The sequence below is a fragment of the Pseudophryne corroboree genome, chromosome 6, assembly GCF_028390025.1.
Source record: "Pseudophryne corroboree isolate aPseCor3 chromosome 6, aPseCor3.hap2, whole genome shotgun sequence".
In the NCBI taxonomy this organism is placed as follows: domain Eukaryota; kingdom Metazoa; phylum Chordata; class Amphibia; order Anura; family Myobatrachidae; genus Pseudophryne; species Pseudophryne corroboree.
In genome coordinates, this window is record NC_086449.1 from 363,486,030 (window position 1) to 363,774,387 (window position 288,358).

At 46.7% G+C, this 288,358-nt stretch overlaps 1 protein-coding gene across 5 annotated transcripts; it reads right to left on the reverse strand.

Moving 5' to 3' along the window:
- Positions 1 to 54,516: 54,516 nt before the first annotated feature.
- Positions 54,517 to 188,331, reverse strand: IMPDH1 (inosine monophosphate dehydrogenase 1). Of its 5 annotated transcripts, none has more exons than XM_063926682.1 (15): positions 188,266 to 188,331; positions 186,134 to 186,232; positions 151,891 to 151,939; positions 148,161 to 148,262; positions 146,728 to 146,802; positions 119,820 to 120,026; positions 119,099 to 119,186; positions 96,634 to 96,833; positions 96,237 to 96,327; positions 95,934 to 96,029; positions 87,335 to 87,478; positions 87,076 to 87,220; positions 86,314 to 86,457; positions 85,696 to 85,779; positions 54,517 to 55,572 (listed from the first exon to the last, which is right to left on the reverse strand). In XM_063926682.1, the coding sequence occupies exons 2-15, from the start codon at positions 186,229 to 186,231 to the stop codon at positions 55,551 to 55,553; spliced, it is 1,545 nt and encodes a 514-aa protein (XP_063782752.1). In that variant the 5' UTR covers position 186,232; positions 188,266 to 188,331; the 3' UTR covers positions 54,517 to 55,550. The 5 variants fall into 5 exon arrangements, with proteins under 5 accessions (XP_063782752.1, XP_063782751.1, XP_063782749.1 ...); XM_063926681.1 differs by lacking the exon at positions 188,266 to 188,331 and adding an exon at positions 188,056 to 188,164; XM_063926679.1 differs by lacking the exon at positions 188,266 to 188,331 and adding an exon at positions 187,105 to 187,336.
- Between the last annotated feature and the right edge of the window lie 100,027 nt (positions 188,332 to 288,358).

Here is a 288,358-nt window from a genome sequence, read left to right on the forward strand (position 1 = left end):
CTCAGGAGAGCTCCCTGTAATGCACCCAGTCTCCTCTAGGCACAGTAGTAAACTGAGGTCTGGAGGAGGGGCATAGAGGGAGGAGCCAGTGCACACCCATACCTAAAGTCTTTCTTAAAGTGCCCATGTCTCCTGCGGAGCCCGTCTATCCCCCATGGTCCTTACGGAGTCCCCAGCATCCTCTAGGTCGTAAGAGAAATAGGAAATAGGTACTGAAACAGTGATTCCCACAAGGGAGCACACACACAACATTGAGTTGAATGTGTATAATTCAATAGAAAGTTTTTGCATAAACAAAGGAATCACAAGAGTTCATGGAAACAAATATTAGGCTTCCTAATTTACTAAGGGAGTGATGTATCAAGCAGTGAACAGAGTGGAGAAGTTGCCCATAGCCAGGGGCGCCAGAGGAGGTGAAGCAGGTAAAGATTACCAGGTCCCTAGTCTGTCTGGGGGGGCTAACAGGTGCCCAGGTCAGCCAGAAGACAGAGCAATGTTCCCACATCAGCACAATACATATTCATATCCACACAAAACATGCTGAGTGGGCTGTGTCCATGCACCCACAATTGTCCACACCCCACTTGAGCACCAGTGCCCATCTGATGTTTTGGCAGCCCTGCCCATAGCAACCAATAAGCTTCTACATAGGGTTTGCCATTGACCATCAATGGCTATAAACCATCACATGCCAATTTTAGATAGTTTTGCCATCAATGACAGAAAATCAATAGTTCTCCACCATCAATGGTACCCACTAGTTGGTGATGGGACAAGGAGCCTAGCTGTGCCCCCTGGTGCACCCATAAAGCCCCGCACCCTGGATCCAGGTTCTGATTGGCCCACAGGCTAGTCAGTGAAAGGATGACCATCAGTGGGTGAATCTATTAATAGTGCTCCATTGCATATTTTTCTTACTATCAATGGTCACTCAGTAGTAACTATCGATGGTGAGCGCACCAATGGCTATTTCTGGCTAGTATTATATAGAATGTACTTATAAATACTACCTCAAAACAGATTGGTTGCTATGGGCCACTACAGTACTGGTCTGTTTCCAGGGACGTGCAGTCAGGGGAGGCAGTGCCTCCCCTGTCATTATGATTAAAATAATACAAAGATAATAACACATTATACTTTGTATTATTTTAATCATTTTTAACCTGACAATGCAGCTAAATCTCTATGGGAGGCAGCGAGAGCGCTGCCTCCCAGTGACAATGATAAAGTGTCTGAAGAGGGGGGCAGGCAGGGGGTGGAGCCAAATCACGGGCTGGAAAAGCCCATTGAAAATTGAATGAAAAGCGGCACCAGCACAATTGCCTCATTGACAGGGGCTGTGCCTTGAGCTCACATCAAGGCACACCCCTGTCAATCATTGGACAGCAGTAGCGGGTGGGCTGGAACGGATGGGCAGAGTCAGATGCCCCCATTCCTAGTGGCCGCATATCCACACTGCTTTCAGCCGCTCCTCCTGTCCCCGATCCGCTCTTGCAGGATTAGTGGGAGCCGCTGTATACTGCGCTGTCTCGCCCCCCCCTCCCTTAACCCCCGCAAACTCAGCTGCGGTGAGGTCAGTGGCTGGTGAGGCACTACAACCATAATGTCCGCCGAATCCTGCCGATGACCCCTACCGCCAAGGTGGACGTTGTCTGCCGTAACGTATAAAAAGGGGACGCTGTCTGCCGTAACGTGTAAAAAGGGGACGCTGTCCGCCGTAATGTGTAAAAAGGTAGACGCTGTCTGCCGTAATGTGTAAAAAGGGGGACGTTGTCTGCCATAACGTGTAAAAAGGTGGACGTTGTCTGCCGTAACGTGTAAAAAGGGGACGCTGTCCGCCGTAATGTGTAAAAAGGTGGACGCTGTCTGCCGTAATGTGTAAAAAGGGGGACGTCTGCCGTAATGTGTAAAAAGATGGACGTTGTCTGCCATAAAGTGTAAAAAGGTGGACGTTGTCTGCCGTAATGTGTAAAAAGGGGACGCTGTCTGCCGTAATGTGTAAAAGGGGCTCTACCTGGTGTAGTGGTGCTACTGTGCGGCGTAACTTGAATAATAGAGACTACTATGCACCGTTATATTAATTGGTATTATTTTGTGGCCACACCCCTTCCCCACAAAGCCACGCCCCTATATATTTTGCGCGCGCCTGCAGCGCGCACTGCTCCTGTTTTACATAAAGGGGGGGGGGGGGGCTCTGATGCCGTTTCTTGCACACAGCACTAAAATGTCTAGTTACGGCACTGTTGCTAGGTATCCATTTCCCTGGCCCTGAGCAGGTCCCCCTCACCAGATCCTCTCCAGGGGTGAGGGGGTGGACTTGGATGGGATGGGGAAGGGGGTCCAAAGCATTTTGTCACACCTGGGCCCACCGCTCGCTAGTTCCGCCACTGGCTCTACCTGCTGTAATGTGTAATAGGGGGCTGTACCTGCCATAATTTGAAAAAAGGGATCTCTACCTGCCGTAATGTGTAATAGGAGGCTATACCTGCCGTAATGTGTAAAAGGGAGCTCTGCCTGGCGTAATTTGTGTAAGTGGCGCTACTATGCGGCGTAATTTGACTAATGGAAGCCATGGACAACAAAATTGCATTCATGTCCTCCTCCCACTCCCTTCCCAGTTCCAAACACTAATTATTATTTTTTTTTCTATAAAAATGTACAATATATCACAAGTATGATGAGCAGGCAGGCAGCGGGCATTGGTGGCATCGGACTGAGATGCAAATTAGTGACGGAGGGCTGGGTCAGTTGATGGTGGGCGAGTTTGTAAGTCATTGGCGGTGGCAGCAGGCATCGGCGCAGGGGCAGTAGCGGGCATTGGCTCGGTGGCGGTAGGGGTCATCGGCAGGATTCGGCGGACATTATGGTTGTAGTGCCTCACCAGCCACTGACCTCACCGCACGCCACGTCTGTTTCTCCACTCTAGTCACTGCTTGATAAATAACCCCCTTAGTTGCACTTAGTAGCCAAAGCAAAGCACAAACTTGTAATACAGGTTGAGTATCCCATATCCAAATATTCCGAAATACGTAATATTCCGAAATACGGACTTTTTTGAGTGAGAGTGAGATAGTGAAACCTTTGTTTTTTGATGGCTCAATGTACACAAACTTTGTTTAATACACAAAGTTATTAATAATATTGTATTAAATGACCTTCAGGCTGTGTATATAAGGTGTTTATGAAACATAAATGAATTGTGTGAACGTACACACACTTTGTTTAATGCACAAAGTTATAAAAAATATTGGCTAAAATTACCTTCAGGCTGTGTGTATAAGGTGTATATGTAACATAAATGCATTCTGTGCTTAGATTTAGGTCCCATCACCATGATATCTCATTATGGTATCTAATTATTCCAAAATACGGAAAAATCCGATATCCAAAATACCTCTGGTCCCAAGCATTTTGGATAAGGGATACTCAACCTGTACTTGTAATTCATTTTAGAAGCTGGGGTTTTTCTTTCTTTTTTTTTTTACTACAAATGTATTTTTTTTCTTTGTTTATTCCTACTGAGTGACATACTGACTAAGGGGCCTATTTATCAAACCCTTTTCTCATAAAATGTAGCAGAAACCTAAGTATGTATCCCAACTATGGGGGTCATTCCGAGTTGAATGCACGCTGACGATTTTCGCAGCGCAGCGATCAGGTAAAAAAAATGGCAAAGAAAGTCCTGCAATCGTGAATGGAAGTAAATAATGAGTGTAAGTGAGAGATGTAGATCTGGTGAAGAGCAGAGAGGTCGGGTTGGGAGATATTTTGAGATAAACAAAGAGATGTACGTTGGTACAGTTTGGTTAATGGCCTTGTGTGTGAGTAAAAAGAGGATTTTGGTACTTACCAATAAATCCATTACTCTGAATCCACTCAGGTACACTGGAGATTTCTCAGACAGCTGGGGTGTGAAGGGATGCAGACTGGAGGTAGCGCAATATAATACAAAAAAATTATGCACAGCTGGCTTCTCCCCCTTCACTCCCCCCAATCTGTCCAGTTTTAAAAATTGACGGAGAGAAGAGGGAACATGAAAAATCAAGGCCATGTGGGAAGGAACCAACCGTACCAATGCGTCAAACAGCAACCAAGAACTATTAACATAATAATCAAACTATTTGAACTAAATTTAACAAGAACACGCAGGCTGACAGCACCTAGGCGGGCGTCCAGTGTCCTCGAGTGGATTCAGAGGAATGGATTTATCGGTAAGTACCAAAATCCTCTTTTCTCTTTCATCCACTAGGGGACATTGGAGATTTCTCAGACAGCTGGGGACGTCCCAAAGATACTCCCGCAGGCGGGACTGCTGTCCGAAGCCTGAAGTACCAACCGTCCAAACTTTGCATCTCTAGATGCAAACATATCAAATTTGTAGAAGCAAGTGAATGTGTGTGCAGATGACCACGTTGCCGCTCTGCAAAGTTGGGAAGTGAAGGCTCCTCTAGCCGCAGCCCATGAAGCACACACTGATCTGGTAGTATGAGCCCCTACCTGAAATGGAACTTTCTTACCACTAGAGAAGTATGCCTGCTTTATGGTTAGTCGTATCCATCTCGCCAAAGTTTGTTTCGAAGCTGGCCAGCACTTCCTGGGACCATCATACAGGACAAACAAAACTTCTGACTTCCTAATGGAATTTGTAGCCTGTACATATACCCGTAAGGCTCTGACCGCATCCAAGGCTACGTCCCCATCTGCCAATCCCTGGAAGAAGGGGACCACAATCGGTTGGTTTATGTGGAAACCTGAAACCACCTTAGGTAAAAACTCCGCTTTTGTACGGAGCTCCGCTCTGTCTTCATGAAACACTAGGAAAGGACTTCTACATGACAGCGCCCCAAACTCGGAGACCCTCCTCGCTGATGCTAAAGCTAGGAGCAGAACTACCTTCCAGCTCAAGAATTTCAGATCTGCTCTTTCCAAAGGCTCAAAAACTGCCAATCTCAAAAATTCTAACACCAAATTTAGATCCCACAGGGCCGTGGGAGGACGAAAAGGTGGTTGTATTCTCAACACACCCTGTAAAAATGTCTGGACCTCCAGCAAAAACGCCAGACGTTGCTGAAAAAGGATCAAGAGGGCTGAGAACTGGACTTTCAAGGATCCCAGTATCAAACCACCATCCAAACCATTTTGGAGAAACCTCAAAAGCTTAGAAAGGAGGAGCTCTCTGGGATTCCAACTCCTAGACTGGCACCAGTCCATGTACTTTTTCCAAATTCTATAGTAGTGAGCTGCTGTGACTGGTTTCCTTGCAGCTAACATGGTAGGAATAGCCGATTTTGGGATACCTCTATCTCGTAGTATCCTGGCCTCAAGAACCACACCGTCAAACGTAGACAGTTCAGATCTGGGTGAAAGAATGGGCCCTGTGACAACAGGTCCTCCCTCTGTGGTAGTCTCCAAGGCTCTTCGCCAGGAGTCCCTTCAGGTCTGAGTACCAACTCCTGCGATGCCAATCTGGAGCTATTAAAATCATCCATGCTCTTTCCCGTTTTACCTTTTTTAACACTGGTAAAAGGGGAAACGGTGGGAAGATGTACACTAGTTTGTCTGTCCAGGGAATCGAGAGCGCATCCACTGCCTCTGCCGCTGGATCCCGCGTCCTGACCACATACCTTGGCAGTTGACGGTTGTTCCGAGAGGCCATTAGGTCTCTCTGCGGTAGACCCCACCGTCACACTACTGCTTTGAAGACCTGGGGGTGTAGACACCACTTCCCTGGATGTATATCCTGACGACTGAGGTAGTCTGCCTCCCAATTGTCCACTCCTGGGATGAAGAATACAGTGGGCATTCCGGATTCCCCATCTGTATTGGAGTTTTCACATCCGCTCCAATTGCCCCGGTAGGCACTTTACGCCACACTTTAAGGGGTCCCCACTCCTCCAGGGTACCCTGGCCAGGGGTGACTAGTTGGGGGGGGGGGGTAATGCCATGGCCGCAGGGACCTATATAAAAGTGTCCCCCGGCTGTGGCATTATCTCTCTGGCTAGTGGAGCCCGATGCTGGTTTGAAAAATACGGGGGACCCCTACATCTTTTGTCCCCCGTATTTTTTGAACCAGGACCGGACGCAAAGCCCGGTGCTGGTTGTTTAAATATGGGGGGACCCTACGCAATTTTCCCCTGTATTTTTTGATCCAGGACCGGCTCAAGGAGCCCGAGGCTGGTTATACTTAGGGGGGGACCCCACGCATTTTTTGTTTTAAATTTTTACGGAAAAAGACCCTTTCCCACAGATAACTATGCACGGATCACACTGATCCGTGCATGACTATCAAAACACGCCTTGAAAAAGCAGGTCTATTTTTTCCTGCTTATTTTTACGATTTGTAAAAAATAACCGCAATTGACCACTCACTGACAAACACCAAACTACGAATGAATAGTAAATTCCCGTGTAGTATGAACAAACAGCCGCGTTTCACCGATGGTGTATTCATTCGTATTTCTGTCCTCTGCCATGAAAACACTACGAATAGCCCCAACACTGCCGAGATTTGTGCTTAGTAAATTCCCGTCTTCACACTTAGAAAAAAAACAACAAAATCGGGACTTTAGTAAATATACCCCCAGGTGTCTGAGAAATCTCCAGTGTCCCCTAGTGGATGATAGAGAAAGTAGTTTATATTTAATACGGTAGAATACAGGTAATCAGTGGAGGAACTGACAAAGTGGATCTGCAGAAGATGAATGTCTAGCAAGAAAGCTTACAAGAAAGCTTAGCCTCTGAGCTGTATTCAGACTGGTTAGTAGTGGTGAGAGGGGTGTCATTCCGAGTTGATCGCTCGCTAGCTACTTTTTGCAGCTGTGCAAACGCATAGTCGCCGCCCACTAGGGAGTGTATTTTAGCTTTGCAAGTGTGCGAACGCCTGTGCAGCAGAGCACTACAAACTTACTCAGCCGCTGCGATCACTTCAGCCTGTCTGGTCCTGGAATTGACATCAGACACCCGCCCTGCAAACGCTTGGACACGCCTGCATTTTTCCAACCAATCCCTGAAAACGGCAGAAAGGCATTCAGTGACACGGACCAATACAGATGGTGACAAATCTGAGGTGGATAGATAGATTTAAGTATCATCAGCGTACAGATGATACTGAAATCCAAATGAGCTGATTAGTTTATTAAGGGATGAGGTCTAGATAGAGAAAAGTAGAAGGCCTAAGACTGAGCCTTGAGGTACTCCAACTGATAGAGGTAGTGAAGAGGAGGTAGATTCAGAGAAGCGGACACTGAAGGAGCGATTAGATAGGTAGGATGGGATACGGTTAATAATACCAAGTTAGCGGCGCTAGAATCCCGACACACAACAGAAGCCTGATGCCAGAATCGCAAAAGGGGACAAAGCACCGACACCGGAATCTATGCTGCCAGGATCCAGATCATACACACAGAGTACAGGGTAAGTACTGCGCCGGAGATGGAGGGGGTTAGGTTTAGGCAACCCCCAGGGGACTTAGGGTTAGGGTACGGGGATTTAGGGTATTGGGGACCAGGGCCGGATCTAGGGGGGGGGGGGCGAAGGGGGCGATCGCCCCCCCTAACACAGTCATAGCCATGCCCACTTTTGAGCAGAAGAGAGCTCTCCGGGGAGAGCCTGAGGCAGAACGATGTGCTGCAGCTTATACCACAGCAGCACAGAGGAGCAAGGAGAGCAAGGGTTACAGAGCATTTGCCCCTCACTTGCTGTTGTGTGGGTACTAGGGCTAATAAATACAATTACACCATAGCACAGTCACATGTACATAGAACAATCACAAAGCTCTATCTCAGTCTCACTCAAAAAGTTCAGTCAGAATTGAGAGGAGGAGGAGTTAGGATTGCAGATGGGAGGAGTTGGGACTGTAGAGGGAGGAGTCAAAATTAAACAGTAAACCGCCCCCCCCTAAAGAAAAGTCTAGATCCGTCCCTGTTGGGGACAGTTAGGTTTAGGGAGCGGGGAGGGGGGTTACGTTAGGTTTAGGTGCCACCCGGGGGGTTAGAGTTATGCACATAAAAGGTAGGGTTAGGGTAGGGTACGGGGATCGTTAGACCACTTCCCAACCACCGTCAGTATTTCGACTGCTGGGATGCAGCTTTTGGTCTCCTAACCGCCGGCATCCCGACAGCCGACATTTCATTCCCAACCCGTACTATGGGCCTAATTCAGACCTGGTCGCACGGCGGCTATTTTTTGCACTGCTGCAACCAGGTAATCGCCACATACAGGGGAGGGGGGAATGCCTTTACAGTGGTGTGTTCGCTTGTGCAGAGAGCTGCACAAACAAAAAGTTTGTGCAGTCTCTGCACAGCTCAGGACTTACTCTTCCAGTGTGATGATCCAGCCTGGAGCTGACGTCAGGATCACTCCCTGGAAACAACCGGGCACACCTGCGTTTTCCTGGCCACTCCCAGCAAACGGTGAGTTGACACCCCTAGATGGCCTCTTCCTGTCAATCTTCTTGCGTTCGCCGCTGCAAACGCTTTCTTTGTCATTTTAGTCGCCGCCCGGTGACGGCCGTCGCCGGACAGCGATGCGCCTTTGCATTGCTGTCCGCATGCATGCTCTGTTCAGACCCGAACGCACGGCTGCAAAAAAAGCAGCGTGCAATCGGTCTGAATGACCCCCTATGTAATATGTACCAAATCAAAAAAGAATAGCTTTTCGAACTTTGGCCCCGTTGATAAACACCATCACCAGATGACATTAACCGCTTTACGCCTGGGAAGGCATGCTCACAGGAGTGGAAACTTCCAATCCCTCTTCCGCTGCCTCCGCCCACCTCCAGTATCTGACAATAGCCCTCATTCCGAGTTGATCGCTCGCTAGCTACTTTTTGCAGCCGTGCACGCATGTGCAGCCGAGCGAGACAAAAAAGTTTTTTGCATTTTTTTGTAGCTCTGGACTTACTCAGCCCTTGCGATCACTTCAGTCTTTTTGGTCCCAGAATTTACGTCAGACACCCGTCCTGCAAATGCTTGGACACGCCTGCGTTTTTCCCAAAACTCCCAGAAAACGGTCAGTTGACACCCACTAACGCCCTCTTCCTGTCAGTCTCCTTGCGATCGGCTGTGCGAATGGATTTTTTGATCCACTTTGTACCTGTACGACGCTCGTGCGCATTGCGGTGCATACGCATGCGCAGTAGTAACCTGTTCGCTGTGCTGCGAAAAACGTCAGCGAACGATAAACTCGGAATCCTAAGAGGAGTCTTTTGAAAATGTGAAAGGCCACTCTGATACAACTCGAAGAGACAGCGGTTTTCGCAACCACTGTCCCTGCAAGTTAATTTAAATACATATATGGGACAGTTTAGTTTAAAAATAAAAGTCTGTCACAGTATGGATTGTCGAAAAAAAAATTGCAATATTTTAGCAATTTTAATATGTAGGACTCTAAGGAAAGTCATGTGGATATAAAAATAATTTATAGAACCCAGTGGACTGAAGAAAATTTGTATGTAATACCCCTTCTCCACTGACATAAAAATCTTGGGGTTTTGCATGGGAATGTGCATCAACCCGGGATTTTGGTTAGTGGAAAAAGAAACCTGCTTTAACCCCAGTGGAAAAGGAGTATAATCTTATTTGCACATTGTGCGCATACATTTTTTTTTTTTCAATTTACACTACTGTATAATCAAGTTTTGTTTTAGACGAAGAAGCCTTAGTGCCAAGCCTTCTTGTTTACATGATGATGCGGGAGGCAGTCAATTTGCCGACTGACGGGATCCCAATGGCCAGGATACCGACACCTGAATTCCGACACCTGGTGAAATGACACGGCAACACCCGAAGGGGAATAGCAGTCGCCACTGGGCCCGAAGCGTGGCCAGCGCAGCATGCCTGCAAGGGAACATGTTGCACTCGCCGCCGGTATTCCGGCGTCAGTCTGATGACCGCCGGGATCCCAACAGCCAGCATATCATACTGATCCCGGTGATTCACCATTCTTAGCAGAAATATACTACAGAATTTGATATCATGCTCTCAGAATAGAGGATAGAGCAGTATTCCTCTTCTCACCAGCAGCCACTGCATATAAATCAGGTAAGAGCTATTTACCTTTCTTTGACCTGTGTGCAGCTTCAAAGGGGCAGATGTAATAAGCCTTAGCAGTGCTAAAGTGGAGAGAGGTAAAGTACCAATCAATCAGCTTCTGTTATTTTTCAAACACAACCTATAACACAGCAGTTAAGAGCTGATTGTCCGATACTTTATCTCTCTCCACCTTATCATTCTCCAAAACGGGTTTACAGTGGAGTGATATTGGGACGATTTGCAGTTTCGTAATGATAAATCATCGCCTTGTGTACCCAGCTTAAAGCTTAGCACACTTCTGTTTGAGGAGAGCCGGATGGTATGAATAATTTGATCAGGCCAGTGAGCACCCTTTACATGCTGCATTCCACCACAACAAACCACCCCTTTGCTTGAAGAGTATGGGCAGTGGGGGTGGTATTCATGTGACTGGCGGTCAGCCTCCTCCAACATCCCGCCCCCTCACTATGCCGACCAACAGGAACTATTTCCACTTGTGGGAGGCTCCTGCACTCACTGCTCTGCTTAGAGCAGTGGGGAGTAGACACTGTGCTCATGTGCACAGTGTCTATTCAGTGGAGAGAGAGGGAAAGGGGGCATGCCAGCAGCTCACAGAGCGCTGGGCATGCCCCCTCAGTGATGAAAACAGGGGCGTGGCTCACAATTGCAGGCTCTCCCGTGAAGCTGTGCCCCCTTTTCTATGGGCCACGACCCCTTTTCAGGCGGCCAGGCAAGCTTACCTACTCTCCCAGAAGCTGCGGGAGGCTCCCATTTTTGGGGTAGCCCCCCACACCCCTGGAAGAGTGGGCAGGTCTCCCGCATCCTGATCGCACCCTAGTGATGCGGGCAGGATGGAGAGATAATCTTCCACATTCGCGGGTTCCTCGGGTGGGGAAGGGGTTAAAATGATGCAAAGCGCATCATTTTAGCCCCGCCCCTTCCAGCAGACCCGTGAATCGCGGCGTTTTCCGATGTGGAGGCAGGGCTTAATGATGTCACAGTCCGGCCCCTCCCCCCCCCCCCCCCCGAAGACTTCTGCAGCGTCTCCTCTCTGGGCTTCTCCCGGAGAGGAGAAATATAATGTAGGCAAGTATGATGCACGCAGATGTCCCTCTCCATGGATCTCAAATGTTGGGTTTCTAGCAATGGGGAACCTCTGAAGACACATCCTCCCTGGGCAGTGTCTTCAGTCAGTATTCACTATTCATGTAGAAAATCCCATGGTCTGGGAAATGTCTGTTTGTGTAGAAATATAACCAATGTCATCATCATACAACAGAGGTTCAACCAGACTCGTGCCACTTGTGTCACCTCCTGCCCCCTGTATACCCTTCAGTTTCCTTCCCCTGCACCTCTCACCATCCCCCTCACTCCACTTCTCTTAGCCTCCCCCTCACTCTCTGGGGTATATTTACTATAGTGTATGTTATTAGAAATGGAGATGTTGCCCATAGTGACCAATCCGATTCTAGCTATTATCTTCTAAAAGGTACCAGATAAATGATAAGTAGAATCTGATTGGTTGCTATGGGCAACCAATCACTTCTAAAAAAACTGCACTTTAGTAAATATACTCCTCTGTATCTCAGCCTCCCCATCTCTCAGCATGCATGCATGTACTGTATCCCAGGGAACACAGTAACATGGGTCCCACACAGAACATACATAGAACACACCTGCTGCACACGGCATCAGTATGAGATCCCACCGGACGGGATCCCAGCGGTCGGCATACCGACACCGGGATCCCGACTGGCACAGTCCCGACAGGGGGGCGAGCACAACGCAGCCCCTTGTGGGCTCGCTGCGGGCGGTCATGGACATCCACAGAGGGAGAATATGTCGGGATTGTGCCGGTCGGGATCCCGGTGTTGGTATTCTGACCGCCGGGATCCCATCCGGCAGGATATTGACCGCATCCCCTGCACACATAGAACATGCACGTAACCTAGGGGTGGGCAACAGGCGGCCCGCGGGCCGGATGCGGCCCGCGGACCGATCCTGCCTGGCCCGCTGTGCCCCACCAGAGTGCAATGACAAGCGGCCCGACAGGCCGCTTGTCATTGCACTGCTCTCAGACGCGGCGCCGCTGAGGAAATCCCGGTCACGTCACAGGGTCAGCTGACCGGGATTTCCTCTGTTAGCTGGGCGGCGCGGGGAGCGGGCACTGCAGTGAGCAGGAGCGGCGGCCTGTGAGGAGGAGATTGAGCGGTGGCCAGTGAGGAGAAGCAGCGGGCAGCGAGCCGGAGCAGGAGAGGCCACATCAGTGGTGACTCCGGCCGGCAGCAGCGCGGATCATCGGACAGCGGGGATCGTCTGCCACTGTGACAAACAGGTAAACCCCCTGTCCAGCCAACCCCTGGATCAGTTCTTAAGCTGCCATATAGGTTTAGGGGTGGGAAGGGAGGGGAGTTAAAAACTGCAATATGGGTTTAGGGGAGGGGAGGAAAGGGGGGTAGGGACTGTCTGCTGTAATGTATAAAAAGGGGGACGCTGTCTGCCGTAATGTGTAAAAAGGAGACACTGTCTGCCGTAATGTGTAAAAAGAAGACACTGTCTGCCGTAATGTGTAAAAAGAAGACACTGTCTGCCGTAATGTGTAAAAAAGGGGGACGCTGTCTGCCGTAATGTGTAAAAAGGGGGACGCTGTCTGCCGTAATGTGTAAAAAAAAGCACGCTGTCTGCCGTAATGTGTAAAAAGGGGGGACGCTGTCTGCCGAAATGTGTAAAAAGGGGACGCTGTCTGCCGTAATGTGTAAAAAGGGGACTCTGAGTATTTTGTGTGTGGCCCTCGAATATTCGCTGGAAGTGTTAAGCGGCCCCCCAGCTGAAATAATTGCCCACCCCTGACGTAACCCATACCACACAGTGACATGGGCCCCACACAGAGCATAAATAGAACACACCTGCTGCACACAGAGAAAATACATGTGCTACATTGGACATAAAACACTCACATAAAACATATGTGTCACATTCTACATGGAACATACTGCTGCACAGATAATACATGTGTGGAAGCCTTATGTGTCTGTGGGGCAGATTTATTAAGCTCGGTGAAGTGATAAAGTGGAAGGTGATAAAGGACCAGCCAGTCAGCTCCTAACTGTAATTTTTCAAACCAAGCCTGTGACATGGAAGTTAAAATCTGATTGGCTGGTCCTTTATCACCTTCCACTTTATCACTTCACCGAGCTTAATAAATCTGCCCCTGTGTGTCCAGGAATCACATGGCAATCTTTGCAAGCAGCTCAGGTCACCATGGCAACCACACAACTCAGGCTGCGAGGCCTACAGCCGGCTCACCATCCACCCACTTACCATTAGGCAGCCCACAGTAGGTACAGCAGGGGTCTCCACTTTCTCCCGCCCATACTTGCCTACTTTTGAAAAAGCATTTCATGGAGTTTGTGAAAGTAACACCTATCAGTGCGGACAGGGGCGGATGCAGAAGAAAATGATAGGGGGGGCACCATGGAAGGGGCAAGTACATTTGCGTGCGGCTTCGGTGCATGTGAGGTGGCGCTTCTTATACAATGCCCACAGTTGTAGCGCTCATTATGCAATGTCCACTGTACTGGTAGTGCCCCTTATATAGAGTGACCCCATAGTAGTGGTGCCCCTTATGCAATGCCCGTATTGCCCCCAGTAGTAATGTTGCCTGTAGTAATGCCCCCAGTCATTTAGCGCCCTAGTAGTTATGCCCCCAGTGGTAATGCCCCTGCAGTTATGACCCCAGTAGTTTACCCTCCCCCCTTTAGTTTAGCCTCCCAGTGGTAATGCCCCCAGTTGTTTGCCTGCTTGTAGTTTAGCCACCAGTAGTAATGGCCCCCTGTAGTTTGCCCCATTGTAGTTTAGCCCCTGTAGTTATGCCTTCCGTGTAGTTTATCCCCAGTAGTAATGCCACCAGTAGTTTGGCCCCTGTAGTTATGCCCCCCTGTAGTTTAGCCCCCAAGTAGTAATGCCCCTGTAGTTAAGCCGCCAGTAGTAATGCCCCTGTAGTTACGCCGCCATTAGTAATGCACTCCTGTAGTTTGCCCCCAGTAGTTAGCCCCTTTGTAGTTGGCCCCCAGTAATAATGTCCCCCAGTAGATGCCCCCCAGTAATAATGTCCCCAAGTAGTAATGCCCCTAGGAGTTTGCCCCCAATAGATGACCCCCCCAGTAGTAATGCCCCCAGTAATAATTCCCCCAGTTGTAATACACCCAGTAGATGCCACCAGTAACAATGTCCCCCAGTAGTTTGCCCCAGTAAAAATGTCCCCCAGTAGCTGCCCCCAGTAGTAATGCCCCCAATAGATGACCCTCCAGTAGTGATGCCCCCCAGTAGATGCCCCCCAGTAATAATGCCCCCAGTAGTAATGCCCCTTGTTGATGCCCCCCAGTAGTAATGCCCCCAGTAGATGCTCCCCCAGTAATAATGCCCCCCCCACCCAGTAGTAATGTCCCTTGTTGATGTCCCCCAGTAGTAATGCTCCTAGTAGTAATGCCCTCAGTAGATGCTCCCCCAGTAATAATGCCCCCAGTAGTAATGTCCCTTGTTGATGCCCCCCAGTAGTAATGCCCCCCCCCGTAGTTTGCCCCCAGTAGATGCCCCCGCTGCACTGAGGAAGAGAAAACACAACATACTTACCGAGCCACGTTCCCGCTTCCAGACCGCTGCAGTACTCTTCCTCTTGGCGTCCGCTCCTCAGCACTATGAGAGAGACGTCATGACTGACGTCTCTCCTATAGCGCACGCCGCACAGTGACAGCGCCGGAGGCAGGAGCTCAGTACTGAGCTCCTGCCTCTGGCTTTCGGTGAGGAGAGACGGGCGCCCGCTGGTAACACAATCTCAGCGGGCACCCGTCATCTCCCTGTGCGGCGCCGGGGGGGGGGGGGGGGGGGGCCACAAATGACAGGGGGGGCACGGGCCCGAGTGCCCCCCCCCCGGATCCGCCACTGAGTGCGGACGTGTACAGCTACATCTGAGAGGGGTGTCGTAAATATGACTTACATATTTATGACTTCTCCCTCCCCCCCCCCCCCCCAAGAATGTAATAGCTACATAATGGGGGTAAGGTGCAATCAGGGAGATTGCTGGACTATTCAGGAAGTCAAGGAGATTGCTACTACAGTATTTCAGGGAGTCTCCTTCAACATTCGGGAGTGTAGGCAACTATACTGTAACATCATAATACATTAAGCTGTAGTTAACTAGACAGTACCTCTGCTACTGCTCAATGAAATCAGCTGTAGGCTGCTAGGAAGTACCTCTGTGACATCAAAATGCATTTAGCTGCCGACACATAGACAGTACCTACTGTAGGTGACATCACAATGCCTTCAGCTGCGGGCAACTAGGGGTGGTATTCATGTGACCGCCGGTCAGCTGACCGACAGTCACATGACCTCCTGACGGGTTACTATCTAGATGGTCGGCATGCCGACCAACAGGGACTATTTCCACTTGTGGGTGTCCACGACACCCATAGAGTGGGAATAGAACCCGTGGCGACCGCAGGTCGCCACCGAGCCCACAAGGGGCTTGCTGCACTCGCCCTTCCCCGCCGGGATCCCGGTGTCGGTAAGCTGACGCCGGTCAGACATACTACACCCGGCAACTAGACATTGGCTCTGCGACATCGCAATGCATTCAGCTGCAGGCATATTGACAGTACCTCTGTGACATCACATTCATTCAGCTGCAGGCAGCTACACAGTACCTATGTGATATCACAGTGCCTTAAGCTGTGGGCAGCTACCCAGTGCCTCTGTGACATCGGCAGTACCTTACCAGCGGTGGGAGATAAAAGTCCGCCAGTTAAGAGAGAGGTTGGCACAGGGATCCTCTGGCTGAGATAATCGGCCTGCCTGGGGGATGTGTCATAGACTTGTCATACCTTTTCCCCACTGTCCTCCAGAAACTGAGCAGTTAACTTTACTCTGCGCTCTGCCATAAGGTCATATCACGCAACTGCTGAAAGCACATACTCCTGCTGTGCGCCGGGACTGGGGGTGGCTTTGTTTACATTTGTAACCCCACCCACACAGCTGCCGTGTGTTAGCCAATGAGCAGGCACTTAGCCCTGCTACACACTGACAGCATGGTATTTGTTTAGAGTAGTTTGGCACTTCTTCTGCTTATATATAGGCGCACTTTGGTGAGCCACATTAGCCCCTGGGGAAATCCACCAGAGTGTGGTTGAAACTGTTGTTGGGCTGCTGCAACTGTTACAGGATTAAACACATGGAGGGGGATTCAATCCACAAATAGCCTCTATGGGCACCCTCTACGGCAGGCATTCCCAACCGCGGTCCTCAAGGCACACCAACAGTGCAGGTTTTAGTGATATCCAGGCTTCAGTACAGATGGTTAAATCAAAAGAACTGAGGTACTAATTAAGTCACCTGTGCTCAAGCCTGGATATCACTAAAACCTGCACTGTCAGTGTGCCTTGAGGAAAAAATGCTCTACGGCAGAGGTTCTCAAACTCGGTCCTCGGGAGCCCACACAGTGCATGTTTTGCAGGTAACCCAGCAGGTGCACAGGTGTATTAATTACTCACTGACACATTTTAAAAGGTCCGCAGGTGGAGCTAATTATTTCACTTGCGATTCTGTGAGGAGACCTGCAAAACATGCACTGTGTGGGGTCCTGAGGACCGAGTTTGAGAACCTCTGCTCTACGGTGTCAGGGATTTTCTAATATCCTCTCAAAGTTCCAAAGGCCTTTCACAGGTAACCTTAGTTCATCTGACGGTTTTGGATATGAACCTCCTTTCTCCAGTACTCCCTCAAACGATGATAGAAATCTCTTCCCTCGTGGGTATTCACTAAAACAAAACGAGAATGTATATAGTGTAACACTGTTTATTTATTCAACTAGCTTTAAAACATTTGTTTAAAAAGCTTTAAAATTCATATAAATACATAATCCACCATAGAATCAGGCATTTTTGCCGGGTCGACACGGGTCACTGCTGAATTCCAGGGTCGCCTGACCCAGTAATTCAACCCGAGAATAAAGAAGGGTTATTCCCGGGTCAGGTGCAGTGTGAATGGGTTACCCGAGTCGATGCAACCCATCACCTGTTCACAGCATAGGGAAAGGCAGCACTGGAGATGATCTCATCTCCAGCTCTGCCTCTGGACAGCAACCTGACCCTGGATATTGCCGGGTCAGGAAGCTCACCCCGTTCACATTGATCAGGCCCAGTGCTGGGTCACACCCAGGAAGGACCTATTTTCAACTCCTGGGTGTCACCCGGCAATGGCAATGTGAACTGGGTATCAATAAACCCTGCTAAATGTGAGTATTGCTGGTCTTTGTGCTTTTTTTGGGGGGGGGGGGGGGGGAGGGAGTGTTGCCATGTTTTATTCTGGACCCTCCACCGCATTTTTGGACTATTATGTTACCATAGTAGTGTGCTGTCTCATGCTTTGGAATATATATATATATATATATATATATATACTGCTCAAAAAAATAAAGGGAACACTAAAATAACACATCCTAGATCTGAATGAATGAAATGTTCTTATTAAATACTTTGTTCTTTACATAGTTGAATGTGCTGACAACAAAATCACACAAAAATTATCAATGGAAATCAAATTTATTAACCCATGGAGGTCTGGATTTGGAGTCACCCTCAAAATTAAAGTGGAAAAACACACTACAGGCTACCTCTGGCAAGCACATGGAGGGCTGTGCGGCCCCCCAAAGAAATGCCACCCCACACCATTACTGACCCACTGCCAAACCGGTCATGCTGGAGGATGTTGCAGGCAGCAGAATGTTCTCCTTGGCGTCTCCAGACTCTGTCACGTCTGTCACATGCTCAGTGAGAACCTGCTTTCATCTGTGAAGAGCACAGGGCGCCAGTGGCGAATTTGCCAATCTTGGTGTTCTCTGGCAATTGCCAAACGTCCTGCACGGTGTTGGGCTGTAAGCACAACCCCACCCTGTGGGCGTCGTGCCCTCATACCACCCTCATGGAGTCTGTTTCTGATCGTTTGAGTAGACACATGCACATTTGTGGCTTGCTGGAGGTCATTTTGCAGGGCTCTGGCAGTGCTCCTCCTGTTCCTCCTTGCACAAAGGCGGAGGTAGTGGTCCTGCTGCTGGGTTGTTGCCCTCCTACGGCCTCCTCCACGTCTCCTGATGTACTGGCCTGTCTCCTGGTAGCGCCTCCATGCTCTGGACACTACGCTGACAGACACAGCAAACCTTCTTGCCACAGCTCGCATTGATGTGCCATCCTGGATGAGCTGCACTACCTGAGCCACTTGTGTGGGTTGTAGGGAGGTCATACAGGCACGTGGAGGCCACACACACACTACTGAGCCTCATTTTGACTTGTTTTAAGGAAATTACATCAAATTTGAATCAGCCTGTAGTGTGTTTTTCCACTTTAATTTTGAGGGTGACTCCAAATCCAGACCTCCATGGGTGAATAAATTTGATTTCCATTGATCATTTTTGTGTGATTTTGTTGTCAGCACATTCAACTATGTAAAAAACAAAGTATTTAATAAGAATATTTCATTCATTCAGATCTAGGATGTGTTATTTTAGTGTTCCCTTTATTTTTTTGAGCAGTATATATATATATATATATATATATATATAAGAGAGAGAGGTTTGCTTACCAAGTTGGTGTTTTGTGCACCCTACGAGTAACTTTGTTGTATTTTGGTGGCACTACCACTAGAAGTAATGAGTCAGTGCAACGGAACATAATTAATTATTGTACAGCCCTAGCATGGCTACGAGTTGCGGCACACGGAGCGTGTGGCCTACCCTTCCAACCACAACCTCCACAGATCGCCTGCACATTGGTGTCCTACTTCAACAGCTGCCATGATTTGAACACCGGGACCAGGCCTACTATCCCTCCAGCTGAGAACATAAGGACTCCTGGATCTACCCCCTAAGGTGAGCAGGGAGCTGATGGAGAACACCAGAACTAGGCTCAACAGGGATATTTGTATTGAGCACATGCTCCCCCCATTCTCACACGCCTGTACTGCTCCCATGAGCCCTGGATATTTATATATAATTTTACATAAATAATGTTATGCAAATTTTCCTCCTTGTTTTTTTTTCTTCTTATAGTGTACTTCTGCACCACTGTGTGCTATTCCTGTAATATGTACCTCCACTATTTGCCCATCCTGCCCGCGGTAACCTTCACAGTGCACCTCAAATGTTTCCTTGGATATTTCTTCGTGTGGATCATTCTGTACACTACAGGGTATTTCATACGGGTGTGGTTCATCAAATCGACAGTATCTAGGTCGACATGGATGGAAGGTCGACAGGGTTTCTAGGTCGACGTGGATGGAAGGTCGACATGAGTTTTTTTTTGTGTCATTTTCTTCGTGGAGTGACCGGGATCCCAAATTAGTGCACTGCTTCGCTCGCCATTCTTCGGGCATGGTGCCTTCGCTACGCTCGGCACAGATTACCGTTCCAATCGTAGTCCACGTGGATCGTTAAGTATGAAAAAATTCAAAAAAAAGAAAAAAAAATGTGAAAAACTCATGTCGACCTTTAGACCTGTCGACCTAGCACATGTCGACCTAGAAACCCTGTCGACCTTCCATCCATGTCAACCTAGTGACTGTCGACCTATAGTGGTCGACCTAAACATTGTCGACCTAGATACTGTCGATCTTCAGACCGGATCCCATTTCATACTACTGTGCACGTGTCAGTTCTCCCAGATATGCCTTGGGGCCTTCTGTGGCTTATCTCCCACAGTGTAACCTTCGTAGTGCACCCAACATGGCTAGCTCATCTGGTACACGCGTGGATGGGAGGAGACATACATGGACCTGACTGTTATGTTGGAATCCTACCCATTTTTTGTCACATCTCTTCTAGGTATAACCTATTACACCCAGGGTAATCAGACATTGTGTACACAACATGGCTGCCTCACTTGGTACCTGTGAGCGGGGAATATACAACGCATGGAAGTAATTTTCCAAAATGTATATACCAACCCTGCATTTGTCTTATTGTGTGCTCTAATTTTTTTTTTTTTTCTGTGTGGCTTATCTATTGTTGTATTACATAAATCTCTGCTTTTGATGTGTGTAAAGGCCTTGAAACCTGTTTGAGAAGGCGCACTATATAAATAGTTATTATAGTACAGTAATTGTTCCTTAAAGTATTTTCTATATCTGCTGTATTTGTACTTTTACTTATGGCATAACTCAGAGGTTCCCAAACATAGTCTTCAAGGCAGCCCATCGGTCCTGGTTTTAAGTATATCCATGCTTGGCCACAGGTGACAATTAGCATCTCAGTCAATTTCATTTCAGCATCTGTTCTGAGCAATGGATATACTTAAAACCTGTACCATGAGGGTACCTTGAGACCACAGTTGAGAACCTCTGCCAATGCTACTTATCTTATATTAACTAAATTAATCAGTGAGATAATAGGATTTTAATACCTACCGGTAAATCATTTTGTCCTAGTCCGTAGAGGATGCTGGGGACTCCAAAAGGACCATGGGGTATAGACAGGATCCACAGGAGACATGGGCACACTAGAAAGACTTTGACTCGGTGTGCACTGGCTCCTCCCTCTATGCCCCTCCCCCAGACCTCAGTTATAGGAACTGTGCCCAGGAGAGACGGACATTTCAAGGAAAGGATTTTTGTTAAACTAAGGGCGAGAAATATACCAGCTCACACCACAAACATACCGTACAACCGGAGTAGCAGGAAACCAGATAACAGTATGAACTAACAACAGCAACAAGCTGAATAAAACTGATACACAAACCACGTGTAACCGAAAATAACCAATATCAACACAACTGCAAGGAACAGTCCGCACTGGGATGGGCGCCCAGCATCCTCTACGGCAGAGCTGTCCAAACCAGTCCTCGAGATCTACCAACAGTTCACATTTTCCAGACCACCTAGCTGGTGCACAGGTGTAGTCATTACTAATTAAGATGTGCTGCATTCATTCCTAACTGATAATTCTACAGATCTCCAGGAGGTCTAGAAAACATGAACTGTTGGTAGATCTCGAGGACCAGTTTGGCCAGCCCTGCTCTACGGACTAGGAGAAAAGGATTTACCGGTAGGTATTAAAATCCTATTTTCTCTTACGTCCTAGAGGATGCTGGGGACTCCAAAAGGACCATGGGGTCTATACCAAAGCTCCAGACCGGGCGGGAGAGTGCAGACGACTCTGCAGCACCGATTAAGCAAAGATGAGGTCCTCATCAGCCAGGGTATCAAACTTGTAGAACTTAGCAAAAGTGTTTGAACCTGACCACGTAGCTGCTCTGCAATGTTGAAGTGCCGAGACCCCTCGGGCAGCCGCCCAATATGAGCCCACCTTCCTGGTAGAATGGGCCTTTACCGACTTCGGCAATGGTAGTCCAGCTGAAGAATGAGCTTGCTGAATCGTATTACAATAGTAGTATGAAATAGAGAAGAGTCGTGGCGCCAACCGATGCAAGCTGCAAATCGACTGGTCAAAGAGGTATCCCCAATACCCAAACGGAAACGTATAGAATAGAGTTATACCAGAAGATGTGCGCTAATCGGAAAAAAATATATACATGAAATGGTACTTCCCTCACATAGCCTCTGTCATGGGATTTACCGTAAAATTCCAATATCATGGATCCATATGTAAAAAGAGAATTGAAGTATATAGTGTAGTATGTTCACAATGCAATACAATACACTAACAATAAACAATACAATAATAGTATCACAGTTGCTGCAAGCAATGGTGATGGATGGAAAATTACCAGAGCATGGAAATATTAAGGCTTTAAATAGTGTCTTTGAGTTCTGGTTGGCTAAAAAACATCAAATATCTCGAAATCAAGTGAAGGTGGAGGTTTACCAGATTTAGATGAAGTGATTTCGTTTAAGATGTTAACCAGGGGAGATATCGGCTCCGGAACCTAATTCTCCAACACTCCTCCGTTCGTCTGGTAAATACTTCCTTCAGCAGTGGTTAGTCTGTCATACAGTGCCGACGCGTTTCGGGATCACTCCCTTCATCAAGGCTGCATGACAGACTGTGAACAGAATGAGCGATTTATGCTCTACATGAGAAATACATCCGGGTCATAGGTCACGTCATACAAAGGTTAAATTACATCATATAATCTGTGCATCATATTCATAAAACATAGCTCTAACTGTATAATAAATCCCCGAGGACTAATGTATAAAATCTATCTTTAGAAACAGTTTAAAAAAACATCATAATATAGTTACCGGAAGTGATGTTACTTTCACTTCCGGTCCGGCGATATTGTACTTTTTGCGCCCATGTCCATCACTATCAAAGTTCCTTAAAAGTTCTTTAGGGTGTTCTTGGATGCCCTCATTGGTGGTAACAGTGGATCAATGTGGTGTATCTCGAGTTTAAACTCCTTCGCGGACCTCCGTCCGGTACTTCCGGTGTGTGGAACGCATAATGAACCGCATGCCGGCTTCCGATGACGCACTTCCTGCTAGCGTCTGTGAGCCGCAAATACAAGAATTTTGCAGATTAAGGAAGTGTCCTATGTCTGCAATGCCCCTAAAGTAAATAAAACATGATTGGCTAGATGTATAATAGGGCGGAAGGTTTTATTAGAGCCAGAATGCCTTAATGGATTTCCTGGTTATAATCACGTGGCCTATATAATAATTAAAATTATATAAGTAGTAAAGTAGTTTAAAATTGAACACATAGGTGAACAACATGTCACTATTAATGCATGCAGGTGAAATGATACATAATAAACAAAAGAAAGTGAATAAAAACGAATAGATGGTGAAAGCAGATGGGGATGAGGGGGGGGGGGAATTGGTGGGAATCAGAGAAACCATTTTAATTCAAAGTCTGCATTTAAACCGTTCGGGATGAGGCTTTTTAGTTTGAATATCCATTTCATCTCTGTTTTTGATAGTCGAGTTGTTTCGTCTCTGTATCTCCAAGTATTCTTAATATTTTCAATTGCCAGAAACTGTAAGATGTGTTTGGTGGAGGAATTATGTTTTTCTCTGAAATGACTGGATAAGGGGTGTGTCATTACTCCCTTCTTAATATTCCTTATGTGTTCACTCAAGCGGGTTTTCAGTGCCAGACTGGTTTTTCCCACATAAATCATATGGCAACTACACTCTATAAGGTATATTACATTCGTGGTGTGGCAGGTCATGAAGTTTATACGTAGTCCCATTTATACTAAATTCTTCATATTTTGATTTGACGGTTTGTACTTCGCGACAAGCCTGGCACGTCCCACATCTGTAGAAGCCCTTACTTCGAATCGGATGGTGATCCTGTGATGATAATGCACTTTTGGTCAGTTTGCTTTTTAAATTTGGTGCTTTACGATATATGAATTTAGGCCTTTCTGGTATAGTGTCCTTTAAGAGTGCGTCTCTCTGCAAGAGATGCCAATGTTTCTTCACTATTGATTCAATCTTTTTATGTTGTTGGGTGAATTGTGTGATGAAAGCCAATTTGTGTGTACCTTCTTCTGATTTTCTTTTTTCTTTTCCTTTCAGAAGTTCTTCTCTGTCCTTGTTCATCACTTCTTCTTTAAATTTTCCCAATCGGTCTTTATCATAGCCCTTATCTTCAAAACCTTTCTTCATTTGATCGATTTGTTCTTCACATATGTTTTTTTTGCTACAATTTCTTCTTAACCTGAGGAATTGACTTTTTGGAACACTATTCAGCCAATTGATATGGTGTTCACTTGATACATCAATGTAATTATTAGCGTCAGTCGGTTTCTTATAACATTTTGTCTCCAGTTTCCCTTCCTCAATATAAATATTGAGATCCAAAAAGTGTAGTTCTTTTTGGCTTGTTGTACAGGTAAGGGTCAGATTGAACTCATTGTTGTTAAGCGATTGACAGAAATGATTCAATTCCTCCTGTGAACCTTCCCAAAAGAATATGATGTCGTCTATGTAACGATACCAAAGTTTGAGATTTTTCTTATAGTTAGGGTTAGCTTTCACCTGTTTCTCTTCCCAATATGACATATATAGGTTCGCGAAACTAGGCGCGAATTTAGTCCCCATAGCGGTACCGATTAGTTGGTTGTAATAGGAGCCATTGAAATAAAAGTAGTTATTTTTCAATATAAAGGTGATACCTTGTAGCAGTAGATCTTTTTTGTTCTCAGTAAGGTCCGTCTTGTCAAGATAATACTTGACTGCTTCTATCCCTTTTTCATGGGGGATGTTGGTGTAAAGGGCTTCCACGTCTGCTGTTGTCATGAACATATTGTCACTCCACTCAATGTTTTTAAGTTTTTGCAGCATGTCTGTTGTATCCTTTAAATGGAATTCTGTTTTGCTTACTATAGGTTGTAAATGGGCATCAATATATTCTGATAAGTTTGCGGTTAGGCTTCCAATCCCTGCCACTATTGGTCTTCCTGGAGGTTTTGTCACGCTTTTGTGAATTTTTGGTAAGATGTAGATTGTGGGAATTGAAGGTTCTGAGACGTTCAAAAATTCAAATTCTTTTTTCGTAAGTGTATTCTTATCCAAATGGGACTGCAACAGCTTATTTAGATTAGCTTTGATTTTTAATGTTGGGTCATTTCTAAGCTTAATGTATGTCTTCCCGTCGTCCAGTTGCCGGAGGATTTCTTTGATGTAGTCGTCTTTATTAAGGATTACAATTCCTCCTCCCTTGTCACTAGGTTTGATGACAATGGACTCGTCTCCCTGTAGATCTTTCAAAGCTAAACGTTCTTTATGGCTTAAATTGCTTTTAGTGTTTTTTGTGTTGCCCATTTTTTCTAGGTCGTCCAGAACTGCCTTCTGGAAGCTGTCCACCAGACTTCCTTTCAAATGTTTTGGATAGAACGTGGATTTGTTCTTAAACTCTCCATTACTTGTTGTCTCACTGATTTCGCCTTCTAATTCTTTTTTGGTGAAGAATTTTTTTATAGTTAATTTCCTAACAAATTTTTCCACATCTAAAAAAATGCCAAATTGATCCATTTTATTAGTGGGGGCGAATTTCAGACCCTTTAAGAGGAGTTTTTCTTCTGTCTTTGTTAATTGTCTGTCACTTAGATTATAAATCTTTCCCTGATTTGAATCATTGATGGATGTTTCTGCCAGTTCATCAGTAATCGTCGGATTTGGTTTGTGTTTCTTGTGTTTAACACCCCCCCTTTTCCCCCTTTTTCTCCTTATTGGTGGTAACGATGGTTTGTTCTTCCTAAAAAAGGGGTCCTTCCCATTTCGTTGTTGTTTATATAAGATGGGAAATTACGCGATGGTCTCCTATCGATATGTCTCTCAGGGTAATTTTCGTCATCTTGATAGAAATCTCTTCTGTCTCTTCTTTCATTGTATCTTTCAGTACTGAAATGTCTTGGGTACTGTATATTTCTCTGCCATAGATTCCTTCTAGTCCATCTTTGGTTTGTTGGTTGTTGATGGGGCTTTCTTCTGTAATATTCTATTGGTCGAATAATATTTAAATTGTCTTCTCTTCTTCTACTCCGTCCTCGAGACCGCTGATGTTCTCTTTCATGCAAATATATAGGTGATCCCCTTCTGACTTCTTTGTTCTTCCTCGATGTGGTGGCGTTTTGTGAACCCCTTCTATATTTTGGGCAATTTTCCTTATGGTGAACTGGGTGGGAGTTTTCTCTTTCTTGTCTGTATAGTGGATCTTGATCATCTTCTTCTGTGAAGGAATAGACTGACACGGGTGTTCCTTCTTCCCTCATTAATTTAAAGGGATTTTTTCCTTCCTTTTTGTAGTATTCATGATCCCTTTTTAATTTATTCTGTTTTTTTTTAAATAATTTCCCTCGTATTGAGGTTTATTTTATGTTGAATTTCTTTTTCTTTATTCTTAAATTCTGTTAATTCCTGAAATGGTTCTAAATTTGTTTGTATGTGGTTGATCTGATCTTTTAGTGTTTTCAATTTCTCCCGTCGTTCCTTCATGATCAATTCTAGAAGCGTAAATGAACAGATCTCAAGTGTCCGCATCCATTCGTCTTGAAATTTTTCACTGGCATCATCAAAAGATGGTAATTTTTTAATCCTCAATCCCTTTGGAGTAATTTGGTCAGCGACATATTTTTCCAAAGTCGCGCATTCCCACCATAAGCGGTTCTCACGTAATAGGAGCTTCTCAAGGCGGCCCATAGTGCCATCCAGGTCCTCATCAATATTGTTCGTGATTTTCTCTGTAAATACTTCTTTCAGCTTTTCTTCTCTGTTTTTGAGATGTTGGAACATGATGTCGCCTGGATTCTTCTCTGTTGGGGTATGGTTTTGGACAGTAGTAGTATGAAATAGAGAAGAGTCGTGGCGCCAACCGATGCAAGCTGCAAATCGACTGGTCAAAGAGGTATCCCCAATACCCAAACGGAAACGTATAGAATAGAGTTATACCAGAAGATGTGCGCTAATCGGAAAAAAATATATTCATGTATATATTTTTTTCTGATTAGCGCACATCTTCTGGTATAACTCTATTCTATACGTTTCTGTTTGGGTATTGGAGATACCTCTTTGACCAGTCGATTTGCAGCTTGCATCGGTTGGCGCCACGACTCTTCTCTATTTCATACTACTACTGTCCAAAACCATACCCCAACAGAGAAGAATCCAGGCGACATCATGTTCCAACATCTCAAAAACAGAGAAGAAAAGCTGAAAGAAGTATTTACAGAGAAAATCACGAACAATATTGATGAGGACCTGGATGGCACTATGGGCCGCCTTGAGAAGCTCCTATTACGTGAGAACCGCTTATGGTGGGAATGCGCGACTTTGGAAAAATATGTCGCTGACCAAATTATTCCAAAGGGATTGAGGATTAAAAAATTACCATCTTTTGATGATGCCAGTGAAAAATTTCAAGACGAATGGATGCGGACACTTGAGATCTGTTCATTTACGCTTCTAGAATTGATCATGAAGGAACGACGGGAGAAATTGAAAACACTAAAAGATCAGATCAACCACATACAAACAAATTTAGAACCATTTCAGGAATTAACAGAATTTAAGAATAAAGAAAAAGAAATTCAACATAAAATAAACCTCAATACGAGGGAAATTATTAAAAAAACACAGAATAAATTAAAAAGGGATCATGAATACTACAAAAAGGAAGGAAAAAATCCCTTTAAATTAATGAGGGAAGAAGGAACACCCGTGTCAGTCTATTCCTTCACAGAAGAAGATGATCAAGATCCACTATACAGACAAGAAAGAGAAAACTCCCACCCAGTTCAACATAAGGAAAATTGCCCAAAATATAGAAGGGGTTCACAAAACGCCACCACATCGAGGAAGAACAAAGAAGTCAGAAGGGGATCACCTATATATTTGCATGAAAGAGAACATCAGCGGTCTCGAGGACGGAGTAGAAGAAGAGAAGACAATTTAAATATTATTCGACCAATAGAATATTACAGAAGAAAGCCCCATCAACAACCAACAAACCAAAGATGGACTAGAAGGAATCTATGGCAGAGAAATATACAGTACCCAAGACATTTCAGTACTGAAAGATACAATGAAAGAAGAGACAGAAGAGATTTCTATCAAGATGACGAAAATTACCCTGAGAGACATATCGATAGGAGACCATCGCGTAATTTCCCATCTTATATAAACAACAACGAAATGGGAAGGACCCCTTTTTTAGGAAGAACAAACCATCGTTACCACCAATAAGGAGAAAAAGGGGCAAAAGGGGGGGTGTTAAACACAAGAAACACAAACCAAATCCGACGATTACTGATGAACTGGCAGAAACATCCATCAATGATTCGAATCAGGGAAAGATTTATAATCTAAGTGACAGACAATTAACAAAGACAGAAGAAAAACTCCTCTTAAAGGGTCTGAAATTCGCCCCCACTAATAAAATGGATCAATTTGGCATTTTTTTAGATGTGGAAAAATTCGTTAGGAAATTAACTATAAAAAAATTCTTCACCAAAAAAGAATTAGAAGGCGAAATCAGTGAGACAACAAGTAATGGAGAGTTTAAGAACAAATCCACGTTCTATCCAAAACATTTGAAAGGAAGTCTGGTGGACAGCTTCCAGAAGGCAGTTCTGGACGACCTAGAAAAAATGGGCAACACAAAAAACACTAAAAGCAATTTAAGCCATAAAGAACGTTTAGTTTTGAAAGATCTACAGGGAGACGAGTCCATTGTCATCAAACCTAGTGACAAGGGAGGAGGAATTGTAATCCTTAATAAAGACGACTACATCAAAGAAATCCTCCGGCAACTGGATGACGGGAAGACATACATTAAGCTTAGAAATGACCCAACATTAAAAATCAAAGCTAATCTAAATAAGCTGTTGCAGTCCCATTTGGATAAGAATACACTTACGAAAAAAGAATTTGAATTTTTGAACGTCTCAGAACCTTCAATTCCCACAATCTACATCTTACCAAAAATTCACAAAAGCGTGACAAAACCTCCAGGAAGACCAATAGTGGCAGGGATTGGAAGCCTAACCGCAAACTTATCAGAATATATTGATGCCCATTTACAACCTATAGTAAGCAAAACAGAATTCCATTTAAAGGATACAACAGACACGCTGCAAAAACTTAAAAACATTGAGTGGAGTGACAATATGTTCATGACAACAGCAGACGTGGAAGCCCTTTACACCAACATCCCCCATGAAAAAGGGATAGAAGCAGTCAAGTATTATCTTGACAAGACGGACCTTACTGAGAACAAAAAAGATCTACTGCTACAAGGTATCACCTTTATATTGAAAAATAACTACTTTTATTTCAATGGCTCCTATTACAACCAACTAATCGGTACCGCTATGGGGACTAAATTCGCGCCTAGTTTCGCGAACCTATATATGTCATATTGGGAAGAGAAACAGGTGAAAGCTAACCCTAACTATAAGAAAAATCTCAAACTTTGGTATCGTTACATAGACGACATCATATTCTTTTGGGAAGGTTCACAGGAGGAATTGAATCATTTCTGTCAATCACTTAACAACAATGAGTTCAATCTGACCCTTACCTGTACAACAAGCCAAAAAGAACTACACTTTTTGGATCTCAATATTTATATTGAGGAAGGGAAACTGGAGACAAAATGTTATAAGAAACCGACTGACGCTAATAATTACATTGATGTATCAAGTGAACACCATATCAATTGGCTGAATAGTGTTCCAAAAAGTCAATTCCTCAGGTTAAGAAGAAATTGTAGCAAAAAAAACATATGTGAAGAACAAATCGATCAAATGAAGAAAGGTTTTGAAGATAAGGGCTATGATAAAGACCGATTGGGAAAATTTAAAGAAGAAGTGATGAACAAGGACAGAGAAGAACTTCTGAAAGGAAAAGAAAAAAGAAAATCAGAAGAAGGTACACACAAATTGGCTTTCATCACACAATTCACCCAACAACATAAAAAGATTGAATCAATAGTGAAGAAACATTGGCATCTCTTGCAGAGAGACGCACTCTTAAAGGACACTATACCAGCAAGGCCTAAATTCATATATCGTAAAGCACCAAATTTAAAAAGCAAACTGACCAAAAGTGCATTATCATCACAGGATCACCATCCGATTCGAAGTAAGGGCTTCTACAGATGTGGGACGTGCCAGGCTTGTCGCGAAGTACAAACCGTCAAATCAAAATATGAAGAATTTAGTATAAATGGGACTACGTATAAACTTCATAACTTCATGACCTGCCACACCACGAATGTAATATACCTTATAGAGTGTAGTTGCCATATGATTTATGTGGGAAAAACCAGTCGGGCACTGAAAACCCGCTTGAGTGAACACATAAGGAATATTAAGAAGGGAGTAATGACACACCCCTTATCCAGTCATTTCAGAGAAAAACATAATTCCTCCACCAAACACATCTTACAGTTTCTGGCAATTGAAAATATTAAGAATACTTGGAGATACAGAGACGAAACAACTCGACTATCAAAAACAGAGATGAAATGGATATTCAAACTAAAAAGCCTCATCCCGAACGGTTTAAATGCAGACTTTGAATTAAAATGGTTTCTCTGATTCCCACCAATTCCCCCCCCCCCTCATCCCCATCTGCTTTCACCATCTATTCGTTTTTATTCACTTTCTTTTGTTTATTATGTATCATTTCACCTGCATGCATTAATAGTGACATGTTGTTCACCTATGTGTTCAATTTTAAACTACTTTACTACTTATATAATTTTAATTATTATATAGGCCACGTGATTATAACCAGGAAATCCATTAAGGCATTCTGGCTCTAATAAAACCTTCCGCCCTATTATACATCTAGCCAATCATGTTTTATTTACTTTAGGGGCATTGCAGACATAGGACACTTCCTTAATCTGCAAAATTCTTGTATTTGCGGCTCACAGACGCTAGCAGGAAGTGCGTCATCGGAAGCCGGCATGCGGTTCATTATGCGTTCCACACACCGGAAGTACCGGACGGAGGTCCGCGAAGGAGTTTAAACTCGAGATACACCACATTGATCCACTGTTACCACCAATGAGGGCATCCAAGAACACCCTAAAGAACTTTTAAGGAACTTTGATAGTGATGGACATGGGCGCAAAAAGTACAATATCGCCGGACCGGAAGTGAAAGTAACATCACTTCCGGTAACTATATTATGATGTTTTTTAAACTGTTTCTAAAGATAGATTTTATACATTAGTCCTCGGGGATTTATTATACAGTTAGAGCTATGTTTTATGAATATGATGCACAGATTATATGATGTAATTTAACCTTTGTATGACGTGACCTATGACCCGGATGTATTTCTCATGTAGAGCATAAATAGCTCATTCTGTTCACAGTCTGTCATGCAGCCTTGATGAAGGGAGTGATCCCGAAACGCGTCGGCACTGTATGACAGACTAACCACTGCTGAAGGAAGTATTTACCAGACGAACGGAGGAGTGTTGGAGAATTAGGTTCCGGAGCCGATATCTCCCCTGGTTAACATCTTAAACGCAATCACTTCATCTAAATCTGGTAAACCTCCACCTTCACTTGATTTCGAGATATTTGATGTTTTTTAGCCAACCAGAACTCAAAGACACTATTTAAAGCCTTAATATTTCGATGCTCTGGTAATTTTCCATCCATCACCATTGCTTGCAGCAACTGTGATACTATTATTGTATTGTTTATTGTTAGTGTATTGTATTAAATTGCATTGTGAACATACTACACTATATACTTCAATTCTCTTTTTACATATGGATCCATGATATTGGAATTTTACGGTAAATCCCATGACAGAGGCTATGTGAGGGAAGTACCATTTCATGTATATATTTTTTTCCGATTAGCGCACATCTTCTGGTATAACTCTATTCTATACGAATCGTATTACAAATCCAGCATGCAATAGTTTGCTTAGAAGCAGAATGTCCAATCTTGTTGGAACCATACAGGACAAACAGAGCCTCTGTCTTCCAAGTAAGAGCAGTTCTGGCGACATAAATTTTCAAAGCTCTCACAACATCAAGAGATTTTGGGACTGCCACAGCATCTGTAGCCACAGGTACCACAATAGGTTGGTTTAAGTGAAACGAAGAAACCACCTACGGCAGAAATTGTTGACAAGTCCTCAATTCCGCTCTATCCGAATGAAAAAACAAATATGGGCTCGTGAGACAAAGCCACCAACTCGGACACTCGTCTGGCAGACGCCAAAGCCAAAAGCATGAACACTTTCCAAGTGAGAAACTTGAACTCAACCTTTCGCAAAGGTTCAAACCAGTGAGACATAAGAAACTGCAACACCACTTCAAGATCCCACGGCGCCCCGGGTGGCACAAATGGAGGATGGATATGCAGCACTCCCTTCACGAAGGTCTGAACCTCAGGAAGGACGGCCAATACTTTTTGAAAGAAAATAGATAAAGCCGAAATCTGCACTTTGATGGAACCCAATTTCAGGCCTGCATCCACGCCTGCCTGCAAAAAATGGAGGAAACGACCCAAGTGAAACTCCTCCGCAGGAGCTGCTTTGGTTTCACACCACGACACATACTTTCTACAAATACGGTGATAATGTTTTGCCGTAACCTCCTTCCTAGCTTTAAGGAGAGTGGGGATGACATCCCCGGGAATACCTTTTCGAGCTAGGATTTGGCGCTCAACTTCCACGCCGTCAAACGCAGTCGCGGTAAGTCCGGAAACACGCAGGGCCCCTGCAGTAACAGGTCCTCTCTCAGAGGAAGCGGCCAAGGATCTTCCACAAGCAATTCCTGAAGATCCGGATACCAGGCCCTCCGTGGCCAATCTGGAACGACGAGTATTGCTTGAACCCTTGTTCGTCTTACGATGCTCAGCACCTTTGGAATGAGAGGAAGCGGAGGGAACACATACACCGACTGAAACACCCACGGAGTTACCAGGGCGTCCACTGCACTGGCTTGGGGGTCCCTTGACCTGGAACAATACCTCGGAAGATTCTTGTTGAGGCGAGACGCCATCATGTCTATCAGAGGAGAGGAATTCCCCAACGCCTTGTCACTTCTGCAAATACCTCTTGATGAAGAGCCCACTCTCCCGGATGGAGATCGTGTCTGCGGAGGAAGTCTGCTTCCCAGTTGTCCACGCCCGGGAGGAAGACTGCTGACAGAGCGCTCACGTGCTGTTCCGCCCAGCGAAGAATTCTTGTAGACTCCGCCATTGCCGCCCTGCTCCTTGTTCCACCTTGGCGGTTTACGTACGCCACCGCAGTTATGTTGTTCGACTGGATCAGGACAGGGAGACCCTGAAGAAGGTTCTTCGCTTGCAGGAGGCCGTTGTAAATGGCTCTTAACTCGAGAACATTTATGTGGAGACAAGATTCCTGGCTTGACCACTCTCCCTGGAAACTTCCTCCTTGCGTGACTGCGCCCCAGCCTCGGAGACTTGCATCTGTAGTCAGCAGGACCCAGTTCTGGATTCCAAATCGACGCCCCTCTAGAAGGTGAGAACCTTGCAGCCACCACAGGAGGGAAATCCTGGCCCTGGAAGATAGACTTATCTTGGACACTGAGGAAGCCGCTGAGCTGTATATTCAAGCGGGGAAACGCGTTTGTCGGATGCACTGCTAAAGAGCCTTTGGTGAGACACCTTCATTTATTACTGGCCGGCCAGAGACACTAATACCTACGGACAACATCTGAGATTATACCTGCTATCCACCAGGCAGTGGACTCCGGATAAGGCTGTTTATGGAAGCGACAGCCGGGAGAGGTATCTATGTGATATGTGCAAAGCTGAACATCTGTGCACAGTTAATCATCTTCACAAGAAACCATAATCACAAAACAGAATAAGTATAGCTCACACTAGTTGAAAACTTAATAGTGTGAGGAAGTTTACCTGGAACGCATAATTTATTGGCTGTATGCGTTTGCCAAAAGAACTGCAATCTGTGTGAATAATCCAGGTGTGTTAACTGACCGGATAATTGCTCATTATAATAACTGAGGAAATATATCTATCAGCTGGACATTTGTATCGATTGATAACATCCACGCGGTCATGATTTATTGTCAAAAGCATATAAGGAAATAATATCTAGCTTTAATATTCAGCTGTATACAATTATATAAAATCAGTGAGGAACAGTTTTCTTTGGTTCGGTATATAGAGCGGAATTATCCTGTGGGATATATAGCTTAATTTACATATATTATAATTGTTTTTATATGATATGGATATGAAGGATGTATTTTAATATGTGATATTAAATCAATTAAACATTTTTTAGTGTAAAAGTGCCAGCGCTGTTTTTTCTTTTTTGCATTTTCTCTATTTTTAGGTTAAGAACCAAACCTTGAACATAGCAGCAGGCACTTTTTCACAGTAACCATAGCGCTAGACTATCTCTATTTAGACTTCTTTTCCGGTGCATGTGCAGGTGAGACCCAGACCATTTGTTCAGCAGATCCCACTGAAACACCCGGGAATGAAACCTGGCAAACGGAATAGCTTCGTAAGCCGCAACCATCTTCCCTAGCACACGAGTACATTGATGAATCGACACACTTGTCGGCCTCAGAAGCTCCCTGACCATGGTCTGGATCTCCAGAGCTTTGTCCTCCGGCAGAAACACTCTCTGTAGCTCCGTGTCTAGGATCATGCCCAGGAAGGGCAGCCGAGTGGACGGGATCAACTCAGACTTTGGCAAATTCAGAATCGAACTGTGATGTCGCAGAACAGACAGGGAGAGATCCACACTTCTGAACAACTGTTCCTTTGACCTCGCCTTTATCAGGAGAACGTCCAAGTACGGGATAATTGTGACCCCTTGCTTGCGAAGGAGAACCATAATTTCCACCATTACCTTGGTGAAAACCCTTGGGCCGTGGAAAGCCCAAACGCCAACGCCTGAAATTGGTAATGAAAATCCTGCTCCGCAAACCTCAGGAAGGCCTGATGAGGAGGGTATATCGGGACGTTTAAGTAAGCATCCTTTATGTCGACTGATGCCATAAAATCCCCCCCTTCGAGGCTGGAGATCATCGCTCGAAGAGACTCCATCTTGAACTTGAAAATTTTCAAGTATGGATTGAGGGATTTCAGGTTCAGAATCAGTCTGACCGAGCCATCCGGCTTCGGTACAACAAAGAGGCTCGAATAGAACCCTTCCCCTGTTGGGACGGGGGAACCGGCACAACGACCCTCTGTTGACACAGCTTTTGTATCGCAGCCTTTACCACTTCTCTTTCTGGAAGAGAAACTGCCAAGGCCGACACAAAAAAGCGGCGGGGTGCATCTCCTGAAACTCCAGTTTGTACCCTTGGGACACTATGTCTAAGACCCAAGGATCCAGGGCCGATTGAAACCATACCTGACTGAAGAATCGGAGATGGCCCCCCACCGGTACGGACTCCCGCAGGGGAGCCCCAGCGTCATGCAGTGGATTTGGTAGAGGCAGGGGAGGACTTTTGGTCCTGGGAGCCTGACACGGCGGGCAACTTCTTTCCCCTTCCTCTACCCTTTGAAGCGAGGAAGGTCGAGCCCTTTCTTTTTTTGTATTTATTAGGCCGAAAGGACTGCATCTGATGATGGGTGCCTTTTCCTGTTGTGTGGGAACATAAGGAAGAAAAGACGACTTACCCGCGGTAGACACCAGGCCAGCAAGGCCATCACCAAACAAGACACTACCTTTAAAAGGGAGAGCTTCCATATTCTTCTTGGAGTCGGCCTCAGCATTCCATTGATGAATCCACAGCACCCTCCTGGCCGAGACCGCCATGGCATTGGCTCTTGATCCCAAGAGGCCAACATCCCTCGCCGCATCCTTTAGGTAATCTGCAGCATCCTTGATATAACCAAGAGTCAAAAGAATGTAATCCTTATCAAGGGTATCCATATCAGAAGCCAAATTATCAGCCCACCTAGCAATAGCACTACTCACCCATACCGACGCCACAGCAGGTCTGAGCAATGCACAAGTATTAACGAAAATGGACTTCAATGTCGTCTTCAGCTTGCGATCCGCTGGATCCTTGACAGCAGCCGTATCAGGAGACGGAAGCGCCACCTTCTTGGACAATCGGGATAGAGCCTTGTCCACGTTGGGAGACGACTCCCATTTTTCCCTGTCGTCAGAGGGGAAATGATATGCCATCAAAATTCTCTTGGGAATCTGCCACCTTTTGTCAGGCGACTCCCAAGCCTTTTCACAAAGCGCATTCATTTCATGAGGGGGGGGGGGGGGGGGGACTTCACCTCAGGCCTTTCCCCTTTAAATAAGCAAACCCTTGTGTCAGGAACAGCAGGTTCCTCAGAGATATGTAAAACATCTTTGATAGCTACAATCATGTACTGAATACTCCTAACAACCCTCGGATGTAAGGAAGCCTAATTGAAATTGACATCGGAATCAGAGTCCGTGTCGGTATCTGTATCTGCCATCTGGGTAAATGAACGCTTTTGTGACCCTGAGGTGGTCTGTACCTGAGATAAAGCATCCTCCATGGATTTTCGCCATGTTTGTGTCTGATAATCAGATTTATCCAGCCTCTTAAACAATAACGCCACATTTGCATTCAGTGTACTCAGCATATTTACCCAATCAGCAGTCGGCTGTGCCAACAGAGTCATACCCAAATCCTTCTCTGCGCCCCCAGTAACGACCTCCTGGGAGGAACACTCAGCCTCAGACATGTCGACACGTAGTACCGACACACCCACACTGGCAAAAAAACAAGGGGACAGACCCACAGGGAAGCCTGTAGAGGGAAACACAGAGGGAGTATGCCAGCTCACACCCCAGCGCGCATATACTACAAGAAATAATATATGTGTCTAGCGCTGCAATATCTTATAAAAAGCACCAAAATGTATGTCGTCCCCCCCGTTTTGCTCCCCTGTTACTTGAAGGAGCTTGGAGGTCCGGGCCAGAGTCTCTGCAGCGGCTGTGGAGAGAGAGAAAATGGCGCTGGTGAGCTGTGCGGCTAAGCCCCGCCCCTTCCCGGCGTGCTGTAGTCCCGCTCGATTTTAACTTTTTTATACTGGCGGGGGGTATGGAATCCGGTGGCCGGGCACCGAATATGCGTTCTGCCAGTCCAGTGACCCTCAGTAACTGCTGCCCAGGGCGCTCCCCCCCAGCGCCCTGCACGTGCCGTTAGTGAAGTGTATGAAGAGCATGGAGCGCAGCGCTACCTCTGCACTGTACCGTTACTAAAGTCTTCTGCCGTCTGAAGTCTTCGGTTCTTCTAATACTCACCCGGCTTCTTTCTTCTGGCTTCTGAGTGGGGTGACAGCACGGCTCCGGGAACAAGCAGCTAGGCGAACCAAGTGATCGAACCCTCTGGAGCTAATGGTGTCCAGTAGCCTAAGCAGCAGAGCCTTTAACCAAGAAGAAATAGGTCTGACTTCTCTCCCCTCAGTCCCACGATGCAAGGAGCCTGTAGCCAGCAGGTCTCCCTGAAAATAAAAAACCTAACAAAAGTCTTTGTAGAGAAACTCAGTAGAGCTCCCCTAGTGTGTGTCCAGTCACTCCTGGGCACAAAGTCTAACTGAGGTCTGTGGGAGGGGCATAGAGGGAGGAGCCAGTTCACACCCAGTCAAAGTCTTTTTAGTGTGTCCATGTCTCCTGCGGATCCCGTCTATACCCCATGGTTCTTTTGGAGTCCCCAGCATCCTCTAGGACGTAGGAGAAAACCATTTAGGTGTGTTTTTCCAGTGTTGTACTCCCACTTTAAACTAGCTAATTAAAATTAGTTAATGGTATAACAATTCCTGATTATACTGTATGTAAAGTGATGTTTATATTGAAGTGATGTAATAATACGCATGGTGTGTGAAGTATTTTTGCCAATTAAAATCTTTAGGGCTGTGAAAGAGCTCCAAAAAAAAAAAAAAAAAGATTTTACTCACCGGTAAATCTATTTCTCGTAGTCCGTAGTGGATGCTGGGAACTCCGAAAGGACCATGGGGAATAGCGGCTCCGCAGGAGTCTGGGCACAACTAAAAGAAAGCTTTTAGACTACCTGGTGTGCACTGGCTCCTCCCACTATGACCCTCCTCCAAGCCTCAGTTAGGATACTGTGCCCGGAAGAGCTGACACAATAAGGAACATCTCAACAGATGGCTCATAACAATAACCCGTTAGTGAACAATAACTATGTACAATTATTGCAGACAATCCGCACTTGGGACGGGCGCCCAGCATCCACTACGGACTACGAGAAATAGATTTACCGGTGAGTAAAATCTTATTTTCTCTAACGTCCTAGTGGATGCTGGGAACTCCGAAAGGACCATGGGGATTATACCAAAGCTCCCAAACGGGCGGGAGAGTGCGGATGACTCTGCAGCACCGAATGAGAGAACTCAAGGTCCTCCTCAGCCAGGGTATCAAATTTGTAGAATTTTGCAAACGTGTTTGCCCCTGACCAAGTAGCAGCTCGGCAAAGTTGTAAAGCCGAGACCCCTCGGGCAGCCGCCCAAGATGAGCCCACCTTCCTTGTAGAATGGGCTTTAACTGATTTAGGATGCGGCAGTCCAGCCGCAGAATGCGCCAGCTGAATTGTGCTACAAATCCAGCGAGCAATAGTCTGCTTAGAAGCAGGAGCACCCAGTTTGTTGGGTGCATACAGGATAAATAGCGAGTCAGTTTTCCTGACTCCAGCCGTCCTGGAAACATAAATTTTCAAGGCCCTGACTACGTCCAGCAACTTGGAATCCTCCAAGTCGCTAGTAGCCGCAGGCACTACAATAGGTTGGTTCAAGTGAAAAGCTGATACCACCTTAGGGAGAAACTGGGGACGAGTCCTCAATTCTGCCCTATCCATATGGAAAATCAGATAAGGGCTTTTAAATGACAAAGCCGCCAATTCTGATACACGCCTGGCCGAAGCCAAGGCCAATAACATGACCACTTTCCACGTGAGATATTTTAGATCCACGGTCTTTAGTGGCTCAAACCAATGTGATTTTAGGAAATTCAACACCACGTTGAGATCCCAGGGTGCCACTGGAGGCACAAAAGGGGGCTGAATATGCAGCACTCCTTTTACAAATGTCTGAACTTCAGGTACTGAAGCTAGTTCTTTTTGGAAGAAAATCGACAGAGCCGATATCTGCACCTTAATGGAGCCTAATTTTAGGCCCATAGTCACTCCTGCCTGTAGGAAGTGCAGAAATCGACCCAGCTGAAATTCCTCTGTTGGGGCCTTATTGGCCTCACACCAAGCAACATATTTCCGCCATATGCGGTGATAATGCTTTACAGTTACATCTTTCCTGGCTTTAATCAGCGTAGGAATGACATCCTCCGGAATGCCCTTTTCCTTTAGGATCCGGTGTTCAACCGCCATGCCGTCAAACGCAGCCGCGGTAAGTCTTTGAACAGACAGGGCCCCTGCTGCAGCAGGTCCTGTCTGAGCGGCAGAGGCCATGGGTCCTCTGAGATCATTTCTTGAAGTTCCGGGTACCACGCTCTTCTTGGCCAATCCGGAACCACGAGTATTGTCCTTACTCCTCGTTTTCTTATTATGCTCAGTACCTTTGGTATGAGAGGCAGAGGAGGGAACACATAAACCGACTGGTACACCCACGGTGGCACTAGAGCGTCCACCGCTATCGCCTGAGGGTCCCTTGACCTGGCGCAATATCTCTCTAGTTTTTTGTTTAGGCGGGACGCCATCATGTCCACCTGTGGTTTTTCCCACTGGTTTACAATCATTTGAAAGACTTCTGGATGAAGTCCCCACTCTCCCGGGTGGAGGTCGTGCCTGCTGAGGAAGTCTGCTTTCCAGTTGTCCACTCCCGGAATGAACACTGCTGACAGTGCTAGCACATGATTTTCCGCCCATCGGAGAATCCTTGTGGCTTCTGCCATTGCCGTCCTGCTTCTTGTGCCGCCCTGTCGGTTTACATGGGCGACCGCCGTGATGTTGTCTGACTGGATCAGTACCGGCTGGTGTAGAATCAGGGGTTTTGCCTGACTTAGGGCATTGTAAATGGCCCTCAGTTCTAATATATTTATGTGTAGGGAAGTCTCCTGACTCGACCATAGTCCTTGGAAGTTTCTTCCCTGTGTGACTGCCCCCCAGCCTCGAAGGCTGGCATCCGTGGTCACCAGGACCCAGTCCTGTATGCCGAATCTGCGGCCCTCTAGAAGATGAGCACTCTGCAGCCACCACAGCAGAGACACCCTGGTTCTTGGAGACAGGGTTATTAGCCGATGCATCTGAAGATGCGATCCGGACCATTGGTCCAACAGGTCCCACTGAAAGATTCTGGTATGGAACCTGCCGAAAGGAATTGCTTCGTAAGAAGCCACCATCTTTCCCAGGACTCGCGTGCAGTGATGCACCGACACCTGTTTTGGTTTCAGGAGGTTTCTGACTAGAGACGACAGCTCCATGGCTTTTTCCTCTGGGAGAAACACTTTTTTCTGGACTGTGTCCAGAATCATTCCCAGGAACAGTAGACGTGTCGTCGGAACCAGCTGTGACTTTGGAATATTTAGAATCCAACCGTGCTGGTGTAGCACCTCCTGAGACAGTGCTACTCCTACCAACAACTGCTCCTTGGATCTCGCCTTTATTAGGAGATCGTCCAAGTATGGGATAATTAAAACTCCCTTTTTTCGAAGGAGTATCATCATTTCCGCCATTACCTTGGTAAACACCCTCGGTGCCATGGACAGACCAAACGGCAGCGTCTGGAATTGGTAATGGCAATTCTGTACCGCAAATCTGAGGTACTCCTGGTGAGGATGGTAAATGGGGACATGCAGGTAAGCATCCTTGATGTCCAGGGATACCATGTAATCCCCCTCGTCTAGACTTGCAATAACCGCCCTGAGCGATTCCATCTTGAACTTGAATTTTTTTATGTATGTGTTCAAGGATTTCAAATTTAAAATGGGTCTCACCGAACCGTCCGGTTTCGGTACCACAAACAGTGTGGAATAGTAACCCCGTACTTGTTGAAGTAGGGGCACCTTGACTATCACGCGCTGGGAATACAGCTTGTGAATTGCCTCTAGCACAGCCTCCCTGTCCGAGGGAGTTGCTGGCAAGGCTGATTTGAGGAAACGGCGGGGGGGAGACGCCTCGAATTCCAGCTTGTACCCCTGAGATACTACTTGAAAGATCCAGGGATCCACCTGTGAGCGAGCCCACTGATCGTTGAAATTTTGGAGGCGGCCCCCCACCGTACCTGGCTCCGCCTGTGGAGCCCCACCGTCATGCGGCGGACTTGGAAGAAGTGGGGGAGGACTTTTGCTCCTGGGAACTAGCTGTTTGTTGCAGCCTTTTTCCCCTACCTCTGCCTCTGGACAGAAAGGACCCGCCTTTTCCTCGCCTGTTTTTCTGGGTCCGAAAGGACTGTACCTGATAAAACGGCGCTTTTTTAGGCTGTGAGGGAACATGGGGTAAAAATGCTGACTTCCCAGCTGTCGCTGTGGAAACGAGGTCCGAGAGACCATCCCCGAATAACTCCTCACCCTTATAAGGCAAAACTTCCATGTGCCTTTTGGAATCTGCATCCCCTGTCCACTGCCGGGTCCATAAGCCTCTCCTAGCAGAAATGGACAATGCACTTATTTTAGATGCCAGCCGGCAGATCTCCCTCTGTGCATCTCTCATGTATAAGACTGAGTCTTTTATATGCTCTATGGTTAGCAGAATAGTGTCCCTGTCAAGGGTGTCAATATTTTCTGACAGGGAATCTGACCACGCAGCGGCAGCACTGCACATCCATGCTGACGCAATAGCTGGCCTAAGTATAATGCCTGTGTGTGTATATATAGACTTCAGGATCGCCTCCTGTTTTCTATCCGCAGGCTCCTTCAGGGCGGCCGTATCCGGAGACGGAAGTGCCACCTTTTTAGACCAACGTGTGAGCGCTTTATCCACCCTAGGAGGCGTTTCCCAACGTGCCCTATCCTCTGGCGGGAAAGGGAACGCCATTAGTAATTTTTTTTAGAGATAACAATCTTTTATCAGGGAAAGCCCACGCTTCTTCACACACTTCATTTAATTCTTCAGATGGGGGAAAAACTACGGGTAGTTTTTTCTCCCCAAACATAATACCCTTTTTTGTGGTACCTGGGTTTAAATCTGAAATGTGTAACACCTCTTTCATTGCCTCAATCATGCAGCGAATGGCCTTAGTGGACATTAGATTAGACTCGTCGTCGACACTGGTATCAGTATCCGTGTCGACATCTGGGTCTGCCATCTGAGGTAACGGGCGTTTTAGAGCCCCTGATGGCCTTTGAGACACCTGGGCAGGCACAAGCTGAGAAGCCGGCTGTCCCGCATTTGGCATGTCGTCAATTTTTTTGTGTAAGGAGTCGACACTTGCACGTAATTCCTTCCATAAAACCATCCACTCAGGTGTCTGCCCCGCAGGGGGTGACATCACTTCTACAGGCATCTGCTCCGCCTCCACATAATTTTCCTCCTCAAACATGTCGACACAGCCGTACCGACACACCGCACACACACCGGGAATGCTCTAAACAGAGGACAGGACCCCACAGAAGCCCTTTGGGGAGACAGAGAGAGTATGCCAGCACACACCAGAGCGCTATATACTGCAGGGACTAACTGAATTATGTCCCCTATAGCTGCTATAATATTTACTGCGCCTAAATTTAGTGCCCCCCCTCTCTTTTTTACCCTTTTCTGTAGTGTAGACTGCAGGGGAGAGCCAGGGAGCTTCCTTCCAGCGGAACTGTGAGGGAAAAATGGCGCCAGTGTGCTGAGGGGGATAGCTCCACCCCTTTTTCGCGGACTATTCTCCCGCTTTTTTAAGGATTCTGGCAGGGGTAATTATCACATATACAGCCTCTGGGGCTATAATAAGAATTTACTTACCGATAATTCTATTTCTCATAGTCCGTAGTGGATGCTGGGACTCCGTAAGGACCATGGGGGAATAGCGGCTCCGCAGGAGACTGGGCACAAAAGTAAAAGCTTGAACTAGCTGGTGTGCACTGGCTCCTCCCCCTATGACCCTCCTCCAAGCCTCAGTTAGGATACTGTGCCCGGACGAGCGTACATAATAAGGAAGGATATTGAATCCCGGGTAAGACTCATACCAGCCACACCAATTACACCGTACAACCTGTGATCTGAACCCAGTTAACAGTATGATAAACGAAGGAGCCTCTGAAAAGATGGCTCACAACAATAATAACCCGAATTTTGTAACAATAACTATATACAAGTATTGCAGACAATCCGCACTTGGGATGGGCGCCCAGCATCCACTACGGACTATGAGAAATTATCGGTAAGTAAATTCTTATTTTCTCTAACGTCCTAAGTGGATGCTGGGACTCCGTAAGGACCATGGGGATTATACCAAAGCTCCCAAACGGGCGGGAGAGTGCGGATGACTCTGCAGCACCGAATGAGAGAACTCCAGGTCCTCCTCAGCCAGGGTATCAAATTTGTAGAATTTAGCAAACGTGTTTGCCCCTGACCAAGTAGCTGCTCGGCAAAGTTGTAAAGCCGAGACCCCTCGGGCAGCCGCCCAAGATGAGCCCACCTTCCTTGTGGAATGGGCTTTTACAGATTTTGGCTGTGGCAGGCCTGCCACAGAATGTGCAAGCTGAATTGTACTACAAATCCAACGAGCAATCGTCTGCTTAGAAGCAGGAGCACCCAGCTTGTTGGGTGCATACAGGATAAACAGCGAGTCAGATTTCCTGACTCCAGCCGTCCTGGAAATATATATTTTCAGGGCCCTGACTACGTCCAGTAACTTGGAGTCCTCCAAGTCCCTAGTAGCCGCAGGCACCACAATAGGCTGGTTCACGTGAAACGCTGAAACCACCTTTGGGAGAAATTGAGGACGAGTCCTCAATTCTGCCCTATCCGTGTGAAAAATCAGGTAAGGGCTTTTATAAGATAAAGCCGCCAATTCTGAGACACGCCTGGCTGAAGCCAGGGCTAACAGCATTACCACCTTCCATGTGAGATATTTTAATTCCACAGTGGTGAGTGGTTCAAACCAATGTGATTTTAGGAACCCCAAAACCACATTGAGATCCCAAGGTGCCACCGGGGGCACAAAAGGATATGCAGTACCCCTTTGACAAACGTCTGGACTTCAGGCACAGAAGCCAGTTCTTTTTGGAAGAAAATCGACAGGGCCGAAATTTGAACCTTAATGGACCCTAATTTTAGGCCCATAGACAGTCCTGTTTGCAGGAAATGTAGGAAGCGACCCAGTTGAAATTCCTCTGTAGGGGCCTCTTTGGCCTCACACCACGCAACATATTTTCGCCAAATGCGGTGATAATGTTTCGCGGTTACATCCTTCCTGGCCTTTATCAGGGTAGGGATGACTTCTTCTGGAATGCCTTTTTCCTTCAGGATCCGGCATTCAACCGCCATGCCGTCAAACGCAGCCGCGGTAAGTCTTGGAACAGACAAGGTCCCTGCTGGAGCAGGTCCTTTCTTAGAGGTAGAGGCCACGGGTCCTCCGTGAGCATCTCTTGAAGTTCCGGGTACCAAGTCCTTCTTGGCCAATCCGGAACCACGAGTATAGTTCTTACTCCTCTCCTTTTTATGATTCTCAGTACTTTTGGTATGAGAGGCAGAGGAGGGAACACATACACTGACTGGTACACCCATGGTGTTACCAGAGCGTCCACCGCTATTGCCTGAGGGTCCCTTGACCTGGCGCAATATCTGTCTAGTTTTTTGTTGAGACGGGACGCCATCATGTCCACCTTTGGTTTTTCCCAACGGTTTACCATCTCTTGGAAGACTTCTGGATGAAGTCCCCACTCCCCCGGGTGAAGGTCGTGTCTGCTGAGGAACTCCGCTTCCCAGTTGTCCACTCCCGGAATGAACACTGCTGACAGTGCTATCACATGATTCTCCGCCCCGCGAAGAATCCTTGCAGCTTCTGCCATCGCCCTCCTGCTTCTCGTGCCGCCCTGTCTGTTTTACGTGGGCGACTGACGTGATGTTGTCCGATTGGATCAATACCGCCTGACCCTGAAGCAGGGGTTTTGCTTGAGTTAGGGCATTGTAAATGGCCCTTAGTTCCAGAATGTTTATATGAAGAGATGTTTCCATGCTTGACCACAAGCCCTGGAAATTTTGTCCCTGTGTGACTGCTCCCCAGCCTCTCAGGCTGGCATCTGTGGTCACCAGGATCCAATCCTGAATGCCGAATCTGCGGCCCTCTAGTAGATGAGCACTCTGCAGCCACCACAGAAGAGACACCCTTGTCCTTGGCGACAGGGTTATCCGCTGATGCATCTGAAGATGCGATCCGGACCATTTGTCCAGAAGATCCCACTGAAACGTTCTTGCATGGAATCTTCCGAATGGAATCGCTTCGTAAGAAGCCACCATTTTTCCCAGGACCCTCGTGCACTGATGCACTGACACCTGTCCTGGTTTTAGGAGATTCCTGACTAGCTCGGATAACTCCCTGGCCTTCTCCTCTGGGAGAAACACCTTTTTCTGGACTGTGTCCAGAATCATTCCTAGGAACAGGAGACGTGTCGTTGGAATCAGCTGCGATTTTGGAATATTTAGAATCCACCCGTGCTGACGTAACACTAACTGAGATAGTGCTACTCCGACTTCTAACTGTTCCCTGGACCTTGCCCTTATCAGGAGATCGTCCAAGTAAGGGATAATTAAAACGCCTTTTCTTCGAAGAATCATCATTTCGGTCATTACCTTGGTAAAGACCCGAGGTGCCGTGGACAATCCGAACGGCAGCGTCTGAAACTGATAATGGACAGTTTTGTACTACAAACCTGAGGTACCCTTGCTGAGAAGGGTAGATTGGGACGTGGAGATAAGCATCTTTGATGTCCAGAGACACCATATAGTCCCCTTCTTCCAGGTTTGCTATCACTGCTCTGAGTGACTCCATCTTGAATTTGAACCTCTTTATGTAAGTGTTCAAGGATTTTAGATTTAAAATTGGTCTCACCGAGCCATCCGGCTTCGGTACCACAAACAGCGTGGAATAATACCCCTTTCCCTGTTGTAGGAGAGGTACCTTGATTATCACCTGCTGGGAATACAGCTTGTGAATGGCTTCCAAAACTGCCTCCCTGTCGGAGGGAGACTTTGGTAGAGCAGACTTCAGGAACCGGCGAGGGGGAGACGTCTCGAATTCCAGTTTGTACCCCTGTGAAACTACCTGCAGAATCCAGGGGTCCACTTGCGAGTGAGCCCACTGCGCGTTGAAATTTTTGAGACGGGCCCCCACTGTGTCCGTGTCTGGGTCTGTGTCGACCCACTGAGGTAACGGGCGTTTTATCGCCCCTGACGGTGTCTGAGACGCCTGGACAGGCACTAATTGATTTGTCGGCTGTCTCATGTCGTCAACAGTTTTTTGTAAAGTGCTGACATTGTCACGTAGTTCTTTAAATACAACCATCCAGTCAGGTGTCGACTCCCTAGGGGGTGACATCACTAATACAGGCAATTGCTCTGCTTCCACATCATTTTCCTCCTCATACATGTCGACACAATCGTACCGACACCCAGCACACACACAGGGAATGCTCTGATAGAGGACAGGACCCCACTAGCCCTTTGGGGAGACAGAGGGAGAGTTTGCCAGCACACACCAGAGCGCTATATATATATCAATAGGGATAACCTTATATAAGTGTTACTCCCTTTTATAGCTGCTGTTTATAATTTAGCTGCCAATAGTGCCCCCCCTCTCTCGTTTTTACCCTGATTCTGTAGGGACTGCAGGGGAGAGTCAGGGAGCCGTCCTTCCAGCGGAACTGTGAGGGAAAATGGCGCTTGTGTGTTGAGGAGATAGGCTCCGCCCCTTCACGACGGCCTTATCTCCCGCTTTTTTCTGGAAAACTGGCAGGGGTTAAATACATCCATATAGCCCAGGAGCTATATGTGATGTATTTCTTTTGCCATCCTAAGGTATTTCTGTTTTTATTGCGTCTCAGGGCGCTCCCCCCCAGCGCCCTGCACCCTCAGTGACCGGAGTGTGAAGTGTGCTGAGAGCAATGGCGCACAGCTGCAGTGCTGTGCGCTACCTTAGTTGAAGACAGGAACGTCTTCTGCCGCCGATTTCACCGGACCTCTTCGTTCTTCTGGCTCTGTAAGGGGGCCGGCGGCGCGGCTCCGGGACCCATCCAGGCTGAACCTGTGATCGTCCCTCTGGAGCTAATGTCCAGTAGCCTAAGAAACCCAATCCACTCTGCACGCAGGTGAGTTCGTTTCTTCTCCCCTTAGTCCCACGATGCAGTGAGCCTGTTGCCAGCAGGACTCACTGAAAATAAAAAACCTAAAATAAACTTTTACTCTAAGCAGCTCAGGAGAGCCACCTAGCATGCACCCTTCTCGTTCGGGCACAAAAATCTAACTGAGGCTTGGAGGAGGGTCATAGGGGGAGGAGCCAGTGCACACCAGCTAGTTCAAGCTTTTACTTTTGTGCCCAGTCTCCTGCGGAGCCGCTATTCCCCCATGGTCCTTACGGAGTCCCAGCATCCACTTAGGACGTTAGAGAAATATTGTGATTGTTTTGCCAGCCAAGGTGTTTTTATTGCTGCTCCGGGCGCCCCCCCCCCCAGCGCCCTGCACCCTCAGTGACCGGAGTGTGAAGTGTGTATGAGAAGCAATGGCGCACAGCTGCAGTGCTGTGCGCTACCTTGGAGAAGACAGAAGTCTTCATGCCGCCGATTTTCCGGACTTCTTCTTGCTTCTGGCTCTGTAAGGGGGACGGCGGCGCGGCTCCGGGACCGAACACCAAGGCCAGTTCCATGCGGTCGGTCCCTCTGGAGCTAATGGTGTCCAGTAGCCTAAGAAGCCCAAGCTAGCTGCAAGCAGGTAGGTTCGCTTCTTCTCCCCTTAGTCCCTTGTTGCAGTGAGCCTGTTGCCAGCAGGTCTCACTGTAAAATAAAAAACCTAAAATATACTTTCTTCTAAGAGCTCAGGAGAGCCCCTAGTGTGCATCCAGCTCGGCCGGGCACAAAAATCTAACTGAGGCTTGGAGGAGGGTCATAATGGGAGGAGCCAGTGCACACCAGGTAGTCTAAAAGCTTTCTTTTAGTTGTGCCCAGACTCCTGCGGAGCCGCTATTCCCTATGGTCCTTTCGGAGTTCCCAGCATCCACTAGGACGTTAGAGAAAAAAACGTAAATTTTATTAATCCGTTGAATCCTGAAGGGTTAATTATCCTTGTTTGTGGGGTGTGTGTTCACGCATTGGTGTAGCAGTGTGCATGTTTTAACAGGGGCGCACTGGTATTTTGCATACTTATGTACTTGTTTGTAGTTCTCTGGCGTACTGGATGGAAACTCCATGGGCCAGATTCAAATCATATTGCACCCGCCATCTCCCCTCTAAAGTGACAGGAGAGAGGGGCATTATTCAAATGTGCCCCGTTATTGTGCTGATCGTTCACATTACAGTCTGGTTTAGGCACGTCAAGTGCCTAAACCCGACTAAAGTAATGGACGCGATTGTGAGGAGACCCGTTTGGGCGGACAAATGGATCTCTAAACAATTATTTCCACTCGCTACCCCCAGAGGTAGCGAGCAGAAATGATCTTGTCGCACCAGTCGGCAGTAACATTAGAATGCTGCCGTCGGCAGTGATAGGGGGCAGGAGGGGGAACGTAACCTTTGAATCCTGCCCCTTATGTGCAATTTCAGCTGAACGTCTTTGTTTTTTAACTGCACCCATTTTATTTTTTATTTGTTTTAAATAAGATTTTCTTACGGTTAACCAGTTGCAGCACTAGTCCTATTCTAGGATCCTTTCAGTACACTGGCCTAACGGTGTCTGACATTTCAACTCCTGCAGAGACAAGTTGTGGTCTGCTTTTGTAATTAACTCCCTAACGGAAGTCCTAGAACCTGTCCAAGATAAGACTTGACTAAACGGAGACAAAATAGTGGGATGCTAGAATTGTAACCAGGCATGGCTTGAGAGGATGGAGGCGTGTGCTGCCTCCAAGTGGTCCCCCCTCACCAGCAGATAGAGTAAACTCTGGCACACAGCCAAAATCTACTGCACATAAACAGATCTCCAGATACATGGTCTTTGCAGGGGTACATTAATACCCAAGGGAGCCTGTGTGCAGCTATTAATTTGCATGTAGTCCACACTATTTTACACTGCCAGTTAGGTTAGCTAGACCAGGCCTCCTCACACTGCATTTTAAATCTGCAGGGTTTTGCCAAAGTATAAATTAGCATGTGTGTCCAAGTCTGAATGAGACCCACTTGCCTGCAATTATTTTTGGGCTCACAGTAAAGAGAATCGCTGTAGCGAAGTTCCTTGTTCTTATAGGCATGCCAGAACAGCACTATTTTTATCTTTATCACTGTTTACTTTCTAAATGTAATGAATGGTTTGAATTATACACATGGCCTAGAACTAACATAGTTACAGTGGAATTAAGTCACATACAAGTTTTCAGATTTTATTATTCAGAACTATAGCACCTCAAAACCTAATGCATTGTGTATTGCAGTGAATCCCAACCTTGGTCCTCAAGGCACACTGACAGTCCAGGTTTTAGTAATATCCATACTTGAGCACAGGTAGTTAAATCAAAACAACAGAGTTACTGATTAAGTCATCTGTGCTTAATTATGGCTCTCCTTAAAACCTGGATTGTTAGTGTGCCTTGAGAACCGTGGTTGGGAACCCCTGGTGTATTCAGTCATTCCATTGTGAAATGGCTGACCAGGAAATCTTACCTAGGAAATAGCTTCAAAGTTCACTCACCTATTTTGCTATAGCACCTTACTGGTCTGTTGTCTGCACAGCAGCAATAGCCGTTTTAGGGAAATAACCATTATTGGGACTTCAGACTCACACTATGAGCCAATTACATGTGTCCTTGATCCCAATGAATTTGCTGTCCCACCAAGTGTAGGTGAAATGTGCTATTTAAATGCACAGATCTGTATGATTATTTACGCCACCTGTCAGGTTATAAAATAATACATGCACCAAACAAAATCCTCAAAGATGAGAACACCCAGTAATGTATATAAGAGTCACAAATGCAATATTAAAGTCACTTTATTTTAAACATTTGCAAAAACAAAAAAATGGATCCATGTGTATTTAGTTAAAGCTTTGGAATATATATATTTAATGCAGACATATTACACAAATAGCATGTATAAAAAGTAAACACAAATGGATATCAGGAAATACCATGATGTCTTAACTGAATAGTTGAACACAATTAGTGTAAAACTTTAAATGTTTGTACATTTATGCACAATTTTAAAACCAAAAGAAAGAAATGGCAGTATGCAATTTGCAGCCAACATCCAGTTTAATGAACAGCCTTACTTGAGCCACTACTGGTAATGTCTATGCAAGCACTTGACTTAGCAAAAAACGTTAACAACTTCCTCAACCATAAGCTGCATACACACTGGGCGTTTTTGCCCAGCGTGTATGCACAGCGATGATCGCTGACATCGCTGGGCTGAAAAGCGCTCAGTGCATACACACTGAGCTATATTCCCCTCTGCCAAGCGATGTCAGTGGGGTGAGCGGCTTTCCATAGCAGGACACTATGGAAAGCCGCTCACCCTGCCGTTCATCTACTGGTAATACTAGTAGATGAACGGCTGCCACCGGCGATGAAGCGGAAGCGTGCATCACCGCTCATCGCTTGTTCATACACACTGGGCGACATTGAGCTGAAAGCAGCTCAGCACACCAAAAGTGACCTGCTATCAGCTCAAAATCGCCCAGTGTATATGGGCCTTAACAGTGAATATAAAGGAAAAAACACCACACTACAGACATAGCAATTACTTCAATAGGTCTTTTCCACCGATCATGCATGAGCTCATATGAATATACTGTATATTGGCTGCTAGCTAAATGGGCCACAACTGCATAAAATGGGTTTGGAGTTTGTGTTTGTTCCATTGTCAGCATCTTTCAAATGACCGACATCCTTACAACTAATGCTACGTTTAATTGATTATGGAAAGATAATTTTACGGATGCTCTTCAGGTCCAGCTTCTCTCCTGCTTATCCCTTATCCCAGCTGACATTCACTAATGCTGCAAACAACTCAAAGTGGTAGATTTACGAAGCTGCAGTATCAAAGCCAAAGATCACTGGTGCTTTTAACTAATGTTTTGAAACCACAATAGTAATGAATGCTAAATTAGCATTTATTCATATTGCTATTTAAGAAACTATGGATGAAAGCCACTGATAATGGCAGCTTAGTAAATATACCCCTACGAGTAAGAAGCTAGTATTTTTTTGGTATTCTCAATGTGTTAAATGGACAAGTGAATAAATATTAGTTTATGGTAGCAGGTTGAGTATCCCTTATCCAAAATGCTTGGGACCAGAGGTATTTTGGATATCGGATTTTTCCGTATTTTGGAATAATTGCATACCATAATGAGATATCATGGTGGTGGGACCTAAATCTAAGCACAGAATACATTTATGTTTCATATACACCTTATACACACAGCCTGAAGGTAATTTTAGCCAATATTTTTTATAACTTTGTGCATTAAACAAAGTGTCTACATTCACACAATTCATTTATGTTTCATATACACCTTATACACACAGCCTGAAGGTCATTTAATACAATATTTTTAATAACTTTGTGTATTAAACAAAGTTTCTGTACATTGAGCCATCAAAAAACACAAGTTTCTCCATCTCACTCAAAAAGTCCGTATTTCGGAATATTCCGTATTTCGGATATTTGGATATGGGATACTCAACCTGTATAAGGACGCATTGCACAAAACAAAGCAATGACATATTTTTTTACCCTGCATATTGCCAGAGAGACATTATTATAAGTTATGTTGTGGAGATTGTCTGCACATTAGTAGTGAGGACCTGAGAACATATAGCCATTACATAGAGGAGGTATTATGTGGACTTAGGAGTGTGATGGGCAGCACCAGGGTAACAAGCACATGGTATATGACATCTGTTAACAGTAAGCAGTTGCAACACTGCTGGTGAAAAGATGGAGCAAGGGACGTACCAGAAAGGGAATTCACGTTTTCATTAGCAATTTTGTTACATGCTGTACATAATCAGTAGAGAGTTGGTTGACTTATTCAGAGATCTACATTGCTCAAAGACCTATCAGTGGAAAAAAAAACTGACCTATGTAAAGACTAGAACACAGTCTGAAATGTAGTTTTAGTACTATCATATCATAGAACCAGTTTCCAATTCACAAGTATATTGAAGTACTAGACAAGCACAAAACACAAATGTAGATTTTTGGGTATTTTACACTTTCTACAGTACACAAAATACATTTTCTGTATAACAACTCTTACAAATTATTCTTTACAGGTTATGCTAAGCTGATTATTCCTTGAGAAAACATAGAAGATTGTTTACATAAAGTAAATACTGTACTACACTTTCACTAGTGAAGAGGAAATATAAGATGACAAACTTCTAAACATTCCACAATGTTCTCTTATTCATGTTACATCAACTGCAACAAAACTACCTAAAACTTAAAGTTGCTATTTTCCACTACAGCTTCTACTATAAAGCTGCACTACCATCTTGTGAAATATTTTTGATAATGTTTCCCACTCCCCCTATTCTAGACAGACTGCTGTCATATCAAGAAGTCAGTGTTAGTACATTTTGTAGTAACTTACATAATGGGCAAGCCCTACCTGTGATACTCTATACCAGTAGGTATCATGGCATTTGGGCTGGTATAAAAGAGGCAGAATAAGCCAAAGATAACCAGACTGTTGTCCACAAATGCTTTTTATTCCCCAACAGTACTGTTATGGCTATTTGAAAATAAATACATGGCAGTATTAAAAGGCAGTACATCAAATAAATAGTGTAAAACGGTCTATTATTTATGAACATGAATACAATGATGATAGTTTTTCCCCCATTTAAAATAAAGACCTGATGAAGGTCACTCACCCAGTAGCGCTGAGCTGGCATATAAAACTGCAGCTACAAAAACAGATAACTTATAAATTCAATTTATAGGACTATATACTTTTGTGCAAACTTAAGAGTACTTTACAGCAGGCATGTCCAAACTGCGGCCCTCCAGCTGTTGTGAAACTACATATCCCAGCATGCCCTGAAAGAGAATGCTAAAGCTGTGTCAGGGCATGCTGGGATGTGTAGTTTCTCAACAGCTGGAGGGACATACCTGCTTTACAGCATGAAGAATATGAACCTAGCAGGTTTCCTGGCAAGAGAACATACTGTAGCTTAAGGGGCATCAAAACCTTAATACCCAATTTTCAGATATGAACCAGGCAAATACAGGTTGAGTATCCCATATCCAAATATTCCGAAATACGGAATATTCCAAAATACGGAATTTTTTGAGTGACAGTGCCATAGTGAAACCTTTTGTTTTCTGATAGCTCAATGTACACAAACCTTGTTTAATACAAAAGTTATTAAAAATATTGTATTAAATGACCTTCAGGCTGTGTGTATAGGGTGTATATGAAACATAAATTAATTGTGTGAATGTAGACACACTTTGTTTAATGCACAAAGTTATTAAAAATATTGGCTAAAATTACGTTCAGGCTGTGTGTATAAGGTGTATATGTAACATAAATGCATTCTGTGCTTACACTTGTGTCCTATCACCATGATATCTCATTATGGTATGCAATTATTCCAAAATACGGAAAAATCCCATTTCCAAAATACCTCTGGTCCCAAGCATTTTGGATAAGGGATACTCAACCTGTACTTTACATTTTTCAGTGATGGTATAGTGCAGGCCTGGCCAACCGGTGGCTCTCCAGATGTTGTGAAACTACACATCCCAGCATGTCCTGCACCAGTTTTAGCATTCCCTAATAGCAAAACTCTTGCAAAGCATGATGGGACTTGTAGTTTTACAACAGCTGGAGAGTCAGATGTTGGCCAGGCCTGGTACAGTGGAAAGACTGCTTAACACTTAGCAATGCCATTTATTACCTTTCCACTTTAATGGACAGTTGAAGGTCCTTCTGCAATTTTAAAAGCATTTGATAAAGAGGTAAACCCCTCCCTCCCCCCCCCCAAAAAAAAAACACCACACAAAAAAATAAAATTCCAAACAAAACCTGGAGAACGCAGTAATTTGTCTTGCTGTGACATCATTGGCAATGCATCTGCAGATGACTCCGCCAATCACATTTCTGCAAAGCAGTCAGTCCATGTGTCAGCTTAGCTAGAGAAATATCTTCCTGCAAACATGGCATGTCAGAGAGCATTGTGGACATATTAAATAAAGTATAAAATACCCCAATATATAATTTATTATTACACTCAATAATACAAAGCCTTTGAAACGGATAAATATTAAATAGTGGTTTTACACAACACTAACATGTGTCAAGAGCAATTATCGGATGGTTGCAGTACCAAATCATGTGGCGGACACGTCATTTCATATCTAGTTTTTCAGCAGGTATGTTCGAAAGACGCTTGCTAGACAAGGTGACCATGCATTTTTTGTTTTCTCCTTTTGAAGTATACTGCATGTTGCGCTTTGTAAGTTTCCATATTTCTGTCAAAGTCTGTCCCAGTATTAAGTGCCCTGTTGGCAGCCATGCTATGTCCTGACCTATTTTTACTGCACATATCAGTTTTTACTTTTTAATAAAAACAAAGCATTTACGTTAACATTATTTTCTTTGCTCTCTGTATATACTAATTTGTTCAAACTATTCAAGATCATCAAGGTAACTACAAGCTAATCATTTTATAGCAGATGTAGAAAACACCCACCCATCACTTTCACTTGAAGAAATTACTCTATAGGGTTTATTTCTAAAAAGAAAAACTAAAAGAAATTATGATTCAATTCATTTGTGGCCATATCTCGTAGTTGTAAAGCCAACCATGTTATATTAACATAAAAATATAAAACCTACAAAGTAGAAACGTAAGTGGAAGATAAATGGCACACAAAGCTTTCATGCTAGTTAATTCATGATATTCACAGTATTTCCAAACACATGGACAGCTTAAGTTCCAGATTTATTGCTTTGGGTTTTTTTATTAGTTAAAAAACTTGCCAAGCAGCGAACATAAATAAAACAAAAAACACCAGCAGTAGGTAATTGAAGCTACATGTACCTTTCTATTGCTCATTCCTAAACCACTGCTTGGAAACATATGCAACGGAAAATGTAAATAGAAAGGAGACATGCAGAGACAAAAAACAAACTCTAGCGATTCTGTGAGATGTTAAAATATACTTTGAAAATGTATGTTGAAACCAGAACTGGCATTTTTTATAAAGAAAAACAAAGAGAACGATTCTTACTTCTATAAGCAGTCTTTCAGCTGCAACATTTACCTAAGCAGAACTATACTGTAATGAGTTAATCACTGCTGCATAAAGAGAAATAATTACAGGTAAAATAATGTACCCCACTAGGACAAAAGGAAACGCGAAGAGCTAATGGACAAAAGGAACACCTTACATCTCGTTCTTCCTCATCTGAGCTACGTCTTATCGTGTACTCATCCCTTAGCTTAGTCACAGTCCCATTTTCTGACGCCCAGATAGAAGGGCACACGTTTGCAGATTGTCAGTATAACTAATGTATCACTGCTACTATTTTACATAATTCGGAGCACGACAAATTAACTTTGTTTTCCTTTATTGTAATCTTCCAATGTATTGCATCACTAACCCTCTAAGTAAGAGCTTAAATGACACTTATTGTACATAGAAGGAAGATCGCAAACAGGTGCTACAGATGTAACACTGCAGCACGGCTAGTTCACCACATGTAGAACTGGTATTTCAGCATGGCAGTAGTTTGGTGTTTCATGCTTTCAAGTCTCGCTCACACATCCCAAGGGAATGTGTCCATAGTGCAAATACCATGCCATGGTGAGTCCGTAAACATTGCGGAGTTGGATTTCCTGCATAATTGGGGACAGGGGAAAGGCGAACAGCTGGGGAGAAAGGAGGCGGGTCTCTTCAATGCATTACGTATGTTTGTTTGGGACCAGGGTAGGAATGTTGGGAGTAGACTGGCGATTGCTACGTCTCCCAGTTTCAGTATAGCCGCTTCTCGTAACTAGAGGATGAGAAAGAAAAACAAATATGTAAACAACGTTAACAGGTAAATTAAACATCCACGCAAGCCATAAAAGTACTTAACAAAATCATATAGTTTAAAAAAATTAAAAGCTAAATAAAAAAAAATAAAAAAAAGACAATTGAAGACGACTATGGGAAATATGCAATTGCGGTCGAATTGCCGAAAAACGGGAAATTTTCGACACAAAAAACCTGTCGAATTTGATTCGACAATGCAATACAGTACTTTTCGACAAAAAACCTGCCGTTTCATTTTCGACTTTTGGCAATTCGACATTTTTTCAATTCGACATGTCTGCAATGTTAAAATGCGGCTTTTTGACAAAAGTATATTCAATTGAAGAATGTCGATTCGACAACAGTGCTTTTCGACCGTCATTTCGTCAGTTTCATTCCGCCTCATTTCGTGATCTAATAATTTTTTTTTAAAAACATGTATTTTTTGGTGCTTTTTTTATTGCTAATAGCATATCTATTTATATTTGAAGGGATTATCTACTTGGTTTGTCTATTTAGGAGCCACAAGTATTATTTAATCGTTTTTTTAAAAGAATATATATTTTTTTCTACTAACTACAAAAATATGGAGAGATCAGTGCATGTTTTTCAGTTGGAAGGGGTGTGAAATGGTTAAAAATCCTGGAAAAAAAAATGCGTGGGGTCCCCCCTCCTCAGCATAACCAGCCTCGGGATCTTTGAGCCGGTCCTGGTTGTAAAAATACGGGGGGAAAAATGACAGGGGCTCCCCCGTATTTTAACAACCAGCACCGGGCTCTGCGTCCGGTCCTGGTGCCAAAAATACGGGGGACAACAGACGCAGGGGTCCCCCGTATTTTTCACACCAGCACCGGGCTCCACTAGCTAGAGAGATAATGCCACAGCCGGGGGACACTTTTATACCGGTCCCTGCGGCCGTGGCATCAAATCTCTAACTAGTCACCCCTGGCCGGGGTACCCAGGAGTGGGTACCCCTTAAATCAAGGGGTCCCCCCCTCCGGCCACCCAAAGGCCAGAGGTGAAGACCGAAGCTGTCCCCCCATCCAAGGGCGGTGGATGGGGGGCTTAAGGCCAGAGTGTAAAATGAAAGAATATTGTTTTTTTGTAGCAGAACTACAAGTCCCAGCAAGCCTCCCCCGCAAGCTGGTACTTGGAGAACCACAAGTACCAGCATGCGCGCGCGGGGGGGAAACGGGCCCACTGGTACCTGTAGTTCTACTACAAAAAAAGTACACAAATAAAAACAACACACACACACACAGTGACAGCGCATAGGCGCTCCATTATATTCAATGGTGGGAACTTTGCGGTCAGCGGTAGACCACGAGGTTATGTGGGGTCACTCTTGTGGTCTACCGCTGACCGCAAAGTTCCCACCATTGGATACAATGGAGCGCCTATGCGCTACATTGTATCTCGAGTGCACCGCCTGAGTGACCGCTCAGGCGCGCACAACCAATCAGGAGAGTGCCATGACGTGGCGCTCCCCGATTGGCTGAAGGGACCCTCTTTGACAGCGGTCACGCGGGGTCCCATGTGTAAACATGGGACCCCTTTCAGTGCGTGGATCGTGTTTTGCGGTTTTTTTTATTTTGCCAAATACATGGATTACAAACAAAGAAGAGGACCGATCTACACAGGATTGTTGCGAGTATAATTTTATTTATAGGTAGCCCGTGAATTCTACGTGGAGAAGAGGACCGACTCTTCGTGTCAACATAGGTAAGTAAGTATGTGTGTATGTTGGTGTGCATGTATGTAATAAAGTTATACTGTCACGGTGTGTGTGTACTGTTTTTATTTGGGTATTTTTTTTGTAGTAGAACTACAGGTACCAGCGCCCCCCCCCCCCCCCCTGCATGCTGGTACTTGTGGCTATCAGCCCCCCATCCGCCGCACTTGGATGGGGGGGGACCAAAGCCTTGGGCTCCACCCCTGGCCCTTGGGTGGCTGGAGGGGACACACACCCCTTGATTTAAGGGGTCCCCACTCCTCCAGGGTACCCCGGCCAGTGGTGGCTAGTTGGGGATTTAATGCCACGGCCGGAGGGTCCGGTATAAAAAAGAAAAGTGACCCCCGGCTGTGGCATTCTCTCTCTAGCTAGTGGAGCCCGGTGCTGGTGTGAAGAATATGGGGGACCTTGTCCCCAGTATTTTTGGCACCAAGACCGGACGCAGAACCCGGTGCTGGTTGTTAAAATACAGGGGAACCCCTGTCATTTCCCCTCCCCGTATTTTTACAACCAGGACCGGCTCAAAGAGCCCGAGGCTGGTTATGCTTAGGAGGGGGGACCCCACGCATTTTTTTTTTTTCAGGATTTTTTGAACACTTTTGTGCCGTCCATGAAGTCGAATCCAGGCCGCCCACTATTCGTCAATTGGTCCGTTTTTCGACAACGGGATTGTCGAATACATTATTTATCGAATATGTCGAATTCGGGTCCGGCGGGAGGGTTTCGACTGTCGAATTGTGTTGAATCCGAAATTCGACCGCAATTGCATATACCCCTATATATTAGTAGGATGAGAGAAAAACTGACTCACTAGTCAAAGTATAAAAATAATAATTATGGCAAGACTGGGCAAAAATGTTATCGATAAGGCATGTTAAAATTTGTAGTTTGACTTTTAATAGGAAAAAACAAAAACAAAATTAAGTCACAATGAATTAAAAACATACAGCCAAAAGGTATTCAGCATATTTAATGCAATTAGACCCAGAAGGACTTGTTACGAGAAGAGAAAATAGAAAAGATTATGTGCCATGTTTAACATACACATAAAATAGCAATGTAGTAAAACTTCGCTATTGGAGATGAAGCAGAACCACATAGGACAAAAATAGGATTTTGGTACTGACCAGGTAAATCCTTTTCTTTGAATCCATAGGGGGCACTGGAGTACTCTTGGGATATGGACGGTGCTAGCATGGACAGGCACTGAATATTTAAATTCAGTAACTCTCCTCCCCTCCATACTCCCAGAATACCTCAGTGTTTTTTCCTGAGGCGAACAGGAGCGATAGAGAGGATGAACAATGGAGAATTACATATAACATTATAACATAACGGACAACAATAAAGTTGACGCATAACGTAACTGACAGCTAAACAGTTGACACCATGACCGATAGAACTTGTAAATTTGAACCAGTCGGTGAGAATGTGTTACCATAAGATCCCCTGAACTTACCACAAACCAGGTAAATCTGCTCTGGGTGGGCATCCAGTGCCCCCTATGGATTCAAAGAAAAGGATTTACCTGGTAAGTACCAAAATCCTATTTTCTTTTTCAGTACTCTTGGGACGTACCAAAGCTTCCCCTGTGGGCGGGAGAGCTGTTTGGCACCTGTAACACTAGGCGGCCAAAGCTAGATGCTGATGCTGCAAACGTATCAAAATTGTAAAAGCGCACAAACGTGTGCACTGATGACCAAGTAGCCGGACGGCAAAGCTGCGTCGTAGAACCCCCACGACCAGCTGCCCATGACGTTCCCACAGAACGTGTGGAATGAGCTGTTACTGATGTAGGCGGCTGTAACCTAGCATGAAGGTAAGCCTGGCGTATGGTCAGTTTTATCCATCTGGATAAGGTCTGCTTAGAAGCTGGCCAACCCATCTTGGCATCATCATAGCGAACAAACAACGTATCCAACTTACGAACTGGATACATAAACGCGTAGTGCGCGTACCACATCCAAAGTTCCAGAATCGTCTGTTAACATAGGAACTACTATTGGTTGATTGATGTGAAAAGAGGACACTACCTTTGGTAAGAAAGCGGGATTCGTCCGAAGTTCCGCTCTGTCATCATGAAACACCAAATACGGTGGTTTGCATGACAAGGCACCCAAATCTGAAACACGCCTTGCCGAAGCTAAGGCTAGAAGAAAAATTGTTTTCCAAGTGAAAAACTTGATATCCACTTGTTGTAAGGGTTCAAAATATGTAGACTGTAAGAAATCTAAAACCAGATTCAAGTCCCATGGCGCTGTAGGTGGAATGAATGGAGGCTGTTCTCTGAGGACACCTTGCAGAAAGGTGTGTACAGACAGCAACAGTGGCAATCGTCTTTGAAAGTAAATTGACAAAGCAGAGACCTGCACCTTTTAGTGTGGATAAAACGCAGTCCTCCATCTAACCCCGTCTGTAGAAATAACAAAAGACGGGATAACTTGAAAGATGACATCGGAAACATCCGAGCTTCACACCAACCTATATAGGCACGCCAAATCCTGTAATAATGAGCTGCCGTAACTGGCTTACTAGCACGTAACATGGTTGATGTAACTGATTCTGGAATGCCCTCTCTTAAGAGAGCGGTCTCAACTGCCACCCCGTCAAACGCAGCTGCGCTAAATCGGGGTAAAGGAACGGACCCTGTTGTAACAGGTCCGGACTTAGCGGGAGCGGCCAAGGATCGTCTGCGAGTAGCCCGTGAAGACCAACCAAGCTCTCCGAGGCCAATGAGGCGCCACTAGTATGACTGTGGCAGACTCTCGTTTGATCTGTTTTAGCAACAGAGGGAGCAGCGGAAACAGTGGAACAGATACCCGAGGCTATACGGCCACGCGTTTGTGAGAGCATCCACCGCTGCCTTTGGATCTCGCGTTCTGGACACATACTGGGGCGTTTGGAGATTGTGGCGAGATGCCATCAGGTCCACTTGAAGGTAACCCCACCTCTGGACCAACATGTGAAACACTTCTGGATTTAATGCCCATTCTCCTGGATGAAATTCCCGACGGCTGAGATAATCTGCCTCCCAGTTCTCCACTCCCGGAATTAACAATGCCGACAATATCACTTGGTGATGCACGGCCCAATTGAGGATTCGAGCTACTTCCCGCATGGCCATGCGGCTTCTCGTTCCTGCTTGTTTGTTGATGTACGCGACAGCCGTCGCGTTGTCTGACTGCACTTGGACAGTCTGAGACCGAAGCATGTGCACTGCTCGTCATAGCGCATTGTAAATTGCCCGGAGTTCTAGGACACTTATAGACAGCAATCTTTCGTGATCCGCCAGAGACCCTGGAGCTGACAATTTTGAACTACAGCTCCCCAACCTCTGAGACTTGCGTCCGTCTTTAGAATTATCCAATTCCAGACGCTGAACCGTCTCCCTGCTGTTAGATTGTGTACTTTGAGCCACCAGAGTAGAGAGACTCTGGCTCGTGGAGACAACATCACCCTCTGGTGAATCTGCAGATGCGAGCCCGACCACTGTGCGAGCACCTCTAGTTGAAAAGGACGCGAGTGAAATCTTCCGAACTGAAGCGCTTCGAAAGCCGCACCCTTGTGCCGAACAGGCGAATGCACAAATGTACCGAGACTGTGCGTGACTTGAGCACTAATTGCACCAGATGACGAATACTCTGTACTTTCTGTTCTGGTAGGTAAAATCTTTGATTTACCGTATCGAGAATCATCCCTAGGAATTGAAGTCGTTGAGATGGAATCAGATGTGATTTCTTGAAGTTAACAATCCAACCGTGCCGAACTAGTACATTGTACATTAGCAACGCATGTTGGAGGAGCATCTGTTGAGACGGAGCTTTGATGAGCAGAACGTCCAAGTACGGATCTATTATCACTCCCAGGGATCTGAGATGAGCTATCATCAGAGACATCACTTTGGTGAGTACCCGAGGCGCTGACGAGAGGCCAAACGGTAGAACCTGAAACTGATAAGGGTTCTGCCGTATCGCAAAACGCAAGAACCTCTGATGAGGTGGCCAAATCGGAATGTGTAAATACGCATCCTTGAGATCCAGCGCAATCATGAATTCCTGTGGCTCTAAACCTGCAATTCCTGACCGCAGAGATTCCATCTTGAATCTGTAGTAAGTGACGTACTGATTGAGGCCCTTTAAGTTCAATATTGGCCTGACCGAGCCATCCGGCTTTGGTACCACAAACAGACTGGAATAATAACCCTAACCTTGTTGTTGTTGTACAGGGACCTGAATCGAAACTGCTGAATCCAGCAGAGACTGAATGGCAATTTGCAGAACCGCCCTCTTGTCGTCCGACACAGGCAGTCCTGTCTTGAAAAACCGCAGAGGCGGGAGACAGTCGAACTCTATATTGTAACCTTTTAACACTAAATTGCGTATCCAGCTATCTGTGGATGTCTGGAACCACGCCAAATGGAACATCTGAAGGCGTGCTCCCACAACTGGAGATCCGAGATGGGCTGGGACCCCATCATGCCACTGGCTTGTCGGTACCTTAGCGTCCTGACGACTGGTGTTGGTTTGTTGAAAACCACGTCCTCGACCTCGTCTACCAGGCGTTCCTCTACTACGGCCTCGAAAGGGCTGAGGTCTAAAGGATTTGAACGCCGAGCCAGAGTATTTCCGTCTTGGTACCGTTGGAGGCAACGGTAGGAAAACCGACTTTCCTCCCGTGGCCTCTCCATTTGTCCAATTCAGGACCAAACAACTTCTCGCCACCGTAAGGTAACGCCTCTATACATCTCTTAACCTCTGCCTCCGCTTGCCAAGACCGCAGCCAGTGCTCGTCGTGCCGTAACTAGCGACGATGAAATGCGAAAAGTGACCTGACAGACGTCAGTAGAAGCTGTACATAGATACTCAGCAGCGTCACAGATTTGATCTGCGAGAAGTATAAGGTGATCGTCATGTAGACCAGACTTGAGTTCTGTTATCCATACCATTAGCGCCTTAGTTACCCAAATGCCAATCAAAACAGGTCTAAGCAGCACTCCTGCTGCTATATACATGGACTTTAGCATAGCTTCTAGTTTACGCTCTGAAGGGTCTTTAAGCGTAGTAGCAGTTGGTACTGAAATGGTTAATTTTTTAGTAAGTTTTGACACAGACGAATCCACCATTGGTGGATTCTCCCATGTAGATGTCACAGACTCTGGAAATGGGTAACTAGACTTAAATCTGCGAGGTACAGAAAACCGTTTATCTGGATTTTTTCGTGTTTCTACTAACATCTTATTAAGAGATTCTGAAACAAGAAAACACACCGGAGCACTGTTTCGTCTAGTAAATACTACCCCATCAGTCGTTAGAGCTTCTTCAGTCTCTGTAAACTTCAGAGACTGACGCACCGCCCTGGTGAAATGAACACTGCCCGTTGTTAATATCCTCACTATCTTGCGCAGTGAGGTTTGGCATAGATTCGTCAAGATTGCAACCTAGCAGACCCTGGTACATTATAAGGCAAATGATAACTATGTGTATATGGCTGAAGAGAAGTGCACGTGGCCAGACGTATAGAAACGTGAGTGAAAATTCCTACCAACACCCCTGCGCCATCTGGTGGAGCAGTGTTGTAGGACAGGAAAGTTCTAGAAAATAAACAGGAAGCATTGGTTAAAAAATGGCCTCCAGCCATGTGCGTATAGTCAAAGTTACATAGAGCATACTACATATAGCATTTCCATGTTATAAAACGTGCGCTTATGCATATATAACACAATACAGCCTTCTTTAGCAAAAGCTGTCTATTGCTGCTGCTGTGGGCACAAACTATCCCCCCCTGCAGCTGCGCTGCATGGAATAGGGGCAGTGAAACTCCTGTCTGCCCAGCATGAGCCCAGTAACTACGAGAGGACTGTTTATAGGGACAGACCGCGGCAGAAGTGAGCGCTATCCGCGGTCTGAGTGAGCAGAGCCGCCGGCAACTTCCCCCCAGCGTAAGTGACTGAGCTGGCGCCGTTACAGGCACAGACCGCGGCAGCAGTGAACGCTGTCCGCGGTCTGTGCAGAGCAGGACAGGCAGGGAGCGCTGACAACGGCGCTTGGAGCGGCCATCCAGCGCGTCCCTCTGAGCGGCGGCTGGCAGTATCGGCGGCGGGGAGCGGACATCAGCGGTGGCAGGGAGTGGAGAGCGGTAGTTTTGGTGGGTTGGCGACGTGTCTAACAGTCCCCCACACGGCGGGGCGGCAGCGTGACTGACCACCCCGTTCATAAATACCTTTTTCTTGTCGAGCTTCTCCAGCAAGATCCTGCAGCACTGCTGAAGTTAGCGGACCTGTGCTCTTGGGCTCTGACGGGGCTTCTCCAGCAAGCTCCATCCAGTCCTTTCTGCAGCCTCAGCTGTTAGCTGAGCTGCTTGTGGCTGTGAGGGGGCTCCTATTGTGAGGCCCGACACGCCAAGAGCTGCACGCAGCAGCTTCTGTAATCCCGGACCCATAGCTTTTGTGTAAACTGGGAAGGGATTGTAAGTAGAAAAAAGTATAAAAAATAAAATATGTGGAGGAGCTCCACGCTTTGTGCTCCTATCCATGTGAGCACCGAAAAAACACTGAGGTATTCTGGGAGTATGGAGGGGAGGAGAGTTCCTGAATTTAAATATTCAGTGCCTGTCCATGCTAACACCGTCCATATCCCAAGAGTACTCCAGTGACCCCTAGTGGATGAAAAATACATTTACAGCTTAACTTTCTTGAACTGGCAACATTTATACTAAATAAACAGGACGCAGTTAATATACTGGCTCTGCTGACTCACGTATGTATTCCAAATAAATATTACCCGATAAAGTAAAGGTTCGATTTGTAGCCAGCATATAGAACAAGGCAGTACGGATGGCGTAATGGTTAGCATTTCTGCCTCACAGCACTGAGGTCATGGGTTCAATTCCCACCATGGCCCTAACTGTGTGGAGTTTGTATATTCTCCCCGTACTTGCGTGGGTTTCCTCCGGGTACACAATCCCAAAATATACTGGTAGGTTAATTGGCTCCCAACAAAATTAACTTTAGCATGAATGTGTGTGCGTGTACATGTGGTAGGGAATATAGATTGTAAGCTCCACTAGTGCAGGGACTGATGTAAATGGACAATTATTCTCTGTAAAGCGCTGCGCAATATGTGAGCGCTATATAAATAACTGGTAAAAAATAATAAATAGAACAGGATAAGAAGTACCTTGTCCATACCTACAGAACATATACAGAAAAATACATTTAGCATAAAAAGAATAGTGGACTTAAGCAAACACCATTCTGGATTGTCAAAACAGATTTCAAGAGCGGATTGCAGATCAAGAGAGATAACAGTATGTATGCCCAACTACAGTATCAGATCATAGGAGTGAGAACAGGATATGTGATCTCCATAACGCATGCTACAGCTACAAGGTGCTTTATATACAAGGTCACTTTATATGCCCCTGTCATGTGCTGATATACTATCCCTGGTGCCCTTCAATACATTCACAAAATATATATATATATATATAGAACATGTGTACTCCTGCACTCGCATCAAAAATAACAACAGTGGGGTGCTCCTAGTGGGGTACTCCAAGTACTGGTGGGCCCACAATATTCAGGTTAGAGTCCAAAAGAATAATTTTGGAGGTGCACTCATCCAATAAGTGATTCACAGCAGCTTTTCATAATTCACATAAATTTATTGATGGAAATTCGGCTTATTCAGTCGACGTTTCGATCCTCATTGTCGGGATCTTTTTCAAGACAAGCTTCGACATATAATTAATGCTCACAAGGCATCATATATTGATTTCTACAATACAATGAACAATACATATATAAATTCACACTGTTTTACAAACATTACAAAAAACACAAAACAAAAACAAAAAGCATATAGTGGCGAACCACCGCGTCAATTGAGTTCACTATGCACCAGGTGAAAGACAAATGCGACACCAAAGCAAAAGTGGGTGAATACCCTCGCACCACATGCACGTCATAAAGAGCTACAGTGAAATATAGAAAACACACGGGGCTTAATGCGTGTCAAAGGTATTAAACAAACTTACTCTGCTAATCAATACATCCAGTTCGGACTATACCGTGGCTGCACAACTCATGAAGCCATATGCAAAACGGTTTCTAGAAAGATAGTGTTCATATCAGAGTCAAAGCAAATAGAGGAAGCTACAACTGGTCACCACCCTAGTTATACAGGTGTGAATTATAATACTCACACGTGTAGATTGCAAGCTCATGTAGACAACCAGCTCTTGTAGACAACTTAAACAACTCCATAGATCACTACAAAACATATGTGTAATATATGATCAGACCTCTTAGTAAGTAAAAAACTCACTAGACAAGTGTCACTCAAATAGTGTCAATTAAGCTCATGAGGTATACCAAGTACTTACCCTGAATGATCATATCATACCAGCATCGGCAGCCATACTGCTACACCACTCATTACCAGCACTTATATACCCCCTCACCGGAAATGGATCGTGCACCACTGTAAAACACAGACTCCTCTGAACTATGGGTTTGGGCAGGCTTAACATCCAACAGAAACCTACCAACTCGGTCCAAATGTCATCACATTTCGGGCGTTCAGAAACCAGCATTAATAATGCGTAATTTACACTGTAATCCACTGATTACCGTTCGTGGAACGCATTGCGTTCCACGGCCTCGTGACCGGAAGTGCCGGGTGCACACGTCGTCTCGTCTTATACACTGCTCGTGGAGCGCATTGCGCTCCACGCTACAGGAAATAGGTTGTCAGAGTCCTGTTGATAACTTGGTGACGTACACACAACGCTCACCATGGCAACCACGGAACGCTTTGCGTTCCACTGCCTAGGGTATAGATACTCATGTATAAGAGGGTGACCAACTATAAAATCCTGCGCTGCTCAATGCTGATTTCTAAAGGACAAATAATGGGAACACAATGGAAGTGACACTACTCACTTAGTGCTGAGATAAGCTCTCGTGGGAATACAGGATATTAAATCCTGAATAGGAATATACCAATGCATTAATGCAAACCAGGTCTCAACAGTCTCCACTAAAGGTGCTATAGTGATCAAACTGACGCGGTGTCATATAGGACAGAATAATCAAATAAACAAATAAACAACACATTAAAAAAAGACATATTTAGTCCGACACAACCCGACTACTACCAGACCCCTGTGGACACTTATAAAGCTTAACCCTATATTATACTACTAGGGACTAGAAAGGAATAGTACTTAAATATATATTTTAAAGGGATATGTAACATAGTCATCTATGTCAGATAGGGTCTAGTAGTATACAGATGGCGTCGTTCACATATGTCTGTAAGAAATGAGCTCTCTACACCCGCATCTTCCCTTGCCTGCTAAACTCCCAGCTCTTGCTTACTGATGGACTACTGATTAAAGGTAGTCCAATATGGGTAAACCGATTGGGTGTGAAGGCTCAACGGATAAGAAATTGCTGGGGACCTAACCTCAGAGATGATTCACAGGAAAACATTCATAGCAGAATGTTCATTTAGGCCTTTAGGTGAAACTGTATTGAGATGAGAAATCCAGAAACTCTCGCGTTGTCGTAAAGCAAGAGTACGGTCCCCACCATGTGACAACGGTGGGACCCAGTCTATGAGTCTGCATTTGATGTTTGCCACCTGGTGTCCTCTCTGTAGATAATGTCTGGCAACGGGTTTATCAGTCGTACCCGTTTGGATAGCCGTGCGAATGGACAACCGATGGTTTGCCATTCGTTCCCTGAAACACCGGGTGGTAAGGCCTACATAGTGTAATCCACACGGGCAAGTTAGTGTGTAAACCACAAAGTCTAGCCTACAGTGTAGATGATACCTGATTTTGATATTTCTCCCTGAGTGAGGGTGCGGAAACGTAGAGCCAGTCAGTAAAGATCTGCAGGTTGTACATTTGCCACATGAGAAGCAACCCGGTTTGCTGCTCATGATCTGGAGAAAATTCAATTTAGTCTCGGGTACCGCTGTCGGTCTCATGAGAATCTGTCTTAGGTTTGGTCCCCGTTTATAAGCCATCATGGGTGGATCCATGTGCGTGAAAGGTAACCCAGGATCTGACTTTACAATTGGCCAATGCTTGCGTAAAGTTTTACGCGTAAACTGTGCATAATTATCATACTTGGTCGTAAAGACCATGCGGTTATCGATGGACGAGGCAGCAGATGTGGTCTCATTAAATTTACGTCTAGCTTTGCGTAAACTGTTGTTAATCACCTTATTTGAATAACCTCTCTCGGTAAACCTTTGTTTCATTTCTGTAAGTTGTTTCTCTCTGTTGCCCGCATCATTGTTTATGCGCATAACTCGTAAAAATTGAGAAATAGGTAGATTGTTTTTTAAAAGAAGGGGGATGAAAGCTACTGGTTAATAAGGTGGTATTTCTATCTGTCGCTTTTCTGAATACTGATGTTACAAATTTTCCATCTTTGATGGACACTTCGACATCTAGAAAATGTATAGTGTGATCTGAACTCTCACTGGTGAACTTAACGGGACTCTGTAATGCATTGAGGTCATTCACCATCTCCAGAAAAGCTTCCTGAGTATCTTCCCATATCAGGAAGACATAATCGATAAATCGTTTATAAAACGAGATTCTTGAGCCATATACAGGCAGGATCTGTGTCTCCTCAAAGTTAGACATATATAGGTTCGCGTATGCGGGCGCCAGATTGGAGCCCATAGCTGTGCCCGATACTTGCAGAAAAAAGCAATCTTTGTACTTAAAATGATTCAAATCTAGTACAAGTTGGATCAATTCAAGGACAAATTCAGTCGGTGTATTTGCAACTGGATTGTTGGTAAGCACCCCTTTAATTGCTTCAATCCCTTCCTTGTGCGGTATGATCGTGTACAAAGATTGTACATCCATAGTACACAGGAGATACTTGCCCTTAGGTACCTCGGTCTGCCTGAGTAGACATAAAAAGTCACTTGTGTCGCGAATGTAACTGCGACTCATGCGGACATATGGTTGAAGTATAGAGTCAACCCACCTGGCTATAGGCTGTAACAGTGAACCTTCTGCTGCAATAATAGGTCGTCCAGGCGGGTTGATCAGTGTTTTATGGATTTTTGGGAGTGTATAGATAATAGGGCACTTGGGCTCATCTATACTCATGAAATCAAACAAATCCTGATCAATCCAATTACTCTCGAGTCCTCTTAGTAAACTCAGATCGATGGTCTTCTTAATAGAGGGTATCGGGTTGGTTTTAACCTTCCGATATACTGTGGTGTCTGCTAACTGCCGACTCACTTCTGCATCATAATCTGTCCAATCCTGGACTACCACAGCCCCACCCTTATCGGCGGGTCTTATTACTATGGATGTATCATCCCTAAGCTTCTTAAGTGCCTGTCGTTCGCCAGGGGTTAGATTGTCAAAGAGGCGTGGTGGTTTGAACTTTTGAACATCATCCTTGACCAGTCTGAGAAAGGTCTTCATGCTGGAATTCTGAGTGGTTGGATCAAACCTAGAGTTCTTTTTAAAGGGCTTCCTGTCGGTAGATTTCGGTTGGCTGGCAAAATACTCCTTGAGTCTCAAATTACGGCCAAACCTATACTGATCCACAGTACCTTGAAATGTGTGGTGTGGAAAAGTGGGGACAAATGACAAACCTCGTGTCAGGAGGCTTAACTCAGACTGATCAAGAACGCGCCTCGATAAATTAAATACCAGATCTAATTCTGTTTCCTGCGCCCCCTTCTTTTTGCGACCGCCCCTTCTAGTGAGGCGTCTGTGCCTCGGGAGTCCCCGTGGGCTGGTGGAAGGCCCTTGGGTCCCGACGTTTTGTCTAAAAAATGTTGAGTCTTGCCTTTCTGTGTATCGGAGAGATCAGTGTCTGATGTGGTTAATGAGGAGGCAATCTCCCTCGGAAAAGGGGCTTGTCTGCGTTTTCTAAAGAAACGTCCTGTTCTATCACCCTGTTGTGTATTGCTGTTGCCTAGCAACCACCGATACACAGTATGATTTTTATAATCTGCTGTTACCGTGGATAATTTCTTTCTTTTGAACGAAGTGAGTTCCTTTTTATAGGAATCGACCTGTGTTTGCAGTCTTTCTACCCAGTTACTGCTCTTGTCCTCCTTGAGAGTTGGTAATGAAATGGTCTCAAGTTGCTCAATCTCAGTTTTCACTTTTTTCAATTCCCCACCTACTTCCTCAATAACAAGTATGAGAAGATCCAGTGAGCATTTGTTCAAAATAGAACACCATCTGCTACAAAAGACTGGATTGTTACGACCCAAGGTAGGTATATTACTGACCCTGAATCCACGTGGTATAAGTTTCCGTCTGTGGTATTCAGACAAGAACTGTCCGTGTAGCATTAAATCTACTTCGCGTCGTTTTAATCTTAGTGTCCGATAGAATATATCTGCGGACGATTCAGCTGGTAAAGTGTCGAAGTCAAGTTTATCAAATAAAACTTTTTCAATTTCGTCATCAGTAAAGGATATAGTACCTTGCTCAGCCTTAGATAGCAACCCTTCATCAAACATACAAGAACCCCCCTGGGCCATGGCACTAAGATGTTAGTGGTGGTAGTAGAGCCCAATCACAATGAAAACATGAAATAACATAAGACGATATTAAAAACTCTTAAAAACAATGTCCAAACGCTTAAATGTACAATGTTTGTCACTTTTGTAATATACAATCGAATGATGGGTGTCAGAAGATATGGACACTTAAAGTAAACCATATGATATAGAACATGTGTACTCCTGCACTCGCATCAAAAATAACAACAGTGGGGTGCTCCTAGTGGGGTACTCCAAGTACTGGTGGGCCCACAATATTCAGGTTAGAGTCCAAAAGAATAATTTTGGAGGTGCACTCATCCAATAAGTGATTCACAGCAGTCTTTACGACCAAGTATGATAATTATGCACAGTTTACGCGTAAAACTTTACGCAAGCATTGGCCAATTGTAAAGTCAGATCCTGGGTTACCTTTCACGCACATGGATCCACCCATGATGGCTTATAAACGGGGACCAAACCTAAGACAGATTCTCATGAGACCGACAGCGGTACCCGAGACTAAATTGAATTTTCTCCAGATCATGAGCAGCAAACCGGGTTGCTTCTCATGTGGCAAATGTACAACCTGCAGATCTTTACTGACTGGCTCTACGTTTCCGCACCCTCACTCAGGGAGAAATATCAAAATCAGGTATCATCTACACTGTAGGCTAGACTTTGTGGTTTACACACTAACTTGCCCGTGTGGATTACACTATGTAGGCCTTACCACCCGGTGTTTCAGGGAACGAATGGCAAACCATCGGTTGTCCATTCGCACGGCTATCCAAACGGGTACGACTGATAAACCCGTTGCCAGACATTATCTACAGAGAGGACACCAGGTGGCAAACATCAAATGCAGACTCAGACTGGGTCCCACCGTTGTCACATGGTGGGGACCGTACTCTTGCTTTACGACAACGCGAGAGTTTCTGGATTTCTCATCTCAATACAGTTTCACCTAAAGGCCTAAATGAACATTCTGCTATGAATGTTTTCCTGTGAATCATCTCTGAGGTTAGGTCCCCAGCAATTTCTTATCCGTTGAGCCTTCACACCCAATCGGTTTACCCATATTGGACTACCTTTAATCAGTAGTCCATCAGTAAGCAAGAGCTGGGAGTTTAGCAGGCAAGGGAAGATGCGGGTGTAGAGAGCTCATTTCTTACAGACATATGTGAACGACGCCATCTGTATACTACTAGACCCTATCTGACATAGATGACTATGTTACATATCCCTTTAAAATATATATTTAAGTACTATTCCTTTCTAGTCCCTAGTAGTATAATATAGGGTTAAGCTTTATAAGTGTCCACAGGGGTCTGGTAGTAGTCGGGTTGTGTCGGACTAAATATGTCTTTTTTTAATGTGTTGTTTATTTGTTTATTTGATTATTCTGTCCTATATGACACCGCGTCAGTTTGATCACTATAGCACCTTTAGTGGAGACTGTTGAGACCTGGTTTGCATTAATGCATTGGTATATTCCTATTCAGGATTTAATATCCTGTATTCCCACGAGAGCTTATCTCAGCACTAAGTGAGTAGTGTCACTTCCATTGTGTTCCCATTATTTGTCCTTTAGAAATCAGCATTGAGCAGCGCAGGATTTTATAGTTGGTCACCCTCTTATACATGAGTATCTATACCCTAGGCAGTGGAACGCAAAGCGTTCCGTGGTTGCCATGGTGAGCGTTGTGTGTACGTCACCAAGTTATCAACAGGACTCTGACAACCTATTTCCTGTAGCGTGGAGCGCAATGCGCTCCACGAGCAGTGTATAAGACGAGACGACGTGTGCACCCGGCACTTCCGGTCACGAGGCCGTGGAACGCAATGCGTTCCACGAACGGTAATCAGTGGATTACAGTGTAAATTACGCATTATTAATGCTGGTTTCTGAACGCCCGAAATGTGATGACATTTGGACCGAGTTGGTAGGTTTCTGTTGGATATTAAGCCTGCCCAAACCCATAGTTCAGAGGAGTCTGTGTTTTACAGTGGTGCACGATCCATTTCCGGTGAGGGGGTATATAAGTGCTGGTAATGAGTGGTGTAGCAGTATGGCTGCCGATGCTGGTATGATATGATCATTCAGGGTAAGTACTTGGTATACCTCATGAGCTTAATTGACACTATTTGAGTGACACTTGTCTAGTGAGTTTTTTACTTACTAAGAGGTCTGATCATATATTACACATATGTTTTGTAGTGATCTATGGAGTTGTTTAAGTTGTCTACAAGAGCTGGTTGTCTACATGAGCTTGCAATCTACACGTGTGAGTATTATAATTCACACCTGTATAACTAGGGTGGTGACCAGTTGTAGCTTCCTCTATTTGCTTTGACTCTGATATGAACACTATCTTTCTAGAAACCGTTTTGCATATGGCTTCATGAGTTGTGCAGCCACGGTATAGTCCGAACTGGATGTATTGATTAGCAGAGTAAGTTTGTTTAATACCTTTGACACGCATTAAGCCCCGTGTGTTTTCTATATTTCACTGTAGCTCTTTATGACGTGCATGTGGTGCGAGGGTATTCACCCACTTTTGCTTTGGTGTCGCATTTGTCTTTCACCTGGTGCATAGTGAACTCAATTGACGCGGTGGTTCGCCACTATATGCTTTTTGTTTTTGTTTTGTGTTTTTTGTAATGTTTGTAAAACAGTGTGAATTTATATATGTATTGTTCATTGTATTGTAGAAATCAATATATGATGCCTTGTGAGCATTAATTATATGTCGAAGCTTGTCTTGAAAAAGATCCCGACAATGAGGATCGAAACGTCGACTGAATAAGCCGAATTTCCATCAATAAATTTATGTGAATTATGAAAAGCTGCTGTGAATCACTTATTGGATGAGTGCACCTCCAAAATTATTCTTTTGGACTCTAACCTATATATATATATATATTTTATGTTTTTTTACACACACACGTTGGGTATCCCATATCCAAATGTCCTGAAATACAGATTTTTTTTTTTTTTTTTTTTGAGAGAGAGTAATTAATACACCTGTGCACCTGCTGGGTTACCTGCAAGACATGCACCGTGTGGGGTCCTGAGGACAGAGTTTGAGAACCTATGATCTAATGGATTTACAATGCAAGCAGCCCAGAAACGCTGGTCTCATCTGTTCTTTAGAATGTATTTTCTTCCTGGACACAGTTTTATCAACCTCTGCCTTAACTGCAAGCAGGATAACAGTGACAAATCTACCCTCTGTTTTATGATACAAATTGAAAACACCAAAATGGATAATGGCCCTGCACTTGTACCAAGTTATATTCCAGTGAGACAAACACACTGTATTGGTGGGGGCCACACAATTTTGTTCAGTCCCATGATTATCCAAGGCTAGGAAAGATGCATATCAACTTAAGAGCACAGTAAGAGCATCTTTGCACAACACATGCAGCTGGGAAACACATACATCTATGCCCGAGAAAACCGTATCAGCAGATAGGAAGATGCAGATGGCGCATTATGACGACGACACTAGAGAACGGCACTTTGCAAATTCTCTGCCAGTGGGTATTTAGTCATTGATGAGGCATATATTTTGCTTGTGTGTCCAAGAATCCCGCCCCCCCTTCCCCAGTACATCAGATAGGGAGCTGTATCTGGGGGTGTGAGCTCCTGGTGGAATTCTATTGGCTCCTCTCTTTGGGGGGGGGGGGGGGGGAATTCTTCTTATTTGACTTCAGGGGTGCGACAAATGACCCTCTCCTGCCAGTGTATTTGGAACAGATGTACTAAGCCTTGGATAGTGATAAAGTGGAGAGAGAAACTACCAAACCAATCAGCACCCATCATTTTTCGAACACGGCCTGTAACATGGCAGTTAGAAGTAGATTGGCTAGTACTTTATCTCTCTCCATGGCTTTGTACATCTCCCTATTTTTGTGAAATGGCATTGCTGCATACACTCAACTCTGAGCAGCCCGCCACACCACACCCATGGCAGAAGACTTGGCTCACATACAGAGTTGCAATATAGATTTGTACGGCTCCAAAAATTGCTCAAAGTCATGTACAGTTGGCAGCAGAAGCAGGCACATTGCATTATATTGGATCATACGTTTGTGTCTGCCTTGCTGGGCAACAGACAGCACAGCTAACTGGGATAAATTCACGGGCATATTGGACCACCAGGGGAGCTTTTTTGTGAACAAGGCGCTGACAGGTCTTGTATACATTTTCATGTTCTTTGGACAGTCTGTGTCCCTAGACATTCCAGCAACAATTTAAAGTGCTGCTTAAATTGTGTAACACACAAAAGCAGTGAACATTTAGAGAAGTTATTGTAAAAGACCAAATTGGCAGATTCATCATAATCCGCATCTGAAGAGGTAGATGGGGTGAGATATATTTGCCTAAACTCTCAATACGATAATTGAATACATCGCATGGATGTATCAATTATCTCATGCAGGAACAGAGCTAGCGAGAAAGCTCTGTCCCTGCGAATCAGCTTCACACACTTATCACCACTACCTCTTCCCCTGCCCCACTGCTGCGGCCTTAAGCCACATTGCTGACCTAGCCCTGCTGCACTCGTAGGAAATAAATCAAATCTATCTTACGTGCACTGGAGGGGGCAGAGCGGTGGTCCCCTCTTCTGGCCGGCCTATCAGCTGTATGCAGTGAAAGTGCTAGCCGGCACTTTATTGCATCCCAGCTGACCGCACACACATCAGCTGATCCACCAACCGGAGAGTAGACCACCGCTCAGCCCCCTCTGGTTATTGTAAGCTTTGTTTTATTTACTTTTAAATAAAAAAACTGGGTGCAGGTCGGCTAGGGCAAGCAGAGGTTTGTGAGAGGGGCGATTCAGGCAGCTGGTGACTGGAGCCTGCAGCAGGGAGCAGAAGCTCGGGACAGGAGGCAGCCTGCACTTGAGTGATCAAAATGTGGTCTTTGTAGACACACATAGCTGATCTCACTACCCGTTCCCCGCACAGCTTTCTCTACCAGGGGACCAGGCAATTCCAATTGGGTGCGATGAAACATCGGGAGCATAATAAGGGAGTTTTTCACGAGTTTTCCAGATGTTTCAAAAGGATTTTTTTCTTTATGCTTTACAAGGTACCCAATCAGATCTCCCGTATAAAAAAATAAATAAACCTGTGAAAACACACTGGTTTAGAGAGCTGGCGCTTATTGGGGATTTGTTTTCGCCTGCCCGCAGGTCAAACAAAATCCCTGATAAGCCGCGGCTTGTGCCGGCTTATCGGATCTAATAGGATAGCCCCCGGCAAAGTAATGACCCACAGTCGATGGCCGCTTGTAATTAGATACCGCCCAAAGATTTGATAGGTCCAATAAAGATTCAACAACTAAAGTTCAGTTTTTATAGTGATGGCCTTAAAGACCATCTAAACATGATCTAATCACACTTTTGTTTTTTAAATACTATGTACTTGGCCGTAACATAAAACCTAATAGCATTATGGACTGAAACTTTAACACAGAGGGATATCAAAGTTATAAATAGATAATGTATTTTCTGATGTCCTGGGACCATTAACTGCAACTTATCTTCCAGAAGACAAGACAGATAAATGCTCTGTTACTTACATGGCAGAAATGTATATCTAGAATGGATGCATGTGCAAAAGAAAGAGAGAAGATTAAACGCGGACTGGTCTTGGAGGAGATGACATGAATCTTCCTACCACCACGGCTAGTCACAGACACAAAAGGGGTCAACAAATCTTACAGAAGAAAGTAACCAAAACACAACCACATAAGACACACAAAACCTAAAAAGGTTTCTGATTTTGTAAAAGTTTAGGAATTCTATTTTCTCACTGACATTGAGAATATGATTTGAGCAGAAGAGACTATTTTGCACGCCCTATGCCTGTAGGCACAGCACACATTAATGGGCATGTAATAGGGTCAGAGTTTGCCTGAGCTGCGGGATGCTAGCCGATTTTGGACGTTTAAAGCGGCAATCGTTTACAAAGCAAAACCATGCCTTGTAAATGATTGCCGCTTTAAAAAGACATCCGATTGGCCGGCATCCCGCACCTCAGGGAAACTTGTACCTTATTACATATGCCTTCCATTGGATGATAGAGAAAGCTATAGTTTTCATATGGGAAGGAACCACTCAATGGTGGCTCTCTAGGTATGAATTTATCTCACCACTGTCCTTATACAATCTTATAATAAATACATTCTGCTACATAATTAACTTGCAAACATTAAACAGACACAAAACCACATAACACATGTATATGTATTTGTACTGCAGGTTTTCCTACCTACGGGCAATTTATTGTGTGGGCGGAAAGACTGATATGTGAACTGAACTGAAGAGAGTCCCATCTGGTTTTCAGATTATTCATTTGTGTGTATTATTTTTTTTGCTGGTGAAGCTGGCAGTGGGCCACTTTCATTTCTGTGTTATGGTATAAAGGAGCACGGCTCCTCTGTTAGAGAAGAGTAATTTAAACTTGTTGTTACCTCCACATATTACCAGTAATGTGGACTACAGCCAAGCAACTTGCAACGCTGAGGACAAACAGAAGTTACCTTACCCAGCAGGGGAGTGAAGACCATACTACAACTCTCATCGAGGAATATAAACATTACAGGAAACTACTACTAGGGACAGCCATTTCATGAGCCAATATGATCTTCAAGAGGCAGATAAAGCACCATACCACTATATCTGTCTATTATTACACAGTTTTGCTTTCCAATAGTAAAGCGCTACGATATAGGCTATGCTTTATAAGAAACTGTTAGCAAATAAAATAATTAATGTATTTTAGGGCTTCCTTTACCTAAATAAAGAGGTGTGCATGACACCAACTTTTACAAATAATTGGTAAAATTAACTATAAAAGAGGCCAGACAGTTTTCTGGCCAACTAAATCGCCGGTTGGAACAATAACATAAAGTAGCAAATAGACCGATATTGTGAAAATGCTCAAAACAACCGAAAATTGTTATTCCAACTCTCTGGTTGGATCAAACTTTGTTTTGTTTTTTTACATTAGGTATCCTTTGTGCTACTTCAGGACCTTAAATTAGGTATTTTGTAGAACTAAAAACAACAACATTTTAAGAGGTTTTTTTTTCTGAAACGCGCTCTGCATCTCTTTTTTTTTATTTTTACATTTCTCCAGGTGTCAGCGTGCCCCAGCAGCCACGTCTGGCAACTGGGACTTTTAGTTTGTAAAAGACAAAACTACAAAAAAAATCAATCTAGTTTTATTACATTCATATCCGCTACGGTTAAACCCAGAAGGTGGTGGTGGGAGAGGAGTACACATTTTTTGCGAGCACTACCCTAAAGGAAGCCAGCTCTGGTGCCAACTGGCCTGGGGCTGGTTGGTATCATGGTCGGGGACACAGCCCAACATTTAGGGTTCCTCCTCTATGGTTTCACAAGCCCAGGTTGGGCTGTAAGGGATGATAACATAGTAACTAAGGTTGAAAAAAAGACAATTGTCCATTGAGATCAACCTATTTGTGGTCTCCTATGCAGTCTTATTATAGGACCAGTTATTTTTATGTTAGGACTAGTTATATTATTAACTATAATGCGTGCCTAGGCACCATAACCCTGAATATCTTATCTAACCCATGCTGATTAAAAAGTATGTTTTAATCAATTTGGGGTAGATGTATTAACATGGAGAAGGCATAAGGAAGTGATAATGCAGTGTTAAGTGCAAGGTGATAATGCATCAGCCAATCAGCTCCTGTTAATTTACATATGGGAGCTGATTGGCTGGTGTGTTTATCACCTTGTATTAACCTGGAGAAGGCATAAGGAAATGATAAACCAGTGATAAATGCAAGGTGATAAACACACCAGCCAATCAGCTCCCATATGTAAATTAACAGTTAGGAGCTGATTGGCTGATGCATTATCACCTTGCACTTAACACTGCATTATCACTGGTTTATCACTTCCTTACGCCTTCTCCAGGTTAATACATCTGCCCCCTAATTCTGCTTTTTATCATGCAGAAGTAGGAAGACTGTCAGCCTACTTCTGCGATATCTGAAAATGGTTCAGTTGGATAGATAAGTTGTTCAGGCTGATGAAAATGTTGTGTAGTGTAATGGTGCATACAAATGGTGCTATGTAACCTTGTGATTTTGACTATATAGTCAAAATCATAAGGAAAGTTAGTGCAAATCGTACCATGTATACACAGCTTGCGATACAGATGCGCAGTCCAGCAGGATCTGTGTCGCGAGAAAAAAAAAATATACTGTGCAGGCAAGCCAATTTTGCCTATCTAGTACAAAGTATAGTATAGTCCAAACCGCACATAGCCAATATAGCACCGAGTGTATAGACAATATCGGTGCTTCTGAGCTCTGGGGGAGTTCAAGGGAAATCGTAGTCAAAATCGGGCACAGACAATATCTCACCGTGTGTATGCACCTTAAGGTTCGATTGTTTAGTAAGTTGGTCAGAAAAGTTGGATTGTGTATGGATAGTTTACATGGCTCATTGTAACCTTATACAAAATACTTCACTTCTCATGCAATCGCCTTCCAACATTCATACTTCTTTAAAACACAAAGTCACAGTTCTGTTCTCCGACCTCTTGCCTCTGGTAAGCGCTGACCTGCCTCCATGTTGATTTCATTAATATTGCTGTAGGGAGCTACTTGCTTTATTCTCCAGATCATGTATGAATCGCATTACCCTTACAATACTATTTGGTATCTCCTACTTTAAGGTATTGTCGTTTGGTATACTTAGTGACAGCTCTGTTATGCATGTCTTCTTATATTTGTGTAGATCTATGTGATTGCTGCTTTATCTCTAAATGCATACTGTATGTTCTGTTATTTTTTTTTTTATTGTTTCTGTTTATATCTGTGTGTGTTTGGAAAAACGATAAAATACACTTGAATTAAAAAATAAGAATTTACTCACCGGTAATTCTATTTCTCGTAGTCCGTAGTGGATGCTGGGAACTCCGTAAGGACCATGGGGAATAGCGGGCTCCGAAGGAGGCTGGGCACTCTAGAAAGATCTTAGACTACCTGGTGTGCACTGGCTCCTCCCACTATGACCCTCCTCCAAGCCTCAGTTAGGTACTGTGCCCGGACGAGCGTACACAATAAGGAAGGATTTTGAATCCCGGGTAAGACTCATACCAGCCACACCAATCACACCGTACAACTCGTGATATGAAACACAGTTAACAGTATGAAACAATAGAGCTTCTCAACAGATGGCTCACCAATAACCCGATTTAGTTAACAATAACTATGTACAAGTATTGCAGATAAACCGCACTTGGGATGGGCGCCCAGCATCCACTACGGACTACGAGAAATAGAATTACCGGTGAGTAAATTCTTATTTTCTCTAACGTCCTAGTGGATGCTGGGAACTCCGTAAGGACCATGGGGATTATACCAAAACTCCCAAACGGGCGGGAGAGTGCGGATGACTCTGCAGCACTGAATGAGAGAACTCCAGGTCCTCCTCAGCCAGGGTATCAAATTTGTAGAATTTTGCAAACGTGTTTGCCCCTGACCAAGTAGCTGCTCGGCAAAGTTGTAAAGCCGAGACCCCTCGGGCAGCCGCCCAAGATGAGCCCACTTTCCTTGTGGAATGGGCTTTTACAGATTTTGGCTGTGGCAGGCCTGCCACAGTATGTGCACGCTGAATTGTACTACAAATTCAACGAGCAATAGTCTGCTTAGAAGCAGGAGCACCCAGCTTGTTAGGTGCATATAGGATAAACAGCGAGTCAGATTTTCTGACTCTAGCCGTTCTGGAAACATATATTTTCAGTGTCCTGACAACGTCTAGCAACTTGGAGTCCTCCAAGTCCCTAGTAGCCTAGGCACCACAATAGGCTGGTTCAGGTGAAACGCTGACACCACCTTTGGGAGAAACTGGGGACGAGTCCTCAATTCTGCCCTATCCATATGGAAAATCAAATAAGGGCTTTTACAAGACAAAGCCGCCAACTTTGATACTCGCCTGGCAGAAGCCAAGGCCAATAACATAACCACCTTCCACGTGAGATATTTCAGATCCACGGTTTTTAGTGGTTCAAACCAATGTGATTTTAAGAAACTCAACACCACGTTGAGATCCCAAGGTGCCACAGGAGGCACAAACGGGGGCTGACTCTGCAGCACTCCTTTTATAAATGTCTGAACTTCAGGTACTGAAGCTAGTTCTTTTTTTGAAAGAAAATCGACAGAGCCGAGATCTGTACCTTAATGGAACCCAATTTAAGGCCCATAGTCACTCCTGCTTGCAGGAAATGCAGAAATCGACCTAGTTGAAATTCCTCTGTTGGGGCCCTTTCGGCCTCACACCATGCAACATATTTTCGCCATATGCGGTGATAATGAGTTGCTGTAACCTCTTTCCTGGCTTTAGTAAGCGTAGGAATGACTTCCTCCGGAATGCCCTTTTCCTTCAGGATCCGGCGTTCAACCGCCATGCCGACAAACGCAGCCGCGGTAAGTCTTGGAACAGACAGGGCCCCTGCTGCCGCAGGTCCTGTCTGAGTGGCAGAGGCCATGGGTCCTCTGATATAAATTCTTGAAGTTCTGGGTACCAAGCTCTTCTTGGCCATCCACGAGTATCGTTCTTACTCCTCGCCTTCTTATTATTCTCAGTACCTTTGGTATGAGAGGCAGAGGGGAGAACACATAAACCGACTGGTACACCCACGGTGTTACCAGAGCGTCCATAGATATCGCCTGAGGGTCCCCTGACCCGGTGCAATATCTTTTATAGCTTTTTGTTGAGGCGGGACGCCATCATGTCCACCTGTGGCCTTTCCCAATGGTGTACAATCCTATTGGAAGACTTCTGGAGGAAGTCCCCATTCTCCCGGGTGGAGGTCGTGTCTGTTGAGAAGATCTGCTTCCCAGTTGTCCACTCCGGGAATAAACACTGCTGACAGTGCTAACACATGATTTTCCGCCTATCGGAGAATCCTTGTGGCTTCTGCCATCGCCATCCTGCTTCTTGTGCCGCCCTGTTGGTTTACATGGGCGACTGCCGTGATGTTGTCTGATTGGATCAGTACCGGCTGGTTTTGAAGCAGAGGCCTTGCCGGCCTCAGGGCATTGTAAATGGCCCTCAGGTCCAGAATATTTATGTGTAGGGAAATAACCTGACTTGACCAAAGTCCCTGGAAATTTCTTCCCTGTGTGACTGCCTCCCAGCCTCAAAGGCTGGAATCCATGGTCACTAGGACCTAGTCCTGTATGCCGAAACTGCGGCCCTCTTGAAGATGGGCACTCTGCAGCCACCACAGTAGAGATACCCTGGTCCTTGGAGACAGGGTTATCAGCCTATGCATCGGAAGATGCGATCCGGACCACTTGTCCAACAGGTCCCTCTGAAAAGTTCTTGTATGGAACCTGCCTAATGGGATTGCTTCGTAGGAAGCTACCATTTTTCCCAGGACTCGCGTGCAATGATGCACTGCTACCTATTTTGGCTTCAGGAGGTCTCTGACTAGAGATGACAACTCCTTGGCTTTCTCCTCCGGGAGAAACACTATTTCTGGTTTATGTCCAGAACCATCCCCAGGAACAGTAGACGTGTCATAGGAACCAGCTGTGACTTTGGACTGTTTAGAATCCAACCATGCTGTTGTAGCACTTTCCAAAATAGTGCTACCCCGACTACCAACTGCTCCTTGGACCTCGCCCTTATAACGAGATTGTCCAAGTATGGGATAATTACAACTCCCTTTTTTTGAAGGAGTATCAACATCTCGGCCATTACCTTGATAAAACACCCTCGGTGCCATGTACAGTCCAAACGGCAGTGTCTGGACTTGGTAATGGTAATCCTGTACCACAAATCTGAGGTACTCCTGGCGAGGATGGTAAATGGGGACATGCAGGTAAGCATCCTTGATGTCCCAGGATACCATGTAATCCCCCTCGTCCAGGCTTGGAATAACCGCCCTGAGCGATTCCATCTTGAACTTGAATTTTTGTGTTCAAGGATTTTAAATATAAAATGGGTCACACCGAACCATGCGGTTTCGGTACCCCAACCCGTGTGGAATAGTAACCCCGTCCTTGTTGAAGCAGGGGCACCTTGAGTATTACCTGCTGGGAATACCGCTTATTAATTGCCTCTAGCACAGCCTCCCTGCCTGAGGGAGTTGTCAGCAAGGCATATTTTAGGAAACGGCTGGGGGGAGACATCTCGAATTCCAGCTTGTACCCCTGAAATACTACTTGAAAGAAACAGGGATCCACCTGTGAGCGAGCCCACTAATTGCTGAAATTTTTTAGACGGCCCCCCACCGTACCTAGCTACACCTGTGGAGCACCCGCGTCATGGTGTGGCCTCACAGGAGGCGGGGGAAGAATCTTGATTCTGGGAACAGGCTGACTGGTGCAGCTTTTTTCCCCTTGTCTCTGTACAGAAAGGAAGCGCCATTTGACCCGCTTGCTTTTCTGAAGCCGAAAGGACTGTACCTTTGTCTGTGAGGAAACCTGAGGTAAAATTATTTCTTCCCAGCAGTTGCTGTGGATACGAGGTCCCAGAGACCATCCCCAAATAATTCCTCACCCTTATAAGGCTCTCTATGCGCTTTTTAAGTCAGCATCACCTGTCCAGTGACAGGTCTCTAATACCCTCCTGACAGAATGGACATTACATTTATTTTGGATGCCAGCCGGCAAAATATCCCTCTGTGCATCCCCCATATATAAGACGACGTCTTTAATATGTTTTTATGTTTGCCAACTAGTATCCCTGTTTGACAGGGTCACCGACCACGCTGCAGCAGCACTATCTGCAGGTCTCAGTCTAGTACCTGAGTGTGTAAATACAGACTTCAGGATAGCCTCCTGTTTTTTATCAACAGGCACCTATTAAAGTGGCCGTATCCTAAGACGGCAGTGCCACCTTTTTTGACAAACGTGTGAGCGCCTTATTCACCCTAGGGGATATCTCCCAGCGTAACTTATCCACCTGGCGGGAAAGGGTACGCCATCAGTAACTTTTTATAAATTACCAGTTTCTTAACGGGGGAACCCACGCTTTCACACACTTCATTTATTCATCTGATGGGGGAACAAAACACTGCCTGTTTTTTCTCCCCAAACCTAAAACCCATTTTTAGAGGTGCTTGGGTTAAAGTCAGAAATGTATAACACTTTTTATTGCCGGGATCACGTCACGGATGTTCCTAGTGGATTGTGTATATGTCTCCACCTTGTCGACACTGGAGTCAGACTCCGTGTCGACATCTGTGTCTGCCATCTGAGAGAGCGGGCGTTTTTGAGCCCCTGATGGCCTTTGAGACGCCTGGGCAGGCGCGGGCTGCGAAGCCGGCTGTCCCACAGCTGTTAAGTCATCCACCCTTTCATGTAAGGAGTTGACACTGTCGGTTAATACCTTTCACCTATCCATCCACTCTGGTGTCGGCCCCACAGGGGGCGACATCACATATATCGGCCTCTGTTCTGTCACCATATAAGCCTCCTCATTCAACATGTCGACACAGCCGTACCGACACACCGCAGACACACAGGGAATGCTCTAAACGAGGACAGGACCCACAAAAGCCCTTTGGGGGGACAGAGTAAGAGTATGCCAGCACACACCAGAGCGCTATATATATATATATATATATACACAGGGACTAACTGAGTTATGTCCCTAATAGCTGCTTTTTATATAATATACTGTATACAGTGCCAATTTTAATGCCCCCCCTCTCTTTTCCCTCTTACTGTACTGTAGAATTGCAGGGAAGAGCCAGGGAGCTTCCTTCCAGCCGAGCTGTGAGGGAAAAATGGCGCCAGTGTGCTGAGGAGATAGGCTCCGCCCCTTTTTCGCGGCCTATTCTCCCGTTTTTTATGGAATTCTGGCAGGGGTATTTACCTCATATATAGCCCCTGGGGCCATATATTGAGGTATTTTAGCCAGCCAAGGTGTTTTTATTGCTGCCTCAGGGCGCCCCCCCCAGCGCCCTGCACCCTCAGTGACCGGAGTGTGAAGTGTGTGAGAGGAGCAATGGCGCACAGCTGCAGTGCTGTGCGCTACCTTGGTGAAGACAGAGTCTTCATGCCGCCGATTTTCCGGACCATCTTCTTGCTTCTGGCTCTGTAAGGGGGACGGCGGCGCGGCTCCGGGACCGAACATCAAGGCTGGGCCTGCGGTCGATCCCTCTGGAGCTAATGGTGTCCAGTAGCCTAAGAAGCCCAATCCGGCTGCAAGCAGGCGAGTTCGCTTCTTCTCCCCTTAGTCCCTCGCTGCAGTGAGCCTGTTGCCAGCAGGTCTCACTGAAAATAACAAATTCTAAGACTATAACTTTCTAAGAGCTCAGGAGAGCCCCTAGTGTGCATCCAACCTCGGCCGCGCACGAAATCTAACTGAGGCTTGGAGGAGGGTCATAGTGGGAGGAGCCAGTGCACACCAGGTAGTCTAAGATCTTTCTAGAGTGCCCAGCCTCCTTCGGAGCCCGCTATTCCCCATGGTCCTTACGGAGTTCCCAGCATCCACTAGGACGTTAGAGAAATAACAAAAATAAAAAACCCACGCAGTCACAGACATGAATGAACAGATCCACAGTACGCCATCCAATCAACAAAACATACAAAAAGCAAGATTACATAAGGACATGGGAACAAGCATGATGAAGGAAGAGTTTCAATAGTAGATCAATATACTAACACAAGATTCTCACTTGTAAGGTATGGGTGGTCTTCAGGTTGTAGTGTTCACCCTAGGCTGTTTTAGCAAGGCGCCGCGCCCTGCCCGTTTTTTAGAAAGCAAAACCCGCCCTACCCCTTTTGCGGCGCCCTGCTAGAACAGCCGCCCGCTTCCTGCAATCCCAGCATGTAAAGATGCCGTGCGCATGCGCGCGGCAACCATTCACGCATTGGGAGAGAGCTGGGGGAAGCCCAGCACCGACGGAGGTGCTGGGCACGCCCCAAAAAATGACGTCGCAGGCCACAGATGCCCTATATAGTAGAGTCTGTGGGCCGCACCACCCACTAAAATGACGCGGCTCCGGCGTCCTGCCCCTGCCTCATCCTAGGGGGAACACTAGGTTGCCGAATGTTGGGAACCCGGCGCACAGTATACTGACACTGACCGATATTCTCCCTCGTGGGGGTCCACGACCACCCTGGAGGGAGAATAAATAGCATGGCGCGCGTAGCGCGCCATCGTACCTGCAGCGTAGCGAGAGCGCAGCAAGGCACCAAAGGGGATCATTTACGCTCGCCACACTGTCGGTATGCCGGCGGTCGGGCTCCCGGCGCCGGTATGCTGGTCGCCGGGAGCCCGGCCGCCGGCATACCATTCTACACCTGTAAGGTACAACTAAACACAGCTGTAACTGTAATCCAAGATCGCGTATAAAATCTCTCCCTATTATGCAACATATGCCCCTAAATATTATTCGCTCATCATAATTCAAAACAAGTCTAAATGTTATGGTGGGTACACACTATGCGATAAGCTACATGAGATGGCATGCCGTGGCTGGCCCAAACATGCAGCATCTGACGATATGGGATGCAGTTAAATTGCTGGTAGTCTGGATCCCGGCATTTAGGATAACTACGCTGGAACCCCGGCTTACAGGGGCTATTCCCTATCCACGACACCCATAGAGTGGGAATAGAACCTCGAGCCACCGAGTCCGCAAGGGGACTCTCTGCGCTCGCCCTGCTGCTGGCATACTGGAATGCCTTTGCCTGTATGTGTTTAGCATACAAACCCTGTAATGTTTACACAGACTAGAAACCTCCGCCATGCATGCCTTACAGAGAGCTCCATATTCAGGGTATCCTAGAAGAGGAGAGAGGGGAACTTACGAATGGAGACCATGGACACCACCTTCCACTTGTGCAGACATCGTTCTCTTTTCTAGCTTAAGCTCCCCAGAATACATCATGGATCTGCAAAGAATGGGAAACATAGGCTTAAATAATTACATTTACACAAAGCTTAAATAAAACAAAGCAAAATTAGCAAATTCATTTTAATTAAAAGCATAATTCCTCTAAGTGCAGAGACATTGTTTTTAAATGGGGTGGTACACCTTGGGAATAATTTTCTAAATGAGTCCCAAGGTGTACCACCCCATTAATAAAAGCGTTGGAAAAAACAAAAAACCTGTTTGTCCATCTAGCTTTCATTTAGGCTCATATTGCTTTACTGAAAACCTAAATCTGTGAAGGAAAGAATTCCTATTAAATAGGTTTGAAATGAAAATTCTGAATAGTCCGTTAAACTTGCTCTGTGCGTAGTATCAGTTATTACATTCTCGATAAGTTAATGAAATCATATCTATGGCTTGCGTGAAACCTATTCTCTGAATGCTTATTTTAAATAAGGCTTATAACATGACTATCTTACTTCAGACTTCTATTTTATACATTATATAGGCTTGAAAAAAAATCATACCTTTGTTCTAGAATAGTAGAACTTACCTCAATATGGAAAGACTTTTGGCCCCTATGTCTTGGCAGCCATGCTGAATGCCTGCAATTAGGTATGGTGCAAACTTATGGATGGACCCTTTGTCTTGAATGGAACCAGATACACCTTGTGCCACCTTCACCTTATCCCCTTCACTGCAGAAAAAGGAATGTAAAGTTCACATTTATTTAATCAATCAGACATGGGGATGGGGGGGATTCAAATTGTGGTAAAGTCCCAAGTTTATTTTTATAGCGCAAAAAAATGAATGCGGACAATTAAATCCCCCCCCCCCCTTACAACATCTGTAACTGCCTCTCATGATGAATAATATGACAGGACAGCGATTTTATGAACCCAAACCTACTAAGAATGCAAGTACCTCTACTGCAGCTCCCCAATGAAAATTAAAGCTGGGTACACACTAGTCGTACTGTTGTCCAATCCGACCAACATATCGGGCACATAGTGTACCCCACTACTGCGGACTCCCGTGGGTGGTTTGCCGGGTCGTCCAGTAAGGCGTTCTGCACGCCTGACAGGATGACCCAGCAAACAAAAGAATACGGGCGTGAATGATCTATCGTTTAGTGTGTACTGGACAGTTGATGTATCGTTACACACCGTCATGTGTGTACCCAGCTTTAGTTACTTCAATTTTTAACAAAACCTGAGGCCAAACTACAAACATAGATTCAATGCGACAGCCAGCTTCCTCTATCTTTTCTGGCGACAGAAATTGGACAGGTCAATGAACATCCTGCCATAGAGACCTGAAATATCTTTTCTGGCTACTGGTATTTTTCTCCATGGCATCCAGTGAGCCCATTCCTCTGTATTTCTTCAGCCTCACACCATCAGAAAAGAAATATTCACCAGGTGCCTCTGTGGTTGCCGCCAGCAAAGAACCCATCATCACTGGAAGAATTTTTTTTTTTTTATTAATGAGATACACTGACAAGTATAGACTTAAGTCATTTAATGCACAACCAAAAGCAACTGAATGTAATGAGCATCCACTCTTCGATATACCTGTAGATGCTCCAAGAGCCAAAGCCTTCACCACATGGCCCACCGTCTGAATACCTCCATCTGCTATAACCGGAACACCAAACCTGCGAGCGTACTCTGCAACTTTGTATACTGCGGTTCCCTGAGGTCTGCCACAAGCCATTACTGCAAACATGCACAATCACACAGAAGAGTCATGTATCAGGTGACATGGGTATAATTTCTGTTTCATCCTATAAAACTTGTTATAAACGTTCCCATAATAAAAGTAGATTAGTTCACTTCTAAAGAGGAAAATAACTGTATTTTTATGTATTCTGCGTAAAATCCCTCTCATAATCTGAGGGACACTGTGGTAATAACTGTATGTTATCAGAAGAGACTAAGGAGTAGGCACTAAATAGTTAAAAACTATTATCCCCCCCCTCCCCCCTGCAGCAGCTTAGTTACGTAATGAAACTAAAAGGAGAACCAAACATAGAATAGCACAACCAACAAGAATAACCAGGGAGGGATCACAATGTTCCCCAGACGGATTACAAGAAGAGACCAAAGAGCCATCTGATACAGCTCCTCAAAGGACCCCTGCTGCGAAATCCCAAAAGCACTCATGGCCAGAGAATGCCCCCAAATAAGGCCAGCACCAGCTGATCCAGGCTTGAAACCTACTGAAGAGCGACAGATTCAGTGAGTCACAGACTACTAGGAGGCAGGCCCAACCCCACCAGTGAGCGATAGAATAGGCGGTCTGACTGCCAAAACAACTTTGTCACATAACCCTCAATGCCCGACCACATCCAATAAGCACTGAGAACTAAGACGTACAGAAGTATAAAAAAAAAAAAAAAAAGCCTGGAAGACTATTTCTCCTGGCTTAGTAGAAAACTCCTCTGGCTGTGAGGAGCAGAGGGGAAAAAAAATTCTCATAATAATTTACTAATGAGGAAAAAAAAAAAAAAAAAAAAAAGATTTTGGTACTTACCGATAAATCCATTTCTCTGAATCCTCTAGGGGACACTGGAGTCCTATACAGTAGGGGTGTGAAGCTTGCAACTGGAGGTGTGGCACAATCTAAAATTAGCATTGTCTGCACAGCCGATTCCTCCCCCTTCACATCCCTCCTCCTACAGTTTGAAACATTTGACCGAGAGAATAGGACATGACGAGGAACCGAACCATACAACCTACCAAACAGCCAAGAAACTCTTAACTGAAAAACTAACGCTTTTTGTACAAACTTTTTGAACAGGAAGTTTGAACGCAGCCGGTTGACAGCACCGAGGCGCGCGCCCAGTGTCCCCTAGAGGATTCAGAGAAATGGATTTATCGGTAAGTACCAAAATCCTCTTTTCTCTTTCATCCACTAGGGGACACTGGAGTCCTATACAGTAGGGGACGTCCCAAAGTTATCCCCCAGGGAGGGAGTGCTGTCGGTGGGCTGCAAAACTAAACGTCCGAACTTAAGAGTCTCTGGATGCAAAAGATATCAAACCTGTAAAATTTCGAACGTGTGGGCTGAGGACCACGTTGCCGCTCTGCAAAGTTAAGTAGTGGAAGCACCTCTGGCAGCCGCCCCTGAGGCACCCACTGATCAGGTGGTATGAGCACCCGTCTGAACCGGAACCTATTTTCCACAGGAAATATAAGCTTGCCGAATGGCAAGTCTAATCCATCTAGACAAAGACTGCTTAGATGCTGGCCAACCCTTCGTTGGCCCATCCTTAAGACAAACAAAAGGTCCGACTTTCTGAAATATGACAGAACCTGTACGTATACCCGTAAAGCTCAGACAACATCCAAGGACACGTCCCCATCTGCGAGATCCTGGAAAGATGGTACCACAATTGGCTGGTTTACGTGAAACCCCGAAACAACCTTAGGAAGGAAATCTGCTCTTGTACAGAGTTCTGACCTATCCTCATGAAAAATTAAAAAGGGACTCTTACATGATAAGGCTCCCAACCCAGATACCCGCCTGGCCGAAGCCAAGGCAAGCATTTAATGTGACAGTCCAAGAGGGATATTTCAGGTATGTTCTTGCTAACGGCACAAAAGTTGGTGATCACAAAAATTCCAACATCAAATTTACGTCCCAAGGTGCAGTGGGAGGTCGAAAAAGGGGGTTGGTCCTCCGAACCCCCTGTAAAAAGGTTTGAACCTCTGGCAAGGATGCTAACCGCCGTTGAAATAGGATGGAGAGTACCGAAACTTGAGCCTTCAGAGAGCCCAGCCTCAGTCCTACCTCCAGACCGGCCGAAAGGAAAAGTAGAAGTCTGGATAACTGGAAGTTCGTCGAATTCCACCCACGTTCTTGACACCAGTCCATGGTTTCAATAGCCACGCTGTTAAACGCAACCTGTTCAGGTCTGGGTGTTGGAACGGTCCCCGAGATCGCAGGTCCTCTCTCTGATGTAACCGTCAAGGATCTTCCGCTAGTAACCCTCGCAGGTCTGAGTACCAACTCCTGCGGGGCCAATCTGGTGCGGTTAGAACCACCCACACTCGCTCTCGTTTTAACCTTTTCAGAAACTTGGGTATGAGTTGGAAAGGTGGAAAAATGTAAAACCTTCCTGTAACACCAAGGAAGCGTTAATGCGTCCACTCCATCTGCTGCTGGATCTCTTGTCCTGGACACATATCTGGGCAGCTGATTGTATTGCTGAAACTCCATTAGGTCGACTTGAGGTAGACCCCATCTCCTCCCCACCATGTAAAAAATCCGTGGATGTAGGCACCACTCTCCCGGATGCATGTCCTGCTGACTGAGATAATCTGCTTCCTAGTTCTCCACACCTGGAATGAACACTGCCGAGAGGATGATGTTTCGCCTTTCTGCCCACAACAAGATCTGTGTGGCTTCCTTTGACGCCACCCTGCACCTTGTTCCTCCTTGATGGTTTATGTACGCCGTCGTCGTGACATTGGGGGTAATTCCAAGTTTATCGCAGCAGGAAATTTTTTAGCAGTTGGGCAAAATCATGTGCACCGCAGGGGAGGCAGATATAACATGTGCAGAAAGAGTTAGATTTGGGTGGGTTATTTTATTTCTGTGCAGGGTAAATACTGGCTGCTTTATTTTTACACTGCAAATTAGATTGCAGATTGAACACACCACACACAAATCTAACTCTCTCTGCACATGTTATAACTGCCTCCCCTGCAGTGCACATGGTTTTGCCCAACTGCTAAAAAAATTCCTGCTGCGATCAACTTGGAATTACCCCCATTGTCCGACTGCATCTTTATGTGTTGACCCATGACTAGGTCTTCGGCTAAGAAAAGTGCATTGTAAACTGCTCTTAGTTCGAGAATGTTTATAGGTAGGCTGCTCTCCAGTAGCGTTCTTTAAGACGGCACCCCAACCTCTGAGACTGGCGTCTGTTGTCAGGATCCTCCAATCCCAAATGCCGAATCTCTTGCCTGCTGCGAGATTCCTGTGCAACGCACACCAAAGTAAGGAGGGTTGTATGCGCGGTGGAAGTCGTATTCTTTGATGTAGAAGCCAGTGTGACCCTGCTCATTGAGCAATGAGGTTCATCTGTAATGGTCGGGAATGAAGTCTGCCGTACTGGAGAGCTTCGACAGACGCCACCATCATCCCGAGAAGTTGCACGCAGGTGTAGAGAAACAGTTTGTGACCTCAGTACCTGAGCCACTAATCCATGTAGGTCCTGGACCTTGTTCTCTGGTAGGAATACGCTCAATTGTACCGTGTCCAAGAGGAGACCGAGGAATTGAATCCGTTGAGTAGGCATGAGGTTGGATTTCTGGAAATTCACAATCCACCCATGTTGAATGAGAAATTGATGAGATGTCTTAACATCCTTGATCAACTGTTGCCGAGAGGATGCCTTGATTAGTGTATCGTCTAGATAAGGTCTAATCGTGACCCTAAATAGTCTAGATCAGGATTTTTCAACCAGTGTGCCGCGACCAGTTGCAAGGTGTGCCGCGGAGCCAGAGCAGCTTCCTGCACCTTCAGAGTGAACTGTTGGCCCGGGCTCTTCTTAGAGGATCAGTCGTGCTCTGGCCGTGACCTATGCCTTGAAGATACGGCGGTGTGATATCATAGGTCACAGCCGCCATGTCTCACCACCGAGCCAGCCCACCCGCCTGCATACACATCTTCCAATTCCCGCATGCATACACAGCTTTCCTTGCCAACCCACATCCACACCTGCCTGACCGCCCGCTGCTCAGTATTTGCAGCACTCCACTATGAACAACCGCCACCACTGAGGGACAGGAAGGAGGACAGCTGACTGGTAGGGGCTAATATTTGTTATTTTAGTTCTCCTGTGGGGAACAATAGGATTTATGTGGGGAGAAAAAGGATTTATGGATTTATGGGGGGGAACAATGAATAATTCATGTGGGGAGCAACATGATTTATGTAGGGAGCAATGTGATTGTTTATTCTGTGTAGGCCAGTGTATGTGTGGATTTTTTTTTACTGTGACGGCCAATGTGTGTTTTTATTTTTTTCTGTGGGGAACTGATGGTGTGTCTTGGCAATTTTAAAATATTGTTCGGTGTGCCGCGAGTAAAAAAAAAAAGTTGAAAATCACTGGTCTAGATTCTGCAATCATGATTGCCATGATCTTCGTAAAGATTCTTGGGGCCGATGATAGACTGAACGGCAAGGCCCTGAATTGGTAGTGATCCGTCACCAGTGCGAACCTTATGTAAGCCTGGTTAGGGGCCCAGATTGGGATATGCAGATATGCATCCTTTATGTCCATGGATACCCTGAACTCGCCTTGTTCTAAGCCTGCAATGACAGACTGGATTGGTTCCATCTTGAATCTGTAGACCCTTAGAAACCGGTTTAAAACTTTTAAAGAGTATCGGCCTGACCGTCCCGGTCTGGCTTTGGCACTACAAAAAGATTGGAATAGAGCCCTGTTCCTCTCTGAGAGGCAGGAACCGGAATAATGACCTCTGACCGTAGCAATTTTTGAATTGCTGGCCGTAGTGCTTTTGTTTTCTGAGGTCGCCGAGGAAATCCCATTGTAAAAAAAAAAAAACTGAATGTGAGGCCTCTGTGGAAAATCCAGTTTGTACCCCTGGGAGATTAGGTCGTTTATCCAAGGTTCTGGTGCGGTGTTGGCCCAGATGTCCCAAAAACCTTCCTGACTTGCGCCACCAAGGGGGATCCCAGGTGAACCGGGAGAACGCCCTGCCACGGTCTTGTCAGCAGGTTTATCCCGCTTTCTGGCTGCTGCCTGTGAGCGGCCTCTACCTCTGCCCCCACGTACTTGTGTACCGAAACCTCTTCCTCGGGCTCGCAAGGACGGCGATCTAAATGAATTAAACGCTAATCCTTAATAACCTCTCCTAACCTGTGGAGTGGCTCTTGTATAAGGAGTAGGCAGAAAAGAGGACTTCCCTGCTGTAGCTTGCGAAATCCACTTGTCCAACTCTGAACCAAAAAGCATCTCACCCCCAAAGGGGATGGATTTTACAGCCCTCTTGGTGTCAGAGTCTCCTCGCCATTCTCTGTCCGTCTAGCAGATACGGCTGATGCAGAGATGCGCGATGTTAGCCTGCGAATATCCTTAGAGGCTTGATGCAAGTATGAAGCGGATTCTCGAATGTGTTCCGCCAGTTGGGTAATTTCTTCCAAGCCATTTTCCCCCTCAATAGCCTGTACAATACGTCCAGACCATGTTCCCCTGGTCTTGTTAACCCAAGCGCAGACGACCGTAGGTCTCCGTTTCTGCTACAAAAATTGACTTTAAGGCTGTTTCAACCGTGTAAAGTCGTTACATTAGGTAATGGTAAGATTGTTGTCTTTGACAACCTTCCTAGGGAAACATCCACTACCGGTGGAGTCTCCCACTTATCCATTACACCCTTAGGTAGGGAATAAGTTACTTGAAACACTGTTCAAAAATTGAAAACGTTTGTCAGGCTGTTTCCAAGCCTCCTCCATTCGAGATTGGAGGGATTTAGGAATGGCAAACGCTGCTGAACGCGGCATTTGGGATTCGAACAATTCGAATTCTTCTGACTCCTTTACTTCTGCTACCTTAAAGTTTAGGATCTCTTTCACCGCCTCGCTTAAAGAATCAAGACCCGAGATTGCAGTGTCCTCTTCTGGAAAATCGGCGTCTAGGTTAGATTCAATGAACTCACCTTCCTCTCTATCAATGAGAAGACCCCTTTCCTCCTCTGCTTCCGGTACAAGAGGATGAGGCCTTTTAACTGCCTTGCTCACATTCGTTACTGCTTGTGCGGGCGGCGTTAACCTGATGAGAACGTCTCCATCGTCTTTGAGAATCCCGCAGCCCTGATTGTTGCCTGCGGGATTCTGCCATCTCATTGGAGATTCTATCTTATTCTTCCATGACCTAGTTGGAGCACTGTTCCCAGGTGGAACGTCCTTGTCTAAGCAGGAATCGCACACCTCGGAGCTACCATCCGCGTGCTCTTCCCGTTCCATGCAACCATAATAGGTCTTGGAGGTCTTGGTTGGTGTTTTAGACATGTTGACTAAACTCCTTACCAGACAGTGTCGCAGCGCTTTCACCCTTTAAACTAGGAAGAGAAAGACTGATAGATGACGGAAGCAAAAGGTATTGAGTTGCATGGCTGGAAATATCTCTATATTGTATAGAAGAAAAAATTAAAAACAAAAATAAAAATAATAATAATTTCTTTTGTCTTTAACTAGCCGACTTGCAACCGCCTCACACCCAACTGTAAGTCAGCTACGGTGTTAGAGTTGGCTTCACTTGCTTCCTCGTATTTTCTGTAGGCTCTTTGTAATAGAGTTCCTTTGAAAATAAATCATAATCATATTATATTCTTCAGACATTATAACATTTCACCAGCAGAGGGCGCCGTCTTACTATTAATCTATAATAGGGGGAGGGGCACTCCATGCTCCTCAGTTTATCTGGCGCCTGCATGAATTTTAAGATGGCAGCCAATTAAAATTTTTGGCTGTATGGCCATGTCTTCTGCTGAAGGGAGCCTAACTTGCTGTTACTGGCCGCCCTGTATGTGCGCTGCAGAACTTCATCTTCCCGCGGCTGAGGAATTCTCCTCAGCCGAGTGCTCACTGCAGCGTCTCTCCTCCCGCTCCCCACCTCCGGCGGCTGAGGGCATCTGCTCAGCCGTGCGGTAATACTATCTGCCGCTGGCCGGCGCGCGCCGGGACCGCTCTCACAGGCCCCGTAGCGGCGCCTCTCTCTGCTGACAGGGAAGACACAAAGCGCGCTCTTTACTGTGTGCTCCCGATCCCCGCCCCCACACGCTGCTGAAGGATCTCCTCAGCCGCACGGCACTATCTCACTGCTCCGTCTCCGCTGGTCGGCGCGCGCCGGGACCGCTCTCCTCGTCCTCTCCCCAGGTCCCGTAGACAACCAGTACTCACAGTTGTGCCTTGAGAGATGCAGACCCTTTAGTAGGAATCCTTGTCTGTCAATCCTGAACCTTGTCCTCCTTTTATTAGGGGGACGCAGCTCTCTCTTCAGGTAAAGCCTGCACCCCCTTTCATTTAGGTGGGATTGGGCATTTAAAGATTTGTCTTTTAAAACCTGCACCCACCCTCCCTTTAAATAGGAGGGATTGGGCCAGTCATAAATGACTAAAAAAAATAAAAACAAATAAATCTTCATGGAGTAGGAGCTCCCTTCTGTGCTTTTACCTCCTAGGCACAATTTTCTAAACTGAGGGAGGAAGGATGTGAAGGGGGAGGAACTGGCTGTGCAGACAATGCTAATTTTAGATTGTGGCACACCTCCAGTTGCAAGCTTCACACCCCTACTGTATAGGACTCCAGTGTCCCCTAGTGGATGAAAGAGAAAAGAGCAAGCACAAAGTTGCCAGCACAAAGACCTGCTGTGCAGAACACCACCATAAGCTAACTGAAAAGCACCTCCGTGGCCAAACTGAGGAAACATTACACACTAGCACTGCACCCTGGGACATGGCCCAACTAGTTAGCCAGAAGCAGAGGGTGTATCTAAGAGACTACAGTAAAGAACAGTTTGAAAGTAGTACAGGGCTATGTGCAGGGCTTTGTTGTAAGAACGTCCCCTAAGCAGCCAGAATACTCCATAACTAAACAGCCCCTCCATCAGGTCACGTCAGCACCCTAGAAAAAGGTATCCATATGGGTTGAATAGGAGCTAACTCCCCTTGAATGCAGGGAAGAGAAGGCTGGCTCTGAAACAGTGCCAAACTTGAAGTGGAGCCAGCAGAAATCTGCGCTCTATGGGATGCCACTAACAATAACCAGAGCTTTCTGGTACACTTACCTGCACCCCAGCTGCCTAGAATTACATGAATAGTCTTGCTAAACGCTGTTGTGGCAAGCGCCAGGCTGCAGCCCTGCTCTGCAGATGGCCAGTGTCCAGCTCAGCCCCTGGGGTTTTCTTAAAGCGCTGACTCCATTATCCGGCACTGCTCCCCTAGCATTTCCTGAGCGTGTGTGCGTGATTCGGGTGGCTGGGTTAAATGGGCCTACTTCTCAGTCTCCTCCTCTAACACACAGTCATTGCCACAGGGTACCTCCGAATGGATGAAAGTAACAACTGTCCACTCAACAACACAGATTAGGGAGAATGAAAGACAATAAAGCCTCCACCCCATAATGCAGTTTTCCACTCACCTTCCTGAGTAATGCATATGGAGCCACATCCCATTCCTACGCGCAGCGCATCAACACCTGCATCAATAAGATTCTTTGCTTGCGCTGCAGTCACCACTAGCAAGCAAAAAAAACCAAAACACCACATTATAAACATCTTGCACTTTCAGATCATGCACCTATATCTTTCAGATTGAAATATATTTGAATGCACTGAGGACTCATGAATCCAGAACACAATTCTGTAGTAATTACCCCCGCTTTGGACATACCATGTAAGGATGCTTAAACATAGAAAAAAAAGGAGAAAAAAAAAAAGCTTACCATTCCCACCAACCACCTGCAACTCGCCATATTTCTGTTTGATGTAGTGGATCATGTTTATCTGATACACAGAATTACCCTGAGAAGAGTCCTGTCAACGTAAAAAAGTTAAAAGGTTTTTTATTTAAGCATAATGAATAAAGTTAATAATGTTTGTGCACCCTAAATGTAAAAAAAATGTGTAGAGAAAAAAAAAAAAAAAAAAGTGGTTGAGTCAATTATATTTTTTGTTCAACAATTATTTGCACTATTTCAGGCATGTTTGTTTTTACCATTGATTTTTTTTTTTTACTTTTCAATCTTTTCTTTATAACATTTTGACTTAATTGTACACTTGTGAGGGTATTTGACAAGTCGATGTACATATGCATCCACCCCCTCCTTAAGTTATACATACCAGGACAATAACATCCACCCCCGCTTGCATGAGAAGGTCGAGACGATATTTGTCATCTTCCCTGGTTCCAATAGCTGCACCACACAACAGCTGCTTCCTGCAGTCCTTTGAGGCAAGTGGGTAGTCACGATTTTTCTTTAAGTCTGTCCTAGCAATAATAGCGACCAGCTCATCACTGTCATTCACTATTGGCAGTTTCCCTGTGGTTAAAGATGAAAAAAAGTCATATTATGAGAGAATCGCTAAGTCGTGACACACCAGCAAAGCAGCATGTTCATAGAAGATTTAGTGAAGCCAGCAAAACGTAGTCATAGTGAATTATAAAGATGTTAATGGAGTTCATAAGCGCACTCGGAACGTTACACTCAGGGTGCAGTATAACATTCAATTTAAAATACTTACATTTTTGGGAATGAGGCTTTGTTTTCAATTAAGTCTACCTCTATCATTTACAGTGACAGATTAAAACAATAAATACAGCCCTAGATTGAGGAATTCCATATGCAAATGTTAATTTGTAATTTAGGTGATTAAGGGGTATATTCAATTAAGGTTGAAACTGCAGTCTTGTTGAAAAGATAGCAGTTTTTGACTTTTTCAGGTCGGAAGGGGTTCAGACATATACAGTCCCCAGTTTTTTTATTCGACAAGTCAGGGGAATTCGACTTGTCGAATAGCACGTGAATCGGAAGTATAGCTTCCGATTCGCGTGCTTCTGAGGGAAATGGGGACGAATCTGACAATTTTTGGCCCCGTTTCCGACCATCTCAGTCAGATTTTAAAAAAAGTCGGACTGAGATGAGGGACCCGAGAGGAGGAAAGGGGGGAGAGCCGCGCTACGGCATAGCGCTGCTGGAGGATGTGGCACAGCCGCCGCTCACGGCAGCGTCCACCCGGCTCCAGCAAGTGAGGTCCTGCTTGCTGGAGCCGGGTGGACAATGCCGTGAGGTCTGGCGACTGTGCCACATCCTCCTGCAGCGCTGCTATAGCCGCTGCTGTCCCCCGTCAGAGCGGCTGGTCCCTCATCTCAGTTAGACTTTTTTAAAGTCGAATTGAGATGGGCATTGACTAGCACTCGTTGGATCCACTCCGACAAACGCACGTCGGAATGGATCCGAACTCAATTGAATATACCCCTAAGGCTTGAAAGCAGGAGTCTTACTGGCCCGACTTTTCCTTTAATCCCCTACAACTTTTTATATAGGAGGCTAAGTGCCAACAAAAACCAAATTCTTCCCAACACATACACACAGCAAGCTATAGTCCCATTCTGAGGTAACAAACCTGGCCGAAGTCCTATAAACACAAGTATTCTATGGGGATAAGCGATTGCTCCTTGACGCTACTTGTTCAAGCAAAAGACCAGAAGGAGGACAGTGCATTTCCTTTCTGAGCTTGCCAAGTAATTTCTTACCACCATGACTGATTTTTGCCGTCTCTGTTGGCATTTGCCAAGCTCCCTTATTCATAGAGAGCAGCCAGGGTCTATTGATAGAGAGGTTGATGGTGTCTGGTCCAGGTTCCTGCTTACCTTTGGTTAATGAGCAATTCCAAAATGTTTACGTAAGACAACACTTAAAATAAGAATTTACTCACCGGTAATTCTATTTCTCGTAGTCCGTAGTGGATGCTGGGAACTCCGTAAGGACCATGGGGAATAGCAGGCTCCGAAGGAGGCTGGGCACTCTAGAAAGATTTATGACTACCTGGTGTGCACTGGCTCCTCCCACTATGACCCTCCTCCAAGCCTCAGTTAGGACACTGTGCCCGAACGAGCTGACATAATAAGGAAGGATTTTGAATCCCGGGTAAGACTCATACCAGCCACACCAATCACACCGTACAACTCGTGATACTATATCCAGTTTGACAGTATGAAAACAACTGAGCCTCTCAACAGATGGCTCAACAATAACCCTTTAGTTAGCAATAACTATTTACAAGTATTGCAGACAATCCGCACTTGGGATGGGCGCCCAGCATCCACTACGGACTACGAGAAATAGAATTACCGGTGAGTAAATTCTTATTTTCTCTGACGTCCTAGTGGATGCTGGGAACTCCGTAAGGACCATGGGGATTATACCAAAGCTCCCAAACGGACGGGAGAGTGCGGATGACTCTGCAGCACCGAATGAGAGAACTCCAGGTCCTCCTCAGCCAGGGTATCAAATTTGTAGAATTTTGCAAACGTGTTTGCCCCTGACCAAGTAGCTGCTCGGCAAAGTTGTAAAGCCGAGACCCCTCGGGCAGCCGCCCAAGATGAGCCCACCTTCCTTGTGGAATGGGCATTTACAGATTTTGGCTGTGGCAGGCCTGCCACAGAATGTGCAAGCTGAATTGTACTACAAATCCAGCGAGCAATAGTCTGCTTAGAAGCAGGAGCACCCAGCTTGTTGGGTGCATACAGGATAAACAGCGAGTCAGATTTTCTGACTCCAGCCGTCCTGGAAACATATTTTCAGGGCCCTGACAACGTCTAGCAACTTGGAGTCCTCCAAATCCCTAGTAGCCGCAGGCACCACAATAGGCTGGTTCAGGGGAAACGCTGACACCACCTTAGGGAGAAACTGGGGACGAGTCCTCAATTCTGCCCTATCCATATGGAAAATCAGATAAGGGCTTTTACATGATAAAGCCGCCAATTCTGACACTCGCCTGGCTGAAGCCAAGGCCAATAACATGACCACTTTCCACGTGAGATATTTTAGATCCACGGTTTTTAGTGGCACAAACCAATGTGATTTTAAGAAACTCAACACCACGTTGAGATCCCAAGGTGCCACAGGAGGCACAAACGGGGGCTGAATATGCAGCACTCCTTTCACAAATGTCTGAACTTCAGGTACTGAAGCTAGTTCTTTTTGAAAGAAAATCGACAGAGCCGAGATCTGTACTTTAATGGAGCCTAGTTTTAGGCCCATACTCACTCCTGCTTGCAGGAAATGCAGAAATCGACCTAGTTGAAATTCCTCTGTTGGGGCCTTTTTGGCCTCGCACCATGCAACATATTTCCGCCATATGCGGTGATAATGATTTGCCGTAACATCTTTCCTGGCTTTAATAAGCGTAGGAATGACTTCTTCCGGAATACCCTTTTCCTTCAGGATCCGGCGTTCAACCGCCATGCCGTCAAACGCAGCCGCGGTAAGTCTTGGAACAGACAGGGCCCCTGCTGTAGCAGGTCCTGTCTGAGCGGCAGAGGCCACGGGTCCTCTGAGATCATCTCTTGAAGTTCCGGGTACCACGCTCGTCTTGGCCAATCCGGAACCACTAGAATTGTGTTTACTCCTCGCTTTCTTATTATTCTCAATACCGTTGGTATGAGAGGCAGAGGAGGGAACACATAAACCGACTGGTACACCCACGGTGTCACTAGAGCGTCCACAGCTATCGCCTGAGGGTCCCTTGACCTGGCGCAATATCTTTTTAACTTTTTGTTGAGGCGGGACGCCATCATGTCCACCTGCGGTTTTTCCCAACGGTTTACCAGCATCTGGAAGACTTCTGGATGAAGTCCCCACTCTCCCGGGTGGAGGTCGTGTCTGCTGAGGAAGTCTGCTTCCCAGTTGTCCACTCCCGGAATGAACACTGCTGACAGTGCTAGTACATGATTTTCCGCCCATCGGAGAATTCTTGTGGCTTCTGCCATTGCCATCCTGCTTCTTGTGCCTCCCTGTCGATTTACATGGGCGACTGCCGTGATGTTGTCTGACTGGATCAGCACCGGCTGGTGTAGGAGCAGGGATTTTGCTTGACTTAGGGCATTGTAAATGGCCCTTAGTTCCAGAATATTTATGTGAAGGGAAGTCTCCTGACTCGACCATAGTCCTTGGAAGTTTCTTCCCCGTGTGACTGCCCCCCAGCCTCGAAGGCTGGCATCCGTGGTCACCAGGACCCAGTCCTGTATGCCGAACCTGCGGCCCTCTAGAAGATGGGCACTCTGCAGCCACCACAGTAGAGACACCCTGGTTCTTGGAGACAGGGTTATTAAGCGATGCATCTGAAGATGCGATCCGGACCATTTGTCCAATAGGTCCCACTGAAAGATTCTGGCATGGAACCTGCCGAAGGGAATTGCTTCGTAAGAAGCTACCATCTTTCCCAGGACCCGCGTGCAGTGATGCACCGATACCTGTTTTGGTTTCAGGAGGTCTCTGACTAGAGATGACAACTCCCTGGCTTTCTCCTCCGGGAGAAACACTTTTTTCTGGACTGTATCCAGAATCATAGCGTGGAACAGTAGCCGTGTCGTCGGAACCAGCTGTGACTTTGGGATATTCAGAATCCAGCCGTGCTGGTGCAGCACTTCCTGAGATAGTGCTACTCCCACCAACAACTGTTCCTTGGATCTCGCCTTTATTAGGAGATCGTCCAAGTACGGGATAATTAAAACTCCCTTTTTTCGAAGGAGTATCATCATTTCCGCCATAACCTTGGTAAATACCCTCGGTGCCATGGACAGTCCAAACGGCAGCGTCTGGAATTGGTAATGGCAATCCTGTACCACAAATCTGAGGTACTCCTGGTGAGGATGGTAAATGGGGACATGCAAGTAAGCATCCTTGATGTCCAGGGATACCATGTAATCCCCCTCGTCCAGGCTTGCAATAACCGCCCTGAGCGATTCCATCTTGAACTTGAATTTTTTTATGTGTGTGTTCAAGGATTTCAAATTTAAAATGGGTCTCACCGAACCGTCCGGTTTCGGCACCACAAATAGTGTGGAATAGTAACCCCGGCCTTGTTGAAGTAGGGGTACCTTGATTATCACCTGCTGGGGAATACAGCTTGTGAATTGCCGCTAGCACCGCCTCCCTGTCTGAGGGAGCAATCGGCAAGGCAGATTTTAGGAACCGGTGGGGTGGAGACGCCTCGAATTCCAGTTTGTACCCCTGAGATACTATTTGAAGGATCCAGGGATCCACTGATCGCTGAAATTCTTGAGGCGGCCCCCCACCGTACCTGGCTCCGCCTGTGGAGCCCCACCGTCATGCGGCGGACTTGGAAGAAGAAGCGGGGGAGGACTTTTGCTCCTGGGAACCTGCTGTTTGTTGCAGCCTTTTTCCCCTACCTCTGCCTCTGGACAGAAAAGACCCGCCTTTTCCACGCTTGTTTTTCTGGGTCCGAAAGGACTGAACCTGATAAAACGGCGCCTTCTTAGGCTGTGAGGGGACATGGGGTAAAAATGCTGACTTCCCAGACGTTGCTGTGGAAACTAGGTCCGAGAGACCATCCCCAAATAATTCCTCACCCTTATAAGGCAAAACTTCCATGTGCCTCTTAGAATCTGCATCTCCTGTCCACTGGCGAGTCCATAAGCCTCTCCTAGCAGAAATGGACAATGCACTTACTTTAGATGCCAGCCGGCAGATTTCCCTCTGTGCATCTCTCATATATAAGACTGAGTCTTTGATATGGTCTATGGTTAGCAGGATCGTGTCTCTGTCTAGTGTGTCAATATTTTCTGACAGTTTATCTGACCACGCGGCGGCAGCACTGCACATCCATGCTGACGCAATAGCTGGCTTAAGTATAATGCCTGAGTGTGTATATACAGACTTCAGGATCGCCTCCTGCTTTCTATCAGCAGGTTCCTTGAGGGCGGCCGTATCCGGAGACGGTAGTGCCACCTTTTTAGACAAACGTGTGAGCGCTTTATCCACCCTAGGAGGTGTTTCCCAACGTGACCTATCCTCTGGCGGGAAAGGGAACGCCATTAGTACCTTCTTAGGAATTACCAATTTTTTATCAGGGAAAGCCCACGCTTCTTCACACACTTCATTTAATTCATCTGATGGGGGAAAAACTACGGGTAGTTTTTTCTCCCCAAACATAATACCCTTTTTAGTGGTACCTGTATTTATATCAGAAATGTGTAACACCTCTTTCATTGCCTCAATCATGCAGTGAATGGCCTTAGTGGGCATCAGGTTAGACTCATCGTCGTCGACACTGGTGTCAGTATCAGTGTCGACATCTGGGTCTGCGGTCTGAGGTAGCGGGCGTTTCAGAGCCCCTGATGACCTTTGCGACGCCTGGACAGGCACGAGCTGAGAAGTCGGCTGTCCCACATTTGGCATGTCGTCAAATTTCTTATGTAAGGAGTCTATACGTGCACTCATTTCTTTCCATAAGCTCATCCACTCAGGTGTCTGCCCCGCAGGGGGTGACATCCCTTCTAAAGGCATCTGTTCCGTCTCCACATCATTATCCTCATCAAACATGTCGACACAGCCGTACCGACACACCGCACACACAAAGGGAATGCTCCAACAGAGGACAGGACCCACAAAAGCCCTTTGGGGGGACAGAGTGAGAGTATGCCAGCACACACCAGAGCGCTATATAATGCAGGGACTAACTGAGTTATGTCCCCTATAGCTGCTTTTTCTATATAAATGTATACTGCGCCTAAATTTAGTGCCCCCCCTCTCTTTTTTACCCTTTTCTGTAGTGTAGACTGCAGGGGAGAGCCAGGGAGCTTCCTTCCAGCGGAGCTGTGAGGGAAAAATGGCGCCAGTGTGCTGAAGGAGATAGCTCCGCCCCTTTTCCGCGGACTGTTCTCCCGCTTTTTCCTATATTCTGGCAGGGGTATTTTCCACATATATAGCCTCTGGGGCTATATATTGTGGTATTTTTGCCAGCCAAGGTGTTATTATTGCTTCTCAGGGCGCCCCCCCCCCCCCCCCCCAGCGCCCTGCACCCTCAGTGACCGGAGTGTGAAGTGTGTGTGAGGAGCAATGGCGCACAGCTGCAGTGCTGTGCACTACCTTGGTGAAGACTGATGTCTTCTGTCGCCGATTTTCCGGACCTCTTCTTGCTTCTGGCTCTGTAAGGGGGACGGCGGCGCGGCTCCGGGACCGAACACCAAGGCTGGGCCTGCGGTCGATCCCTCTGGAGCTAATGGTGTCCAGTAGCCTAAGAAGCCCAAGCTGGCTGCAAGCAGGCAGGTTCGCTTCTTCTCCCCTTAGTCCCTCGCTGCAGTGAGCCTGTTGCCAGCAGGTCTCACTGAAAATAAAAAACCTAATTTCTATACTTTCTTTCTAAAGGCTCAGGAGAGCCCCTAGTGTGCATCCAACCTCGGCCGGGCACAAAATCTAACTGAGGCTTGGAGGAGGGTCATAGTGGGAGGAGCCAGTGCACACCAGGTAGTCATAAATCTTTCTAGAGTGCCCAGCCTCCTTCGGAGCCCGCTATTCCCCATGGTCCTTACGGAGTTCCCAGCATCCACTAGGACGTCAGAGAAATAAGGCTTACAAATCTTATCACAGATATTCCCAATTCCAAATACACACGATATAAAGACTGATGCACAAATACTTTAGAAAGTCAAAGACAAATGTTTCCCTGGTTTTGAGATGCTAGAAGTATAGTTTAGGCTCACCATCTTTAGATGACAGAGTGCCACTCTCTAGGTTCATTCTCAAATTTCTGCCTATAGAATACAATGCAAGAGCAAACCGCTGGCAAAGTAACAGAACAGACTTCTGTGCTGTGCAAGGCGCGTTGACCAAAGAGACAGATGGACATGAAATGGACGCTACCAAGTGAAAATAATGTAAATTCTTTCTTGCAAAACGTATGCCTTATTTTATCATTCTATATGGGGAATATTAACTGTATATCTATGCCTAAGTTTGCCTGGCATTTTCCTCACATTTCATTTCCGTAAAGTAACACCAACTCCTATCCACCCTCACAGTCTAGCACTCTTCCCCATTAATAAGATGGGCCTTTTCCAACCTAACACTAAAGTGGCCAATGTCTTTCCTATTCGCATATCGTATTAGGAAAGAGGACTGTAGCCCTAAACCAATGGATTCTTTCAACGGGACCTGCTGGACTATTGTGGCGAACACCAAAGCTATGACACTGATTTGAATTAATCTTATCCTACAGAACTTCACCATAAACTAGATTTTCAGTATAAGAATTATACTGTAAAGTTATACAGAAGGCTTGGAAGGGTTCCGCAGCGCCCAATTACAGAGTACATATGCACATAATCAAAACAGGAAACCAGTGACTTACAGTTGAAGACATTATTGGACAAGTACATGGTAGCTAAGCATAACTACATCAGTAGACGACACTGAGATAAGTATCAAGGTGGCCGAGAACTGCAGGATTTGGGCAGTTCAGGATTATTAAACTAAGAAAAGGATAATCACATGAGGGAAGAAGGCCCTACTCGTGAGAGCTTACATTCTAAAGGGGAGGGGCAGACAGACAGGGATGGCACAGATGGGGTAGACCGGGCATGGGACAGAGGGTTAGGATGAGATTTGGCTGGGTTTGGTAAAGAAGTGGGTCTTGAGAGCCCGTTTGAAGTTCTGTAGAGAGGTGGAGAGTCTAAAGGGGAGAGGTAGAGAATTCCAGAGTAAGGGAGCAGCACGTGAAAAATCTTGGAGGTAGGAGTGGGAGGAAGTAAATCAGAAGACAGGAGAGTTGGAGTGCATTAGCAGAGCAAAGAGGACGGGTGGGAGAGTAAAGGGAGATAAGGTCAGAGATGTAAATAGGAGAGGAGTGGGTGAGTACTTTGTAAGTGATTGTGAGAAGTATGAATTGGATTCTAAAAGGGAAGGGAAGCCAGTGAAGGGCTTGTAGGAGAGGGGAGGTGGACGTAGTGCGTTTGGTGAGGAAGATGAGCCAAGCTGCAGCATTGAGGATAGATTGGAGTGGAGAGAGGTAATGGTCAGGGAGGCCAGTTAGGAGGAGATTGCAGTACACCAGTCTGGAAATGATCAGTGTGTGGATAATGGTCCTGGTGGCATCCTGGGGTGAGAAAGGGTTTAATCCTGGAAATATTTGTGAGATGAAAATGACAAGTTTGTGAGAGGTGCTGAATGTGTGGATTGAAAGAGAGGGAGGAGTCAAGGATTACGCCAAGACAGCGTACTTGGGGGCCAGAGGAGATAGTCGTGCCATCAATGGATAATGAGATTGTGTGTGTATATATATGTGTATATATATATATATATGTGTGTATATATATATATATATATATATATATATATATGTATTTATTTTATTTTTATTTAGAATGATCCTTAGAGCAGTGCAGCTCTCAAAACAATGTGTAAATTACCGTTATAAATCCTTATACAGGATCAGTACGAAATCCCGCCGGACGGGATCCCGGCGGTCGGAATACAGACACAGAGATCCCGACTAGCACAATCCCGACAGGGGGGCGAGTGCAACGCAACCCCTTGCGGGCTCGCGGTGCTCGCCACGCTGCAGGCACGGTGCCTCGCTACACTCGGCACACTAATTTATTCTCCCTCTATGGGTGTCGTGGACACCCAGAGGGAGAATGTCGGGATTGTGCCGGTCGGGATGCCGGTGCCGGTATTTCGACCGCCAGGATTCCGTCCGGCGGGATCTTGACCGCATCCCCCTCATACAGATGCTGGGATTTAGGCTACTGGAAATGGCAAAGAATAGAAAAATGTTGTAAGGTAAAATACTACCCACTTAGCGGGAAATTGAATTAGCCGTGGTAATTTACCGCAGGCTAATTGTTCCCACAGGGCTATTCAATTAGCCCTGAAGTGAGCCCGCCAGCAACATGTGTCTGTACCAGGAGCAAAAATAAATAAAAAAATCCCTGTTAACTAGGGAGTTAGCGGGTGTTGCACAAAAATCTAAACTTTTACCAAAATAATAGTTTGGTATTGTAAACTAGAGAACTTGCCTTCATGGCTCGGGTCAGGAAGGATGCTGTGTCACCAATTCGAGACCTACTGCTTATTATATTATATACATTTTTATTCACTCACTCAAATACACTTTGGGTGGATTAACGCTTGTCATGGTAATTAACTTTTACATATATAGGGCAGAAATCAATTAACCGCAGCAGATTACTGCAATGAGTATTTTCAATATATCCTCAGGAATAATTAGTACCATCTGTAGTTCTATTGTGTCAATAAATGGACACCTGTGCTCTAGCTAGATGATCTGGAAAACATGCAGTGGTAAGCTGGGTACACACTAGAATGTGTACCTGGACGATATGCCCACTGACATATCTGCGGTACACATTAGAACGATGTATGAATGACGGAACAATACCTCGTTCTGTCCTTCATTACACCGTATTGGCCGACCAGAAGAGAGGATTTTGGTACTTACCAATAAATCCATTTCTCTGAATCCTCTAGGGGACACTGGAGTCCTATACAGTAGGGGTGTGAAGCCTTGAACCGGAGGTTTGGCACAATCTAAAATTAGCATTGTCTGCACAGCTGGCTCCTCCCCCTTCACATCCCTCCTCCCTCAGTTTGAAAAATTTGACTGAGAGAATAGGACATGACACTATAGCACATGGCGAGGAACCGAACCGTACAACATATCAAATAGCGGCCAAGAACTCTTAACCGAATAAGTAACGCTGTTTGCACGAACTGTTTAAAACAAGAACTTTGAACACAGCAGTTTGACAGCACCGAGGCGGGCGTCCAGTGTCCCCTAGAGGATTCAGATAAATGGATTTATCGGTAAGTACCAAAATCCTCTTTTCTCTTTCATCCACTAGGGGACACTGGAGTCCTATACAGTAGGGGACGTCCCAAAGTTTTCCCCCAGGGAGGGAGTGCTGTCGGTGGCCTGCAAAAACTAAACGTCCGAACTTAGATTCTCCGGACGCAAAAGTATCAAACTTGTAAAAATTTCGCGAACGTGTGGGCTGAGGACCACGTCGCCGCTCTGCAAAGTTGAGTAGTGGAAGCACCCCTGGCAGCCGCCCACGAGGCACCCACTGATCGGGTAGTATGAGCACCCGTCTGAACCGGAACCTGTTTGCCACAGGAAATATAAGCTTGCCGAATGGCAAGTCTAATCCATCTAGACAAAGACTGCTTAGATGCCGGCCAACCCTTCTTTGGCCCATCATAAAGAACAAATAAATGGTCTGACTTTCTGAAAGACGACGTAACCTGTACGTATACCCTTAAAGCTCGGACAACATCCAATGACACGTCCTCATCTGTGAGACCCTGGAAAGATGGGACCACTATTGGCTGGTTTACGTGAAAACCCGAAACCACCTTCGGAAGGAAGTCTGCTCTTGTACGGAGTTCCGCCCTATCCTCATGAAAACTAAGAAAGGACTCTTACAGGATAAGGCTCCCAACTCAGAAACCCGCCTAGCCGAAGCCAAGGCCAGTAATAACGTCACCTTCCAAGAGAGATATTTCAGGTCTGTTCTTGTCAACGGCTCAAAAGTCGGTGACTTCAAATATTCTAACACCAAATTTAAGTCCCATGGTGCCGTGGGAGGACGAAACGGGGGTTGAATCCTCAGAACCCCCTGTAAAAAGGTTTAAATCTCTGGCAAGGATGCTAGCCGCTGTTGAAAAAGGATGGAGAGAGCCGAAATTTGAACCTTCAAAGAGCGCAGTCTGAGCCCTCCCTCTATACCTGCCTGAAGGAAAAGTAGAAGTCGAGATAAATGGAAGTTCGTTGAATTCCATCCCCGCTCCTGACACCAAGCCATGTACCGTCTCCAAATCCTGTAGTAGTGCCTGGCTGTGACCGGCTTCCTAGCGGCAATCATTGTAGGAATGGCCGTTCGTGGAATCCCTCTGTTTCTTAAGATCCGGGTTTCAATAGCCACGCCGTCAAACGCAGCCTGTTCAGGTCGGGGTGTAGGAACGGTCCCCGAGATAGCAGGTCCTCTCTCTGAGGTAACCTCCAAGGATCTTCCGCAAGTAAACCCCGCAGGTCGGAGTACCAACTTCTGCGGGGCCAATCCGGTGCGATTAGAATGGCCCACACTCGTTCCCGTTTTACCCTTTTTAGAACCCTGGGTATGAGTGGGAATGGGGGAAATATGTAAACCCTCCTGTAACACCAAGGAAGTGTTAATGCGTCCACTCCTTCTGCTGCTGGATCTCGAGTCCTTGACACATATCTGGGCAGCTGATGGTTTTGTCGAGACGCCATTAGGTCCACCTGAGGCAGACCCCATCTTCTCACAATCATGTTGAAAATCCGTGGATGAAGGCACCACTCTCCCGGATGCATGTCCTGGCGACTGAGGTAATCTGCTTCCCAGTTCTCCACACCTGGAATGAACACTGCCGAGAGAATGATGTCTCGTCTTTCTGCCCACAAGATCTTTGTGGCTTCCTTTAACGCCATCCTGCTCTTTGTTCCTCCTTGACGGTTTATGTAAGCCGTCGTCGTGACATTGTCTGACTGGATTCTGATGTGTTGTTTCATGACTAGGTCTTCTGCTAAGAGAAGTGCATTGTAAACTGCTCTTAGTTCGAGGATATTTATGGGTAGTTTGCTCTCCTGTAGCGTCCACCGTCCTTGAAACTGATGGTCCTCTAGGACGGCTCCCCAACCTCTGAGACTGGCGTCCGTCGCCAGTATCCTCCAATCCCAAATGCCGCATTTCTTGCCGGCTGCAAGGTTCTTGTGTAACGACCACCATATCAAGGAGACCCGTACTTGTGGTTAAAGTCGGATTCTCCGATGGAGAAGCCAGTAGTGCGAGCCTGCTCCCTGAGCAATGAGGTTTATTTGGAATGGTCGGGAATGAAGTCTGCCGTACTGGAGAGCTTCGAATGACGCCACCATCTTCCCGAGAAGTTGCACACAGAGGTGCAGAGAAACCGTTTACGTCCTCAGTACTTGAGCCACTAATCTCTGTAGGTCCTGGACCTTGTTCTCTGGTAGGAACACACGTAATAGGACAGTGTCCAAGATGAGACCGAGGAATTTAATCCGTTGAGTCGGTATGAGGTTGGACTTTTGGAAGTTGACAATCCATCCATGTTGAATTAGAAATTGATGGGATGTCTGAACATCCTTGAGCAGTCGATTCTGAGATGGAGCCTTGATCAGTAAATCGTCCTGATAAGGTATAATCGTGACCCCCAACAGTCTCAGTCCTGCAACCATGATCTTTGTGAAAATTCTTGGGGCTGATGCTAGACCGAACGGCAAGGCCCGGAATTGGTAGTGATCCGCCACCAGTGCGAACCTTAAGTAAGCCTGGTGAGGAGTCCAGATTGGAATATGCAGATATGCATCCTTTATGTCCATGGATACCATGAACTCGCCCTGTTCTAAGCCTGCAATGAATGATTGGATTGATTCCATCTTGAATTTGTACTCTTAAAAACTGGTTGAAAACTTTTAAATTGAGTATTGGTCTGACCGTCCCGTCCGGCTTTGGCACGACAAAAAGATTGGAATAGAACCCCGTTCCTCTCTGAGAAGCGGGAACTGGAATAATGACCTCTGCTTGTAGCAATTTAAGAATTGCTGCCCGTAGTGCCCCTGCTTTTTGAGGGCACCGAGGCAATCCTGTTGTAAAAAACTGACTGTGAGGCCTCTGTTGAAATTCCAGCTTGTATCCCTGAGAGATTAAGTTGTTCACCCAAAGTTCTGGTGAGGTTTTGGCCCAGATGTCCTGAAAACCTTCCAGTCGGCCGCCCACCAAGGGGGACCCCAGGTGAGCTGGGAGGCAGTCATGCCACGGTCTTGTCAGTAGGTTTATCCTGCTTTCTGGTTGCTGCCTGCGAGCGGCCTCTACCTCTGCCCCCGCGTGCTTGTGTACCGAAACCCCTACCTCGGGCTCGAAAGGACTGATCTAAATCAAGTAAACGCTGGTCCCGAATAACCTCTCCTAGTTTGTGGAGCGGTTCTCTTATAAGGGGTAGGCAGAAAAGTGGACTTCCCCGCTGTAGCCTGCGAAATCCACTTGTCCAACTCTGGTCCGAACAGCATTTCACCCCCAAAGGGGATGGCTTCTACTGCCTTCTTGGTGTCAGAGTCTCCTTGCCATTCTCTGAGCCATAAAATCCTTCTAGCCGATATGGCCGATGCAGATATGTGCGATGCTATTCTGCTAATATCCTTAGAAGCCTGACACAAGTATGAAGCAGATTCTCGAATGTGTTCCGCCAGTTGGGTAATCTCCTCTAAGCTATTTTCCTCTTCAATAGCTTGTACAATACGTCCAGACCATGCACCCATGGCCTTGTTAACCCAAGCACAGACGATTGCAGGCCTCTGCGCTGCACCAGCTGCTACGAAAATTGACTTTAACGCTGTGTCAACCTTACGGTCTGACGCATCCTTTAAAGTAGTTACGTTAGGAATCGGTAAGATGGTCTTCTTTGACAACCTACCTAGGGAAGCATCCACTACCGGCGGATTCTCCCACTTGTCCATTACACCCTTAGGTAGGGGATAAGTTATCTGAAACAGTTTCGGGAATTGAAATCGTTTGTCAGGCTGTTTCCGAGCCTCCTCCATCTGAGACTGGAGGGATTTAGGAATGGGAAATACTGCTGAACGCAGCTTTTGGGATTCGAACAAATCGAAATCTTCCGACTCCCTTATTTCCTCTACCTGAAAGTTTAAGATCTCCTTTACCGCGTCAATTAAGGAGTCCAGACCAGAGATTGCAGTGTCCTCCTCTGGAAAATCGGCATCTAGGTAAGGTTCAATTAACTCACCTTCCTCCGTATCAAGAAGAAAACCCTCTTCCTCCTCTGATACCGGTATAATAGGAAGAGTTATCTTAACGGCCTTGCGCACACTCGTTTCTGCGTGTACAGGCGGCGTTAACTTGATGAGAAATTCCTCCATCGTCTTTGAGAATCCCGCAGCCCATTCCGATTGCTGCTTGCGCGATTCTGCCATCTCCTTGGAGATTCTATTAGCAAGGTTGTCTTCCCATGCCTTAGCCAGAGCACTGCTCCCAGGTGGAGCGTCCTTGTCTAAGCAGGAGTCGCACACCCCAGAGCTGCCAACCCGCGTGCTCTTCTTGTTACATTTCGTACAAACATAACAGGTCTTGGAGGTCTTAGACATGTTGTTTTTAAACCCCTTATCAGGGTATTACGCAGCGCTTTCACCCTTTAAACTAGGAAGAGAAAGACTGGGAGATGACGGAAGCGAAGGTATTGGATCCGGCTGGAATTACCTGTCCTTTTGTTATGGAAAAGGATCAAGGCAAAATATTTTTACATGAAAAAATTAAATAAAAATGAACCAAAAAATAAAAAAATAAAACACCAGCCGACTCGCAACTCTCACACCCCAACTGTTAAATCAGCTACGATGTTAGAGTTGGTATTCGCTTGCTTCCGTGTATTTTCTTCAGGATCTTTGAAACAGAAGTCCCTTGAAAATATAATTAGTAAAATATGATTACTTTTCAGGAGATCCTCACATATTATAATTTACACCAGCAGAGGGAGCTCTTAGCATAATGAACCCTCTACTAATATCAATATAGCCACATATACAGTCGGAGCAGCAGGGGGAGCTATTTCTAAAGACTCTTCCCCTATGTTCTCCCCGTTAGAGGGGGGAGGGTATGGTGAGGGCATGCATCTTCTCCGACTGGCGCCATAAAATAAGATTTTACTCACCGGTAAATCTATTTCTCGTAGTCCGTAGTGGATGCTGGGAACTCCGTAAGGACCATGGGGAATAGCGGCTCCGCAGGAGACTGGGCACAACTAAAGAAAGCTTTAGGTCACCTGGTGTGCACTGGCTCCTCCCACTATGACCCTCCTCCAAGCCTCAGTTAGGACACTGTGCCCGGACGAGCTGACATAATAAGGAAGGATTTTGAATCCCGGGTAAGACTCATACCAGCCACACCAATCACACCGTATAACTCGTGATACTATACCCAGTTAACAGTATGAATATAACTGAGCCTCTCAACAGATGGCTCAACAATAACCCTTTAGTTAGGCAATAACTATATACAAGTATTGCAGACAATCCGCACTTGGGATGGGCGCCCAGCATCCACTACGGACTACGAGAAATAGATTTACAGGTGAGTAAAATCTTATTTTCTCCGACGTCCTAGTGGATGCTGGAAACTCCGTAAGGACCATGGGGATTATACCAAAGCTCCCAAACGGGCGGTAGAGTGCGGATGACTCTGCAGCACCGAATGAGAGAACTCCAGGTCCTCCTCAGCCAGGGTATCAATTTTGTAGAATTTAGCAAACTTGTTTGCCCCTGACCAAGTTGCAGCTCGGCAAAGTTGGAAAGCCGAGACCCCTCGGGCAGCTGCCCAAGATGAGCCCACCTTCCTTGTGGAATGGGCTTTTACAGATTTTGGCTGCGGTAGTCCAGCCGCAGAATGCGCCAGCTGAATTGTGCTACAAATCCAGCGAGCAATAGTCTGCTTAGAAGCAGGAGCACCCAGTTTGCTGGGTGCATACAGGATAAACAGCGAGTCAGTTCTCCTGACTCTAGCCGTCCTGGAAACATAATTTTTCAAGGGCCTGACTACGTCCAGTAACTTGGAATCCTCCAAGTCCCTAGTAGCCGCAGGCACTACAATAGTTGGTTCAAGTGAAAAGCTGATAACACCTTAGGGAGAAACTGGGGACGAGTCCTCAATTCTGCCCTATCCATATGGAAAATCAGATAAGGACTTTTATATGACAAAGCCGCCAATTCTGATACACGCCTGGCCGAAGCCAAGGCCAATAACATGACCACTTTCCGCGTGAGATATTTTAGATCCACGGTTTTTAGTGGCTCACACCAATGTGATTTTAAAAAACTCAACACCACGTTGAGAACCCAAGGTGCCACTGGAGGCACAACCAGGGGCTGAATATGCAGCACTCCTTTTACAATGTCTGAACTTCAGGTACTGAAGCTAGTTCTTTTTGGAAGAAAATCGACAGAGCCGAGATCTGTACCTTAATGGAGCCTAATTTTAGGCCCATAGACACTCCTGCTTGTAGGAAATGCAGAAATCGACCTAGTTGAAATTCCTCTGTTGGGGCCTTTTTGGCCTCACACCAAGCAACATATTTTCGCCATATGCGGTGATAATGTTTTGCAGTTACATCTTTCCTGACTTGAATCAGCGTAGGAATGACTTCCTCCGGAATGCCCTTTTCCTTTAGGATCCGGCGTTCAACCGCCATGCCGTCAAAACGTAGCCGCGGTAAGTCTTGGAACAGACAGGGCCCCTGCTGCCGCAGGTCCTGTCTGAGCGGCAGAGGCCATGGGTCCTCTGATATAATTTCTTGAAGTTCTGGGTACCAAGCTCTTCTTGGCCAATCCGGAACCACGAGTATCGTTCTTACTCCTCGCCTTCCTATTATTCTCAGTACCTTTTGTATGAGAGGCAGAGGGAGGAACACATAAACCGACTGGTACACCCACGGTGTTACCAGAGCGTCCACAGCTATCGCCTGAGGGTCCTTTGACCTGGCGCAATATCTTTTATAGCTTTTTGTTGAGGCGGGACGCCATCATGTCCACCTGTGGCCTTTCCCAATGGTGTACAATCCTTTGGAAGACTTCTGGATGAAATCCCCACTCTCCCGGGTGGAGGTCGTGTCCGCTGAGAAGATCTGCTTCCCAGTCGTCCACTCCGGGAATGAACACTACTGACAGTGTTAACACATGATTTTCCGCCCATCGGAGAATCCTTGTGGCTTCTGCCATCGCCATCCTGCTTCTTGTGCCGCCCCGTTGGTTTACATGGGCGACTGCCGTGATGTTGTCTGATTGGATCAGTACCGGCTGGTTTTGAAGCAGAGGCCTTGCCTGACTCAGGGCATTGTAAATGGCCCTCAGTTCCAGAATATTTATGCGTAGGGAAGTCACTTGACTTGACCAAAGTCCCTGGAAGTTTTTTCCCTGTGTGACTGCCCCCCAGCCTCAAAGGCTGGCATCCATGGTCACTAGGACCTAGTCCTGTATGCCGAACCTGCGGCCCTCTTGCATGGAACCTGCCGAATGGGATTGCTTCGTAGGAAGCTACCATTTTTTCCCAGGACTCGCGTGCAATGATGCACCGATACCTGTTTTTGCTTCAGGAGGTCTCTGACTAGAGATGGACAGTTCCTTGGCTTTCTCCTCCGGGAGAAACACTTATTTCTGTTCTGTGTCCAGAACCATCCCCAGGAACAGTAGACGTGTCTTAGGAACCAGCTGTGACTTTGGACTGTTTAGAATCCAACCGTGCTGTTGTAGCACTTTCCAAAATAGTGCTACCCCGACTAGCAACTGCTCCTTGGACCTTGCCCTTATAAGGATATTGTCCAAGTACGGGATAATTAAAACTCCCTTTTTTTGAAGGAGTATCATCATTTTGGCCATTACCTTGGTAAACACCCTCGGTGCCATGTACAGTCCAAACGGCAGTGTCTGGACTTGGTAATGGTAATCCTGTACCACAAATCTGAGGTACTCCTGGCGAAGATGGTAAATGGGGACATGCAGGTAAGCATCCTTGATGTCCCGGGATCCCATGTAATCCCCCTCGTCCAGGCTTGCAATAACCGCCCTGAGCGATTCCATCTTGAACTTGAATTTTTTTATGTATGTGTTCAAAGATTTTAAATATAAAATGGGTCACACCGAACCATGCGGTTTCGGTACCCCAAACCGTGTGGAATAGTAACCCCGTCCTTGTTGAAGTAGGGGCACCTTGAGTATTACCTGCTGGGAATACAGCTTAATTGCCTCTAGCGCAGCCTCCCTGCCTGAGGGAGTTGTCGGCAAGGCATATTTGAGGAAACGGCGGGGGGGGGGGGGGGGGAGACATCTCGAATTCCAGCTTGTACCCCTGAAATACTACTTGAATGAAACAGGGATCCACCTGTGAGCGAGCCCACTGATCGCTGAAATTTTTGAGACGGCCCCCCACCGTACCTGGCTACACCTGTGGAGCCCCCGCGTCATGCTGTGGACTCAGAGGAAGCGAGAGAAGAATTTTGATTCTGGGAACAGGCTGACTGGTGCAGCTTTTTCCCTCTCCCCATGTCTCTGTACAGAAAGGAAGCGCCTTTGACCCGCTTGCTTTTCTGAAGCCGAAAGGACTGTACCTGATAATACAGTGCTTTCTTAGTCTGTGAGGAAACCTGAGGTAATGGATACGAGGTCCCAGAGACCATCCCCAAATAATTCCTCACCCTTATAAGGCAGAGTCTCTATGCGCCTTTTAAAGTCAGCATCACCTGTCCAGTGACAGGTCTCTAATACCCTCCTGACAGAATGGTCATTACATTCATTTTGGATGCCAGCCGGCAAAATATCCCTCTGTGCATCCCTCATATATAAGACGACGTCTTTAATATGTTCTCATGTGTGACAGGGTCACCGACCACGCTGCAGCAGCACGATGTGCAGGTCTCAGTCTAGTACCTGAGTGTGTAAATACAGACTTCAGGATAGCCTCCTGCTTTTTATCAACAGGTACCTTCAAAGTGGCCGTTCCTAAAACGGCAGTGCCACCTTTTTTGACAACCGTGTGAGCGCCTTATCCACCCTAGGGGATATCTCCCAGCGTAACTTATCCTCTGGCTGGAAAGGGTACGCCATCAGTAACTTTTTTAGAAATTACCAGTTTCTTATCGGGGGGAACCCACGCTTTTCACACACTTCATTCATTCATCTGATGGGGGAACAAAACACTGCCTGCTTTTTCTCCCCAAACATAAAACCCTTTTTTAGTGGTACTTGGGTTAATGTCAGAAATGTGTAACACATTTTTTATTGCCGGGATTAAGTCACGGATGTTCCTAGTGGATTGTGTATATGTCTCAACCTTGTCGACACTGGAGTCAGACTCCGTGTCGACATCGGTGTCTGCCATCTGAGTGAGCGGGCGTTTTTTTGAGCCCCTGATGGCCTTTGAGACGCCTGGGCAGGCGCGGACTGAGAAGCCGGCTGTCCCACAGCTGTTACGTCATCCACCCTTTTATGTAAGGAGTTGACACTGTCGGTTAATACCTTTCACCTAACCATCCACTCTGGTGTCGGCCCCATAGGGGGCGACATCACATTTATCGGCATCTGCTCCGTCACCATATAAGCCTCCTCATTAAACATGTCGACACAGCTGTACCGATACACCGCACACACACAGGGAATGCTCTGACTGAGGACAGGACCCCACAAAGCCCTTTGGGGAGACAGAGAGAGAGTATGCCAGCACACACCAGAGCGCTATATAATGTGGGGATTAACACTATAACTGAGTGAAATTTCCCCAATAGCTGCTTGTATATATAATATTGCGCCTAAATTTAGTGCCCCCCCTCTCTTTTTAACCCTTTGAGCCTGAAAACTACAGGGGAGAGCCTGGGGAGCTTTCTTCCAGCTGCACTGTGAAGAGAAAATGGCGCCAGTGTGTCTGAGGGAGATAGCTCCGCCCCTTTTTCGCGGACTTTTCTCCCGCTTTTTTCTGGATTCTGGCAGGGGTATTTACCACATATATAGCCTCTGGGGCTATATATTGTGGTATTTTTGCCAGCCAAGGTGTTAATATTGCTGCTCAGGGCGCCCCCCCCAGCGCCCTGCACCCTCAGTGACCGGAGTGTGAGGTGTACATGAGGAGCAATGGCGCACAGCTGCAGTGCTGTGCGCTACCTTGGTGAAGACTGATGTCTTCTGCCGCCGATTTTCCGGACCTCTTCTTGCTTCTGGCTCTGTAAGGGGGACGGCGGCGCGGCTCCGGGACCGAACACCAAGGACTGGGCCTGCGGTCGATCCCTCTGGAGCTAATGGTGTCCAGTAGCCTAAGAAGCCCAATCCGGCTGCAAGCAGGCGAGTTCGCTTCTTCTCCCCTTAGTCCCTCGCTGCAGTGAGCCTGTTGCCAGCAGGTCTCACTGAAAATAAAAAACCTAAATCTATACTTTCTTTCTAAGGGCTCAGGAGAGCCCCTAGTGTGCATCCAACCTCGGCCGGGCACAAAATCTAACTGAGGCTTGGAGGAGGGTCATAGTGGGAGGAGCCAGTGCACACCAGGTGACCTAAAGCTTTCTTTAGTTGTGCCCAGTCTCCTGCGGAGCCGCTATTCCCCATGGTCCTTACGGAGTTCCCAGCATCCACTAGGACGTCAGAGAAATAATATTAAACATGGCCCCCACTAGAATTTGTAGGTACTATCGTTTTATGCCCTTGACATAACAGGTCTTGGACCTCTGCCCCCTCTATATAACTAACTGACCTTTACCGTCTATCTCGCCGCGCGCTGCCGAGAACTCCTCAGCCGCGCGGCGCTCTCTCTCTCTCCCCCTCCCGCTGGCTGGCGTGCGCCGGGACCGCTGTGAGGAGTTTCCGTAGCGGCGTCTGTACACCGCCTCTCTCTTCTGCAGAGCGCCGCTCCGTCTCCCCCTGCCCTCCGGAAAGACAAACAGAGCCCCGCGCTGCACCAGCTCCCGCGCGCCGGCTGCTGACCTCAGCTCTATTAAGAGGGGGATTAAGTAGTACTACAAAGCAAGTGTAAAGAGAGAAAAAAATAAAATAAAAATATATACATATACTATATGAAAGAAACTAGCCTAAGCTACTTATTCTAAGTCCCCAGTTTTCCTTTTAAACCAGTACTCACTATTAGTTGTTGGAGGATCTCCTGTGGAGAGATGCAGGTCCCTTCAATAGGGATCTTTGTCTCTCCAATATTAAGTAGCTTTGTCTCCCTTTTATTAGGTGGACGCAGCCCTTTTCAGCTTTTTTTTTAGTCAGGAGCCAAGTGCTCCCACGTGCTGTACCTCCAACACAATTTTTCAAACTGAGGGAGGAGGGATGTGAAGGGGGAGGAGCCAGCTGTGCAGACAATGCTAATTTTAGATTGTGCCACACCTCCGGTTCAAGGCTTCACACCCCTACTGTATAGGACTCCAGTGTCCCCTAGTGGATGAAAGAGAAAGATATTACATGCGACTGTGGAAGCATACACACTGTACGATCCGGCCAGAAACATATCAAGGAGATTCGTGTAGTGTGTACCCAGCTTTAGGGTTCCATGAGGACCATGCTTGAGAAACACTGGCGTACATATAGTATCTGATAATGTGTGACAAAGTGAAAACAATATTCACAAAAAGCAGATCTTCAGTATTTCAAGTGTCTTTCAAGAAAATTGCTGCTATCAAATTTCAACGTAATATCGGTGCCGATTCTGAAGCAGCTTCAGTGCTCATGTAACAGGTATAAAAGTTGTAACAGACCCTTAACCACTTAACTGGCATGGTCAGATTTCATGCAACTGCGTCGTCCCCCCCCCCCCCCCCCGTTTTTGACGAGGAGATCAGTTCTGCAGATGTGCATAATATAATGTTTAAATATTTTAAAAAATAATTTTTCAACTTTATTAAATAAAATAAATTTTAAAAAACAATGTTGTTAACGCTTTTGAAGGGAAAAATAGTCAGTTAAGTGGTAGGAGCATTCTGTGGGTTATATTTCTGTAGCCCTAAATGCTGCTTACGGTTTTAGAACAGAAGTAGCAGGGCAGTATCTGCTGCGTGCGAGAGACACTATGAATAGTCACCAGGTCAACATTAAAAATATGCCGCATGTTATGTACTTCTAACCACTTGGTAGGCAATATTAGAAAGTCTAGTTCATAGGGGTTTTGACGTATGAAATTATAACACACTCGCATTGAAAGTTTTCAGATTTCTATACGACAGTCCATGCGATTAGGCCATACCTTTTTTACTACGCTGTAGTATTTCATTCGCTTCTTTTAGTGTGACACCCGCAGGAGCAACAACCAGTTCATCTCTTTTGGTCATCACCTATAAAACAATCAGAATATAGACTATAACATACGGAACCATAGAACCATATCTACTTTATGCACCCCAAAAGAGGAACTAGGACCATATTTATGCTCGTTTTCAGGCGACGCTGAAAGAAATATTTGCTTCCTATACTTTGCAAGTTGAGAGGTAAAATTAAATCTTTTATTTTAGAAAAAGAACATAGTGATCTTAAGAAATACAACACGACTCTGATGACACACAGGAATGTCCATCACACTTCTGCTCAGGTGAATGCATGAGGTCTCACGTACCCATTTCCAGTATAGCTCTACTGAATAATGGTCATTTCTAGAAAAAAAGATTAAGCAAACATGGTTTTATTCTTTAAAAAACAAAAAGAAAAAACAAAACAAAAACAAAACAAAAAACCAAACAACCACACCCACACACACACACACACACACACACACAGGTATCTTATACACAGATTATAAAAAAACCCTACCCATTTCTCATACAAAATTTGTTCTGCCCTTTTCCAATGTTGAACAGGGCGTAAACAAAGGAAAACAGAATTCTAGGGAAACACATTAGCTCCGACTGCCATTAAAAAGGACAGGGAAGTACAAGAATGAGCTCTTCAGACACTGGTTGCTGATACAGTACCTCACTCAAATAAGTGGTGTAGTCTTTTTCAGTCAAAAAGTCTATATCTCTTGAGGTGACAATCCCAACTAGTTTGCTGCCCATTTTTCCAGTTTCCGTCACTGGCATGCCAGAAAATCCATGTCTGTTCTTAGCTTCAAATACATCCCCCACAGTGTGGTTGGGGCTCATTACTACTGGATCAGTGATAAATCCTTGTTCGAACTTCTGCAGAAAGAAAGAAAAGGATGTGAAGAGAGAAGGCCACGCCAATTATGTACATACAGGTTTATAAAAAAGGTACTGCGTAAACAGGGGAAGCTCACAAAAAATAAAAATATCTCCCCTCCAAATGACCAAAATAAAAGGTTACCCATAACCCCAAAAGTGATGGCTTATTAAACTTGTATCATGTGTAACAAAACATCGCCCTGACCCCAAAGCCTTCTAAGCGAATTTTTGGATTCTGATATAAATAAAGGTATCATGTTACATATTTACATAGCTTAATACACTAGTGATTAGTACATAGACTATTAATCATTAGAGACAAGGAGAAATTGGAATTTAATACCTACCGGTAATCCCTTTTCTCGTAGTCCGTAGGGGATACTGGGATGGATTAGTACCATGGGGTATAGATCGGGTCCATTGGAGCCTGGCACTTTAAGAAATGTTCAGTGTGTGCTGGCTCCTCCCCCAGACTCAGTCTAGGAAAACTGTGCCAGAGGAGACGGACATACTTTGAGAGAAGGAAAACCTATAACAGCGGTGAGGTAACGAACCAACACACAACAACAGGAAAGGATAGCCACGCTAACCAAACCAAAAGGATAGCAATGCGAATTCAAACAGTAATAGGGACAGCAACAGCAGACCCAACCAAGAACTTACAACCAGTTAAGCAGGAAACATGAAGCACCGAGGCGGGAGCCCAGTATCCCCTACGGACTACGAGAAAAGGAATTACCGGTAGGTAATAAATTCCAATTTTCTCTAGTACCATGGGCAAGTCCCACAGCTCTCAGAACGGGTGGGAGTGCGCCGAGACCCCTGCAAAACCGCCTGACCAAACTGAAGGTCTTTACCGGCCAAGGTATCGAACTTATAGAACTTTACGAATGTGTTCGAACCCGACCAAGGAGCCACTCGGCACAACTGTAAGGCCGAGACGCCACGGGCAGCCGCCCAGGAACAACTCGCCGACCTAGTGGGAGTGAGCCTGAATAGAAACCGGCAGTGGCAATGTCGCAAAGCGTAGGCCTGTTGAATGGTCAATCTGAGCCATCAAGCAATGAACTGCTTAGAAGCAGAACATCCAATTTTGGTAGCGTCATAAAGGACAAAAGGAATCAGTTTTCCTGTGGCGAGCAGTCCTCTTGACGTAAATCCTCAAAGCCCAAACCACGTCCAAGGACTCTGGCACAACCGATGCGTCAGACAGTACCGGAACCACTATCTGTTGATTAATGTGAAAAGCCGATACCACTTTCGGCAAAAACTGTGAGCGAGTCCTGAGCTCTGCCCTATCCTCGTGAAAAATCAAACAAGGGCTCTTACAGGATAAGGCCCCCCAATTCTGACACTCGCATCCCAGAGGCCAAAGCCAGCAACAATGCAGTCTTCCAAGTAAGATATTTCAAATCCACCCTGTGTAAAGTTTCAAACTAGTCCGATTGGAGAAAAGTCAAGACCACACAGATCCCACGGAGCTGTGGGAGGAACAAAGGGTGGTTGAATACGAAGGACATCCTTCAGGAATGTCTGCACTTCCGGAATTACAGCCAATTGCTTCTGGAAGACTATGGAGAGGGCCGAAATCTGACCGTTAAGGGAGCCCAACCTTATCCACGCCTGCTTGCAGGAATAGCAGAAAACGTTCAAGCTGAAAATCCACCGTAGAATATGTTCTACCCTCACACCATGAAACATATTTCTTCCAGATTCAGTGGTAATGCTTAGACGTGACCACCTTCCGGGCTTGGACCATAGTCGTGATAACCCTGGAAGGAAGCTCTTTAGAATCTCTCTTTCAACCTCCAAGCAGTCAAACGAAAACACAGTAAGTCTGGATAGACGAATGGGCCTTGTTGAAGAAGATCCTTGAGAAGCGGTAGAGGCCAGTGCTCCTCTAGAGATATGATCAGGAGGTCCGCATACCAGGCACATCGAGGCCAATCCTGGGCAATTAGAACTGCCAGAACGTTTTCCTGTTTAAGTCTTTTTAGAACTCTGGGAATGAGTGGGATTGGAGGAAACAGGTATACGAACTGGTAAGTCCACGGTGATGTCAGAGCATCCACCGCTGCAGCCTGGGGATCCCTCGTCCTGGAACAGTAACGACGCAGCTTCTTGTTGAGACGAGAAGCCATCAGGTCCATCTGTGGACAGCCCCACTGGTGAACCAGTTGCAGAAACACCCGAGGGTGAAGGCTCCATTCCCCCTGGATGGAGGTCGTGCCTGCTGAGGAAGTCTGCTTCCCAGTTGTCCACGCCTGGGATGAATATGGCTGGGATGGCCCTTGCGTTGGCTTCCGCCCAGTGGAGTATCAGTGACACCTCTCGCATTGCGGCCCTGCTTCTTGTACCTCCCTGTCGGTTTATGTACGCCACTGGTAAGCTTGACTTAAAGAATCTGAGAGGAGGGGGTGCTTGAAATTCCAACCGGTAACCCTGGGATATGAGGTCCCTCACCCACAGGTCCCAGCAGGATTTTGTCCACACATGGGCGAAGTGTTGAAGCCGAGCACCCACCTGAAATTCCCCCTGCAGCTGGTGCCAACAGTCACGTGGAGGAGGATCCGAAGAACTGGTCCAGAGAACAGGCAGCCGCTGGTTTATGGCACCTACCTCTATTTTCTCTAGCGGCATTGGAGGCACCTCTGGCTCTAAATCTGGCCACACAAAAGAACCGCAGGGAAAGAATTTAGCAACCGTTTAGGGGTTTGACCCGCGCTTCTTTAAAGAATGAGTTTAATTCCTTAGAGACAGGGAAGGTAGCAGAAGATTTTGGTTTTATGTTAAAATACAATTCTTCCTCAGGTTCTGTCTCCTTATCCGGTATGTTGAGGACTTATTGAATAGAATAAATTAGGGCCCCCACACCTTGAGACAGAGTATTGTCCCCCTCCATGTCCACCGCACCTTCTTCCCAATCTGGCATGTCATTATCAGAGTCAGATTGGAGTACATGTGGGAGTGTGCGTTTATGAGAGACCATCAGAGGGGGCTGAGGAGCCTGCCTGTGGTCAGAAGCCCTCATCCACAGATATCTTAAGGGTCTGCCTCTTGTCTGGCAGTAGCCAACTCTGTATTAATATTAGTAATCATTTCTTTGAATGATTCTAACCACTGGTTCCTGAACACTACTACCCTGTGAATGTAGAGAACACTGTGTACAAAGGAGAGATTCTCCCAGGGAACGGGAAAACTTAGTGTCGCGTGAGGGACACAGTCTTTTTGCCAGACATTCTGATTCAGCAGAAATACACACACTTTAGGGAAATAACAGTACAGCGAAAAACACAGGACTGTGAAATAACAGTAAATCCCAGACACCTGAATGAAGTGACACAGAGGAATGAGACCAGCACACAATACGTCAGTCAAAGCAGTGCTCTGCTGGGTACAATTCAGAGCCTTAGTAAGGCAGAATGTGGTATAGCCACCTATATGCACCCCCCCCTCCCCCCCACCCCTTTCTATAAAACCCCCAGGTACCAATTGGTGATTCAACAGGGTCTGTTGAGGAGTAGCGCTTGCATGCAGCCTGGAGGTCAGCCGCAGCTGGAAATTGTGCCTTTGAGCCACTGGCCCCGCTCTCCGGGAAGCCCCACCCTCTCAATGGCGCACAGTCCCTATAACATTATACTGGCTTTATTGTGAACATCTACAGTGTAAAAAATAAGATTTTACTCACCGGTAAATCTATTTCTCGTAGTCCGTAGTGGATGCTGGGTACTCCGTAAGGACCATGGGGAATAGACGGGCTCCGCAGGAGACTGGGCACTTCTTTAAAGAAAAGATTAGGTACTACATCTGGTGTGCACTGGCTCCTCCCTCTATGCCCCTCCTCCAGACCTCAGTTAGGGAAACTGTGCCCGGAAGAGCTGACATTACAAGGAAAGGATTTGGAATCCAGGGTAAGACTCATACCAGCCACACCAATCACACCGTACAACTCGTGATAACTATACCCAGTTAACAGTATGAACACAACTGAGCCTCATTAAACTGATGGCTCAGAACAAAAAACCCTATAGTTAAGCAATAACTATATACAAGTATTGCAGAATTCCGCACTTGGGACGGGCTCCCAGCATCCACTACGGACTACGAGAAATAGATTTACCGGTGAGTAAAATCTTATTTTCTCTGACGTCCTAGTGGATGCTGGGTACTCCGTAAGGACCATGGGGATTATACCAAAGCTCCCAAACGGGCGGGAGAGTGCGGATGACTCTGCAGCACCGAATGAGCAAACTCAAGGTCCTCCTCAGCCAGGGTATCAAACTTGTAGAATTTTGCAAACGTGTTTGATCCCGACCAGGTAGCAGCTCGGCAAAGTTGTAAAGCCGAGACCCCTCGGCCAGCCGCCCAAGAAGGAGCCCACCTTCCTCGTGGAATGGGCTTTGACTGATTTAGGATGCGGCAGTCCAGCCGCAGAATGTGCAAGCTGAATCGTGCTACAGATCCAGCAAGCAATAGTCTGTATAGAAGCAGGAGCACCCAGCTTGTTGGGTGCATGCAGGATAAACAGAGAGTCAGTTTTTCTGACTCTAGCCGTCCTGGAAACATAGATTTTCAGGGCCCGGACTACATCCAGCAACTTGGAAGCCTCCAAGTCCCGAGTAGCCGCAGGCACCACAATAGGTTGGTTCAAATGAAACGCTGATACCACCTTAGGGAGAAATTGGGGACGAGTCCTCAATTCTGCCCTGTCCATATGGAAGATCAGATAGGGGCTTTTACATGACAGCCGCCAATTCTGACACACGCCTAGCCGAAGCCAAGGCCAAAAGCATGACCACTTTCCACGTGAGATATTTCAACTCCACGGTCTGAAGTGGCTCAAACCAATGTGATTTTAGGAAATCCAACACAACGTTGAGATCCCAAGGTGCCACTGGAGGCACAAAAGGGGGCTGAATATGCAGCACTCCCTTAACAAACGTCTGAACTTCAGGCAGTGAAGCCAGTTCTTTATGAAAGAAAATCGACAGGGCCGAAATCTGGACTTTAATGGATCCCAATTTTAGGCCCATAGTCACTCCTGAAAAGTAAAATTTGATAAAATACCGTGCGCCAATACTGGCTGCCCTTGAACTTAGAATGGATGGAAAAGTGTCACCCAACACTTCAGTTAACGAGATAGTGAAGAAATACCATTCGAATCCATGGGCGCTCAAAGAAAACAAATAAAATAAACGCTCATAGTGTATTAAGCATAAACATATATCATCAAGTCTGTGACAATCTCTTGGTGAGTCTTGTACCTAATCTGCTGGTCTACTTTTTCAGGAGTAGACAATCACGCTTTTTATGGGGGCTGGATTTCCACCAGTATCCGATATCAGGACCTTAAACTTCTCCTCCAAAAGTGGTGCCCGAAAAGAGAAATATAGCCTCCGATAAAAAGTGTTACACTATCGGAGGCTATATTTCTCTCTTTTCGGGCACCACTTTTGGAGGAGAAGTTTAAGGTCCTGATATCGGATACTGGTGGAAATCCAGCCCCCATAAAAAGCGTGATTGTCTACTCCTGAAAAAGTAGACCAGCAGATTAGGTACAAGACTCACCAAGAGATTGTCACAGACTTGATGATATAGGTTTATGCTTAATACACTATGAGCGTTTATTTTATTTGTTTTCTTTGAGCGCCCATGGATTCGAATGGTATTTCTTCACTATCCCATAGTCACTCCTGACTGTAGGAAGTGCAGAAATCGACCCAGCTGAAACTCTTCTGTTGGGGCCTTCATAGCCTCACACCAAGCAACATATTTTCGCCATATGCGGTGATAATGTTTTGCTGTCACATCCTTCCTAGCTTTTATCAGCGTAGGAATGACTTCAACCGGAATGCCCTTTTCCATCAGGATCCGGCGTTCAACCGCCATGCCGTCAAACGCAGCCGCGGTAAGTCTTGGAACAGACAGGGCCCCTGCTGTAGCAGGTCCCGTCGGAGCAGCAGAGGCCAAGGGTCCTCTGAGATCATTTCTTGTAGTTCCGGGTACCAAGTCCTTCTTGGCCAATCCGGAACGATGAGTATAGTTCTTACTCCTCTCTTTCTTATTATCCTCAGTACCTTTGGTATGAGAGGAAGAGGAGGGAACACATAAACCGACTGGTACACCCACGGTGTCACTAGAGCGTCCACAGCTATCGCCTGAGGGTCCCTTGACCTGGCGCAATATCTTTTTAGCTTTTTGTTGAGGCGGGACGCCATCATGTCCACCTGTGGCCTTTCCCAACGATTTACAATCAGATGGAAGACTTCTCGATGAAGTCCCCACTCTCCCGGGTGGAGGTCGTGCCTGCTGAGGAAGTCTGCTTCCCAGTTGTCCACTCCCGGAATGAACACTGCCGACAGTGCTATCACGTGATTTTCCGCCCATCGGAGAATCCTTGTGGCTTCTGCCATCGCCATCCTGCTTCTTGTGCCGCCCTGTCGGTTTACATGGGCGACCGCCGTGATGTTGTCTGACTGAATCAGCACCGGTTGCTTTTGAAGCAGGGGTTTTGCCTGACTTAGGCCATTGTAAATGGCCCTTAGTTCCAGAATATTTATGTGTAAGGAAGCCTCCTGACTCGACCATTGTCCTTGGAAGTTTCTTCCCTGAGTGACTGCCCCCCAACCTCGGAGGCTTGCATCCGTGGTCACCAGGACCCAGTCCTGAATGCCGAATCTGCGGCCCTCGAGAAGATGAGCACTCTGCAGCCACCACAGCAGAGACACCCTGGCCCTCGGGGACAGGGTGATCAGCCGATGCATCTGAAGATGCGATCCGGACCACTTGTCTAACAGATCCCATTGAAAGATCCTTGCATGGAACCTGCCGAAGGGAATCGCTTCGTAAGAAGCTACCATCTTTCCCAGGACTCGCGTGCAGTGATGCACCGACACCTGTTTTGGTTTCAGGAGGTCTCTGACCAGAGATGACAACTCCTTGGCCTTCTCCTCCGGGAGAAACACCTTCTTCTGTTCTATGTCCAGAATCATACCCAGGAACAGCAGACGCGTCGTAGGAACCAGCTGCGACTTTGGGATATTCAGAATCCAGCCGTGCTGTTGTAGCACTTCCTGAGATAGTGCTACTCCGACCAACAACTGCTCCATGGACCTCGCCTTTATAAGGAGATCGTTCAAGTACGGGATAATTATAACACCCTTCTTTCGAAGGAGTATCATCATTTCGGCCATTACTTTGGTAAATACCCTCGGTGCCGTGGACAGACCAAACGGCAACGTCTGCAATTGGTAATGGCAGTCCTGTACCACAAAACGGAGGTACACCTGGTGAGGTGGGTAAATAGGGACATGTAGGTAAGCATCCTTGATGTCCAGTGATACCATGTAATCCCCCTCTTCCAGGCTTGCATTAACCGCCCTGAGCGATTCCATTTTGAACCTGAACTTCCTTATATAAGTGTTCAAGGATTTCAAATTTAGAATGGGTCTCACCGAACCGTCTGGTTTCGGTACCACAAACATTGTGGAATAGTAACCCCGTCCCTGTTGAAGGAGGGGAACTTTGATTATCACCTGCTGGAGGTACAGCTTGTGAATTGCCGCCAGTACTACCTCCCTGTCCTGGGGAGTAGCTGGCAAGGCTGATTTGAGGTAACGGCGAGGGGGAGACGTCTCGAACTCCAGCTTGTATCCCTGAGATACCACTTGTAGAACCCAGAGATCCACCTGTGAGCGAACCCACTGGTCGCTGAAGTTCCAGAGACGGGCCCCCACCGCACCTGGCTCCACCTGTGGAGCCCCAGCGTCATGCGGTGGACTTAGTGGAAGCAGGGGAGGATTTTTGTTCTTGGGAACTGGCTGTATGGTGCAGCTTTTTCCCTCTACCCCTGCCTCTGGGCAGAAAGGACGCCTCTAACCCGCTTGCCTTTCTGAGGCCGAAAGGACTGTACTTGATAATACGGTGCTTTCTTAGGCTGTGAGGGAACCTGAGGTAAAAAAGTCGACTTCCCAGCTGTTGCTGTGGATACGAGGTCCGAAAGACCGTCCCCAAACAATTCCTCACCCTAATAAGGCAAAATTTCCATGTGCCTTTTAGAATCAGCATCACCTGTCCACTGCCGAGTCCATAATACTCTCCGGGCAGAAATGGACATTGCATTAATTCTAGATGCCAGCCGGCAAATGTCCCTCTGTGCATCTCTCATATATAAGACTATGTCTTTAATATGGTCTATGGTTAGCAATATAGTGTCCCTGTCAAGGGAATCAACGTTATCAGACAGGGAATCAGACCACGCTGCTGCAGCACTACACATCCATGCTGAAGCAATAGCAGGTCTCAGTATAGTACCTGAGTGTGTATACACAGACTTCAGGATAGCCTCCTGCTTTCTATCTGCAGGCTCCTTTAAGGCGGCCGTATCCTGAGAAGGCAGTGCCACCTTTTTTGATAAGCGTGTGAGCGCCTTGTCCACCTTAGGGGATGTCTCCCAGCGTAACCTATCCGTAGGCGGGAAAGGGTACGCCATTAGTAACCGCTTAGAAATTACTAGTTTCTTATCTGGGGAACCCCACGCTTCTTCACACAATTCATTTAACTCATCAGATGGGGGAAAAGTCATTGGCTGCTTTTTCTCCCCAAACATAATACCCTTTTTTGTGGTAACCGGGTTAATGTCAGAAATGTGCAACACATTTTTCATTGCCGTAATCATGCATCGGATGGCCCTAGTGGATTGTACATTTGTCTCATCCTCGTCTACACTGGAGTCAGACTCCGTGTCGACATCTGTGTCTGCCATCTGAGGTAGCGGGCGTTTTTGAGCCCCTGACGGCCTCTGAGATGCCTGGGCAGGCGCGGGCTGAGATGCCGGCTGTCCCAAAGCTGCGTCATCGAACCTTTTATGCAAGGAGTTGACACTGTCGGTTAATACCTTCCACATATCCATCCACTCAGGTGTCGGCCCCGCAGGGGGCGACATCACACTTATCGGCACCTTCTCCGCCTCCACGTAAGCGTCCTCATCAAACATGTCGACACAGCCGTACAGACACACCGCACACACACAGGGAATGCTCTGACTGAGGACAGGACCCCACAAAGTCCTTTGGGGAGACAGAGAGAGAGTATGCCAGCACACACCAGAGCGCTATATAACAGAGGGATATACACTATACACAAAGTGAATTTTCCCCCTATAGCTGCTTATATCACAATTTTGCGCCTAAATTTATGTGCCCCCCCTCTCTTTTTTACCCTTTCTGTAGTGTATACTGCAGGGGAGAGCCTGGGGAGCGTCCTTCCAGCGGAGCTGTGAAGAGAAAATGGCGCTGGCTGTGCTGAGGAAGATAGCCCCGCCCATTCAGCGGCGGGCTTCTCCCGCTTTTTATAACATTAATGGCGGGGGTTTCTGCACATATACAGTGTTATACACTGTATTATGTGCTTTTTTGTGCCAAAGGTATACTAATTGCAGCCCAGGGCGCCCCCCCCCAGCGCCCTGCACCCACCAGTGACCGGAGCGTGTGGTGTGCTGTGGGAGCAATGGCGCACAGCTGCAGTGCTGTGCGCTACCTTATTGAAGACCGGAGTCTTCAGCTGCCGATTTTCTCCGGTTTCTTCCGTCTTCTGGCTCTGCAAGCAGGACGGCGGCGCGGCTCTGGGAACGGACGATCGAGGTCGGGCCCTGTGTTCGATCCCTCTGGAGCTAATGGTGTCCAGTAGCCTAGAAGCACAAGCTAGCTGCAAGCAGGTAGGTTTGCTTCTCTCCCCTAAGTCCCACGTAGCAGTGAGTCTGTTGCCAGCAGATCTCACTGAAAATAAAAAACCTAACAAATACTTTTCTTTATAGTGAACTCAGGAGAGCCCACTAAGTGCATCCAGCTCAGGCCGGGCACAGATTCTAACTGAGGTCTGGAGGAGGGGCATAGAGGGAGGAGCCAGTGCACACCAGATGTAGTACCTAATCTTTTCTTTAAAGAAGTGCCCAGTCTCCTGCGGAGCCCGTCTATTCCCCATGGTCCTTACGGAGTACCCAGCATCCACAAGGACGTCAGAGAAATAAGATTTTAAACCTACCGGTAAATCTTTTTCTCCTAGTCCGTAGAGGATGCTGGGGACTCCGTAAGGACCCTGGGGTATAGACGGGCTCCGCAGGAGACATGGGCACTATAAAGAACTTTAGAATGGGTGTGCACTGGCTCCTCCCTCTATGCCCCTCCTCCAGACCTCAGTTAGAGAAACTGTGCCCAGAGGAGACGGACAGTACGAGGAAAGGGTTTTGTTAATCTAAGGGCAAGATTCATACCAGCCCACACCATCCATACCGTATAACCTGGAATATACGAACCAGTCAACAGCATGAAACAAACAGCATTAGTCAAGACTGATCAAAACTGGGGGGGCGTGGCCTGACGGGCAGACTGGAAGGACGTGCCTGAGGAGAGCTCCTGATTCCAGATCCAAAAACGCCCTATAACGACCCCTAACGGGCCCATATACGGATCCAATCCACTCCAGCTGCCTTAACTAATCCCCCCTGCATCTGTTAAGCCGAGTCCCGGAGCCGGAGGAGGCCTCCTGCCTCCTTGCGGGTTGGGGCCTAGGTGCTGAGCTCAAGCCGGGGGCTGGATTTTGGAGCAGACCCCGCTCGGGACGACGGGACCCGGCGGGAAAGACTACAACCTGCTGACCACACTGCGGCCTCACCAGCGGACACTACAAGTGCAGTGCCCCGCTATCGTCTGCCGGAGAGAGGGATCGGAAGCGGGCGGCGGCCTGCACGGAGCTCTGAGGGGGCTGTGGCGTCTGCCGCGATCCGCCGGAGGCCGGAGGCAGGCCCCCCCACTGGGCGACGGACGTCGGCGGCGGCGATTCCCCGCTACACCGGGACCACCTGTACTACATATTCCCACACCCTGCAGGATCCACCACGCAGGCCTGCGGAAGACAGTGTGGAGGCTGGCGGCCATCTTGTTACAGAAGCTAGGGATACGGGTGCGGCCCTCGGCGGCCAAAGGTGAGACTGGGGGACCCTGTGTGTCGGCTGGTCCGCGGATAGGAGCCCCCCTATGTTGACCCTTGTAGGATACTTCATCCATACACCCCCGACCTGCAGAAATAGAACGGGAGGCCCGCTGTGCCCGGAGCCCGTCGCCTGGCAGTACTTCACTGTCCCCCACCGCAGGCTCAGCTAGAACAGCCCAATCCACCCAGGCCTACAGTAAAAAAGACCGGAAGGGTCCCTCTGGCCCTGATTCTTCACCAGCCCAGGGTATTCTACCACAAAATCTATCCCTCATTTATTATGCTCTGCTGCACCCTTGATTTCTGAGCCTGGAGCTCCACCTACTGGCAGCCCTTATGCCTGATTCCAGCTGCAGGCTGAACACTCTATCGCCCATAATGTGATACATCGGGATATGCCCTGAGTTTCGGAGTCGCCTATGTCACAACATTGAAGCTGCTCCCTCCCCACCACCGGGACCGCCTTAAACACACCGCTGCAACGATTCGCTCTAATCAACATATACACACGCATGCTCAACATGACTAAAGGCAACAAAAAGCAACAGGGGGCAACGGCGACCCCGAGCCTGAAAAAATATGCCTACTCAAGTACCAAAACATCAGGACAAGAGGCTGCGTCACAACCTGACGTATCAGACTCGGAGGACTCCGACCATTCTCCTCTGACCCGTAAGGATCTCCACATGCTTTTCCGCGAAATCAAGGAGACAAGGAAATCTGTACAGGCGGTACAGGCGGAGGTTCATACCGCTATTACCTCTCTTAAAGCCGACATCACAGACCTGGGGGACAGGACGGACCACTTGGAGTCCAAAATGGATGAAGTGGCCGCTTTTCAGCAGGGATTAGAGGATGACGTCCATACCCTGAGACAAGAAATGCGCCTAATCCTGGAGCACCAGGAGGACCAGGATAATCGGGCGCGACGGAATAACCTTCGCATCAGGGGGATCCCCGAGGAAATTGATATGGCTTCCCTCCCCGGCTTTCTCAGGAAACTGTTTGTTCATCTCTCGCCCTCAACCCCGGTAGACCAGTTTCTGTTGGATAGGGCCCACAGGGCTCTCCGCCCCCGATCTCAAGACCAAGCCCAACCCAGAGATGTTATACTCCGATGCCACTATTATTCGGCTAAAGAGGACTTGCTCCGGGAGACTAGGAAGCTTCCCAAGCTGGACTTTCTAGGACATTCCCTTCAAATATTTCAGGACATTGCTCCTAGTACACTACTCAAAAGAAAGGAACTCCGTCCCATCACTATGGCTTTACGCGACAAGGGCATTCGATATAGATGGGGATTCCCCTTTCGCATACTAGTATGGCATCATAACCGCCTCCACTCGGCTAGGGACCTAGCCGAGGCTAAAGATCTCCTCCGCAACCTAGGCGTCACTCCATCTCCAGCCATGCCCGAGTCTCCAATGCGGTTAAATGAAGCTCCTTCTGTAGAAACGGCCGACACTCCGAGACGATCCCTGAATCGCGACTGGACACGGGTCCCCTCAACGCGGAAATCCGCCTCTGTTGGCCACGACTCCTGAGGACAGTCCAGCTTAAATGTTATTCTACTCTGCTATCCTATATCGCCTATGTGTGTGTTTACTTTTTTTCAGATATGCCCTCCCCCTGCTCCTGCCCCAACTTTGTCCCGCCTCCCCGCACCAAATGTTTTGCTGCTCAGATACAGCGACCCACAGTGGCCGCTGTTATTTTGCTAGATAATTTAGGAGGAGGTGGAATGGGGGAGCAGCTGTATTCGCATATACTCCCCTTAAGGTAGATTCCCAGACTCGGGGCACTGTAATGAGTGCCCGCTACCCATGTTACGTCTGGCTCGGCCAGGCCGCGTCCCCACAAATGGGTCCTATACCCTAGACCGGTCGATGTCACATTGTGACCCCCCTTGGTTTCCCCTTGACCGGCACGTATGGCCAGATGCCGTTTTTTCTGGCCTCCAACTTTCCTCTTTTCCCTGTCTTTCCCACGTTCTGTCCTTCCTGTTTCTATCTCCAACTCGGTATATGTGTTTTTTCTTTTCCTTTGTCCGCCAATGTATAAATACCGACCATATACTGCATGCATTCATATTGTTTTTGTCCTGGATTTTCGTAGGGTTGCGGTGTCCGGAGGGAGGTGGTGAAGCGTTTCGAGACCCGGTCGAACATGGCTCTTAAAGTCTATTCGCACAACGTCAAAGGTTTGAACAGTCCTAACAAACGCACCAAACTTTTCCTCTCCCTTAAGCAGGCCAAAGGTGACTTAGTTTTCCTACAGGAAACTCACTTTAAGAAATCCCTACACCCTGACCTAAAATCCAAAGCTTACCCCCTTACGTTTCATGCATGCGATGCCACACATAAGAAGAGGGGGGTCTCTATCCTGATAGCGGCTCACCTTACGTTTGAATTGCTGGACAGTCATGCAGATAAAGCGGGTAGATGGCTTATTCTAGTGGGGAAGCTGAATGATACCATATGTACCCTAATAAATATATACGCCCCAAATCAAAACCAAGCTACATTCTTCGGGAGACTAGGTGCACAACTAACTAGATTCGGTAGAGGAGAAGTCATCATGGCTGGAGATTTTAATGAGGTACTAGATGCCTCCCTAGATAGGTCATCCCCTCCCAGTCCCCGGTCCCCCCGCTACTCCAGACCGACTGTGGCGTCACTAGCTCTGCTAGACCTTCTGAAAACCCACTTACTATTTGATTCCTTTAGGGTATCTGAACCACTGACCAGAGACTACACCTTCTATTCCTCTGTACACAAGACCTACTCTAGAATTGACATGATCCTACTCAGCCGGGATATCTCCTCTAAACTGAAATCTGCCAGTATTCTCCCTATGATATGGTCTGACCACTGCCCTATCACTGCCGATCTCCAATCTATTACACCACGCCCTCCCCCCATGTCCTGGCGTCTGAACGACTCCATCTTACACAATCAGGAAGTCGCCACTCAAATCAAAGTCTGCCTAGCCGATTACTTCCTTCTTAACGACCTCCCAGAGATTTCCCCAACTACTTTGTGGGAAGCACACAAAGCGGTTCTCCGAGGCCACCTGATAAGCCAGGCGGCTAGGTTCAAAAAATCCCGTGAGCTCAGCTTCCTTTCCCTCTCTACGAAACTCCAGGCCCTTGAGCGTCAGCATAAACTCTCTCCCACTTCGTCTAACTTAGCGCCCCTACTAGAGGCTAGGAACGCACTATCACTTTCCCTGTCAGAACGCACGGCGAAGACTCTCCAGAGGCTTAACCAGACCTTCTACGAGAAAGGCGATAAAGCCGACAGAATCTTGGCATCCCGCCTCAGAGCACAAAGATCCCGTAATAATATACTAGCGATAAATACTGAATCTGGGGAACCTACATATGACCCAGAGGGCATAAACAAGATATTCCGTGATTATTACACCAAGCTATATAATTTAAACCCCAAGACCCCGAGTCCCGACCCTCCTGATGCGTTAATCTCAGAATTCCTACGCCGAGCCGATCTCCCCCAACTGTCTGCCACAGACTCTGTAGACCTGAATAGAGACATCACGGAGGAGGAAATATCGGCCGTCCTGAGAAACCTTAAATCTTCTAAGGCCCCTGGCCCTGATGGCTTCTCGGCCTCATACTACAAAAAATTTGCACCCCTGTTGGTCCCCCATCTTCGAGTACTGTTTAACGCAGTCCTACATGGCGCCCCATTTCCAAGTACTATGCTGGAGGCCAGAGTAATAGTCATACATAAAGAGGGCAGAGACCCACGAAATTGTGCTAATTATCGCCCCATATCCTTATTGAATCTTGATATTAAAATCTATGCAAAGATCTTGGCCACCCGCCTTAATGGTGTGCTATCTGAACTGATACACTACGACCAGGTGGGATTTATCCCAGGACGCCAGGCCAGAGACAACACTAGGAAAGCAATTGACATTATCCACCTGTTGAATAATAGGCAAACCCCATCTATTATTCTATCACTCGATGCAGAGAAGGCGTTCGACCGTATCTCATGGCCGTTCTTACTGCAGACTCTCCAGGCATTCGGGATATCGGCGGAATTTTTGACGGGGGTCTCTGCACTCTATTCCTCCCCAATAGCAAAAGTCCTCACCAACGGGATATTGTCCCCTTCCTTCCCATTGGCTAATGGAACTAGACAGGGATGCCCTCTCTCCCCCCTGGTGTTTGCCATGGTCATTGAACCATTGGCAGCCATGATAAGGAAGTCCAGTAATGTTCGAGGAGTGCAGATGGGCTCAAAGGAGTCTAAGATTTCGCTCTTCGCTGATGATGTCTTATTATCCCTAACCCAGCCGCAGTCATCCCTCCCCGCCCTATACGAAATAATAGAGGAATATGGTTCCCTCTCAGGATATAAAATAAACTATTCTAAATCCGAAGCCATGTTGCTCCACGTCCCTGGAGACCTCAGGCGCTCCCTGCAGTCCTCCTATGACTTACGATGGCAGACCAATAAGATTAAGTACCTAGGTGTCTATATCACCTCCCATTATAACTCCCTATATTCTGAAAATTTTCCGCGAATACTGAGCAAGATTAAATCAGATTTGACAAGGTGGAGGACACACATCATATCCTGGCTGGGTAGGATAATTGCCCTCAAAATGACAATCATGCCACAACTTCTATATCTATTCCAAACCCTACCTGTGAGGGTGCCAGAGAAGGTCCTCAGGGATGCCCAGGCCTCATTTGTGAGGTTTGTATGGAACGACAAACCCCCACGGATTGCCTTTAATACACTTCGGCTCCCTCGCTCTGCGGGTGGCCGAGGGCTCCCCGATATCAAATTCTATTATCTGGCCAGCCATCTTAGCCAAATGGTGGCCTCATATGCGCCCCGTGGCAGTATTGCCTGGGTTGATCTTACCGCACTTTCTATGGGAATCCGTTCGATGGCTTCGCTGTGGGGCCTGGGCAAACCACATCTGCTGGCTCACAGGGACATCCCTCCCTCCCTTAAGTTTCACCTGTCTACCTGGCACAAGGCTATTACGAAATACAGCTTATCTTCCCCACACTCCCCCCTTACACCCATCTGGGACAACCCGGCTTTCCCTGCCGGGGTCCCTCCTCGTAAATTTACGGCTTGGTTTAATGCCCGGATCCTTGTGGTCCACGACTTATCCCTACAAGGCCAATGGATGTCATTAGACGATATCAAATCTAAATTCCCCTCACTCTCTCCTCCCTTCTTTGAATATTTCCAACTTCGTCACTTCCTCCTATCCCTGCCGCAGACTGATGCCCAGCGGGACCTCACACCCTATGAGTCGTTATGTCTTGCAAAGCCCGTAAGCGGAGGGCTAATATCGCAAATATATACCCTGTTGGTTGGGATTTTCTCTGGGCTGCAGACCCGCCACGAGCGGGAGTGGGAGAGGGACTTGGGTCCCCCCCCCGACGAATCCTGTTGGGAGGAGGTACGAGAGGGCATCGCCAAGAGCTCGATCTCTACCCGACTCAAGGAGACATCCTATAAATTGTATTACCGGTGGTACTATACACCAGATAAACTATCCCGGATGTTCCCCTCTGCCACCCCGGTATGTTGGCGGGGATGCGGCCTACGGGGCACTCTCCTCCATATTTGGTGGACATGCCCACGTATCGCTACCTACTGGAAAAAAGTACTGGACATATTGAACTCAATAACTGGGCTTAAACTTACACTAGACCCATGGATGTTCTTGTTGGCCCGTCCGATCCCGGACCTTGACCCCCTACTGAATAAATTAATTTCCCATATATTAGTAGCGGCTAAGTCTTTGATTGCCAAAAACTGGAAATCCCCCGCCCCGCCCACGATCCCCGCCCTGAACAACCATATCTGGTTCGTAGCCAATATGGAAAAAATCACCTATTACCTGCATGACTGTCCCCACAAATTTGAATTAGTTTGGGGTCCCTGGATAGCCGCGCGGTCTTCCTTAAACGGGACTCAGGCCTGTCCTCTGACCCCACCCCATTAACCCCCGAATGGGATCCACTCGGGCCCTCCCTCTGGACACCGCCAAGCAAGCAAGCACTCTCGAATCCGCTGTGACTGTGCACAGATACATGCCCTGCAGGTACGCTTATCCTATGTGATTTGTAGTGCATGTGTGGTTTATGGATACCCCAGCTGTTGTGCCCCCATTGGAGCATAGAACAGCTCTGAAGCCCCCTTTCTCCCCTTCTTATTTCTTTTTTGTTCCCCTTTCCCCCCTCCCCTTTTCCTCTACCCGCTGTTGTTCCCAGTTACCCCACCTATACGCTCCCCTCTCGAGGAGAAATGTTACTACATGTTTAACTATATACAAAAAATTGGAAAACTGACGCCTTGAAGACTGTTGAGTGCTCTTTATTATGACATTGTTTTTGTACCATGTGATGTTGATTTTGCAGTCTCTCTTGGTGTAAATAAAGAAAATCGTTAAAAAAAAAAAAGACTGATCAAAACTGTAACATAACCCTTATGTATGCAATAACTATATACAAGTCTTGCAGCATGTTGTCCGCACTGGGACGGGCGCCCAGCATCCTCTACGGACTAGGAGAAAAAGATTTACCGGTAGGTTTAAAAATAAGATTTTACTCACCGGTAAACCTATTTCTCGTAGTCCGTAGTGGATGCTGGGGACTCCGTAAGGACCATGGGGAATAGCGGCTCCGCAGGAGACTGGGCACAGCTAAGAAAGAATTAGGACTACCTGGTGTGCACTGGCTCCTCCCACTATCACCCTCCTCCAGACTTCAGTAAGGATACTGTGCCCGGAAGAGCTGACACAATAAGGAAAGGATTTTGAATCCCGGGTAAGACTCATACCAGCCACACCGTATAACTCGTGATATTATACCCAGTTAACAGTATGAACATAACAGAGCCTCTCAACAGATGGCTCAACCATAACCCTTTTAGTTAACAATAACTATATACAAGTATTGCAGACAGTCCGCACTTGGGACGGGCGCCCAGCATCCACTACGGACTACGAGAAATAGATTTACCGGTGAGTAAAATCTTATTTTCTCTAACGTCCTAGTGGATGCTGGGGACTCCGTAAGGACCATGGGGATTATACCAAAGCTCCCAAACGGGCGGGAAAGTGCGGATGACTCTGCAGCACCGAATGAGAGAACTCAAGGTCCTCCTCAGCCAGGGTATCAAATTTGTAGAATTTTGCAAACGTGTTTGCCCCTGACCAAGTAGCAGCTCGGCAAAGTTGTAAAGCCGAGACCCCTCGGGCAGCCGCCCAAGAAGAGCCCACTTTCCTCGTGGAATGGGCTTTTACAGATTTAGGCTGCGGCAGGCCAGCCACAGAATGCGCAAGCTGAATTGTGCTACAAATCCAGCGAGCAATACTCTGCTTTGAAGCAGGAGCACCCATCTTGTTTGGTGCATACAGGATAAATAGCGAGTCAGTCTTCCTGACTCCAGCCGTCCTGGAATCATAAATTTTCAAGGCCCTGACTACGTCCAGTAACTTGGAGTCCTCCAAGTCCCTAGTAGCCGCAGGCACCACGATAGGTTGGTTCAAGTGAAAAGCTGATACCACCTTAGGAAGAAACTGGGGACTAGTCCTCAATTCTGCCCTATCCATATGGAAAATCAAATAGGGGCTTTTGCATGACAAAGCCGCCAATTCTGCCACCCGCCTTGCCGAAGCCAAGGCCAAAAGCATGACCACTTTCCACGTGAGATATTTTAAATCCACGATTTTGAGTGGCTCAAACCAATGTGACTTTAGGAAACCCAACACCACGTTGAGGTCCCACGATGCCCCTAGAGGCACAAAAGGAGGCTGATTCAGGCAGTGACGCCAGTTCCATTTTGGAAGAAAATCGATAGAGCCGAAAACTGGACCTTAATGGAACCCAATTGTAGGCCCATAGTCACCTCTGACTGTAGGAAGTGCAGAAATCGACCTAGCTGAAATTTCTCCTTTGGGGCCTTCCTGGCCTCACAGTACGCAACATATTTCCGCCATATGATGTGATAATGGTTAGCGTTCACTTCTTTCCTAGCTTTAAATAGCGTAGGGATAACTTCCTCCGGAATACCCTTTTCCTTCAGGATCCGGCGTTCAACCGCCATGCCGTCAACGCAGCCGCGCTACGTCTTGAAACAGACAGGCCCCCTGCTGCAGCAGGTCCTGTCTGAGTGGCAGAGGCCATAGGTCCTCTGAGATCATTTCTTGGAGTTCTGGTTACCAAGCTCTTCTTGGCCAACCCGGAACAATGAGTATAGTTCTTACTCCTCTCCTTCTTATTATTCTCATTACCCTGGATAAGAGAGGCAGAGAAGGGAACACATACACCGACTGGTACACCCACGGTGTTACCAGAGCGTCCACAGCTATCGCCTGAGGGTCCTTGACCTGGCGCAATATCTTTGTCTTCTGAGAAAGTCTGCTTCTCAGTTGTCCACTCCGGGAATGAACACTGCTGACAGTGCTAACACATGATTTTCCGCCCATCAGAGAATCCTTGTGACTTCTGCCATCGCCATCCTGCTTCTTGTGCCGCCCCGACGTGTACATGAGCGACCGCCGTGATGTTGTCCGACTGGATCAGCACCGGCCGGTGTTGAAGCAGGGGTCTAGCCTGACTTAGGGCATTGTAAATGGCCCTTAGTTCCAGAATATTTATGTGTAGGGAAGTCTCCTGACTTTTCCATAGCCTTGGAAGTTTCTTCCCTGTGTGACTGCCCCCCAGCCTCGAAGGCTGGCATCCGTGGTCACCAGGACCCAGTCCTGTATGCCGAATCTGCGGCCCCCTAGAAGATGAGCACTCTGCAGCCACCACAACAACGACACCCTGGCCCTTGGAGACAGGGTTATCCGCCGATGCATCTGAAGATGCGACCCGGACCACCTGTCCAACAGATCCCTCTGGAAAATCCTTGAATGGGACCTGGCGAATGGAATTTCTTCGTAAGAAGCTACTATCCTTCCCAGGGCTCGCGTGCATTGATGCACCGACACCTGTATACGTATTAGGAGGTCTCTGTCTAGAGACGAAAACTCCTTGGACTTCTCCTCCGGGAGAAACCCTTTTTATCCTGTTCTGTGTCCAGAACCATACTCCGGAACAGTAGACGCGTCGTAGGAACCAGCTGCGACTTTGGAATATTCAGAATTCAGCCGTGCTGTTGTAGCACTTCCCGAGATAGTGCTACTCCGCCGAACAACTGCTCCCTGGACCTCGCCTTTATAAGGAGATCGTCCAAGTACGGGATAATTATTTCGGCCATTACCTTGGTAAATACCTCGGTGCCGGGGACAGACCAACGGCAACGTCTGGAATTGGTAATGACAATCCTGTACCACAATTTTGAGGTACTCCTGGTGAAAAGGGTAAATAGGGACATGCAGATAATCATCCTTGATGTCCAGTGATACCATCCAGGCTTGCAATAATCGCCCTGAGCGATTCCATTTCGAACTTGAACCTTCGTATATAAGTGTTCAAGGCTTTCAATTTTAGAATGGGTCTCACCGAACCGTCTGGTTTCGGTACCACAACATTTTGGAATAGTAACCCCGGCCTTGTTGAAGGAGGGGTACCTTGATTTCACCTGCTGGAAGTGCAGCTTGTGAATTGCCGCCAGTACTACCTTTCTCCGAGGGCAGTAGGCAAGGCTGAGGTGAGGTAACGGCGAGGGGGAGTCGCCTCGAACTCCAGCCTGTATCCCTGTGATACTATTTGCAGAACCTAGGGATCCACCTGTGGGCAAACCCACTGGTCCCTGAAGGTCCCGAGACGCGCCCCTACCGCACCTGTCTCCACCTGTGGAGCCCCAACGTCAAGCGGTGGACTCAGAGGAAGCGGGGGAAGATCTTTGATCCTGGGAACTGGCTGCTGGTGCAGCTTTTTCCTTCTTCCCTTGTCTCTGTGCAGAAAGGAAGCGCCTTTGACCCGCTTGCTTTTCTGAAGCCGAAAGGACTGTATCTGAAAATACGGTGCCTTCTTAGGCTGTGAGGAAACCGGAGGTAAAAAAATAAAATAAAAAAAAAAAAAAAATTTTTTTTTTCTTCCCAGCTGTTGCTGTGGATACGAGGTCCCAGAGACCATCCCCAACAATTCCTCACCTTTATAAGGCAGAATCTCCATGTGCCTTTTATAGGCAGCATCACCTGTCCACTGCCGGGTTTCTAATACCCTCCTGGCAGAATGGACATTGCATTAATTCTGGATGCCAGCCGGCAAATATCCCTCTGTGCATCCTTTATATATAAGACGACGTCTTTAATATGCTCTATGTTAGCAAACTATTTTCCCTGTCTTAGAGTATTAATATTATCTGACAGGGTATCAGACCACGCTGCAGCAGCACTATTTATGCTGATGCGATTGCAGGTCTCAGTATATTACCTGAGTGTGTATATACAGACTTCAGGATAGTCTCCTGCTTTTTATCAGCAGGCTCCTTAAAGGTGGCTGTATCCTAAGACGGCAGTGCCACCTTTTTTGACAAACGTGTGAGCGCCTTATCCACCCTAAGGGATATCTCCCAACGTGACCTATCCTCTGGCGGGAAAGGGTACGCCATCAGTAACTTTTTAGAAATTACCAGTTTCTTATTGGGGGAACCCACGCTACTTTACACACTTCATTCATTCATCTGATGGGGGAACAAAACACTGGCTGCTTTTTCTCCCCAAAAATAAAACCCCTTTTATGTGGTACTTGGGTTCATGTCAGAAATGCGTAACACATTTTTTATTGCCGAGATCATGTAACGGAAGTTCCTAGTGGATTGTGTATATGTCTCAATCTCGTCGACACTGGAGTCAGACTCCGTGTCGACATCTGTGTCTGCCATCTGAGGTAACGGGCGCTTTCTTGAGCCCCTGATGGCCTTTGAGACGCCTGGGCAGGCGCGGGCTGAGAAGCCGGCTGTCCCACAGCTGTTTTACATCATCCAGCCTTGTAAGGAGTTGACATTGTTGTTTAATACCTTCCACCTATCCATCCACTCTGGTGTCGGCCCCACAGGGGACGACATCCCATTTATCGGCCTCTGCTCCACCTCCACGTAACCTTCCTCATCCCACATGTCAACACAGCCGTACCGACACACAGCACACACACAGGGAATGCTCTGACTGAGGACAGGACCCCACAAAGTCCTTTGGGGAGACAGAGAGAGAGTATGCCAGCACACACCAGAGCGCTATATAATGCAGGGATTAATACTAACTGAGTGATTTTTCCCCCAATAGCTGCTTGTATAAACAATATTGCACCTAAATTTAGTGCCCCCCCCTCTCTTTTTAACCCTTTGAGCCTGAAAACTACAGGGGAGAGCCTGGGGAGCTGTCTTCCAGTTGCACTGTGAAGAGAAAATGGCGCCATTGTGCTGAGGGAGATAGCTCCGCCCCTTTTTCGCTGACTTTTCTCCCGTTTTTTTATGGATTCTGGCAGGGGTATTTATCACATATATAGCCTCTGGGGCTATATATTGTGATATATTTGCCAGCCAAGGTGTATTTGCTTCTCAGGGCGCCCCCCCCCCCCCAGCGCCCTGCACCCTCAGTGACCGGAGTGTGAAGTGTGTATGAGGAGCAATGGCGCACAGCTGCAGTGCTGTGCGCTAACTTGGTGAAGACTGATGTCTTCTGCCGCCGATTTTCCGGATTTCTTCTTGCTTCTGGCTCTGTAAGGGGGCCAGCGGCGCGGCTCCTGGACCGAACACCAATGGCCGGTTCCATGCGGTCGATCCCTCTGGAGCTAATGGTGTCCAGTAGCCTAAGAAGCCCAAGCTACCACCAGTTAGGTAGGTTCGCTTCTTCTCCCCTTAGTCCCTCGCTGCAGTGAGTCTGTTGCCAGCAGATCTCACTGTAAAATATAAAACCTACCATATACTTTCTTTCTAGAAGCTCAGGAGAGCCCCTAGTGTGCATCCAGCTCGGCCGGGCACAGGATTCTAACTGAAGTCTGCAGGAGGGGTCATAGTGGGAGGAGCCAGTGCACACCAGGTAGTCCTAATTCTTTTTTAGCTGTGCCCAGTCTCCTGCGGAGCCGCTATTCCCCATGGTCCTTACGGAGTCCCCAGCATCCACTAGGACGTTAGAGAAATCTTATTTTCTCTTACGTCCTAGAGCAGAGGATCTCAAACTCTGTCCTCGGGGGCACACAGTGCATGTTTTGCAGGTAACCCAGCAGGTGCACAGGTGTATTAATTACTCACTGACACATTTTAAAAGGTCCACAGGTGGAGCTAATTATTTCACTTGCGATTCTGTGAGGAGACCTGCAAAACATGCACTGTGTGTGCCCCCGAGGACAGAGTTTGAGAACCTCTGTCCTAGAGGATGCTGGGGACTCCGTAAGGACCCTGGGGATTATACCCAAGCTCCAAAACGGGCGGGAGAGTGCGGATGACTCTGCAGCACCGAATGAGCAAACATGAGGTCCTCATCAGCCAGGGTATCAAACTTGTAGAATTTAGCAAAAGTGTTTGAACCCGACCAAGTCGCCGCTCGGCAAAGCTGTAATGCCGAGACGCCCCGGGCAGCCGCCCAAGAAGAGCCCACCTTCCTAGTGGAATGGGCCTTTACCGAATTAGGTAACAGCAATCCAGCCGTAAAATGAGCCTGCTGAATCGTGTTACAGATCCAGCGAGCAATAGTCTGCTTAGAAGCAGGAGCGCCAACCTTGTTGGTTGCATACAGGACAAACAGTGCCTCTGTTTTCCTAACCCGAGCCGTTCTGGCTACATAAATTTTCAATGCCCTGACCACGTCAAGGGACTCTGAATCCTTTAAGTCCCGGGTAGCCACAGGCACCACAATAGGTTGGTTCATATGAAAAGAGGAAACCACCTTAGGCAAACATTGAGGACGAGTCCGCAACTCGGCTCTATCCACATGGAAAATCAGATATGGGCTTTTGTGTGACAAAGCCGCCAACTCGGACACTCGCCTTGCAGATGCCAAGGCCAACAACATGACCACTTTCCAAGTGAGATACTTTAATTCCACCTTTTGAAGAGGCTCAAACCAGTGAGACTTAAGGAACTGTAACACCACATTAAGGTCCCATGGTGCCACTGGAGGCACAAAAGGAGGCTGGATATGCATCACTCCCTTCACAAAAGTCTGGACTTCTGGGAGAGAAGCCAATTCCTTCTGAAAGAAAATGGATAGGGCCGAAATCTGAACCTTAATGGAGCCTAATTTTAGGCCCATATTCACTCCAGTCTGTAGGAAGTGGAGAAAACGGCCCAGATGGAAATCTTCCGGAGGAGCATTTTTGGTTTCACACCAAGAGACATACTTGCTCCAGATACGGTGATAATGTTTCGCTGTCACCTCCTTCCTAGCCTTTATCAGAGTAGGAATGACTTCATCCGGAATGCCCTTCACGGCTAAGATCCGGCGTTCAACCGCCATGCCGTCAAACACAGCCGCGGTAAGTCTTGGAACAGACAGGGCCCCTGTTGCAACAGGTCCTCTCTGAGAGGAAGAGGCCACGGATCTTCTGTGAGCATGTCCTGCAGATCCGGATACCAGGCCCTTCGAGGCCAATCTGGAACAATGAGAATTGTCTGTACTCCACTTCGTCTTATGATTCTCAATATTTTTGAGATGAGAGGAAGAGGAGGGAACACATAGACCGACTGAAACACCCACGGTGTCACCAGGGCGTCCACTGCCTGAGGGTCCCTTGACCTGGCACAATACCTCGGAAGCTTGTTGTTGAGGCGTGACGCCATCATGTCTGTTTGAGGAAGTCCCCACTGACTTGCAATCGCTGTAAAGACTTCTTGATGAAGTCCCCACTCCCCTGGATGGAGATCGTGTTTGCTGAGGAAGTCTGCTTCCCAGTTGTCCACTCCCGGAATGAATACAGCCGTCAAGGCGCTTACATGATTTTCCGCCCAGCGAAGAATCCTGGCGGCTTCCGCCAACGCCACCCTGCTTCTTGTTCCGCCCTGGCGGTTTACATGAGCCACGGCTGTGACATTGTCTGACTGAATCAGAACAGGCAGGCCCCGAAGAAGAGTCTCCGCCCGACAGAGGCCGTTGTAGATGGCCCTCAATTCCAGTACGTTTATGTGTAGACAAGCCTCCTGGCTTGACCATAGTCCTTGGAAGTTTCTTCCCTGTGTGACTGCTCCCCATCCTCGGAGGCTCGCGTCCGTGGTCACCAGAACCCAGTCCTGAATGCCGAACCTGCGACCCTCTAGGAGGTGAGCCCTCTGCAGCCACCACAGAAGAGATACCCTGGCCCTGGGGGACAGGCTTATTTTCTGATGAATTTGAAGATGGGACCCGGACCACTTGTCCAGAAGGTCCCACTGAAATGTCCTCGCATGAAACCTGCCGAAGGGGACGGCCTCGTAGGTTGCCACTATTTTTCCCAGTACTCTAGTGCATTGATGGACTGACACTCTTTTCGGTTTTAACAGGTCTCTGACCATGTTCTGGAGTTCCCGGGCTTTTTCCATCGGGAGAAAAACTCTTTTGTTCCGTGTCCAGAATCATGCCTAGGAACGCTAGCAGAGTCGTTGGAACCAATTGTGACTTTGGCAGATTGAGAATCCAACCGTGCTGTTGGAGCACTTTCAAGGAGAGCGACACGCTCTCCAGCAGTTTGTCTCTCGATCACGCCTTTATCAGGAGATCGTCCAAGTATGGGATAATTGTGACTCACTGCCTGCGCAGGAGCACCATCATCTCTGCCATTACCTTGGTGAAAATCCTCGGGGCCGTGGAAAGCCCAAACGGCAACGTCTGAAACTGGTAATGTCAGTCCTGTACAGCGAATCTCAGGTACTCCTGATGAGGAGGGTATATCAGGACATGAAGGTATGCATCCTTTATGTCTAGTGACACCATAAAATCCCCCCTGTCCAGGCTGGATATGACCGCTCGGAGCGATTCCATCTTGAATTTGAACATTTTTTTTTTTTTTTTTTTTTTAAGTACAGGTTTAGGGATTTTAGATTTAAAATGGGTCTGACCGAACCATCCGGCTTCGGGACCACAAACAGGGTTGAATAATACCCTTTTCCCCGGGGAACCTTGACCACCACTTGCTGTTGACACAGCTTTTGAATTGCAGCTAACACTACCTCCCTTTCCGGTGGCGAAGCTGGCAAGGCCGACTTGAAAAATAGGCGGGGGGGCACCTCTTCGAATTCCAGCTTGTAGCCCTGGGAAACAAATTTCGATTGCCCAAGGATCCACTTCTGTAAGAATCCAGATTCGGCGGAAAAGTCGAAGACGTGCCCCCACCGGTGTTGACTCCCTTAGGGGAGCCCCAGCATCATGCGGTGGATTTTGTAGAAGCCGGGGAGGGCTCTTGCTCCTGGGAGCTAGCCAACGCAGGTGTTCTTTTCCCTTTACCCTTACCTCTGGCAAGGAAAGAGGAGCCTCGACCTCTTCTGGCCTGTGTATCTGGCACTGCTGGGGGGGCATGTCCCGTGTAGCTGGCACTGCTGGGGGGGGCATGTCCCGTGTAGCTGGCACTACTGGGGGGGGGGGGGGCATGTCCCGTGTAGCTGGCACTGCTGGGGGGGGGGCATGTCCCGTGTAGCTGGCACTGCTGGGGGGGGATGTCCCGTGTAGCTGGCACTGCTGGGGGGGGGGGCATGTCCCATGTAATTTTTTTTGGGGAGAAATGCACGGATCCAAACTCTTCAAACAAAAAGCTATCAACATACACACTATATTTACCAAGTCTTACCTTCACTTTGCGGACTTCATTGGCCTGAAACTCTGGGGTACAGTTATGATGAATGATCCCTATACCTCCCATCAACTGCAATACAAGATGACATGACATGAAACATTCCCAAATGTAAATATTTTCAATTTTCTGCGCTTGTAAGCTTTCATTTTTTTGCACTTATAGGTAATGTATGTGGAGCTCCTGTCACACGAGCACGAAAGCCTAATTTAAAATCCAGCAAGATAGTGCAATTTTGCACCTTGGGCAAAGCCATGAACCAGTGCTACCGAAATGAGACCCCATAGACTATAAATACTGCAAGCCTCATGCCACAGTTGTCTATAACTCATCAAAATAAAGCGAATGTTTTACCACAAAGCAAAATAATGGAGCAGAGCTCATTTAGGTGCCTGTGCAATTTATAGGTAAACAAGTTAATAAAGTATAACAATGGAATTTGGACATTGATATTTTAGGTTTTAATAACTACTGCCACGTAGCCAAGCAATGTGTTATTGTTAAATAACTGTGATACAATTATTTTAATGTTCCCATTGTATTTAAGGGAAGACCACATACAAATATTTTTTGTTGCAGAGCTTTACTTAGCTTCTAGGATGGTGCTTGAAAGCCTGCTTGCATTTAATACAATTGCCTTAATTGCACTTCCCAATGATGGGTGTGCACTAATGTCAAACGATATGCAACATCATTAAGATATGCAACATCATTGCACATGGGATATAGCATCTCCAGGTGTGTGGTCATGTGAGAGAAAGACAAAATGTAGCCAATGTGGTAGCAATGAGCTCTTTTGCAGAAAACCTACACAGAGAATATATTCCACCAGGCAAATAACTATTGAAGTTAGAGTTTGTTTAAGTGGCTGCCTATAGTGTCTTTCAATACTAACAAGTCTAAAGTGAAACAGATCAAATAAAATAAATGTCCCACAAAGATCCCTCTTAAAAACAGTAAGGGCGTCACCCTATTAGCCGCTGTAAATTACCACAGCCAACTACCTCACCCGTGGCTATCCAATTAGCTCCTATGCAGTCATTTATCAGTGATATGGTTTGGTATTCCTCAGACAGGCCAAAACAAATCAACGATAAGAAGCCCCTTTACCCTGGTCGCAGCCATCAAAAATACATAGGTCCACGACTGTTCATATATCCCTTGTGTTTGTGCAAGAAAAATAAAATTTGTGGAACAGGGAAAAATAAAAAGAAGAAGAGAAAGGCTAATTGCACACCAACCCCCTTCCCCCCCCCCCCCCATTGCAAAAAAAATAAACTAAAAAATAAATATATATATATATATATATATATATATATATATATATATATATAGATATAGATTTATTTTGCTTATAATCTGCATTCTATTTTAACTATGCAAAACGTTATCCTCCTGGCAGAGATCATAAGGCTGAGCTTTGTACTCACCGCCATTGCAATAGCCATATCGGACTCAGTCACTGTGTCCATGGGAGAGGAAATCAACGGGGTCTTCAAAGTTATCTTACGAGTCAGGGCAGAAGTCAGGTCCTTTAAAACACATACACAATAAGTATTATTCATAGAATCCAATTTAGCATTGATTATATAAATACCAAACATTTTATGGTCTACAAAAGGGTTGGCAAACCAGTCAGAGACAAAGAGACAAGAAATCTTGTTAGGTACATCAAAGAGCAGACTTCGAGCCGAAGGCGCACTTGCAAAAATGGGGTGTGATCTTGTGCCTGCTAGGCCACGCCCCTGGTATAAAATACATCGAAAAAGCCAGATCCAACATAAAATACAATGAAAAAGCCACTTCTACATCAAATAATTGAAAAAGCCAGATCCGCATAAAATATATTGAAAAAGCCAGATTCACATAATACACTTCAGTTCCCCCATGTGTCACTCCAGCCAGCACCAGCCTGTGTGTCACTCCAGCCAGCACCAGCCTGTGTCACTCCAGCCAGCTCCCCCATGTGTATTCGGCTCCCTCAGTTCTCAGTCTACGTAGTGCTGCTGCATGTCTGGCTGTAGTGCAGCGGTTTACAGATCTCTTGTGGTCACGTGACTGAGTGTTGGGAGCCACATTTGAATAAAGAAAGAGCTGCACTGGGCTCGAGAGCGACGCGTTGGCCACCACTGGTCTACAAAGTAAAATGAACTGGATCATCAATATGTGGTAGAGCTCCCAGCTAGAATTTTACCAAATTACAAAAAACAAAACAAAAAAAAACCCATCATCAGGAATGGACTAGAACAGTGGTTCTCAAACTCTGTCCTCAGGACCCCACACAGTGCATGTTATGCAGGTAACCCAGCAAGTGCACAGGTGTATTAATTACTCACTGACACATTTTAAAAGGACCACAGGTGGAGCTAATTATTTCACTTGCGATTCTGTGAGGAGACCTGCAAAACATGCACTGTGTGGGGTCCTGAGGACCGAGTTTGATAACCTGTGGACTAGAATATTGCAATCAGTGAACCTTCTGTATAATCCAACGGTCACATGATTATTATACAAATCATTACTGTGAAGAATCTCCAGAGAACAGGATACAGCTCTTCATGCACTGACCACATCAGTCAACTATACCAAACATGAAAAGGGTGACCTTTGTGACCCACTGCTCAGTAAAGTGCCAACTGTGTTTAGGGGGCAGTTTCGATTATAGTTTATTAATCCAGCGATGACCTTGCACCTAGCACTTAGTTGTAGATTAAGATGGTCTTGTCATAAACATGGTGTGCTTAATTAGTATCATAGCACATACTGGATTAATTTATAAAAAGGATGTAGGTGCAGTGGCGTCACTAGGTGGGTGACACCATCTGAGGGAATGACACCAAAATAGCACAGCTGTTCTGCTATTTTGGCATCACGAGCAACGATGATGGATGCACAGGGCATGCCCACAGAATGACGAGAGGGGTCACAACCTGTGGTCACGCCCCCCAAATATACTCTGGGCGGGGGTGACATGAGGCCACACTTCCTTTGGCACATGCAAAGAGTTCACATTGGGTGACAAATCCTAGGGACGCCATTGTAAACAACTTTCTAGTTTTTTTTTTTTTTTTTTCCATTCCTGTTCCTTATGTGAACACAGTTCTGCATTTGGCAGGGATAGAACCTGAAGCCAATGCTCAAAGCAGCACAAAATGTTTCATGAGAGAATAAAGATCATGTGGGTAGCAGAGTTGTGTACTTATGTTAATAGAAAAGGGCGTCCTGTAGATTGCCAGCGTGATCATTTAGGCAGGTTTACTCTAGTGTTCCCACTATAGTGATTTAGCAAGGCATGGGGCCCTGACCATTTTTTTAAAGAAAAGTGTCCTGTCCTATACCAGAGAGCCACAGAGTGATTGAGTAGGGACAGGGTTTAAATAGGGAGGCCCTGGCAAGACACTCGAGTCCTGCCTGAAGCAGCACATTCAGCACCTCCTTGCACCCTGGGAGTGCCTGACCCGAAGTGCTCTATATAATCCAGGCTCAGGATCCTGCTTGGTAGCAGTCAGCAATGTGTATGCACTGAGCGCTTTTCAGCCCAGCGATGTCAGCGATCATCGCTGTTCATACACGCTGGGCAAAAACGCACAGTATATATGGAACTTTAGACATCCTGTATCACTATGGTAAGCGGTGATGCAGGATATCTTTTAGGACAAAGAAAAGCAAGATGTTAATGCATATCCCCATTAAATGACCAAATGCATGGACACTTCCTTAAAATGACAGTTGCAAACTTCAAATTGACCACAAGGTGGTAGCAGTTTCATATAGGAATGACATTCTAAGCACATCAGAGGTTTAGCTAAAACCCAGGTGGGGTGGGAGGTTTATTCTTTAAATGTAAATGCCTGATTAATGTTTACCATTACTTAGACACACTCTTTCAGAATTAAACTAAACTGGCCCATATCTTGCGACTACTCTTCAATGTCTTCCCCCATGGCAGCTTCAGATGCCCGATAGTCGCTGGGTGGACCTTGACATCTGGCAGGCAGTGTGCTGAAAGTTGTAGGCCTAGCAGCCTACTGGTAATTTTAAGCACAGTGACATCAAACAGCCATGTACGAGGTTTCCAAAAACTGCCCCCGCCCCCTACTCTGGCCATATGTTATAAAACACGTTAAAAGCTAGAAAGAAAGAAGAAGAAGAAGAAGAAAAAAAAAAAAAAAAAAAAAAAAAAAAAAAGGGTTAACAGTTGGTCAGAAAGGGGTTTTGACTGTAGAAGAGAGTTAAGGCCAGGTACACATCAGAATGATGTGCTCCCTGCCAACATATTGTATTGGCCACATACAGCAGAACGATTTAATGAACGCCAGAATGATCCCTTGTCCTGTCCTTCATCAAACTGCACCGAGTTACATGTGATATCTTCAGACTGGTTGTGCAGCACAGCCAGCCAGAAGATATCCCATGTAACCTGCTGAAGCATGCAATTGGGCATATACACTTCCTTATATGTTGTTTCAATTTGTCTGGAAACGCACATATTATGCAGATACTGGCATACCGTGTATTCACCTTACAAGTCATTGGGGCAGATGTATTAAGCCTGGAGAAGTGATAAGTGGAAGGTGATAACGCACCAGCCAATCAGCTCTTGCCATTTTGCAAACCTGTAATGATTGGCTGGTGCGTTATCACCTTACACTTATCACTGCTTTATGACTTCTCCAGGCTTAATACATCTGCCCCCCTGGACCTAATTCACATCTGTATGCACAGAGCTATGCAGCTGTGACTTGTCAGCCTACAGAATTGAGTACATGGTCTGACAGCAGCAGTACCAACGCTGGCGCCATGTTTCTCTATGTATGCAAATGCAGCTAAAGCCAGATAAACTGCCCAAAAACAGGCGTCGGCATTTTTGCCATCGCTTTCCGCTGCCTCCCATCAAACAGTCCCTTCCTGTCAATCACTCTGTTTACATTTTCACTGCAAGCTGCATCTGAAAGGTATCTTGGCACGTGCAGTGTGATCGTGACGTGGCGCATGTGCAGTCTACTGGTAAACATCGGTATTGTGTGCAAACATGAATTAGGCCCACTGTGTGCTGTACATTATTATTCTGCCTACTATGCAGTGCTGCCTACTGTGGTAAACTATAACCTGGAAAATGCTGCCAAGATGGTGATCATGTACAAATATATAGTCACTCACCACTTCATCAGCTGTGAAATCAATAAATCCAGGGAGAATCAAAAAGTCACTAAAAAAGAAAAAGAAACATTCTGTAAGTACACTATAGCACACTGATCAAACCGCATTTCACATTCAATGACCATGTTCAAGACTGATAGGAATGCAGAATGACCACATAATTGCAGAGCATTCAATCTCATAATATACACACAGCTACACATATCTGTGTATACTATCACAGAGCAGCAGTGTCATTATCAGCCTCCCAGGCCCCATAAATAAAACGTACACATAGGATGCACTTTAACTTTCATTTTGTAGAAACATTTTGCCAGCAAAAGTCTGATCTGTTAAAGAATGAGGAGTCAACATCCAGTATATAGGCTGCATCCCTGACACTATAATATCTCGTCGTTAGTTTATGGAGTGTAACTTTCCCCTCTCCCCAGGAATCCCACTCCTTATTACAATAGATGTGGAAAGCTGGATTGCAGGGAAAAAATGATGAGCACTGTATCCACTGCATAATCCTTTAATCCGGCTCTGGTATGATACATACATTTTGAGGACATGCTTATATAAACCCCAGGTACAGTAAACTTAGGCAATTCTGAACAGTACATCACTAGTTATGCATGATGAAAGTAGAATGTATTCTAAAAACAGACACACATGCACTGCACAAGATGTTCCTGCGTACACTGTATTGTATGTTTGGTATGCTAGTTTTGCACAATTCTATGCTTTAGCCTACACACAGACTTCATTATCAAGACCACCACCACTTGAAGAACAAAGCATGCATATGCTGATAATAAAGAATAAATGGGTCAGATGTATTAAGCCTTGGAGAGTGATAAAGTGAAGAAAGATACCACTATCCAATCAACTGTCATTTTTCAAACACAGCCTGTGACATGGCAGCTAGGAGCAGATTGGCTGGTATTTTATTTCTCTCCAAGGCTTAACACATCTTCACCTTAGATGCTTAACTCACAGGCACCAGGAATCCAGCAATATACAAATACAAACAGTAAACAAAGATGGACTAGCAAACCTTGACGTAGTATGGGTCGTTGACCACATTTTCTACAATAAAATCTGCATGGGGGGGGGAATTCAATTGAATGTAATGTTGTGTAACTCAGGGAAGTAGTGCCCATCGCTATTCAATTGACTGCATCAAGCCCGACACTTGCCTAAGAATTAGTTGTGTTAAACTGCATTTTCGGACTTAAGTGCCGAGCGCAAAGATCCTAGTGCATGCAGTAATCCTACAACTAGCATTGTGGCACTAGTTAAGTCTAATTTCTGCTCGCACCTCAGGAGGATATGACCAAGTTTCCTTTAGTCGCGGGTTTGCAGTGAGGCCATATGAACAGCTCCGGGCACGTGTTGGGTACGCGTGACCGGCGGTCAGCATACAGACACCAGGATCCCAGTTTGGGAGAGCAACAAGCCCCTTGCGGGCTCTATTCCCACTCTGGGAATAGTCCCTGCTGGTCGGCATGCTGACCATCGGGATTGTGATCGGGCAGGATTTAGAGGCCGGTATTGTGACCGGCAGTCACATACCCGCAACGCCCAGGCACTCATTACCAAAGCAAAACATCACGTTCAAATGAAACCACCCCCCTCGTGTTTAAAGTTGCAAAAATAGGATTTTAATACCTACCTGTAAATCCTTTTCTCTTAGTCCGTAGAGGATGCTTCAAGAACCATGGGGTATAGACGGGATCCGCAGGAGACATGGGCACTTTAAGACTTTAAATGGGTGTGAACTGGCTCCTCCCTCTATGCCCCTCCTCCAGACTCCAGTTATAGGAACTGTGTCCAGGGAGACGGACATTTAGAGGAAAAGGATTTATTTAACGTTTTTAAAACCAAGGTGAGATACATACCAGCTCACACCACTAACACGCCGTACAACATGGCATTCAACAACAACGCATGCAACGGCATGACCAACATCAGTCACAGACTGACTGAACTTAACTCAACATGAGCGTAACTACAACCAAACTGCAGATACAGCCCACACTGGGACGGGCGCCCAGCATCCTCTACGGACTAAGAGAAAAGGATTTACCGGTAGGTATTAAAATCCTATTTTCTCATACGTCCTAAAGGATGCTGGGGATGCTTCAAGAACCATGGGGTTTATACCAAAGCTCTAGAACGGGCGGGAGAGTGCGGATGACTCTGCAGCACCGATTGACCAAACAAGAGGTCCTCCTCAGCCAGGGTATCAAACTTGTAAAACTTCGCAAAGGTGTTTGATCCCGACCAAGTAGCCGCTCGGCAAAGCTGTAATGCTGAGACCCCTCGGGCAGCCGCCCAGGATGAGCCCACCTTTCTGGTAGAATGGGCCTTCACAGATTTTGGTAACGGCAATCCTGCCGTAGAGTGAGCTTGCTGAATCGTATTACAGATCCAACGTGCAATAGTCTGCTTGGAAGCAGGAGCCCCAATCTTGTTGGGAGTCCACAGGACAAACAGAGCATCTGTTTTCCTAATTTGAGCCGTTCTGGCGTCATAGATTTTCAAAGCTCTGACCACATCGAGAGACTTCGATTCCGCCAAAGCGTCAGTAGCCACAGGCACCACAATAGGCTGGTTTACATGAAACGATGACCCCCCCCCCCCCCTTTGGCAAAAATTGCTGACGAGTTCTCAACTCCGCCCTATCAGCTTGGAAGATTAAATAGGGGCTTTTGTGAGACAAAGCCGCCAATTCAGATACCCGCCTTGCGGAAGCTAAGGCCAACAACATGACTACTTTCCAAGTAAGGAACTTTAACACAACCTTACGCAAAGGTTCAAACCAATGAGATCCCATGGCACCACAAAGGGAGGTTGGATGTGTAGTACGCCTTTCACGAAGGGAGGTCAATTCTTTCTGGGGAAAAAAAAACAAAAAAACGATAAGGCCGAAATTTGTACTTTAATTGAGCCCAACTTTAGGCCCGCATCCACGCCAGCTTGCAAAAAATGGAGCAAACTCACCAGCTGAAATTCCTCCGTAGGAGTCTTCTTGGATTCACACCAAGACACATATTTCCTCCAAATACAGTGGTAATGCTTTGCAGTTACTTCTTTTCTAGCCTGAAGTAGTGTGGGAATGACTTCACTGGGAATACCCTTCCGGGCTAGGATTTGGCGCTCAACCGCCATGCCGTCAAACACAGCCGCGGTAAGTCTTGATACACGCACGGTCCTTGTTGCAACAGGTCCTCTCGTAGAGAAGAGGCCAGGGATCTTCTATGAGAAATTCCTGAAGATCGGGATACCAGGCCCTCCTTGGCTAGTCTGGAACAATGAGTATCGCCTGAACCTTTGTTCTTCTTATCATCTTTATCACCTTTGGAATGAGTGGAAGTAGAGGGAACACATATACCGACGGAAACACCCACGGTCTCACTAGGGACGTCCACCGCCATCGCTTGAGGGTCCCTTGACCTGGAACAATATCTCTGAAGTTTCTTGTTGAGGTGGGACGCCATCATGTCTATTTGAGGAATTCCCCAACAACTTGTCACTCCTGCAAAGACCTCTTGATGTAGACCCCACTCTCCTGGATAGAGATCGTGTCTGCTGAGGAAGTCTGCTTCCCAGTTGTCCACTCCTGGAATGAAGACCGCTGACAGAGCGCTTGCATGTTTCTCCGCCCAGCGAAGAATTCACGTGGCCTCGGCCATTGCCGCTCTGCTTCTTGTTCTGCCCTGGCGGTTTATGTACACCACTGCTGTTATGTTGTCCGACTGAATCAAGACGGGCAGACCGCGAAGAAGATGATCCGCTTGCAGAATGCCGTTGTAAATGGTCCTTAATTCCAGAATGTTTATGTGCAGACAAGCTTCCTGGCTTGACCATTTTCCCTGGAAATTTCTCCCCTGTGTGACTGCTCCCCAGCCTCGGAGACTTGCATCTGTGGTCACCAGGATCCAATCTGAATCCCGAACCTGCGTCCCTCCAGAAGGTGAGAACTGTGCAACCACCAAAGAAGGGAGATCCTGGTCCTGGAAGATAGGAATATTTTCCGGTGCATGTCCAGGCGAGACCCGGACCACTTGTCCAGCAGGTCCAACTGAAAGACCCTGGCATGGAACCTTCCATACTGAATGGCCTCGTAGGCCGCCACCACCTTCCCCAGTAACCGAGTGCATTGAAGAAACGACACTTGCCGATTTCAGAATCTGTTTTACCATGTTCTGTATTTCCAGAGCCTTTTCCACTGGAAGAAACACTCTGTAATTCTCTGTCCAGAATCATACCCAGGAACGACAACCGTGTCGTCGGAACCAATTGTGATTTTGGCAAGTTTAGGAGCCAACCATGTTGTAGCAGAATCGTCAGAGAGTGCAACGTTTTTCAGCAATTGTTCCTTGGATCTCGCCTTTATCAGGAGATCGTCCAAGTACGGGATAATTGTTACTCCCTGCTTGCGCAGGAGCACCATAATTTCCGCCATAACCTTGGTGAAAATCCTCGGAGCCGTCGACAGACCAAACGGCAACGTCTGGAATTGGTAATGACAATCCTGAACAGCAAACCTCAGGTATGCCTGATGTGGAGGATATATGGGAACATGTAAGTAGGCATCCTTTATGTCGACCGACACCATAAAATCGCCCTCCTCCAGACTGAATTTTTTTAGAAAGAAATTCGAGATTCCATCTTGAATTTTTTTAGAATGAAATTGAGAGATTTTAGGTTCAGAATCGGTCTGACCGAGCCATCCGGCTTTGGTACCACGAACAGACTTGAATAAAAACCCTCCCCCTGTTGTGACGGGGGTACCGTGACAATGACTTGATTTTGACACAGCTTTAGTATCGCAGCGCATACAACCTCTCTTTCTGGAAGTGAAACTGGCAAGGCCGATTTGAAAAATCGGTAAGGGGGCATGTCCTGAAACTCTAATTTGTACCCTTGGTCTACTATTTCTAATATCCAAGGATCCAGGTCAGAGTGCCCCCAGACCTGACTGAAGAGCCTCAGACATGCCCCCACTGGTGCGGACTCCCGCAGAGGAGCCCCAGCGTCATGCGGTGGATTTGGTAGAAGCCGGAGAGGACTTCTGCTCTTGGGAATTTGCCACAGCCGGTGACCTTTTTCCCCTTCCTCTTCCTCACGCAGCAAGGAAGGAGGACCCTCGTCCTTTCTTGTATTCATTGGGCCGAAAGGACTGCATCTGATAGTGGGGCATTTTCTTCTGTTGTGAAGGAACATAAGGTAAAAATTACGACTTATCCGCGGTAGCCGTAGATACCAGGTCAGTGAGGCCGTCACCAAACAAGACACTACCATTAAACGGTAACGACTCCATTGCCTTCTTAGAGTCAGCTCAGCATTCCACTGATGAATCTACAATGCTCTCCTTGCCGAGACTGCCATGGCATTGGCCCTAGATCCCAAAGGGGCCAATATCCCTTACAGCTTCTTTTAACTATGCTGCAGCGTCCCTGATATGACCCAGAGTCAAAAGCACATTATCCCTGTCTAGGGTATCTACCTCAGATGACAAGTTATCTGCCCACTTTTCAATAGCGCTACTCACCCATGCCGAAGCAACGGCAGGCCTGAGTAGCGAACCCGTAGTGACATAAATGGATTTTAGTGTATTTTCCTGCAGGATCCTTTAGGGCTGCTGTGTCAGGAGACGGAAGCGCCACCTTTTTGGATAGACGCGATAAAGCTTTGTCTACCGTGGAGGTTGACTCCCACTTTTCCCTGTCCCCAAAAGGAAACGGATATGCCACTCGAATTCTTTTGGGAACCTGTATCTTCTTGTCAGGATTTTTCCAAGCCTTTTCAAAAAGAGCGTTCCGTTCATGAGAGGGAGGAAATGTTACCTCAGGTTTCTTTCCTTTATACATACAGACCCTAGTATCAGGAACAGCAGGGTCCTCTGTTATATGCAACACTTCTTTTATTGCCACAGTCATATACTGAATGCTCTTAGCCAGTTTTGGATTCAATCTGGCATCACTATAGTCGACACTGGAATCAGAGTCGGTATCTGTATCTGCTATCTGGGTAAAAGCACGTTTTTGTGATCCCGAAGGGGTCTGAGCTTGTGACAATGCATCCTCCATGGATTTTCTCCATGTCTGGTTCTTAGACTCAGATTTATCAAACATCTTAGACAACTCAGTCACAATTGCATTCAAAACACTCAACATATTTACCCAATCATCCGTCGGCGGTGCCGAAACGGTCACTCTCACAGTCTTTTCTGTCCCCACTCCAGCCTCCTCCTGGGAAGAGCACTCAGCCTCAGACATGTCGACACACACATACCGACACCCACAACCACACTGGGGCTATAGGAGACAGACCCAACAAAGCCTGTTAGAGAGACACAGAGGGAGTTCTGCCAGCTCACAAACCAGCACCTATCCCGGTACTGAACAGACCTGTTAGATAGATATATATATATATATATATATATATATATATATATATATATATATATATATATATATATATATGAGGAATAGTCTCGATTTCATAGGGAAAGAGCACAATCTGCACACATATAAAAGCAACTATTGTACCTGGTTCAGCTCCAAGCTATTTACCCCACATCTTCAGGCCCTTGTTTAGTGGTACTATGGCACTCAAGTATTCAAATACATAGGCTCCTTAATCTCAATTGAACTCAAGTAGTGCAACAATTTATCAAGTTCACTAAAATCAATTCACAAACCTTAAATGAAGCAACCCAGAAGTTATCAAAAACACAGAAGATATTGCAAGCTACTGAAGTTTATACCTTGTTTGACAGCTGAGAATTTACCTGTTGGCATGGAGCAATCCCCCCCCCCCCCTCCCCAAGCCTTTTAGTAAGATTCAGCGCTGTAGGATCTCAGTTGTTTTATAACACGTTTCTTCATAGTCCTTTACCGTTTTGATCTCTGTGGGGGAGATTCAACTGTTTTACCTCACAGCTGCCACTAGATGATGCCCGATGGAGCAATTCAATTGTTGCGTTGTTCGAGCAGGATAGGTGCGTGGGGGTGGGGAGGTATGACGACACATTTCAGCTCGTAGCCTCATGAGGTGGCAAGCTGAAATATGCGGCAATTTTGTACTTTAGGCACCCAAAGCAGCACACCTTAGAAGGGTTTAGCCACTTTGTGCAACTAAAACTGGTACTAATAGGCGTGCACACGCCCTTGTGGGGGTGCAACAATTTAACGGCTTTGATGGGCGCCCACAAAACAAAATTACCCCATGTTTGACATCCGAGTGTAATGCTCAATTTTAGCGTAATACAAGTACAAGAACACAGGTATAATAAAAGATAAAATGTAATAGTAAACAACAAAAAACAAACAAAAAAAAAACCACACCTTCTGTAAAGAAACAATTAGAAAACTAAAAAAGTGAATTACAATAGAACTCAAAATGAAGAAATTTTTTTACCCGAAAGCAGCATAGAACATACCATATCTTGATTACAATGGTTTGTAGAAGACAAGCCATCAATGCGAATATCTAAAGCCCAGTACTCACGGGCCGATCAAGGAGAGATGCGTGCTGAGCGAACCGCTCAGCACACATCTCTCCTGCCGCTCAGCACAGCGCGATCTGTGCTGAGCGTGCGGGGGGAGACGGGGGGGCCGCTCACTTCACCCAGCGGGTGAAGTGAGCGACCCGCTAGATTGGCCTGCATGCAGGCCAATCTAGCAGCGGCGATAGCGATGTGCGGGGCCGCGCATCGCTATCGCCGAGGGGGCTACACACGGAGCGATCCTGCCGATATTCTAAGCAATCTAGTCAGATTGCTTAGAATATCGCTCCGTGAGTACCCCCCTTAAGAAAGCAGATTGGCTTTAACCAGGACACTTCCAATCCCTAGCTGCTGACTAATCTCTGGATATACTGACTTGCTTAACACAAATGCAATCAACAGCTGCAAGCTGAGCCTTTTTCAGGAAGGAATTTTCATGGGAAGGGAGCTTTCAGTGAAACTGTTAATATTAATGTTATATACAGAGAATGATGTAAGCAGTTCTCTGGGCTAAAGTGCAATAAACGGCTTCTGGTCTTCCACAGCAATAAAACATGCACACCACTTCCAAGCAATTTGGCCCCTATATCATACACTGTCTATCTTGGATTATTTTATCACCTACAGCACAATACTTGTAGAGGAACTGTACATATTTGTTCGGGCTCTCAGCAACATATTTGCTACAACAAGTAGTACAATGCCGAATTTGGGCAGTACAGATGGTGTAATGGTTAGCATTACTGCCTCACAGTACTGAGGTCATGGGTTCCATTCCCACCATGGCCCTATGTGGAATTTGTATATTCTCCCTGTACTTGCATGGGTTTTCTTCCGGGTACTCCGGTTTCCTCCCACAATCCAAAAATATACTGGTAGGTTAATTGGCTCAAAATTAACCCTAGCATGAATGTGTGTACATGCGATAGGGAATATAGATTGTAAGCTCCACTGGGGCAGGGACTGATGTGAATGGCCAAAATATTCTCTGTAAAGCGCTGTGGAATATGTGTGCGCTATATAAATAAATGGTAATAAATAATCAAGACATCAGTGATAGGTAACCAATTCCCTTAAAAGGCCTCACTGAGCAGACCTCTAACATACAAACAGGACAACACATTTTTAATCTCTGTAGTAAGTGAAATTAAATTATTCTGATCAAGTAAAGACACCTATCTGTAATAACATTTCAGCAGGCCTTTTAAATAAACGTTACAAGCTATAACAAACACGTTGGCAACAAAGCAGGAAGGAGCCGAGAGGATTTGTCCATCACCATAGCAGACTGTGTAAAGTCATCAGTAAGATTTTGGCCAGACATTCTATTATGGTCACATTTATGAAATGCTCTAGTATTCTTTGGGCTGAAGGACAAATCCATCCCTATATTGATCTGCTTACACACAGCAAAAACTTTCCATCCTTTTTTATTGGAACTTCCTGTCCTGGTTGTCTTCTTTGAACCAGCTTTGCCCTCAGTCCCCATGGTCATCTTATAGCTTTCCTAGTTCCACATCGAACATAGGGAAAGATGCATCAGGTCTTCTAAACCAGCTTACACTTATTTTACAAAATATACTTGATAAATGCTAGATAGAAGTGCCTACTGGTTGCCATGGGTAACCATTCCACTGGTCAAGTCTATAGAAGCTTTATCACCCCCCCCCCCCCCCCCCCCCAGTATCACAGCGATTGCAGGTGTGGGGGACTTTGGCGGTTAGCCAGATTAAATCATCTGCACTATGATTCACGGTTAGACGCACACTACAATGCAAATCTCGGACTTGAAGGTATGACATAGTGCGATCTTGTGAGAATAAGCACCTCTGCATGGGAACCGCCTTGTCCTTACCAAATGTAAGTAAACAGATAATAATGCAGATAGTTAGCTCGATATGGGCTAAAGGGGAAACGTGTCACAAATAATGTTGTGCCACAACACACGTGTTACAGGGGAGGGGCCGACACATCCTCTATATGACTTGGCCATGTCAACTCCAGTGGTACACGAACACTTTAAGGAAGCTCACACAATTCTGTCTCCACAGAGACATTTGCAACATTAACAGGTATCACATAGGGGTATATTCAATTAGGGACGAAAGCTGCCCTCTGTCGAAAAGACGGCAGTTTTAGACTTTTTAAGGTTGAATCGTGATTCAACCTATTCAGTCCCCGCTATTTTTATTCGACAAGTCTGAGAATTCGACTTGTCGCATAGTACGTAAATCGGCGGTATAGCTGCCGATTCACGTACTTTTGAGGGAAACGGGGCCAAATTCGACAGGATTTGGCCCCGTTTCCGACCATCTCAGTCCGACATAAAAAAAATGTCGGACCTTAGAGGAGGAGAGGTGCGGGGAGACGGGGGAGAGCCGCTGGCAGGCAGGGGAGAGTAGCGCTACAGCACAGCGCTGCAAGAGGATGCGTCACAGCCGCGTCGCTCACGGCAGCGTCCACCCAGCTCCAGAAAGTGAGGTCACGCTCGCTGGAGTTGGGTGGACACTGCCGTGAGGTCTGGCGGCTGCGAGACATCCTTCTGCAGCGCTGCTCTCCTCCGTCTGCCCGCGGCTCTCGCCCCTCTCCTCCGCTGACAGGTCTCATCTCAATTCGACTTTTTTTAAAGTCGAATTGAGATGGGATTGAATAGGGGTAGTCGGATCCATTCCGACAAATGTATGTCGGAATGGATCAGACCCTAATTGAATATACCCCATAAGGGTAAAGGGGTTCCTCTTCTCCTGTGCGACAGCAAGGTAACATTTTATTGTGGTCCATTCTAATTAGTAAAATGAACATGGCCCACAAAATACTTGTGCACCACAGATATATTAGGACACTATTTAAAAGTGCAAACTAAAATCAGTATAAATGGCATGTGTAGCTTTCAAAGTTGCACCTACACAAATCGTAGTGTAATGCAATTTTCTTTTGCATGCAGGGAAATACTGCCTAATTTTACATGCAATTTGGAGATTGATAAACGAAACCACATTTTTGTAATATGTATTTTAGCTAAATACTGTTAAGTCTAGATTAAAATGCCAAGGAAGATGTAAGCAGTAAGGCCTTGTAGAGTAATTACCAAAGATATTTGATGAATCCGCCATCACTATATTAGGTTACAACTAGTGTTTATATTCCCATTTGAATTCTGTGAAATGTTGTAACAATCCTACTTTGCCCATGCATTATTTAATTTCAGAAGGAGCAGGAAATGAGAGTCAGCAGGCAATCACACTGTACACAGGATGCAGACAACAGCATGGAACATGTTCCATGGATAAAGCCATCAGCATTTTTCAATTAGCAGTGACCTTTAACATCTCATTGTTTACAGCTCTTTCATCACCGTCCTAAAACTGTAAACTGCTCTTGTATAGAATGGAGTTGACTCCTATTACTACAAATCTAAAAACTTAAGGTGTTTAATTATTGGGGAAACATGCATCAGATCACTCGCTGTCCTACACCATTAAGTAATCCTCAGAGCGGTAACATGCATGATGGAGGCAGCACTCTAGACAGCTCAGAGGCAAGAAAGATAGTTTTATGTGGGAGCCATTCCTAGTCAGAACTATCCAGTGCCACCTCCCCATGCACATCGCAGCTTCTCCATGTATTGGATGTTTGCAATTATATGGGTCGATTCAATTCGGCAACTTATGAATAGTGCCGGGAATTAGCTCCCGACGCTATTCAATTCAGCTGCTAGTTACCCGCAATTGTCGGGAATTCTGCTCTCATCCCCGGGGATGAGAGAAGAAACCCGACAAAAGTGCTGCCACGCGGCCGGCGCGAGGCTGATTCTGTCGGGAATCAGCCTTGTGCCGGGGAGTTAAGTCGGAGAATGCCCGTTCTCCCGACAATTCAACCTGTTTAGTCGGCGAGAACGGGCCATCGCCGTCTTAACTGGAGCTGAATTGAATAGCGGCGGGAGCTAATTCCCGGCGCTACTCATAAGTTGCCGAATTGAATCGACCCAATATTTTGCTACTGTTAATATAAATGGTAGAAGTTCTGATATTTTTTAGATCTCTCATACCATTGTTGTGTGGCTGTGTTTATGCCATCTGTTATATCTGATTTGACAACAGTCACATTTTGCTTTTCAATATACTTTCATTAATAGCCTATATTGTGCTTAGATAGGCGTTACATTTTTTGTATTAAAGGTATTTACATACTGACCTGATGCATGAGCCTTCTGTACATGAACATGTTATGTGATGTCAATGTAACACAATAAGAAGGGTTAACAGTATATTGTAGAGTTATTTTGTAAAAATATGGGTGTTTTACAGGGTATGGGTCAGTAGGTCGACCACTATTGGTCAACATGCATTAGGTCAACATGAAAAGGTTGATATGTGGGTTTTTTTAATTCTTTTTTTTGGTGTTTTCTTCATAAAGTGACGGGGAACCCCAATTAGTGTACTGCTTCGCTCGCCATACTTCGGGCAAGGTTACCCATTTGTAGTCCACGTGGATCGTAAAGTATGACATTTTTTTTTTTTTTTTTTAAAAGACTGGTCAACCTTTTTCCATGTCGACCTAGTGCACGTTGACCTAATGACCTAGTGACCATGTCGACCAATAGTGGTCGAACTAATGACTATCGACCTAAGTATTGTCGACCTAATGACCGTATCCCATTTTGCAAATTATAATGAACCTCGGAAATACATTAATGGGCACTTTTATTAATTGTAAGGGCTGTATTTATTAATATACGCATTATTGAAGATCAGCTAGATCATAGGTTCTCAAACTCTGTCCTCATTACCCCATACAGTGCATGTTTTGCAGGTAACCCAGCAAGTGCACAGGTGTATTAATTACTCACCGACACATTTTAAAAGGTCTCCAGGTGGAGCAAATTATTTCACTTGTGATTCTGTGAGGAGACCTGCAAAACATGCACTGCGTGGGGTCCCGAGGACAGAGTTTAAGTACCTGTGAGCTAGGTGGTTGTCATTTGCTCCTGACTCTTACAACCTACTCCAAAATGCCACAAGCATATCCCATGCAGTGGGCATTAAAGAGCAAGTATTTTACATTAATATACATTAACGTGTATTACTGAGTATTTTAGAACGGAATTACTTGTAGTGTGGACAGATACTTAATTTTTAATCCCACTGTAGAAAATTACAAATGTTAGGTGGGAGGTGCTTCCCCTAAAGACTTGTTCAAAGCAATGCGTGATAAAACAGGGCATTCTGCACTCTTATGTTACATCTCTAGAAGGCAATGGGCAGAACTAGCCCATTACAAAGACTCACCCCTTTTTTTATGCGTTCCAAGATGTGGGTGGGGGGGGGGGGGAATCTGATTTAAAAATCTTTTTTTTTTTTATAATTTCAATTGTTTATTTAAATTGGATTTTTATAAAAATCAAATAAACCAAGTAAAAACAATACAAAGTCCTTTTAAAATACTGTAACTTTAATATATTTAATTTAAATGACTTAAAGTGTCACCATGAATCATGGCACAGCAAACTACACACAAATCACACAAACTGCAAAAGGAAAGAAACAGCAGTGATGATAAAAGTTACAATAGTTGGTAATTGCCTTGCCCGATTTGTAAATCTGACTACGCCTACGTATAAGGTTTTTTTTGAACACCTTAAAATGAAACAAGTTTTGCAGCTTTGTCAGTACCCAAGAGCTTTCTCAGTTTTGACTGCACAATACCAAATGTTGAAAACATTCTTTCTACTGAAGCCGACGATGATGCTGCAGCTGATAGCAATTGCTCCACTGCTACCATGCTATTGTCATTACCAGCTACAGTTTCTGTACCAGTGTGCCTTTTTCACCAACCTGTTGGTGCCACTGCTGACACAACATTGTGCTCAAACAAGAGTTCATTAAACGGGGTTGCTTTTGCTTGGAATTTAACTAGTGTTGATAGAAGGGTATTTGAATGTGGATATTTTTCTTTGGCAAACGTAAGAGCTTCTAACTTTTCTTCTGCAGTTAAACAACCACAGTAACTTGAGTCCATCAAGTTAACAAGAAAATGTGCAGGTCCCAATACTTCATTGTTGCGGTCCAAATATTTCTTCATGCTTGGTTTGTCCAGATTTAGGCCCAGATTTATCAAGCCTTGGGGAGAGATAAATTGCACAGTGATAAAGTACCAACCAATCAGCTCCTAACTTCCATGTAGCAGGCTGTGTTTGAAAAATGACAGGAGCGGATTGGTTGGTACTTGATCACCGTGCTATTTATCCTTCTCCAAGGCTTGATAAAGCTGGACCTTAATTCCTTTGATTTAAAGCAATGATTTTGCTTAAAAAAAAATAATAATCATGTGATTTAAAATAAGAATTTACTCACCGGTAATTCTATTTCTCTTCGTAAGTAGTGGATGCTGGGAACTCCGTAAGGACCATGGGGAATAGACGGGCTCCGCAGGAGACTGGGCACTCTAAAAGAAAGATTAGGTACTATCTGGTGTGCACTGGCTCCTCCCTCTATGCCCCTCCTCCAGACCTCAGTTAAGGAAACTGTGCCCGGAAGAGCTGACACAACAAGGAAAGGATTTGGAATCCAGGGTAACACTCATACCAGCCACACCAATCACACTGTACAACTTGTGATAACCATACCCAGTTAACAGTATGAACAACAACTGAGCCTCAGTAACAGATGGCTCATAACAATAACCCTTTAGTTAAGCAATAACTATATACATGTATTGCAGAGTCTCCGCACTTGGGACGGGCGCCCAGCATCCACTACGGACTACGAGAAATAGAATTACCGGTGAGTAAATTCTTATTTTCTCTGACGTCCTAGTGGATGCTGGGTACTCCGTAAGGACCATGGGGATTATACCAAAGCTCCCAAACGGGCGGGAGAGTGCGGATGACTCTGCAGCACCGAATGAGCAAAGGCAAGGTCCTCCTCAGCCAGGGTATCAAACTTGTAGAACTTAGCAAATGTGTTTGAACCCGACCAAGTAGCAGCTCGGCAAAGCTGTAAAGCCGAGACCCCTCGGGCAGCCGCCCAAGAAGAGCCCACCTTCCTTGTGGAACGGGCTTTTACCGATTTAGGATGCGGTAACCCTGCCGCAGAATGAGCTTGCTGAACCGTGTTACAGATCCAGCGCGCAATAGTTTGCTTTGAAGCCGGAGCACCCAGTTTGTTGGGTGCATGCAGGATAAACAGCGAGTCAGTTTTCCTGACTCCAGCCGTCCTGGCTACATAGATTTTCAAAGCCCTGACTACGTCCAGCAACTTGGAAGCCTCCAAGTCCCGAGTAGCCGCAGGCACCACAATAGGTTGGTTCAAATGAAACGCTGATACCACCTTTGGGAGAAATTGGGGACGAGTCCTCAATTCTGCCCTGTCCATATGGAAGATCAGATACGGGCTTTTACATGACAAAGCCGCCAATTCTGACACGCCTAGCTGAAGCCAAGGCCAACAGCATGACCACCTTCCAAGTGAGATACTTTAGCTCCACGGTCTTAAGTGGCTCAAACCAGTGTGATTTCAGGAAATCCAACGTTAAGATCCCAAGGTGCCACTGGAGGCACAAAAGGGGGCTGAATATGCAGCACTCCCTTAACAAACGTCTGAACTTCAGGCAGTGAAGCCAGTTCTTTTTGAAAGAAAAATAGATAGGGCCGAAATCTGGACCTTTATGGATCCTAATTTTAGGCCCATAGTCACTCCTGACTGTAGGAAGTGCAGGAATCGACCCAGCTGGAATTCCTCTGTAGGGGCCTTCTTGGCCTCACACCAAGCAACATATTTTCGCCATATAAGGTGATAATGTTTTGCTGTCACGTCTTTCCTAGACTTTATCAGCGTAGGAATAACTTAATCCGGAATGCCCTTTTCCGCTAGGATCCGACGTTCAACCGCCATGCCGTCAAACGCAGCCGTGGTAAGTCTTGGAACAGACAGGGCCCCTGCTGTAACAGGTCCTGTCTGAGAGGCAGAGGCCATGGGTCCTCTGAGATCATTTCTTGTAGTTCTGGGTACCAAGTTCTTCTTGGCCAATCCGGAACAATGAGTATAGTTCTTACTCCTCTCTTTCTTACTATCCTCAGTACCTTGGGTATGAGAGGAAGAGGAGGGAACACATAAACCGACTGGTACACCCACGGTGTCACTAGTGCGTCCACAGCTATCGCCTGAGGGTCCCGTGACCTGGCGCAATATTTTTTTAGCTTTTTGTTGAGGCGGGACGCCATCATGTCCACCTGTGGCAGTTCCCAACGGTTTACAATCTGTGTGAAGACTTCTTGATGAAGTCCCCACTCTCCCGGGTGGAGGTCGTGCCTGCTGAGGAAGTCTGCTTCCCAGTTGTCCACTCCCGGAATGAACACTGCTGACAGTGCTAGCACGTGATTCTCCGCCCATCGAAGAATCCTTGTGGCTTCTGCCATTGCCATCCTGCTTCTTGTGCCGCCCTGGCGGTTTACATGGGCGACCGCCGTGATGTTGTCTGACTGAATCAGTACAGATTGGTTTTGAAGCAGGGGCTCTGCTTGACTCAGGGCGTTGTAGATGGCCCTTAGTTCCAATATATTTATGTGTAGAGAAGTCTCCAGACTTGACCACTGTCCTTGGAAGTTTCTTCCCTGAGTGACTGCCCCCCATCCTCGGAGGCTTGCATCCGTGGTCACCAGGATCCAGTCCTGTATGCCGAACCTGCGTCCCTCGAGAAGATGAGCACTCTGCAGCCACCACAGCAGAGACACCCTGGCCCTTGGGGACAGGGTGATCAACCGATGCATCTGAAGATGCGATCCGGACCATTTGTCCAACAGATCCCACTGAAAGATCCTTGCATGGAACCTGCCGAAGGGAATTGCTTCATAAGAAGCCACCATCTTTCCCAGGACTCGCGTGCAGTGATGCACCGACACCTGTTTTGGTTTCAGGAGGTCCCTGACCAGAGATGACAATTCCTGGGCCTTCTCCTCTGGGAGAAACACCTTCTTCTGTTCTGTGTCCAGAATCATTCCCAGGAAAAGCAGACGCGTTGTAGGGATCAGCTGCGACTTTGGGATATTCAGAATCCAGCCGTGCTGTTGCAACACTTCCTGAGAGAGTGCTACGCTGACCAACAACTGCTCTTTGGACCTCGCCTTTATGAGGAGATCGTCCAAGTACGGGATAATTAGAACTCCCTTTCTTCGAAGGAGTATCATCATTTCGGCCATTACCTTGGTAAATATTCTCGGAGCCGTGGAGAGACCAAACGGCAACGTCTGGAATTGGTAATGACAGTTCTGTACCACAAACCTGAGGTACTCCTGGTGAGGTGGGAAAATGGGGACATGCAAGTAAGCATCCTTGATGTCCAGCGACACCATAAAATCCCCCTCTTCCAGGCTTGCAGTAACCGCCCTGAGCGATTCCATTTTGAACTTGAACTTCTTTATATAAAAGTGTTCAAGGATTTTAAATTCAGGATGGGTCTCACCGAACCGTCCGGTTTCGGTACCACAAACATTGTGGAATAGTAACCCCTGCCCTGTTGAAGGAGGGGGACCTTGATTATCACCTGCTTGAGGTACAGCTTGTGAATTGCCGCCAGTACTACCTCCCTTTCCCTGGGAGCAGCAGGCAAGGCTGATTTGAGGTAACGGCGAGGGGGAGTCGCCTCGAACTCCAGCTTGTATCCCTGAGACACAATTTGTACAGCCCATAGATCCACTTGTGAGCGAACCCACTGGTTGCTTAAGTTTCGGAGACGCGCCCCCACCGCACCTGGCTCCGCCTGTGGAGCCCCAACGTCATGCGGTGGACTTAGTGGAAGCAGGGGAGTATTTTTGTTCCTGGGAACTGGCTGCCTGGTGCAGCTTCTTTCCTCTACCCTTGCCTCTGGCCAGAAAGGATGCTCCTCTGACCCGCTTGCCTTTCTGAGGCCGAAAGGACTGCATTTGATAATACGGTGCTTTCTTAGGCTGTGAGGGAACCTGAGGCAAAAAAGTCGACTTCCCAGCAGTTGCTGTGGATACGAGGTCCGAGAGACCGTCCCCAAATAGTTCCTCACCCTTATAAGGCAAAACCTCCATGTGTTTTTTAGAATCAGCATCACCTGTCCACTGCCGGCAGAAATGGACATTGCATTAATTCTTGATGCCAGCAGGCAAAGGTCCCTCTGTGCATCCCGCATATATAAGACGACGTCTTTTATATGTTCTATGGTTAGCAAAATAGTATCCCTGTCGAGGGAATCAATGTTGTCTGACAGGGTATCAGTCCATGCTGCTGCAGCACTACACATCCAGGCTGAAGCAATAGCAGGTCTCAGTAGAGTACCAGAGTGTGTATACACAGACTTCAGGATAGCTTCCTGCTTTCTATCCGCAGGATCCTTTAGGGCGGCCGTATCCTGAGACGGCAGTGCCACCCTTTTAGATAAGCGTGTTAGCGCCTTGTCCACCCTAGGGGATGTTTCCCAACGTAACCTATCCGTTGGCGGGAAAGGGTACGCCATCAGTAACCTCTTAGAAATCACTAGTTTCTTATCAGGGGAACGCCACGCTTCTTCACATAAATCATTTAATTCATCAGATGGGGGAAAAGTCACTGGCTGCTTTTTCTCCCCAAACATAATACCCCTTTTGGTGGTAACCGGGTTAATATCAGAAATGTGCAATACATCTTTCATTGCAGTAATCATGCATCGGATGGCTTTTGTAGACTGTACATTTGTCTCATCCTCATCTACACTGGAGTCAGACTCCATGTCGACATCTGTGTCTACCATCAGAGCTAGCGGGCGTTTATGAGCCCCTGACGGCTTCTGAGTCGCCTGGGCAGGCGCGTGCTGAGACCCCGGCTATCCCAAGGCTGCTGCGTCATCAAACCTTTTATGTAAGGAGTTGACACTGTCGGTTAAGACCTTACACATATCCATCCAATCAGGTGACGGCCCCGTCGGGGGCGACACCACATTTATCTGCCCCTGCTCCGCCTCCACGTAACCCTCCTCATCAAACATGTCGACACAGCCGTACCGACACACCGCACACACACAGGGAATGCTCAGACTGAGGACAGGACCCCACAAAGTCCTTTGGGGAGACAGAGAGAGTATGCCAGCACACACCACAGCGCTATATAACACAGGGCTTTACACTGCTAATAAGTGATTTTCCCAATAGCTGCTTGTTTGTATCGATTTGCGCCTAAATTTATGTGCCCCCCCTCTCTTTTTAACCCGTCTTGTACCTGGATACTGCAGGGGAGAGCCTGGGGAGCGTGCTTCCAGCGGAGCTGTGAAGGAAAATGGCGCTGGTGTGCTGAGGAAGAAGGCCCCGCCCCCTCAGCGGCGGGCTTCTGTCCCGCGTTTTGTGTGACTTAATGGCGGGGGTTTGCACACATATACAGTGCTAGACTGTATTATGTGTGTAATTTGTGCCAAAAGGTATTATAATTGCTGCCCAGGGCGCCCCCCCCCCCAGCGCCCTGCACCCTACAGTGACCGGAGTGTGTGGTGTGCTGTGGGAGCAATGGCGCACAGCTGCAGTGCTGTGCGCTACCTTAATGAAGACAGGAGTCTTCTGCCGCCGATTTCAACTGTTCTTCTGTCTTCTGGCTCTGCAAGGGGGACGGCGGCGCGGCTCCGGGAACGGACGATCGATGTCAGGCCCTGTGTTCAAACCCTCTGGAGCTAACGGTGTCCAGTAGCCTAAGAAGCACAAGCTAGCTGCACGCAGGTAGGTTTGCTTCTCTCCCCTCAGTCCCTCGTAGCAGCGAGTCTGTTGCCAGCAGATCTCACTGAAAATAAAAAACCTAACAAATACTTTCTTTCTAGCAAGCTCAGGAGAGCCCACTAGGAGCACCCAGCTCTGGCCGGGCACAGATTCTAACTGAGGTCTGGAGGAGGGGCATAGAGGGAGGAGCCAGTGCACAACAGATAGTACCTAATCTTTCTTTTAGAGTGCCCAGTCTCCTGCGGAGCCCGTCTATTCCCCATGGTCCTTACGGAGTTCCCAGCATCCACTAGGACGTCAGAGAAATCAAGTTGATTTAGATTGGCACACCCTGAATTGCGTTCTACAGGTTTTAGGATGGCAAACGAAAGAGCATTAACACCTGTTAAGTGGAAGAATCTAAAAAACAGACTGACAGATACACTTCATATTTAGCGGCATCAGGACAGTGGTTCCCAAATCGGTTCTCAAGGCACCCTAACAGGTTTTCAGTATATTCATGGCTGAGCAGTGAGCACAGATGGTACAATCAAATTGACCGAGGTACTAATTAAGCCACCTGTGCTCAAGCATGGTTATCCTTAAATACTGTTAGGTGCTTTTAGGACAGTGGGGCAGATGTATTAACCTGGAGAAGGCATAAAGAAGTGATAAACCAGTGATATGTGCAAGGTGATAAACACCAGCCAATCGGCTCCAATATGCAAATCGACAGTTAGGAACTGATTGGCTGGTGGGTTTATCACCTTGCATATATCACTGGTTTATCACTTCCTTATGCCTTCTACAGGTTAATACATCTGCCCCTGAGTTTGGGAACCTGTGCATTAGTACATACTCGAACACGTATGCTGTAAGCCTGCAACATTAGGTGTTTTTTAATCATCAATTTTCCTGAATGGCAACAAAGGATTTCTAGATTCCTTGTGCGCAATTTGTAATGTACAAATCTGTCCTTACACTTCACATATAACTGGGTGAAAGACAGAAGTCTTATGGGCTACACACTTGGGAATGTAAACACATTTACAATTGGGCGTTAATAAACATCTCATTAATTCACACTAATTTTATTTTTACAATAAAAGTGTGTTTACGGTACAGTGGCACTTGTAAAGGACATCATGACGTAGAGATGATAAAAGAATAGAAAGAAAACACTTGCCATTCTGGATTCTTTTGTAACATAGGTGGAGATGCAAGCTCACTGCTGGCTCTATCCTCCCGCTCCATTATCGGCATAACAAGCAGGCAACCGTGACAGACTTACACTCATTTATATTGATCTGGAATATGGGAGGAGAAGCGTCACTGTTACAGACTTTCCTTCCTCTTTGACCAAGGAGCGATCTGACCTGTAATCTAATGATGAAGCCATGCACACTTCAAGTCTAAACGCAGATTTCTTTACAAAGCAGCAACTGGAGTCTTTAGGTTTATAACTTTGCCACTACTCAGGTTTGCATTCAGACCTGTATAACAACGGAGGCTGATAACTAAAATACAATCTGCAGAAACTGTTCACTTAAATGCAGACATTTGAGTAACTAACTGTAATACTAACATTAAGCACATTTCTACTTGATAATTCTGTAGTCCATTATAGTGGATCTCAAAACAGTGTTGACCACAAAAATTGTATTAAAAGGACATTTGTAAGAACAAAAATTTATTAGCTTGTTGGAATTCTGACGGAGGAGACAAAGGTGTGACTGCGACCAGGTCGTTATTCATAATGTCGACACCACGATATTGACACTAACGTCGACATGTGTAATATTGCCATATGAAATATTTTACAGTTTCTTATATAACGCAGCAAATTCCGTTACGCTTTGAAATATTGACACTCAGGCGTATATTTAGTAAGGTGTGAGTTTATAGAAGTGGAGATTTTGTCCATAGCAACCAAATTCTACTTATTTATCTAGCACCTTCTAGAAGATAATAGCTATAATCCGAATAGTTGCTATGGAAAACAATTCCACTTCTATAACCCACACCTTAGTAAATATATCCCTCAGAATGCAGACTGCTCATTGGGCACCACTAGGAGGGTTCGGAATAGACTGTAAGGAAAGGTTAGGGTTAGGCACTAGGGGGAAGGTATGGTTAGAGATAAGAGCAGGCGAAGGAACTCACCTAAACCGCTGTTTGACACAGATCACCTCCGTACAGTGGTGTATATCTATAATGAGTTCAGGGGGGCCCACAATGCACACCCATTTTTTTTTTTTTTTTTTTTAAATACTCACCTCACCACTACTATGCCGCTCAGCTGTCTCATATTAGTGCATGGGTGCAGGATACTGGCGTCACTTCTCTACACTGGGTATTTGTCCAATGCTACTTCCCCGACTTATCCCCCCTGCAGGTGTTGCAGAGTGGGAGCTTGGCCCGGTTCCTCCCTCCTCTTATTTACCAAGCCATGAAGGTGTGGCAGGCACTAAAAATGCTTTTGAAATTTGATGGATTGGACCCGGACACCCCCCTCTGGTAGTCTAAATGGCTCCCTGAACTGTATGCGCTCGAGGGGAGGGAAGTTTGGGCCCCTAAATCAGTGATTTCCATAAATCATCTTTATACGGATAATACGCTCAAATCCTTCCAACAACTAAAAGATGAGTTTAATTTGCCTAACTCCTATTTTTTTAGATACCTCCAACTCAGACATGCCTTGCAGTCCCAATTCGCCAATTCCCCCCCTAAAATTATACCATTTCCCATTAAGACCTTTGTAAGTTTGCTGGGTCGAGTTAAGATGATTTCCCATGCTTATGGTTATCTACTCGCCAAACTCCATATAGATCCTTTGACACGTCTCCGTGTCAAATGGGAGCAGGATCTGGGCCCCATAGATGGAGAACTGGGCCCTTGCTTTGGAAACTCCGTGCACGGTTACCAAATCCATCAGATATCAACAGATACAATACTTCCTTTTGCATAGAATATATATGACCCCGGCCAGACTGGCCAAATTCGGGACGGGTAGAGTGGGTGACTGCCCTAAGTGTGGGATGACTGCAGGTACTTTCTGGCACCTCATTTGGGATTGTCCGGTGTTGCGGACTTTCTGGGCGGGGGTCGGATCGATTCTGGGGAACACAGGGGTGGACGAGGCCATGCTTACTCCGCAATTTTGCATCCTGGGAATGGGGGGCTCTGACTTTGTGTCTGGTCCAGGGGGCCTATATGCTCGCAACATATGTGCAATGGCGAAGGTGAGCATTGCGAGGCTATGGATGGCCCCTAAGGGCCCTGCACTCCCCGCTCTTAAGGCACTAATAAACGACACTGTTTTTAAGGAGCGATACATTTATATGAAACATAATGCCTCCGCTAAATTTGAAAGAATTTGGTCTCCATGGCTGGAATCCATATACTCCGTCCCAGACCCTACAATTTAATGGTGATAGGGTTACTAACAGGTCCTGGATTTGCCAAGTTATGATCTTCTAGGGCCATAGGCTTCCCTCTCACCCATTGGGTTGTGAATGAGAGGGTGGCCCTGTGCCCAGCTGGACAGGGTAGGAGCTAGAGTGCTTGTATCCCCCAATGCGTCCTCTTCCCCCTAATGTTTTTTGTCTCTGTTTTTTTTATTTTTTTTATCTCTGGGGATCTCTGTGTTTGGTTTCTGATTGTTTTCTTCTTTTTTTAAAAGGTTTTACTCGGACGGGTTGTCCGTAAGTGTTATATTTGAGGGGGGGGGGGGGGGGGAACAAAACAAAGTAAAATGTGATTTCATGAATACTAGAGTGTACGGATTATGCAAAATAATGGTATATATAACTGTACATTCCTATGCGCCTCTGAGCAAATGACAGTTTGATAATAAGTCGAAAGAGAATGCTGTTCCCCGATGAGGACATGTCATTACGTGTTTATTGTGTTCCTGATATGCAATGTCTGTACGCAAACTACTCTCCTTCGAAATAAAAATTACTTTATTTAAAAAAAAAAAAAATACTCACCTCACCGGAGTCCCTCGCCGGCAGTAGCAAACTTCCGGTAAATGGTGCTGCGTCCATATTTTCGGAGATTTGCGCATACACAGTAAGAAAGTCTCTGAGAAAAATAAGATTTTACTTACCGGTAAATCTATTTCTCGTAGTCCGTAGAGGATGCTGGGACTCCGTAAGGACCATGGGGAATAGACGGGCTCCGCAGGAGATAGGGCACTTTAAGAAAGCTTTGGACTCTGGGTGTGCACTGGCTCCTCCCTCTATGCCCCTCCTCCAGACCTCAGTTAGGGAAACTGTGCCCAGAGGAGATGGACAGTACGAGGAAGGATTTTTGTAAATCTAAGGGCGAGATTCATACCAGCCACACCAATCACACCGTATAACTTGTGATAAACTTACCCAGTTAACAGTATGAACAACAACATAGCCACGGTTCCACCGAAAAACTGTAACATAACCCTCATGTAAGCAATAACTATATACAAGTCTTGCAGAAGAAGTCCGCACTTGGGACGGGCGCCCAGCATCCTCTACGGACTACGAGAAATAGATTAATAAATCTTATTTTCTCTAACGTCCTTGAGGATGCTGGGACTCCGTAAGGACCATGGGGATTATACCAAAGCTCACAAACGGGCGGGAGAGTGCGGATGGCTCTGCAGCACCGATTGAGCAAACAGGAGGTCCTCCTCAGCCAGGGTATCAAACTTATAGAACTTTGCAAAGGTGTTTGTCCCCGACCAAGTAGCTGCTCGGCACAACTGTAATGCCGAGACCCCTCGGGCAGCCGCCCAAGAAGAGCCCACTTTCCTAGTGGAGTGGGCCTTAACCGATTTCGGTAACGGCAAACCTGCCGTAGAATGCGCCTGCTGAATCGTGTTACAGATCCAGCGAGCAACAGTCTGCTTTGAAGCACGAGCACCAACCTTGTTGGCCGCATACAGAACGAACAAAGCTTCAGTCTTCCTGATTCTAGCCGTTCTGGTCACATAAATCTTCAAAGCCCTGACTACATCCAGGGACTCGGAATCCTCCAAGTCCCGTGTAGCCACAGGCACGACAATAGGTTGGTTCACATGAAAAGATGAGACCACTTTTGGCAGAAAGTGAGGGCGAGTCCTCAACTCTGCCCTATCCACGTGAAAAACCAAGTATGGGCTTTTATGTGATAAAGCCGCCAATTCGGAAACACGTCTTGCCGAAGCTAACGCCAACAACATGACCACTTTCCACGTGAGGTATTTCAACTCCACAGTTTTGAGTGGTTCAAACCAAGGTGACTTGAGGAAACGTAACACCACGTTAAGATCCCAAGGCGCCACCGGAGGCACAAAGAGAGGCTGAATATGCAGCACTCCCTTCACAAAAGGTCTGTACTTCAGGAATAGAGGCCAATTCTCTTTGAAAGAAAATGGATAAGGCCAAAATCTGGACCTCTATGGACCCTAATTTTAGGCCCAAAGTCACTCCTGTTTGAAGGAAGTGAAGTAGATGGCCCAAATGGAACTCCTCCGTAGGAGCAGCTCTGGCCTCACACCAAGAAACATATTTCCGCCATATACGGTGATAATGTTTTAACGTCACGTCTTTCCTAGCCTTGATCAGTGTAGGAAAGACTTCCTCCGGAATCCCTTTTTCCGCTAGGATCCAGCGTTCAACCGCCATGCCGTCAAACGCAGCCGCGGTAAGTCTTGGAACAGACAGGGCCCCTGCCGCAGCAGGTCCTGCCTTAGAGGAAGAGGCCACGGATCCCCTGCGAGCAACTCTTGCAGCTCCGGATACAGAGACCTCCGTGGCCAATCCGGAACAATGAGTATTGTTCTGACCCTGCTTCTTCGTATTATTCTCAACACCTTGGGTATGAGAGGAAGAGGAGGAAACACAGAGACCGATCTGAACACCCAAGGTGTCACCAGAGCATCTACCGCCTGAGGGTCCCTTGACCTGGCGCAATACCGCTTTAGCTTTTTGTTGAGATGGGATGCCATCATGTCGATTTGAGGCAGTCCCCAACGATCCGTGATCTGTGCGAAGACTTCTTGATGAAGTCCCCACTCTCCCGGATGCAGGTCGTGCCTGCTGAGGAAGTCCGCCTCCCAGTTGTCCACCCCCGGGATGAACATCGCTGACAGCGCGCTTACATGGCCATCCGCCCAGCGTAGAATCCTGGTCGCTTCTGCCATGGCCATTCTGCTCCTTGTTCCGCCTTGGCGGTTTATATGAGCCACTGCCGTGACATTGTCTGACTGAATCAGAACCGGTTTTCTCCGAAGCAATTCCTCCGCTTGACGCAGGGCGTTGTATATGGCCCTCAACTCCAGGACGTTGATGTGGAGACAAGACTCTAGGCTTGACCAGAGACCTTGGAAATTTCTTCCCAGTGTCACTGCTCCCCAGCCTCGGAGGCTTGCGTCCGTGGTCACCAGGACCCAGTCCTGAATACCGAACCTGCGACCTTCTAGTAGGTGAGCACTGTTCAGCCACCACAGGAGAGATACCCTGGTCCTGGGAGACAGGGTAATCCTTTGATGCATTTGAAAATGGGACCCGGACCACTTGTCCAAGAGGTCCCATTGAAAAGTCCTCGCATGGAACCTGCCGAAAGGGATGGCCTCGTAGAAAGCCACTATCTTCCCCAGGACCCGCGTGCAATGATGCACTGAAACCTTTTTTGGTTTTAATAGGTTCCTGACCATGGCTATGAGTTCCTGAACCTTTTCGATCGGAAGAAAAACCTTTTTCTGGTCTGTGTCTAGAATCAGCCCCAAAAAGGTCAGACGCGTTGTAGGGACTAGCTGGGACTTCGGTATATTGAGAATCCAGCCGTATATCTGCAACGTCTTCATGGACAGAGACACGCTGTCCAGCAACCTCTCCCGAGATCTCGCCTTTATGAGGAGATCGTCCAAGTATGGGATAATTGTGACCCCATGCCTGCGCAGGAGCACCATCATTTCCGCCATTACCTTGGGGAAAATTCTCGGGGCCGTGGAAAGCCCAAACGGCAACGTCTGAAATTGGTAGTGACAGTCCTGCACTGCAAATCTCAGGAACGCCTGATGCGGGGGGGAATATCGGAACATGAAGGTAAGCGTCCTTTATGTCCAGGGACACCATCCAATCCCCCTCTCCAGGCTGGCGATGACCGCCCTGAGTGATTCCATTTTGAACTTGAACCTCTTCAAGTACAGGTTCAGAGATTTCAGGTTTAAAATGGGTCTGACCGAACCGTCCGGTTTCGGGACCACAAACAGGGTTGAGTAATATCCCTCTCCTTGCTGGAGATGAGGAACTGTGACAATCACCTGTTGAATATACAATTTTTGGATTGCTGCCAACACTAGCTCCCTCTCGGACGAGGAAGCCGGCAGAGCCGATTTGAAAAATCGGCGAGGAGGCAAGTCTTCGAATTCCAGCCTGTATCCCTGAGAAACAATCTCTAATGCCCAGGGATCCACCTGCGAGTGAACCCAGACGTGGCTGAAAAATCGAAGACGAGCCCCCACCAGATCTGCCTCCCCTCGGAAAGCCCCAGCGTCATGCGGTGGACTTTGCAGACGCAGGGGAGGACTTCTGCTCTTGGGAACTAGCTGTGTGCAGCTTTTTTCCCCTGCCTTTCCCTCTGGCAACAAAGGATGATCCACGTACCTTCTTGTTTTTATTGGAACGAAAGGACTGCATTTGATAATGAGGTGCCTTTTTTGTATGCTGCGGGTGGACATAAGGTAAGAAATTTGACTTACCAGCCGTAGCGACAAGATCCGAGAGGCCGTCTCCAAACAACTCCACCCCTTTGTAAGGCAAGGACTCCATATGCCGCTTTGAATCTGCATCTCCCGTCCACTGTCGGGTCCACAAGAGCCGCCTAGCAGAAATAGACATAGCATTTATTCTGGAGCTTAATAAACAAGTGTCTCTCTGAGCATCCCTTATATACAAGGCAGCATCTCGGATATGCTCTATGGTCATTTGAATGGCGTCCCTATCTAAGGTGTCAATTTCCGTAGATAAGGAATCTGCCCATGCCACAACCGCACTACAAACCCAGGCCGACGCCATAGCCGGTCGAGCAATAGTACCGGAATGATTGTAAATGTGCTTTAAGGTAATTTCCTGCCTGCGATCAGCAGGTTCCTTGAGGGAAGCCGTATCCTGAGAAGGCAGTGCCACCTTTTTGGACAAACGTGTCAGCGCCTTGTCAACTTTTGGCGAAGATTCCCAGCGTATCCTATCAGTTTGTGGAAAAGGATACGCCATGAGAATCCTTTTGGGAACTTGTGGTCTCCTATCCGGAGATTCCCAAACCTTTTTGCACAAGTCACTTAATTCAAATAAGGATGGAAAAGTGACTTCAGGCTTTTTCCCTTTATACATGTGTACCCTCATGTCAGGGACAGGGGGTTCCTCAGTAATATGCAAAACCTCTTTAATGGCAATAATCATGTACCGTATACCCTTAGCCACCTTCGGCTGTAATTTTGCATCTTCATAGTCGACACTAGAGTCAGTATCTGTGTCGGTATCTGTGTCATCGATCTGGGATATGGTGCGCTTCTGAGACCCCGAAGGACCTGGCGCCCCAGGGACAGGCATGGACTGGCTACCTGACTGATCCCTAGCTTCTGCCTTGTCTAATCTTTTATGCAATAGATTGACATTTGCATTCAAGACATTCAGCATATCCACCCATTCCGGTGTCGGCGTTGCCGACCTGACATTCAAGCACTCCCCCTCCACATTAAGCGAGCCTTCCTCGTCAAACATGTCGACACACGCGTACAGACACTTCACACACACACGGAACCCCTTTCCTGTAGACAGTATCCCTGTCAAGGCCCTTTGGAGAGACAGAGAGAGAGTATGCCAGCACACACCCCAGCGAAATAACCCTGGAGACCAACACAAAATGTTTTTCCCCAGCAGCGCTGTATAATATGTAAACCGCCAATTATGTGCCCCCCCCCCCCCCCTCTCTAAAAGCACCCTTTCGCCGTGTGTAAGCAGGGGAGAGTCCGGGAGCTTCCTTTCAGCAGTGCTGTGGAGAGAAAATGGCGCTGGTGAGTGCTGAGGGAGAAGCCCCGCCCCCTCGGCGGCAGGCTTCTGTCCCGCTCAAACTTAGTAAAATATGGCGGGGGCTCTTTTATATACATGTACAGAGCCCACCTGTACATGTATATAGTCTTTTTGCCATGCAGAGGTTTATATTGCTGCCCAGGGCGCTCCCCCCCCTGCGCCCTTACATTGACCGGAGTATGTGAGGTGTATGGGAGCAATGACGCACAGCTGCAGTGCTGTGCGTTACATCAGTGAAGCTGAAGGCTTCTGCCGCCTGACGACTTCTGTCTTCTGTACTTCTAGCTCTGTGAGGAGAACGGCGGCGCGGCTTCGGGGGTGGACGCCCAGTAAGAACCTGCGTTCACCCCCTCTGGAGCTAATGGTGTCCAGTAGCCGAGCCTATCTTTGACAAGAAGGTCTGCTCCTCTCTCCTCAGTCCCTCGATGCAGGGAGCCTGTTGCCAGCAGTGCTCCCTGTAAAAAAGTAGTAAAAGTTAGAAAAAAAAAATCCAAACAAAAATGCTTCTAGGCAGAAAACTCTGGAGAGCTCTCTGCAGTGCATCCATCTTAATCCGGGCACAGTGTAAAAACTGAGGTCTGGAGGAGGGGCATAGAGGGAGGAGCCAGTGCACACCCAGAGTCCAAAGCTTTCTTAAAGTGCCCTATCTCCTGCGGAGCCCGTCTATTCCCCATGGTCCTTACGGAGTCCCAGCATCCTCAAGGACGTTAGATGGCCATTGTGCCATTTCCCCGGAGATTTGCGCATACGCAATGCTCAGACTCTATTACGCTGATGGGCACCAGCTGCAGAGGAGGGGGCCCCAACAGAGAAGGTTGGACACGGGCCTCCTTCTCTGTTAAGATGCTCGTGCCTCCATAAGTGCTGGTCATAGGGCTGTCATGACCCGGAAGAATACTGTGAAGTCGCTGCAGCCCTGGGATCTGGTAAGTGGTCACTGACACGCCACAGATGTTACAGATGTGTCCTCCTCTTACATCTTTGCTTTGTGCGCTACAAGTTGCGTTACATATAACACGTGAGTGCCGTGTTACTCGGTAGCGACAAGCGTCTTTTTTGCTCTTTTCCCTGCGAAAATGTCTTAGATGCAAAATTATGTAATAGGATGCACAAGGTGTGGTATATGTTAGGTAGATTAGACTTTGGTCGACAGTGTCTAGGTCGACCACTACTAGTCAACAGGGACTCTTGGTCGACATGGTTTTTTTTTTACATTTTTTGGTGTAGTTTTCTCCATATAGTGACCAGGAACCCCAATTAGTGGCAAGCGAACTTCGGGGAAGGTGCCTCGCTCCGCTACCACTGCGCTCGGCACAGGTTACAGTTCCCAATTGTAGTCCACATGGATCGTAAAGTATGAAAAAGTTCAAAAAATTAAAACAAATGTGAAAAACTCATGTCGACCAATAGTGGTCAACCTAAAGACCGGATCCCGATGCACAAGCAGCTTCTGCTAATTAAAACATGTGGCATGCACGTGTGTGATAGACTGTATTTCAGTGGTTCCCAAACTGTGTGCCGTGGCACCCTGGGGTGCCTCGGGACACTTGCAGGGGTGCCTTGGATTGGTGGTCCAGGACCAATTCAAATTATTTATGGTCAATATAATAGGCAAAACCAGTGCTAGTAGCTGTCAGTCGTAAAATATGGGGACAAACTGAAGCAAATCTTGTCCCTCACCACACAACTGACCCTAAGGATGTCATATAAACACAATCTACTTAATTTAATATTTCTTTCTAAATTTCTCAATAAGAAATTTTTGTCCTAGGGGTGCCATGAAAAAAATTCTGATACTTTAGGGCGCCGTGATTCAAAAAAGTTTGGAAACCACTGCTGTATTTGCATTCAAAATGCTCTGCTACAACACTAACATGGCATTTCAGATGCAGATAGAGCCATAACTACACACAGAATATAGGCATGCCACATATAATTTTAATCAGATGATGCTGCTTGTGTATCCTATTACATTACTTTGCATCGAAGACATTTTTGTGTGGGGGGGGGGGGGGGGGGGGGGAGAGAGATTAAAAAAAAAAAAAAGCAGCACAGTGCGACTTCAAGGGCTGTTTAGCGTGACTGCAACAAGAATGTAAGAGTACACATCCGTAGGTCGACATACCATATATACAGACATGATTGCTTGTTGACCTAGAATACCATACCAGTTTTCAATTATTCATATATTTAGCAGGGAACAACTGCAGGTATAGATGTTATGGCTTGGTTTAGGTCATAAAATATTGATATATTTTCTAAGGCTTCAGTCACACAACCACTGCTCACAGAAAACTAAATACAAACAGGGAATTCAGAATACAAGGTAGCAGATGAAGTATTTCTTCCACGATTTACAAAAAGAAATAAAAAAATCAATGGTTTTCACCAGTGGTCATTGGTCAAGCCAATTACTGTTCGAGCATGTCAATAGTTCGAGAACTTGTTTTTGCCCAGTTCTCAAGATACCCTGGGTGCAAAACAAGAACCAATGTTGATCTCTACAAACTATTTTTGTAATGTCACTTAAAAGCCTTCCATTCAATGGAGAGCTGGATTAAAGAAAAATAGATCAAATGGGTCACCCACAAGGTCATCGGGTTTGAAAGCACCAGCAGTTTCTGCATCCGCAAGTAAGCATCACATCCAGCCTGATAAAAATCATGTTACCTGAAAGAGTTTCCCCATTTGTGTCATGATCACAAGAGCATTCACCACTTACTATTACACACAATCCTAAAAGTTCTTAGCACTGCTTTAGGTTACAAGCCCAAACATGGAAATACATGGAAAATCTTACTAATCGCTGCCACTATAGATTACAGAACTGTTAATTATACTCTTCAATGTGATATCTGAACTTGATTTCTACGTAATAGTTAAAATCAAATGCTTTTATGCCGAGCTCATAGGTGTGTGTACAGGAAATGAATGTGGAAAGTAATAAGTCAGATTTAGACAACATACAAAAGCATGTGTGTTTACTATATTAATGATACAGTTCTAACGGAAATGCAATTTTATCTGCTACCACTATTGCTGGCCATACATTAGGACGGATCGGATACGAATGTAAGATTTCAACGTGTCCTATGATGCATTGTGTACACATTGTAGGTGTTTTCGGTAGGCTTGCGATGAGACGTGCATCCCCGTTGGTCGACTGTCACATCAAATTATCATTCGCACAGCCCATATTATCCGTCGTAATCGTATGCACATACGATGCATCGTACGATGGTGCATATGTTCAGCGTCCTTGTAAATGACTTAGTTATCACATTCTAGGCGAGGCATACGATCGTATGAGATTGTATAATTCATCTTATGCTAAAAAAAAAAAAAAATCATGTGTAATGGGTTCCACGGGGGATTGAAGGTAAATTGTATGAGGAAATCGGATCGGATTCTGGTTGTCCTAATGTATGGCTAGCCTAAGTATTCAAATGCTTGTGGAACCAGACACCGGCTGGTTCCTGCAGATATCTGGACATAATAACCACTTTATTGTCTTCACCTTATGAAGCAATCACAGTTTACTCCTGAACAGTATATTTTGTGCTGTTTGAAGCACAAAAATCACTATGCCAACAACAAAATTAATCTATAGGGCAGCACACACTTGCATGTTTTATTCAGCAAATCACAGCAGCAAGAAAACAAAGGAGAAAGTCATTAAATACGTTATTTTATATAACTACTGATAAATTCTGCAATGTTATTATCTAAAAGGTACTTATTCTCTGATGTGATTCTAAGAAAGAGACAAAATCTGTATTATCTACAAGAAAGTAGCACACTGCTGCACTACATTAGCAGTTCTGTACTGCCGGATTCACCATAACCTGCTTATTAGCGCAAAGGCAGACTGGGGCCAAATAGTGTATTCACAATGCTTGAAAGAAAGAGCTGTGGAGTAAATGCCTCCGCTAACTGGCTTAACAGAATCCGTTTTCAAACAGTCACTGCTCACCTCCAGTGCCCCAGCCAGGAAGCAATAAGGGGGTATTCAATTAGCTTCAATCATTTCAGAGCTATTGAATTCACCCCCCTGCGTATTCAACTGCGGGCCGTTTTCGCCCATAACTTTTGACTTCTTTAACGAAAAGGCATTGGTGAAAAATGCCTCAAAATCAGCTAAAAACGGAACGTGTTTTTGCTGGCGCAGGTGCAAACACGTGGATTCGCCGATCCACACGTTTTTCGCTCCTGCCAAATTTTTCACCTGCTTTTGAATAGGGTAAATCCCCAAAAATAGTAAAAAGTGCAGAGTTTTCGCCCAGGTGACAGAACGGCCCTAACTGAATACCCCCCTAAAACTGGTTCCAACATTTGAGACAATCTGTACACTCTGTGCCATTACGACATCAGAACTGCCTGCCAGTGAAGCAATGGGTCCAGACCACAATGAGGACACTAGAGGACAACTGTACTAGCAGGGTGTACAACACTGCCATAATGCTGTTTATGAGACATTGCCCAGGGACAGATCGGATTGTTCCCAGCAGATGCATCACGTAGGGAATGTAATTCTCAACCAAATTTTAGTAGAGCCGGGGGCAGCAGAGGACAATCATCTAGATTCTAGACTGAAGTTATTTTGTGTAACTTACAAAGCTCAGTGGCTGTAGCTCATTAAACAATAATTACTACCCTCCTCTTTTTTGTGACGACTTTTCACGCAATATATTTAACATTTACACATAAGAAAAAAGAATTATATTGATTTTTTTCAGTATGTCTCAGGACTGTGTTAAGCCATGTGCCTATATTGAAGTCATCTATTGGATATGAGAAAACAAAATGTGCAGGCTTTTCTTTACCAACATTTCACTGCAAATAAACATGTACTTAAGTTTTACATCAACGCAATCATATGGAAGAGTTCAGATTAAAAACATTGCAGGACACTTTATGTGCCATTTATCCTTGAATTTTCCTGTCAGATGCCATGAAACCAGGCATCAGGTGTATCCCAACAAAGAGCACCATCTTTGAGCTTCAGCCCAGCTGGCACCATAACAACAAATGTAGCTACAAAGTGGGAGATTTATTTAGGGATTGCAGCCAATGGCTTTATAGTAGCGGACTATGGATGGCATGTGTCCGGTGACCATACAGGATCAATTATGGAACTTGCAGGCCGTAACATTGTACTTTGTAACATACTGTAGAGGATCAATTAGTAACAAAAATAAACCTGTATACAGGATTCCTCCATACACATTCTACACAGCACAAAATTAAATTACTGTGTCTTTGTTACGCGATATAAACTAGAAAGGTCATCTTTTGGGAAATTGACAATGGGTAATAATTCCCTACTCTAAGGCTGGGTACACATTAGGACGACTGGCAATCGTGCAGATATCATCTGGGAACACACTTAAGACGTTATTGCATGATTTGCTGTACTGGAAAGACAAATCGCTCTGATTGCCTAATGCATACCCGTGTCTGCACACTACCGCAGATATCGTGTGCAATTCAGTGCAGTGTAATGAAGGACAAAACAAGATGTCGTTCCGTAGTTCACTAAAATCACTTTAGTGTGTATCGGCAATTTGCCATGGTACAGGGCGAAGAGAAATCGCCCAGACCATCAGCCCGATTGTCCTAGGACATGGGTCTCCAACCTGTGGCCCTCCAGCTGCTGTGGAACTACACATCCCAGCATACCCTGCAGGTTTTGCTATTAAGGCTTGATAAAACAGAAGCAGGTCATGCTGGGATGTGTAGTTCCATAGCAGCTGAAGGGCCACAGGTTGAAGACCCATGTTCTAGGTCAAGGGTGTACTCAGCCTTAAGGAGTCGACTCGACGCTCATGGGGCCGCGCATCGGATCAGATACATAGCTAAAAATGCACAATTTCACCCAATATATAGTCCCGAGTGACCAAATTGAGCAAAATCGTTCTAGTGTATGGGGCCCTTTAGTGAGGAGGGAAAACATTTGTTACATAAGAGGAAACTTTGAGATTGATGTTAAGGTATCAGTCTGCTTACTTGTAGGTGAGCCCATCTGAAATAGCAAATAGCTGTTGTGCAGTGAGACCATCCTCAGGAACGTACCCGGTACCTCCGCTAATCAGGTAGTCTGCCATGCTGTAGGAAAAAAAGAAAAAACATCTTATCAACCATGGTACAAGATGGATAAATTACACTGTAAGCTTCATACAGGGAATGTTGAAAAGGATGAAATAATCTCTGTAAAGTGCTATGTAATATTTAGGGGCTACATAAACATGGAAACAAACCAACAGTGAGAAATAATTCATACATGTCTAACACATCTACTGAATGCCACCATCTACAGTCTGCCACCTTATTATCTCTGCATGCTGTTTGCTTATGCTGTAAGGGATGATGACAAAGAATGAAGATAACACAATCTGGCCTTGGCAACTAGTTCCCGTTTATGAAAAGAAATCTGCACTTCACATAGAATAACCGCACTGGAGCAGGAACCGGATAACAAACACGGTGTAACGCATGCAGGCTGACAACACGGGGCAACATGAGGCAGCTGCTGCCAGCTGCATGGTTTCCTGCTAATGCTGTTGTACCTTGTGCCTGCTGCCAGCTGTACCCTATGCACCGTGCGCCTGCTAATGCTGCTGTATCGTGTGTCTGCTGCCAGCTTTACCCCTGCTAATGCTGCCAGCTGTACCCTATGAACTGCGTGCCTGCTAATGCTGCTGTACCGTGTGCGTCTGTACCCTGTGCACGGTGTGCCAGCTGCAGCAATCACATATGCTCCTCTCCGGCCCTGCATAAGCAGATCAAACCAAGGCGAATGATGGAGTGTGTGTACATGCAACAATACCCAACATGCAGATGTGCCAGCAGCCGCCAGAGCAGAGGCATCTCCCCCATCACCCGCACACAGCCCGGCCTGCTCTCGCCTACATGTGCATGCTACGGATGCCCCGTCGCCTGACATAGTTACATGTATGTACACACTCGGTGCAGCTCACGTTATCGCCCCGGGAAGTAGCACTCTCTCAACTAGACGCCCGGTCAGCAGCCACCCTCAGCACCCGGACAGCGATACGGAACCCGCAGTGAGGCTGGCCTGGGCGCCAGACGACGGTGTGGGATCATAAGCCGCCAGACGACGGTGCGGGACCATAAGCCGCCAGACACGGGGCGGAGCCCGAAGACCGGAGCCCCTCCCTCTCTTGTTTCACCGGCCACCTCCCAGCAGACGTGGGCACCGCAGCCCCCTCCTCCCCTGAGCCCGGGCACCAGGGACCAATAGCCACGAAGCAGCAGGATGCTGGCGCATGCGCAGTATTGCTGGGCAGGGGAGACAGTGACACGCGGGAGGGAGGATCCGGCCGCCGCCGGCCAGCAGCTCAGCCATGTACATGTCACCTCCGCTATAGCTAGGGGTATACGCGCCGTCCCGGCATCACACCCGCCCGGCAGCTGCTGCGCCGCATGTAGCGGGAGTCACCGGCGCGACACCCACATGCATGCAGCGCTCCGACCGCACAGCGGCCGGCTAGTCCCCGGTTTGCCCCGTGTACTGTAGCTGTGATAGACAGCAGCCAGCGCCCGCTCCCTGCCCAAAGAGAGGATATACCCGCATCCAGACCGGGAGAGGAAGGGAGGGGGGCAGTGTTATTGGGGTGATGTACCATCCACGACATACAACCTCCCACCCGCAGCAGTCCACACGTGGCGGTTTAGTGAGGCACTCCACGCACCTGCTCATACACACAGTAGTACAATAACACACGGGGGACAGTTTCAGAGCTCGGAGAGAGATAAAGCGCCAACCAATCAGTTCTTAGCTGTCATTTTACAAACAGCCTGTGTTATGACATGAACGGGTTGGTTGGTGCTGTGTCTGTAGCCACGCTTTGCTAAATCTTTCCCCAGGTCTAATCAGGAGACCCCGCATCCACCTCTGCCGCACGCACCTGAGACCACGGCCGCAGCTGCCGCCTTCCTCCTGCTGCTGCTACACGTTGTATGTACTAAGCCACGCCTAGCCGCTGCCCCGCTACACGGTAGCATGTGCTGCTATCACTGTGCAATGCGCCATGTGGTGAGAAGCGCTACTGTACTGCTGTCACTCCGCGCCGGGTGTCATTTCTATTTGGAGAACAGAGATGATGGTGATTACTCACTGTACAAGTGTTGTACGTCGGGATACATGCGTCACGGTGAAGGGAGGCTACCTGGATAGGGCGTTCTTATCATGGTAGATGCTAGAATCAAGTGGGCTAAGGGACCTTTTCCGTAAGGGGGAGGAGTTACGACACAATGGGGAGGAGCTAGGCCAGCGGGATAGTTCCTCTACTATCCACGCCACCAACTATTACCTTTAGTAATCAGGTGGCGAGCGAAGCGGAGCGAGCCACCGAGCCCGAAGCGTGGCGAGCAAAGCGAGCCCGCGAGGGTACTTTTTGGGTACCCTGTTCGCCCGTAGCTCCTCCCCCTGGTGACGTGTCTCCTCCCCTAGATACGTCAGAAGGTCCCTTCTCCCACTCCGAAATAGAATCAACCTTCTTATCATACGGTCACACTCGGGGCCAGATTAACGATGGAGCTCCAGCTCCAGGCCTCCACATAGAAATAGGCCCATCATCATAACTATTAAAATTGTATTTCTATTTTTTTCACAAAATCATGCAAATTCTTTAATATTTTTATATATTTAGGGAGACATTGGAGCTGATAGTGTAGTGGGTGAACATGCTTGGCTTCAAATTGAAACTTGCGCATTTTAAGCAATAAATGTTTTTGCATGGTTTCTTATGGTTGTTCTGGTTCCCGTTCTACAAAAACATACTGGTACAAAATGAACAACGTGTGTGACTATGATAAAGAATTTAGACCATAGGTTCCAATGGGACAGGGTTAGCAACCATCTTTGATTGATGGATTTGCCATCAATGGAATAGGTCTGATGCTGTCTCAAACTTCGATGGCAGAGACACAGCAATGGTAGTTTGTTTTCCCCACTTAACCTCACCTCACTATGGGGCACCACACTGCAGATTTATTAAGCCTGGTGAAGTGATCAATTGCATGGCGATAAAGTACCAGCCAATCACCTCCTAACTACCATGTCACTGGCTGGGTTTGAAAAATGATAGGAGCTGACTGGCTGGTGCTTTCTCACCTTCCACTTTATCACTTCACCAGGCTTAATAAATTTGCCCCTATGTACCACAGTAGGAATACCAGGCATCTGTAATGGTTCAAACAGTCAATGGATTTCATGTATGGTTTCATGCCATCGATTGAAACCATCGATGGTGAACCTTTCGAAGGCCATCCCTAAAGGACTGCTGTGAATGAGTCATTATTTTCTGGTAAGCACAGCTTAACACCTTGGTGCAATGCAAATAAACCAGAATACTTATACAAGACGTGAGGCTGAAATCATGGTTTCTAATCCCATTTTTTCTTGAGCTTCCGTCTTCCATTCTGGGAGTCTGAGATACTCCTGGAGCACTCCTCCATCGCCACAGTTGTGCATAGGACAATTACTTTGTGTTAACAAAGGATTGATTTGGGCATATGAGTTACTGCAAGGATGATGGAGAGGGGAGGATACAGGTGTTGCTAAAAGGGTTATGGATTGGGGGATGTAGGAGTATGAAGAAAGATGTTACTTCAGAGGTAATAGATGTATTAAAGTCACTAGAAAAGGTGAACTACTGTTGATGTGCTGTTTGCTGCTCTCAAAAATGGGGTATTAGCAGATTCCCATATAAAGAAATACAAAATAAAGAGAACAGAGAGCGCATACAGACTCTGGTTTATAATTTGATATTTCATTGATCTCAAGTAAATAAAATCCCTTTAAAAATAGTCAGACATTAATAATCGCATTAGTTTCTAAAAATCTGTAACATACTTACAACATATCACCAAGTGAACAATGCAACATTATTTACATTAGGAATGTAGCCACAAGAAGTCTATGATACAAAGTACTTTGATTAATGTTCAATACAAATACAGGCTGATATTGAAAAACGAAAAAGAGTATGGTCTCAATAATATTCTCTTTGGTGGTCATTCCAAGTTGATCGCTCGCTAGCAGTTTTTAGCAGCCGTGCAAACGCTATTCCGCCGCCGCTGGAAGTGTATTTTAGCTTAGCAGAAGTGCGAACGAAAGGATCGCAGAGCGAGGGCAAATTTTTTTTGTGCAGTTTTAGAGTAGCTCTATACCTACTCAGCGCTTGCGATCACTTCAGACTGTTCCGTTCCTGTTTGGGCGTCACGAACACGCACTGCGTTCGACTAGCCACACCTGCGTTTTTCCAAACACTCCCTGAAAATGGTCAGTTGACACCCAGAAATGCCCACTTCTTGTCAATCACTCTGAGGCCAGCAGTGCGACTGAAAAGCTTCGCTAGACCTTGTGTGAAACTACATCGTTCTTTGTAATAGTACGACGCGTGTGCGCATTGCTACGCATGCGCAGAAATGCCTTTTTTTGCCTCATCGCTGCACAGCGAACGAATGCAGCTAGCGATCAACTCGGAATGACCCCCTTTGTTCTGAAATTGCCAATAATGTATATTAATTCAAGAAGTGTATCTCTCCAATTGAATTTTACCTCCAATATCAAAGACAGAAACTGCACATTAGGTGATAAGTAAAAATACTTTATCTCTCAGCGATGATCCAGAGTATTTGGATATATATTGTGGGACTGAATTGATCCAACAAGAACCGGAATGTCCACACAATATATAGCTTTTTTGGAGGCCCGTGATTAGTGGGATCCAGTCTTTAGGTTGACACTGTCTAGGTCGACCACTATTGGTCGACAGTAAGTAGGTCAACAGGGACTCTAGGTCGATGTGCTAGGTCGACATGAGTTTTTCAATTTTTTTTAACTTTTTCATAATTTATGATCCACGTGGACTACAAGTGGGAATGGTAACCTGTGGCGAACGCAGCGAGGCACCTTGCCCGAAGCATGGTGAGCCATGCGAGGGGACACGGTGCATTAATTGGGGTTCCCGGTCACTCTACGAGGAAAACGACACCAAAAAAATTAAACTTATGTTGCCCTTTTTTCATGTTGACCTAGTACATGTCGACCTAGAGTCCCTGTCGACCTAGAAACCATATCGACCTACTTACTGTCGACCTAGACACTCAACCTAAGTCTAGTCTGTCTAACATACCACACAGGGCCGGTGCTAGGGTGTTCGGCGCCCTCCTGCAAACTATAAATTTGCGCTCTCCCATACTTAACAAAGGGACAGCACATATAATGCCCCCTGTAGCAGTGACGCTTAAACACATAATGCTCCCTGTAGTAGCGCCGCTTATACGCATAATGCTCCCTGTAGTAGTGCCGCTTCCACACGTAACGCCCCCTGTAGCCGTGACACACACGTAACGCCCCCTGTAGCAGTGACGCTTACACACGTAAAGCCCCCAGTAGTAGTGACACTTGCACACGTAACGCCACCTGTCGTAGTGACGCTTGCACGCGTAATGCCCCCTGTAGCAGTGTTGCTTGCACCCGTAACTCTCCCTGTAGCAGTGACGCTTGCACACGTAATGCCCCCTGTAGCAGTGATGCTGACACATAACGCCCTCCTGTAGCAGTGAAGGCAATACAAGATGCCCCTGTAGTGGCGACGCTTACACACATTATGCCGCACAGACACACACCACATACACACACGTACTGTACATACATTACACACATACACAGTTGCACATACACACACATACATATAGATACTGTATACATACACACACACTTTCACTCACTTGTTTTCTAGCCACTCACATAAAGAAGTTTGGCAGTTCATCCTCCTGTGTTGCAGTGCAGTCTGCAGCCTGGTCCAGTGTAGCGTCCCCCCCCCCCCCTTTAGGTCCGCACACTGCACTCTGTGAGTCTGTGATGGGAGGGGAGAGGAGTCTTCATGCTGCCGGCGCCGCTGCCTGTGGTAGACTGTGACCGGCGCAGCAGGGACATTTGCTCAGCACAGGGATACTGAGCAGGGAGAGCGCCTCTCCTTGGCGCCTCCCTGCACTGCATCCCTTTGCTGAGCGATTAGCGCCAGGCCTGATACCACACCCGTGATTAGTGATGGCTATGAGGCCAATTATAGCTGTACAGTCTAAGATTGGATGTACTGTGCACTAGCCATCAGTGATCTACACAGCCGCTGCTCCCGTATTATAGTGAGCCATTACAAGCATATCCCATTACAGCAGGGTAGGTGGCTCTCTGTAACAGTGTATAGGATCAAGTTTCTTTATGTGGCCATAATTGATAGTGGCTAACTGGCCAAATGCATATGGGGGTGGTCTTCAGTTTGCCGGATGTCGGGGTCCCGGCGCACAGTGTACTGGCGCCGGAATCTCGACAGCCGGCATACTGACAGTTTCTCCCTCTTGGGGGTCCACGACCCCCCTGGAGGGAGAATAGATAGCGTGGCGCACCCGCAAGGGGCTCATTTGCGCTCGCCACGCTGTCGGTATGCCGGCGACAATATGCTGTGCGCCGGGACCCCGATAGCCGGCATACCATACTACACCCTGCATATGGTACAGTCTGGATTATTACACTGTATATGGACCATGTTCTAAAGCTGCAGCTCTCGTTTTGAAGGATGCCAAGGCTGGTGGCCCCTAATGCGCCAAATTAGGCAGCTCAGTATACCTTATCTGACGGCTTCGTCTGCAGCTTTAATGGCTGAGTTGGCATCTGTTATTAGCAGAGTCCCAGATGCCGCGCCTTCTGTTTAACTGAAAGACCAATGCAGGTGGCTCCAAGCAAGATGTGTTACTACCAAGTTGGAAGGTGAGGTGAAAACTATGTTGATAAATTGGTGATGGGCAAATGTGTTTCAGGAGAGGGGCATAGCTCACTCACTATATAAAGTGACCATGCCCTCTACATGGAATGGCCATGCTGTGCCTTGAGCTTAGCAGTGGCTGCGTGACTAGATGTGATTTGCCTTCTCCTTTATTATAGTGTTTTCCAAACTTGGTCCTCAAGTCACCCTAACAGTCTAGGTTTACAGTATAGGATATCTGTGGGTGCACATAGAAGGCTTAATCAAAATGAACGAGGTAGTAATTAAGTCACTTGCACAGAAACATGGATATCATTAAAATCTTGACTGTTTGCAAACCACTACTCTATTAAATTGCGGTGGGCGTTATCCAGGGGTTCCCAACCATGGTCCTCAAGGCACACTAACAGTCTAGGTTTTAACAATATGTATGCTTTGATGGTTAAATCAAAATAACTGAGGTACTACCCTATGACGGCGCGCGCAAAAAATGGGTGTGGCCAAATGCCACATGGGGCGTGGCCAATGAAAATGGGGGCGTGATCACATATGGGGGAGGGGCAGATACACGTATGACCCCAATAGTGTCAGATACACGTTGCCCCACAGTGCTAGATATACATTGCCCCACAGTGCCAGATACATATAGCCCCACAGTGCCAGATACACATTGCCCCACAGTGCCAGATACACAAATGTCCCCAGAGTGCCAGATACACAAATGTCCCCAGAGTGTCAGATACACATTGCCTCACAGTGCCAGATACACATTGCCCCACAGTGCCAGATGCACATTGCCCCACAGTGCCAGATGCACATTGCCCCACAGTGCCAGATACACAAATGTCCCCAGAGTGCCAGATACACAAATGTCCCCAGAGTGCCAGATACACATTGCCCCACAGTGCCAGATACAGAAATGCCCCCAGAGTGCCATACATTGCCTCACAGTGTCAGATACACATTGCCCCACAGTGCTAGATACACAAATGCCCCCACTGTGTCAGATATACATTGCCCCCCGTGCCAGATACAGAAATGCCCCTACAGTGCCAGATATGCCCCCAGTGCCAGATATCCTCCAGTGCCAGGTATACATGCCCCCCTGTGCCAGATATCCCCCAGTGCCAGGTATATATGCCCCCCTGTGCCAGATATGCCCCCAGTGCCAGATATCCCCCAGTGCCAGGTATACATGCCCCCCCCAGTGCCAGATATCCCCCAGTGCCAGGTATAACATGCCCCCCCAGTGCCAGGTATATATGCCCCCCTGTGCCAGATATGCCTCCAGTGCCAGATATCCCCCAGGTGCCAGGTATACATGCCCCCCCAGTGCCAGATATCCCCCAGTGCCAGGTATACATGCCCCCCCAGTGCCAGATATCCCCCAGTGCCAGGTATAACATGCCCCCCCAGTGCCAGATATCCCCCAGTGCCAGGTATAACATGCCCCCCCAGTGCCAGATATCCCCCAGTGCCAGGTATACATGCCCCCCAGTGCCAGGTATATATGCCCCCCAGTGCCAGATATGCCCCCAGTGCCAGGTATACATGTCCCCCTGTGCCAGATATCCCCCAGTGCCAGGTATATATACCCCCCCTGTGCCAGATATGCCCCCAGTGCCAGATATCCCCCAGTGCCAGGTATAACATGCCCCCCCCAGTGCCAGATATCCCCCAGTGCCAGGTATATATGCCCCCCTGTGCCAGATATGCCCCCCAGTGCCAGGTATACATGCCCCCCATGTGCTAGATATCCCCCAGTGCCAGGTATATATACCCCCTGTGCCAGATATGCCCCCAGTGCCAGGTATAACATGCCCCCCCAGTGCCAAATATCCCCCAGTGCCAGGTATATATGCCCCCCAGTGCCAGATATGCCCCCAGTGCCAGGTATACATGCCCCCCCAGTGCCAGGTATAACATGCCCCCCCCCAGTGCCAGGTAAACATGCCCCCCTCCCCTACTCACCGCTGCCGCTGCCGTCGCTGTCCTGTCTGTCATGTGAGGGCAGGAGAGTGCAGCCTGCGCCTCTCGTTCCCCTCAGTCTCCGGTGGGTGTTTCAGTTTACTTCAGCGCCGATCCGTGAGCCAATCAGAGCTCGCACCCGCGAGCTCTGATTGGCTCACGGATCGGCGCTGAATTAAACTGAGACACCCGCCGGAGACTGAGGGGAACGAGAGGCGCAGGCTGCACTCTCCTGCCCTCACATGACAGGTATACATGCCCCCCCAGTGCCAGGTATAACATGCCCCCCCCCCAGTGCCAGGTAAACATGCCCCCCTCCCCTACTCACCGCTGCCGCTGCCGTCGCTGTCCTGTCTGTCATGTGAGGGCAGGAGAGTGCAGCCTGCGCCTCTCGTTCCCCTCAGTCTCCGGCGGGTGTCTCAGTTTAATTCAGCGCCGATCCGTGAGCCAATCAGAGCTCGCGGGTGCGAGCTCTGATTGGCTCACGGATCGGCGCTGAAGTAAACTGAAACACCCACCGGAGACTGAGGGGAACGAGAGGAGCAGGCTGCACTCTCCTGCCCTCACATCAGCGGCGGTGCGGCGTCACATCAGCGGCGGTGCGGCGTGTGCGGCGGTGCGGCGTGGAGCAGGGGAGGGAGGGAAGGAAGAGGAGCGGCGGCCCGTCGGTGTGGGTACGGCGTACCCACGGCTAAATTCTTACGGGTACGCCGTACCCACCCGTACCCGCCCACTTGCACCACTGCTGGCCACTCCCCAGGATGTGACAGTGCTGCAGGAAGCAGCGTCCCCATTGTGAATCTCCCCATGGTATAAACAGGAGATGGTGCGGATCAGAGGCGTCACCGGGTGTGGTGACACCCGGTGCGCGCCCCTGATCTCCTGCCGCGATTGCTGCAAAAAGGGGCGTGGTATTGTACTTAGGGGGCGTGGCTTCACAGGAATCCCGGAATCGTCACTCTGGGGGCGTGCCCAGCATCTCCGGGGATGCTGTTCTTCCCCCAGAGCCAGTCTCCGTCCGCTGTCGGCTCCTCTTCTGTGACAGGAGCCGGGTGCTGTAGGAGACTTTCTCACTGCAGCACCTGGTTCCTGTCAGTGCGGAGGAGCTGACATTTGGTGTCACCCTCCTCCAGGCGTCACACCCGGGTGCGGGCCGCACCCCCCGCACCCGCCTTGTGACGCCACTGGTGCGGATTACCCGTTGATACTGCTTATAATCTGTGTCCTTCCCGGGACCAACCCTGCAAGCTAATCGGGTTGGATTCCTGGGTCAGCTGGACCCAGAGTAACACATTTCCACTAAGCCGCGACCTGGGTTATCACGGCAATAACCCAGGTATTAGTATGCCTTATGCTGCTTTCACTTCGCAAACCCTGCTTTTAAAACGTTTCTTAAAACGGGTCTGAGCAGTCAAACCCCCTTCACATCGCATGTTGTAATCAGTATATTACCATTTCATTACCGTTTTGGTACCTTTCACACTGAACCCGTTTCACCCATAGAAAACAGTGGTTGTCATTGTAAATGGACTTTATCATACGTCCTAGAGGATGCTGGGGACGACATCAAGACCATGGGGTATAGACGGGATCCGCAGGAGACATGGGCACTCTAAAGACTTTTCATTGGGTGTGAACTGGCTCCTCCCTCTATGCTCCTCCTCCAGACCTCAGTTTTAGAAATGTGCCCAGGTCGACTGGATGCACTCTGAGGAGCTCTACTGAGTTTCTCTGAAAAGACTTATGTTAGGTTTTTTATTTTCAGGGAGATCTGCTGGCATCAGACTCCCTGCTTCGTGGGACTGAGGGGGCAGAAGCAGAACCAACTTCCTCAGAGTTTCATGGCTCTGCTTCTGGCTGACAGGACACCATTAGCTCCTGAAGGGAACTGAACGCTAGCCGTGTCTAGATGCTCACTCCCACAGCACGCCGTCACCCCCCTCACAGAGCCAGAAGTCAGAAGACAGGTGAGTATAAGAAGAAAATGATCTATCAAGTAAGTGACGGCTGAGGTGCGGCGCGGCTGGCGGGAGCACAGTGCGCCATTGCTACCCACACACACAGGCACTACAGGGTGCAGGGCACGGGGGGGGGGGGGGGGAGGCGCCCTGGGCAGCAAGAAAATACCTCAAACTGGCTGAAAGGGGGCATAAGGTGCCGCTAGCACAGCCCTACCCTCGCCAGTATAGATATTACAGTGTTTGTATGAGTGTAAGAACGTGCCATTGCGGGGGTGGAGCTTCTTCCTCAGGCAGCCAGCACACTACTCAGCGCCATTTTCTCTCTCTCCTCAGGCTGCAGAGAACACGCTGGTCCTCTCCTCCACTTCTGACAAGTACAGGGTGCTATTAAGGAGGGGCACAAAGCGATTGTGGTGCATTTGATAGTGTATATTGCTATTTAAAAAGCGCTGTTAGGCTGTGGACATACTGTGTTCACAGGAAATACTGGCGCTGGGATTGTGAACTAGCTGCTCCTATCCTGTGTCCCTCTGACAGATTTTACTGTGGGTCTGTCCCCAAAATAAGTCCCAGTGTGTCTGTTGGTGTGCTGTACACGTGTGAGGCATGTCTGAGGCAGGGAGTTCCTCCCCGGAGGAAGCCATTTTAGGGACACAGAGTTGTAATGTGGTGGTGCTACCGGCACACCAAGAGCCTGCATGGGTGAAAGAGATACGTGACAGTATACATCTGATTAACCGTAGATTAGATAAGTCTGAATCTAAGGCTGCATGCTGGAGAAAATCTGTGGAAGATGTGATTTTTCAGGATGCTGTTATTTCTTATGCGGGCGGCCCCTCTGCATCACATAAGAGACTATTTGCAAATGTTGTAAACACTGATACGACACGGATTCTGACTCTTGTGTCGACGATAGTGAATCCAGAGAGATAGATCATAAATTTATCAAAAAAAATATACAATATATGATTGTGTGCTATAAGGAACGTGTTGGAGGTTACAGAAACCACTCCTGTACCTCAGGAGAAGGCGTATTTATGTAAGGAAAAGAAGTCCAAAGTCATGTTCCCCCCTTCACACAAACTAAATGCTCTGTTTGAAGGGATGTGGGTGAATCCTGATAAAAGATTTCGTATTCCCAAAAGGATTCACATAGCTTACCCTACCGGCTGAGGACAGGAAAAAGTGTGAGTCACCCCCTTTGTTAGACAGTGCACTTTCCAGGTTGACAAAGAAGGTAATTCTCCCTGCTCCTGGCACGGCTTCTCTTAAAGAGCCGGCAGACCGCAAAATGGAAACGACATTGAAATCCATTTATGTTACCAATGGTACACTGATTAGGCCCACTATTGCCTGCGCATGGGTGAGTCGCGCTATTGAAAAATGGTCAGAAAGCGTGTTATCAGAAATTGACACGATTGATAAAGATGAAATACTCCTTAAGTTAGGGAATATCAAGGACGCTGCCGCCTACATGCTGGAAGCAATGAAGGATATTGGACTCTTGAGTTCACAGGCTGCTACCAAGGCAGTATGGGCTAGGCGGGCGTTGTGGATTCGCCAGTGGAACGCGGATGCAGATTCCAAAAGAAACATGGAGGCTCTCCCATATAAGGTGAGGCCTTATTTGGCGATGGCCTGGATGCGTTAGTCTCGGCGGCTACCGCAGGTAAGTCGACATTTTTGCCCTCTGCGCCTGCACCGGCAAAAAAGACCTATCACCCGCAAATGCAGTCCTTTCGACCCAATAAATACAAAATGACGAGAGGTTCCCCCTTCTTTGCAGGTAGGGGAAGGGGAAAGAAGCCCACAGCGGCTCCAGGTTCCCAAGAGCAGAAGTCTACCCCTACTTCTGCCAAATCCCCAGCATGACGCTGGAGCTCCCTTGCGGGAGGCCACTCGGGTGGGTGCACGTCTCAGACTCTTCAGCAGGATTGGATTCTGTCTGGACTAGATTCCTGGGTGTTGCAAATAGTATCCCAGGGGTACAAGCTGGAGTTTCAAGACGTTCCCCCATGCCGATTTTTCAAATCGGCCTGCCAGTTTCTCAGTCAGAAAGAGAAGCAGTAACAGCGGCAATCCAAAAATTATGTCAAGACCAGGTCATAGTCCTGGTACCGTTGTCACAACAAGGGAGGGATTATTATTCAAGGTGGTTCCGAAGCCGGACGGCTCGGTCAGACCGATCCTAAATCTAAAGGATCTGAATGGTTACCTAAAAAGGTTCAAGTTCAAGATGGAATCACTTCGGGCAGTGATTGCCAGTCTGGAGGAGGGGGACTACTTGGTGTCGGTGGACATAAAGGATGCTTACCTGCATGTTCCCATTTATCCTCCTCACCAGGTTTATATGAGATTCGCGGTTCAGGATTGCCATTACCAATTCCAGACGTTACCTTTCGGTCTCGTCACGGCGCCGAACGTATTCACCAAGGTGATGGCAGAGATGATGGTTCTCCTTCGTCAGAAAGGAGTCAATATAATTCCTTATCTGGACGACCTCCTGATAAAGGCGAGATCCAGGGAGCAGTTGTTACAAAACATATCACTCTCTCTGTCAATACAACAACATGGGTGGATCATAAATTACCCAAAGTCACAGTTGGAACCGACGACAAGGTTGTCTTTCCTCGGGATGATTCTGGACACAGAAGTTCAGAGAGTATTTCTTCCGCTGGAAAAGGCTCTGGAAATCCAGAAAATGGTAAAACAGATATTGAAACCATCAAGTGTGTCGATCCATCAGTGCATTCGGTTGTTGGGGAAGATGGTCGCGGCCTACAAGGCCATACAGTTTGGCAGGTTCCATGCCAGAGTATTCCAGTGGGACCTGTTGGACAAGTGGTCGGGGTCACACCTACACATGCACAGAAAGATAATCCTGTCGTCAAAAACCAGGATTTCGCTCCTGTGGTGGTTACACAGCTCTCGCCTACTAGAGGGTCACAGGTTCGGGATTCAGGACTGGGTCCTGGTAACCACAGATGCAAGTCTCCGAGGCTGGGGAGCAGTCTCTCAGGGAGAAAACTTCCAGGGACGTTGGTCACAACAGGAAGCCTGCCTTCACATAAACGTTCTGGAGCTAAGAACCATTTACAACTGCCTTCAACAAGCGGTACATCTTCTTCAAGACCGTCCCGTGCAGATCCAGGCAGACAATGTAACAGCAGTCGCATTCATAAACAGGCAGGGCGGAACGAAAAGCAGAGCGGCAATGCCAGAGGCGACAAAAATCCTCCGCTGGGCAGAAAAACATCTACAAGCTCTGTCGGCAATATTAATTCCGGGAGTAGACAACTGGGAAGCAGACTTCCTCAGCAGACACGATCTCCATCCAGGATAGTGGGGCCTCCACCAAGAAGTCTTCGCAGAGGTGACAAGTCTTTGGGGAGTTCCTCAAATAGACATGATGGTGTCTCGTCTCAACAAGAAGCTTCAGAGATACTGTTCCAGGTTGAGAGACCCTCAAGCAGTAGCAGTGGATGCACTGGTGACCCAATGGGTGTTTCCGTCAGTGTATGTCTTTGACGGCATGGCTGTTGAGCGCCGTATCCTAGCCAGAAAGGGTATTCCCGAGGAGGTCATCCCCACCCTTATTCAGGCCATAAAGGGAGTAACGTTGAAACATTACCACCGTATTTGGAGAAAATATGTATCTTGGTGTGAATCCAAGAAATCTCCTACGGAAGAGTTTCATTTAGGACGTTTTCTCCATTTTTTGCAAGATGGTGTGGAGGCGGGCCTCCGATTGGCATCAATCAAGGTCCAGATTTCGGCCTTGTCAGTGTTCTTCCAGAAACAATTGGCCTCTCTTCCAGAGGTTCAGACCTTTGTGAAAGGGGTTCTGCACATCCAGCCTCCATTCGTGCCTCCAGTGGCACCATGGGACCTTAACGTGGTATTGCAGTTCCTTCAATCGGATTGGTTTGAGCCTCTACAAAAGATAGAGTTGAAGTTTCTCACTTGGAAAGTGGTGATGTTTTTGGCTTTGGCATCTGCAAGGCGGGTGTCTGAATTGGGGGCCTTGTCTCACAAGAGCCCTTACCTGATCTTCCATGAAGATAGGGCAGAGTTGAGGACTCGTCAACATTTTCTTCCGAAGGTGGTTTAATCTTTCCACATAAACCAACCTATTGTAGTGACAGTAGTTACTGACACATTCACTGATTCAAAATCTCTAGATGTGGTTAGAGCTTTGAAAATCTATGTCGCTAGAACGGCTCGTATACGGAAAACAGAGGCTCTATTTGTCCTGTATGCTCACAACAAGATTGGCTGTCCTGCTTCCAAGCAGACTATTGCACGTTGGATTAGAAATACGATTCAGCAAGCTCATACTACGGCTGGATTGCCGTTACTGACGTCGGTAAAGGCCCACTCCACTAGGAAGGTGGGCTCATCCTGGGCGGCTGCCCGGGGGGTCTCGGTATTACAACTTTGCCGAGCAGCTACTTGGTCAGGGTCAAACACATTTGCTAAGTTCTACAAGTTTGACACCTTGGCCGATGAGGACCTCAAGTTTGGTCAATCGGTGCTGCAGGGTCATCCGCACTCTCCCACCCATACTGGAGCTTTGGTATAGACCCCATGGTCTTGATGTCATCCCCAGCATCCTCTAGGACGTATGAGAAAATAGGATTTTAATACCTACCGGTAAATCCTTTTCTCCTAGTCCGTAGAGGATGCTGGGCGCCCGTCCCAGTGCGTATTTTACCTGCAGTTTAGTTATTACAGTTACACAAGTTGTGTTATTTTAGTTTAGCATGTTGCTGCAATTGGTTCATGCCTGTTGGTGTGTGTTATGTTGAATGCCATGTGTGCGGCATGGTTGAGGGTGTGAGTTGGTAGATATCTCACCACTAGTTAAGTAATTCCTTTCCTCGAAATGTCAGTCTCCCTGGGCACAGTTCCTATAACTGAGGTCTGGAGGAGGGGCATAGAGGGAGGAGCCAGTTCACACCCAATGAAAAGTCTTTAGAGTGCCCATGTCTCATGCGGATCCTGTTTATACCCCATGGTCTTGATGTCGTCCCCAGCATCCTCTATGGACTAGGAGAAAAGGATTTACCGGTAGGTATCAAAATCCTATTTTTCTGGCCCACACATTATTAATAATTATTAATTATTAATAATTTGGCTAGTCGTACGATGGAACCCAGCAGCTTCAAGCATCTTTACCATGGAGGTCATTCCGAGTTGTTCGCTCGCAAGGCGATTTTAGCAGAGTTGCTCACGCTAAGCCGCCGCCTACTGGGAGTGAATCTTAGCATCTTAAAATTGCGAACAAAGTAATCGCAATATTGCGATTACACACCTCGTAGCAGTTTCTGAGTAGCTTCAGACTTACTCGGCATCTGCGATCAGTTCAGTGCTTGTCGTCCCTGGTTTGACGTCACAAACACTCCCAGCGTTCGCCCAGACACTCCTCCGTTTCTCCGGCCACTCCTGCGTTTTTTCCGGAAACGGTAGCGTTTTTTCCCACACGCCCATAAAACGGCCTGTTTCCGCCCAGTAACACCCATTTCCTGTCAATCACATTACGATCGCCAGAACGATGAAAAAGCCGTGAGTAAAATTACTAAGTGCATAGCAAATTTACTTGGCGCAGTCGCAGTGCGGACATTGCACATGCGCACTAAGCGGAAAATCGATGCGATGCAATGAAATTTACCGAGCGAACAACTCTTAATGAGGGCTCATGTTTTTGTAGATTACTGCATCCTTCACTGTCCCAGTGATTTGTCTAGCAATTTCTTCATCCCATCTGATCCTAAGCAGCTCCCTAACCTCCTCATCACTCCAATTTGCCATTTTAAACTGTATTCTGTATAATAAAACGCTCCCTTCACTCTCATGTGTTTCCTCCAGGTTATTTCCTGCTTCTGCCTGGTGACATCATGCATGGAGACAGCCTATCACCTTCTGTGGTTTGGAAATACCGTTTCTGAGCCTTTCACACTGCACAATGAAACGGGTCTGAACAATGTAGGACCCTGCTTTTTAACCGTTTTAAAATACCAGTAATCTGTAACCAGTAAATTCAAAGTGGCCCTTTCACACCGCAGCTAGAACCGTTTTGGAAGACTTAAAAAACTGCAATTTACCGGGTTATAGCTGCGGTGTGAAAGGGGTATTAATGACCATGATTGGGAATCCCTGACCTATAGTTTAGTAGTCAATCAAGTTAAGTTTTAAAAACTTGCAGCCACTTCAATAGAGTACTTTCACCAAATGTGGCTCCTGGGAAAAAAAAAAAAAAAGATTTTGCACCCCTGCACTAGAGAATTCTTTATTTTATACTTTATTCAGTGAAGTCCAATGGTTGGTCCCTAGTGCCAGGGGCGTTGAGAGAAAGGGAGGGAGGGTACTACTTACCTGGGCTCAGGTCCCCCCCCCCCCCCTCCTTACCTGGCAGCAGCTGCAGATCTTCTCCTCAGCCCAGCACACGCTCCTGTGTGCTAGATTGCAGTGTGGCCAGGGAGGTGCTTAAAACACTATTTTTTTTTCCCTAAGGGTGCATGGCACCACCTCCTGTGATTACCACCAGAGCCGGCCCTAACCAATATGATGCCCTAGGCAAGATTTTGGCTGGTGCCCCCTAGCATCACCGCTAGTTTCGCCTCTGACCCTGCACCTCTTTTCCAGCACCATCACCCCTCACCCATTGCAGTCCTCTTTTTGGTGTTCCTACCCCCTATATTTTAAACAGAAACAGTGCGCACATTCGGCACACAGTCCAAAAGAGGGTGTGTTCTTGCTGGGAAGGGGCATGGCCACACAATAGTTCCCCCAATTCAAATTACGCCACACAGTAGTGTAACTTCATTCACATTTTATCATGTAATAGTGTCCCTAATTCACGTTACATACGTTACATCACACAGTAGTACCACTTCACCTTATATACATTACTTCTCACATTAGTGCCCCTTATTCACAATACATCACACTGAATTCCTCCTTATTAACATTACACCACACCATATTGCTCTTTATTCACATTAGACCACACAGTTGTGCCCTTTCTATATGTTACACCATACAGTAGAGCACCTTATACACACAATGCACACATTAGTAATGCACTTATACACATACCACAGTAATGCCCCTTACACATATGACACACATTATTAATGTCCTTATAAACATAATGTGCCTTACACATTATGCCAACCTTTATTAATTCCCTTTTACACATAATGGGGATCATTCCGAGTTGATCGCTCGCTTGCAGTTTTTAGCAGCCGTGCAAACGCTATGCCGCCGCCCACTGGGAGTGTATTTTAGCTTAGCAGAAGTGCGAACGAAAGGATCGCAGAGCGGCTACAAAAAAAAATTGTGCAGTTTCAGAGTAGCTCCAGACCTACTCAGCACTTGTGATCACTTCAGACTGTTCAGTTCCGGATTTGACGTCACAAACACGCCCTGTGTTCTCCCAGCCACGCCTGCGTTTTTCCTGGCAAGCCTGCATTTTTCCGAACACTCCCTGAAAACGGTCAGTTGATACCCAGAAATGCCCCCTTCCTATCAATCACTCTGCGGCGGACATTGCGAATGAAAAGCCTCGCTAGATCTTGTGTAAAACTACATCGGCTGTTGTGAAAGTACGTGGCGCATGCGCATTGCGCCGCATACGCATGCGCAGAAGTGACGCTTTTTCACTTAATCGCTGCGCTGCGAACATTTTTATCTAGCGATCAACTCGGAATGACCCCCAATGTCCCTTACACATAAGCCACACATTATTAATGCCCTTATACACATAATGACACACATAATGTCCCTTTCACATACGCCTTACATTGTTAATGCATTTATACACCTGACACATAATGCTCCTTACACATATACCAAACACTACTGCACAACCAACCCACCTGCACACAGCACTCACATGGCCGCTAACATTGTGACCTCTGCCTCTGCTTGGAAAGAGATGTGTCCTCATACATCTTGCCTCAATACGCCATGCAGCAGAAGATGCTTTGTGTGAGTCAGCTGGCAGCTCTGCTAACGTCGGGTGCCCTTGTTTTTATGAAAATGTGTCTCATTTGCAGTACTATATGGCTAGGATGCACAAGCAGCATCTGCTGATTAAAATGATATGCGTGTGTGACTGTGTCTGAATCTGCATACGAAATGCTACGTTACAGTGATTTACAGGAATACACTGTAACGTAGAATTTTGTATGCAGATACAGCCGCAGTCACACACAGAATATAGGCATGCCGCATATCATTTTAATCAGCAGAACCTGCTTGTGCCCCATGGCATACCAAATGCCCTAAGCATTTGCCTAGTTTGCCTATGCCTGTGGCCGGCTCTGATTACCACCCCTCCTTAAAAGCACCTGGGCCCAGAACCCTACTCTCTACTGTCCTGCCTAGTGCTGCTGGTCCCTGGACACATTTAAATTTGACCTATTATTGTATTTTTTTCATATAGATTACTACATTTTAAACACATTACATAAATTACAGATCTGTCCATATCTGTATTTCTAATGCAGAGATGTTATCAAGGGCAGAAATGTGACGTCCTAGGCAAATCCATAGTAATTGTTCTTGAAATGTACTGTCATTAGTAATGAAAAAATACCTCATGTTGCCTTCTGCATACCTCCCAATATGACCAAATTGCTCTGCTCCTGGACTTTCCATTTAATGTATGATTGCTGGCACCTGTGTTGAACAGGTTAATGGATAAGAAAGGTGTTTCAGCACAGGTGTCGGCAACCAGGAGCAGAGCATTCTGTCCCTCCTGGAGAGGGTCACGTTGGGAGGTATGTGTAGCCACCAATATCCACAGTTGTAGTGAATAGCAGTGTTTCTTAAAATTGCAAATTTTCCAGGGTTCCAGATGATAAGGTCGACATGGTGAAAAGGTCCACATATAAAAGGTCGACAGGTTCAAATGGTTGGCATGACAATGGTCGATACAAGTTTTTTTGGGGGGGTTTTGTTCACTTTTCCATCTTTTATCATCCACGTGGACTACGGTTGGGAATATAACCTTGCCCAAGGAATGGTGAGCAAAGGCGGTACACTAATTGGGGTCACATGGTACAAAATTATAAATGATACCCAAAAAATATTGTGTTGACCTTTTGACTGTGTCAACCTTTTGTAACTTCAGGTGTCTACCTTTTACATGATGACCTATTTACCCTGTCGACCACTCGCATGTCGAACTATGGACTGTTGACCTAATTATGGTCAACACAAAGATCCACACCCACAAATCTATACATATTTTTGTAACAGTTATTTAAAGTATTGTGCCCTTTTAAGATTATGCTAATAGTCATTTTTCATTGGCGTCCTCTTATAACTCATTGTTTCTTTTTTAACTTGTGGGGACATTTTCATTTGGCAGGTATGGCTGCCTTTGCAGAACATGAAGTAATTTTGAACCAATCAGTCACAGAGTTCTTCAGTATTCATGTATTGGGAGAGAGAAGAATGTATGAATGCTGAGCAGAGGGGCATTAACAAGCTTCTGTGTTACTTCATCATATCTCATATGTCCATACCCTCCAACATAACCCATTCCATTAGGTACAAAATGCTCTGTTGCTGGACTTCCTTGCCAGTGACAGGTGCAGAGGTGGGGCTGCAGCACTGTCCAAAATTAAAATAGGGGAGCCACACCAACTGCCAGTGAGTACCAGCCGGCACTGTTTGGCAGTGCTTGGGGTGGCAGTAGGTGTGGCTCCCCTAATTGACTGCCTTTTGCTCCCTTCCCCATTGTTGTGGGTGGGCAGAGGAGGCGGGTCTGCTTGACACTGTTTTCTCTTCTTCCGCGCTGTCAGGTGGTGGGAAGTGCAGGCCCAGTGTTAAAAATGTACTGGTAATCTGGGGTGACATTCTGTGCTCCTGTTGTGCTAATAGGGGCTCTGCACCGTGTTGGGAAGCCGTCAGCCATCAAAGGTGAGAAGGCGGGTCCTGGCGGACCTAATGAAGATTGCTCCAGGTGGGCTCTCAAGCCAGCTCCGCTGCTGCTGATGAAGGAATGGGACTTGCAACAGCCCCAGGTATTATTATTAGAGGCACCTGTACAGGTGTGTAGTGGCCACATTTATTGTGATGAAATATAGGATACATGACGTAGCCAAATCTGGGAAGACTCCTCCCTCTTATCACTGTTACTAGTTTTTTGCAGGGGCGAATTTAGGGGTGAGGCCGCCCCTAGGCACAACAGTAACGGCTGCCCCTGACTAATTTTGTTTCATTTTTTGGATTGGTTATAAGCCCTCATTTGATGATAGCCAATTTAATAGAATAATAAAGAAAAAGCCACTAACAAAATGTTTTTCTTCTTCATTTTGTGTACATATTTACAGCATACAGGGCAGTATGTGCATGTCCTACCCATTTACACTCCATCCAAGATGGCATATGGTGCAGTACAGTGGAATATTTTGCAGTTACTGGTACTTTTTGAACTGACAGTACCAACACAAGCATCCAAGTGCCGCCCCTAGGAACGTGTCTAATGGAAAATTCACCACTGATTTTGTTGGGGGTCCATTCAGGGCCTTATCTACGGGCTTGTGGACGCACAGAGCGCAAGTGCACTGTGGGCATCATCGCTGCCACCCCATGGTTTCTTCTTCTGGTTAGCAGGGTGCCTGAAACAGCATTCATATGCTACTATACCATTAGAATGTATGAACACACACAGGGACTCCTGTGCATGGACACTTCACTGACCACACATGTGCAGCAGTCATTTCCAGGGAGGGTTCAGAACCCTTGCCGGTGATTTCTGCTAATTGTAGTCCAATAGGCTACAGCAGTACATCGTCACTACTTCCTGTGTACTTGTGTTGACCTGTCCAGTATGTCAACTATTTTAAAACTCCTGTTAAAAATCTGTCAATGTATTGCTGAGATATCTGACGCTTTTTGCATGTCAGAAAATTGGTCTGTAATACAGCTTTCACATCACTAAAGCGGGTCACACCCAGGACTTCTACACGGGGTCTTTCACAGGTGCGACCTACTTGAGACCCCATTCAGACTGGCAGCCCTGACATGGCATACAGCTGCATCAATGATGTGTCCGCGTCAATGATGTGACCGCGTCAATGATGTGACCACGTCATGTGTGCGTCGTCTGCTCCCATACAGTGAACAGGTAGCCGGTTGCATCGACCCAGCAACCCTGCTTTAAATATGGGTTGAAATGCCCGGTTGCTCGATCCGGAATATTTCTCTGGCTCCTTTCACAGTGCACAAAAACCCGGGTTACTGCGCATTCACGTGCAATATCCCAGGTTACTTTTGTCAGTGTGAAAGGGGTATTGATCTGACAGATATTTGTATCTGCCTGTATATGCCCACATTAAAGCTGAGCATACACTATACAATTATCTGGCAGATCATCTACCAGATCTGGCTGGTTGGAATCAGCAAATAACAATCAACCATTTGCTCCCAAACACTGGAAAACAGATAAAATGGTGGTACAGACAAGTGGCCTACATCCATTTGATTTAACTAACTTGTCTGAATGACCATTTTCCAGTATTTGGGGAAAACAATTGTTGTTTGCTCCCATACATTACCAAATTTTTGTTCCAAGCAGTCAACTAGTTGGCTGATTGGAAAGATAATCTGTAGATATGTGGCCAGTGTAAGGTGGTGAGCATACACATTTTTTTTTTTTTTAGGAGCCGGGCAGATCTAGGATGTTCATTGCTAAAACTAAACAAGAATGTGCTGAGTTTCCTACCCATAAGTAAAACAATTTTTTGTTTCTTGGGCTGCAATTATTTAAAGGAGATCAAGGGACAAAGGGGCATTGGTGGGGTGGGGTGTGGGGGTTCTGGATCTGCAAACATACCATACCCTCCAACATGAGCCGCCCCACTAGGTACAAAATGCTCTGTTTCTGGACTTCCCTCTTAATTTATTATTGACATCACCTGTGAAGAAACAGCTTTCTTATCGTTTAACTAGTTCAACACAGGTGATGGAAATCATAAATTAAGAGGGAAGTCCAGAAACCCCCACACCCACCCCTTCCCCACCCGCAGCGCCTCCGGACCCCCTACCCCACCCGCAACACCCCCGAACCCATCCCTCCCCTACCCACGCCAGCCCCGCAACCGTCCCTCCCCCTCCCGCGGTGGCTCCGGACTCCCACCAACGGCTTCACGGCAAATGCCCGTCCCCCACCTGTGGCACCCCCGCAACTTCCCCTCCCCCACCCTCGGCACCCCTGCAACCGCCCCTCCCCATCCGCATCTCCCCCGCACCCGCCACTCCCCCAACCACAGCACCTACTAGGTGATTCATCAGGCCCTGCGTGAGCTGTTCATGCCATCACAAGGGGCTATTGCCCTTTAACCATCGCACGCTCTTTGTCCGTGCAATATTTAACCACTCACAAAATTATGATTGGAGGTAATACTCCATATAATCAAAATATTGCACGGCCCAAGGGCGTGCAAGGGTTAAGGCGGAGTAGCCCCTTGCGACGGTGTGAAGAGCGCCCGTAGGGTATGATGAGTCGCCTAGTTATACATATGAATTGTTGTTGGGCGATGAATAAACTTTAATTATGTATCAGGTACGCAGAAAAAGTAATTTTTATAAATGCTATGTTTGTCTGGCCTTGTTGAGTCTCAAAACGTCTTGTGTAAGGTAGCTGACCTTTACTAAAAATAGTAATACTTGACAAATGAAGAAAAATACTTTTTTTTTTTTTAAAGCTTTTTATTGCAGCTAAAATTGATTCATTCAATACATTTTGGATAGAAAAATGCCAGAAGGTTCCAAATTCAAAAATAATGAAAAGTTATAGGGAAGATACTTAAAAGCCTGTAAAATCCACTTGGCCTATTAACTGAATGCATTCACAGACACAGAACTAACTGATGTTTTGTTAGTGGGTTTCTGCAGTCCATTGTATAATGATTCACTTTAATGTACAGTAGCTTCAGTTTTGTACTTTGTGTTTTTTGGGTCACAGAGTTTCTACTGATATGAATTATATTTGATGTAGAGGTTATATAAGTAAATGTACTTAAGGATGACCAGAAACAGAAAATCTGTTGCTTTAGAGAAGGAGATGGTATTTACTATCCTCCAGTAGTATTTGTATACATTGATAATCCGGTAAAGTTCTGGGTTTACATATGCATAACTCAGAGGTTAATTCAGATATCACCCCGGACTTATGGGGTTTTGTACGCAGACCTATGGGGCGGTGTACAAAAATATGTATATAGCCACACTTACAGATGCAACTAAATTGCGCCTAATTGAATTAACCTCTTAATATAATTATTTTCAGTACACTGATGTCATCCCGCTCTCAAACGGCACATGAGTTTTTCATGTGATCACCGGAAGTCTAAATCAATTAGGATCCTGCTGAACACTTGATGTGCAAATCATTGAAAGTACATCCTGGGCAGTTTTGATATGCTAAGATAGATTGTATTCATTAACCCCTTCACTGCCGAGCCTATTATTGCACTTTTTGTCTTGTCACATTTCAGTATCAGTAATTAGTTATGCAGTACGCATACAAATGATATCTTGTTATTTGCAGATGACAGCATTTTCAGAAAATAGCATCTGTTTGCTTACTTCTCCTTACACGGCACACAAGCTACCCAAAATAGGAAAAGTGTTCTTTTTATCAAAATGCAAGAAAGAGAACTAAAAGCAAATGTCTGTATTTATTTTCCAACCACCACCAAGAGCTACTATGCTGTGCTTACTTCAGCAATAATACATCTGTTTACAACTGTAAAAAGATTCTATGGGGTATATTTACTAAAGTGCGGGTATTTAGAAGTGGAGATGTTGCCCATAGCAACCAATCAGATTCTAGCTAGTGTCTTCTAGAAGGTGCTGGATAAATAAGTAGAATCTGATTGGTTGCTATGGGCAACATCTTCACTTCTATAAACCCGCATTTTAGTAAATAAACCTCTAGATTTAGGTTTTCATAATAAAATCTGCAGATAATGCATACCTCCCAACTGTCCTGATTTTAGCGGGACAGTCCCATTTTCTTGGGACTGTCCCGCTGTCCCACCCATGGGCCGCAGTGTCTTGCGGTGTGCGGGTGTGTGTGTGTGTGTGGGGGGGGGGGGTGGTGGTAGTTGGGAGGCTCCTAAGGCTGTGTGCCCTAATCACAGGTGACAGAGGGAGAGAGGGCATGCCAGCTGCTCATAGAGTGCTGGGCATACCTCCTCAGTGGAAAAAAATGGGGGTCGTGGCTCGTGCTCGTGGAACTCCTGCGAAGCCGCGTCCCCTTTCACATAGTTTGTGCCCCTTTTCCGGGCAGTTATTTTGGCCTCCAATTCACAAATGTTGGGAGGTATGGATAATGGCCAGTATACAATTAGCCGTGGTAATTTATTGCTGCTAATTACCTCCCCCGGGGTTATCCAATTAGCCCCGATGCCGGCACTTATTGGGGATTTTATTTGCCTCAAGCAGGCAGTGGTGTCACAAGGGGGGTGCGGCACCTGGAAGAGGTGACACCAAAATGTGGGCTCCTCCGCAGTGACAGGAGCAGGGCCGGCCATAGGCATAGGCAAACTAGGCAATTGCCTAGGGCATTTGATATGCCTAGGGGCATCAGCAGCTTCTGCTGATTAAAATGATATGCGGCATGCCTATATTCTGTGTGTAGCATTGCATATGCAGATACAGCCACAGTCTCACAGTATATAGGCATGCTGCATATCATTTTAATCAGCAGAAGCTGCTTGTGCATCCTAGCCACATAGCAATGCAAATAAGATGCATTTTCATTAAAAAAAAGGTGCCCGACGTTAGCATTGAGGCAAGATTTGTGAGGACACATCTGTATCCAAGCAGAGGCAGAGGTCACAGTGTTAGTGGCAGTGTGAGTGCTGTGTGCATGTGAGTGAGTTGGTTGTGCAGTAGTGTTCGGAATATGTGTAAGGAGCATTATGTGTGTCATGTAAAAATGCATTAATAATGTGCAACATATGTGTAAGGGGCACTATATGTGTCATTATGTGTATAAGGGCATTAATAATGTGCAGCATATGTGTAACAGGGTACTACTGTATGTGTGTCATTATGTGTATAGGGGCACTAATAATGTGCAGCAAATGTGTAGGGGGCACTATGTGTGTCATTATGTGTATAAGGGCATTAATAATGTGCGGCATATGTGTAAGGGACATTATGTGTAAAAGGGCATTAATAAAGGTTATCATAATGTGTAAGACGCATTATGTTTATAAGGACATTAATGATGTGTCTCATATGTGTAAGGGGCATTACTGTGTGGAATTATGGCCCTCATTCCGAGTTGTTCGCTCGCAAGCTGCTTTTAGCAGATTTACTCACGCTAAGCCGCCGCCTACTGGGAGTGAATCTTAGCATCATAAAATTGCAAACGACGTTTTCGCAATATTGCGAATACACCTCTCTTAGCAGTTTCTGAGTAGCTCCAGACTTACTCGGCATCTGCGATCAGTTCAGTGCTTGTCGTTCCTGGTTTGACGTCACAAACACACCCAGCGTTCGCCCAGACACTCCCCCGTTTCTCCAGCCACTCCCGCGTTTTTCCCAGAAACGGTAGCGTTTTTCCGCACACACCCATAAAACGACTAGTTTCCGCCCAGTAACACCCACTTCCTGTCAATCACACTACGATCACCAGAACGATGAAAAAGCCGTGAGTAAAATTCCTAACTACATAGCAAATTTACTTGGCGCAGTCGCACTGCGGACATTGCGCATGCGCACTAAGCGGAAAATCGCTGCGATGCGAAAAAATTTACAGAGCGAACAACTCGGAATGACCCCCAATGTGTATAAATGCATTACTAATGTGTGGCATTATGTGCATAAGGTGCTGTACTATGTGGCGTTGCGTATAGAAAGGGCATTACTGTGTTGTCTAATGTGAATAAAGAGCAGTAGGATGTGGTGTAATGTAAATAAGGAGCAATTCAGTGTGATGTAATGTGAATAAGAGGCTCTACTGTGAGGAGTAACGTTTATAAGGTAAAGTGATACTACTGTGGGATGTAATGTGAATTATGGACACTATCGCATGATCAAATGTGAATAAAGTTGCAGTACTGTGTGGCGCAATTTGAATTGGGGGTACTATTGTGTGGCCATGCCCCTTGCAGCAAAAACACACCCCTTTTTGGGCTGTGCATGAAATGTGCGAACTGTTCCTTTTTAAAATATAGGGGTACAAACACCAAAATAAGAACTGTTATGGGTGAGGGGTGATGGTGCTGGGAAAGAGGTGCAAGGTCAGAGGCGGAACCAGCGGTGGTGCTAGGGGGCACCAGCCAAAATCTTGCCTAGGGCATCATATTGGTTAGGGCCGGCTCTGGACAGGAGTCAAGTGCTGCAGAGTGAAAGTCTGCTATAGCACCTGGCTCCTGTCATAGAAGTGGAGCCGACCGCACTAGGAGACAGTCTCCGGGGGCAGCCCAGTACAGCCCAGCTTCTCTTGAGATGCTGGGCATGCCCCCGGAGTGACGATCCCGCGAGACCATGCCCCTTTATGGCCATGCCCCCTTTTGGAAAGAGTGCGCCCCGGCATGCTGGGTTATCAAGGTGCGCACCGGGTGTCACCAAACACGGTGACGCCTCTGCAAGCAGGTGAAACCAAAACCGCGATAAGAAGACTTTTTTCTCTAACGTCCTAGTGGATGCTGGGGACTCCGTAAGGACCATGGGAATAGACGGGCTCCGCAGGAAACTGGGCACTCTAAGAAAGAATTAGTACTACTGGTGTGCACTGGCTCCTCCCTCTATGCCCCTCCTCCAGACCTCAGTTAGAATCTGTGCCCGGAAGGAGCTGGGTGCATTTTAGTGAGCTCTCCTGAGCTTGCTATTAAGAAAGTATTTTAGTTAGGTTTTTTTATTTTCAGAGAGCTTCTGCTGGCAACAGACTCTCTGCTACGTGGGACTGAGGGGAGAGAAGCAAACCTACTAACTGCGGCTAGGTTGCGCTTCTTAGGCTACTGGACACCATTAGCTCCAGAGGGTTCGAACACAGGAACTTAACCTTGGTCGTCCGTTCCCGGAGCCGCGCCGCCGTCCCCCTCGCAGAGCCAGAAGACAGAAGCCGGCGGATGAAGCAAGAAGACGTCAAAATCGGCGGCAGAAGACTCCTGTCTTCACATGAGGTAGCGCACAGCACTGCAGCTGTGCGCCATTGCGCCCACACTAACCCACACACTCCGGTCACTGTAGGGTGCAGGGCGCAGGGGGGGGGCGCCCTGGGCAGCAATTGAGTACCTCCTGGCAAAAGCAGCATATATACAGCTGGGCACTGTATATATGCATGAGCCCCCGCCATTTTTTACACCAAATCGCGGGACAGAAGCCCGCCGCTGAGGGGGCGGGGCTTCTTCCTCAGCACTCACCAGCGCCATTTTCTCTCCACAGCTCCGCTGAGAGGAAGCTCCCCAGGCTCTCCCCTGCAGACTCACGGTAGAAAGAGGGTAAAAAGAGAGGGGGGGCACATAAATTTAGCGCAATAATCATATATACAGCAGCTACTGGGTAAACACTAAGTTACTGTGTGATTCCTGGGTCATATAGCGCTGGGGTGTGTGCTGGCATACTCTCTCTCTGTCTCTCCAAAAGGCCTTGTGGGGGTCCTGTCCTCATATAGAGCATTCCCTGTGTGTGTGGTGTGTCGGTACGCTTGTGTCGACATGTTTGACGAGGAGGGCTATGTGGAGGCAGAGCAGGTGCAGATGAATGAGGTGTCCCCGCCGACGGCGCCGACACCTGATTGGATGGATATGTGGAAGGTGTTAAATGATAATGTAAACTCCTTGCATAAAAGGTTGGATAAAGCTGAAGCCTTGGGACAATCAAGGTCTCAGCCCATGCCTGATCCTACACCGCAGAGGCCGTCAGGGTCTCAGAAGCGCCCACCATCCCATATTGTTGACACAGATATCGACACGGATTCTGACTCCAGTGTCGATGGCGATGATGCAAAATTGCAACCTAAAATGGCTAAAGCCATCCGCTACATGATTGTAGCTATGAATGATGTATTGCACATATCAGAGGTAAACCCTGTCCCTGACAAGAGGGTTTATATGTTTGGGGAGAAAAAGCAAGAGGTGACTTTTCCCCCTTCACATGAGTTAAATGAGTTATGTGAAAAAGCTTGGGATTCTCCTGATAGGAAAGTGCTGATTTCCAAAAGGTTACTTATGGCGTACCCCTTCCCGCCAACGGACAGGATGCGCTGGGAATCCTCCCCTAGGGTAGACAAAGCTCTGACACGCTTATCTAAGAAGGTGGCCCTGCCGTCACACGATACGGCCTCCCTAAAGGATCCTGCGGATAGGAAGCAGGAAGGTATCCTGAAGTCTGTTTATACACATTCAGGTACCATACTGCGGCCGGCAATTGCGTCGGCCTGGATGTGTAGTGCTGTAGCAGCATGGACAGATACACTGTCTGAGGAACTGGATACCTTGGACAAGGATACTATTTTACTGACCCTGGGGCATATAAAAGACGCTGTCCTATATATGAGGGATGCCCAGAGGGACATTTGCCTACTGGGCTCTAGAATAAATGCAATGTCGATTTCTGACAGAAGGGTCCTGTGGACTCGGCAATGTACAGGCGATGCCGACTCTAAAAAGCACATGGAGGTTTTACCCTACAAGGGTGAGGAATTGTTTGGGGACGGTCTCTCGGACCTAGTTTCCACAGCTACAGCTGGGAAGTCAAATTTTTTGCCATATATTCCCTCACAGCCTAAGAAAGCACCGTATTACCAAATGCAGTCCTTTCAAACACAAAAAGGCAATAAAGTCAGAGGTGCGTCCTTTCTTGCCAGGGGCAGGGGTAGAGGAAAGAAGCTGCACCATACAGCTAGTTCCCAGGAACAGAAGTCCTCCCCGGCTTCCACTAAATCCACCGCATGACGCTGGGGCTCCACAGGTGGAGCCGGGAGCGGTGGGGGCGCGTCTCCGAAAATTCAACCACCAGTGGGTTCGCTCACAGGTGGATCTCTGGGCTATACAGATTGTGTCTCAGGGATACAAGCTGGAATTCGAAGTGATGCCCCCTCACCGTTACCTAAAATCAGCCCTGCCTGCTTCCCCCATAGAAAGGGAAGTAGTGTTAGCGGCAATTCACAAATTATATCTCCAGCAGGTGGTGGTACAGGTTCCCCTCCCTCAACAGGGAAGGGGTTACTATTCCACAATGTTTGTGGTTCCGAAACCGGACGGTTCGGTCAGACCCTTATTGAATTTAAAATCCCTGAACATTTACCTGAAAAGGTTCAAGTTCAAGATGGAATCGCTCAGAGCGGTCATTGCAAGCCTGGAAGAGGGGGATTTTATGGTGTCTCTGGACATAAAGGATGCTTACCTGCATGTCCCCATTTATCCACCTCATCAGGAGTACCTCATAAAGGCGAGGTCCAGAGAGCAGTTGCTGATCAGCGTAGCACACTCTCAGGAAGTGTTGCAACAGCACGGCTGGATTTTGAATATTCCAAAGTCGCAGCTGATCCCTACGACTCGTCTGCCCTTCCTGGGCATGATTCTGGACACGGACCAGAAAAAGGTGTTTCTCCCGGCGGAGAAGGCTCAGGAGCTCGTGACTCTGGTCAGAGAACTCTTAAAACCAAAACAGGTGTCGGTGCATCACTGCACGCGAGTCCTGGGAAAGATGATGGTGTCATACGAAGCCATTCCCTTCGGCAGGTTCCATGCGAGGACCTTTCAGTGGGATCTGTTGGACAAGTGGTCCGGATCGCATCTTCAGATGCATCGGCTGATCACCCTATCCCCCAGGGCCAGGGTGTCTTTTCTGTGGTGGCTGCAGAGTGCTCACCTTCTCGAGGGCCGCAGGTTCGGCATACAGGACTGGGTCCTGGTGACCACGGATGCAAGCCTCCGAGGATGGGGAACAGTCACTCAGGGAAGAAACTTCCAAGGGCTGTGGTCAAGTCAGGAGGCTTGTCTGCACATCAATATCCTGGAACTAAGGGCCATATACAATGCCATGAGTCAAGCGGAGCCCCTGCTTCGCAACCAACCGGTGCTGATTCAGTCAGACAACATCACCGCAGTGGCTCATGTAAACCGCCAGGGCGGCACAAGAAGCAGGGTAGCGATGGCGGAAGCCACCAGGATTCTTCGTTGGGCGGAGAATCGCATGCAAGCACTGTCAGCAGTGTTCATTCCGGGAGTAGACAACTGGGAAGTAGACTTCCTAAGCAGGCACGACCTCCACCCGGGAGAGTGGGGACTTCATCAAGAAGTCTTCACGCAGATTACAAATCGATGGGAACTGCCACAGGTGGACATGATGGCATCCCGCCTCAACAAAAAGCTACAAAGGTATTGCGCCAGGTCAAGAGACCCTCAGGCGATAGCTGTGGACGCACTAGTAACACCGTGGGTGTTCCAGTCGGTCTATGTGTTTCCTCCTCTTCCTCTCATACCCAAGGTGCTGAGAATCGTAAGAAAAAGAGGAGTGAGAACAATACTCATTGTTCCGGATTGGCCAAGAAGGACTTGGTACCCGGAACTGCAAGAAATGCTCACAGAGGACCCATGGCCTCTGCCTCTCAGACAGGATCTGTTGCAACAGGGGCCCTGTCTGTTCCAAGACTTACCGCGGCTGCGTTTGATGGCATGGCGGTTGAACGCCGGATCCTAGCGGAGAAAGGCATTCCGGATGAAGTTATTCCTACGCTGATAAAGGCTAGGAAGGACGTTACAGCAAAACATTATCACCGTATATGGCGAAAATATGTTGCTTGGTGTGAGGCCAGGAAGGCCCCTACAGAGAAATTCCAGCTGGGCCGGTTCCTGCACTTCCTACAGTCAGGAGTGACTATGGGCTTAAAATTAGGGTCCATAAAGGTCCAGATTTCGGCCCTATCCATTTTCTTTCAAAAGGAACTGGCTTCGCTTCCTGAAGTTCAGACGTTTGTAAAGGGAGTGCTGCATATTCAGCCCCCTTTTGTGCCACCAGTGGCACCTTGGGATCTTAACGTGGTGTTGAGTTTCCTGAAATCTCACTGGTTTGAGCCACTTAAGACCGTGGAGCTAAAGTATCTCACGTGGAAAGTGGTCATGCTATTGGCCTTAGCTTCGGCTAGGCGTGTGTCAGAATTGGCGGCTTTGTCATGTAAAAGCCCCTATCTGGTTTTCCATATGGACAGGGCAGAATTACGGACTCGTCCGCAATTTCTGCCGAAGGTGGTGTCATCTTTTCATTTGAACCAACCTATTGTGGTGCCTGCGGCTACTCGTGACTTGGAGGACTCCAAGTTGCTTGATGTAGTCAGGGCTTTGAAGATTTATGTAGCCAGGACGGCTGGAGTCAGGAAAACTGACTCGCTGTTTATCCTGTATGCATCCAACAAGCTGGGTGCTCCTGCTTCAAAGCAGACTATTGCTCGCTGGATCTGTAACACGATTCAGCAGGCTCATTCTGCGGCTGGTTTGCCGCATCCAAAATCAGTGAAAGCCCATTCCACAAGGAAAGTGGGCTCTTCTTGGGCGGCTGCCCGAGGGGTCTCGGCATTACAACTTTGCCGAGCAGCTACTTGGTCGGGTTCAAACACCTTTGCAAAGTTCTATAAGTTTGATACCCTGGCTGAGGAGGACCTTGTGTTTGCCCATTCGGTGCTGCAGAGTCATCCGCACTCTCCCGCCCGTTTGGGAGCTTTGGTATAATCCCATGGTCCTTACGGAGTCCCCAGCATCCACTAGGACGTTAGAGAAAATAAGATTTTACTCACCGGTAAATCTATTTCTCGTAGTCCGTAGTGGATGCTGGGCGCCCGTCCCAAGTGCGGACTTTCTGCAATACGTGTATATAGTTATTGCTTAATAAAAGGGTTATGTTATGTTGGCATCTGTTGTTTGATGCTCTGTTGTTGTTCATACTGTTAACTGGGTATGTTATCACGAGTTATACGGTGTGATTGGTGTGGCTGGTATGAGTCTTACCCTGGATTCCAAAATCCTTTCCTTGTAATGTCAGCTCTTCCGGGCACAGTTTCCTTAACTGAGGTCTGGAGGAGGGGCATAGACGGAGGAGCCAGTGCACACCAGTAGTACTAATTCTTTCTTAGAGTGCCCAGTCTCCTGCGGAGCCCGTCTATTCCCATGGTCCTTACGGAGTCCCCAGCATCCACTACGGACTACGAGAAATAGATTTACCGGTGAGTAAAATCTTATTTTTTCCATGATCGTGGCGACGAAAACACATACTGTAAGTCCAGAACTTTTAGATCCTATATGTTTTCACATGAAACACAATTTTTTTTCTGGCAGAAAAAAATGGAGACTAGAAAAAAGGGGATTTTCTGCACCCGAGAAATTTTCATGGATAATTGGATACCCCTCAATGTATTTCTTTTGATGAGTATGAATGAAATGTGATGGAAAAGTAGTAGCCGAGCAAGGAAACCTTATAGGAATTACACTTCATTAAAATATGGCATTAAAAATTCTGCAAATGAAAGTAAAAAGATACAGCGTGTCATAGACTAGAAATTGGTGATGTGCACCGGACATTTTTCGGGTTTTGTGTTTTGGTTTTGGATTCGGTTCCGCTGCCGTGTTTTGGATTCGGACGCGTTTTGGCAAAACTTCCCTGAAATTTTTTTGTCGGATTCGGGTGTGTTTTGGATTCGGGTGTTTTTTTACAAAAACCCCTCAAAAACAGCTTAAATCATAGAATTTGGGGGTCATTTTGATCCCATAGTATTATTAACCTCAATAACCATAATTTCCACTAATTTTCAGTCTATTCTGAACACCTCACACCTCACAATATTATTTTTAGTCCTAAAATTTGCACCAAGGTCGCTGGATGGCTAAGCTAAGCGACCCAAGTAGCCGACACAAACACCTGGCCCATCTAGGAGTGGCACTGCAGTGTCAGACAGGATGGCACTTCAAAAAAATAGTCCCCAAACAGCACATGATGCAAAGAAAAAAAGAGGCGCAATGAGGTAGCTGTGTGACTAAGCTAAGCGACCCAAGTGGCCGACACAAACACCTGGCCCATCTAGGAGTGGCACTGCAGTGTCAGACAGGATGGCACTTCAAAAAAATAGTCCCCAAACAGCACATGATGCAAAGAAAAAAAGAGGTGCACCAAGGTCGCTGGATGGCTAAGCTAAGCGACACAAGTGGCCGACACAAACACCTGGCCCATCTAGGAGTGGCACTGCAGTGTCAGGCAGGATGGCACTTCAAAAAAATAGTCCCCAAACAGCACATGATGCAAAGAAAAATGAAAGAAAAAAAGAGGTGCAAGATGGAATTGTCCTTGGGCCCTCCAACCCACCCTTATGTTGTATAAACAGGACATGCTCACTTTAACAAACCCATAATTTCAGCGACAGGGTCTGCCACACAACTGTGACTGAAATGACTGGTTGGTTTGGGCCCCCACCAAAAAAGAAGCAATCAATCTCTCCTTGCACAAACTGGCTCTACAGAGGCAAGATGTCCACCTCCTCGTCATCGTCCGATTCCTCACCCCTTTCACTGTGTACATCCCCCTCCTCACAGATTATTAATTCGTCCCCACTGGAATCCACCATCTCAGGACCCTGTGTACTTTCTGGAGGCAATTGCTGGTGAATGTCTCCACGGAGGAATTGATTATAATTCATTTTGATGAACATCATCTTCTCCACATTTTCTGGAAGTAACCTCGTACGCCGATTGCTGACAAGGTGAGCGGCTGCACTAAACACTCTTTCAGAGTACACACTGGAGGGTGGGCAACTTAGGTAAAATAAAGCCAGTTTCTGCAAGGGCCTCCAAATTGCCTCTTTTTCCTGCCAGTATACGTACGGACTGTCTGACGTGCCTACTTGGATGCGGTCACTCATATAATCCTCCACCATTCTTTCAATGGTGAGAGAATCATATGCAGTGACAGTAGACGACATGTCCGTAATCGTTGGCAGGTCCTTCAGTCCGGACCAGATGTCAGCACTCGCTCCAGACTGCCCTGCATCACCGCCAGCGGGTGGGCTCGGAATTCTTAGCCTTTTCCACGCACCCCCAGTTGCGGGAGAATGTGAAGGAGGAGCTGTTGACGGGTCACGTTCTGCTTGACTTGACAATTTTCACACCAGCAGGTCTTTGAACCTCTGCAGACTTGTGTCTGCCGGAAAGAGAGATCCAATGTAGGTTTTAAATCTAGGATCGAGCACGGTGGCCAAAATGTAGTGCTCTGATTTCAACAGATTGACCACCCGTGAATCCTGGTTAAGCGAATTAAGGGCTCCATCCACAAGTCCCACATGCCTAGCGGAATCGCTCTGTTTTAGCTCCTCCTTCAATGTCTCCAGCTTCTTCTGCAAAAGCCTGATGAGGGGAATGACCTGACTCAGGCTGGCAGTGTCTGAACTGACTTCACGTGTGGCAAGTTCAAAGGGTTGCAGAACCTTGCACAACGTTGAAATCATTCTCCACTGCGCTTGAGTCAGGTGCATTCCCCCTCCTTTGCCTATATCGTAGGCAGATGTATAGGCTTGAATGGCCTTTTGCTGCTCCTCCATCCTCTGAAGCATATAGAGGGTTAAATTCCACCTCGTTACCACCTCTTGCTTCAGATGATGGCAGGGCAGGTTCAGGACTGTTTGCTGGTGCTCCAGTCTTCGGCACGCGGTGGCTGAATGCCGAAAGTGGCCCGCAATTCTTCGGGCCACCGACAGCATCTCTTGCACGCCCCTGTCGTTTTTTAAATAATTCTGCACCACCAAATTCAATGTATGTGCAAAACATGGGACGTGCTGGAATTTGCCCAGATGTAATGCACGCACAATATTGCTGGCGTTGTCCGATGTCACAAATCCCCAGGAGAGTCCATTTGGGGTAAGCCATTCTGCGATGATGTTCCTCAGTTTCCGTAAGAGGTTGTCAGCTGTGTGCCTCTTCTGGAAAGCGGTGATACAAAGCGTAGCCTGCCTAGGAACGAGTTGGCGTTTGCGAGATGCTGCTACTGGTGCCGCCACTGCTGTTCTTGCTGCGGGAGGCAATACATCTACCCAGTGGGCTGTCACAGTCATATAGTCCTGAGTCTGCCCTGCTCCACTTGTCCACATGTCAGTGGTTAAGTGGACAGTGGGTACAGCATTTTTTAGGACACTGGTGACTCTTTTTCTGAGGTCTGTGTACATTTTCAGTATCGCCTGCCTAGAGAAATGGAACCTAGATGGTATTTGGTACCGGGGACACAGTACCTCAATCAAGTCTGTAGTTGCCTGTGAATTAACGGTGGATAACGGAAACACGTTTCTCACCGCCCAGGCTGCCAAGGCCTGAGTTATCCGCTTTGCAGCAGGATGACTGCTGTGATATTTCATCTTCCTCGCAAAGGACTGTTGGACAGTCAATTGCTTACTGGAAGTAGTACAAGTGGTCTTCCAACTTCCCCTCTGGGATGACGATCGACTCCCAGCAGCAACAACAGCAGCGCCAGCAGCAGTAGGCGTTAAACTCAAGGATGCATCGGAGGAATCCCAGGCAGGAGAGGACTCGTCAGACTTGACAGTGACATGGCCTGCAGGACTATTGGCTTTCCTGTGTAAGGAGGAAATTGACACTGAGGGAGTTGGTGGTGTGGTTTGCAGGAACTTGGTTACAAGAGGAAGGGATTTAGTGGTCAGTGGACTGCTTCCGCTGTCATTAAAAGTTTTTGAACTTGTCACTGACTTATGATGAATGCGCTGCAGGTGACGTATAAGGGAGGATGTTCCGAGGTGGTTAACGTCCTTACCCCTACTTATTACAGCTTGACAAAGGCAACACACGGCTTGACACCTGTTGTCCGCATTTGTGTTAAAATAATTCCACACCGTAGAGGTGATTTTTTTTGTAATTTGACCAGGCATGTCAATGGCCATATTCGTCCCACGGACAACAGGTGTCTCCCCGGGTGCCTGACTTAAACAAACCACCTCACCATCAGAATCCTCCTTGTCAATTTCCTCCTCAGCGCCAGCAACACCCATATCCTCATCCTGGTGTACTTCAACAGTGACATCTTCAATTTGACTATCAGGAACTGGACTGCGGGTGCTCCTTCCAGCACTTGCAGGGGGCGTGCAAATGGTGGAAGGCGCCACCTCTTCCCGTCCAGTGTTGGGAAGGTCAGGCATCGCAGCCGACACAATTGGACTCTCCTTGGGGATTTGTGATTTAGAAGAACGCATAGTTCTTTGCTGTGCTTTTGCCAGCTTAAGTCTTTTCATTTTTCTAGCGAGAGGATGAGTGCTTCCATCCTCATGTGAAGCTGAACCACTAGCCATGAACATAGGCCAGGGCCTCAGCCGTTCCTTGCCACTCCGTGTCGTAAATGGCATATTGGCAAGTTTACGCTTCTCCTCAGACGCTTTTAATTTTGATTTTTGGGTCATTTTACTGAACTTTTGTGTTTTGGATTTTACATGCTCTCTACTATGACATTGGGCATCGGCCTTGGCAGACGACGTTGATGGCATTTCATCGTCTCGGCCATGACTAGTGGCAGCAGCTTCAGCACGAGGTGGAAGTGGATCTTGATCTTTCCCTATTTTACCCTCCACATTTTTGTTCTCCATATTTTAATTATATGCCAGTATCAATAGCAATGGCCTACTAATATATATACTGCGCACAACTGAAATGCACCACAGGTATGGATGGATAGTATACTTGACGACACAGAGGTAGGTAGAGCAGTGGCCTACTGTACCGTACTGCTATATATTATATACTGGTGGTCAGCAAACTGTGCAAAACTGAAATGCACCACAGGTATGGATGGATAGTATACTTGACGACACAGAGGTAGGTAGAGCAGTGGCCTACTGTACCGTACTGCTATATATTATATACTGGTGGTCAGCAAACTGTGCAAAACTGAAATGCACCACAGGTATGGATGGATAGTATACTTGACAACACAGAGGTAGGCAGAGCAGTGGCCTACTGTACCGTACTGCTATATATTATATACTGGTGGTCAGCAAACTGTGCAAAACTGAAATGCACCACAGGTATGGATGGATAGTATACTTGACGACACAGAGGTAGGTAGAGCAGTGGCCTACTGTACCGTACTGCTATATATTATATACTGGTGGTCAGCAAACTGTGCAAAACTGAAATGCACCACAGGTATGGATGGATAGTATACTTGACGACACAGAGGTAGGTAGAGCAGTGGCCTACTGTACCGTACTGCTATATATTATATACTGGTGGTCAGCAAACTGTGCAAAACTGAAATGCACCACAGGTATGGATGGATAGTATACTTGACGACACAGAGGTAGGTAGAGCAGTGGCCTTCTGTACCGTACTCCTATATATTATATACTGGTGGTCAGCAAAATGATGCACTGTATTCCTAATATATACTACAATGCAGCACAGATATGGAGCGTTTTTCAGGCAGAGAACGTATAATACTGGTAGTCACTGGTCAGCAAAACTCTGCACTCTACTCCTCCTATATAATACTGCTGGTCCCCCGTCCCCACAATAAAGCAGTGTGAGCACAGATATATGCAGCACACTGAGCACAGATATGGAGTGTTTTTCAGGCAGAGAACGTATAATACTGGTGGTCACTGGTCAGCAAAACTCTGCACTGTACTCCTCCTATATAATACTGCTGGTCCCCAGTCCCCACAATAAAGCAGTGTGAGCACAGATATATGCAGCACACTGAGCACAGATATGGAGTGTTTTTCAGGCAGAGAACGTATAATACTGGTGGTCACTGGTCAGCAAAACTCTGCACTGTACTCCTCCTATATAATACTGCTGGTCCCCAGTCCCCACAATAAAGCAGTGTGAGCACAGATATATGCAGCATACTGAGCACAGATATGGAGCGTTTTTCAGGCAGAGAACGTATAATACTGGTGGTCACTGGTCAGCAAAACTCTGCACTGTACTCCTCCTATATAATACTGCTGGTCCCCAGTCCTCACAATAATGCAGTGTGAGCACAGATATATGCAGCACACTGAGCACAGATATGGAGCGTTTTTCAGGCAGAGAACGTATAATACTGGTGGTCACTGGTCAGCAAAACTCTGCACTGTACTCCTCCTATATAATACTGCTGGTCCCCAGTCCCCACAATAAAGCAGTGTGAGCACAGATATATGCAGCACACTGAGCACAGACATGGAGCGTTTTTCAGGCAGAGAACGTATAATACTGGTGGTCACTGGTCAGCAAAACTCTGCACTGTACTCCTCCTATATAATACTGCTGGTCCCCAGTCCCCACAATAAAGCAGTGTGAGCACAGATATATGCAGCACACTGAGCACAGACATGGAGCGTTTTTCAGGCAGAGAACGTATAATACTGGTGGTCACTGGTCAGCAAAACTCTGCACTGTACTCCTCCTATAATACTGCTGGTCCCCAGAATAAAGATATTTGCAGCCCCCTGAAAGTTCTGAAACAAAGTGAGAGGACGCCAGCCACGTCCTCTCACTATAATTTCCAATGCACGAGTGAAAAATGGCGGCGACGCGCGGCTCCTTATATAGAATCCGAATCTCGCGAGAATCCGACAGCGGGATGATGACGTTCGGGCGCGCTCGGGTTAACCGAGCAATACTGGAGTATCCGAGTATGCCTCGGACCCGTGTAAAATGGGTGAAGTTCGGGGGGGTTCGGATTCCGAGGAACCGAACCCGCTCATCACTACTAGAAATGTGATTAAAATTGACTGAGTACAGGATTTTCATTCCATAGTATCTGTTATAAACAATAAAGAATTTAGAGATGTTGTCTTATTTCTGATCTCCAAATATCATATATATTAGGAGATATACAATAATGGTGAATGATCAGTTTGAGTGTACACAGGAGATAATCGGTCACCGTATTCATATAATTTATATTAACTGCATTAACATATGCAAACAGAATTTTATAAGGGTTCAGCACAGCAAGATAGCAATGTAAGAGGAATAAAGAACATCTAGTCTAAAAGAAAACAATGTTGGCTAGTCAGGGTGGAATGGAAGTACAAACAGCATGTACTGTATGGCATTCTCAAATGAAGAGGGAAAGGTCTAGTTAAAAGAGGGGTATTTCAAATCTTAAGTGTTATATGTAACACTCTGCCGTTTGTAGACATTTTGTCTCCCAGATCGAAAAGGAAAAAAATGCGCCCCTCCCCCGTAGACATTATAAAAAGTATTTTTTGTGTGCGTGCTGCCCCAGAAGAGGTGTGGCCTCATAAAAATGGGCGTGGTCTTGCAGGAAAGAAACAAATTCCACCAAATTATGCCCCACACGGTAATTCCCCCTGCACCATAATTATCTGTACACTGTGGGACATAATAAATTGTCCTGGGCAGTACTGTGTGGGGCATAATAAAGTGTCAGGGTCATTACTGTGTATGATAGACAGTAATGTCCCTGACAATTTATTCCCCACGCATAACTTATTAGCCCCAGTTATGCCCTGGCCTGCCCAATAATGGATACCTTTTTGATCATTGTCAAGGGATTTCATGCCGCGGGCCGCCTCTCGTTTGGCACCCGCGGCACTGCAGCATCTCCCAGCGGGTCCCAACAGGTGAATGCGGCTCCCAGCACTTCTGGGTATCGGCGTCCTCATCCCTGACAGATGCTGGAGGTCTAGTAGGATCTCTAGCATCTGTCTCATCTATGGCGGCAACCATTTTGGGTAGGACATTTTATCAGTTCTATGCGATCGGTTAGACCGCATAGAATACTGCTGAAACAGTGGCTGCGGCACCTGTGCGATTGTACGGCTCGCCAAGCCCAAGAAACGGCCCTGGTAACACTCATGATGGACGTATTGTATTGAAAAAAATTGAGGCTGAATTTGTAAAGGGCCCTACACACTAGAAGACATGACCAATGTAAAAGATGAACAATGTGGAAGATGAGCAATTTCCTTTGAACTTTCCAGAACCCTGACAAACGAAATTGAGTGTACACACTTAAGGGCCCTACACACTGGCAGATAACACTGCACGATATGAACGTTCTCGTTCATTAATGAACGAGAACTCGTTCATATCGTGCAGTGTGTAGGCACCAACGATGAACGAGCGTGGGGCTGTGCATTGTTCATCGTGGTGCCCCGTCGCTTATGTATGCAGGCCAATATGGACAAGATTGTCCATATTAGCATGCATTCCTATGGCGCCGGGTGACACAGCGGCGATGCTTTTGTATTTGTGGAATAACTCCCGGCCAGCTGCAGGAACTGTTGATGGTCACTGCCACTGGCCGCATCGGCTGCGTGAGACGTCATGCAGCTGCCATGGCCCGCCCCCCCAACAGTCCGGCCACACCTGCGTTGGCCGGACCACGCCCCCTAAATGGCGGCTTAATGCCGGCACATGCGCAGTTCCGACCCGATCGCTGTGCTGCGACAAACTGCAGCGAGCGATCGGGTCGGAATGACCCCCTAGATGCGATGCTATTTGAACTAAAAAGATCAAATAGCAAGCATGCAATAATTTTACCGTGTGTGGGCCCCGATAGTACTTGATAAACAGTGTTTCTGGGGGCGGTATTTGACATGCCGGCGGTCGGGATCCTGGTGCCGGTATGCTGGGCGCCGGGATCTCGACCGCCGACATAACATACTACACCCGTTTCTGGTGGTATGTGTAAAGGATGTAAAAGGTGCAACTTCAAATGCTAGGGTATATTTACTAAAGTGCAGGTTTTTAGATGTGGAGATGTTGCCCATAACAACCAATCAGATTCTAGCTATTTTAGAAGTGCTAGATAAATGATAAATACAATCTGATTGCTATTGGCAACATCTCCACTTCTGAAAGCCTGTAAATATACCCGTCTGTATCTGGCAGCAGAAATAATAGGTACAAATGTGTCTACAAGACACACTTCATAGGAACAGAAGCAGAACATATATATATATATATATATATATATATATATATACATACATACATTGCAGGGATTTTCTAAAGGTGTGTACACACGGTGAGATAAAGCTGTAAGGAAAGTTAGTGCACGTCTCAAGGTGTTAGGCAGCTTGCGATACAGATTCAATCCCGATGCGCACTCCCGTGGGGTCGGTATCGCAAACCTAGATAGACTGTGCAGGCAAGTCAATCTTGATTATCTAGTGTACTATCTAGTACAAAGTATAGTCAAAATTGGCACTTAGTCAAAATCGTACATAGACAAAATCTAAAGTTCAGATAGTCAAAATCTGTAATATCTGTGCTATCAGGGCTCTGGGGGAGTTCAAGAGAAATCGCATAGTCAAAATTGGGCATAGCAGGGATCTCACCCTGTGTACATACCATAACAACTCATCTTCTCCAGGGTGCATGTAAAAAGGAAACAAACACCCGTGTGATCATGCCACTTAGCTTTGTTAATATAAATGTTAAGAACTGTATTGTCTGCTAAGATATTTCCAGTCAGCTGTTACGGCTGTGAGACACATCTGTTGCTATGTTTTGAATGAACTGTACAATTCTCATAGTATCCATAACACTGTGCTTTATTATTTGTGCGGTTTGTTTCTGTATTCTGTTGACTGCCCTTGCCCTTTATCTCAAAATGTGGGGTTAATATATTTATTTAGGCCTGAGATGGTCCGTGAGGGTTATTTGCCCTTGAAATGTCTGTATTGCCTTGCTGCTGTGTGGGAAATGTTCTGAGAGAATACAAAGTAGCTTACATTTAAGTGTCATAACAGAGGATGAAGCACTGAAACATTATTTATTATAAAACCATGCTCTTTTGTACAGTTTTTTTTTTTTTTCCTGCTTCTGTTGAGAGGTTTATGTTTTAGTGGAAAAATCCAGCTATGGAAATCCATGACAAAACAGGGACCACAGCGGTTAGCTGTTAAGTGGGATTATTCCCTTCAGACTTTCACTGTTACTGTAAAACTAACCTGCTACAGTTATAGTTCTATTGCGGCCTGGAGTTGATAAGTGATTTACTATTTTGTTTTTTTGAAAAAACAAAACAAAAACATTTCTAAATCAAAGAAGTGCGTCAAAGTACGTTCAATGTGAGTACAGTACAATACACATCAAGAACAAATATCCAATATCATACCCTCCAACTGTACCTTTTTAATAGGTACAGTACATTTTTTTATGGTCTGTACCGATTTTTGGCTCTCCAAACTTCCATTGAAAGTATAGGAAAAGGCCCTTTACCCGTGGCCACGCCCCCTTTTCTCATTTGTATCGATTTTTATGTGTAAAATGTTGGAGGGTATGCAATATGCAACAAGATTATATGAGCAGTATGTTCCAAAATGGCGTCAGAAAAGACAAATTACAAAAAATGGTGTAAACCCAGATCCATAGACCATGATCTAAGCATCAGCTATTTTGTTCATCATTGCAACATATTCCATTGCATTTTACAGTTAGGAACAAAACAGTAATACACAAGACTGGGCAAGAACAGACACGCAAAGAGGTAAGAGGACCGGGCTTGCAAGCTTGCAATCATCAGCGATCAGTTTGTGTGTGTGTGTGTGTGTGTGTGTGTGTGTGTGTGTGTGTGTGTATACATATATATATATATATATATATATATACACAGTATATATATATTTTTTTAGTCAAGTTACATTATTATGACCACCAGCTGATAGCACAGACAGCAGCTGGACATTCACTAAACTGTTGTTTGAGACACACGTCTGGTAGCCCCCAGGTTAATTTTGACAGTGAGCTTCTCCACTGTAGCGTGTCAGATGGCCCTCACGCACCTTCGTAGCCGACTTTCACCTTTCACATCAATGGCACGTGGTGCTCCGCAGTTTCCACGTCGGTTATTTGCAATGGTGCCATTTGTCCAGTCACAATACACCTTCACCACAGCAGCAAGCGAACAGATAATAAACTGCGCTGCTTCAGAAATACTGCCACCCTTGTCCCAAAAGCTGATAATAATCACTTTTCTCATACGTCCTAGAGGATGCTGGGGACACCTCAAGTACCATGGGGTATAGACGGGATCCGCAGGAGACATGGGCACTTTAAGACTTTGAAGGGGTGTGAACTGGCTCCTCCCTCTATGCCCCTCCTTCAGACTCCAGTTTAGAATCTGTGCCCAGTGAGACTGGATGCACAGTGAGGAGCTCTCCTGAGTTTCTCTGAAAAAGACTTTTGTTAGGTTCATTATTTTCAGGGAGACCTGCTGGCAACAGGCTCCCTGCTTCGTGGGACTGAGGGGAGAGAAGCAGACCTACTTCTGTGAGTTTCAAGGCTCTGCTTCTTTGGCTACAGGACACCATTAGCTCATGAGGGTCTGAACGCTAGGTACGCCTAGATGCTCGTTCCCAGAGCCCGCTGTCACCCCCCTTGCAGAGCCAGAAGTCAGAAGACAGGTGAGTAGAAGAAGATTAGAAGACTTCAGTGACGGCTTTGAGGTACCGCACAGCAGCCGCGCTGCGCGCCATGCTCCCACACGCAGCGGCACTACAGGGTGCAGGGCGCGGGGGGGGGGGGTAGGTGCAATGGGCAGCATTAAAAACCTCATATAAGACTGGCAAGGTGGTTTTTAAGTGCCAAGGCACTATATCCGAACCCCCGCCAGTATAACTATTTAAAAAAATAGCGGGGCTGAAGCGCGCCATTAAGGGGGCAGGGCTTAGCCCTCACAGCCCTCACCAGCGCCATTTTTTCTTCACAGAGATGCAGAGATGCTGGTCCTTCCTCTACACTGCTGTATCAAGTAACAGGGTGCAAAGCAGGGGGGGGGGGTACAGTTATTTTGGTGCTATATATGTATTTATAAAAGCGCTAACAGGTCTGAGGCTTTGTATATGGGTTTTCAGAACCGGGATAAGCGCTGGGTTGTGAGCTGGCAAACTCCCTCTGTGTTTCTCTGACAGGCTTTATTGTGGGTCTGTCCCCTATATGCCCAGTGTGTCTGTGGGTGTCGGTACACGTGTGTCGGCATGTCTGAGGCTGAGTGCTCTTCTCAGGAGGAGGCTGGATTAGGGACAGAAACGGCTGTGGGAGTGACCATGTCGGCACCACCAACTCCTGATTGGGTGAATGTTTTGAGTGCTTTAAATGCAAATGTGGCTTTATTAAATAAAAGATTGGATGAGTCTGAGTCTCAGAACCATGTATGAAAAAAATCCATGGAGGATGTGTTGTCACAGGTCCAGACCCCCTCGGGGTCACAAAAGCGTTAATTTACCCAGATAGCAGATACAGATACCGACACGGACTCTGACTCCAGTGTCAACTATAGTGATGCCAGATTAAATCCTAAACTGGCTAAGAGCATTCAGTACATGATTGTGGCGATAAAAGACGTGTTACATATCACGGAGGATCCTGCTGTTCCTGATACAAGGGTCTGTATGTTTAAAGGAAAGAAACCTGAGGTAACGTATCCTCCCTCTCATGAACTGAACACGCTTTTTGAAAAGGTTTGGGAAAATCCTGACAAGAAGTTTCAGATTCCCAAGAGAATTCCGGTGGCTTATCCGTTCCCCTCTGGGGATAGGAAAAGTGTGAGTCACCCCCCACTGTAGACAAGGCTCTGTCACGTCTATCCAAAAAGGTGGCGCTTCCGTCCCCTGACACGGCAGCCCTTAAGGAACCTGCGGATCGTAAGCAGGAAAACACATTGAAATCCATTTATGTCACTACAGGTACACTACTCAGACTTGCCGTTGCTTCGGTGTGGGTGAGTAGCGCTATTGAAAAGAGGGCAGATAACTTGTCATCTGAGATAGATACCCTGGATAGGGATAGCATTCTTTTGACACTGGGTTATATCAGGGACGCTGCAGCCTACCTAAAGGAAGCTGCGAGAGACATTGGCCTTTTGGGATCACGGGCCAATGCCATGGCAGTCTCAGACAGAAGAGCATTGTAGATTCATCAATGGAATGCTGATGCTGACTCTAAGAAGTGACGGCCTTGCTGACCTGGTATCTACGGCTACCGCGGGTAAGTCATAATTTTTACCTTATGTTCCTGCACAACAAAAGAAAACGCACCACTATCAGATGCAGTCCTTTCGGCCCAATAAATACAAAAAAGGACGAGGGTCTTCCTTCCTTGCTTCTAGAGGAAGAGGAAAGGGAAAAAGGTCACCGGCTGTGGCAGGTTCCTAGGAGCAGAAGTCCTCTCCGGCTTCTGCCAAATCCACCGCATGACGCTGGGACTCCTCTGCGGGAGTCCGCACCGGTGGGGGCACGTCTCCAACTCTTCAGTCAGTTCTGGGTTCGTTCGGCCTTAGACCCATGGGTGTTAGAAATAGTGTCCCAAGGGTACAAACTGGAGTTTCAAGACGTTCCCCCTCAGCGATTTTTCAAATCAGCCTTACCAGTTTCTCTTCTGGACAGGGAGGTAGTATGCGATGCGTTACAAAAGCTGTGTCAAAATCAAGTCATTGTCAAGGTGCCCCCGTCACAACAGGGAGAAGGTTTTTATTCGAGCCTCTTCGTGGTCCCAAAGCCGGACGGCTCGGTCAGACCAATTCTGAACCTAAAATCCCTCAATTTCTATCTGAGAAAATTCAAATTCAAGATGGAATCTCTCCGAGCAGTGATCTCCAGTCTGGAGGAAGGGGATTTTATGGTGTCGGTCGACATAAAGGATGCCTACTTACACGTCCCCATATATCCTCCGCATCAGGCTTATCTGAGGTTTGCGATTCAGGATTGTCATTACCAATTTCAGTCGTTGCCGTTTGGTCTATCCACGGCTCCGAGGATTTTCACCAAAGTTATGGCGGGAATTATGGTTCTCCTGCGCAAGCAAGGAGTCACAATTATCCTGTACTTGGACGATCTCCTGATAAAGGCGAGATCCAGGGACCGATTACTGCAGAGCATTATGATTTCCATGACAGTTCTGCAACAACATGGTTGGCTCCTGAACTTGCCAAAGTCACAGTTGAGTTCGACGGAACGACTATCGTTTTTGGGAATGATTCTGGACACAGAATTACAGAGAGTTTTTCTTCCAGAAGGGAAGGCTCTGGAAATTCAGAGTCTGGTCAAACAAATCCTGAAGCCAGCGAGAGTGTCGATCCATCAATGCACTCGATTGCTGGGGAAGATGGTGGCGGCCTACGAGGCCATTCCATTTGGCAGATTCCATGCCAGAGTGTTTCAGTGGAATCTGTTGGACAAGTGGTCCGGGTCCCATCTGCACATGCACTGACAGATAATCCTGTCGTCCAAGACCAGAATCTCACTCCTGTGGTGGCTGCACAGCTCTCACCTCCTAGAGGGATGCAGGTTCGGGATCCAGGTCTGGATCCTGGTGACCACGGATGCGAGCCTCCGAGGCTGGGGTGCAGTCACACAGGGGGAAAATTTCCAGGGAAAATGGTCAAGCCAGGAAGCTTGTCTACACATAAACATTCTGAAATTAAGGGCCATTTACAACGGCCTTCTACAAGCGGAACATCTTCTTCGCGATATACCCGTCTTGATTCAGTCGGACAACATAACAGCAGTGGCGTACATAAACCGCCAGGGCGGAACAAAGAGCAGAGCGGCAATGGCAGAGGCCACAAAAGTTTTCCGCTGGGCGGAAAGGCATGTAAGCACTCTGTCAGCGGTCTTCATTCCGGGTGTGGACAACTGGGAAACAGACTTCCTCAGCAGACACGATCTCCATCCAGGAGAGTGGGGTCTGCATCAAGAGGTCTTTGCAGAAGTGACAAGTCGTTGGGGAATTCCTCAAATAGACATGATGGCGTCTCGCCTCAACAAAAAACTTCCGAGATATTGTTCCAGGTCGAGGGACCCTCAAGCAATAGCGGTGGTCGCCTTGGTGACACCGTGGGTGTTTCAGTCGGTATATGTGTTCCCTCCGATTCCACTCATTCCAAAAGTGATAAAGATCATAAGAAGAACAAGGGTTCATGCAATCCTCATTGTTCCAGACTGGCCAAGGAGGGTCCGGTATCCAGATCTTCAGGAATTGCTCATAGGAGATCCCTGGCCTCTTCCTCTACGAGAGGATCTGTTACAGCAGGGGCCGTGCGTGTACCAAGACTTACCGCGGCTGCGTTTGACGGCTTGGAGGTTGAACGCCGGATCCTAGCCCGAAAGGGTATTCCCAGTAAAGTCATTCCCACACTTCTTCAGGCTAGAAAAGAAGTAACAGCGAAACATTATCACCATATTTGGAGAAAATATGTGTCTTGGTGTGAATCCAAGAAGGCTCCTACGGAAGAATTTCAGCTGGGCCGTTTTATCCATTTTCTGCAAGCAGGTGTGGATGCGGGCCTAAAGTTAGGCTCAATTAAAGTACAAATTTCGGCTTTGTCAATTTTCTTTCAAAAAGAATTGGCCTCCCTTCCGGAAGTTCAGACTTTCGTGAAAGGCGTGCTGCACATCCAACCTCCCTTTGTGCCCCCGGTGGCACCATGAGGTCTTAACGTTCCTGCAATCTCATTGGTTTGAACCTTTACGTAAGGTAGAGTTGAAATTCGTCACTTGGAAAGTGATCATGCTGTTGGCCTTGGCCTCTGCAAGGCGGGTGTCTGAATTGGCGGCTTTGTCTCACAAGAGCCCCTATTTGATCTTCCATGAAGATAGAGCGGAGTTGAGAACTTGTCAGCAATTTCTGCCAAAAGTGGTGTCATCGTTTCACGTGAACCAACCTATTGTGGTGCCAGTGGCTACTGACGCCTTAGCGGAATTGAAGTTTCTAGATGTGGTCAGAGCTTTGAAAATGTATGTAGCCAGAACGGCTCAGATTAGGAAAACGAAGGCTCTGTTTGTCCTGTATGATCCCAACAAGATTGGGGCTCCTGCTTCCAAAGGCCCATTCTACCAGAAAGGTGGGCTCATCCTGGGCGGCTGCTCAGGGGGTCTCGGCATTACAGTTTTGCCGAGCAGCTACTTGGTCGGGTTCAAACACTTTTGCAAAGTTTTACAAGTTTGATACCCTGGCTAAGGAGGACCTCTTGTTTGGTCAATCGGTGCTGCAGAGTCATCCGCACTCTCCCGCCCGTTCTTGAGCTTTGGTATAAACCCCATGGTTCTTGAAGTGTCCCCAGCATCCTCTAGGACGTATGAGAAAATAGGATTTTAATACCTACCGGTAAATCCTTTTCTCTTAGTCCATAGAGGATGCTGGGCGCCCATCCCAGTGCGGACTCTATCTGCAGTTATTAGTTATGTTTACACACAGGTTGTGTTTCTGTTATAGTCAGCCTGTTGCTGATATGGTTCATGCCGTTGACTGGAGTTGCCATGTTGTACGGCGTGTTTGTGGTGTGAGCTGGTGTGTATCTCACCTTAGTTTAATAATAAATCCTTTTCCTCAAAATGTCCGTCTCCCTGGGCACAGTTCCTATAACTGGAGTCTGGAGGAGGGGCATAGAGGGAGGAGCCAGTTCACACCCCTTCAAAGTCTTAAAGTGCCCGTGTCTCCTGCGTATCCCGTCTATACCCCATGATTCTTGAAGTGTCCCCAGCATCCTCTACGGACTAAGAGAAAAGGATTTAACGGTAGGTATTAAAATCCTATTTTTGCAACTCTGGTAAATCGCTCCTTTTACCTCTGACAGCAACGAGTGATAATTAATGTGTGCTGATTTGCTGCCGACGTCAAATGTAGGAGGTGGTCATAATAATGTGACTCGACAGTGTGTATGCATGTGTGTGTATATATTTGTAGTGGTTTTCATAGGTATTAATAAATCTGCAGCATAACCTTTCTTTTGAAAATAAAGCATTCATATTTCCTATCAAGTTAGATGGCACGCTATTCCCATAGAAAACCAAAACACAGATGGATGGCCTTGCACCTGTGTGTACAGAAATGCAAATGATCAAATTCTGCCTTTGTTGTTTGCATTGATGCCTACTAATTAAACACTACAATCTTTAGTATATGTTACCTTAAAATCAGTGCAAAGTCACAATTTAAACTTTTTCCCCAGCTATTTGGACAGATATAAAAGGTGTTAAAAAATTGCTAAACCTAAATATGTACATTTTCATATACAAAGCAAACATTTAACATGCATTGTCCTAATCTCGGCATTAATAATACAAATTAAAAAAAAACTGTGTTAATGGGTACTTCTTCCCTCCCCATAACAAACAGCTCTAGTTAAAACCCCTTCCAGTCCCACAATCACAAAACACAGTTATTCCTTGCAGGGAACAGCATAAAATAGCGCTTTCTTTTGCATCAAGATCTGGAGGACCAACTAGTAATTATTGCTATAGGGGACGGGAAACAGATAAAGAGACTCATATTGCCCCACAAAAATTAACCAGTCATAAGCTCTAGTACATGACTATTATTTTCTGTGACTTTAAGTAACTTGAAAATGTATGATTTATATTTAGACATTCAGGGGGTAATCTGGTGTTAAGGGGGGTACACATGGAGAGATCCGTGCTTAAAATCTAAGCAATCTGACTAGATTGCTTAGATTTTAAGCACGGATCTGTCGTGTGTATGCCCCCCAGCGATATCGCCGGTGCTAGATTGTGTGCTGAGCGGTCAGAGTTAAGGGGGGTACTCACGGGAGAGATGTGTGCTGAGCGATCTTAACACAGACCGCTCAGCACACATCTCTCACCCCGCTCAGCACAGTGCGATGTGCTGAGCGAGGGGGAAAGCCGACGGGGGGCCGCTCACTTCACACAACGGTGAAGTGAGCGACCCGCTAGATTGAGCCTGCATACAGGCTCAATCTAGCACCGGCGATAGAGATGTGCGGGGCCGCGCATCGCTATCGCTGGGGGGCATACACACGGCAGATCCGTGCTTAAAATCTAAGCAATCTAGCAAGATTGCTTAGATTTTAAGCACGGATCTCTCCGTGTGTACCCCCCTTTAGGATCGCTCAGCACACATCTCTCCCATCACTACTGGCCTTTAGGTGTACACGCCAAGAAATGTGCATGTGCATAAAGGCCGGTACTGACGAGAGAGATGTGTGCTGAGCGATCTTAACACAGACTGCTCAGCACACATCTCTCCCCCCGCTCAGCACAGTGCAATGTGTGCTGAGTGAGGGGGGTGACACGGGGGGCCACTCACCTCACACAGCGCTGAAGTGAGTGAGCCGGCGATAGCGATGCACGGGGCCGCGCATCACTATCGCTGGGGGGCATACACACGACAGATCCGTGCTTAAAATCTAAGCAATTTAGGTGGTCATTCCGAGTTGATTGCACGTAGCAACTGTTTGCTGCTCGTGCGATCAACTTGATGCTGCCTATGGGGGAGTGTATTTTAGCATAGTAGGGCTGCAATCGCTTGTGCAGCCCTGCTATGCTAAAAAAGTTTCAAGCATAACAAGACAAGCCCTGCAGCTACTTACACAGTGCAACGGATCCAGCGATGAAGGTCCCGGCTGTGACATCAGACATCCGCCCTCCAAACGCCTGGACACGCCTGCGTTTGCCTTACCACTCCTGAGAAACGATGAGTAGACGCCCTGATCCTCCTTCCCGCTGTCAATCTTCTTTCATCGGTCCTGGCGTAGTTGCCCATTGATGGCCATCGCTAGGCAACAACTGCAGCAAAGAACCGCTGCGTACGAATGGGTCGGAATGACCCCCCTAGTCAGATTGCTTAGATTTTAATCACGGATCTCTCCGTGTGTACCCCCCTTTTGGAGATTTGGTTGCACCTAATGTTTGTGCCTACTTTGCGATTAGACTGGTGGGATAGGATGTTCAGACGCAGGCCTAGTATAGTATTGTCGTGAACACACAATTGCAAAAGATACAGACACATATGTAAACCTGCCAATAGCCTATCCATTGCAGTTAACTGAAGGCTGCTACAAATCTACATTGACGATTGTGACAGTTGCAGCACTAGTTAGCCACTCATTTAATTATTTTGCCTCCAGAGGTTATAGGTGCATTCTACATGGAACGTACACAGGGCCAGTAACAGAAATCTTGGGACCTGGTACACCAATATATCTGGGGCCCCGCTACCTATATATATATATATATATATATATATATACATATATTATTTTTTTTACACATACACACATATATAAAAACACACACATACAGTATATAATATATATATATATATATATATACACACACACACACACACACACACATACAGACTCAGTCCTACCCAACTTTTCATTGGTGGTGGTGGCAGGGACAGACAGGTAAGCACCGGTGCAGCAATATGAGTAATGACAGCGATACTGCACGGACCACATGGAGCATACCAAGTGACAGAGTAAAAGGGGGAGGGGGGTTGGGGACCTGTCATTTTCTTACTTAAATTGATCAGCTGGAGCATACACTATAAAAACGATATTGGCACTGTGGCCCTGTTTTTTTTGTGCTCCTGATCCTTGGGGCCCCTCTGAACCTTGAGGCCCTGTAGAGGTGTCGCTGGGCCTGAACGTATATACATGAGTATGTTACAAAAAAAAATGTTTTGCTACTTTCATTCATATCTGCTCTATTGTAGATGGAGTGATTTTTTTTTGTGTATGTATGTGTGTATATGCTGTATAATCAAAACATACAGTCAATGAGGTTTTTTTTTTTGCTTTAAAAACAAATGTCAAAATTGTGTAAGTACGCTTCATATATTCTCAGTACATATTCAACTGCGTATACCTCTGCATATAGGCAGAAATATGTTATTTTACATTCAGCTTTCTTGCTTGTAATTAAACCCAATATTTGTACTCTGCATCACTGTGTCTTATTAGTTCTTATCGGAAAGAGAATCAAGTTCCTACTCAAATTTCGGCCATACATCAGAGCCACGATTCCCCGTCTCTGATCATCGATGATCATTAATCCATCGGTGAATCAGGGAAAAATAGCATATCCTTGACTCGCCAATCCCAATCATTTTTTGGTCTGGATCGAAGATTTTCAACATGTTGGATTTCCCTGGCCAGCCGACCCAGACATTGGGAGAACAAAGAATTTCTCAGATTCTCCCCTGATGTACGGGCCGCTTAATATGTGGTTTACTTAAGATAACACAATTTGGAGAGCTCAGCACTCTCCAATCACAGGCTGGTCTATTTGTGTAATTCGTCCAAACACAGGCTGGTTTTGTTGTGTAATTTATCCCTGTTCCCTTGTAGAAGGAAAATACCACAAATCGCACAGTGAAAAGGGGAAATGGAGAAATAACACAATTATAGAAATGCATAAATGGACCACGATTCCAGTCCTAATTCTCCCCGTCCTACCACTTCACTAGGAAGCAGGTGGGATGTAGGAGAAACACCCGCTCTTCCGGGAGCCCGGGGAAAGGCCACAAACATTTTGGAGGCTCCAGGCAGGGCCGTAACTAGGGGGGGGGGGGGGGGACTAAGGGGGCATGCGCCCCGGGTGCAGGATTTGAGGGGGCGCTGAGGAGTTACGGAGGAACAGGGTTTTGTTTTGTTTTTTAACCGGCAGTGCTGTGCTGCTCCAGTGAGACAGCAGATGGCTCCCGGGGCAATGTCTCTGACCCACCTGTCTGCCTGCAGCTGCCTCCGATGCTGTGCGGGTGAGCTTCAGTACCTGGGATCTCTCCTATGTCGGCTACTGTCTTAAACTCTTGTCTTTGCCATGCAGTGCTGCGACTAATGTGCGGTGCACTGTACAAGCTATAAAAGTGAGCTGTTGGTGCTGTGGTTTTCAGCAGGCTATGATCCCGGCTGCCTGCCCAGCACCAACCGATAACAAGCTGCAGGCTACACCACACTGCCCAGGGCTTATGCTTGCTAACAAGTGCAGTCACCGATGTTACAGAAATCAAAGGTTCACTTTGCTAGCTGTCCACTTAACAGTGGAAACTTAGAGCCTGGACAACCTCCAACTCTCGCCGAGTATCACTACATCAGCTTTGTGGTAAGTTTAAAGACAGACTTTATTATCGGCACCGTGCTCCCAGGTAGCCGTGTCAACCTCCGCTTTGCCTCCCAGATGGGAGGATTTGGTGTAGTATAGGGTATGTAGTGTAGTGTATAGGGGCATGTAATGTAGTGATGTAGTTCAGCGTGTAGGGGATGTAGTATATCGATATAGTGCAGTGGATAGGGGAATGTAGAGCAGTGATGACGTGTTATGATATAGTGCAGTGATATAGTGCAATGTATGGGGACACACAGGGGAGCATGTAGTGGGGCATGTGACACATAGGGCATTTGAGGCACATAGGGGAATATTGCCCAATAGTATCCCCCTCTTTTTTTTTTCTTCAAATTTTTTCATAATCTAAGTATGTTAGTCTGACAAAGTTTTTTTTTTTTGGGGGGTTGCTTTTGAGGGCGGGCGCCAAATTACTGCCTTGCCCCGGGTGACGAAAATCCTAGTTTCGGCCCTGCCCCAGGAGAGTAGGTAACTATGCTCGATAAACATCTGGTTTGCTAGGGCTGAATATAACAATCTTCACTCTAATGGTCTGTGTCTGTGCGGAGATTTCTCCCTACCAGGGACGTGCAGTCAGGGGAGGCAGGGGAGGCAGTGCCTCCCCTGTCATTAATGAGTAAAATAATACAAAGAAGATACTTATGACACATAAGTATCTTCTTTATTATTTTACTTATCATTAAAGTGTGCATAATTCGTTTGGGAGGCACCGATCGTGGTGCCTCCCGTAGTGATTGGGAAAAGATATGGGTGCGGGGGGCGGGCGCGGGCGGGGCCTAGCAATGGGCAGGAAAAGCCCATTGAAATTGCATGGGAAAGCGGCACCATTAGAGGTGCCGCTTTCATACAGGGACGTGCTTTCAACCTATGAAAGCACGCTGCTGTGAGTGAGGCCACAGTGATTGGCCAGCGGATCCGTCACTGGATCCGCTGTCAATTACTATGTGGGCGTCGGTGGCGGCGAAGGTGCGGGCGGCGGAGGTGCGGGATGCGGCGGCGGTAGCGGTGGCGGGACGCGGCATTCAGGAGCATTGTGCAGAGTTTGGCAGCGGAAGCGGTACCCATTTCAAAAATGGTGCCTTAGCGTCATTTTTTAAATTCAAGATGGCCGCCGCGAGACAATCATGGCTCGCCGCGTCGTCGCCCCGCCCCCTCCCGCTGACTTATATAAGTCAGCGCGAGGCAGCGGCTGTCAGTCCGACGGCAGTGGAGGAGCTGTGAAGAGCTCCTGAAGACCGAAGACGCCGTGGAAGTCCTGGATGGGCGGCGGCTATGCAAAAGAGCTTAGCAGCCGCCGCCCACCAGGTGAAGACGCTGGAAGTCCTGGGAAGGCGGCGGCCATACAAAAGAGCTTAAAGGCCGCCGCCTCCCAGGTGAAGACGCCGGAGGAAGACGCCAGAAGCCCTGGGGAGGTGGCGCCCCCCCAGGTGAAGACGCCGGAAGCCCTGGGGAGGCGGCGTCCATGCAAAAGAGCTTAAAGGCCGCCGCCCCCAGGTGAAGACCCTGTTTAATAAAGGTTTTTTTAAAGAACGTGTAGTGTTTTTTTTTTTTAATATTTTCTTTACAGGTGGACTACAGGTGCCAGCGAGCCCTTTATGCCGGGCATGCTGGCACTTGTGGTTCTCCAAGTGCCAGCATGCTGGGGCAGGCTTGCTGGGACCTGTAGGCCACCTGTAAAGAACAATATTACTATTCTTTGCAGGTGGACTACAGGTGCCAGTGGGCCCTTTATGTCCGGGCATGCTGGCACTTGTGGTTCTCCAAGTGCCAGCATGCTGGGGCAGGCTTGCTGGGACCTGTAGGCCACCTGTAAAGAACAATATTACTATTCTTTGCAGGTGGACTACAGGTGCCAGTGGGCCCTTTATGTCCGGGCATGCTGGCACTTGTGGTTCTCCAAGTGCCAGCATGCTGGGGCAGGCTTGCTGGGACCTGCAGGCCACCTGTAAAGAACAGTATTAGCATACAATGAACCCCGCACCCACCGCCACCAGGGGTGCGGGGCATAGCACTGGGCTATCAGCCCAGTGCTGGTTGTTGCTCGGGAGGGGGGACCCCATTTTGATTTTTTGGGGGCCCCACTTTCCGAGGAATTCCAGCCCTGGGCTGACTGGTTTGGGGGGTGTTTAACGGCATGGCAGGGGGACCCCACACTGAGTGTCTCCCCTGCTATGGCATTACCCCCCCTGGCTGGTTCTGCCTGGTGCTGGTTTTAGCGGTGTGGGTGGGACTGCACTTTTTTCTTTTTTTTTACCCGGGGGGGAAGGGGGGGGGGGGGGTTTAGCTGCAGTGCCTCCCCAGCCCATGACCTCACCGCACGTCACTGCTCCCTACCATAAAGTGAGTGCCACTTGTTTCATGAAATGAGCCCCAAACACCAATAATCAGCAACTTTAGTCTTTCCTTGTGCTGCTCCTTCCCTTACCCATGTTTCTGCTCTGAATTTCCCATTTTCTCACTTTGTTGTCTTTGATTAAATGTCTGTGTTTCTATTTTGGAGATTCCATTTAAAATAATAACCCAAACTCTTACATTGGGGGTCATTCCGAGTTGTTCGCTCGCAAGCGGATTTTAGCAGATTTGCTCATGCTAAGCCGCCGCCTACTGGGAGTGAATCTTAGCATCTTAAAATTGCGAACGAAGTATTCGCAATATTGCGATTACACACCTCATAGCAGTTTCTGAGTAGCTCCAGACTTACTCGGCATCTGCGATCATTTCAGTGCTTGTCGTTCCTGGTTTGACGTCACAAACACACCCAGCGTTCGCCCAGACACTCCCCCGTTTCTCCGGCCACTCCTGCGTTTTTTCCGGAAACGGTAGCGTTTTTTCCCACACGCCCATAAAACGGCCTGTTTCCGCCCAGTAACACCCATTTCCTGTCAATCACATTACGATCGCCAGAACGATGAAAATGCCGTGAGTAAAATTCCTAAGTGCATAGCAAATTTACTTGGCGCAGTCGCAGTGCGGACATTGCGCATGCGCATTAAGCGGAAAATCGCTGCGATGCGAAGATTTTTACCGAGCGAACAACTCGGAATGACCCCCATTGTTCATAATGTTGGTAATAGGTGCCACTTTCCATAATAAAATGTTCTGATTTGGATAGAATACTATATAATAATCTGCCTTGGGAGTAAATTTAATTATTCTATAAGTACTTGACAACCACTGATGTATAGAAACATTCATGACTTGCTGGCAGAGATAAGTGATTGAACTGGTGAGTTACATTATCTGTGCTGGGATAATCATTTACCAGCACATGATTATTTGGGCGAGAGTCACAAGTTTCTCCCTTTTCCTTTTCATTTTGAAGCAGATGCCAGATGCTATCTAGTTTCATGCTGGATTTGTGCTAAGGAACAGAGGAAATGAAAGCTGCATATTATATAAGTCAGGGGTGGGGAACCTTTATTCTATCAAGGGCCATTTGGATATTTATAAAATCCTTTGGGGGCCATACAAAAATTATCAACTTAAAAATGAGCCTGCCCCCAGTAGATATGCCCCAGTAGATATGCCCCCAGTCACTAGTTAAGCCCCCAGTAGATATACCCCAGTCAGTTGTTATGCCCCAGTACATATGCCCCCAGTAAGTATGTCCCCAGTCACTTGTTATGCCCCATTAGATATGCCCCGTCACTTGTTATGCCTTATTAGATATGCCCCGTCACTTGTTATGCCTTATTAGATATGCCCCGTCACTTGTTATGCCTTATTAGATATGCCCCGTCACTTGTTATGCCTTATTAGATATGCCCTGTCACTTGTTATGCCTTATTAGATATGCCACCAGTCAGTTGTTATGCCCCATTAGATATGCCCCCTAGTATCGACGCTTACACAAACACATTAAAAGAAGAAAAAAAACACAATACCCACCAGCCCCGCTCCTGCTTCCGGTCGTTGCCCTCCGCCTGGCCGCTCGCTCCTCAGAACTATGGGAGAGAAGTCATGACATCTCTCCCATAACACCGCTCAGCAGCACACGCACAAAGCCAGAGCCGGAGCTCAGGAGTGAGCTCCTTCCTCCGGCTGCTACTGAGGGTATGAAGCCAGGCGCCTACTAGTAACAAAATCTTAGCAGGCGCCCGGCTAGGTGAGACTGGCTGGGCCGGATCAAGTGGCTCTGCGGGCCTTATAAGGCCCTCGGGCCTGAGGTTCCCCACCCCTGATATAAGTAAAGGATTCAATATTTAGCAGACAGTAACATTGTTTATACAGAATAGGAATTTCTTAGATTAGCAACTTTCCTTAAGCCACCTCTCTCATTATTTAGGGTTGTCCTGCTTTTGTTGAATGCTTCATATTTAAGGCACTTATGGTTTTAAATTGCTTTATTCTATTTCAAAATCTAATTAACTCAGTTCGGGAAAAAACAAAAATATAGCAAAAACATTCACCTGTTAAATCAGAACACTAAAACCAAAGCACTTTTTTGATGGTTAAAGTATTATAACAGTAATACCCTTTTCACATAGAGATTTGGACCTGGGAATTTGCAGAGGCAAGCCATTTTGCCTTTAATACCCATTTCAGACGCGCGACCCGGAAATTTCCCTGCTCAGTCCCCGGTGTTTCACCTCTGAAAAATCCCAGATTTTCGCTGGAGACACCCTTTCACGCTAAACCTGAGACCTGGGAAATTCCTGGGTCAACCCCTTTCAGACATATGCAGACCAGGCTACTTGCACACACACAGACACCGACACACTCATTCGTGTCTTACACACACACACGGCCAGGGAAGGACTGGGGCCATAATTCGTCCCTGGCATTCATGAATGCCCACGTTCGGCATGGGGGGGAGGGGGGGCCGTAAGTGCGGCAGAGTGGGCATACAAGCCAGGAGGTGTGGACTCAGGTCATGCCCCCATTTTTGTTAAAATGCAAAGTTAGGGCGGGGGCGCACGGACGTGATGCATGGGTTCGTGCCACGAGATGCAGGCTTCGGGCCGGGGAGGCCAAACCAGAGAGTCAGAGGCTGCGCTTTGCATGGCCTTCCCTGCTCTCTGTGGGACCGGACCGGCCCACTAGACCATCGGCCCTTCTAACGTATGCAGAAGTGCCAGATGGGCAGTCCAGCCCTGCACATGGCACACTCAAACACACACATACATATCATATACACACACATGCCATACTCATACACACACACACACGTCACACACCTGCCACCAGACCTCACCACAACAGGCCGCCTCTCTGTTGCTTGGCTGCGCCGACTGCTTCTACTACTCACTGCAGCATGGTGCACGTCCCCCTCCATGCATCCCTGCCCCCTCCAGGCAGTCACTTCCAGGCAGTCCAACGCCAGTCAGAGGCATCTAGGTGCGACCTGGGAGTAAATTCCCAGGTCCCACCATTCAGACCTAAGCCGGGTTGTCTTACAACCCGGGAAAAATCCTGGTCAATTGCAGGGTGGGCGACACGGGAACATGTTTCTGGGTTGGTGCCTTTCAGACATACCAAAATCCTGGGTTGATGCGCGTTCATGTGCAAAAACCCAGGATTTTGGAGGATGACTGAAAGCGGTATTATTAGTGTGTGAATGGTCCATCCGGGTTAGAACAGTTGGGATTTGGACACTGGTCACTACCAGGGTTATTCCTGGCTCTGACCCGGGTTTGCCTGCAGTGAGAAAGGTGCGAACTAGGTCTTCAGGCCCCGGTTATCTTTCAAAGCTGTGATTGGCTCAATGAGCCCCCTTGTACTCTCGCTAGTCCTGGCCGTCTGCACTCTGCTCCCAGCGCACTCTATCCCCAGGGGTGAGGGGATGCTGCAGAGCCCTTCTCTATGGGGGCAGTCACAGAGATCCCAGCAGCAGCCGACCCGACTGCTCACACTCCGCTCTCCCGACTTGTCCGAGGCACTTCTCAGGCAGCAGCAGATAAGCCCTCACTCTGACCTCACGGTACGGAGCCTCCAGCTGTCACTGAGCAACCAGGGTGCACGCCGATTGGTCGCTTACAGTATGGGCCCCACCAATGGGAGTCTGGGGGGTGGGCAGATACAGGTGCAGACACAGGCTCTGTGTGAAAAGGGTTGACCCGGGAATAACCCTGGAGAAAAATGCTCTGTGAAAGGGGTGTAGGAGCTGTGGCCCAGGCTCTGTGTGAAAGTGGTATAAGTTTCCTGATTCCAAGAGAATTTACTCATACTATATATATTATAGCTATTAAAATTGTTATCTACACATTTAATGTAATAGCAACATGATATACCAAAATAACTGAAAAAAATATGTATACATTATATATGCGGTGCCTCCTAGGAACTCCCATGGCTCAAAGCTTCGTTGTCCACTGTCGAGCTGAGAACTCAGCACACTAAAGTGTTTGCTTTGGAATTAGAAGTCTCAAACCTATATTTAGATTGTGTTCTTATCTTTAATAATCCTTACATACTTTCAGCAAAAGATAAGGTAATACAATAGATTGTAAGATTCACTCCTGCTCCTCTGCCTTGTGTGTCCTTGTGTCATGTTTTATGCACTGTTGTCAGTCACATCCTGACTCCCCAGGCTCTTGCAGCAAATCTGGATCTCTCTGCTATACTGGGTGCCTGTGAAGATCCCTGTTCCCTAGTCCGTTATTATAATAGGGATGTTATGGCTGCAATTGATATTATCGCCCCTGTGCGTTTAAGACCTCGTAAACCACAACGTCAAGCTCCATGGTTCGACAACAGTGTTAGTGAGCTCAAGAAAAGGGGGCGTAGACTGGAAAGACGATGGAGGAAGACTAACCTAGTGGATGACAAAATAAAACTAATAAAGCATAACGAAGAATATCAATCGACAATCACTCGTAAGAAAGCACAGTTCCTGTCAAATGAGATCACAGCAGCAAACAATAGGCCAGCTCAACTTTTCCGCACAGTGGAGATGCTTTGCAAGCCAGCATGCCTGCAGACTGATGAGACCCTCTCCCAGGCAAGATGCAACGAGTTTGCAAACTTCTTTGCAGATAAAATATCCACCATCCGGGCTGGAATCTCCACAGTGCCATCAAAGGAGTGCCAAACTACAAAGTCTGCCAATATAAGCTACCTGCCTTCATGGACCAGCTTTGACCCAGTTGATGTAAAGGACACTGCTGAAATTGCTCGGATTTTGCATCCCACCACCTGTGATCTGGACCCAGCCTCAACCAAGCTTCTAATCGGTTGTATGGATATAATTGGTCCTGTCTTTACAAAAATTGTTCAATGCTCTTTGCAGACAGGCATTTTTCCTGGACCCCTAAAGGAAGCAATTGTTAGACCGCTTCTTAAAAAACCTAATTTAGATCCCGACTGCATGACCAACTACAGACCGGTATCAAACCTTCCTTTCCTAGGAAAGGTTATTGAGAAAGTCGTTGCAAATCAACTGGAAACCCGCCTGACAACCCATGATATTTATGATCCATTTCAATCAGGATTCAGGAGAAGACATAGCACTGAAACAGCCCTGGTGTGTGTGTTAAATGATCTTCTGATGGCAAAAGACAGAGGTGACTGTTCAATATTAATCCTTCTGGATCTCTCGGCAGCATTTGATACCGTGGACCATGGGCTTCTGATTGAGCGACTGATACATTTCTGTGGTCTGGATGGCACAGTCCTAAGCTGGTTCAAATCATTTCTCACAGGCAGGTCACAGAGAGTATCATCTGGATTATACTCATCACCACCAGTGCCATTGCCATGTGGTGTCCCACAAGGTTCTATACTATCCCCCATGCTTTTTGCAGTATACATGCTCCCATTGGGCGAAATAATCAGGCGCCATGGCCTGGTCTACCACTGCTATGCAGATGATACACAACTGTACTTGTCCTTTGCTCCGGGCACTGATAACCCAATAGCCACCCTAAATGGCTGTCTAGCTGAACTACAGGAGTGGATGAGCGCCAGTTGGCTGCGACTGAACCCGGATAAAACAGAGGTCCTTTTGATACGACCGCAACATCAAAGGACAAGACTGCAGCATAGCCAACCAACTGGACTTACACTCGGGGATTCAGAATTACAGACCAGTGATCGTGTGCGGAATCTTGGCGTTGTCCTGGATGGTGGCTTGACACTTAAACATCAGATATCAGCCACAATCAAATCCTCCTGAGGAACATAGCCAGAATCAAGCACTTAATTCCCTCAGATGACATGCCAAAAGTCATACATGCATTTGTATCATCTCGTTTAGACTACTGTAATGCCCTCTACCTTGGTCTACCAGCAAAAGAATTGCAACGCTTACAGCTGGTGCAAAACACAGCTGCCAGGCTATTAACCAACCAGCCCCGTTCTAGCCACATAACACCCATCCTCTACTCCCTCCACTGGCTGCCTGTAAGATGGCGAATCATCTTCAAGATTGGCTTACTGAGTTTCAAAGCATTACATGACCAAGGCCCAAGGTACCTGAAACAGCTGCTGACCCCATACTGCCCCACTCGATTACTGCGATCTGTAGATGAAGGACTTTTAGCAGTACCTAGAATCTACCGTAATTCATCTGGGGGTCGAGCTTTTAGTCATGCGGCTCCAACTCTATGGAACTCACTTCCCCGCACAGTGCGAGAGGCCCCAACTATAGAATCCTTCAAAAGTAGACTCAAGACTTTTCTGTTTACTCAAGCATTTCCATAGTGTCCCTTTTAGTATCTTCATGCTTCTGTATTTTATGAAAATGTACTTCATTATTTTCTGTACTATATTATGCTATGTATATGTTAAGCGCCTTGAGTCCTATTGGAGAAAGAGCGCTATATAAATAAAATTATTATTATTATTATTATCTTCTTAACCTAGTATGGGATAAGTGAAGTGCCGATAACTGGTGGCGAGGAGATCACAAAGTTGCGTATGTTTCAAAACATGGGCTTATGGTCACATTGGACTTGTGAACCCTGTGGGCACCAGCATTACATGTGACTTAAATACAGGCGCTCTGGACCTCATTTAGGTCCGGTTGTATCTGCTATGCATGGCGCAAAGTGCCGACTATTTGTATTTTACGCATGAGCAGGACCCGCTCTGTGCGTACGCAGGCGGGCCCTGCAGTGTAGTATGCAGACCAGCATTAGGCTGTCAGTTATTGACAGCCTGATGCCATTTGGGGGTGGGGAGGGGGCGACGACGGCCTGTTTCTCCAGTATGGAGGGTGTAATGGTTAGCATTACTGCCTCACAGCACTGAGGTCATGGATTAAATTCACACCATGGCCCTAACTGTGGAGTTTGTATATTCTCCCCGTGCTTGCGTGGGTTTCCCCGGGTACTCCGGTTTCCTCCCACAATCCAAAAATATACTGGTAGGCTAATTGGCCCCTGACAAAAACTAACCTTAGTGTGTAAGTCGGTGCATGTACATGGGCAGACTAGATGGGCCAAGTGGTTCTTATCTGCCATCAAATTCTATGTTTCAAATTATATGTCGCCACCGTTTAGGGGGAAGAAAGAGGCCGGGGGTCTTTGTGCCCGCCATAACATATTAGTGCAATCTAGTACCTCCAACCCACCTGAATTAGAACCTCTGTCTTCCTTGCTGACCAGTGCTGCAGAATATTGTGGCACCCTACAAATACATAATTAACAATAATCCCTTACATTTATCAAGACAACAGTCATTTCCTCAAACAGTGTTCCCGAAGAGACTGTCTTGTAATTCATACCTTATCAGCCTTTATTTGTGTATGTGTTAACAAAGATAACCTTTTATCTTAATCCACATTTGACAAATAACTATGGTTGGCCGAAACAATATTACCTTTAATTTCTCTTAAGGGGGGTACTCACGGGAGAGATGTGTTCTGAACGATCTTAACACAGACCGCTCAGCACACATCTCTCTCCCCGCTCAGCACAGCGCGATGTGCTGAGCGAGGGGGAAAGCCGACGGGGAGCCGCTCACTTCACACAACGGTGAAGTGAGCGACCCGCTAGATTGAGCCTGCATGCAGGCTCAATCTAGCACCGGCGATAGCGATGCGCGGGGCCGCGCATCGCTATCGCTGGGGGGCATACACACGGCAGATCCGTGCTTAAAATCTAAGCAATCTAGCAAGATTGCTTAGATTTTAAGCACGGATCTCTCCGTGTGTACCCCCCTTTACGTCCTAGAGGATGCTGGGGACTCCGTAAGGACCATGGGGTATAGACGGGCTCCGCAGGAGATAGGGCACCTAAAAAGAACTTTGACTATGGGTGTGCACTGGCTCCTCCCTCTATGCCCCTCCTCCAGACCTCAGTTAGATCTTGTGCCCAGAGGAGAATGGGTGCACTGCAGAGAGCTCTCCAGAGTTTTCTGTGGAAAAGAATTTTGTTAGGTTTTTTATTTTCAGGGAGTCCTGTTGGCAACAGGCTCCCTGCATCGTGGGACCGAGGAGAGAGAAGCAGAGCTGGCTTGTCAAGTTGGGCACTGCTTCTAAGGCTACTGGACACCATTAGCTCCAGAGGGAGTCGGAACACAGGTCTCACCTGGGGTTCGTCCCGGAGCCGCGCCGCCGTCCTCCTCACAGATGCCAAAGGTAGAAGCGGATAGAGAAGACAGAAGACATCTTAGGCGGCAGAAGACATCAGATCTTCATGAGGTAAGGAGCGCAGCGGTAAGCTGCGCGCCATTGCTCCCAGTCACACACACACAGAGCAGCACTGAAGGGTGCAGGGCGCAGGGGGGGCGCCCTGGGCAGCAATAAACCTCACATTTTGGCACAAATACAGTGGCATTAGACTGCGGAGGCAGAAAATCGCTGATCCCCCGCCATTTTATTGAAAAATCACTGGGACCTAAGCCCGCCGTCGGGTGGGCGGGGCTTGATCCTCAGCACTAACCAGCGCCATTTTCTCCACAGAAGCTGCATGAGAAAGAAAACGCTGGCTCCCTGGTCTCTCCCCTGCTGAACACAGGCTGGAAAAAAGAGGAGGGGGGCACTTTGGCGACGCAGTGAGTGGGAATTGACATAATATATCTAAAAAAGCGCTATCTGGTCATATATATTTTCTTCCAGTGTTGTTAAGCGCTGGTGTGTGCTGGCGTACTCTTTCTCTGTCCTCTCCTTAGGACCTGGTTGGGGTTTTGTCCCCTTATAGGTTAATCCCTGTGTGTGTGGGGTGTCGGTACGTGTGTGTCGACATGTCTGAGGCGGAAGGCTTATCCAAGGAGGAGGTGGAGCAAATGAGTGGTGTGTCCCCGTCGGTTGTGCCGACTCCAGATTGGATGGACATGTGGCATACGTTGCATGCAAGTGTGGCATCTTTACATAAAAGGCTTGATAAGGCTGGTTTAGGGGGGACATCAGGCGGTCAATCCTCAGATTGGACCGACTCACAGGGCCCGTCGGGGTCTCAAAAGCGTCCCTTAACACAAGACACTACTACCGACATGGATTCTGATTCCAGTGTCGACTATGATGAAGTAAAATTGCACCCTAGGGTGACTAAAACCATTCAGTGTATGATTGTGGCAATAAGGGATGTGTTTCATATTGTGGATGAACCCTCGGTCCCCGACACAAGGGTACACATGTTTAAGGAAAAGAAACAGATTATTAATTTTCCCACATCTCATGAATTAAATGAGTTCTTTGGAAAAGCTTGGGAGACTCCGGATAAGAGACCGCAGATCCCCAAAAGAATTTTTATGGCATACCCTTTCCCTAAGCAGTACAGGGAGATTTGGGAATCACCCCCCACTGTGGACAAGGCCCTGACGCGCTTGTCCAAAAAAGTGGCGCTACCGTCTCCTGACTGTTAGGGTCTCCTGCTCTGTGCTGCCACGTCGTCATGGCAACCGGGAGACAAGTGCTAGCGGAGTAATCTGAGCGTAGCTGATACTCCGGTTCGGGTCTTTTGCTGTGCAGTGGTTACAGGCTCTGTGCACGGCAGGGGATCCGGTGCTGGTTTTTGTGCTCACAGTCTGTGAGGTCTGAGTGGGGCGTGGGCAGCACTTGCTATATAAACCCTCTTCTCAGGTTAGGCAGATGCTGCTGAATCTTTGTTGGTTAGTCAGTTCCTGAAAGCTAGCTAGTACTGTGTAAACTTTGTATTTGTTTGTTGCTTACTGCAAATAGGCCTTGGGATTTGGTATTACACTCTGCCAATCCAGACCTAGCAGTAAGACTGGAGTCAGTCGTTTAACCTGCTGGGGTTCTTTTGCTACTCTGTGAACCTAGCAAGTTTGCGGCTGTATTCTCAGACTTGCCTGCCAAAATCCTTTCTCACTGTGCAAGGTGTTCAGGTGTCAGTTTAGTGGCAGTAAGCTGAACCAGTGCACTGCAAGTGAGGACTAGGATTGTGGAGACTCTCCTTGTGTCTATTATTCCATCTCTGACCAAGGAGTTTACTGCCACACCCGTTGGTAACCCTTTAGGGTTTTGCTGTTGCCCTTAGCAACAGCATTTCGGGTTCTCTATGTATTAAATCACAACATCTAGCTTCTTTCCATCTGAGCATTCCTAATACTAGGGAGACACCCAGTTTCTTAGCCTTTGGGCTTTTCTGTTCACTTTGTGTTTATTTTGTTACCCTATCACCTTCTGTGTATGTAATGTCATATTCCCCAGTCTGTCTGTGAGTTCATTTGTTTTGCATCCCTCTCCGTTCAGACACCAGTACATTCCTGCTGGCACTGGTGTGCATAACATATTCAGCAGCCAAATACTCCTGTTGAAATTTTGTGGGAATATGGAGCATACCCCTCAAAATACTTTGCAACAGGTGGTCGATCAGGTGCAGGTCCTGACTCGACAATTTAATGATTTGTCCATTAAAATGCACACCTCGCAGGCCGCTGGCGGAGCTCCCGCAGCAGCAGTACCTTCAGGGGTTAAGGAGCCGAAAGTAAATCTCCCAGATCGTTTTTCTGGAGATCGCTCGCAGTTCTTTTGTTTCAAGGAGAGCTGCAAGCTATATTTCCAGCTTAGGCCTCAGTCTTCTGGGTCGGAGATTCAGCGGGTGGGCATAGTGATTTCCTTGCTACAAGGAGACCCACAGGTCTGGGCATATGGGTTGCAGCCTGACTGTCCGTCGCTTAAAAGTGTTGATGCTTTTTTTACGGCACTGGGCATGTTGTATGATGACCCTGACAAGACGGCCTCAGCCGAGGCTCAGATTTCGATCCTTAAGCAAGGGCGAAGGCCAGTTGAGGTTTATTGTACGGAGTTTCGGAGGTTGGCCCATGATACCCAGTGGAATGACCCAGCCCTGAGACACCAGTACCGAAGAGGTCTTTCTAACCAGTTAAAAGACCAACTGGTACAATATCCCTTGCCTGATAGCTTGGATCAGCTCATGCAGTTATCCATTCGGGTGGATAGACGGCTGAGAGAGCGCAGGCTTGAAAGGGAGACCGAGGTTTCCTTCTTTCCCAAGGGAACCTCAGACTCTGAGGAATTTTCCGAGGAGCCTATGCAGATTGGGGCTACCCGCCTCTCCTCGCGTGAGAAGACGCGGAGGAGACAGCAGGGGTTATGTTTGTACTGTGGGAATAAAGGTCATGTGGTAGTATCATGCCCAGAAAAGCCGGAAAACTTCAGGGCCTGAGGGTGATGGGAAATATCCTGTCAGGCCAGAAGTCAGAATTTCCCAAGAAGACTTTTATCATTCCGGTGACCTTGAAGATCCTCGGTCAAACTGTCAAGACTGAGGCCTTTGTGGACAGTGGGGCCGACGGGGTTTTATGGACCGCCAATTCGCCCTGAAACACTCTGTTCCCTTAGTACCCTTGGCATCGGAAATTGAGATTTGTGGGTTAAGCGGGGAACCATTATCCCAGGGTAAAATTACCTCTTGCACTAGCCAGATTTCTTTGTTTATTGGAGCCACACACTCTGAAAAATTGTCCTTTTATGTGACTGTCTGTACTTTTGCCCCATTGGTGTTGGGGTTACCCTGGTTAAGGGCCCACAATCCTCAATTTGACTGGGTCTCTGGGGAGATTCTTAGTTGGGGTACTGATTGTTTCAGGAGTTGCTTGAGCCTTCCAGTCAGGCTTTCGCAGCTAAGTTTGCCAGGATTGCCAGGATGTTATGCAGATTTTGCGGACGTGTTCTCCAAAAGAGTTGCAGAGGTACTACCTCCCCATCGCCCCTATGACTGTGCCATTGATTTGTTGCCGAATGCTAAGCTTCCCAAGAGCAGGTTGTACTCCCTGTCACGTCCTGAGACTCAGGCTATGGCAGAGTACATTCAGGAGAACTTGGCTAAGGGATTTATCAGACCTTCACAGTCTCCAGTTGGGTCGGGGTTCTTCTTCGTGGGTAAAAAGGACAGTTCATTGCGACCCTGCATCGACTTCAGGGAATTAAACCGTATCACGATTAAAAACTCATACCCACTGCCTCTCATTTCGGTCTTGTTTGACCAGCTTCGTACTGCCACCATTTTTTCTAAGATTGACCTACGCGGTGCGTACAATCTAATCCGAATAAGAGAGGGGGATGAATGGAAGACTGCCTTTAATACCCACTCAGGGCATTATGAATATTTGGTGATGCCTTTTAGGCTCTGTAATGCCCCGGCAGTCTTCCAGGACTTCATGAACGATGTGCTCAGGGAATATTTGGATAGATTATTAGTTGTATACTTAGATGACATCCTAATCTTCTCCCATTCCCTGGAGGAACATCGGAAGCATGTACGCTTAGTCCTCCAGAAACTCAGAGACCACCGGCTTGGGGCGAAGCTGGAGAAGTGCGAATTTGAAGTTCAGCAAATCGCATTTCTAGGATATATTATCTCCCCAGAAGGTTTCCAAATGGAGGGTTCCAAGGTACAGGCAGTCCTGGATTGGGTGCAGCCCACTAGTTTGAAGGCGCTTCAGCGTTTTCTGGGCTTTGCGAATTTTTATAGACGATTTATCGCTGGATTTTCGTCTATAGTGGCGCCCTTGGTGGCACTCACTAAGAAAGGGGCGGATGTTGCTCACTGGTCTTGTGAGGCCAAAGCGGCTTTTGCCCGTCTCAAAAGGGCATTTGTCTCGGCCAAGGTGCTGCGACACCCAGATCCAGAGCGTCCTTTTGTGGTGGAGGTGGATGCCTCTGAGATGGGTATTGGGGCAGTGCTCTCTCAGATGGGGGTGTCTGATAATCGCCTTCATCCCTGTGCTTACTTTTCCCGTAAATTTTCGCCTGCCGAGATGAATTATGACGTGGGTAACCGGGAATTGTTGGCTATTAAGGATGCACTCGAGGAGTGGAGATACTGGCTTGAGGGGGCTAAGTTTGTGGTCTCAATTCTCACCGACCATAAGAATTTGGCATATTTAGAGTCAGCGAAGCGCCTCAATGCCAGGCAGGCACGATGGGCTTTGTTTTTTGCTCGCTTTAATTTTTTGATAACATATCGCCCTGGGTCAAAAAACATCAAGGCTGATGCGCTCTCGTGGAGTTTTGCTCCAATCCAGGAGACCACCGAGGAGCCATTGCCCATTGTGTCCCCATCATGTATTAAAGTGGGCATTACCCAGGATCTCTTGTCATTAGTCCTTAGAGCACAGGAGCAGGCTCCTCCAGACCTTCCGGTAGGTCTTTTGTTTGTGCCTCCTAGGTTAAGACAGCGAGTGTTCCTGGAATTCCATGCCAAGAAGTCGGCAGGTCACCCGGGTATTGCCAGAACTCGGGAGTTGCTATCTAGGGCGGTGTGGTGGCCCTCGGTGGCTAGGGATGTGGATCAGTGGGTTCGGGCATGTGACATCTGTGCCCGAAATAAGACTCCTAGAGGGGTTCCTGTTGGCCCATTACATCCACTCTCTATTCCATCTAAGCCATGGACCCACATTTCAATGGATTTTGTGGTGGACTTGCCCAAATCCTCGGGGATGACAGCAATCTGGGTTGTCGTTGACAGGTTTTCGAAGATGGCGCACTTCGTTCCATTGGTTGGGCTGCCATCGGCCAGACGCCTGTCTGAATTATTTATGCTGCATGTTGTGCGCCTCCACGGGTTGCCACTTGATGTGGTCTCTGACCGCGGATCCCAGTTTGTGGCCAAATTCTGGAGGGCATTTTGTTCCGATCTCCAGATTTCTGTCAGCTTATCGTCAGGCTACCATCCGCAGTCTAATGGGCAGACTGAAAGGGTGAACCAGTCCTTGGAGCAGTTCCTCAGGTGTTATGTCTCCAAGTGTCAGACTGACTGGGTTGCTCATCTGTCCATGGCGGAGTTTGCCTATAACAACGCAGCTCACTCTGCTACAGGGATCTCTCCCTTCCTTTGTGTGTACGGGCATCATCCTAAGGCCAATTCTTTTGACCCCCTGGACTCCACGCCTGGTGGTTCCTCTGTGGTTTCGGTCCCTAGAGGTATTTGGAGGAAAGTGAAGAAAGCCCTTGTGTCTGTGTCATTAGTGACCAAAAGGGTTTTTGATAAGCGGAAAAGACCCTGCAGCTTCAAATTAGGAGACTTCGTCTGGTTGTCTACCAAGAATTTGAAGTTGAGACAGCCATCTCATAAGTTAGGCCCCCGGTTCATCGGTCCTTATAAGATCACTAGGGTTATCAATCCGGTGGCATTTCAGTTAGATCTACCCCCGTTCTTTGGGTATCAATAAAACATTTCATTGTTCCCTTTTAAAACGGGCGATTAGTAATCCTTCTTCCAGTGGAAGACCTTCCCCTCTTCTGATACGTGGCCAGAGGGAGTTTGTTGTTGAAAGGATTCTTGACTCCAAGATGGTTCGGGGTCGGCTGTCATTTTTGGTGCACTGGAAGGGGTATGGCCCGGAGGAGCGGTCGTGGGTGCGCAGTTGTGATCTTCATGCCCCCAGACTGTTACGCTCTTTCTTCTCGCAGTTCCCCGATAAACCCGGTGGTAGGGGTTCTTTGACCCCTCGTCAGAGGGGGGGTACTGTTAGGGTCTCCTGCTCTGTGCTGCCACGTCGTCATGGCAACCAGGAGACAAGTGCTAGCGGAGTAACCTGAGCGTAGCTGATACTCCGGTTCGGGTCTTTTGCTGTGCAGTGGTTACAGGCTCTGTGCACGGCAGGGGATCCGGTGCTGGTTTTTGTGCTCACAGTCTGTGAGGTCTGAGTGGGGCGTGGACAGCACTTGCTATATAAACCCTCTTCTCAGGTTAGGCAGATGCTGCTGAATCTTTGTTGGTTAGTCAGTTCCTGAAAGCTAGCTAGTACTGTGTAAACTTTGTATTTGTTTGTTGCTTACTGCAAATAGGCCTTGGGATTTGGTATTACACTCTGCCAATCTAGACCTAGCAGTAAGACTGGAGTCAGTCGTTTAACCTGCTGGGGTTCTTTTGCTACTCTGTGAACCTAGCAAGTTTGCGGCTGTATTCTCAGACTTGCCTGCCAAAATCCTTTCTCACTGTGCAAGGTGTTCAGGTGTCAGTTTAGCGGCAGTAAGCTGAACCAGTGCACTGCAAGTGAGGACTAGGATTGTGGAGACTCTCCTTGTGTCTATTATTCCATCTCTGACCAAGGAGTTTACTGCCACACCCGTTGGTAACCCTTTAGGGTTTTGCTGTTGCCCTTAGCAACAGCATTTCGGGTTCTCTACGTATTAAATCACAACATCTCGCTTCTTTCCATCTGAGCATTCCTAATACTAGGGAGACACCCAGTTTCTTAGCCTTTGGGCTTTTCTGTTCACTTTGTGTTTATTTTGTTACCCTATCACCTTCTGTGTATGTAATGTCATATTCCCCAGTCTGTCTGTGAGTTCATTTGTTTTGCATCCCTCTCCGTTCAGACACCAGTACATTCCTGCTGGCACTGGTGTGCATAACACTGACACAGCGGCCCTTAAGGACCCTGCAGATCGCAGGCAAGAAACTACCTTAAAGGGTATTTATTCTCATACGGGTGCTGTGTTAAGACCGACGATTGCGTCGGCATGGGTGTGTAGCGCAATTGCAGCTTGGACAGATGAGCTGACAGATCAATTTGATACTATGGATAAGGATACTATATTCCTAACTCTAGCCCATATAAAAGACGCAGTCTTATTTATGAGGGATGCTCAAAGGGACATTGGATTGCTAGCTTCTAGGGCCAATGCCGTGTCTATCTCAGCGAGAAGATCCTTATGGACTCGCCAATGGATGGGTGATGCGGATTCCAAAAAACATATGGAAGTACTACCCTATAAGGGTGATGTATTGTTTGGGGATGGGCTGACGGACCTGGTTTCCACAGCTACAGCAGGTAAATCAAATTTTTTACCATATATTCCCCAACAGCAAAAGAAAGCAACACCCTATCAGATGCAGTCCTTTCGGTCGCATAAGTCCAAAAGAGGTCGGGGATCCTCTTTCCTCGCCAGAGGTAAGGGCAGAGGCAAGAGAGCACCTGCTTTGGCAGGTGCCCAGGAACAAAAGTCCTCCCCGGCTGCTCCAAAAACCACAGCATGACGCTGGGACTACCCTGAGGGAGTCCGCACCGGTGGGGGCACGTCTTCGACTTTTCAGTCAGGCCTGGGTCAGTTCGGACCTGAATCCCTGGGTGTTGGAAATAGTTTCCCAGGGTTACAAATTGGAATTCGAGGATGTGCCCCCGAGCCGATTTTTCAAATCGGCCCTACCAGCTTCAACATCGGAAAGGGATGTAGTGTTAGCTGCAATTCAAACGCTGTGTATACAGCAAGTGATAATCAAGCTTTCCCTGCACCAGCAGGGAAGAGATTACTATTCAACCCTATTTGTGATCCCGAAACCGGACGGTACGGTCAGACCGATTTTGAATCTGAAATCCCTAAACCTGTACATAAAAAGATTCAAATTCAAAATGGAATCACTCAGGGCGATAATAGCCAACATGTAGGAGGGGGAGTTTATGGTGTCTCTGGACATAAAGGTTGCGTACCTTCATGTCCCCATATATGCCCCCCATCAGGAATACCTGAGATTCGCTGTACAGGATTGTCTTTACCAATTTCAGACGTTGCCGTTTGGACTTTCCACAGCCCCGAGGATTTTCACCAAGATAGTGGCGGAAATGATGGTGGTCCTGCGCAAGCATGGAGTCACAATTATCCCATACTTGGACGATCTCCTGATAAAAGCGAGATCAAGGGAGAAATTGCTGAGCAGTGTGGCGCTCTCTCTGAGAGTGCTCCAGCAACACGGTTGGATTCTAAATCTACCGAAGTCACAGTTGATTCCGACAACTCGACTACTGTTCCTAGGTATGATACTGGATACGGAACAAATGAAGGTCTTTCTCCCAATAGAGAAAGCCCAAGACATCCAGAACATGGTCAGAGACCTGCTAAAACCGAAAAGGGTGTCAGTTCACCAATGCACTCGAGTTCTGGGGGAAATGGTGGCGGCCTACGAGGCCATTCCCTTCGGAAGGTTCCATGCAAGGACTTTTCAATGGGACCTTCTGGACAAGTGGTCCGGGTCCCATCTGCACTTACATCGGAAAAAATAACTCTGTCCCCAGGAACCAGAGTGTCCCTCCTGTGGTGGTTGCAAAGTGCTTACCTGCTGGAGGGTTGCCGGTTCGGGATTCAGGACTGGATCCTGGTTACCACGGACGCGAGCCTCCGAGGATGGGGAGCGGTCACACAGGGAAAGACTTTTCAGGGACTTTGGTCAGACTAGGAGACCTGTCTACACAGCAATGTGTTGGAACTCAGGGCCATTTACAACGGCCTTCGACAAGCGGAGAGTTTTCTTCGAAACCTACCGGTTCTGATTCAATCAGACAATGTCACAGCAGTGGCTCATGTGAACCGCCAAGGCGGGACAAGAAGCAGAGTCGCGATGGCGGAAGCCACAAGGATACTTCGCTGGGCGGAAAATCATGTAAGCGCTCTGTCGGTTGTCTTCATTCCGGGAGTGGACAACTGGGTGTCAGGATTCTGATTTTGTCTGTCCCCGGCGGGGACGCTAGTGGGTCAGTGTTGGTGTGACGTAATACACGAGGAGACCGAAGAATAGTCCTGCACATAGGCGCTGATATTTATTATGTCACAGGGATCACAAAGCAATTGAATAACAGGTGCAGTGGAATGCAATTGCAGTGGAATGCAAAACCAGAAATAACAGGAAATAAATATTCAAAAGTCACTGGTAACTATGATTGAAACAAACAGAACTCCGGTAATTGTAAAAAGCACACAGTCTCAGTATAACTCAGGATGAAATAACTTTGGAAAAACAGAACTCTGATAAATGTACAGTCTCTATGAAGCACAAGTCCAGATAGCCTAACAGGCTTAAGCAGGAGACAGTCTCTAAGCAAATAGATGTTAACTGCTGAGATGCACAGATGGTAACTGATGAGTGCACAGGTAGATAATGATAAAACACCTGAGGAGAGTCTCTTACTGCTGGTGGTTTGTGGCTGGCTGTGGCTGGAGTTTGTAGTTCCACAGGAACACTGGAACAGGGAGATGACTTGGAGATGCCAGAAATAGGAGACTGCTGGAAACAAAGGATTGAAGACTGGAACCTGGAACTGGAAACTGGAACGGAACTGGAACTGCTGGGACCTGTAGTTCCACAGGTCCAAAACACAGGGGTATCTCTGCAGACAGATGACTGCAAACAGGAAACGCCTGTTCACTGAATGTGACGTGTTGTCCAAGGCGATGAGACTGAGCCAGGAACTAGAGTTTATACCCCTTGGTCTGTGAAGATTGGATGTTGCATCTCTGTGAGGACACACCCTGCTGGATTAGGTGTTCAGATCAGCTATGAGTTAGCTGAAGCACTGTGTACTCCAGGCTGCAGTAGACTAAAAACTGGAACTGAACTGCTGGAACCTGTAGTTCCACAGTAGTGATGCGACGGAGAATGCAAATTCCTGACACTGGGAAGCAGACTTCCTCAGCAGACACGATCTCCATCCAGGAGAGTGGGGACTTCATCAAGAAGTCTTTGGGGAACTCCTCAAACAGACATGATGGTGTCACGCCTCAACAAAAAACTTCGGAGGTATTGCGCCAGGTCTCGGGACCCTCAGGCAGTAGCAGTAGACGCACTGGTAACACCGTGGGTGTTCGAATCGGTCTACGTGTTTCCTCCTCTTCCTCTCATCACGAAAGTGTTGAGGATCATAAGACGAAGAAGAGTACAGACGATACTCGTTGTCCCAGACTGGCCTCGAAGGGCCTGGTACTCGGATCTACAAGAGATGCTCACAGGAGACCCCTGGACTCTTCCTCTGAGGGAAGACCTGTTGCAGCAGGGGCCCTGTGTATTTCAAGACTTACCGCGGTTACGTTTGACGGCATGGCGGTTGAACGCCGAATCCTAGCAAAAAAGGGGATTCCGGAAGAGGTCATCCCTACTTTAATAAAGGCTAGGAAGGAGGTGACGAAAAACATTATCACCATATCTGGCAAAAGTATGTGTCTTGGTGTGAGACCAAGAATGCACCTACGGAAGATTTTCATCTGGGTCGTCATCTCCACTTCCTACAGACAGGAGTGGATATGGGCCTGAAATTAGGCTCTGTTAAGGTTCAGATTTCGGCCCTCTCGATTTTCTTTCAGAAGGAATTGGCTTCTCTTCCAGAAGTCCAGACGTTTGTAAAGGGAGTGCTACACATCCAGCCTCCTTTTGTGCCTCCAGTGGCACCGTGGGACCTCAACGTGGTGTTGCAGTTCCTAAAATCACACTGGTTTGAACCACTTAACAAGGTTGAGTTGAAATTTCTTACTTGGAAGGTGGTCATGTTGTTGGCCTTGGCATCAGCAAGGCGAGTATCAGAATTGGCGGCTTTGTCACACAAAAGCCCCTACTTGATTTTTCATGTGGATCGAGCTGAATTGAGGACACGTCCGCAATTTTTGCCTAAGGTGGTTTCTTCATTCCATGTGAATCAACCTATTGTGGTGTCTGTGGCTACAAGTGACCTGGAGGATTCCAGATCCCTGGACGTAGTCAGGGCCTTAAAGATTTATGTAGCCAGGACGGCTAGAATTAGGAAAACAGAGGCTCTGTTTGTCCTGTATGCGGCCAATAAGATTGGCGCACCTGCTTCAAAGCAGACTGGATCTGTAATACGTTTCAGCAGGCTCACTCTACGGCTGGATTGCCGATACCAATTTCGGTTAAGGCCCATTCCACTAGGAAGGTGGGCTCTTCTTGGGCGGCTGCCCGAGGCGTCTCGGCATTACAACTTTGCAGAGCGGCGACTTGGTCGGGGTCAAACACTTTTGCTAAATTCTACAAGTTTGATACCCTGGCTGATGAGGACCTAGCGTTTGCTCAGTCGGTGCTGCAGAGTCATACGCACTCTCCCGCCCGATTGGATGCTTTGGTATAAACCCCATGGTCCTTACGGAGTCCCCAGCATCCTCTAGGACGTAAGAGAAAATAAGATTTTAAACCTACCGGTAAATCTATTTCTCCTAGTCCGTAGAGGATGCTGGGCGCCCGTCCCAGTGCGGAAACTCTGCAAGACTTGTATATAGTTGTTGCTTACATAAGGGTTATGTTACAGTTGAAATTGGTCTTGGACCGTTACTGTTGTTGTTCATACGGTTAACTGGTTATGTATGATCCAGGTTACATGGTATGATTGGTGTGGGCTGGTATGAATCTTGCCCTTGGATTTCTAAATCCTGCCTTGTATTTTCCATCTCCTCTGGGCACAGTTCTCTAACTGAGGTCTGGAGGAGGGGCATAGAGGGAGGAGCCAGTGCACACCCATAGTCAAAGTTCTTTTTAGGTGCCCTATCTCCTGCGGAGCCCGTCTATACCCCATGGTCCTTACGGAGTCCCCAGAATCCTCTACGGACTAGGAGAAATAGATTTACCGGTAGGTTTAAAATCTTATTTTGTGCCAGCATCATTGTAAACTCCATGTTTTCCACAGGTTTGAAAATTAAGAGAAGGGTAGTGGCTCCCCTACAGCCGGTCTGTCCCCACTTCTTTCATTGCTCATTCGGCCCACACACAGTGATGATGTGAGTCACTGAGAGTAGTGTCACTACAAGGACAGTGTGGCCGGAGAGACTAACCAGCCACACGTGCAACGGCGGCCGCGGCACTGAAGGGGTTAACCCCTAGTGACCGGCGCCATTAGGAGGACAATGGGCACTTGGCGCCACTTTTAAACTGTGCACTGGCACTAGTCGCCATCTTTAAATGTATTGTGGGTGCTAGGCACCGGGTATTTAAAATATGTTTAATCTGTCATATGTTATATCGCTGCGCAGTGCGCAGTTGGAGAATGATGAACTGATGGACAGGGCACTTATGAGGAAAGTACAAGGTATTTTGTTTCTAAAAAGGCCTTGAAAATAGTTTGTGAGACACTTTTGCATAGGAAGTCGTATGGTAATTGTCCTAGCTGGTGACTTGCTATGTACAAGTAAGTGTCAATTAGCTGGCCTCTTGGTGGCCAAACATCTTTGAAATACAAACGAAGGTGGAAGGAAGACTGTTTGTGGTGTTGCAGCCTCTCCTGTTTTAATCCCAAACACTGGGTTTGCAAGGAGATGTGAATGAGACAGAAACATTTGTATTTTGAAGCTACAGTATGTGTTAAATGTCTCAATGGCGAAGTGTAAACTCCCAGGTGGTAGGAATTGGAGTTTAAATTATACAAATTGCTTAATTAACTTATATCCTTTTAAAATGTAATTTATTTATATTTTGTAAGATATCCTGATTGGATGGAAAGGACTGTGGTTTGTGATTTTACTGTATAAAAAGAGGAGGCCTGTGAGCTTCCAGTGTGTATTATACCATTTTCTTTCTGCTGTAACATCTTGCTGTACTGCTGAGTTTTTTCAGAACTATTTGTTGGCATTAAAACATCATCTGCCTCAAGAAGATTGCGTCATCTTGTGACTTACCGGGCTATGCGAAACCTAGCCCCGTTCCCGGCTGTCCAGGGTGAACCAGTGTCTCCAATTTCTGCCTTCTGCCAGCTACCGGTAGAGGCCTAGTCAGCGACTAGTGGGGATTCGTCAACACCACACAGGTGTGGTAAGGCAGCGTGTCGGCACATACAGAGCAGAACCGTGGTTCCAAACGCCACAGCAGGTTAGGAGTTTGGTGGTGGCAGCATAAACTTGCCCACGGTGCAGTGGGTGGAGTCAGTAACAGGCGGTTACTGACGGTAAAGCGGGAATCCCTTATGTGGCCAGGTCCCGTGTGACCTAACTTTCCATTCTGTGTACTGGGGACGGGACCGTTCGGTCACAAACCATAACTAGAAATTTTGCAAATAAATCTTATTAGTTGCATTGTGTCCCATATGATTTATTTTCATATAACACAATTTACCCTTAAAGGCTCTAATTTGGAAGCACCATTTTTGCACGCTATAGTCTATATTCCTACTTCATACAATGATATGGGCAAGAGCATCAGAATTGCATTTAGCCTCCATCCCTCCCCCTCCTCATATTTTTCCTACTTACTTGCTTCTCTACTTCTTTCTTTCTTCTATGGTTCTTCCATTATGCTCTTCTCTCTACGGGTCTTTCCGGCACTTCTCTTTGCGCTTCCTCATCTTCTCTGTCTTAGGCTAGATATTATGACATTTTTACATCATGACATCTCACTATCTGATGCAGTGTAAACAACAGCCAGAGCCACCCAGGAGGATTGTCAAAGACATCTGTGTGCACTGTGCGCATGCCCTATTAAGGCTGACACTCTGGCACTGAATAACATGGAAAAGTGACAGCACTATTATGGGCTGGGGTGGTGAAAGTGTGCCACGTCCTGGGTGACGGTACTGGCATCCACCCCTGCCAAGGCCACCACTACTGTTAGTCAACTGTTCCGCCCTTGATAAAGCCAGAGGGAAACACATGCCACAAATGCCCAAGTCTGGTAGACTATGAATTGCTCCCATCAACTCAGGAGGAAACAGGTAGGAAGGGAAACACACAATTTCCATGGCTGTGCCATGTAGCGGTTGGTAGTATTTACCATGAAGAGATGTTTCAAAAGGAATTTAGCATCTCCACTATAAAAATAATTTTGTCATGTCCTTTCAAATCTTTGCTTTTTCAAACAAAGGAACTCTAATATTAATATAATAAATAATACATGTATATATCAACCATCAATACTGAGGCTACTTACAAATCATAATTTCTGGATTGAGCAGCCTTTCAATAATTTTCTCATATCCTATATATTGTCTTTGAAAACTTATTGCACCATGTGCTGGAGAAAACTTTAGTTGCATGTTTAGTGTTGTTGCTGCATCTTGAAGGTGTGCAGTACATGACTGGGTGCGGCTTTGAGAATTGGAGTTTTCCATCTAATGTTAATGGTGTGCTTTTATCACATTAAGTGCCTTATTCAGGTTTGTTAGCAAACCTGCAAAAATTAGCAATTGGGCAAAACCATGTTGCACTACAGGTGGGGCAGATGTAACATGTGCAGAGAGATTTAGATTTGTGTGGGGTGTGTTCAAATTGATATCTAAATTGCAGTGTAGAAATTAAGCAAGACCTACACTGCCTGCCCCAGGGACATACACACCCCACCCTACCCCCGTTGGCCTCAGGAACATACAGTTTATACCCCTCCTTGTCCAAAGACAGTGACATTGCCTGATCTGCCTCCCCCGGGGCCCCATGGACATACACTAACGACCCTACCACTCCCTGGCCCAAGGACATACACCCCCAACCATAGCCCTCGGCCCCAGGGACATACCCACCCTACCCTACATACCCTGGCCCATGGACATACACACCCTACCCCATTGACTAACACCCTACCCTACCCCTCAGCCCCAGGGACATAAGCTACCTACCCTACATCCCCCCTCCTAGCTCAGGACATAGAATACCCCACCCCCACCGGCCTCCGGAACACACACAACCCACACCATTTTTCCCCCCTGTGGGAGCCAATGTGTTTGTTTTCTCCTGTGGGGGCCAGTGTGTGTTTTTTCCCTGTGAGGGCCAATGTCTTTTGTTTTCCTGTAAGGGCCAATGCATTTGTTTTTTCTCCTGTGGGGATAAATGTGTGTGCTTTTTCCTGTGAGGGTCAATGTCTATTATTGTTTTCCTGTAGGGGCCAATGTCTTTATTTTTTTCTCTGTAGGGATCGGTATGTTTGTATTTTCCCCATGGGAACCAATGAATGTATTTTTTTTTTCTGCAGGAGTCAGTGTGTTTTATTTTTTTCTAGTGAAGAAGTATTAGAAATGTGTTTTGTGTTCCTGGACAGCTACAGGGGGTTAGCTAATCAGATGCAGATGTAACGTAGTATGAGCGTGATATGTAACTCAGGAGTATTGCTGAAAGGGGTTGCTTACAGAGATGTAAATTGCTCACATTGGAGGCCGTACTCAGATGGATGATCTGCACCTAGTATAGGGCTGGTGCAAGTTTAAATAATGCGATTGATGGTGGCATCTAAAGATACACAAATACTGATTGCAGCATCTGTAGACACTGACAGTGTGCGTCTCAGTCCTTGCACATTAAGACACATGGATTCAGACACCAGGGAAGGGTTTTGTAGTAGCATTATAATACAGTCTCAGACGTAACTGAAGCAAAATATGCAAGGGACCCCCTTAACAAACCCAACCCCTCAACTGACCCTGCCTCCATTAGGGCTGCTTCAATAAATTTCCCAGGCTGGTTTTCCATTCTAATCCACCCCTAACTACACACAAGGACACACTTGCTCAATATTGATTTAGAAAAATGATTCTAGGGCATCAAGCATATTAATGTCCATGTTCTGTAACCTCATTATCACTTTGTGCATCTGTGATCATTGTGGTTTGGAATTTGGTTTCCATTGTGCATCACTTGCACAAATGACAATGTCACCACTAAGCATGTTCTACTATCAATCCTAGTCTGTCCCAGCATTCATTCAATTTCCTGTACTTCCTATTACTTCACCCTCGGTCATTTTCTTATACAACTTATCGCAGTATGGGGAGATAATAGCTACATGTATTTCAGGTGACAAAGTATGATTACCTTTTGGTAAATACACTTTATGACAACACATTTATGTGCATTGTAAATATTTAAGAAAAACTTTGATAAAGCTGTGGGACCCACAGTGAAACGTGTCAGGTGTAGCCCTCTCCACTGGTCCTTCTATACTAGACTTATCTTTGGATTTTGGAGACCCCTGGACTTTGCAAGTAATACATACTTTGTTACATACCAACCTCCCACAGTTGCTGTGATCTATTGTACAGCATCTGCCACTCTATTAAGCCAAGGGATTAACGTTTCTGTGAGATTTATGGGGGTCATTCCGACCCGTTCGCTGCGGTGCGAACGGGTGCGGAATGCACATGCGCGGTGGGCGAGACGTTGAAGAAGATTGACAGGAAGGAGGCGTGGATGGGCGGATCAGGACCGTTGGAGAGCGTTTTCGGGGAGTGGTGAGTAAAACGCAGGCGTGTCCAGGACAACGGAGGGCGGAGGAGTGACGTCAAAGCTGGGCCCATCATCGCTGGATCCATCGCACAGGGTAAGTAACTGCAGGGCTAGTCTACTTCTGCTTGAATTTTTTTTAGCTTAGCAGGGCTGCACAAGCGATCGCAGCCCTGCTAAGCTAAAATACACTCCCCCATAGGCGTGGACTATTGATCGCAGCAGCAGCTAAAAGTTGCTAGCTGCGATCAATTCAGAATGACCACCTATGTCCGCTAATAAGGTAACCATGCAGGCTGTGGTAACTATGGATTGCTGAACATTCATGCTCATTAATAGACTGCCTATCCCACCAGAATTATCCTTGGGGTATTACCAGGGACTGAAATAGGAAGAGGTTCTCCATCTTGCAGTATTGCACTTTCAAACTGGACATTCCCATTACTAGAGGCAGAGCCGGCCCTAACCAATATGATGCCCTAGGCCAGGGGTGGGGAACCTCAGGCCCACGGGCCGTATAAGGCCTGCAAAGCCACTTGATCAGGCCCGGCCAGGCTCACCTAACCGAGGGAGATGCCGGGCGCCCACTGAGATTTTGTTACTAGCGGACACCCGGCTCCTTCTCCTCAGCAGCAGTCGGAGGCAGGAGCTCACTCCTGAACTCCGGCTTCCAGCTCGGGCAGTGTACATGTGCGGGGCTATGGTTCCGAGGAGCGGGCGGCAAGGCGGAGGGCAGCAGTCCGGAAACAGAAGGGGGCTGGTGAGTATTATGTTTTTTTCCCCTTCTAATGTGTGCGTGTAAGCGGCGCTACTGGGAGGCATATCTAATGGGGCATAACTACAGGGGGCATATCTAATGGGGCATAACAACTGACTAGGGGCATATCTAATGGGGCATATCAACTGACTGGGGGCATATCTACTGGGGCATATCAACTGGAGGCATATCTAATGGGGCATAACAAGTGACTGGGGGCATATCTACTGGGGCATAACAACTGACTGGGGGCATATCTAATGGGGCATAACAAATGACTAGGGGCATATCTAATGGGGTATAACAAGTGACTGGGGGTATATCTACTGGGGCATAACAACTGACTGGGGGCAGGCTAATTTTTAAGTTGCTAATTTTTGTATGGCCCCCGAAGGATTTTATAAATATCCAAATGGCCCTTGGTAGAAGAAATGTTCCCCACCCCTGCCCTAGGCAAAATTTTGTCTGGTGGCCCCTAGCACCACCGCTGGTTCCGCCTCTGACTTTGTACCTCTTTCCCAGCACCACCACCCCTCATCCATAGCAGTCCTTATTTTGGTGTTTGTACCCCCTATATTTTAAATAGGAACAGTTCGCACATTTGGCACACAGCCCAAAAAGGGATGTATTTTTGCTGGCAAGGGGCATGGCCACACAATAGTAACCCCAATTCTAATTACGCCACACAGTACTGCAACTTTATTCACATTTGATCATGCGATAGTGTCCATAATTCATATTACATCCCACAGTAGTATCACTTTACCTTATAAACGTTACTCCTCACAGTAGAGTCCCTTATTCACATTACATCACACTGAATTGCTCCTTATTCACATTACACCATACCCTAGTGCCCTTTCTATACGCAATGCCACATAGTAGATCACCTTATACACATAATGCCACACAGTAATGCCCCTTACACATATGAGACACATTATTAATGTCCTTAAAAACATAATGCGCCTTACACATTTTGACAACCTTTATTAATGCCCTTTTACACATAATGTCCCTTACACATATGCTGCACATTATTAATGCCCTTATACACATAATGACACACATAGTGCCCCCTACACATTTGCGGCACATTATTAGTGCCCCTATACACATAATGACACACATACAGTAGTAGTACCCTGTTACACATATGCCCAGTAGCGGATCTTGCCACGGGCAAGCAGGACTATTGCCCGGGGCGCCACCTTCTGGAGGGCGCCGGCGCCATCCGGAGGGTGCCGCACCATGGCAAGATCCGCTGCTGCTGTGGTGCCCCCCGCTGCCGCTGCCCGCTGTCCTGTGAAGGGAAACTAGACGCTACGTGTCTAGTTTCCCTTCGTGGGCTGCCCGCTGTGAAGGGAAACTAGACGCTACGCGCCTAGTTTCCCTTCCTGGAGAGGACCTTAACTGTAATGATGTGCGGTGCGCGTTGACGTCATCGCGCACCGCACAGCAAAGGTCCTATCCACGAAGGAAACTAGACGCTTAGCATCTAATTTTCCTTCGTGGAGAGGACCTTTGCTGTGCGGTGCGCGATGACGTCATCGCGCACCGCCCATCCTACTACAGTACAGGGGGCGTAACTGACCACGCCCCTTGTATGAAGCCACGCCCCTAATGCCGCCCGGGGCGCAAGAAGCCCCGGAACCAGCCCTGCATATGCCGCACATTATTAATGCCCTTATACACATAATGACACACATAGTGCCCCTTACACATATGTTGCACATTATTAATACATTTTTACATGACACACATAATGCTCCTTACACATATTCCAAACACTACTGCACAACCAACCCACTCACATGCACACAGCACTCACACTGCCACTAACACTGTGTCCTCTGCCTCTGCTTGGATACAGATGTGTCCTCATAAATCTTGCCTCAATGCTAACGTCGGGCACACTTTTTTTTTAATGAAAATGCATCTTATTTGCATTGCTATGTGGCTAGGATGCACAAGCAGCTTCTGCTGATTAAAATGATATGCAGCATGCCCAGTGGCGGATCTTGCCACGGCAAGCAGGACTTTTGCCCGGGGCGCCGCCTTCCAGAGGGCGCCGCACCATGGCAAGATCCACCACTGTGCCCCCCAGCAGTGCCCCCCCCAGCAGTGCCCCCCCCCCCCCCGCTGTGAGAAGGGAACCAGACGCTACGCGTCTAGTTTCCCTTCGTGGCGCTGATCCCCCCCCCCCCCCCGCTGTGAAGGGAATCAGACGCTAAGCGTCTAGTTTCCCTTCATGGAGAGGACCTTTGCTGTGCGGTGCGCGATGACGTCATCGCGCACCGCACAGCATTGTGGCACAGACGCTAGGGGTCATAATTGACCTCTAGTGTTTATGCTGTGCTATGGGAGAGACGTCATGACTGACGTCTCTCCCATAGATCCGAGGAGAAGAGCGGCGCCGGCGGAGGTCTGCAGGTCTGGAATCAGGAGCGGGGTATAGTAAGTATACTTTGTTTGTTTTTTGTTTTTTTTATTTCCTTTCAGCGGCGCTACAAATGGGGGCCACGCCCCTATCTTTTGCTCGGGGCGCCACAAGGGCAAGAACCGGCCCTGAGCATGCCTATATACTGTGTGAGACTGTGGCTGTATCTGCATATGAAATGCTACACACAGAATATAGGCATGCCGCATATCATTTTAATCAGCAGAAGCTGCTGATGCCCCTAGGCATATCAAATGCCCTAGGCAATTGCCTAGTTTGCCTATGCCTATGGTCGGCTCTGACTAGAGGACAATGGTATATTTGATAAAATGTATTATAACACTAGTTACTAGCCCGTCAAAATGATGGAACAACATAACAGTAATATCAGCACCGGCGGCTGTGCCCGTGAGATCAGTGCAACACTTGAATTGTTTCGTCGGGCACCATCTAGGCACCCAACACACTGCAATTATGCAGAGGTGAGGAGCAACGTTAGCCTTTTATTATATAGTATTGTTTTGTCTTAGTGACGGCATATTGCTGCTATATTCATTAAACAAATAATGTGTTATATTTTTTATTTTAGTAAATGTTTTTTAGATATTAAAACAATTCCATCCCTATTGATTACTGTCATCAAATAGTACTGTTTTTTCTTTTTTTATATTTACCTTGTTATCTGGGGCTTGACTTACCCCTATTTACACACAGCTGCTGTAGCACCACAGCCTTGTGTAGCGCTAGATTAAGTTACACTGGTTTCTTCACTATATTACTCATTTAGGTGCATCATTCCTTAATTATGGTGCACTTGTGCCTTCATGGTGCAAGGGCATAGGGGGGCTAATTCCAAGTTGATCGCAGCAGGATTTTTGTTAGCAATTGGGCAAAACCATGTGCACTGCAGGGGAGGCAGATATAACATGCGCAGAGAGAGTTAGATTTGGGTTGGGTGTGTTCAATCTGCAATTTAATTTGCAGTGTAAAAATAAAGCAGCCAGTATTTACCCTGCACAGAAACAAAATAACCCACCCAAATCTAATTCTTTCTGCACATGTTATATCTGCCTCCCCTGCAGTGCACATGGTTTTGCCCAATTGCTAAAAAAAATCCTGCTGCGATCAACTTGGAATTACCCTCATAGTAAGAATGTAATGAATTGTACTGCATTCCCTCCACGGAGGTAGAATATGCCCAGAACCAATTATCAACCTGTCATAAATTTAGTTGCCTTTGTGTCTCTCCACACACACACATGCACTATTAGTAGAAATAGGCACACAGTCAGTAAATACATTTTTGACATTTTATAAATTTTTAATCTGCAGTTGCTACATATTGTATTTTTAATTCAATTACATTTTCTGGTTTTGTTTGCAATAAAATCTAAATGTTAGACTTTTTTATTATATCTTTCTAAAAGCCTGGTTACCGTTTGTCGTTAAATATGGCAAAATGAACCCAGAGGTTTGATTCTATATACCCCCTCCAATATAAGGGTGTGTACACACGGTGAGATATTTTCTTTCGATTTTGACTATATAGTCAAAATTGCAAGAAAAGTTAGTGCAGATCGCACGGTGAAAGTCACCTTGCGATCCCGATTCGATACCGATGCGCGGTCCCGCCAGGTTGGCATCGCAAGAAAAGATAGACTGTGCAGGCAAGTCAATCCTTGCTAGATCGGTGTACTATCTAGTTCATCTCACATGTCAATGACATCTCACATAAGCCAAAATCTCACATAAGCCAAAATCGTAAGCACACATAGTCCATATTGTCGAAGTCGGAAAATATTGCAATACACACACCACATGCAAACACCACACAGATGGCATCCATGCATGTATTCAGTCTGCCGTGCGTGCGCATACTCGCAAATTGCGTACAATCGCCTCCCACGGGAGTGCGCGTACGGGCATGGTATGAGCAATTACAGAAAGACTCTTACTTGCAATGGAAATGATTAAACACATGCCACAGTGCCCAGCCTGTGTCGAGTTACTGTTCACACACACACTAATCTAACCAAACATGCACATCCTTCCAACACAATGTCTTGTTCATTCCAATGTTTGAACAGACCCCCTGGTCTGTGAAGAAAGACAAACACAAACCGAACAAGTCATCGTTTGGTGGGAGCCAGAACAATGGGAGACAAATATCCCCATAGATAAACATAAGCCTGCATTTTCAAATTATTAACTACAGGCAGCCTGCAGTCTAGAAAACCTTTGATATAATAGCAGGGAAACACTTATATATATATATATATATATATATATATATATGTGTGTGTGTATCTTGAGAATGGTTGGTCATTTCATGTGTAGGATCATGTTGCCTGGAGATAACATAACAAAGTAACCTAATGAACATGGAAAGATCTGTCACACATTACATATTTCCCAAACTTAGTACACACATTACACATAGTCTCCCCTTTCCCCTCATGCAACTTTTACTTATTTACAAGGCACAACAAGGGAATTATACACCTTTACAGTATGCGAGGGGACAGTAACTGATCAGAGCATCATGCATGGTATCTACGTGTTCGGATAATTATGAGTAATAATCCGGTGTTGGTTTGGAGAAGATCGCATGTCGTTGCGAATAGTTATTCGCAAAGGCAGATTAAAGGTATATTTGTGTTTATTATGTACTTGGTATGCGGTGGGAATCCAGAGCTGACCAGCTGTACACACCCCTGGATCAAGGCATCGCCCATCTCTTCAAACCGACCAATGACCTCTCCTGTACTGTAAACGACCATCCCTCCAACCAATCAGTGGAGAGCATACAACCCCATTGTATTGTATTTTGGGCAAGGGTATATAAACCTTGCACCTGGGCCGGTCACTCTCTCTCTCTGCTTTTTAAAGACTCATAGGTCGTCTCGCCAGATGACTGGGGACCGGATCCGGGTGGCGCAAGCGACAAAGCGTACGTATCATTGGGTGTGACTCTCTCTCTGTGATTGAATTGTATGGTGTTGTACCATTTATATTGTAACTTATTGTAACCCCCTTTTTCAAATATATTATTACTTGTTGCTGCTTTGGACCACAACTTACAATCAAATACTGGTGTCGCATTTAGTTTCTGTTGAGCGTTTGTATAGTGTAATTGCCACACCTAGAGCTGCCTCGTGCTCTCAGCGTGTCGGTCTGTGTGTATGCACTGAGTGTAAGCTGCACGGCTATTCCGGCGTGTGTACGCAAAGTGCGTTCACAGTATGGGACTGTGTACGCTAACTGGGGACAGAGTACGTAGGTAAAGGATTTATTACAGCGGCCGCAGCGGCTTCAGTTACAGTGTGCAATAGGGGTTAGTGGCTGCTTTCCAAGAAGTCTATCGAACTTCTCAATATCTCAGGAAAAGTTAGTCAAAATCTGTCCTATCTGGGCTCCGGGGAGTTCAAGGGAAATCGCAAGTAAAAATCGGGCATAGCAAGGATCTCACCATGTGTACACACCCTAAGTAATCCTTTACTAGTTACAGACTATAGTACTAGAGCAGGCTGTAGTAAGACGCTTATGTACCCTGGACTCCAGCTATACTACCTGAGGTAAATTGTGTTGACGACGTCAGCAAGATTACAGTTTGTGGCAGTGAGGGCTATCCATACACAGAGGACAGGAGTGCATATTTGCAAGCTTTCTATAGATTGTAAGCTTGCGAGCAGGGCCCTCCTACCTCTATGACTGTTTGTTATTACTCAGTTTTGTTATATCATTGTTATTTTTAATTGTAAAGCGCAACGGAATTTACTGCGCTATATAAGAAACTGTTAATAAATAAATAAATAATTAAATAAATAAATAAATAAATATACCTTAAGGGGGACATGTACTAAGCAGTGATAAAAGTGAAGAAGTTATCAGGTGGAGAAGTTCCCCATGGCAACCAATCACCATTGACATAACATTTATAATTTGCATACTATTAAAGTTTACAGAGCAGCTGATTGGTTGCCAAGGGCCACTTCTCCACTGGCTCACTTCTCCCCTTTTATCACTGCTTAGTGCATGTCCTCCTCAAGGTGGGTACACACTGGCCGATATATCGGCCGTTCTATTGAACGGCCAATATATCGCGGGTCCGTCGGCCAGTGTGTACAGGCGATATGTCTGTGAACTCCGTCGTTCACAGACATATTGTGTCGGCCCCGCAGCACAGCCGACGGCCAATATATCTACCAATATATTGGCGCATCGCTGTGTGTACGGGCGACCAGCCTGCCACCTTTACACATGCTGCGGTGGCCGGCGGTGATTGACAGCTGAACTGAGTGGGCGTGTATACACGCCCGCCCAGTTCATGACATCAGTCCCCGACGGATCGGGCAGTGTGTATGCACAGCACACTGCCCGATCCGTCCATTAATACATATGCAGATCAATTGATCGGCAGATATATCTATAAGTGTGTACCCACCTTAAGTCTCTTGCATTTAGAGCCTTATTCTGAGTTGCAAAGCCGCATGCATCTAGTGATTTTTTTTTTAAACTACATGTGCAGCCAAAAGCAAACTGTGTATGTGATGCAGCGTGCTTGCATGTACAACTTGATGGAGCTTCTATTTCCAAACGGTTCTTTCGGTCTATGAAATAGATGTTTTTAGGTGACAATTGGGTGTCTATGATGCAAATCTATGCAAGACATCCGTTGAGTGGGAGCGTCTTGAGTGTGTAGCCAGTTACGTGCTATTATGTGCTGTGCATATGCCATTTGGACACCAGCTTCTGACGGTTCTCTTCCCAGCATGGGAAAGGCGTGAGTGTCAATACTAATGATGACAACTGCAGCTGCATCTAGAAAAACACTGTGTGGCGCGACTATACGCATGAAGCTGTATATGGGCTTCCATTAGCATAAACAAGTAATTCTGGAGGCTCCAGCCGTCTGCAGAATCAGGCCATTAATTCTTAATAAAAGTATTTTAGTGTAAACTACAAGACATAAGACCACTGTAGAGCACATATGTTGTGCAGGAGATGCAACACATAGGGGGGTATTCAATTATTGTTGGAAAGATGGCAGTTTTCAACAGGTTTAGGTTGGAATGGGTTCCAATCTATTCAATGCCGGCTGTTTTTTTCCGACAAGTCGGGAATTCCCGACTTGTCGGAAAACACGTGGATTGCAGGAATCCACGTGTTCTGTCGGAAGCGCGGCCAAACCCAACAGGTTTTAGCCCCGTTTCCGACAATGTCGATCTGACTTAAAAAAAAAGTTGAATTGCCATTGTCGGGAATGGCCAAACCTGTTTGGTTTGGCTGCGGCATTGAATACTGACCTGATCTGCGATCCAACCTGAATTAGCGCCTATACCCCATAAACTTGCTGTCTCACTGAATTAACATAGTGCTTACTTATCATGCAGTGGCCATGTCATTTAGTTTTCCACTGGATTTGTTAGCAGAAAAGCAGAACGAAAACTGCAGGCAGGTTTCTACATGAACACAACTTCAGTGTTCAGTTGAGCAAGGCAGAACCTGATAAAACAGGATGTTCTGTAATTGGATCAGAGGGATTGTGAGTATTACCTATTAATTCCCTAGATTCATCAAGAGTTGTCGTATTCAGCATGGGATGATTTTCTCTTTCCTCTATGTCAGAATACTAATCAGAGGGATACAGAAAATGTAATGACTCATATGAAAGTCATAATTATCAGTGGCAATGTGAAAGCGTAGGACATGCTATACTATGTCAAATAAGAGACAATAGTACATTAGCTATGACTAGCAGTATCAGATGTAGTAAGACTGAAGATAATTATTCTTTCTGTAACTTGATAAGAAGTAATCAAAAGCATATTGTGCTCAGATAGATAGACCAATTGTGTTCAGGTGCATACACACTGGGGGTCATTCCGAGTTGTTCGATCGTTATTTTTTTGTCGCAACAGAGCGATTAGTCCCTAATGCGCATGCGCAATGTCCGCAGTGCGACTGCGCCAAGTAAATTTGCTATGCAGTTAGGTATTTTACTCACGGCATTACGAGGTTTTTTCTTCGTTCTTTTGATCGTAATGTGATTGACAGGAAGTGGGTGTTTCTGGGCGGAAACAGGCCGTTTTATGGGTGTGTTTTAAAAAACGCTACCGTTTCTGGGAAAAACGCGGGAGTGGCTGGAGAAACGGAGGAGTGTCTGGGCGAACGCTGGGTGTGTTTGTGACGTCAAACCAGGAACTAAACTGACTGAACTGATCGCAGATGCCGAGTAAGTGTGGAGCTACTCAGAAACTGCTAAGAAGTGTCTATTCGCAATTTTGCTAATCTTTCGTTCGCAATTTTGATAAGCTAAGATTCACTCCCAGTAGGCGGCGGCTTAGCGTGTGCAAAGCTGCTAAAAGCAGCTTGTGAGCGAACAACTCGGAATGAGGGCCACGGTGCGATGTGTGCTTACGATTTTGACTATATAGTCAAAATCGTAAGAAAAGTTAGCACATATCGCACGGCTTGCGATACAGATGCACGCTCCTGTGGGGTTGGTATAGCAAGAAAAAATAGACGGTGCAGGCATGGCAATTTTGACTGTATTGTGTACAATCTACTTTTTAGTATACTCAAAATTGTACATAGCCAAAATAAACCGTGTATAGTCAATACTGGTGGTTCTGGGCTTCGGGGAGTACAAGAGAAATCGCAAAGTCAAAATTGGCCTTTATACAGAATCGCACCATGTGTATGCATACCTCCCAACTTTACAGTTCCCTAAAGAGGGACACACGCGCGGCAAAGCCGCGCGCGCTCCCGAAAAAGTGACCTAAGAAAAGGGGGCGTGGCTTCACGGGAGGACCCGCGATCGTGAGCCACGCCCCCGTTTTCTTCACTGAGGGGGCATGCCCAGCACTCTGTGAGCCGCTGGCATGCCCCCTCTCCCTCTGACTCCAGTGAATAGACGCTGTGCGCGTCTATTCACCGCTGCTCTGCTAAGCAGGGCAGCGAGACACAGAGACTCCTAACTGCCCCCTCCCACAAATCGGGACAGTTGGGAGGTATGTGTATGCACCTTTAGCTTTGGTTTTATCTGTTAAAATAAAACAGAAAATAAATATGCCCATGCTCGGTTTTACCCATATTGTACATACTACCAGCTGCATGGCATAATGCATAATGCCATATATGTATACAAAACAGAAAGACGATTGCTTGTGGTACTAACAATACTACGCTGCAAATCTCTGTATATGTAGCAAATAAAGCCATATTTTGATCAAGACTTTTAATCTTGCAGCCTATCATTAAAGGACCCTAATTCTCTGCAGGTCCCTACACTAGCATATATGCCCAGCACACCATTACATTGCAGTGGAATGTACTGACCTCTCAGATACAGAGGGGAACATCTATACAAAGGCTGGCTTATGAGCCACATACTACTAGGCCTTGTATAGCCCTGAATGGAAGCAGCTTTAAAATGTAACTTAAGATTCGCCACAGCTTGCAGTGTTTTATAAGTCACAGCAAATTCATATGGGCCCTACACACTGAGGGATAATAACACTGAAAGATATGAACGATCTCGTTTATTAATGAACGAGATATCATTCATATCTTTCAGTGTGTAGGCACCAACGATTAACGATGCGCGGCCCCGCGCTCGTTCATCGTTGGTGCCGGCACTTTTATGCATGCATGCCAATATGGACAATCTCGTCCATATTAGCATGCAGGGCTATGGGGTCGAGTGACGGGGGAGTGAAGAAACTTTATTTCCCCTGCTGTCATTCTCCCCCCCCCCCCAGCCGCCGGGTCGGCCGTATCGGCCGACGGGCACCTTTGCGGCACATTGCGCAATAGTCCATTACATTTCCCCTTTCATGATGGTTTTCACAAAGCCAGACTGGTGTTTTGTTTTTAGATTTAACAAATTGATTAAACTTAGGTGAACAAAATGCAAAAACAAAATGTTTACTGCTGGTATCCGTACCTTAATATTTCTATTATTGATGTATATTTACATGAATTCACTGTTACAGCACCGCACGTCCCTGTGTTACAGTGTACAAGTAAATATAAATTACTGCGTACGTTGAAGATTCTTGAACAGATATCTTACTGTATATGATATATTAGGGTATTTCTTAGGGATGTTTTCTCCCAGAGGACTACTTTTGGGGTTCCACCTGGGCCTACCCTTCTGCAACAACATACTAGTACTAAAGATATAAATCTATATATCTATTTTGCTATATTAAATAAGATATACATTAGTAAATTAAATAAAATAAGATGGCATGTTTCTCTTTCTATTGCTTAAGGTCATACAAGGTCCCTGAATGTCAAGATTACCTGACATAATAGCTACTCTCCCTGACTCCCAGAAGAGTCTCGCAATCTCCCTGATTGTACAGTACCCACACTATGTAAGCTGATACATAGTTGGAATTAAAATAAATCAAAGATATATAAATTCAAATGAGATTATCAGTGCGATTTCCCTGCATTGATTAGAAGGCACAATGATCCCTATAGCTACATGCATTCTCAAATAATATTTCTCATGGCCAGCATAAGTTGCAAACTATGTAACAGCTCGTTTACATTTGTATGTAATGGGCCCTACACACTTGTAGATTTCACTAAGGTCCATACACACTTAACGATAAAATGAGCGACGTCGCTCATTTTCCCCCTCCTTGACCGACGTCGCTCATTTTATCGTCAAGTGTGTATGCCGCCAGCGACGACCGATGCGCGGCCCCGCTGGTCGTCAACGATCGTTGCTGTCGGTAGGGCATGCATGAAGGATGTGGACTGTCGTCCACGACCTTCATGCAGGGCTGGCGGGGGCGTGACGTCACTGAGCGATATGAGCGGTCATATCGCTCAGTGCGTACAGGTGGCCGCCGACCGGCCGGCCAGGGAGGGGGAAACGTTAGACGATGTCGCTCACAGAGCGACATCGTCTAATGTGTATGGGCCTTTAACGATATGAACGTTCTCGTTCATTAATGAACGAGAACTCGTTCATATCGTTCAGTGTGTAGGCACCAATGATGAACGATGCGCGACCCCGCGCTCGATCATCGCTGGTGCCCCGTCGCTTATACATGCAGGCTAATATGAACAATCTCGTCCATGTTAGCATGCACTGCTATGGAGCCGGGTGACGGGGAGGGAGTGAAGAAACTTCACTCCCCCCCCCCAAAGCCCCTCCCCCCGCTGCCGGGTCGGGCAGCTCGGCGGCGGGTCGGGTAATGTGTAGGGCCCTTACGTCTTATGACACATCTCTCAGATGGAGCAGTTCACATCCACTTTAATGCCATGCTAATAGATGTTGCTTTCACAATCTCACTATGATTAAATTATATATAGCTAATTCATTTTCTTTGTTAACTCTTTCCAGGAGGTTGCCATGGTAGGAGGATGGAACTATACCAAAAGGTATGTGTATGATGAATTACGACTGACATTCTTGATGTTTTAAGATGGGTACACTCAATTTCGCTAACCGACTCATTGGGTTAAATGCTCCTGATCAGCCGAGCACGGTGTATCCAGCCTTAGCCGTAACCCATACCTCCCATCATGACCCTCTCAGGAGAGACAAAATGCTCTGCTTCTTGACTTTTCTCTTAGTTTATGATTTCACCTGTTTTTAACACGTTAATGAATGGATAAGATAGGTGTTTTACCACAGAGCGTTCTGTCCCTCCTGAAGAGGGTCATTTTGGGAGGTATGTGTAACCCATACTTGCCTACCTGACCCTCTCCATGAGGGAGAAAATGCTCTGTTCCTGGACTTTCCTGGTAATGTATGATTGCCATCACCTGTGGTGAGCTGGTTAATTGATAAGAAAGGTGTTTCACCACAGGTGATGGCAATCATACATTACCAGGAAAGTCCAGGAACAGAGCATTTTCTCCCTCATGGAGAGGGTCAGGTAGGCAAGTATGGCGTAACCCCCTGTGACCTCCTCTGAGGTCGGGACAGCATGTGAGGCTGGGGGAGGGTGTGTCTCCTCTGAGGATCAGGAGGTCGGCTGTACAGCACATGAAATGTGACCTCCCATTCCTGACCATTGCAGGAGCAAGTATAGGTACAGTAAGTATGGAGTATCGGTACTGCATACCTCCCAACATGACCCTCTCCAGGAGGGACAGAATGCTCTGCTTCTGGACTTCCCTCTTAATTTATGATTGTCTGCACCTGTGTTGATCAGGTTAATGGATAAGAAAGGTGTTTCAGCACAGGTGATGGCAATCATAAATTAAGAGGAAAGTCCGGGAGCAGAGCATCCTGTCCCTCCTGGAGAGGGTCATGTTGGGAGGTATGTACTGCATACTTACCTATACAATTAAGAGCCGTTCACCCGATATCTGGAGAACTGGCCGACCATTGTATAGGGTTGTACCCAGCCTTGTTCTGTAAAACCACTCTGTGTATTGATGTTAGAGCAATATAACTGACGTGCTGTCCTTTATCAGATCCGCTTAGAGAAGAGGCATGTGGCTTCATCTGCCTGTAATCAGGAAGACTCAATCATACTTCTGCTTTTTAACAGAGCTTGAGCTGAAAGTCAGGGTAAAACGGAAGAGTGAGTCTGAGTGCATTTTACTTTTCATGCTTCAAACATAAGAGTTCATTGTCTAGATTAGTTGTCCTTTACCATGCATTTATCATACTCACAAAAGAGCAAGAAATACATTACCTCTGGTTTGTACGTTGCTGAGAACTTTTGGACTTTTACATAACCAAATAAATTGCATTGTAACACTTGATTTACACTTTCATACAGCAGAGTTGTCACTGAGCCGATCATGACTGCAATGCCTGGTTATTTTACAATAAGCAATGTATATTTCAATATTACAAACATTTCTTTATTAGCAAGATTATTAAATTATTTTACTTATCCTTTGGGTTAGTCTTGCCAGCTCCCAGCACCTCACCCAAAAAGATAAACAGAACCAATAACTATCATATGCTCTTTTTTTGGAAGCGATCCATAGCAACATATTGTCACAGTAGATAATGAAAGCCAACAATGCACAGTCACAGTTGGAGATTTATTATCTTTTGTAAATTGTGCATCAAACCTCACAGGCAGGGAACCTGCAGAGTCATTATGGCTCTACAAGCTATAAAGACAACAGCCCTAATTGCTACAATATCTCCTGGCAGTGCTGGTAGCTGTCAGTACATGTGTAACACAATCAGTGCTGCAGGCTGTGCCACATGATGCTCTACTCAGAGCCACCTGCTGTTAGCTACTAGCATCATCCATTCCACAACCACTGACTAAGGTATCCGGATGATAGATAGGCAGTGTCTAGTAAGACATTCAGTAGATAGACACCATATTTTAGACAGACATTAGGTCAACAGGGTCAAAAGGTAGACAGTACAAAAGGTTGACAGGGTCAAAAGGTCAACATGAAAACGGTAGATAGGCTTTTAAACATTTTTTTTACATGTTTTTGGACTTTTTCATACCTTCTCTATCCATGTCGGCATGGAGTTGGTTATAAACCTTGTGGCAAACGCAGCGAGCTACCAAGCCCGAAGCGTTGTGAGTAAAGTGAGCCCTGCCTTTCTACAATTGATGGGTCCCAGATGACAAAATTATGCACACAAACCCCAAAACTGCAAAAAATAAATAAATGGTGTCTACCTTTTATGTCGACCATTTTCATGTCAACCTTTTGACCCTGTCTATCTTGTGACCCTGTCGACCTTTTGTACTGTCTACTGTTTTTTTATGTCGACCTTTTGACTGTCTAACACAGTGTTTCCCAACCTCGGTCCTCAAGGCACACTGTTATGCACACCAGTGCCAGCAGGAAAGTACTGGTGTCAGAACTGTTATGCACTCCAGTGTCTGCAGGAATGTACTGGTGTTTGAACTGTTATGCAAAACAGATGGACTCACAGACAAACTGGGGGATATGACATAACGTACACAGAAGGTGATAGGGTAACAAAATACACACAAAGTGAACAGAGAAGCCCAGAGGCTAAGGAACTGGGTATCTCCCTTGTATTAGAACTGCTAAGATGGAAAAAGCAAGATGTTGTGTTTTAATACGTAGAGTACCCGAAATGCTGTTGCTAAGGGCAACAGCAAAACCCTAAAGGGTTACCAACGGGTGTGGCAGTAAACTCCTTGGTCAGAGATGGAATGATAGACACAAGGAGAATCTCCACAATCCAAATTCTCACTTGCAGTGCACAGGTTTTAGCTTACTGCCACTAAACTGACCCCTGACACCTAGCACAGTGAGACAGGATTAGACAGGCAAGTCTTAGAATACAGCCGCAAACTTGCTAAGTTCACAGGGTAGTAACAGAACCCCAGCAAGCTAAACGACTGACTCCAGTCTTACTGCTAGGTCTGGATTGGCAGAGTGTAATACCAAATTCCCAGGCCTATTTGCAGTAAGCAACAAACAAATACAAAGCTACACAGTACTGGCTAACGTTCATGAACTGACTAACCAACAAAGATTCAGCAGCATCTGCTTACCCTGAAAAGAGGCCTTATAAAGCAGGTGCTGTCCACGCCCCACTCAGACCTCACAGACTGTGAGCACAAAAACCAGCACCGGATCCCCTGCCGTGCACAGAGCCTATAACCACTGCACAGCAAAAGACCCGAACCGGAGTATCAGCTGCGCTCAGGTTACTCCACTAGCACTTGTCTCCCGGTTGCCATGACGACGTGGCAGCACAGGGCAGGAGACCCTAACAGTACCCCCCCTCTGACGAGGGGTCAAAGAACCCCTACCACCGGGTTTATCGGGGAACTGCGAGAAGAAAGAGCGTATCAGTCTGGGGGCATGAAGATCACAACTGCGCACCCACGACCGCTCCTCCGGGCCATACCCCTTCCAGTGCACCAAAAATGACAGCCGACCCCGAACCACCTTGGAGTCAAGAATCCTTTCAACAACAAACTCCCTCTGGCCACGTATCAGAAGAGGGGAAGGTCTTCCACTGGTAGAAGGATTACTAATCGCCCGTTTTAAAAGGGAACAATGAAATGTTTTATTGATACCCAAAGAACGGGGCAGATCTAACTGAAATGCCACCGGATTGATAACCCTGGTGATCTTATAAGGGCCGATGAACCGGGGCCCTAACTTATGAGATGGCTGTCTCAACTTCAAATTCTTGGTAGACAACCAGACGAAGTCTCCTAATTTGAAGCTGCAGGGTCTTTTCCGCTTATCAAAAACCCTTTTGGTCACTAATGACACAGACACAAGGGCTTTCTTCACTTTCCGCCAAATACCTCTAAGGACCGAAACCACAGAGGAACCACCAGGCGTGGAGTCCACGGGGTCAAAAGAATTGGCCTTAGGATGATGCCCATACACACAAAGGAAGGGAGAGATCCCTGTAGCAGAGTGAGCCGCGTTGTTATAGGCAAACTCCGCCATGGACAGATGAGCAACCCAGTCAGTCTGACACTTGGAGACATAACACCTGAGGAACTGCTCCAAGGACTGGTTCACCCTTTCAGTCTGCCCATTAGACTGCGGATGGTAGCCTGACGACAAGCTGACAGAAATCTGGAGATCGGAACAAAATGCCATCCAGAATTTGGCCACAAACTGGGATCCGCGGTCAGAGACCACATCAAGTGGCAACCCGTGGAGACGCACAACATGCAGCATAAATAATTCCTCAGAGTCTGAGGTTCCCTTGGGAAGGAAGGAAATCTCAGTCTCCCTTTCAAGCCTACGCTCTCTCAGCCGTCTATCCACCCGGATGGATAACTGCATGAGCTGATCCAAGCTATCAGGCAAGGGATATTGTACCAGTTGGTCCTTTATCTGGTTAGAAAGACCTCTTCGGTACTGGTGTCTCAGGGCTGGGTCATTCCACTGGGTATCATGGGCCAACCTCTGAAACTCCGTACAGTAAACCTCAACTGGCCTGCGCCCTTGCTTAAGGATCGAAATCTGAGCCTCGGCTGAGGCCGTCTTGTCAGGGTCATCATACAACATGCCCAGTGCCGTAAAAAAAGCATCAACACTTTTAAGCGACGGACAGTCAGGCTGCAACCCATATGCCCAGACCTGTGGGTCTCCTTGTAGCAAGGAAATCACTATGCCCACCCGCTGAATCTCCGACCCAGAAGACTGAGGCCTAAGCCGGAAGTATAGCTTGCAGCTCTCCTTGAAACAAAAGAACTGCGAGCGATCTCCAGAAAAACGATCCGGGAGATTTACTTTCGGCTCCTTAACCCCTGCAGGTGCTGCTGCTGCGGGAGCTCCGCCAGCAGCCTGGGAGGTGTGCATTTTAATGGACAAATCATTAAATTGTCGAGTCAGGACCTGCACCTGATCGACCACCTGTTGCAACGTATTTTGAGGGGTATGCTCCATATTCCCACAAAATTTCAACAGGAGTATTAGGCTGCTGAATATGTTATGCACACCAGTGCCAGCAGGAAAGTACTGGTGTCAGAACTGTTATGCACTCCAGTGTCTGCAGGAATGTACTGGTGTTTGAACTGTTATGCAAAACAGATGGACTCACAGACAAACTGGGGGATATGACATAACGTACACAGAAGGTGATAGGGTAACAAAATACACACAAAGTGAACAGAGAAGCCCAGAGGCTAAGGAACTGGGTATCTCCCTTGTATTAGAACTGCTAAGATGGAAAAAGCAAGATGTTGTGTTTTAATACGTAGAGTACCCGAAATGCTGTTGCTAAGGGCAACAGCAAAACCCTAAAGGGTTACCAACGGGTGTGGCAGTAAACTCCTTGGTCAGAGATGGAATGATAGACACAAGGAGAATCTCCACAATCCAAATTCTCACTTGCAGTGCACAGGTTTTAGCTTACTGCCACTAAACTGACCCCTGACACCTAGCACAGTGAGACAGGATTAGACAGGCAAGTCTTAGAATACAGCCGCAAACTTGCTAAGTTCACAGGGTAGTAACAGAACCCCAGCAAGCTAAACGACTGACTCCAGTCTTACTGCTAGGTCTGGATTGGCAGAGTGTAATACCAAATTCCCAGGCCTATTTGCAGTAAGCAACAAACAAATACAAAGCTACACAGTACTGGCTAACGTTCATGAACTGACTAACCAACAAAGATTCAGCAGCATCTGCTTACCCTGAAAAGAGGCCTTATAAAGCAGGTGCTGTCCACGCCCCACTCAGACCTCACAGACTGTGAGCACAAAAACCAGCACCGGATCCCCTGCCGTGCACAGAGCCTATAACCACTGCACAGCAAAAGACCCGAACCGGAGTATCAGCTGCGCTCAGGTTACTCCACTAGCACTTGTCTCCCGGTTGCCATGACGACGTGGCAGCACAGGGCAGGAGACCCTAACACCTTAACAGTGCAGGTTTTAGTGATATCCAGGCTTGAGCACAGGTGACTTAAGTAGTACCTCAGTTATTTTGATTTAACCATCTGTGCTGAAGCCTGGCTATCACTAAAACCTGCACTGTTGGTGGCGTTTGGGAATGCCTGGTCTAACACATCAGACCCTCCAACATGACCCGCCCCACTAGGTACAAAATGCTCTGTTTCTGGACTTCCCTCTTAATTTATGATTTCCATCATCTGTGTTGAACTAGTTAAATGATAAGAAAGCTGTTTCTTCACAGGTGATGGCAATAATAAATTAAGAGGGAAGTCCAGAAACAGAACATTTTGTACCTAGTGGGGCGGGTGATGTTGGAGGGTATGACACATAGGGCTGAAAACTCGGCCCTCATTACCCCACACAGTGCATGTTTTGCAGGTAACCCAGCAGGTGCACAGGTGTATTAATTACTCACAGACACATTTTAAAAGGTCCGCAGGTGGAGTTAATTATTTCACTTGTGATTCTGTGAGGCGACCTGCAAAACATGCACCGTGTGGGGTAATGAGGACCGAGTTTGCAGACCTATGGTGTTACATGTGGTGACTATCTATTGACTGTCTAACTAGGCACTGTCTATCTATTATACCACACCCCCATGGTAAGGCTTACCAGTGCTGTTAGTATAATTATATAGACATGCTCCATACCCTGCCCATCCCCACTTTTAAAAACTGCTTGCAGTTGTAACTAACACGCATTTCCATTATCATGTTACTATATTTCACTAACCAGTACTAGACTGGTGACACTACAGAGCAGGGAGACATGCTCCCAGAGAGTCCTCGTGCAATAGTGGCAACCAGCTGCATACATACTTGCCTACCTGACCCTCTCCATGAGGGAGAAAATACTCTGTTCCTGGACTTTCCTGGTAATGTATGATTGCCATCACCTGTGGTGAAACACCTTTTTTTTTATCAATTAACTAGCTCACCACAGGTGATGGCAATCATACATTACCAGGAAAGTCCAGGAACAGAGCATTTTCTCCCTCATGGAGAGGGTCAGGTAGGCAAGTATGGCTGCAGTGCATACCTCCCAACATGACCCTCTCCAGGAGGGACAGAATGCTCTGCTCCTTGACTTCCCTCTTAATGTATGATTGCCATCACCTGTGCTGAAACACCTTTCTTATCTATTAACCTGTTCATAATAGGTGATGGCAATCATAAATTAAGAGAAAAGTCCAGAAGCAGATTATTTTGTTTCTCCTGGGAGGGTCATGCTAGGACACAGGTTCTCAAACTCGGTCCACAGGACCCCACACAGTGCATGTTTTGCAGGTCTCCTCACAGAATCGCAAGTGAAATAATTAGCTCCACCTGCGGACCTTTTAAAATGTGTCAGTTAGTAATTAATACACCTGTGCATCTGCTGGATTACCTGCAAAACATGCACTGTGTGGGGTCCTGAGGACCGAGTTTGAGAACCCCTGTGCTAGGAGCTATGCAGCCGTAGACTACACAGCCTAGGGCTGGAATTCCTATGTAAGTAGGGACCCCTTAAAATGGTCCCATGGCTCTTTTCCATACCCTGATGCCAGTGGGTATAGATATAATAGCTTGTTATAATATTTACAAGTGGCAGTGGCAGTGGCACCTGTGGCTTGTAGGGTGTTGGGAATGACAAATTGCTACCTGCACAACTACAGCAGTGCCGCCCGAAGATTCTTCATGGTCCTGGCGGTCCTGCCACCTTGTAGTGACATCATGATGTCACATGTGCATAGTGTGGTGTGACAGGAAAGACCCAGAGTGCATTATTGGCCTGCTATGGCCTTGTTATCAAATAAGAATTGGCATCCTGTTTTAACCCCTTCACTGGTGACTTTTTGGAATTTTGTCACACCTGCCAGGGTAGGTTTCTATTTTTTTTTTACCTGCGCATTGCCAGGGGTTTCATGTGCATTGCCAGGATTTTTTCATTGCCAGGGGTTTCATGCACTGTGTCATGCTTTTTGCCAAGGGTTTCATGCTCGGATCCATGCTCGTTGCCACGGGGAATGCTCGTTGCCTTAGGGAATGCTCGTTGCCTAGGGGTAGCTAGGGATGACCATCGATAAACGATTATTCAAAATCATCGATGGTCTATGACCGATGTTGAATACTTTTACCATCGATGGGGGAGAACCACATGGTTTCCCGCCATCGGTGGTTCAGTGCTACCGATTTTTTTATTTTTGTATTTCAGGGCACGGAGCTTAGCTCCACCCCCTGACACCCACTAAGCCATGCCCCCTGGATTGCATGTGTACCATTCCAGATGGTTTTACACCATCAAGGTTATCCATCGATGGTGACCATTGATGGATAACCCACCGATGGCCATCCCCCCTGGTAGCATTTGCTGGCGGGCACTAGCTCACCAGCACTGAAATCCTCTCCCCCCTCCTCCTCCCTTGTACTCCGCTTGGCTGGCGGAGTTTTGCGGAATGTCGCGATTGCGTCATGATGTCACAATGCGATTGCGACATGACGTGATTGCGTTATTCTTCAAAGTCCACTGGCCGAGCGGAGTGCAAGGAGGAGGGAGGGGTAGCAGTGGCATGCCCCGGATAATTTCCGGGGTAGCAAGTCTGCACAGCGCAGCTTGCCCCGGAAATTTTCCGGGCATACCGCTCAAGTGGTTAACCATGTGAAATGTTGGTAGATATGCACTATGGCAATATGATTGACTATGCATGGGTTAATGATTTAGAATTATTATTTTCTTCTTTTGTAGCCTTAACAAGCACAACAAAGTATACTTGGTTATCCAATCAGTGTGAACTAATCATTTCAAATGCAGAACAGACTATA

What these genes read in the sequence shown, in the direction of transcription:
- IMPDH1 (XM_063926682.1), bottom strand. Translation starts at nt 186,231, where the DNA reads ATGGCAGACTACCTGATTAGCGGAGGTACCGGGTACGTTCCTGAGGAT. An exon ending in GGCTCTTGGAGCATCTACAG is followed by an intron (nt 87,221 to 87,334) that starts GTATATCGAAGA and finishes AAATTCTTCCAG; the next exon opens with TGATGATGGGTTCTTTGCTG. An exon ending in AGCCAGAAAAGATATTTCAG is followed by an intron (nt 86,458 to 87,075) that starts GTCTCTATGGCA and finishes CTTTTTCTGCAG; the next exon opens with TGAAGGGGATAAGGTGAAGG.